This window comes from Lineus longissimus, chromosome 3, assembly GCF_910592395.1.
Source record: "Lineus longissimus chromosome 3, tnLinLong1.2, whole genome shotgun sequence".
NCBI classification, from domain to species: domain Eukaryota; kingdom Metazoa; phylum Nemertea; class Pilidiophora; order Heteronemertea; family Lineidae; genus Lineus; species Lineus longissimus.
In genome coordinates this window covers 20,984,695-21,210,687 of record NC_088310.1, presented here as the reverse complement: position 1 = coordinate 21,210,687, position 225,993 = coordinate 20,984,695, and the positions used below count along the sequence as shown (strand labels likewise).

General features: G+C 40.5%; 8 protein-coding genes and 4 non-coding genes across 14 annotated transcripts; 6 read left to right on the top strand and 6 right to left on the bottom strand.

Annotated features, from left to right (window-relative positions):
• Positions 1-2,588: 2,588 nt before the first annotated feature.
• On the bottom strand, positions 2,589-11,220 carry LOC135484206 (axoneme-associated protein mst101(2)-like). Its single transcript, XM_064765444.1, has 4 exons — positions 10,637-11,220; positions 4,946-9,783; positions 3,685-3,876; positions 2,589-3,211 (listed from the first exon to the last, which is right to left on the bottom strand). Exons 1-4 carry the CDS (start codon positions 10,699-10,701, stop codon positions 2,715-2,717), a joined length of 5,592 nt encoding a protein of 1,863 aa, XP_064621514.1. The 5' UTR covers positions 10,702-11,220; the 3' UTR covers positions 2,589-2,714.
• Positions 11,221-12,164: 944 nt separating this feature from the next.
• Positions 12,165-20,114, top strand: LOC135484205 (uncharacterized). Its single transcript, XM_064765443.1, has 3 exons — positions 12,165-12,827; positions 16,593-16,657; positions 17,004-20,114. The coding sequence occupies exons 1-3, from the start codon at positions 12,441-12,443 to the stop codon at positions 17,236-17,238; spliced, it is 687 nt and encodes a 228-aa protein (XP_064621513.1). The 5' UTR covers positions 12,165-12,440; the 3' UTR covers positions 17,239-20,114.
• Positions 20,115-21,074: 960 nt separating this feature from the next.
• Positions 21,075-29,228, top strand: LOC135485079 (calmodulin-A-like). Its single transcript, XM_064766810.1, has 5 exons — positions 21,075-21,450; positions 25,818-25,848; positions 26,318-26,464; positions 26,611-26,853; positions 28,044-29,228. The coding sequence occupies exons 1-5, from the start codon at positions 21,448-21,450 to the stop codon at positions 28,070-28,072; spliced, it is 453 nt and encodes a 150-aa protein (XP_064622880.1). The 5' UTR covers positions 21,075-21,447; the 3' UTR covers positions 28,073-29,228.
• Positions 29,229-29,748: 520 nt separating this feature from the next.
• LOC135484204 (uncharacterized) lies at positions 29,749-53,790 on the top strand. 2 transcript variants are annotated; one of them, XM_064765441.1, is made up of 17 exons: positions 29,749-29,857; positions 35,105-37,790; positions 38,584-38,759; positions 43,107-43,233; positions 43,565-43,606; positions 45,296-45,357; positions 46,289-47,304; positions 47,584-47,831; positions 48,124-48,185; positions 48,296-48,375; positions 48,594-48,723; positions 48,883-49,029; positions 49,383-49,563; positions 49,750-49,894; positions 50,190-50,342; positions 51,017-51,107; positions 51,315-53,790. In XM_064765441.1, the coding sequence occupies exons 2-17, from the start codon at positions 35,210-35,212 to the stop codon at positions 51,348-51,350; spliced, it is 5,277 nt and encodes a 1,758-aa protein (XP_064621511.1). In that variant the 5' UTR covers positions 29,749-29,857; positions 35,105-35,209; the 3' UTR covers positions 51,351-53,790. The 2 variants fall into 2 exon arrangements, with proteins under 2 accessions (XP_064621511.1, XP_064621512.1); XM_064765442.1 differs by lacking the exon at positions 43,565-43,606.
• A 688-nt stretch (positions 53,791-54,478) lies between these two features.
• On the top strand, positions 54,479-110,326 carry LOC135484203 (5'-3' exoribonuclease 2-like). Its single transcript, XM_064765439.1, has 30 exons — positions 54,479-54,617; positions 55,337-55,464; positions 55,760-55,871; positions 56,075-56,136; positions 56,334-56,445; positions 56,852-57,014; positions 57,126-57,176; positions 57,546-57,653; positions 57,905-57,954; positions 58,076-58,201; positions 58,462-58,541; positions 58,763-58,820; positions 59,010-59,067; positions 59,195-59,244; positions 59,481-59,528; positions 59,707-59,925; positions 60,057-60,160; positions 60,389-60,473; positions 60,579-60,737; positions 60,954-61,043; positions 61,193-61,265; positions 61,464-61,648; positions 61,764-61,843; positions 62,092-62,148; positions 62,399-62,467; positions 62,578-62,718; positions 62,924-63,009; positions 95,629-95,695; positions 103,216-103,366; positions 108,917-110,326. Exons 1-30 carry the CDS (start codon positions 54,543-54,545, stop codon positions 109,088-109,090), a joined length of 3,021 nt encoding a protein of 1,006 aa, XP_064621509.1. The 5' UTR covers positions 54,479-54,542; the 3' UTR covers positions 109,091-110,326.
• A 10,429-nt stretch (positions 110,327-120,755) lies between these two features.
• Trnah-gug (transfer RNA histidin (anticodon GUG)) lies at positions 120,756-120,827 on the top strand. Its single transcript has one exon. It is a non-coding gene; the product is annotated as a tRNA-His (tRNA).
• Positions 120,828-134,947: 14,120 nt separating this feature from the next.
• On the bottom strand, positions 134,948-135,019 carry Trnah-gug (transfer RNA histidin (anticodon GUG)). Its single transcript has one exon. It is a non-coding gene; the product is annotated as a tRNA-His (tRNA).
• Positions 135,020-135,183: 164 nt separating this feature from the next.
• Positions 135,184-135,255, top strand: Trnah-gug (transfer RNA histidin (anticodon GUG)). The gene has a single exon. It is a non-coding gene; the product is annotated as a tRNA-His (tRNA).
• A 5,115-nt stretch (positions 135,256-140,370) lies between these two features.
• Positions 140,371-140,442, bottom strand: Trnah-gug (transfer RNA histidin (anticodon GUG)). The gene has a single exon. It is a non-coding gene; the product is annotated as a tRNA-His (tRNA).
• A 25,345-nt stretch (positions 140,443-165,787) lies between these two features.
• Positions 165,788-168,999, bottom strand: LOC135485078 (uncharacterized). The gene is made up of 4 exons (XM_064766808.1): positions 168,893-168,999; positions 167,794-168,178; positions 167,583-167,651; positions 165,788-167,373 (listed from the first exon to the last, which is right to left on the bottom strand). Exons 2-4 carry the CDS (start codon positions 168,175-168,177, stop codon positions 167,254-167,256), a joined length of 573 nt encoding a protein of 190 aa, XP_064622878.1. The 5' UTR covers position 168,178; positions 168,893-168,999; the 3' UTR covers positions 165,788-167,253.
• Positions 169,000-186,311: 17,312 nt separating this feature from the next.
• On the bottom strand, positions 186,312-195,108 carry LOC135485077 (thyroid transcription factor 1-like). The gene is made up of 2 exons (XM_064766807.1): positions 194,754-195,108; positions 186,312-188,235 (listed from the first exon to the last, which is right to left on the bottom strand). The coding sequence occupies exons 1-2, from the start codon at positions 195,097-195,099 to the stop codon at positions 187,544-187,546; spliced, it is 1,038 nt and encodes a 345-aa protein (XP_064622877.1). The 5' UTR covers positions 195,100-195,108; the 3' UTR covers positions 186,312-187,543.
• Positions 195,109-202,857: 7,749 nt separating this feature from the next.
• Positions 202,858-206,972, bottom strand: LOC135485076 (neo-calmodulin-like). 2 transcript variants are annotated; one of them, XM_064766806.1, is made up of 6 exons: positions 206,835-206,972; positions 206,043-206,082; positions 205,600-205,728; positions 205,147-205,284; positions 204,696-204,863; positions 202,858-203,546 (listed from the first exon to the last, which is right to left on the bottom strand). In XM_064766806.1, exons 1-6 carry the CDS (start codon positions 206,847-206,849, stop codon positions 203,422-203,424), a joined length of 615 nt encoding a protein of 204 aa, XP_064622876.1. In that variant the 5' UTR covers positions 206,850-206,972; the 3' UTR covers positions 202,858-203,421. The 2 variants fall into 2 exon arrangements, with proteins under 2 accessions (XP_064622876.1, XP_064622875.1); XM_064766805.1 differs by lacking the exon at positions 206,835-206,972 and having other exon boundaries at positions 202,859-203,546; positions 206,043-206,310.
• Positions 206,973-225,993: the final 19,021 nt, after the last annotated feature.

The following is a 225,993-nucleotide window of genomic DNA, read 5'->3' as shown; positions in this document are numbered from 1 at the left end:
TTGTGACAAGGATCTACGGCTATGTCTTGGCTTTTGGTATCGTGTGTATCTGGAGAGGGATCTGGGCGATATGGGGACTCTATATCGAGAAAAGCATCACCAGCACTGTCTCAACACTCTCCGCATCTATGGTCGTCCTTGCTCTACTTCGAGCAGAGAGAAATACATACGCGGCACCTCTTTCGGTCTGTGTCGACAGATGCAGCATCTACTTCGACATCACGACACGATTTCGAACTGACGTAAGTTTAAAAGGTTTAATAATACACTATAACTTCACCGCCTGAAGGCGCTCTTCAGCGAAGTGATTTTTGCATTGTGACACTAAAATGAATGTACGCGTCACGATCATGCAAGCATGAAGGCACCATCATGACCATGTAGACCCCCAGGAATACCCGACAGAACAAACCCACCATAATTTAGCTTGTCCCATTGCTGCCAACTGGGCTGTATTCGATCTGCCATCTCAGTGGGAACGCGGAGTAACGTACAGTGTCTTTCGAGGTCCTGTCCCCACATTAAAATCTCCAATGAGCAGGTTTGGTAGTTGAATTGAAGAGTTTGGATGCTTGTTTTGATTTTTGAGAACATATTTTCAGATCGACGACCTTTGTTTGTACATTCTCGACACATTCCTGACTGTCGTGGTGATAGGCAGTGCCATACCGCTGGTCTGGAAGGGCGGGTTCGCACTCATGGACATAGTGCTTTTCCCTGAAGACAGAACAGCCTCCTCCATCGGGTCCATCATTATCGGTTACATATTTAGCATTTTCCTAACATTCAATCAATTTTTCATGGAAAGGCTTTCAATAGTTCTTACAAATCAACAAGTCCGAGTGTGGAAGATACTTTTTGAGCAGCTGTACTGGGCTCTCGCTGTGCTTTGTCCGATAAACGTCTGGCGGGGTATATGGTACTCACTGGATATTTTTCTTTTCCCTGATAACCCCGAATTGGGACACTGGATAACTCACTCAGCTGGGACACTGGGCCTTATGATGCTGGTCAACTTTAAGTCTGTGATAATCACCGGGTGTATGTTGGATGGGTCCTTCCCAGAAGGAACGGGAGTCCTCCTCTCGATTTTCTACACACAGGATATTTTGAGGGATTGTCATATATTTGCCAATGCTACCGAGGTAAGTGAAATAATTACAGAAATAGCACAACTTGGTTCAAAGGTCTATGAATAAAACGTTGTGCCCTGTTCTGCTTGTCCGTGTAAAGTTTTGTCTGGGATCTTGACCACACTCTCGATGTCGTGGACCCCCAGGCTGGCGGAAAATAAGCTAGCATTGCCATGCCAAAAGAAGAGCATGAGAGTTATAAATTTTCTTCTTCTTTTGCAAATTTAACGTCGTGGGATCATCTGATACCATCATTTGTTTACGTTTGCCTATTTGCTTTACACCATAGTTTGGGACCATGCATTTTCTGCATAAGCGATGTCTTCTTGGGCGTGCGCCATTCCGTCAGATTTTCAGACCAACGTACAGAATATCAATTGGTCTCTATAATATTCATTTGGTTGCCACAAAGGTAATTAAACAGCTGTCATCTCACTAGGTTGTGAATTGTCTTGTATGAGTAATGATGCGATGAAACCATGCATGCAATTCTCGTTTTCACTGTGTTCTAACCCCAACATCTACGACAGCTTTCGTCTTTGCAGGTTGAGGAGGACTTACCAAGCGATGGGACGAATACACCCAGCAGCGATGGGCATTTGTCTTCCAATACCACGCTCAGCATCCATTCACACAGAGAGGGCGAATACATCGAAATGGTGAGTATAAGCAAGAGCGAAGTGGGTCCAGTGTATACAAGTGTAGATCTCCGTGATTCCATCATTCATTCATTCATTCACTTATTCACCTTTTACTTTTCTAGGTGTGTATCGATTCGAGAGTGACTTCCACGAGCAACGGCGCTGTCGTTCCAGGACATTTCAGATAATGAACGACATTAAGATAAGGAAACATATTTTTAATCACAAAAACCGTACGGTACGACTTATTCCTATGGACAAGGATTAACAACGAAAGTACTTTGAGAGTAAACAGGACATGTTTCTCTTCCTGGGGTTATGCCCTTAATAGGGAACTTTCGCAAAGACCGCGAAACCGCGCCAACGCGAACGCCTAGCCCATTTTTCAAACAATGTCATAGGCGCTGGCTAGACTGAGTAAACTGTCCAAAACTACAAAAAAGAAGTCCCCCCTTTCGATTAGTTCAAAACACGAATCTTTCCTTCATGCACATAGAGCCATCCCGGAGAAATCTCAACCGCCTGATTTTTTTCATCGACACTGATGACAACCTTCAAATCCATGGTTGATTTTTCTCCCTCTGAAGTATCAAGAAAAGATCACATTCAAGTCATATTATTTGTGACCGAATAAATGCATATCTCTTGACGGCTTTCACGAGACTTGGTCTGGGACACACTGGCGAGATGTGAGGAGTGCGCGTTTTCGAATACGACTGTATCAGTCATTCTTCGGCTAGATTTATAACCAATACCCTGTTGCGCCCGGCAAACGAAAGCCGATGACGTGCGATACTTATCACTGATGACAAACATCTTTATCCAGTACTAATCGAGAAAATCGCTCGTTTGCGGGACGCTTAGTGGAGGCTCACGTTGGCCGACGATCGCATTGGACCCCGTTTCATCCTGCACTAAAATTGAAGAGTCTTTACAGTCATCACCGCAGAATCACTTCACTGGCGTCTTTCGGTCGAATTTTCATCTCGACACGCTTTAAAGAATACTTCGGACCCTTCCATGGCTTCCATGCAACGCCGTCAAATTTCTTACCCGGAACTTCGCCACCCCGATAATACTTCCCATTCAAGTTTGATTGGTAGCACTTATAAAACCACCAGGCACCACTGAACCTCTTGGCGCAACTCCCATCCCAGTCTTTAAATTGTTTAACATGAGACCCAACTTCGTCATTATCAACGTCCTTCGTGGAGAACTTCTTCCCATCATGTTTGGCAAGCGCGTCTCCGACTGTCCCCGAGAAGCCGCCGACATGCAACCGGTAGCCCTCTGCCTCGCTGTCTATCCAGAAGTCTTCGTACAGGATGAACACTTTATTACGCTCCCAGTCCATCATATCGATACGGAGACTGTACTTATCCTGGTTGGTGAGTAGGTGGATGAGATCGTTGCCTATCCAATGTTCCCCGAAAACATCTGGAAGACAAAAGAGTCATATTATGCAAACACGCGAGGAAAGTTATTAAGAACATCGGATATTAAAATGAGGAAACTAAATGAATCCTAAATTGAGGCTGAAGAATATCACTTTGAAGCAGTTGGCGCCCGTTGTTCTAAAGTCAACATAGGCCGGCTAGCTACATGTACATGTACTTGTCGTCGAAGAATTATTCCTTTTTACCAAGGATTCTGCACCACCCTATATTTGCCAGCACAAAGCACCCAGGGGGTGTCGATGTCAAGTTCTTGGAAATCGAGGTGACGTTGTACATCATACATCATTGGTTCTTGAGATCCCTGTTGCTTCAGTGATGCTCAAGATGTCACAACAACTCTACTTAACTTTGCATTTGTTACACTTGTTGTGATGAAGGTACAGACAACTGCTACTAGAGTCTATGATATTGTATTTAATCCATTGAAATTTAGATTTGTATGGTTTGACGTACCCCCGAAACCCTCCTTATACTGTTGCCACAATTTATTGAAGTCGAGTGTCCCGGACTGCCGTTTCTGGATGACGGTCCACCCGCCTGACGTCATATCACACCAGACCTTCTCCGACTGCCCGTTCAGGCCCAGTGGATGGATCTGGAAGCCACTGTCTCTTTTCCTACCATTGACGAAATGAGCGAAGCAATCTGGAAAAGGATATTTCTAACGCTGTACGTCCAGGGACGAAATCCAAAAATACCTTTACCGAGGACCGAGGTACGAACCATCTAAACCCTTGTAAAAGAGAAGTAGAAGCTGCTTAATTCACGTACATGTATATCTCCACAGGAGACGTCTTTGAGTCGTCAAAACAAATAAGATTGGACACACATGCAGCTAAGGTTGTATCCAACGCGCCGCGTAGCGGCAAAATAGCGAAGCTGGCGAAACATTTATAAGGGGGTCACCGTGATCTCATTACGGCTTAGAGCGCGATTATGGGGTTGTAACTATTTTGCTGTATATTGTCACGAGGAAAGAAAAGCACGCGACCTAACGCCGACCTATTTATGTAAAGTGATAATTAGAAGGTTAATAGTTCTGGAAATGTTGATAAATAATCATTCTATATCGTCTTTTGAGAGCATTTTAATGATAAAAAAATATATGCCTACGTCACAGAGCCTCTGCAATGGTCATTCACAGTAGTCTCGCGCAGCCAGAAGTTCTTTACTTATTAGTCTGGCGCATGCCAGACTTTCTTTGTACGAGACGTTTTGCAGCACGATGTATGTGGGCAGAAGCAACACTGCGCAAGATTACCTCGAGCAGGTGCTAATAATAGATTATGCTAATGAGCATACCTTCCTCATTTAGTTTTCCCAGAATGGTCCATATCGCGCAAAGCTCGGGACGGCATGGTTGTCTGTTGACTGTGCTTTTAAGGGGGACTGGCACATGCCTAGTCTCTTTTAAAGCACAGTCAACAGACACCCCTATACCCCCTCACACTCGGAAACCACAAACGCCCACCCCTTCCTGCTACCTTAATACATGTACTTCTTGGTCATTCGATTTGTGTAGGTATTTACCTTTTTTTGTGTCGCGTTTGGTTGTGAATATCTAATGTCAGTAATGAATACAACCAGTGGGCTAAATCCACTCCGGTAATCCAATCACACACCCGCCACATATCTTTCTTTCAAAACTAACATGATGCTGATATGAATGAGACAAACAGTGGCAAAAGAACCAGCAATATGTAAGAAGCCCTACCTTTCACTCCTGAAATACGTTCTTTCTTGTAGAGAAGAATTCGTTTTCCATTTACAAACGCAGGGCTGTTTATTGTTGGGGTCGCCTTGGATGGTTTTGCTGCCTCTCCTGCTTCCTTTTGAGCGTTACCTTCCCTTGCCTTTTGAGTTTCGGCTTCATTCGCCTTCTGGGCTTCAGCTTCCTTCGCCCTTTGAACTTCGGCTTCCTTTGCCCTTTGACTTTTAGCTTCCTTCGCCTTTTGAGCGTCTGCTTTCTTTGCCATTTGAGCTTCAGCTTCCTTTGCACTCTGAGCCTTTGCTTCTTTAGCCTTGTCGGCCTCATCTTCCTTCAACCTTTGAACTTTAGCTTCCTTTGCCGTTTCAGTTTCAGCTTCCTTTGTCTTCTTAGCCTCTGCGTCCTTTGCCTTTTTCGCTTCAGCTTCCTTTGCATTTTCATCAGTTTTGTCTACTGCCATTTTCGCCTCAGCCTCTTTTGTCTTTTTAGCTTCTGCGTCCTTCGTCTTTTTTTCCTCTGCCTCCCTCGCCTTTTTAACCCATGCTTCCTTTGCCTCTTGAGCTTCAGCTTCCCTGGCTTTTTGAGCTGCGGCTATTGCTTCTCTCACCTTTGCAGCTTCGACTTCTTTAGCTTTTTCAGCTGCAGCCTGTGCTTCCATGGCCTTTAGATCTTCAGCTCCTTTTACTGCTTCGGCTTCCTTGGCCTTTAATGCTGCAGCTTCTTTGGTCTTTTCTGCTTCAGCTTCTTTAGCTTTTACTGCTTCGGCTTCCTTGGCCTTTAATGCTGCAGCTTTGGTCATTTCTGCTTCAGTTTCTTTAGCTTTTACTGCTTCGGCTTCCTTGGCCTTTAATGCTGCAGCCTTGGTCATTTCTGCTTCAGTTTCTTTAGCTTTTATTGCTTCGGCTTCCTTGGCCTTTAATGCTGCAGCTTCTTTGGTCTTTTCTGCTTCAGCTTCTTTAGCTTTTACTGCTTCGGCTTCCTTGGCCTTTAATGCTGCAGCTTTTTTGGCCTTTTCTGCTTCAGATTCTTTAGCTTTTACTGCTTCGGCTTCCTTGGCCTTTAATGCTGCAGCTTCTTTGGTCTTTTCTGCTTCAGCTTCTTTAGCTTTTACTGCTTCGGCTTCCTTGGCCTTTAATGCTGCAGCTTTGGTCATTTCTGCTTCAGTTTCTTTAGCTTTTACTGCTTCGGCTTCCTTGGCCTTTAATGCTGCAGCTTTTTTGGCCTTTTCTGCTTCAGATTCTTTAGCTTTTACTGCTTCGGCTTCCTTGGCCTTTAATGCTGCAGCTTTTTTGGCCTTTTCTGCTTCAGATTCTTTAGCTTTTACTGCTTCGGCTTCATTGGCCTTTATTGCTGCAGCTTTGGTCTTTTCTGCTTCAGATTCTTTAGCTTTTACTGCTTCGGCTTCCTTGGCCTTTAATGCTGCAGCTTTTTTGGCCTTTTCTGCTTCAGATTCTTTAGCTTTTACTGCTTCGGCTTCATTGGCCTTTATTGCTGCAGCTTTGGTCTTTTCTGCTTCAGATTCTTTAGCTTTTACTGCTTCGGCTTCCTTGGCCTTTGATGCTTCAGCTTCTTTTGTTCTTTGGGCTTCTGCCTTTTGAACTTCGATTTCTATTGCCTTCAGCATATCTGCCTCCATTTCCTTATTTGATTTCTCATGATCTTTCTCTTCCTCTGACCCAGAGTCACCAGTATCACCTTTTTCAGAGTCTCTGGTTCCTACATCACTAAGCTTCCCCGCTGTTCCTTGGTGTTTTGGGTTTGGATCTCCGTCAGGTACTTCAGGTCTTTGGTGCGAGCAACACTGTCCTTTCAACATACTCACATAAACACAACCTTTCTGCGAGGTAAGATTATGACAGTTCTGTCTAGTAATTTGATTTGACTCTCTGCTGTACTTATCTTCAGTACCCCTTTTCGATTCAGTGCCCTCCCTACTCAGACCTACCGGTACACTTCCCGGTACTTGAGTCTTACTCATCGAAGAAGATTTTAAGTCCGATATCTGCTGAGAAGTAACTAAAGCATGCGATTCAACCTTTTCTAACTTAGACAGTACCTCGGACATGACTAAGTTTTGCTTTGCCATCATATCTCTGAGAGTCTTATTCTCCTCTTCAAGATGCGAGGAGCGGTTTCTGAGTTCGGACATCATGGAGTTCTGGCCATTGAGCATAGAAAACAGCTGCTTAATCCTATCCTGCTGTTTCTGGAGAACTTCCAATGATTTGCTCGTCTCCTGCTCCTTCTGCTTGGCTTGCTTATCCTCCAACATCAAAAACTGTTGACTTTTCTTTTTCAAGTGTTCATTCTCCTTCTTTAAATTAAAGAAACTGATGTTCATCCTTAAAATCTCATTTTCAAGTTTTATAATATAATTCTCTAGCTTATTAAAAGTAGCAGTATCATTGCTCTTATTCAGCGTCGCCGTCAAGAGTTTGTTCTGTACTTTTAAAATCTCTATTTCGAGCTGAGCAATCTTTCTCTCGTGTGTTTGAGTCTTTTCGCCCATTCGCACTTGAGTGTTTTCAAGCGCCTCTGAAAGTTCTCGGATTTTCTTTTGCTCAATAATCCGTAGCTTTTCCTCACGCAGCAGTGCCTGTGAGTCTGTTTCCGTGGCAGCACCGTCTGACTTCATCCGTGTCCTGGTTTCCACAGTCTCTCCTTCTTTATTTAACTGCTTCGCATCATCCGTGTCTTCCTTGGGAACAGGTCGTCCATTTTCATCAGTCGTTTTCTTTTCTTCCTCAGTATCCGGATCCGATTTGGTAAAGTCTAACAAATCATCTATAGTGTCCGCGATCCTCTCCATGAAGCCTCTCCCTTCTTCCTTGTCCTTTTCCTTCATAGCTCGCTCTGTCTTCTTCCGACCATCATTAATGTCAGCCGTGTAAAGTTTATGGATAACCGTCATCTGAGCGCAGAGCCAATCGAATTCTGGGTTATCCCCACACATAAGACATTCCCGCGTGACCTTTTCCATCAGAGAATTTCCCGGCGATATTTCCTTCAGTTCTGATTCTTTCAGATAAAATATGTGCAAATAGTGAACCAGAGAGTGGCAGAAATGAGCATCGCTAAGCATTTCTTCAAGAGCATCGGATAGTTTCTCCTCCTTCTTTTTCTCTGTTCCACCCTCCTTTCCTTTGTCCTCTCCTTCTGGGTCGGTCTTCGGTGTATCATTTATTCCCTCGTGCACACTTTCTTCTGTTTCTGCATCATCCAAATCCGTCATATCAGTGGCATCGGATGGTCCATCTTCCGACTTATCATCAGCCTTCTTTTCGTCAGCAGCTTTTTCGGGCGACCTCATTATTTCTGAATCTCCCTCCTTGTTTTCGTCATCGCTCTTCTCTGATGATTCTTCCTTTTCCTTGTTTTCGTCAGCTATCGATTCTTCTTTTTCCTTCTTTTCGTCCACTTTTTTATCTGATGACTTTTCTCCTTCCTTGTTTTCGTCAACTTTCTTCTCTGATGATTCTTCCTTTTCCTTCTTTTTAGCATCTTTCCCATCTGACAATTCTTCTTTTTCTTTCTTTATGGTATCTTTGTTATCTGATGAATCTTCGTTTTCCTTCTTCCCAGTCTCTTTCTTATCTGATGATTCTTTCTTTTCCTTCTTTCCGTCAACTTTCTCAGAGGAGGATTCTTCTTTTTCCTCCTTTTCGTCATCTTGTTTATCTGATGGCTCTTCCTTTTCCTTCTCTACGTCATCCTTCTCATCTGATGACTTCTCCTTTTCCTCCTTTTCGTCATCTTTCTGATCTGATGGCTCTTCCTTTTCCTTATCTACGTCATCCTTCTTATCTGATGGCTCTTCCTTTTCCTTCTCTACGTCGTCCTTCTCATCTGATGACTTCTCCTTTTCCTCCTTTTCGTCATCTTTCTGATCTGATGGCTCTTCCTTTTCCTTATCTACGTCATCCTTCTTATCTGATGCCTCTTCCTTTTCCTTCTCTACGTCGTCCTTCTCATCTGATGACTTCTCCTTTTCCTCCTTTTCGTCATCTTTCTGATCTGATGGCTCTTCCTTTTCCTTATCTACGTCATCCTTCTTATCTGATGGCTCTTCCTTTTCCTTCTCTACGTCATCCTCCTCATCTGATGACTTCTCCTTTTCCTCCTTTTCGTCATCCTTCTTATCTGATGGCTCTTCCTTTTCCTTCTCTACGTCATCCTTCTCATCTGATGACTTCTCCTTTTCCACCTTTTCGTCATCCTTCTTATCTGATGGCTCTTCCTTTTCCTTCTCTACGTCATCCTTCTCATCTGATGACTTCTCCTTTTCCTTCTTTTCGTCACCTGTCTTATCTGATGACTTCTTTTTTTCTTTCTTTTCGTCATCTTGCTTATCTGATAGCCCTTCTTTTTCCTTCTTTTCGTCAACTTCCTTGTCCGATAATTCTTCTTTTTCCTTCTTTTTGCCATCTTCCTTATCTGATGATTCTTCCTTTTCTTTCTTTTCGTCATCTTTCTGATCTAATGGCTCATCTATTTCTTTATTTTCATCACCTTTGTCATCGACTGATTCTTTTATTTCATTACCCTTCTCCCCATCACTACCTTTCACCTTAGCGTCATCACTCATAATAAACATAAACAAAACATCTTTTTTAGTCGTATCCATCTCTGGATTCAGAATCGTAGTAAACTTATACAACATAGAGCAAGGCATCTTTATCCCTCGACTAGTCTTTCCCACTGGTGTCACAAGTTTTTCTATTTGTTCCTTGATCATTTTTTGTCCCGGGGTCATGGCTTTCAAGAATACACCCTCTGTCCGATTCATGGCCTCGTACCACATGTCAACATCGCAGTTACCAGTCGGCCCATCCTCTGCACTGGAGCTAAAACATGAAAAAGATACAAATCACGATCAGTGTGCCCAATAATAGCTGTTTACCTTTCACTTGCCATCTATAATCCCAGTGTCGGACACCATCTTCGTATGGTGGATGTTAACAAATATCAGAAATAAAGTAAAATTCCATAAGGTGATCAAAGATTGTAATAGTTTACTGGAATACCACCAAATGCTCTTTCGTAAACTCGGAATGGACAGTTCAAAGAAGTGTCTGTACCTCAAGACGGTCTTGTTGTAGCGGAAGAGCTGGCCATTTGGAGCAGGGGTCTAAATAAATCATTGATGACGTCTGTTTACAGAACCAATGAATGACCAATTTTAAAAATGATCGCCAGATGGAAAGAACAAGCTGTTTGGGAGCTATTGATTGCCGTATCATGATTGATCTCGGGATTCATGTTAAATGCCTGAACTTGGCCGAGATAGCCATTTCCATCCGACACCAGCTGCCCAGCAGCAGAGCTTTAACAACTTCAAAAGTTTGATTTGTTCATGGATCGTCTCCTCAGTTAAAATACAAGTATATACAGGGTGGCCCAAAAAATGCAAGCCATAATTGTTTTATTTTCATAATCACGGTGGTTTTAGGTCCACATCTGGTGCATATGATCCAGTGGATGCATGAACGTCTCACGAAGTTTCAAGCCTGGCGCTCGAACAGTTTTTGTGGTGTGCAATTTCAAAGAAAATGGTAAAAAAATGTTGGTCGATATATAGTTCTACAGCACCAGCTCTGAATATCAGTGTAACCATCCCACTCCGTCTGAAACCTTGGAACCGTACCCAGTATAGAGGGTATCCTGATGACTTTTGGGGTCATAATGACGATGGCTTACCTTGAAATGAGAACATGGAGAAATAATCCGAGTATGAAATTAATTGTTTTTGTCTCACGATCCATTCTGAAGTTCCCGTAGTGTATAACGTCGCTGATACTGTCTTAGCTGGCAATGCCAAATGAGTAGCTATATGTGCAACTTCTAAAATGAGGCAGTTGATATATGGCAAGAGGAAAAAAATATGTCCCTCGAATTCTCTATTATCCAAGTGCAGGTTTTGATAATAGCCTATTCCAGCATCAGCGGACCGACTGAAAAAAGGTTTTTGTCCACATCAGAATTTATCGTGAACTGGTCAGCCTTGTATCTTGTGATGTGTTTTCTATTCTGACGTTCTGTGCTATAATCTCGAATTCTACTGATCACTTATTGTTATCAATTCAGAAGTTCCATTTCAAAGTCTATCAAGTTATTCCTGGACCCTGATTATAATCAAACTCCGTTGTTGTTTTGCTTCCTTTGAGTGCTCACAATGAAAGAGATAAATTAAGGTCTCACGAACGAAATGATGTCTAAAGGTATCAGGAAAGCAATGTCACTTTGATATCATTTGATCTCCGCAATCACAGTTGCCCTGTAGTCCTTTACAGTGATTTTGTGTTTTATCATGTACTTACACGGGCCTACTTGTACAACGTGGCTATCAACGTGTATTAGTGACGTCACGGAATCAATGGTCACACAGATGTTGCTTCTGTCACCATCGGTGCGACCCCGATATGTTCAAGTCACACGGGGTAATGTCATAGCATAGGCCTACATTTACCATACAATTCATAGCATCACATCCCCTTTAAACTAATGGAAGATGCTAGCGGAAAATTGAGAGGTGCACATTTGTGCTTTGTTGTTTGCCAATGTTGCAACTGAAGATCATTTCTTGGATAATGTTACCAGGGTGGATACCTCCATGGTTCAACACAAAGACGGCGTATCTTGGATTTAAATGAAGATGAAATCAAGAAAAAAACCCAGGTTATTTCAAAACGATTCATGATTTATTTGCAGGCACTGATGCTGAAGATTACAATGAACCTATCACAATACAGTATACAGTACGATGTCGAAATGGATGAAATACTTCTTCCTGGAATATCATATTCCAAATGATTAAGGTCCGGGCTACAGCAGTCCTTGGCACAACAGACCCAAGAACCACCAAAATGTGTACACAATAGTCGATATCCTTGTCTGACCTTAAATTCAATGCAAACACTGTCTTGTTAATCTGCACTATGCAGTTGCATGCTAACTGTAGTGCATTCTGTGAACGAGCATGAGCACGTGAATGTGTTAATGTAAATCCAAAGGGTATAAGCGCTAATTAAACAACTAATAGCGACACGACAATTCCGAGAAACAATAGAATGTTTAGTATTTCTGCGTATGTTCAAATTGTCGCGCTCGGCTAATCCACATGCGTCTACCTGGGACCTCAAAGTGTTGGATACCCGACAACATTGCACAATGCATTAAAGGTATTGATATGTATATTGATCAGAATTCCACCAATCAGGTGACAGCCTTTGTCGGCCATGTACTGAGGTCGATTGATCGTTAGGGGTTTGAAAGACGACATACCTGCGGAATTCCACGGAAAATCAACCCAAAACTATGTAATATTCACCGTATTCTATTACCAATTGAAATTCTTAACTTAAAGGAACCGTTTGCTGACATCTTCGTGGTAAAAATCAAAGGATATTTCCCGTATTTGGTGTCAGTTTTCGTGATTAACCGAGAACGAAAGGTGTGGTTGTTGTATTAAGTGTATTACTCATAGACTCGAAAACAGGTAGCCATGCCTTCGAATCCGGCCTACAGCACTGGTGGCAGGTCTGGGATGACCAAATCCACACACTCTTTAGCCAGTACCGCGCAGACAAATAAGACAATTCAACAGGAATACCAAGAGTATAAGGTCCGCAAGAAAGTAGTCTCCGTAACGCAAGGTTCATCACGCCTGCCGTTCAAACTTGGAATAGGTTTTGTCGTTGGTGGACTGCTACTTCTTGGTGTAGGAATTGGATTACTTGCAGCCTGGTTGGAGGGGCGGCTCATCCTGGACGACAAGCAATCATTTGTTGGACCTCTAATCGCCATTCTCGGTCTCGTCTGCTTAGGTGTGGCTGGGTGGTTCTTTTATGACGCCAGAAGGAAACGCGAAAAAGATAGGAAACAGCTCACGGTACGTATCACTGAATAACAAAATGGCAGCCAACACTGGCCTAGTTAACCAAAACCGGCCGATTTTATTATCTGGGTCGCATTGTCACCAAAATTCTCTTTAGAGTTTTTCTAAAGTTTGTAATAAAAAAATGTGGACTCAATATTAGATTTTGATTCTTAAGTAATACTAGAAGAACATAACAAAAGCCGGAATAAGTTCATTTGATGTTGATAGTTCATGAATCATGGAGCATAAATAAACTATTCCTTTATGGAATAGTACATTCCGATATCCATTGTCGTTAAGTAGTACTTCCCAAACAATAAGCATCAGTGTTTATTTCCTAACCAACTGCCATGGAGGAATAAGCATCAGTGTTCATTTCCTAACCAACTGCCATGGAGGAATAAGCATCAGTGTTCATTTCCTAATCAACTGCCATGGAGGAATAAGCATCAGTGTTTATTTCCTAACCAACTGCCATGGAGGAATAAGCATCAGTGTTCATTTCCTAATCAACTGCCATGGAGGAATAAGCATCAGTGTTTATTTCCTAATCAACTGCCATGGAGGAATAAGCATCAGTGTTTATTTCCCAATCAACTGCAATGGATGAACGTCAATGAGAAAGCAGTGATGTTTATTTTCCAAGCAACTGTTAATTCATGTCGGTTTGCCTCACAATCGGCTGCTGTAGAGGAATAAGCTTTGGTGTTTATCTGTTCATGAGCTGTCAGTGGTGGAGGGATACATGCAATTCATTGTAATGTATTTTAAATATTGTGTGAATGGATACAAACTAATATGTGTTCTTTGTGGGTTTTCTTATACATGTATTTCAATTTCAAGACCGAGAGAGCGGGCTGCACCATATTTCATTGTCTACAATATCGTATTGCTCGTTAGGCTGACCCCAATAGGCCCTCCTTGATTTGTAACGTTGATTGTGACAAAAATGTCATGTAATTTCTAAAGTCTCGCAATGTTTGCAAAAAGGATTTAGTTTGCTATCAACATTTTTGGCCCATACAACTATAAACTATACTCGAACTAATGAAGAACATGTAAAATGGGCAAGAAGACAAAGCCTTAAAGGGACTGTATAGGTGAAACCAAGTAGGTCAGGTTAAGTTGATAGAAGTCGCAAATAGGGGTCTCCCCAACCCCATATCGAAACTATTCACTGTAAAGCTGAAGCCCAAACACAACCCGGTACCCTAACTGTATGTATTAGTCACCTGAAGACAACCAATTTGACCCCCTTACCTCCTGCCTGAGCCCGCACCCCCACCCCTTCAAATTTGGACATCCATTTACTACGTCATAAGTTCGAGTCCAGTCGACATACCGATGAATAATGAGAGGAACAACCTACTTTTGGATATTTTGATAGTTGATTATATTCGTAGTTATGGGGTCTATTTTGTTACCCTCGATATGACTTTGATAATATTTTGAAGAACTCGGTCGATCAAACAAGCTAATGTACGACAAAGCCATAAGTATGAACATTCATCACTATGTTGGGTCATGAGTTCGAGCAGTCAGTATATATACTGATGATTAATAAAAGGAACAACCTACATATTTTGATAATTGATTATATTTGAAGTTGATGGGGGTGGAGATTTTACTGGCCGAGAACTGGGTCGGCCAAACAAGCAAAAGCAAACACTTCAAGAATAAAAAATATGACTTGTAATAACCTGCTTTTACATGATTGGATTAAGTAAATTGCACACATACTCATGAATTCTTAATCTTATGTCGATTTCTCTTCAATGAATTTCTGTCATGTTGACAAGGATCCATAAGAAGATAGTGTGAGAAAGCTTCACCCTGTCCAAACCCACCGAAGATATACATATAGCTAGGAATCCTTAATACTGCTTCTGAACACAGCTGCAACGTTTCACTAACATGATGAAACCGGACCGACCAGGTAGTCTGATCAGGTAGCCACTGTAACTCAGTAGTCAGTCCTTTCCTGTTGACATGTGGTTGAAAGATCAATTGAGATCTAATAACTCTCTATGCAGCACGTTCATATTCGATTGATATTGTCATCGGGAACTGCTTCGGGAACCACGACCCAATGTTATTCAAAACCGGTTTTTGATATTCGCGTATGCATACTCCTTGTTGCATTACAACTGTAATTGCCTCCGGAACCTCATAGCCTTATAGACCCTTTTAATCTTAGCACTAATATTAACTAGAGATGTAACCTTGGTCAAGATGCTGTAATTGCAGTAGCAGGGCACTTTCACTTGCTTTTGGGAGGTTCAGCCCAAAGCATGATATGTCTAATATATATAGGCCATTCTGGACATCTCATCGATATCAATAATGGTCTCTACATTAAATTTGATCTAATGTTTCGTACAATGAGCATAGCGTAGGCCTAGCTTTGGTCACAAAGCAGGCTATGTAGGTTGTTCGCATACTAGTAATTCCTGTTATTGTGTTTTCTTGGTCTACGTTGCCTGTGAACTCCTACACGGCTTGGCACAACAAAGCATATATGTATGTAATACAGTGCATTCACATTCTGGTATCGACTCTGACAATAGACTAATTATCTGGAACCAACCTGAGACATCCGTGTTTCGATATTAGTGTGCATAATGGTACCGCCACCCCATTCCGGGGGGTGAATCTTTTTTCCAAGTCGATACAACCGTTCTATGTCCCTTTTAAAGTGAAATATGGTGACTCCATTACACCAGATCTCTTTCAAACACCAAAATTCATACAAGGTATTGGTCACAATGTCATCCCATTTCACCTTAACCTGAACCTTAACCCTTTTTAGTTGAATGTACATGTTTTCACACTTTAAAAACACTGACCCTATGCTATTATGGATTTGCAGCTGATTTTAAGAGCGACCACTCCATATTTGGCATTAATAATAGAATCTGTCTTATCTGCTTAAATGTCGCATGCCGGATGGGGTCACGTCCTCTCGTGATGGGCTGTATTGTGGCAGGTGAAAATATATAGAAAATGGATCCTGCAAATTAAATACATGTATGTAGGTCAATTATCTGTTCGGTCAATCGGGTTGGTGGTGTTATAGTGACAGAACCGACGTCAAACACCTGCCATTACTCATCATCTAGACCAGGTGTGCAAGGGATGGTAGTCCTAGGGCTGATAGTCCGTGTAACAATAGCCCGCATTGCTAAATGTTTTGGTTAGGGTTAGCGGTACAATAGATCATGCTGCTTAATTGATCAAATACAATGCTACCGGACTATGACTCCAGGGGGACTATATCCGCTGTCACACCGGGCACTATAGACCCTCAAGTTTTGGATCCACTCCGCCGACTCGGACTGCCTTACACCAATGAGGGGAGGATACATGGGTTACGGACTATTTACGGACGGAGTACCTCTGATGGTTCAGATGAATACCCACCATGCAGTCTCACAACAAAATTGTGTCTGTTCTTGTAAAGTGGTTCTCAACATTCATTTTCATTGAATGATTCAAATGAAGGGCCCTTCGGGCTGCCCTCAGACTTCCATTATTTATGACTGAATGATACATAGGTATGCGATTTTCATATGCACATCTTATTGTACGAAATCAATATTGTGCATTAATGTTGACAGAAATAAAGATGTTAATTTAACAACATCATTTACTTCCATGATTTGGGAAGTGTTGTGTTTCTCATATTTCTTTTCAGGAGTAAATGTAAAGCACCAAAAACGTAGTCCTAGTATATTTTATGTTTATGGATCTGATGAACAATACTCTTTCTCGTTACAGTACAGAGCAGAAGGCACAGCCCGAGTTGCTGTTGTAGACAAACGAGTAAAAAGCGCCCAGAGCAAGTAAGTTAACACTGATCCAGAGCTTAGAGCATCTCAGTCTGAAATGATTTAATTTGTTAAAAAATTCTCTGAAGGGAGGGGATTTGTATGTATAACGCCATGACAACCCTAATATTAATATCAGCATACATTTTTGTACATGTCTATTGAAAGTTTTCATCGACACTGAGATGGATGACTGAGAGGAATTTTGCCGATAATTATAAAACGAATGACTTAATTACCATTTCCACCATAGGCAAGAAGCCTATTATCAGAACAAGAATATCTCCCGTAGTTAATGAAAGAAGTCATGTATATTCCTAAAACAACTACATGTACATGTATAACTTCTTGTTCTTTTCAGAGAAAATCTTAAGAGCGGCACTTACTCAAGTCGGGCTATCGGCAGCACGCCCGATCATTCCCTCCGTACGGGCCCCACCGCCTCCGTGCACTCCTCAAGGCATTCCATGGCTAGCAAGCAGTCACTTCCATCCTTGGATGGTCGTGGAGACAGATCTCGGAATCCAAGCACAACGGGGAGCATTAGCAGTGAAACGCGGGGCTATGCGGTCAATTCAAACCCACAGAGATACTGAGAAAGGCCCTCCTCAGGAAATTACTCAAATTATTGGAACTGCTGTCAGCCAATTTTGTAACTTACGACTCCATCATTAGGGAGACATTTTTAAATCACGTGTAAATATTCGCTCAGATTTTATAAGGAAATAGTACATGTAATACCCCTTTTGGGCTAATGATGTTGAAATGGGTGTCGAATGGTCGTTGTAAAGAGAAAATGATGGCGAGCGGTTGATTTGTGAGTGTCATCTGTGATGTGTGCACGACGTCCAGTTGATACATTGAAAGAAGGGAGAGTCTGAAATTTAAAAAGGGCCAGTTAGAGTAATACGAGCGATAATTGCTAGAGAAAAAATTCCATTTGTCTTTACCATTAAGGTGTTTCCCCTTGAAATGGACCGATTATACTTTTCGAATTTTCGGTAGTTTTTCTTGGGTCCATGCCCATTGCCTCTTATAACTTCTTGATGCTTGTAAGATCACGAGGGCCAAATCTTGACCACAAACTTGATGGATAACTTAAGGTTTCCCTGGAGGCGATAAATTGATAACTATGCAATCGAAACGCACGTGTTACACAATTGCGTAAAAACAGAAGTATACAAATTTTGAAAGAGACAACACTTTATATTTTTATACAGCGCATTTTGATAATGCTTTTAGATTAATTTAAGCATATCACAGGCTGTAAATAAAACGCTTTGTAGAAAGCTATTGGTGGCAAACACACCAGCGGTTTGAGAGCTTGTCTCACTTCTGTTCCCATAACACGTGTATTAGGGCCTACTAAGAATGGCAAGAATCATGGTGATCGAAGCAGAAAATCAAAGATTTCTCGTTGTCAATACTGGGAATTCCTGGTAACCTTTATATTGTAGTAAGAACATGATTGTAACGTTGTCATTTCAAAGAATTATCACTGTGAAACAACAGCGTTCACGTAGCTGCGTTTCCTAATCTGTATCATTCCAGTTCTTTACATAACCTACACTGTATCCTTGTTTCAAATTCGGTAGGCTAGTGGGTTCCTCAGGATGTTTATCTTTTGCCAAATTTTACGAAGAACCCTAAAACCAGTTAGTGCCTTAAAACAAATGGATATTTGTAACCAAAGCTATTGTGTATTTGTGCTTTATGGTATCTAAATGTAGTTTTATAATTATAAACGCAGTCATATCAGATCATATCATGATTTAGCATATGTACAGATCGTATCATGAAATGTGTGCGACAGGGTGACCCCATTGGACCAGGTTTCTTCCATAGCGGTTCCCACCAATCTTGACGATCCATCAATACTGATATTCCGTCTAAAGATTATGTATCATATCAGAGCTGTGGCGTTACGCTAGTTAGATGATGAATATCTTCACAGCAGATGCGTTTTTTACCCTGTAGGCCAAAAGTAACTTTATGAACAGTTGTGACATAACAGCTGGCAGCGGCCTTTAGCAAATTTTTTGAGTATGTAGGCTACATGATGTAGCTCGGAAAGGAAGCTGCTGCCTCTTGTGCTGTCGAATGTCTCGGTCTTGTTAATTCTGTGTTTGTAAATAATTTGAACATATATACGAAGAAAATATTGTATAAGCTTGCTGCATCTATATATAGTTGTACGGATGTTTTGCTGCCGTTGGTTACGGGGTGCTGCTTTTGAGTATATAATTTTATATTTAAGTAGAATATTAAGTGAACATTCAATTATTTTATGTGGCAGAAATATTTTGTATAATGGAGAACATTTCTGTTCTTTTTATTTCCACAAGGTCTACACATTCGTCCGCGTGGATTCTTAATTACACTTGGAATCTTTTAATTCGCCCATTCGGAAACACAACAGCCGTCAGTAATTCATAGTTACACACTTAATGATATATCCACACTTATGGTTTAGTGTTAATTGAAAACAGTTGTGGGTCAAGAAATTGCTCTCTTCAGGAGGATGAGACGTCAGCCAATAGCATGACAAGATGTCTCCTTTCTGAAACTTCCTAATATTTTTATTTTTATTTCGCTCTCCATTGACATTCGGTGTGTTAATTGCAATAATACCGTACCTTTAAACACTTGCTCCATGAAATTGTAGCTTCCTTATAGTTCCTTGGGTTAGTGATAATAATGTGAAATTGTCTGTGGTGAATGCATGCTTTGTATTTGTTTGAGAGATGAGGTTGTTCCGTTGTGTTTTCTATTGCGTCAGGGAAACAGCCAAGTGTTGTCCAGTTTTGAATAGGGAAATGATGCATGATGTGCCAATTTGCAATGCGAAAATAAATGTTTTGGTTTTAACCTCGGCATGTAATGTGTCTGTGAATGAAAACAAATGTCAAAACTTACTTTGAGAAGGTAGTCCATGAAGTTTTCGTCCAGACATCAGGCAGTCTTGGGTATACATTATCAGCAGAACTTGGTTACCACCTACCATGATTTTGATAGGAATGGGAGGAAAGCTTTGTACATATCGTCAGAAATTGCCATCCTCCAAAACACCCCGTCCTTCAATCACCATCCCTCGATGATAAACACAATATCATGGTCTCAGGTGACGGCCCATGCCGTTATTACAGTAAGCCGTCCGTTGCACTGTTTTGCTTTTCGGTTAGAATATAATGATGAACACAAAACTAGACATTCCGTCTTACATAATGTTAAAGTGGGTCAAACGCCCCACTGGTCCAAACATATGCCCGAGGAGAGTTGCCATGATTTCGACGTGTTCCTAAATATTGGACGTACATTGTATGGAAGCACCTACCAAAGTGTATAGTATACATTTTCTACCACACTAATTGACAATTAAATTGCCAATGAATTCAATAAAAATCATACCTTTGCAACTGTACAGTATTATGTTATATACCTATGTAATAAACAAATTAGTACGAAAAACGAACTCTGTTTTTGCCTCATTGTTGTCATTGGGTGTATCCAATTCAGGCTTTCCAAATGCAGAATTTTTGTTGAGATTTCCTATCGACTGTGAAACTCGGAAGTTCTTTATTCGTCAGTCATCAGAAATATGGTAAACAGGTTAATGATAAACCTTATACACGGTCTTATGCAATGCATGATTGCAGAAATGAAGAATAAATTCAGCATATCGCAGAAATGTCTGGTACGAGTTATGTACTATCTTGGAAACATGGCTTTATTTTTTAGACTTCCGGCCAATTACGCTTTCGGAGATGGGTAAAAACAGGGTCGTCTCGAAGGAATACTCCATCTCGCTTGCCTTGGAGTTGGACAATGTTGCGATGCCCATCCCCGGCAGCCCAACTCGATTGCACATGGACCTATAAAAACCTGCCTCAAATGGGCATGATCACATCAAACCATTGATATTTTGATAGATGGCGGCACAGAATTATAGACTGATTCTCAATCCAAAAACTAGATGTCCTTATACATGTACTACTTGTACTATAGACTTATAGACAACGATTCTGTCTTGATAATTGATAATGATATGCGAGAAGGGATCGTGATTCTTCGAAGTATACACAGCACGACTACGTTGTCCTTGTTCGTTGGCGTTTATGTGCTAAAATGAGACAAACGGCATGATATTTTGCATACCCTCCAGCTGTTTTCAATGGAAATCACTCCTCAAAGCTACCAACAGCATGCTTATACTTTCTGCATGAGATGGTAAATCTCATTACAATAACAAGCCGTTACATAAAATAAATATGCCGGGATAAAAAATAAAGACGGTGTTGAAATACCCATGTTGAAATATCTCAAAACAAATGGCCGCGAACGCTCGATCCAGCTCCCATGCATGTTCACCCGACGAGTTCAGCCCGCGTTGACCTTGACCTCGTTGTCGGTATCAGAAGGTAGGAAGCGTCTTGAAGGCAAGGCAGACGGCATGCAATAACACGATAAGTAACCGTTGCTTGAAGGAAAGCCATGGAAATTCAATAGACCGTCACAAAAGACATTCAATAGACCTTCATAATTTTTTCATTTGTTTGACCTGTTAAGTGATATATCGTCAATCGTGATTGTGATTGGTGACAAGAGGTCTAACAAATATATCAATTTTGAATAGCGCACCTCATAGAACCGTTATTGACATCGTTGAAAAGGAATATCGAAGTTGCAAGCCATTTATAGTGCAATCTAGACGATTCGTCGTTAGCCGATATATTTCATTGTAGGGTTGGTTTAAGGATTACTCTCTGTTGCGAGTTACCTGGTGGCCACCAGCTATCTTGTCCGAAATGGTGAGTCCAATTGTTGTCTGTTGCTGTAGGGCTATTGCCATAGTTACCGTACGTCTTTTGACGAGTCGTTGGAAGCTTGAGGTACATGCGAACTGTCGGGAGTGGTGTTATTACATGTCTAAGATACATGCACATGTATGGTAAGGTACATGTACACGTACATTAAGGTAACACAAGTAAGGTGAGACATGAATCGGGCAGTGGCAAATACATAATGAATTTGATGTAATTGCTTATGTATCATCATACAGTTGCACTATGACCATGCGTATACCAACCAAAAGTAATCAAAAACACCCTCATCATATCAATATGCATCATTCTAAGAAAATCAATCGTTTCGATTATTGCACGGAGAGGTGTTCCTTTTGGATAGTGCTGTACCATTGGGACTGTTCAATCACCTGCTATTTCTTCCGCGTTCTGATCAATCACCTTTACCGGGGATCGGTATCGACACATGATCGATATGTAGATTGATGAGTTATTGATAGATTATCAATGCGTGAGGAGAACTTTCCTTTCTTTGAATAACTCTGGGTCAAATACCGATATCTACTAACTACATGTACATTGTAACTTGGGTTTCGCCAAAACGTACCAGATAACAACTTCAATAAAGTTCAAAAGGTAAGTGTAAAACCGGTCACAAACCTTCGCATAAAAAAAGCATGGAATGGAATTTGAAGCTTATTGGGCCCATGAGTTTTCATTGAAAATACGATAATGAGCACGCGATGTCACCAAATATTACTGAAGATAGCGAGAAGAAAAGGGAAGTTGAAATCAGTTGAGATTAGTCCCTGATGTCAACTTCCTTCTGACCCCCTAATCGATGTTCTCGAATATTGCAAACTAGTCGATCGTAATCATATACGAGGATACAGGCGACCTCAGGGAATCAGGGCACGGCAATCGATAATAGTGTCTCAGCACCAGCATCCTATACTGTTGCAGCTTAGCTACCACATGGCATGTCACCTTCGATACCTTCAGATCTCCAGGTTGCTGACGAACCAATGTGAGAAGCATTCTTTGAGACTCAAACGGTGAAATAAACCATAAACCATCGGCTATACGCGACCATGGTGATGGATTTCCACGTGAATTTCATCATTTCATTTATATTAACTCTGAATCCATTTTGACGTGTCTGAGCAATGCATTCGGGTTGTGATTGCACTGGCGTGGGTATAGATGATGGGAAGGGTTACTGCAGAGCGGATGCTCTTGAAACAGGTCCCCAACTGAATGTTGTTGTTGGCGTGTGGTGATGATTCTATCGATCCATTTCCATCTCATTACTAATGATGACATGCAATGTTATCCGGGGACATTATGATGTATATTTTGATACACCCACCCAACAAAAGTTAGGGGATCATTTCGCAGTATTTCTTATTTGAGACCGAACTCGCGGAACAGGCATTAGATAATATTTTCTGTTTTTGTTTTTGTAAAGTCTAGCCAGCTGCTGTCCTTGACACAGGAACAATTTTAAAAAAAGGTTATAGGGGTTTGCTTCCATTCCATTTACGTTTTATGATCATTTCATGGCCCTTCTTCTCAAACACCAGGGATAATTGGGATGTTAACTTTGCCATACCATTATAATACCATGAGGTCAGAAAAGGACTCTTGGTCATGTTTATAGAGTATCTTGATTACAAAATCATCACAGACGATTTCGAAACCAGAAGCTACACTGTTTCGAAACTCGAATCTGACATACAATGTATATATGCAGAGGACGAATTGACGTCTTTACAAAGGTTGGAAAGGTTTGCTTGTGTGATAAAGTGATTCAGGATCGTGTTTTTAGCGAAATGAAAGTCGGTCTCATGCGAAAAAGGGAGGAAATCAACGCGATTTGGATCAAGTTGATCGCTTACAAGATACCATGGAGATGCCTCTCGGGTATATATTACATAACCCATTAAGTACGTGTAAATATGATATTATCTATTGAGGCAAACTAAGACAGTGATCAGTCTAACTGAACAGGATGATGCCGGAAGCATGCAGGCCAGCACAAGAGTCGGCCTTTGAATATGTGGAGGGGCCACCCAGAAAAAAAGTAAGTTGGTCTTCCCCAGGGTCTTCCACGTTTTTGTGTTGTGCCCTAGAGCCGTTTATACTCCGTCTATAGGTCTACGTATAGGATATCGCAGGGAATCAGATAAACACTAACTTCCTCACGATCAAGAGTGTACGAACTCCGGCGTGGTGATAGAATTGATGAGGCAGGAAATACCCCAAGGAAAAAAATCTGAATTTTCCGCCCCACCCGTTGGACTTGCTCTCGTCACTCTCGGCGCTCTCTCCATTCCAATTGTACATGTACTTCGGTATAGCTCAGTGGTCTGATGAGGCGCTGGCCCGATTGGTTTCTTTTTGCCCTGGTTCGACGGCCTTGGGGCGTGTGTTCTGGACCCCTCTAGAACACTGTACATCCATGTCAGGGTGGCTGTCAGGATATAATTCACTCAAACAAGCATGCCGGCGTGTAGGTTCACACCGATAAACCTACTGCGTTGACTTTTTGGTTCACGCAGGCAAGCTTGTCGTCGATGGTAGTTCATGCCATGTCATTGTTGAAGGTCGGCTGCAAATCCTTCCTCTTACTGCATTATTTCCCCCCTCTCTCACTTAATACCCCGGCAATAACACAATATATTAATGATGTCAAACCATTCTATCTGATCGATTTAATATGAATAGATGTTTGATGTAAGGCCGGACACTTACACGGTTTCCCTGATTGGCGCTTGATAGATTTCCCATCAGCTCAGCTAACCTAATGATGAAAGAGGAGCTGATTAATAAACCGCGCCCGCTCACTGTACCAATATAACAGTAATTGATTGACGAACACCAGGCTTGTACGACTTACTCTGGTATTCGAGGATAGCATTTTGTAGGAGGCTGTTTATGCGAAACCTTCAAAACAACACTCCTTCGATGCAGCGATTCGTTTCCTCTTACCTTCCCAATTGAGCTACATGTATTGTATCTTCATAATCGGTGGTGTCCAATGTGATACCGTCGTATCACTGCTAACAATACTTTGACAAGAAGAAGGACTAAGGAGATACACTGAGATCAGCTAAGGATGTTAAAACGATACCGGATTAGATGACGAAGTACAAGAATATATCGACGAGACTACATATATATATGTCTTCGTTTGAGCTATCTTCTCAGCATATCAGTTTGAACAAGAACGCATGACAGATTCAGTCATACCAAATATTTGTAAGGCGAGCAAAAAATGAACATCTTCAAAATAGCAAAAATACATGAAACATGCCCTAGCTTTCGGCTCGCTTATGTATTTTTGGTCATAAGTAGATGTAGATGTAGATGTTGACGGGTGATAGCTGCGTGGAGAGGATAAGGCGTGATTGGATATATGACCATAACCCATCTACCTTAGGAGTGCAGGCGGGTGGAGTCACCTCGCTGCAGCTCAAAATCAACTTGGGAGAACGGGAGGAGCGAGGAATATATTTCCTCAAGGCGCCACCATGTGCCGTCACATGTTGCGTGGTAGAATATAATCATTTTCGCTAATTTAGAAATAACATTGTCATAAGCGTTAAAAAAATTTTTTTGTTGAACTTTTAGATGATTCCGGAGTCCACGTTGTCTATATCACCATTGTCCGTGATCAACCAAGCTTTCGACAGCCAATTAACGCTGCAGGATGTCAAAGATGTATCCCTGAGATTGCCTTTAGTAACCATTCTTAGGCTTATATTGCAATTAAACCAAGCGTATGCAGGCTTAAAAAGACAATTTATAAAATCCTGATCTTCATATAGGCAAATATTCTTAGTCCGTGCCATATGGATCTACGTCGCAAATGGGTCAGTTGTCCTTCTTCCCGAAATATTTCTAAACTAATTGCTTTGAAACCGCTTTTTTACCTTTGATTCTTTCCAATGGATACAGAATCGTTTATCTAATCAGCTCGTTTGAAAATCAATCTTATCGGGCCAGTTTTCAGCGATGGCATACAGATTACTGGGAAAGCTTTACAGAAACGTCGTAGGTACCAACTTAGAGATTTTCCAGTATTTTATTCCTAACAAATCAAGGCATTTGGCTAGTATCACCAGACATCATAGCTGACAAGTTCCACTAACCATAACCCAGGCATGATAGCCAACCCCACAGGTCCTGCTTTTTCAGATTAATGGTAATTTCAAGCACGGACATCCCTTCGTAGACAAAAAAAGAACACAGCCAAGCTATAGGCCGATCTACCACCAGTCTAACAAGGATTATTGCCTGCAGTCACTGCATGTTGCTTCTTCATTCTGAGACATTGTTAAGTTATCTTTCTGTTCCGACTATATTTTCAGGCTAAATGGATGAGAGAAGAGCAGGTGGCCGGTAAGTTACTTCTATACTAAAACACGTTCTTTACAAGGTTTTTTTCATAAGGGACTATCGATTAGCCTCGTTTAAACCACGTAGGTTTTGGTGAGACAAGCATAAATCCTTTGGTTAGTATGAAAATATGTCGAAGGAAGATTCCATTACACCTCGCTTGAATATATTGAATTTGAGGTGTCTTAGAATAAAAATTGATAGGCCTACCTCACTGTTGGCTTGGTTCTCTCGCCGAACACCGCTCAGGTGGAGCTGTCTTTCCCAGCCCCGAACCTCGGATGTTGCCCCGGTTATGGCCTATGGCTTTGGGTAAGCCCTCTATTTCATTCCAAAGGTATTTATAATTGAGAGAGTCTGCTGTCAGAGAGCACGAAATCGCAAGTATAGGGGGTCTCTCGTACCTCAGAGTAATCGCAACGGTTTGCCATTGCTTTCCTCGAATGCCTTTACATCGAAGTTTGTGTTTCAGAGTTCCAGGCAGCATTTGAAGCTTTTGCGGGCGAAGGCAGCGATGCGACGATCACGGTGAGAGAACTGCGGGAGATACTCAAATCCCTCAGCTGGGAAGACACGGGAGCGGCCGCTGCTAGCACCAATATATGTTTGGATATGGACGGTAAGGGCTGTTCTGGGGACATCTTTAGTAATTTGAAACTCAGTTTTAGCTCATAATCTCGAGAAGGGGTGGCATATTTTCCCATGAAGCACTTTTAATTTCAACAGTGCATCAATAAATAAAATGCATTTGCATTATGCTTACAGATAACGCGAAAATTGACTTCGATGCATTCCTGGAGCTGGTGGGCAAGCGACTGAAGGACACAGACTGCGAGGACGAAATCCGGGAGGCGTTCAAGGTATTTGACATAGATGGTAACGGGTTGATCTCGGCGGACGAGCTCCGACAGGTCCTGATGAACATCGGGGAGCGGCTGACGGAAGAGGAGGTGGAGGAGATGATCAGCACTGCAGACGTCGACACCAGTGGCAATGTTGATTACGAAGGTACGTGTGATAATGTGATTGAATGTGTTAGAGATCAGAGTTGCTCAGGTTGTAGAGCTAATTGGACGTACATGTGATAATGTGATTGAATGTGCTTGTGATCAGAGTTGCTCAGGTTGTAGAGCTAATTGGACGTACATGTGATAATGTGATTGAATGTACTTGTGATCAGAGTTGCTCAGGTTGTAGAGCTAATTGGACGTACATGTGATAATGTGATTGAATGTACTTGTGATCAGAGATGCTCAGGTTGTAGTCAAGAGCTAATTGGACGTACATGTGATAATGTGATTGAATGTACTTGTGATCAGAGATGCTCAGGTTGTAGAGCTAATTGGACGTACATGTGATAATGTGATTGAATGCGTTTGTGATCAGAGATGCTTAGGTTGTAGAGCTAATTGGACGTACATGTGATAATGTGATTGAATGTTCTTGTGATCAGAGATGCTCAGGTTGTAGAGTTAATTGGACGTACATGTGATAATGTGATTGAATGTGCTTTTGGTCAGAAATGCTCAGGTTGTAGAGCTAATTGGACGTACATGTGATAATGTGATTGAATGTACTTGTGACCAGAGTTGCTCAGGTTGTAGAGCTAATTGGACGTACATGTGATAATGTGATTGAATGTACTTGTGATCAGAGATGCTCAGGTTGTAGAGCTAATAGGACGTACATGTGATAATGTGATTGAATGTGCTTTTGGTCAGAAATGCTCAGGTTGTAGAGCTAATTGGACGTTAATGTGATAATGTGATTGAATGTGCTTTTGGTCAGAAATGCTCAGGTTGTAGAGCTAATTGGACGTAAATGTGATAATGTGATCGAATGTGCTGGTGGTCAGAAATGCTCAGGTTGGAGAGCTAATTGTACGTACATGTGATAATGTGATTGGATGTACAAGTAATCAGAAATGCTCAGGTTGGAGAGCTAATTTTGAGTGAACTCTCGAGGTAGTCTTTAGTCATCATATTCATGGGGAGGGGCGAGACCGATTAACAGCGTCCGGAGTGTAATAGGGACGAGACCGATACATGTACTGCGTCTGAATTGTATGATTGGGCAGCTCATCTGAACTGAACCCTTGTTTCAGGATAGGCACATTTTGTAGCCAAGTCCTCCGTACCGAACAAAATGTAATGCGTGTTTATTCCATTGAAGTGCTAAGGATTTTCCCTCTCTTTCAGAGTTCGTAAAAAATCTGGTTCGCCTTTGATCGGATTGGATGAAGGACCGAATGCAAAGGATATCATTATATACATGTACGTGCTATTGTATACCCCGACGATACTGCCAGTTTAGTGACTATTACCAACAATGTAGGACCTATGCTTTTATATGTTTGTGAACTGTAACAAGTGATTTTACATCTTTACACACAATACTCAGAGGGGCGGAGGGTTTTGGCGAGGGATCCACCGAATGCGATTTTTTCGAATAATTCAGTGTACAGCGCTTGCGACATCGCTGAAGAACAACTTTTTTTGGTTCGGTTTGCTGGATGCAGTGGAGCGTCTAAATAACAAAGCCCAATGAAATAAAATAAAAGCGTAAAATACATAATAAAGGATGCGCTGTGCGATTCAAGCAAATTGGCTTTCGGTGGGAACCTACCCTGGCTGAGTGCGATTGAGACAACGCATGCGACATGTGCGAGTGTTATTCAGAAAATCGCATGCTTTGTGAAATTCAGTGTAAACCCTTACATCAGTGCACTGAAATGTGCTTTCGTGGCGGCTATCACATCAGGGCATTGAGAAAGCTTTTTCGTTAGAGGCAGTTAGATGCGTTTTTGTGTCATAAAAAACTGTTCGAAGACTTCGGAAAAGTGCGATCTCAGTGTGTATCCCAACGGGGTTAGTTCTATGTTCGAAAGCACAAAATATTAGCCCTTTATATATATATGCCATTTTTATACTAATCCTTTGTGTCATGCAGCGTATGAAGTGTTTACTTTCACCCCCTTATCTAAGGTTACCCGCTATTACATCGTATTGCGACATTACAGGCTACAGCTGTCATCTGTCATGAATAGAATAACTGAAGGACAAGCTAACTAAATCAATCAAATAAGTTTATTGACGCTAATAAAAAAGACATCTCGTATCAGCGGAAGATACAATAGAGTGGCGCAAGTTGCTGAGGAACTGCTCTTTTCCTCCTCGTTCCTTTTGCCCACATGCACTTCCCACACTAAAATGGGCACTGCACAAACAACTTCGTCCGCTGTATAGGTTTATGGTTATTGGGAGTTATTGTTGGGACACCTTGTATAATACTTGTTAAATGTTGCATGTATGAATGTTACTTCCTTAAAAGCACATTTCACTACTCGAATATAGTTTCTACTGTAAAATATTGAATAAAAACATCTGCACTTGAAGTGGTGGTTGTTTAGTCAGGGGAATTATTCGGCAATTTTGTGTAGCTGAATCAGCAATTAATGAGGTAATCCATGTCTATCAATTAACAAACAAGCCCTTACGAAAAATATCTCAGATTTACCATGCTCACCATGGTGAATTCGCAGTTCACCATGCATCATAGCGGCAAGTTTAGAAACGGCTCCTGGCCGATTTTCCCCGCCCATCGAAGGAGAGCACCAGCAGTTCACAATACACCGTGCGGCACACAGCCAAGACAGCTTCCAATATATATATACATATATATCAAGTCCGTTCAATTATTGCAATTTTGAAAGCTGAAAGACTGGTGTGTTTTATCACTTGTGAATGTAGTAACACCGATGCCCCTGCCCGGTAGCCCGGGCCTTCAGTCCTGTGGAATCCCGTCCCGGAATCCCGTCTACGGCTCCTGAACGGTTTTATCGTATTGTTTGTCGCTTGCTCAGTTCCATTAAAATCCACCACGCCGCGCCACTGGTCGCCGATAACAAGATGGCGTATAATTAGAACATCGATTTCTCGGATGGAAGATAATTATCGAAATGTCAACATTGCGATGATCTAAAATCACATAGATGATGGCTTATAATCTCAAGGTAAGTGTCTTTTCAAATAAGCTTTTTTGATATCAACTCCTTGCTCGTGTCTCAAAGAACACTCGTGACATTAAGACTGAACTCCGCAACAATACAATGTATCCCCTTAAATTATCTTATCATACATGTCATATGTAGCTGCCATCATAGGCATAGTACAAGTGGGCCTAGTGCTGCTAGTAAACTGCTAGCCTAACCAACTAACCTGTGCTTCATATGACTGTTATGCACTCGAAGACATCTCATTTAGGTTGTGTACGTGTGTACGACATTATTAAAAGTTGTGGTATCTATGTCATAGAGGTGCACGATATTGTATCGCCACTTCTGCGTTATGTCGCCTATTACATCATGACGTTAAAAAGTGGCGATATAATGCACAATCTTCTCATGACTAGCGATCCAATATCGCGCGATGTTAGAGGAGTTGGACAGGGGCCCAACCCAAGTCGACAGAATCAACCCGATGACAAACCATCACCGCTCTACCAGTGGAAACCGCTCGACATCACATGCTATGCTTCGTTACAACCTGTCGACTGCTCTGGCAAACACCCAACCGCCAGCAACATGGTCAGTACATGTCTTGACCACTGCACTTCCCAACATAAATTAGGCCGGATACGTTAAAGTTGCCAAAAATATCTCAAGCTACATGTAGTATGTGCACGGAATGTTTCATCACATAACCTCATGATCTTTGACATGCTATGATAAAGCATAAATGAATTCACACTGTTCAGGCCACTCGCACAGTAGCTGAACTACATGTACCAAGGCATGTTATTGAATTTTTGTGTTAAGGAGTAAATTATTTATGAGCAGTGTAATAAGAATGTTGTGCCTTGATGAAGTAGTATTGGCTGGTGAGGTGTGAGTAAATAATTCTAGTCTGGTGCCTTGTCATGCATTGTCTCGTCCCATAAGAGGGAGGTAGTACCGCTAGCCCCAAGACCCCATCCCAGTTCTTGACAAGTCATTTTGGCTGAATCCCGAAACAATCCAGTGCTTTTCCTGAATCTCACTAAAATACAGTGTGTTCGTGGTAAAAGTTTTCGAAAGATAACTTCCCTCTTAATGTCTCATGTCATTCTGAACTGTTTATTGGCAAAACCTCAGGTTTAATTTCTTTTCTTCAATGAAATATGAAACACTAGAAGAAAGGGTTAAAGTTGAGTTTATGGATGTTCATTATGACTGATTATATTGGCAAATTTATCTTATTGAAGATCAACGTTGGAATAATTGTGTGGGCCTCATCAATCTCTTATGGAACTTCATTAACGTCCCACTCATTCATTAATTAGTTTAATTAATTTGCAGAAATATAAGATTGTTGGCATTGGCATCGTGTTCCTGGTAATATAATACATTGTTTTGTGCCATAAAATTGTGATAATGACAATGAAATACAGAACACCTATAAGAAACACTAGGCCCTCGCGTTTGGTCTATGCAGAGTCTTTCTATATATATTTGTATAGAAAGACTCTGGTCTATGTGAATGGTGCATCACATTTTAAAACTTAAGGAAATGTGCAGTGTGCGCTACAATTGCTGGTGCAATGTTGCAGAATACTGCATTTTTAAACATGCCAGTCACGTGAGCATGGGTGGTCAAACGAGTTGCCACATGAATAATAATGACTTAGTCACACTCAGTTGACTAGTTCAGTGGCACTGCCCTCCGTATAAGGTTTTTAAAAAAATTGATATAGAGCCAAGTTGAGACACCCTGTATTCTAAATAAATCCAGTTGGCTGACTGTATATTGTCTGGTTAACGTGAGGTGTTCAGTGTCATGAGAATGTGACCATTGCACAGTTCTGTATCATAACAAACAGCGAGTTCTACAACTGCAAACACATCTGACGTGATTGAGGAGGAATTCCCGGCATTGCAATATTACAATATGGCGGCTGATTGCAATGTTTTATCATCAAACATAGGATGAATGCATGAATGGCGGAGTTGACTAGCCAAATGGATTGATCATAAAACTATGAGGCTGGCAAGTTTTTTTGGTGGGATTTAGTGGGAGTGTATTTTCAGCATCATTGTGGTGATGGTAGACAATGACAACCACCATATCTCCATGTCATGGACTGACTTCTTTCACAATGGCATACCACCACCCCAGTAGTCATATAAGCCGTTTCACAATGATGTTCATTGCCTATCAAGTAATCATAGCCTGAACCCTGTTTCACAATGACCACCACTCCAATAGTCATGGACAGAACTCTCTCAATGACAAACCATCACCACTCCAGTATTCATGGACAGAACCCCCACCTCCCAATGACAAACTGTCATCACTCTAGTAGTCATGGACAGAACTTTCCCAATGACAAACCATCACCACTCCAATAGTCATGGACCGAATCTTCCAAATGACAAACCAGCATCACTCCAGCAGTCATGGACAGAACTCTGCCAATGACAAACCATTACCAGTAACCACTCCAGTAGTCATGGACAGAACCTTCCCAATGACAAATCATCACCACTCCAGTAGTCATGGACAGAACCCTCCCAATGACAAATCATCACCACTCCAGTAGTCATGGACAGAACCCTCCCAATGACAAACCATCACCACTCCAGTAGTCATGGACAGAACCCTCCCAATGACAAACCATCACCACTCCAGTAGTCATGGACAGAACCCTCCCAATGACAAACCATCACCACTCCAGTAGTCATGGACAGAACCTTCCCAATGACAAACCATCACCACTCCAGTAGTCATGGACAGAACCCTCCCAATGACAAATCATCACCACTCCAGTAGTCATGGACAGAACCCTCCCAATGACAAATCATCACCACTCCAGTAGTCATAGACAGAATCTTACAAATGACCGCAATTAACTATCACCACTCCAGTAGTCATGGACAAAATCTTCCCAATGACTGACTGTGACTAACTATAATCACTCCAGTAGTCACAATGGCAAACCATCCCCACTCCAGCAGTCATTGGGAAAACAATTATTGTTTTTGAAGTCAGAACCTTGTTCGACAGTGACAGGCTTCCACCATTTCAGCAAGCATTGGGAGAATGATGTTGGGGTCAAGGGACCTTGTTTCATGACAAACTGAATATACCACCACTGCCATCATTGGAAGAACTCCGTTACAGTGGAAAACAACCAACCTTGTTAATGACATTGATGTTTGTCAGAAAAAGAAAATATGAGATTATGACTATCATATGTTTAGTGTGTGTCCAGATCATTCCATTGCAATTTATTCCAAGACCACCTCTTCCGAGACCCCTTTTCTGTGATGGCATTTGACTATCAAATCAGCCTCGCTAGAGGACATTGCCGTGACATTGGTGAACGACGGACAGTAGTCAAGATGGTGGCTACCAATCTCTCCATATTCGTGAACGTTATACGCCGTGAATGACGATTTCATCATTCGGATTTGTGATGTTAGCACCGATCCTTATTCATTGAAGTGCTAGTGGTATAGATTGGTTATGAATCCATTTACCCTGATGCTATACAGAGAATATATGGTACTAGCGGACATGATTGTCGTCCCCCACTAAAACTCCCATGTACGTTGTCGGTCGATGCATGTGCTGCCTATACGCTATTGATTTTAACACTCACTTCCCCTTAGCATCATGAGTATGACAGACATGCTATTGCTAGTGCTACTAGTCTTGGCGCTATACTCGCTACTCCATAGGCTCATTTGTAATGATCATAATATCCTCTTGCAATTTAACATGGATTTGCGTGTTGGGGAGTTTTTGTTTAAGACAACTAAAAATGTATAGGCCCTACTGATAAAAATATTTCAGAAATGGATTCAAGGATCTTTGCATTTGTGATCTTTTTGTTGGGATGACGAAAAAGATGCTCCATCGTTGTGCACAAATAGCCAAGCAGCTCGGCCGGTTTCATTGCTGTGTCGATCTCTGGCAGCCATGAATCATGAATGTGTAATCCATTTAGAACAGTATTCATGTACATTGCATTTATTTTGTTCCATTAGTTGACACCACCATTGGGATCTCGGTTGAATTTGGGTTGTGCCTACAATAATCACACGCCTGGCAATGAAATGATTATATTGCATCCCCAATTTAGACTTTTGATGCAAGGAGGCTTGTTAAAAGAACCATTGCAACTTCCTCTTTCTATATTCACTCCAGTGACCATTTCTATGATAGGGCAACGATTTGGTTTATCGACCAAAGTGATATAATCTTTTGCAGAGGAGGAGCCATCAAAAGCCATGGTTTGCTTGGAGTTGGTTCGAGTCGTGTGCTTGCTCTGGCATATTAAACCAAGGAATCATTGCTTACGAACTTGCCAAAAAGGTCACAAGCAATGTGTCAGGGTCGGAAGTTAACCCACGTTCATAGAATTATGATTTCCGACACATTACAACGAGACCACTTCCCCTGTTTAGAGCAAGAAATGTTCCTCTATGGTTTCATATGATTTATTGAAAAGATTAAATCCCAAACAGATTCTAACTTTCAATCATTGTTTGACTCAAGTTGTGGCTGTACAAATCACAAGAAATATCACTTCTCACATATGGTAATAAGTAAAAGCGGCGCTGTATCGTCAACGTCTGTGATCAGTACGCCAGCATGTAAATTGGTGTGTGTATTGATCAGGTCTGGATGGAGAGTGCTACTGTGTTGCGTACATCGTGTACAAGATGTGGAAAATGGCTTGAAATGCACCATATTCTGTCGGAAATTATTGTTTTTGGTGTTCCCACTTGTTAGGATTCTAACTGGGAGTTTGATTGTTGTTGACTTAGTTCCCTGCTTGTTGGCACCTTCAGTGTCTATTAGAGAATTTTGAAAGGATAACCTTCCTAAATCTTGTGTGAGTGAATGATGTGAGTGATCCGTACTCTTCCAGTATTTGATACGTACATGTAGTGTAGTCCAAGCTTTCCCAACTGTTCACCTCAAGTGCTGCTATTTCACTCTTTAGGATAGACACCCCTCCTGCAGCTCTCTAAAGAAGCATGTTGAATCTTTAACTACAAAAAAGGATTTGAACAATAGCATTGGGAAAGTGCCTTATAGTGTTGGATAGATCTATTGGCATTTTTACTCTTTTCTTTTACAGACGTGCCACCACTACTGAACTATAAGGAGTTCAAGATCCACATTCTTCCTTTTCTTTTGCATGTTTTGGGCCTCATGTACTCACTTCTTCCATTCGTGTGTTTCTTAGATATTTATTTGTTCGTATCTTTCAGTTTGCACAAGATGATTGAAGAAAGCAAGTATGGTGTAGCTGCAGGGCCAAAGGTCGGTGGGTTGGACTCCTGGGTGTCGGTCGACACCTATGACATTTGGAACTGATGGGTCAGAAGGAAAGTAGTCATGCTGGCGCCGCAATAGCTAATATTCCAGAAAAGAGAGATAGTCTTAAGTCGGGAACAAGCACGCCCGGCTCTGGTGGTAGTCTTGGAAGTTCCCCGATCACCGCCCACCCTATCCCTTTCCTAGAACCCAGGCCTCCTACTACCTTACCACCGACATTCGATTTCTACTCCCTTCCACCCACTGCTCCTCGGTCAGCCCCGACCTCTCCTACTACATCACCGCGTCTCTCCAGATCTCTTGGAACATCGTCACCAAAATCGGTACCAAGGTCTGTGGCCATATCTCCAAAGCATAGTCCAATACACAGCCCGTTACCTAGTCCAAAACTGACAGATCCTATCAGTTGGTCTCCAGTTGGAAGTCCAAGGAGTCCAAGAAGCTTCTCACCACTGGGAAGTCCACGGGCATCTCCTCGATTTGCTGCTGGTGCACAGGTTGTTAGTATCGTTCCACAGAAACATGGCTTACAGGTTATTCCAGTGACTGGATCAGAGTCGACAAATTATCCATCATTTATACCAGTAGAACCTAAGTCTACCAAAGCAGAAAAGGACACTCTAGAAGCTCTAAAGGCAAGTTTTGCTGCTACAGTTCCTGACATTAAACTAGGTCCGCCACCTAAATCGAAAATAAGTGCAATCAAGGTCACATCTACAAAGCCACCAACAGAAAAGGAGAGTGATTCAGAGAAATCTGTTGAACCCCTTGAAGTGTCAGAAGTACAAAATGTGTCTGTTCCTGCTTCAGAGAAAGCAGGTCAGCTCTCTCCGCCACTGGAAGGCAACAAGACTGGCTACGACAACATAGACTTTGCTCCAATGATGCAGAAAGTAAAAACTCCAGAGGTAGTAATTGCCAAAACTTTGGAGGTCCAACGCACCTCCCCTAAAGTCTCTCCAACTCGAGAGCTTGTGCCGTCGACTAAACCTCCAGTTGGTCGGGTCTCGCCAATTGGAACGAAGACGAAAATAGATGCAAGGACTGCGTCTATCACTAAAGAATCTGTCAGTGTCTCCCCTGTGCCGAAATTATCAGAATCACTCGTATCGGCTGGCGTGCCTGAAAAGGTGAACTCAAAAGTTGATGTGGACAGTGCAGTTAAACAGGATGTGGAGAAGGAGAACACCTCGCCAGAGGTCAGTAGTTCAACACCAAGCGATAAAGCATTTGCGAGCGCTCCCGGGAATGCAGAGGGTCAGAGTAGTGTGCAGAGTATAACAGATGTGATTGTAGGAAGCCCAAAAAGAGATTTCACAGAAACTGATGTAGATATGCAAACTACTAGTCCCTCGAGTGCGAAGCACAAACCAGTTGTTGTTTCATATCCAGTGGCAACTTCAAGGATGCTGTCCAGTGGCAGTGGAGAGCGAGAGCAACGTGGCCGACAGAATTCAACTGGAAGTTTGGATGGCCAAGATACAAACATGTCAAAGAGCCCAGGTCTGCGTCGGAGAAAAACGGAACTTTCCACGTCACCACGGAGTATGTCAGTGGTTGGCGGAGCAAATGATGATTCAAATCATCCGGGAGATCATTTACAAAAGCTTGGCCCCAAGTTCAGTCAGTCTTTAGATTCCGCCATAGATACTCTAAGTCTAAGAAAGGCACGTTCAAATGAACTGGATCAGTTACAGGGACAGTTGGCATTTATTCAGAGTGGTGGTGATCCACAAACTGACACCAAAACAGAAGAATCACACTACTGTCTGACTTTGACTAAGGAGGTGCAGCTGGAACGTTCACCTTCTCCAAAAGCATTCCTAAAGACCAGTGATGGGACAAAGCGCCTCCCCTCTCCCAAGGCTGTGGTGACCCTCACTGGTGATGTTCAGATCAATCGCCCTCTTCCAAGTTACCCGGAGCGACCAACCCAAGGACGTGCTTCACCACGGGAGTTTGAACGTGGTGGTAGAGACCGAGACTATGATCGGAGCGGATCACCGCATGAGGGGTCAAGGTCAAGCTCTTCGAGAGATTACGATGGTTCAAAATCTCCTGGGAGAGATTATGAATATGCTAGATCTGCACGAGATTATGATAATTCCAGTAGGCAAGATCGACCGTCTTCACCAAAACATGTGATTAAATATAGCACCTGGGTTACTGGACAAAGGGCTGCTCATTACTCACAAAAGAAGAGCCATTCAGTGGATTTGTTGGAGCACCCCGATACTTCTCTCGCCAGTGATAGGGGGAGCCGCCGTTGTAGTGAAGGGAATTTCGATAATGTGAAAGTCGATGATGGAATTACGATTACACGGTTTTATGATTCTTCAGAGGATTATACTCAAAAACATAGTGCAAGGGATGATGTGAGATCATCCCCTCCCGGCGATCAGTATTATAGATCTTTGGATTCTAAAGGTCGAAGGTTAAAGGTTAATGAGGTGGTCAGTAGCAGATCGCTAGAGGATGTCAAGGGTGAAAGTTCAAAGGGAAACCAGTCAAAATTTGTGATGAAGAAGCCTGGCCGACGTGGATCTATAGAGGATAATGTTCTGTGGCCGAAAACTCTTCCTGCTTGTTTGGATTTTAGGCAAGGAAAGCAATTTGAAGGTAAGTAGTAATACCTTGAATAAGTAAAGACTGGCCTTCTTTATTCTTGGTTACTATATAAGTACCAGCAGTTAATCATCCCTCCAACCAAAAGAATCATTGTTGACAAGGGTTTTTATCAGCTACACTTCAGAAACGCTTAGCCAAAGCACTTTTTCAGCATGTTGAAAAGAAAAGCCTGTGGCACCAGACATTTTTCTGTCGAAGTATCGTACGTTTTGCCAAATCATTTTCCTAAATTAGCCAGACATGTCCTAATGTTTGCCACAGGCTAAAAAACTAGTTATAGCTCTAACCCTGAGGCCTAGATCAAGAATAGTACGCCAGTGGGTCAATATCCCCATCAGATGACCTAGCTACACTTTGTAGCCAGAGACATCCATCAGTCTGGAAAAGATTCGTATGCTGTAAGACTTGCCTAGCTTGCATATTCATCAGTATTCGCTGCGCAGTTTATAGCAGTTAGCAGAAGCATGATGGATTCATTACAGAAACCATAACTGACACCCTGCTCATAATTCAATAACATTCCAGGGCTCTTCAATCTTTAGTTCTAGGAAATGAAAAAGCATAAATCAACAAAGAGAGAAAAGAAACGAAACGTTTCTTGCAAGTGATACCCTGATGAATATTGCTTTTCCACCATTTCATTTTCAAACTGACATTACCGAGTAAAAGGCTTGGTGATGTGACAAAGCGTGGTTTCTATGATCACTGACTTTGCAAACTCTCCTATGATATCATTGACCAGCGCAAGTTTAATTCTCTTTTTCTATCTTATTCAATGTTACAGGTCACACGCTAGTTCGGTGGCTACTATCTGCACTCGACGAAGGGAACTATCTGTTTTATCTCCTCTCTGAGCAAGACTTGAGCATCATGGCAGTCCAGTTCTGCACTCATCTCTGCGCCGCTGGGGTCTTACAGCCAGTCAAGGAGACAGTAGTACTGTCTGGACGACCTTTCAAGGTAAGGCGACAACAACAGTAAAGAAAGTAAAATGATTAAAAAAACTGCAACCATGCTTCTTTGACAATGCAATATTGATGCAGCGTTATCATTAGCTTAGGCAATAAGAAGTTGTATGCTGTCCTAAAGCAAGTGCAGGAAGAAAATCTAATCGCTCATTTGCAGGGTGCTTTAGACGGATAGCTTTTCTTGACGAAATAACTTGCACCAGCATGACCAGTGTGATTTGAGTCATTTTAACCTGTTATTCTGCCAACATTCGTAGCAATAACACTTTACCCCATTCCCACTTCCTTCATTACGTCCACTGGCTGAGCATAACAACTTTGTTGTTTGTCGATTTCTTGGTAAGTGGAGGGACGAGAGGGTCAGCGATGGTCTGAGGTGGAACTGAAAGCAGTAGATTAGAAGCTGTTTGATCCTTAGAAGTTGATGTGGTTTGAGGCCATCTCTTGTGCATTTAGTAGGTGTGAGTTGTATGTATGTTGTCAAAGGATTTTTATGCTGCCGCCTTCAGCAAAAGATGGAATTACTGGTAAGTGGAAGTCTTACATTGCCAAGAAGAAGAGCACCTGGATCTTATCTCTTTGACTTTCTCAGATGTTCATCAACAAGCCCCAATGCTTCCATTCAAGTCCAATTTTTCTTGTCTCATGTATACATTTGTCGTATTGTGGAGGGGCAGGACACGGATTACTTCCCAGCTCCACATGGTCATTGTATAAAAGCATAACATAATGAAAATGAGGAGTGACGAAAAAATATTCATGAGTCATCCTTGGTCTATGATGAATATACTGTCAAATAGATGAGGGATTGCAGCCATCTGTTACAGAAACACAACATCAAAATCAGTGGCGTAGTGGTTGGAGCTCCAGGCTCATAATCAGGAGGTTAGGGTTAGACTCTTGTTAGGTGTATCAATGTGGCATCTTCGTTCCTCTTAAGAGCAAATTTCATGTGAACAGATTTTTAAAGTAGCCTCATGTCAACTTGGAAATTTCGTTTTTGGTAAAGTGGCTTTGAACTCCTAAAACTTGACTTTGACTGGATCATATGACTCCTGACTAGAAACCTTTCATTCCAACATATTCTCTTCCACGTTGTACTTCTAATTTGCACAGCTCATCCTACGCTTTGCTTCAGATGTTTGCATCTCTTCCTCAAAGCCGTTGAGAAAAATCCATTCCCTGGGATGTGTTGTTTGTGGTCTTTGTGTATTACTGTTAGTGACCTTTCAGGGCTGGTGACTCATGTCGATCTCAATAGTACTAAACTTTGGTTGACAATAAGCAAGGGTCTATGTATATCTGATAGCATTGCCGATTCTCTCTTAAAAATTTGAGAGAAATAGTGCGTTTCTAAGGTTTTAACCCTTTCATTATGGACCTTGTGTGGCGACTAATACTTATGTCCTGAATGAAACTATGCGGTTCTTGATATAAGCCATGTCACATCATGGACCCTGTGCACCGTGTGGACCCTGCGTCTCAATTAAGTTGTTGAGACTTCTATTCTAAACAAGTTGTGCTTTAATATGAAGCCTCTTGAAATCTCGAAACTAAATTGTTTGTCCAATTTTCCCTGCTCTCATTGAATAGTGTGTCATGCTGGAATATTTGTTTTGTAACCATGAAACCTATCTGTGGTTTTACAGCAATTATGAGAGCATTTAGGAGTAATGACCACCATTGCATTCGTGACAGTGTTCAGGATTGTTTGAGAGTGTATGATGTATATAGCATTGTCCCAGCAAATGGTGGTGGAAAGTCTCCTTTTCATTAAGTTATCGTGGAAAATCTCCTTTTCGTGAAACTTGGAAACTATAGGGTTGAGTGTGCGTTAAGGTGAACGTTACCGAGAGACTCTTTGTCTTTCCCAACTAAAAGTAAGTTGAGGTCCATTTTCCGAATTCTGCACAACCTGCATGGATGTCCTACTTTTGACACCAGTATTTGCTTCTGATTCACATTGGGCTCCTGACCATAGATGAAGCCCATGAAGCATCAATTGGATGCACGCTCGCACCATTACGATTTTTATAACAATACAACTTGGTATGCTAACATCGGATTCTGTGTCACAATCTTGTCACTAAATTCGCTTCTGGAGTAGCAGGCCACAACATGCATGACCGATCAGCTGGGTTATTCCGCATTTATTGCCGTCTTATCTGTGGCAGTCTCTTGATAATTCACCATCACGTTTTTTGCAAATGTTTTCGTTCCAGTTTGTTTTTTTCCGGCCGATCAGAATCTTCGTCTGTACATACATATAGCTAATTGACTCCTGAGGGACACAGTTTATCTCAGACTTCATGCTGATTGCAGATGTTTTGTGATGTTACGAATGTCAACCCTCTCGTGCGGTTTTAACTGACTTACTCCTCCTGGTACATGAGTTTGCTTTAACAGTAGACCTATCTCTTTTCAAAAAATATTTGGTTTTACATTCAAGGTCATCATAATTTGTGTTTATGTTGTTGTAGATGTGTGGATGAAACAGGTCCATTCTAGTTGCACCACAATGTATATTGATGTATGTATCTGAAAGTGCACTATGTCATTAGTTGCAATTTAGGCCTATAATACATGAATTATTACTCATTGTCTATACAGGCCAGTCCTCATGCTGGTTGTGTGTCTATGGTGATTGTACTGACCGGGTGAGCGGATATTCACCAAAATGTCGACAAGCAAGAAGACTACGACAACAAAATATAACGAGAATATTGTCAAGAATTTGGAGATAAAATGTTCCGTCAAGGTATGGATGATACAGAAGTATTTTGCTTGATTTGGTGGAGGTGATTTGGCTACTTCTTGCTGTCATTGCTGGCCGGGAATTCCGTCACGGTGCATGCTATGGAAAGGAATGTGATTCCTTATTTGGTGGTGGTGATATGGTAGTTCTGGTTTGGTGCATGCCCGAGTATGACAGCAATGCGATTCCTTATTGGTGGTGGTGATACGACTTCTCCTTGTATGCTAGGAGCTGGTGTTTGGTGAACGACCTTGTATAGAAAGCTTTGCGATTCCTTATTGGTGTTGGTGATATGGCTACTTCACTTTTCAATGATCATCTACTGTCCTATCTATCGGAAGCTTAACAAATGGTAAAGGGCCTGCTTCTTTTGTCCATTGTGGGTAAAGGGTTTGTCTTGATATTTCAAGGGCTATAAATGCGACTGAAATATTCCATAATATTTCTCGTGATATGTCTCCATACTGTGTCGACGTAATTGGGTAGCAGCATCCCAATAGGTGGCTCTGTTTTTTGCTAGGGTATGTGTCAAAATGATGTCAAATATCTGACTAAATTGATGTTGCATCTCTGTGACAGCAATGCAACACCCTCGTGACAGTCAGTGCCTTGTAGCGAGTGACCTTTGTCTTAAGATCTCGGAATCAAAATGTCAAATTGATATTTACAGCTATGAACAACAGCTATACATTCTTTTCAATCAATTAAGTTATAGTCAATAAAATCACTCCTGGGTTAGCATAGATTTACCAAAAATATTTGTGGCAAGTCTTAGTAAGAGATACCCAGCAACTTCCTACAAAACAAATCCGGATGCAAAGAGGTTCAGAGCCAAGTTAAGTAAGATTGTGACAACATTATTCACTCATACTTTGGCCTTTTATGTTCGGCTCAAAGGTTTTTAAATCAAGATATCGCGATTGTAAATGCTCCATTATTGGTATTTGAAGTAATTGTTCCGTTTGATGCGTCGTCATTGTCTAGCATTTCCTACATACAAAGAAGTGATGATTCACTGATCGTGGGTGGAGGTGGTGGGTATCAATTTCTGTTATTGCACCTCGGGAAATAATGTTGTCGCGTTAAAATGTGACTGGATTTTAATAGAAAACACATTACGTTTGAAAATATCAGACATTGAGTGAGGAAAATTTCCATATGAAAAGATTGAACTTATATTTTGAAGCGACTGTGATTGTTTGTTGAATTTATTTGGCCACCTTTTTATGCTATGCCGGAGGAAGCAGCGCCGGTTGGGCTAGTTCAGGTAGTGACACTCATTTTTTAAAGGGACTTTCGAAAAAACTATGCTGGCACCAATCATACTTCAGTCGACCTAATCAGACATGGAAACGTCTTTCAGCTTTTCACAAACAAGCGATTTCTGTCGCTGCGACCTACAAGGTAGCCATGACAGCAGAACGATATGAGTGAAAAGTGGTGATGTCCTTTAATTGGCTGCTTCTTGACATCTCAGGAGATTCCTGGATTCCGCGGATTGTCAGTCGGTGCCTGAGAGAAGCATTTCAACCAGCTGAACTCTTTTTACCAATTAACCTTATTATATTTTCGCTCTACTTTCAGCCGGATTCCATGTACGTGTGGACGTACAAGGAGAACATCCCGCAGTCGGCATTTTCACAGGCGTTCACTGGATACACTCAGAAAAAGCAGGAGGAAATAGAAAAGGAAAAGACCATCTCAGACACAGGTTAGTGTGATAAGATACTGATATCGTTGTAACCCTTCCGCCGTGCCATGCAATGGAGAACATTGCTGAACAGTGCTTACTTTTAACTGATAACATTCAGAAGTGTTGCCATCTTTAGTATTGGGATCAAGCTATTGTTTCCCTAGTGTGTGTCTGTGGGATACTTAGAGAGGCTACAGCCAAGGGCTGATGAATTCAAATCATAGAAGGGCATGAAGTGCTGTGTATGTCACCTGCACGTGATGGGGCCATATAACATGATGTACCATGCATGTCACCCACAGCTTCTGTCAGCTTAAAACATTATACTTCTTCATTTCTTTCCCATTAGTAAATGAAGGTTTAGAACCCATCAATGTATTAACCATCGATGGTGAGTGAATCATTAAAGATTTTGCAGTCAAAAGTTTTCATTTCTTTGCTTTATTTCTTGTTTTTGCTTCATTTGGGGAAAGGGTTAACCTCCTTACCTGATTTAACTTTTTAACGAACTTGTCTTACATTCTACTTGCACATAAGAGCAGAGCCTCAAGAATGTGGTCTGGTATTTTGAAACATTTACAAGTATAATTTGGCTGATTGATTGACCTCACTATAGGGTGGAGCAGTTTGCATTCGGATGTTGATTTTGATGTTTTCAGACTTGAATGGTGTGGACCAGGATCTGAAGATATTGAATTATTTCACTAGATTTCATCTGAGCATGTTCATTCTCAATATTTACATAAATAATCATGCAAATTGCCTTTTCATCAAAAATGTTAAATACCATTATACCTTTTTCATTGTGTAAGGTTACCCTTTTTAGATATCTGGCCAGTAATGAAACTATACCAAAAGTAGGTTGAGTCGCCATTTTTCAAAGCTGACATAATATTAGTGGCCAACCTCGGATGAAATGGACCGGACATTCTCTGCAGTAATCTTTCGCTGTTCTGACTTTTCCACTCATTTTGTCAGCTTGAGCAACTCAATCATTATTTTGCACTAAATGGCCGTCAAAGGCAATTATCTTGCTGTTCATTTCTGCTAATTAATTAAACTAATGAGCTGTGTCATTAGCCTATATTGAATATATGTCAAACTTACGTCAGACTTGTCAAAAATGCGGGGATTGAATGGAAAGTTGTGGGAGAAAATCATCTTTGGTGTGGGTACGCGTATCAACCAAATTGAAAACTACTGTTTTATTTTCTGACTGAATATGATTTACCCTGATTGTATACAAAATTTTAAAAAACGACGTGACTCATCAGTCATCTCGCAGCAAGGAGTGAAAAGGAATAGTACTGAAATAAAACAGAAATTCTTGGTTTTAAAATCAAATGTGTAATGGCCAATACCAACATGTCTGCATGGTCCCTTTTATCTCTAGAGGGTTCATAGCTGTTTACATGAATATCATTTTTTTCACCCAGATTAGTCTATATGATGAACCATCGCAAGATTAGATTTAGCCGCTCCTTAATCAAAGGCCACATGTTCTCTCAAACCATGACTCGTGCCATTTCTTCTCCTTTGAGCTCCAGATCGGAAAGTAATGTCAGACGTATTAATAGATTATGGTTCTTTGGATTAATTATAAAAACTGTCTCCAATACTATTAATAGAAAAACAGAATATCCTTTGGGTGTTGTCCTTCTGGTGGTTTTTATTTTCAGTAACGAGGAAGTTGCATTGGACACATATGTTGACTCACTCTGATGACAGTACACATTTCTTTTTATGCCTAACAAGAGAGAGATATTCACAAAGGTTGTTGGTTCAGCGATGCTGATTTCCGGCGCTTCCCAAATCAGTGTCATCATTCAAATGAACACACCAGTTACGGGCTGCAGGAAATTGGCAATAGACTCACAGACATCTTTTGTGGGTTGGTGAAATTGAGGGGGAAAAGGGTTGAAGAGCACTTTCATTTTCTTCTTCAACAGCCTCTTGTTAATTTGCAAACGCGCGGTATATTAGAATTTGAAACGCCACACTGCAAACGTTAATGTGAACGTGAATTAGTAGCTGCGATCGTTTCTATTCATGTCGTGAAATATCTCTGGTATCTTTCCAGAACATCAAACTGCTCTACAAAATCAGAAGAAAAAACATCGTGAGGAACTTGAAACAATAAAGGTTTGTACCATATGCGTATTTTGCACTTGAGGAAAAAATTGCTTTGATGGTAGCTAGCAGCTGACAGCTTGATTTGAAATTCAAATCCATGTGTTTACTTTGACAAATTAAACAGTTATGGAAATCTTGTCATGAGTCAGAGGGCGTTGCAAAATCCATTTCAGCATTACTGAAAGTTCTGGTGTTCCTAGGATTGGCAAAATGGAGTCATTGCAGTTTCGCCTCAAATGATAGTCTACTGGGCATGCTCAGGTTGGCTATTCGTATGCCCAGGGGCCTGTGTGCTTTTCTGCCAGTGCCTTATCTCATCATTTCAATAGATAGGTCTGTACATGAATGCCATCAAATCAGTTGAATAAAAATGCTCACATGTTCAGATAATTTGGTAGTTCCGGTTGCTTGAAATTTGTATGGTGAGGAGTACACTGATTCATCACCCCGATCAGGTTGCAGATATAAGGTGTCACATTGTTCTCTGTCAACTCAGAAACGAAATTTCAGTAAATTTCATGATTAGACATTGGAACATATATTGATTGAAAGTGAATTAGATGACCTCGATATCAAATAACCAGGTATGACTCATGTGGGGATAATACCCTAGTCAAGGTGTGATAACATTCGAAACAAAAATATAGGATGTGTCATTGCCAGGTCACAGCTTGCAGAACTGATATTTCACTGGCTGATATTTAGCTGTAGCATGTTGCAGGTTTAAAAAGACCTGACAGAAAGTACTTGTCATCTTGACCAATATGACTTTGTTGGTGGGTACTCTAAACTGATCTGGACCTGAATTGCACTCCCCAGAATTGTACACAAACTGTTTGTGTACACTTTTAGATGTATTCTTGTGGCATCATCTATGGAGAAACTCTGTTGGTAATTACAGCCTTTGGTTTTAATAATTTTATTACCTTTTCTATTGCAGCAAGCTCATGAACTTCAACTATTCAACCTGCGTGGTGATCAGGCCATGAGACTATGCAAATATGAGGATCGAATCGATGCTCTCGAACACCAAGTCGAACGCTACAAGATTCTTGCTGGTATAGAGAGTCTGAAGCACGGTGCATGGAATGACGATGAAACAAGTAGCGAACCGGGAAAAGACAGTTTATCATATAAGGAAAAAGTTGACAAACTTACTGAAAGGAAGGATAGCAGTTCTTTTGAATCAGATACATGTAAAAAGGAGTCGGTTAGTGTTGGGACAGACACAAGTGATATTGAGGAGATTCATGGCGAATTGGAGTCGGCAATTATCAAAGGGTTAATTGGAGATGACTCAAGTGATTCCGATTATGATGACATGCCCTCCAGGCGGCGCTATGGTCGCGGTTATAGAAAACATCATGAGTATGATGCTGAATATGAGGAATATAAGCGTGAAAAACGATCAAGGGACTTACAGGAGAAGCAGGATAAGAGACAGCGTGAAAAGGCTGAGAGAATGGCTGCCATGGAGGCAGAGGGTATTGCCGAGGAGACTGTAGAGAAAGGTCCTGAGAAGGAGAATGAAACACTACCTCCAACATCAGTGCCTGATCAGAAAGATGATGGTGCCGCGCCTGGTGCCCCAGCTCCTCCACCTCCGCCTGTTCCAGGTGGCCTGGTGCCACCACCCCCACCACCACCACCACCACCACCACCTGGTGTACCTCCTCTTCCACCCCTTCCTCCAGGTGGACCTCCACCACCACCACCACCACCACCTCCCCCACCTCCAGGAGGCATACCACCACCACCACCCCCTCCCCCACCGGGTGGAGGGCCACCACCGCCACCCCCACCACCTCCTGGAATGGGAAAACTGCCGATTCCTTCGGTAGAGGTCATCAAAGCTGGGTCGAGAAAGAAAGAAATTCAGCCTAAGTCTCCGATGAAGCCATTGTTCTGGAAGAGGATCCAGGTAGAGCCAGTCAGGACCATTTCACCTGAACTAACGTAAGTGACACTATTCAAATTGTATTACTGAGACCTTAAACTGCGCTAGTCCATGGTTTTAAAGTTACCTTTTAAAAACACTCAAATTGAGTATCCCCACCATCTCTGAAGTTGCAATCCAACTCTGAATCTGTCCCCTAACATGACTGAACTCTCAAACTGTGACCCTAACCATTAAAAGTTTGTCTCCCAAAACTCAGAATCCTTTTACTAACTCTATTTTGCAGGTATCAAATCTGTCTCCAGAAATTTTTTATTTTCTCCTTATTTGCATTATAGTGAGGCACCCGCTGGCAGTGAGTCGCAACCTCCGACCCCAGTTTGGGAGAAACTGACAGAAGTGGAGTTTGACGAAGCATCTTTCTGTGAGATGTTCGCTAAGCCAGTGGTGGAAAAGAAACGTCAGAGCGTCAAGAAGGAGAAGCCAAAGACGAAGCAGGTCGCTAAAGTATTGGACTCAAAGAGGTCTCAACAAGTCGGTATCATCATTTCCAGTTTCAAATTGGATATGAGTGAACTGGAGACAGGTAATTGAAGAGTTTCAATTTTGTTGCATAATGCCAGAGGACATCCCATACCTTTGCTTACTTTCAATTACAGTAGTTGCCATTGTGATAGTTTGCAGAAACAGGCAGTATAGTTTGTTCCATTTTCACAGCCCACAAATATGTACTTTCAAGGAATAATTGCATGGCAGGATAAGGACCCTTAATCTTGACAATACGTCGCATGGCAAAACACTGTATCATACTTTCCCTGCATGTGGTGCCATCTCTCCTCTCGTTTGATACTGAAAGAAAGCTACTCTTTTTCTTCCAGCAATACTCCAACTTGACACATCATACCTAGAGATGGAGCAACTGCAAGCGCTCTATGACATGGTAGGTACTGACATCTATTGGTGAAACTACTCCATAATGGACCTCAGGAGAAGTGAAGGGAATTTGTGTCAACAAACGATTGATCTACCATTGTCATCTTTTCTTTTCAGAGTGCCACCTCTGATGAACTGCAAAAGATTAAGAAACATGTGAAAGATAAACCTGATGTCCCATTAGATAAGCCCGACCAGTAAGTACTGCACTAATTCCTGACCCACTCGTAATCATAATCGAGATTGCACATGCATGTTGTGCGATGATATAGAAGTGGCAATAACTGTTGACCTCTCTCAAATGTGGTAATGTGGTCCCTTATTAGTTGAAAAATAAAAATGAATGTCAGAAGTACTGTGCCTTTAAAGTAGATTATAAAATGCCATCACTTTCAGTGTCCATTTTCCATTTCAGATTTTTGTACGAAATGTCGTGTATACCTTCATCATCAGATAGACTATTTTGTGTCATATTCCAAACAACATTCACCGAAAACATCGCTGCCATTGATAACAAACTCAACAATATCAAAATCATATGTCAGGTAGGTCCATTATGATGACTTTTTTTTCCAAATAAACCACACCTACAGTATTGAAGAGCTTTTGATGAGAAAAATACATATTACTGTTTCTTGTTTGATGAAAATCAGTGCCCTTTTAAGATAATAGTCAAATACCACCATAATCCTTTTCTTCTCCAGACATTGGCAACAAGCAAAGCTTTACAGAATGTATTTTCTATCATTCTATCGTTTGGTAACTACATGAACGGTGGGAGTCGGACTCGAGGACAGGCCGACGGGTTTGGCCTCGACATCTTGGGGAAGCTGAAGGATATCAAGAGCAAGGTACAAAGCACCAAATCTGGCCAAACTTGGAAGTACTCAGCCCAAAATATGTTCCTGTATATTCAAAAGGCAACATACTGCTTCTGTTAGCAAGTAACAGCACTGGGAAACTAAAACGAGGCTCTTTTACAGAGGCTCTCAGTTGATTGAAGAGGAACTGAACAGTAAACTTTTATCAGTTTACTCAAGTTTGCCAAATACCCTTCTTCCAACATTGGACCTTTGTTGTATTGGCAATGGCTGTCTTTAATCATACACAGATTATCTGGCATTAAAAAAGGTATTAATTACACCTAGACCACAACTTGTGCCCCCAGGGAAGCTAAACTGATAAGATGTCAATGTTCTTCCAGGATAGTACCCAGAACCTCCTCCAATACGTTGTGAAGGATTATTTGAGGAGATTTGATGAGGCTGCTGGGACAGAGAATTCTCATCTTCCGGTGCCAGAACCTAGTGATATCAAACAGGCGTCATTACTTGACTGGGAAGCTCTTGAGAAGGACGTCAAGCACATTCAAAAAGATTGGACAGGTAAGTTACAGATTTGTTGCATAAACAACAACACAGTATCAGAGTTTTGCAATACTGGTCTGAGCCATTCATGACTAAATTCACTAATGATTATGATAAAGATGTTTGACAAGTTATGAAGGTGACAAGATTTTGGGATACCTGTTTGGTACAATCCTGATCAACTATTCATGTTTTCAATTTTAGCTTGTGAAAAGAGAGTGAAGTCAGTTATAGAAACGGCTGATGCCGATAGCCTCCAACCATTCCAACATGTTATGACTGGCTTTCTTGAACAAGCGAAACAGAGTTGTAAAGACTTAGAAGACAATTTAAACGATTCCCGAAAAAAGTAAGTTAATGTGTTTGGCCATTTGGAGTCTTGAGACATACTGACTAGCACCTGTACCATAGAGGATTTTGCTGTTAAACACCGTCGTTGTGATTGGGCCTGTACAGGAAAGCTCCTTTTTCCTGAGATTAAGGTTTTGAAGTTGCTGTGGGGGAGGGGGGTCTATTCAACATTTTCAACACCTCATCAGTTGCAAGTATAAACAACACACTACGGCGACTGGTGATTATTTTCACTTCGAACTTCATGCATATTACACATTTATCTATTAAACCACGTCCTTGCTTATTTCTAGGTTCAACCAAACCCTCCTGTTCTTCTACTTGGGCAAAGGAAGTAAGGCTGGGAAGGACCTGTCGCCAAAAGAGTTCTTCGCGTATTGGATATCATTCTGTAGTGACTTTAAAGATATATGGAAGAAAGAACAGACAAAGCTTATGAAAGAAATGTAAGTTTTCGAATTGGCTATTTCTGTGTTACAATCTCTCTGATTCTTCTGCTTTGGATTTGTGTTGATGATAACAGTCATTGACAGAAAGTGCCTCTTTTAATCAATAGCAAGAGGGGAGGGAGGAAGGAATTCAAGTGCCTGAGTGGAGCCCTGAGAGACCTGTGGATTGGGATCCACTTCCTGTCCCCAAAGTGAAAAGGTCTGTGCCGATAAGGCTGGTAGTTCCGGCGGGGTAGGGCACAGATCCTGCGGGAGGTACGCTCTGATCAAGGATCGGAGTGTCCTCATATCCGACAGGATACTTGCCTCCTCTGGTGACAGCTCCTCCTGAATGGGGGAGCGGTAGCCTGGCTGAGAACTCTCGTTCTCAGAAAATTCCTCTAAAATAGAGGAGTCGGATGGTGGGTATCCGATGGGACCAGGCGCACCAGAGGAACCGGAACCTTGCTCCAGATGGTTGAGTCTATAAGAAAGACCCTCTCAATCTTTGGGTGTTGTCCATTGTGCCTCTCAGCTCTGTGGTTGTGATGTGGTCCTTTGAATGTGACAGTTTGCCTGACAGTCCTTTGGTAACAAATAACCCTTTGGTAGGGTGATCAGCTTAATGCTGTCGATTATAAAGTTAGCGTAGATGAGATTTCATAGAGATATTTACTCACCATTCATTTCAGTTTGAAGGAGAACCAGAAGATAGCTAGAGAAATGAAGGCTGATAGAAAGTCTTCTATAGGGAACGTCAAGGTTAAGGAAACAAAGGGATTGGTGAGTTTCATATCTTTCTGCTTGGTAGATGTGACTCGCTGTTTTATCTGATGATTAACGCCTAATGCTAGTTGAATGCTATTAATCCATACAGTTCTAAGATCCCTGTCACTAGTATAGATATCATTTTCTTTGTCTTTTTTATTGTCAGCCTTGTCGGCTGTGAGATTGTTTTTCCTCAAATTTTCACTCTCTTTTCTTTTACAGAAAGCAAAACTGGCCGGAAAACTAGGAAAGAACTAGTTATCGATAGAACATGAAAAGTGGAGCCAGATGACGGAGTCTTTCTCAAACGATAGCCCAATCTTCAACTGTGATCCTCTAGGAAGCCTCTGTCCGTAGACTAATTGGAACTTTCTATGTGTATAGACACTTTATACTAACATTTGGAGGAGTATAATGCATGTCTTCTTGTATAATGTCATGATGACGTCAAAGACATTGTGCAGGTTTAGTGTAGTTTCCTATTATCGGTGTGCTATGTGTCCTTTTCTGAAGCCTGCTGGTTCAGACTATATGATGTTGATTAGTGAACAGTAGGTAAAGTATTTATTGAACTTTATAAGAAATTGTCGAATTATGGTGTAGTGACCCAGTCTGGGTTGTCATATGGAGCCAACTAGGGATGCTGTCGGTCATGTAAAGCTTTGTTAGCACAGAGGTCACGTTTCTTACGAATCATGCGTAAATGAAAAGAAAGAAGGACCAGGGAAATGAATGATGGACAGAGAAATTCCACAACTGCCTTTCGCTGTAATATCATAATGCCTTTATTATCTTTGAGATTGGATTAGATTCTCAAATGGAGTGGCTATTTGATGCATGAAAGTTGCTATACTGCCTGAGTGCAGTTGGGTCACTGTGGTATCAAAGTTAACCAGTTCTAGTGCTAGGACTTGCTTACTAGACAACAAGTTCTAAGAAAGGCCCTATGGACTGAAAGATCTGTTGACTTTGAGACAACAGTATCTCAAGTACATTGCCATGGTTGCTTGGTAAATGCTTACAATAAACCGCCAAATTTTCACTAATAACCTCGATTGTGAATATAGGAAGATCAGGAAAAGGTGCAAAATTTGGCGGCTCACACCAGTGGCGTTCATATCACATGAAAATAATTGAGTTACAGAAACAGAATAATGTGTGCATATTTATTGCCTTCACGGCCTTTAGTTGCATTTATACTAAGTTATTTGTTATTGTTTGCATAGATTATGTGTAGATCATCTCGAAACATTTCCATTATTACAAAAAAATACATTTTGCTGAAGTGAAACAGAAAAATGATGTACGTAATTAAGTGAGGGATGGATAAAAGATGGAAGACAGGAGCCAGCGATTGAGTTGGGTTCTGTAAAAATTAAGGTACAATGAAGATGTGGTACCTTTCTCAAGAACCTGAAACTCGCTATATGTGGCATGAACCTTCTGTATCTGATTATATTGATATTTTCGTGTCTTTCGAATAAATAAATGCCTCGTTCAACGTTTACTGGTATCTTTGAATTCAAGTGGATGCCACTTGGTTGTTCATATTGGTATCTTCAGCATTCCAAGTGGTCTGTGGGCCAAGCTTGCTTTTTGCAGGAGGGTGTTCTTATTATTATAGAATGAAATTATCATAATATCATATTGTGCTTTTTAGTGATGAAGTGATGAAGGTCTTCACGGAAAGTGTGGTTAAAAAATGCTCTGATGTACATGTACAGCTCTGTTTGCACTGTCACGTCTGTTAATATTTAGGAATAGTTATGAGAATTGGCTTTGTGTGCCTGGTGCAATTCGATGCCAAATTTTATCATAAATTAGATGTTAAATTGTCTGTCTCCAGGTTCTTGGAGAGCCATGTATTCTGATAACTCAATGAATGAGTAAGACTCAGACATTGCCACATTCCAGGTGTGGAAAGGCTAAATGTCAAACTGTCAAACTTTCTTATTCATGTGTGAATATTTGTACTGGTATTGATAGAAAAATTCATTTTTTTCTCTTGAGATAATTTATCGAAGTTTACTTAGAATTTATCAACATTATTATAGGGGGCACTAATTCAACTCTCTTGTCTGTGATCATGAATTAATTGGATGTATTTCGGTTTTTCCAGATTTGGCTAATTAATGTGATCAAAATTAGCAATGGACTTTGTAAATAAAATAAATTCTCGTGAGTGGGATCGCTTGCGCATGTACATAGTGTGCAATATATAAAACAAGAAATATGTACAGCTGGCGTGCAATGCTTTTGGGCCATTTACTGATGATACACAGTTGCCTATCTCTCAACATAACAATGCTGGAAAACAAGATGATGTGACTAAAACTGAGGGAAATTGTTTTGAGCCAAAACCTGATCTGAATGATAGATGTGGAAATAACGAAACTAAAACAAACTATGTTTTCGTTAAAGTTTTTGTTTAATCTTGGATTAAGTTGGACTAGAATGGTTGTATTGTTCTGGGTCCTGTGTTTTTGTTAGACTTAATTTATTGTTCATCATACTCGTTGAAAAACAGATTCCCTTATTTATTGGCCTTGAATATATTTATGTCATGATCATGTATATGTATGCATTTACAGCCCTCGGTTACTTCTCTTTATTTAAGCTGTCTTGTTGATATATATTATGTAGAGTTTTTTACATGAGGTGTTACTAGGTCATTGCTCATCGAATAAACCATTTAAAAACCGAATACTTCTTTGTCTTCAGTGTTCCCCCTTTTCGAGTGTTACTCATCTTTTCTCATCCTGAGACTCATCCTGACATAACCAGTGATTTTCAATATGCACCGCCTCTCGATATTTTTTATTTGTATACGAGGTAGGAGTATCAAAAACCTGTATCTCAGGATGCCTGAGACAGCTATTGTGTATAGATAGCAGTTTTAAATCGCACCACAGTTGAGTTTGATGACTCACTTATCCTAGAATGCCAACTTTAACTTCGCTGTCCAGAGCTGCCAGGTCAAGCCCCAGCAGTCAAGCTGCCTTTGAGACCATGAGCTTGCAGAAAGCATTGTTATGGATCAGTAGGGATAGTGCATGAGAGTCAATTAAGTTATGGGATCCTGATGTTTCTTGTTCGTTAACTTCGACCTTCAGGGCTACACTCAGGCTTGTGTTTAGAGACATTTGAAGAGAGGGTTACCCAATCAATTAATTCTAATGCAGCTGCCTGTATAATTGCTTACTCTAAGCAAACATCAAGACTTCACCACGCTGACAGTCGAAGACGGCCCATGCACAACCACAGTGTCAATGCTCGTCGAAGACACAATTGGTGATGTGAGGTGAGCAATCCCGGCAGTGGTGGAATAAGACTTACCGAAACAACATTATATCACAATGCACGTGCAAATGTACAGCATTGCGTATTTTGTACACCAGTTTCAATTTTGAGAAGGAAAATACCTCGATTTATTGAAAATACTCCCAAATCATGGGAGTTCCAGCCTTTTTTCGATGGCTTAGTAGAAAATACTCGGCTATAGTTGTACACTGCGTAGAGGAAAAGGTAAATAATAAGTCTATTCTCTATCAAAACTTGCTTTGAATGATGAAAATTTGTCCAAAAATAGATATGTTCTCTCACTTTGTTTTCTTTCTTGTCTTTGTTTTTTCTAGATTTTTGGGGTTGGCCCATTTCAGTTAATGTACTGTACATGTGTTACACACGCACTTTTTGTGTTAAGGTCCTGCATGTTGCGCTATAGCGTACTGTCACTGTGGCCGTGTGGGGTATCCTGTTGGAATTTGCGTCGGGCCCAGGCCATGCCTGCTGGCCTGGGCTGGGGCCATTGGCATGGCTTTTAGAATTGCCACAATTGCATTATAATATTCATGCTGTAACGTCAGACAATATGTTATCGCCACCTTGTGCAGGTAAGTGTCATTTACGTTGTGACGTCAATCCCCAATGCAAAAGTGAAGGTAATGCGCACAACGTTCCGATAATGTCGTGGTGCTATCAAGTCGTCTGGTGTTAGGGCTGCGGTGCGGGACATTGAGGAGACCCACTTCGACTCCCCCACTTCAAGCACTATTCCTCTAAATCCCCGGGACTGGAGCATTTTCGATGAAGTGGATCCTCATAAGAATAGAAATACATAAACATTTTGGAACGTTAGGCTACATGTAGGCTTAGCTACAGCATACTGTTCCGACTTCAACTCCTGATGAGAGTTGGGAGGGTGTGGAACCTCGCTATCATTGACCTGTACATCTCTCTTCCAGCCCAAGATCATCAATGGCGTGAAAGTGCCAGTCGATACGTCTCTACCAAATCCAAATGACACAGAGTTTGATAACCTCTACTTGGACATGAATGGTATCATTCATCCTTGTTGTCATCCGGAAGACAAGTAAGCATATAGAAGTATCAGAACTACATAGAAAATCTATCTTGGTAATCATCTTTAAAAGCCACAGCGGCCATCTGCCATTGACAACATCAGAAAACAAAGTTTGTTTGGGAGCATAAGGCCAAACAGGGAGACAAAAAATATCAATAAAGCATTGTCTTTAATCTTTGCGCTCAATATTATGTCTTCAAAAAATGCTTCCCAAACTCATTCTTTTGCTATCGCAATTCATACTTTCATTAGTTTCGAATTTGGGTGTCGTTCTAAATGATTCATTTTTGTGTGATACTTGCAGGCCTGCTCCAAAGAACGAGGATGAAATGATGGTGGATATCTTTGCCTACATTGACCGCATCTTTTCAATCGTCCGCCCCAGGAAAGTGCTCTACATGGCCATTGATGGAGTGGTACGTCAAACTGATCCATTGCCTTTTAGTAGCAATGAAATATATTCTGTAGTATTTTGCATATATGATATTATCAAGAAATCTTTATCATTTCTTGATATACATGAAAACACATCATGGCTTTATCCAGTTTTTCACTCGGATATGTGTCAAAGTGACGTCAAAACGCAGACATAATTTTGCTAATTAATTCTATTTTTCAGGCACCGCGAGCGAAAATGAACCAGCAAAGATCAAGAAGATTCAGAGCGTCAAAAGAGAGCGTGTAAGTGTCAAGACATGTTGTCGTGTTCTGACAGTGGGAAGTCCATCAAAATTGCAAAAAAAAGCTATGGATCTTCAGTTTAAACTACTTTTTGTCACTGATAAATCATTCTTTGTAGGTTCAGTGCTTTGTGATCACTATCTACCCTATACTGGTTGTTCTTTATTCTGTTCATTGTACTTCTTGGTTTCTTTTAGGGAAAAGGTTGGGGACATGGCAAGAATCCGTGAAGAAGTTGCCTCAAGAGGAGGTCTACTCCCCCCAGAGAAAAAACCCTCTGAACACTTCGATAGCAATTGTATCACGCCTGTAAGTACCAAATATGATGAAATTCCTTGAATTCAAAAGTGTGCTACCTGTGAGTGTTTAGTGATAATCAAAATATGGTTCACTCACATCTATTTCAACTCGAAGCACTTTGCCTTATCATTTACCATAGCTTTTGGCCTGTACACTTCTGTTCAAGCTCCACACGCTAGGGAGTACACAGTCCAGCTACTTACATGTATCCGCGCTTGAATTCAACATTCATGGCTATCTCTGCCAGCTAGGTACCCATTTACACCTGGTTGGAGAAAAGGAAGGAGGGTTAAGTTCTTTGTTCAAAGACACTTATATTTTTTCCATTAGTCTTCTCTCCTGGTTTTCATTGATATGGGCATATGAAGCTATACTGTTTTCAATGCAACCTATGAATGAATTATCATGATTCCAGGGCACTCCGTTCATGTTCCGGCTGGCTGAGTGTCTCCGGTATTACATCCATGATCGGCTCAACAACGACCCTGGCTGGAGGAATATCAAGGTCATACTATCGGACGCTAACACTCCTGGAGAGGGAGAGCATAAGATTATGGATTACATCAGGAGACAGAGAGGTAACCAGCTTTTGTAGAATTCCATAACATCTTTACTAGCTTTTCTATTTTTCAAAGAGTACATGTATATGTCATTTTCTGATATGTGTCATTTCTTTTTATATTTTACAGCCCAACCTGACCACGATCCAAATACTCATCACTGCCTGTGTGGAGCTGATGGTAAGTCTATTCAAGTCAATGCAAGTATCTGGTCCAAGTTTCTTAAGTACTTGATAAAAATTCTGAGAACATTGGAAGTTGGCCTATACACTGGGGAATTCTGGGGGGGGGGTTCCGAGTTTTAAGAATTTCGAGTGTTTGTCGAATTGTCCTGTTTACACATTGGAAAATAGGGGTTGTAAGGCTTCATCAGCTGTGTGAGAATAAAGTAGGTGGTGTCTGTTTCTTTCTACTAAGCTGGGGTCGATTCCATCCATTCCACATTCTAGGTCTATTCACTGAGAAGGCCTTGCCACACAAGTTTTAGCCTCAAGTGACACTTCATCTCCATGACCATGATTCTAATCAAACTGATCTTCACATTTGCAGCTGATCTTATCATGTTGGGTCTCGCCACCCATGAACCGCATTTTACTATCATAAGAGAAGAGTTCAAGCCAAACAAACCACATTCATGTGATCTATGTGGACAATTTGGTAGGTTGAGTCATTTCTGAACCTTGATCCGGTGACTAAATCATAAACCTCAACACTGAGTTATGTCTAACATAAATTCCTGACTCAAATGCTTGATTTGGTGGTCAGTCTGCGCAGCTTTAATTACTTGAATATTGCCGTTTGCCTGTTTAAGAATAAAAGTCTAGAATGATTGTTTCCTAATATAACACACATATACCCCAATTACTGCCTGATTAGATGAAATATACTAAGTGGTTTTCATTTTTAAGGTCATGAAATGAAAGAATGTAATGGTCTACCAAAGGAGAAAGAGGGAGAGGTAAGGCAAAAGCATTTCATCTATTTGCTTGGAAAAAATCTTGAAATCTTGAAACATTTTGTTATTGGCCTAGTAGCCTCTTGCTTGCTCCAGCAGTTAAAGTGAGTACTCATTTTTTCAGAATGATGAGCTGGAGAAGCCAATAGGTCAAGAACAAGAGTTCATATTCCTACGGTTGAATGTCCTGCGAGAGTATTTAAAGAAAGAGTTGCGGATGGATGGACTTCCATTCACCTATGACTTTGAGGTAGGTGTCATTTAACTACAGTGTAAATGGTCCTTGCGTGTCTTGACAACAGCAGTCCTGCCAGAAAATGTAAATTCGCCTCTTTCCAGATGAGCACCTCTTGCTGATACTGTCAGCAGAGGATGTCTGGGATTCTGTACACCTTTCTTCATCCTGACAGTCAGCAATATAGAGATGTTGCTGCTTCTTCCTGTGTAATAGCCTCCGTAGCAAATGTTATATATTTTGCTTATTCATCCTGTATGTTTTGTTCTTTACAGAGATGTGTAGATGACTGGGTTTTCATGTGTTTCTTTGTTGGTAATGATTTTCTGCCACATTTGCCGTCACTTGAAATCAGGTATGTACCACTGTCAATCAAAATGAACCACATATTTTTACGACATCATCATGACAAAGTGCTTTGCATGACGTGATTGATGTGCATCATGTGTCAAAGAAGCCTGTAACGAGCCTCATGACGCACCTGAAGAAGTGCATCATTGCAAAATGGCTGATGTTTTCAGTTTTCAAGTTCATTTGTAACATAGGGTCTCCAATGCATTCACTTTTTCATTCCAGGGAAGGTGCCATAGACAGATTAGTCAGTTTATACAAGAAAGCAGTGTATAAAACAGGGGTGAGTAAACTCAGTGTTCTATAGCGGTTGCTTATGTCTGCCATGTAAGGCAAAGGCCCAAGTCTGGACCAAGAGGCTGTAATTATGATGATGATGATGATGATGGTGATAGATGATGACAACAATGACCATGACAATGATGTGAAGTTATGAATTGAATTGAAAACATGAACGTTTTTTTATTTTCAGGGATATTTAACAGACAGTGGTGTGGTGAGCTTGGATAGAGTTCAGTTAGTTATGACAGGTAAGAACACAACACTACTTGTAGTCTTCATCTTTTCATTTGCTCGCCAGTCTCCTTTTACTTGACGATAGGGTCAGTTGTTCTTTTCGTTTCTCTTTCACCCCTCATGTTCGATCATCTGTTTCAGATTTGGGTGAGGCGGAAGATGAAATCTTCAGCAGACGTCGTGACAATGAGGTGAGTACATGGGAATATAAAAAACTGATAAGAAATTATGTTGAAAGATATATCCTTGACAGTCATTAGTTGCTTTGAAAGTCATTGGTTTCAAGACGTTTACCTTGCTTTTGACTTCAGACGAGATGAAGAATGAAGATTTCTTGTGCCTTGAGCACAACCACCTGAACTCATCTGAAAACGAATAACCTGGTCTTTATGATAATGAAGTAATTCTTTCTTGTTTATCACTTTAGCTTATGTGGAAGAAGAGAGAGAAAGATAAGAAGAAAAGACTGAAAGATGTAAGTGAAATATTAATTTTTTTGGGAAAGGACAAAGCCTGGGGAACTTTTTTTTACGAAAGCCATCAGTAAGTGTTATGTTTTGTGGAAGATAGAATTACCACTGAGTGGCTGTAAGGAACCTTTTGGTCTTCTAATATTTATTTTGACACTTGTAATGTTAAAAAAATCTATTTAGATGGACAAGGCCCAGGCCCCTAAGTGGATCATGGGAGGACAGTTTTCACCACAGGCCCTTGGTCGCGGTGGCCGAGGGGGTGGTGCCATATCAAATCCACGACAGGAGATGTCCAATCTTAGACAACAAGCCATGAACTATGGTACATCTTCCTCAAGTCGAGATGGAGACAATCAGAGTGCAGCTAAAGCCCTGAAAGCCATGCTTGTGGATGGAAGTGTGAGTACTACTATTTATAACTTTTTGATAGCAAACTTGAAAAATATTGCAGAGCTGCTTTAACCTAATTTAGCAATGAGATAGGAATGGTGATGGAGCCTTTAATATGTATTTATCTACTTGTCTTATAGGAGAAAAGTGATAAAGGTGGAGCTAATGGTTCAGAGCAAAGAGGGACAAAGAGGAAGGCTGAGGATGAGGAAGAAGATGAACCAGAGCCAGAGGATAATGTCAGGTAAAGCCATCTGAATACCTCTGACCAAATTATATTGGGCGAGTAATCACTGGTGGTACGCTCTGTGACCTGGGCTTCGCACAGTGGCGCAGTAGTTCCTATAAGGCTGGAGTTCAAGATGACTGTAGTTGATCAGAAAAGATTCGGCTAATCCTGCTGCATGTCCATAAAACGAAGCGGCTATGTGAATGAGTTTGTCCTTAACCTTTTGTTTCATGTTTGTTCCAGGTTATGGGAAGAGGGCTGGAAAGACAGATATTACGAAGGCAAATTTGATGTGAAGGCTGACGACATTGCCTTCCGACACAAAGTGGTAGGTGATTCATCCATGTCATTTAACACTTATCTTTGACTCGGCTTGAGTTCATTTTCATTTTCTTAATAGCAGATTTTGTTCATCTTGTTTTTTATTTTCCAGGCCAATGAATATGTGATGGGTCTCTGCTGGGTGTTGCGATATTACTACCAGGGCTGTGCGTCATGGAAATGGTACTTCCCATATCACTATGCACCCTTTGCCTCAGACTTTGTCAACATTGGCGACTTGCCCAACGACTTTGAGAGAAACACGCAGCCTGTGAGTATAGCTTGTTGTTTCTCAAAGAGATCGATCATATAATTTGTCTCAACCATGTCAACTGTTGAGTTGAGTTTAGGCCTTTGTTCGAACCAGCTGTGTAAGTCAATCTTGATAAATATTGACCGCAAGAGTGTCATGGAAGTCTCATGAAGCTGTAGTACCCTGCCAACATGTACCTGTATACGTATAACTCTATCTATATCCTTATTTCAGTTTAAACCATTAGAACAGTTGATGGGTGTGTTCCCAGCTGGTAGTAAGGCACATCTTCCACCTACGTGGCAGGTACTCATGTGTGACCCGGTAAGTATGGATGAGCATTGTTTACTAGAAAATGCCAGATTTGGTCAAGCAGTTATCATTGCAACCCTTGTTGCACAGAGTTAATTGGCCATGTTCTGTTGGAATTCTATAGTTTGCTATAAATCATTTTAATCAATCTTTTCTTTCAGGAATCTCCCATCATCGATTTCTATCCTGTAGACTTCAAAATTGATCTCAATGGAAAGAAATATGCATGGCAAGGTAGGTCAGCAAATTGGCCCCTTTTTGGCGGTTTAGGTTGGTTAATGAGTATACTGAGTGGCACTGGCTGGGCGTTGAGCCTCCTACCTTCTGACTACAAGTTGGAATCTCTTCCAATGTACCACTGAGCTCCAGATATGTGGGGATTGTTAAGATGTATTGCGGGATTGCTAAAGCATCGTTTTGTTTCTGTTTCAGGAGTGGCTTTGCTGCCGTTCGTCGATGAGAAGAGGCTCCATAGTGCTTTGGAGACCGTCTACCCAGATCTTACTGACGATGAGCAAACGCGTAACACACGTGGAAATGATCGACTGTTTTTAAACAAATGGCATGATGCATTTGATCTCTTCTGCGGACTTTACGAAAATGGTGGAACCGTTGAAGTAAGTGTCATTTAGGACAGACAAGATCCGATTGCAATCCAGTTGGAACAATTGCAATTACGAAGTTCTTCATGTTTGAAGGAAAGGAATAAATATATCACAATTTCTTCTTCAGAAAGTTGACATGGATGGAAAGAAAACGCAAGGCATGGCCGGCATAATATGGTGTGACAAAGCCGCGGTAACACCAGGAGTGTAAGTTGATGATTTAGATATTGAATGAGTCTTTGTGGTTGGATTCAACCCTGAATGCTAAGCCGACAGCTTTGTGATTTAAAACTTTGATGTCACCATTGGGGAGGGTATTGCTCATGCCAGAAGATGAGTGTCACTTAGGCCAATTTGTGGTATCACCTTTACTGAATTTCAGACAGAAAAAGTCACTTGTCTTTTCAAATGAACAAGGTTATAGTGGTAACATTCTACCAATTCTCTTATTGCAGGACAGTTAGGAGTCCCTTACCACAGTTGAAGGACCTTACAGACAACCAAGCTCTCAGGTAGGGTACAAGAATGTTTTGCAAGGACAGTCGTTTATGCCACAGGGCTAAAAATGAATCCTTTCATAACCTGGTTGGTTGGGCGGGGCTTTATTCTGGGGGGTACAATGCATTGACCAGACTTTCCTCCAGGGAATAACTTACATTTGTCAAATGTTTACAAGTTTGAAGCCTCATGATATACTTTATTTATTTAAACATTGTATCAGGTTTAAACTTAAATAATTTCATGTGTTTTTCTTTTTTGCAGTGTTCAATTTCTTGACCCCCAGTTTGAAGATGGTCATCTCTTCAAGTCTTCGGTCCTGCCGGGAGCTAGGTATGTTATAAAAACTGAAGCTTTCCCTTTCTATGTGGGTTTGGAATGAAGTAATGCCATGTATTCTTGATTACGCCCATATTTTACCCTCTTGATTTTCCTTTTTCCAGCTTTCCCGCCGATGTGTTGAAGCCTGGTGATATGCCTGACAACAGAGGATCGGGCTATCGACCCCAGCTTGGGTTCAAGAGGGGTAGTGGCTACCGAGGAAGAGGGCAGAAAGACTCCTCGGCTGCTGTTCGACATATCAGGTAGGCCTGACTTCAGCTACAGCATTTAGAGCGATGATCTGCCCAACTTGACGAAAATATTAAAGGGAACATTTGCCAAGAGAAAAATGTCTCTATTTCTGCTAGTTGTCCAGTTTCTTGCTTCTCCGATTACCAGTATTACATGGATATGGAAGACACTGCAGTCATCATAATGTGAATGTTTTTACTTTTTCTTAAATTGCAGACAAGGAACTGGTGGCCAATACAGCAACGCTCCACCTCCTAATTCCTATAGTGGGCGGCAGCGTTCCTACACATCTCCTGGAGGTGGTAAGTTAACTTTTGATAGCATCGTGTTATAAACACTTCTGAACTTAAAGAATGATACAGTAATTAGAGATCCTTGACTGGTCCAAGGCATAAATCTTCATATCAGTCCCAATGTAATACAAATGGGTCATCTCAGTGTGGTGAAGCGCTAAAAATGTCTTCACCAATATTTCAGTTCAGCATTTTGCCAATAGGTGGCTGATGTCTTTTTGTATTGATTACAGATGGTAGACCAATGCTTTGTCCCCAAAAGGCTATATAATGGGCTATAATTTCAGTTCCACTCCCATTTAATAGGTGACAGCATTGGTTTCCCTTTCTTGGTGAAGCCAGCCTGGCTTCAATGTAAGTCATTGCAGTTGGAAACTTTTAATTTCAATAACCCACTTTCACTTTTAACAGGTAGCCACAATAAAAAATCTTCATTTCAAAATACGAGACTTGCTTTTGTTTCCTTTGTAACTGCATGAGATGCTGTTTGAAGTTCATCATCATTCAGTCATCTATCATTTATCTATCAGTCGTTACAAGGTGTCCAGTTGTGACAGATAACATGCCCTATCACTGAAATGGTTTTATTTTCTTGATGGATACTGCAAACTGGGAAAGTTTCTGAAAAAAACACACATTTTTAAGATTTTTATTTTGGCAAATTACAAAGTTTCATTTGTTTTTCCAATCAAAAACTAAATTTTTACTATTTTCAAAATCTGCAAAGATTAAACACGCACAAAATTTAGCTGTTCACAGTATGTTGTTGATGGCATCATTATATTCAGTCTTTATTTGTTATTTATGATTGTATCATTTATTTTATACAGATCCTGATAGTTTGCAATCCAACTCAACTTGACGCAATCCTCTGCTGTCAGTCAGGTGCTTCCCCCTATCCTCCACCCTCAACACTAACACAAGCATGCCCGCGGCAAGTTTCATTGATCCCATTACAACACTGTCAGTATCGGATCAAATCTCATCGCTCAGACAAACACACCGGCCGATTCACGCACAACAATTTTCTGCCTCGTCAACGTAATCATTATTTATGCCATTAAATTTCACCGCCTTATCTTCAGACTATTTCGCGATTGTCGCTCGATTGTCGTGCGGATTGTCGCCGGTGATCCTGATGAAGTTATTATGTTAGGACGGTGGTGTCACAGCCAGGTGTGAGACAGGTGATGGTGGATTCACCGTTAGCGTCCTTTAGATTTCAATTAAATATCTTGGGAAGTCCTCAGAATTCCCCGCCGATGAAAGTCTGTCCTGATAGGTTGCTATTTGAGTTTTAATGCTTGCTGTTCGTAGCAAAGCGGGGAATTTCTGAGCTGTGAGAATATTTTTAAAGTGCTCTTTACCTTTATTTTGAAGATCCATAACCCTGTGAGGTCAGCGATTAAAGTCCTTTGACCCTTTACAATTTTGTGTAGCCTGCTAAAACGTTCATGCACTTGAGTTTGGTAAAAAAAGCATGCTGAAATGCTGAAAATGTGCACTAATGAAAGAAAATTTTTTGACTCACCGTCTAGTTGAGTCTATACAATACCGCAGTGTCTGTCATCCGTTGTCGTCCGTAGGTACTCCTAGCAAGGATACATCACATATCCTATGGGTTTTTGATTTGACGTAATTTTCAAGGTCACAGAGGTCAAATGGTGTTAATTTGCCGTTTGGGTGTAACTATGGCCACCAAATATCTATACGATGAGCACAATGGCCCTTGGCCATTTCATTGATTGGTACTTTGAGTCCTACAAGTACATATTTTTATCACCAGGAAATGCAGTTTTTTTCGACTCACCTGGGTGAGCTGTCGTCTGTCCGTCATCCGTCCGTTGTCCGTCCGTCCGTCCGTCGTCCGTCAGCAATGGTTGCATGTTTGCTCGCATTTGAGTCGAGAAAGTTGAAGAATGGTGTTAGGATGTCTCAAGACAACATGACTTGACACACAAAAAATCAAAACATTGTGTCTTTGTGATTTCTCACTCATGAGAGAAGGTATTGTTCCAAAAAATGAGACGGTAAATATCAGAATCTGTCTTGTTTGTTTTGAGAAGGTGTCGGATGTCAGTTTGTCTCTGATTATTTTATAACCATTGTTTAAAGCAACGCTTGGGGTTGTGAAGGATGTAATATTGCCTTTTACCGTTAGCAACCAGTTTTTCTTAATCTGGATGATAATATGATGCAGTTGCAATATTACCCCTGTATTTTCCCTCACTATTGAGTTTAACATGCGACACAAATTTTGATACATCTTAAAAAGCCGTATTTCTTAATTCTATGGACTTCAAATTAACTTTAAAGGGTTTTTGAGGCACCTGAGTGCATTGGCTTGTGCTTAGAATTACAGAGGGAGGTCTGAACAGTGAACGATTATAAATGTTGAGGAAAATCCCTCAATGCTGCATTTCTTAAAAATTTAGGCTTTGATCGAGTCTCATTGTCATAATGGACTGATCGGTGGCAATGTTAAATATCATATAACTAACTGTACATCAGGCTTGTGAAATTCTTCACAATAATAGAGAATGAGTCAGTATTACAGGCAAAACTAATAGGGAAGCCGGGACCGTAAAGGATTCTATACCTGCTTTGTTTCTATAGAGCCGTAAAGAGCCAAGAACTTTACGGCTCTTTTGGTGCAGTTGCAAATATGACCTTCCTTGAGGAGAGAGGAAAGTGCACCTTTTGTTGAAATTTGGTGATTGTCACAGCCAGAAGCTTGAGTTAGGGTGGATCCTGAATGAAGTTGGGGACCTGGCGCAATCTTCCATGCATGGCTTGTAGTGAAAGTGAAGTATAACTCTATCCTTTGGGTGAATTCTATGCTTCGCTTGGCGCAGAAGTGAACAATAATGTGTATTATTTGTGACAATATCTTATACCGGGTACACTCTTCTTGACAACAAACTTGTATAATATCCCTGCAGTTTTCGCAGGAGTGAAGAAGTTTACCCCAAGGCATGGTAAGTCATGAATGGACAGAAAACCCCAGGTAGGAAAAAATGAATGGGTATAAAAAATCTTGGTAAAAAAATCATGGTTTTCATATGGAAATATCTGCATTACTGCACACCCCTTTCTCAAGTCCTATAGAATAGAACTTGTTAATTACATGAAAAATTCTCGTCATTTAGCATCAAAAGACGTAATAATGAAGTGCGTATCGGATTCGAGCTTGGGTAAACTTTCTAGTGCAAAGTGCTCTTGTTCCTCCTCAACTGGCATACTAGTGTTCATGAGTGAGCCATTTGTATAAGGGATGGCAGAAAATTACTCAAACCTACTCACTGCAAATCAGTCTTTCTGTCACATTTTCAGGTTGTAGTATAACTAAGCATTTATTTTTCATCATCTGCTCAATAGTCACATGTTAAATTAATGCCTTGTTCTAGAAAACTAAAAACTGATTAATTTTGTTAGAAATTTGTCGGAGTGCGCATAACCAGCCGTGGAATCATCCTGTCATATTCTCATTAGAGATAGTGTGGTGTCTATAGCTCAGGCAAGCATTGCCAAACTATGCAAACTCGCGCTGTGTCACTCCCCTTTATCTCGCACCGCATGATTTCTAGTCCGCTAGAAAGTAATTAAAAGCCTTTTAAGGCGTCAGAAATATTAATTGTCAAAAATGGTCCGTGGTTAGTTGGGCGGAAATGTCAAAGGATTAGGCAGATGGGTGGAAAAATGTGTGTGGATTTTAAATTTGCTCTTTGCCGAATTCGTTTCGAGTGATTTTGGTCTGTTCTCTCAACCCGAAGTTCCGTGAATATTTTATGGCATTGTTTCACAGTGATTGAATTTTCAATTTGCTGGGTCTGTTAAGGTATTAATTGACCTCATTAACACTGTGATTGGTTTGCGTCCTTTTGCAGACTAATTGAAAATCACCAGAGCCAGTAATGTATCCTGAGAGGATCTGGTCAGCCCCCGTTAATCAAGACCGAAACTATAGTGTCTTTTTTGGTTTAAGGGAGTTACCCTGCTGCATTAAAGATGTAAGAGTTCACATAATGTGATACAGTTTATCCCAGCAAAACTTTATATAATTTTGCGAGCTATTTTGGAGTTCACAGGAACGTTCAAAAAATTATGGCATCAAATGTGACGTCCTAGATCTTCAAGTAGCAGTCTGTCAGGAAACCCCACCCATATCATAATTTTGACCCTTCTCACTTTAGGCAGAATTTGAGACAAATTCTATCTCAAATCATATAATTAATACCCCTGTTATGGGTTTTGAATCAAATTCAAATGTTCTCAATTGAGAGACTTGTCGAGTCAGATAGCAACTCTTGATCTTGGCTGAAGAGGCTGCTCCACATACTAGTGTGCTTGTGTCTCCTCAGTTTAAGTGAGTGAGCACCATCAAAAACCTCATTCAAAAATGGCTGTCTCTAGTAAAACGAGCTCACTCAGGTCATCGAATTTGAACGAGGGAGTTAAATCTTTCTGCGACTGGAAAATGGCCTGTTGGAGTCATACTTGTTTACTTGTTGTGAAGAGTGCAGTTCAATAATTGATTGTATCCCGGGAAGAACTGCAAAGTTGAACAAGGCAATTATATCTAATTGGCACAGTTGAAATCAATTTTTAAATTCTGTGGCATGTTCATGCCTCTATTGAAGTGAATGTCATAGAAATTGCACACTTTTTTTTCCAGGACGGGTGTTGTCTCTGAAATTACATCTCTTACTGAAAGCACTTTAAAGTTCCAAACGTCTAAATTTGGGTAACTGCATGGGGCAGATTTTACAGTTATCCTGACCTGTTAGTGGCTTAGTACAGGAAAATAACCCCTGAAATCCTAATAAGCGAATCTTATCTTGAACATTTGTGCAAAGTGTGCTTGACCACAGGTCAGTTATAACCGACAAACCACACACCCCCGGGGGCATTTCCAATTCTTGCAAAATCCCAGGAGATCGTGAACCGGGGCAGAATCCTGCAGTAGCTCTCTTTCATTTCACTTATTGGCCAAACAAAGCGCGACATGTATACTGCAATCTAGTGCGGTGAGGGCGACAATGGGGGACCAGCGAGGTGAATGGATTTGCCCGGATCTCCAGATGACCACATGCTACATCCGAGGATAGCATGCGGCTACAGCCGAGAAAATTCCCATGACAATAGCCCAGCTCCATTCTGTTGAAGATTTCAACACCATTTGGGTAATGAGAGGAGCTAATTTGAGCCGGGCTGTTTGGGATGTCGGTGCCTGAAATATGAACCTATCAACTTTAGATTGGTGTGTTCATGAAGATGATCGGTTCTTGTCTTGACTTTTAAAAAAGAATTTTTTCAAGCCATTTAACCGATGTTCAGTTTCTTACTACACATTACACTCAGAGAGGATAGGGAATCCATCAAAATTTGGCAATTGTGCAATTTTAATGAGAGATTTCACACTCAGTGCATCAAAGGTTATCCTACCTAAGATTCTTAAGTCGTGAAGTAATATGGAGAAAAGTGACCTTATAACTAAAGTAGATATCTAAAGATTTCTTCCTTCAAATCAAATTCGATGTCTTGGCTATCAGTGTTTAAATTTCTCGTAAAAAATTAAGATGACACATACTTTTAATCTTCTGGATGAAGATGAAAATAATAATGAGAATTTTTTAATCTCTTCCCAAATGAGTAACAGGATTGGAAGATCAAAGAGAATGAATAAATTAAAGCTTTGGGCTAAATATCTGATATTTGAATAGGTACACCTTGGTGGGACCTTGCCTGATGACAGTTTGATTTTGATATGATTCAAAAAGTGTCCATCAAATTTTAGAAGATCTTGCTAATTTTAGGTATGAACAAAGCAGTTTCTATTATTGTCAGAAGGAAAACCGTTTAGCATGTTTAGTAGATGAAATTGCAAATTGCCATATTTATCGAGGTGAAGGTGGGTATAATATAGAGGAAATACAACTTGGAAATACCATATGACTTGCAAGAACCGTGCATGTGTCAAATATTAATCTTGCTTATTGTACGACCCATGTCCGCCTGGGGTGTGACTTTATGGCACATGAGCGCAGGGAATTGTCGCAGAATTAGTCTGATTGTTATACGATAATATCTCGGTATATCGACACGGCGATTCCTCTGGTTAACGGTAATTATATCAGGTCTGTTGTGCGAGAGCGCAGATTTCCATCGAGGCGATTCTGTCTGTGAATCACCTGGCTTCAGTTGACAATGGACGGAACAGTAAATGTAATGAGCTGATGCCTGCCATGGGGAATTTAGAAGTTATAATATGCCAAACAAAACTGTCGCTATGTCACATTACACCAGTTTGAAATCCATTTGTAGTTGTTTGTTTCTGATGAAAAGATAATGACATGTTAATGACACATGAGTTCCATCCTTTTGATGTCTTTATATTCAATTAAGCCTATATTTGTTGTAGACATGTTTGATAAGTTGTCTCAAATTAAATTTGGATTCAATATCTATAAAGTATGCTCTCTTTCGTCCTTGCTGATAGACTCCAGGAAGTTGATTATTTTGTCCATTCGAGTAACTCAATGCAAATGTTATCGATTCTGTCATGGAAACATTCTTATATCTTCTGTAACATTACAGGACTTTATTGCATTCTTGACTTCTCTATATCTTTAAATTGGTTTCTTGACTTCATCTTTGATTGTGAAGAAAGTTAGTCTGGTTAATATTTGGATGATGAGTGTTATCATTTTGTAGATGGTTCCTATTCCTTGTAGGTATGGTACTGATTATCATTAAAGGCACACCTAAAGAGAGATTAGTTTCACAAAACTTGAAAACAAATCATGACTGTTGTCAGTATTAACTAGAGAACAATCCAAAACATTAAAATAGGCAATGAAACAAGAAAAAACAAAACGATATTAAAGGCTTCACAGGCTTTATTCAAAATATCTTTGACTAAACACTGTTTCATGAAAGTTGTATAAATGTGTGACCATTGTTCCTGGAAACCTACCTAATAACATTGTAACAAAAAACATCACATTAAAAGAAGAACAAAGGTGTATGCAAATCCACCAAAGTTGCGTCCGCTTTAGAAAGAATGGTCGTGTGTTGTCAGAATGAAAATCAAGATGAGTGGTTAAAACAAAGAAAACAGAACTAGTGTGTGTTTGTGTGATGAACATGTCCATCTCCCGGTCCACTTCATCAAATTCTATATATTTCTGGTGTCTTTGTGTCTGTAATCTTTACAAATATAACTTACGGCTTCTTGCTATGAACTGACCAATGTCTTTTTCAAGAAAATAGCCATCACAGTTTGTATTTTTGAACAGATTGACACTTTTGTGATTTCTCCAACAAGGAGTCTTTGTTAGATGAGACAAAATGTTAAGAATCAGTAAGTTTGTTAGTCATGATGGATCATCTATTTGCATTGTAGGAGAAAACGTGTAAATGTTACTGAAAATATTTCCTGTAACTACTGGGAAGTATGTTTTATTCACCAAGTTCCTGTCAAAAGTATTAGAGTAAAAGTCTTTGTTACTCATAAAAAGTATTACGTCAGATCTGCAGTGGTCACATCACCAGACGCTCTTGAAGGTAACAGGTCACTAACCATGAAGCTAGACTAAATATTAAGAGAATCTCCCCACAGTCTGGGTAAACCACTAGGACGTGAAGAACACTCCAGTTACAAAAGAAACGTGGTGTCTTCAAGTCAACCACTGAATAAGAGAGGCCAGGAAGATAAACTTGCCAACACCTTCAAGTAGCGAGCATGTTCACTCTTCAAAAACAAGTACTATAATTCCACCGGTGAGTGGATGCTGAAAGACAGTTACAAGACCATCAAAATATACTCAAGGAGTGCACACAAGAACCGAGTAAATAGCAGGCATAATGTTAACAGGCAATTCTCTGGCTAGATGATGATTAGTCGAAGCCCAAGGATGCCTTCAGGGTCGGGATGAGATGCTTCACTCTCTGGATAGGCCAACACATGTGCCGTCTCCTCCGGGCATCCTGACTCAATTCTGCACCAAACAAAACTCTCACCCTGCTCAATTTTTCTCAACCAATCATTGACAATGTGCCATTTGGCACTTGGTGTCCCATTGTCGTTTAAGAGCTTCGCACATTTCCTACATGCTAAAATTGGATGAGGAACGTTTTGATTCCAACAAAAATGAGATAATGCAATCTGTGGGGTGAAAATTTGTCGTTTTCCTTCGACCATCCTGCTTCTAGCGCTGTGGAAATATGTGCTCAGAAGCTGAATGACCCATTGAATGTGGATATGGGGTTTCTTATTTATGTCAACTGTCATCAGTTTATACCTGTAAGAAAAAAGACAACAACATTAACACGTTATTGCAAAACAGGACGAGATCAAATCCTAAATGAAATTATTGGCTATCACGCTTCCTGCTTTAATCCAATTAGGCTGTTAGGCTGTGAAGAAATGTTCACCTTGGATTATCTATTTAGGTTTTTTAATTGTCTGCATCCCAAAGATTTAAATTTGTGTCCAGTTGGCTGTATTGGCTGCAGGATAACCGTGTTAATTTTAAGGCAATTTAAGTTGTTTGGATATTCCGACCGCAGTTACTTAATTCACTTTGTCTGTTATAGTCTATCTCGAGGTCAGACCCAGGTGGTCAATTTTCAACATTAAGAAGATGATAAGATTTTGGAAAATTTTGCCTGCTGGGTGAAATAAATGGTTAGATTTTAATCATATGTTTGAAAAATGAATAACACACTATTAAAAATGTAGGCATTTAATGTAGCAAAATACACTGAAATATGGACATTCACCTTGCTGAATCTCTGACTAAGCGCTATTGCATTTTCAAATAGGTAGACTATCCCATAATATGGTGATCAAGTAAATAGCTCTGGCCCTACAAAAAATTATCAAAATTGAACTAGCACATCAATAAAAATGTGGAGAGGCACCCATCCCTAAAAAACCTCTGCAACTACTGTGTTCCATCTTGTGACAAAGTGAATGTTATGAAAGTTTCTTGAGAGAGAAATAACAATGGCTGATATAATGTTAAGGGACTAATAGCGCGTATTATCCCAACTCCCTCATCCGTACTCTGGCCTAATTCCACCGTGTAAGAGGCGGCTTTGATTTCTGCTACATTTCACGCCTTATTTGACGGCGGACTGAATCTCGTATCGCCACAATCTAAACACGCGAATTTCCACCGTCTCTTGAGGAATGAACAGAAAATAGTATTTTCCAGTTGATTACCCTGAATAGCTGTTCCTGGATCAGGAACGTTAGGGAATCGCCCGTATTTGTTCCTGGTCACATCCGATATCATGTGACGTAGAATAGCGTAAATTTCTCAATTGATGCCAACTTGATAAATTTCATGATTATCACGAGTATGATGCTACAGTATTTATGCCAATATCTTATTATCCGCATCCTTTTAAGCATGAAATAGTACAAAAATCCACTCTATCAAATGATACTCCATGCCATGAAATCACTTCTCGAAATGCCGAGCTTTTCATTCTTGCATTGAGCTTCTCTCTTGATATAACTTCAAGGAAAATCTTATCTCCCTCGTAATAATTTTCCATGCGAGTGATTACCCCAGTGTAAAAAATATATTTCATACTTCATGTACATATGTACTAGCATTTGTGTACAAAAACAAAAAGATGTGTTGACACCACTCATAAAAATGTTGCAACAGCGTTGTTCGTACTTTATAATCATTGACAATAGTTCTTTTTCGAAGACATTGAAACAAAAGAACATTGGCTGCATTCGCCATTCATACAGTTGAGTATCATTCATAGATACAAGTATCATTACACGTATAAAGTATCATTGTATTCATCATGAGAATTATCATAGTATCGGAAGAATACTCGAATATTGCAAGCATGTTTTATTATGACTCTCATATATACAGTACATAGTAAGATTGCTACTCCTCAAGTATATGACATGTTTTGTCATAATCACAACTTCATCTGGAGTGCTATACTTTGTTTTATTTTTGGAAGTGCTCAATAAACGTGATTGTCTTAATATAAGTGCAGTTGTTTTTTTTGCTGGAGTATATGAGTACAGTTCAATGGCACAGTGACGGTTACTACAAAGTATTCAGCCAGGAGTAGGCTACTTTTAATTGTCCTTGTGACTTACTGAAATTGTGTTATATTGTCCTGAGGAGGTAAGAATCCCACGTACAATTATGAAGAAGAACAAAATAGACAGCAGCAGGTTTGTTTGGCAGAATAGGTGGCACTGGCAGTCATATGATTATGAAGCAATCATAGGCATGTTGTGATAGGTGAGATGGGAAACATTTTGAAAATCATGTTGATCAAACTGGGTAGCCCTGTATACACTTATGCAGAGCTTGACAAAAAAGTTGCCGATCTGAAGCAGTTGTATTAGGTGCTGTCAAATATCTGTCCTGGTCATTCTTCGGCCATTTCCTGCTAAATTCTTGCTCGGTTCTGGTGTTCACCTGGAATAACTCCCAACAAGAAAATCAAGTTTAAATAGCAAAGTTTTGTTCCGCTAACCAAATAGAGGATGTCCTTGCCATTTTTTCATATTCTATATAAACCAGTGAATGTCTCTAGCAGTTGTTCAGTTGAGGGTTGGCAGCACTGTTTAGCCTCTTTGTGTTTTATTGTTGATTTCATGGGCCACTTCTTGTAGAGTTTCACTTTGGAGGCGCTTTGTTGATTGTTGATTCTACGCCCAATTTATAAATTTTCCATTATCAACCCGTCACCTCTGATCTGAAGATGTGTCATGTTTATGCGGCTGTCTTTGCTTCCTCCGTCTATCCATCTGCGAAGGTTTCTCCTCATTATCAGTTCATCACTGGTTCTTTCTGTGCCGATTTGGCCAGCGCAGACTGCCCATTTGTTCCAAATCGAGTTCAATTGTTGGCGGGATGCGACAAAATAGCCTCATATCATGGGGCAGAGTGCAACGTTTAGTCGGGTTCTTCTAGCGAATAATTACTCGGGTTGAGACAACCACTTGAGCAATAATTGCCCGTGGCCCTCCTCTCTTATCAGACTGTACATTTGCCAAGAGATGAGTGGGCTCTATGGGGTGGACCGCTCTTAAAGACTGAGGTCTATTCAAACTTGAGAACTAGTGCTATTTTTCAAAGTTGTGCCAAATGAAAAAGCCGGTGGATTAGGGTTTGGAGAGAGCTAATCGCCGGCTGGAGTACGGTATTGTGGGCTTACGGACGCAGGGAAAGTTGCCGTAATTTTCTTGTAAATTTCTGTGATTGACAGACTAGAGTGTTCCCTGTGATATACATCGGCTGCCATGACCATCTGTATTTCTATCAACATTTGTCATCAACTTTTTACCGAGCATATTTTGGGAACATTAATTTTCTTGTGGAAAGGGAGATCGGGATTCAGTGAAAACCGGTATATTTTTCCCTTGAAAGCGAATATGCTGTGTTCACACTGAATCAAATTTAAACCGTTCTCGGTGGAGTGCTCTCCGGAATATGAATTGGTTAAACCAGTTTCAAAATGGTCACGTCACACTGGAGCGAATGCCCATTGAAATAGCTTTAAAATAAGCCACATTCAATACGCACTATTACGCCGTGCCATCTTGTTTACCAACAATTATGTCTACTTCGAACACTAATCAATCCTGGCTGTAAACAACCTTATAATTGTGTCAACATTGTTTCTGTTTATTTTTCTTAGGCCTACCCAATTACCTGAATATCAAATCTTATTCCTGACACTACACTGATCAAAGAACTTCTTCAGATTCTCAATTGACAATAGTACCAATCTATGACAATACACTCCTGGGGGTGGCCCGCTCAAATGGGACGAAATTAACCATTAATGATCTGAATTGGCGGACATTGTGTAATCGGGTTTAAATACGCTAATTAGGTTTGGTATATTTAGTTCTGGTAAAGCGGTGGGGCCCAGGTGCTGAGCGCATTTCAAGGAGATTCCGTAACAAAAATCTAATAGTTCCCACATCGTGATTGACAGTCACAAGTGTTGGCAGAATTACGGGCAGTTTAATCAACTTGGGTGCGCACATTTTTCCAATTGATGAAAATGAAAGGACAAGGGTGAAGCGTTTGGCGGTCTTGATTGGCGCTTTACTGATGCAAGCATTGTCACTCTCGCTCACCTCCGATGCGAGGCAGGATATCCCACTAATTGTTTCCTTGTGTCCTCTCCTCTAATTGGCTAGATCTTCCTATTCAAGGGCGACAGCGTCCTTTCATAAACCTGGCACACTGAAGTTCCAGCAAAGTTAATCCCGAATAATTGTTTTCCCTTCTGCTGGGAAGAATCACGTCACACTTATCTGTAAGTCTACTAATCTCATAAAATTGCTCATTTGTCTGAATGCCTTCCCTCGTCATGATCACCCTTTTTGAAATAGGCAGATGCCAGCATAAAAATTATGTGACAATTGGATTTGTTTCTGCAGAGTTCTCCTCCTAATTAATGGCCCACGTCCAAACGACTCCAGGATCTGGGGACCTACCGAGAATTTGGATTTTTCAGTGTTAGAGAATTCTCAGGTCATCATTGTTGTTACTAGAGTATAGCCTCACTTTTAGGTCCATAAGAACCTCAGCCATTTATTTCATGTTTGTTTTTATCCTATCTTGCGCACCCTATCTAAAATGGCCCTTGATTGCTGGGAAGGCGCATGTGAGATATCAATATTTCATGCGAATATGGAATGAAGTGACTTCGAATCTACAACGATAACATGGCAAAAGTGACACATCCGCACACTTCAATCCTCTCTAAAAAAGAACAGGGTGGCATAGAGGTAACACCACCTGCACTGTAAACCACCTAATCATGAGAATTCTACTTGTCTGAATTTTTTGCGGTTTGCAGTATGCAGTGGGGAATGATCTATTTCCGTACACCACGTGAAGAAAGCTATACAGATATTACATGTATATATACCGAGTTTCTGCAAAATTGCACTACAGCATAACCGCATTTCTATTTTCCTGACTCGCATTTAAATTTGGACCCCTTAAATGTTTGAACTAAAATATAGGTTTTTTATGTCATCTACCAAAGAGGAGAGATTTGATAGGATTTCTGAGATCGGGATCTAAAACTGGTAGCATCTGTTCTCAAATCCTTGTGATCCTAGCCTGATACTTACTCCACAGCAAGGTCCCCCAGTGAATAGCACGTTAATGATAATTATTCCTGCCGTTGCTAAATCCTGCCTACAATCGAGGAACATTGTGGCAGAGCTGGAGAAATTGGTGCTTGAGAAGGTTTACTAGGACGGGGATTTCTTGCTGGGCCGGCAGAATGTCAAGCGTGATTACGCCGCCGTGAAGTGGCCATGCGTCATATTCCTAATATCGGGAAAAACTTGGATGTTAAAGATGAACTGCACACAAGGAACACTGCTAAAAACAAGGCAGAATTCTTTAGACAGCTAGCTTGAGCAATGATACATCAAACTGATTTGTAGTGTTCTGTCTCTTCACTTCGGAATATTGCTGATGGTCGTTTGGTCACACTAAAGCTCTGATTTGGTTGCTGGCAGAAAAACGATGCCCAAGAAATCCCTCTAACCCCTGGGGATGGTCATCAGAAACTGCAAAAGTTGTTAGAAGGTTATCAGGACGTTCTGCGTTGTTTGCCTCCTAATGCTCTGACTCGTGTTTTGGTAAAAAGTTCTCTTTGACTTGTTGTTGCTTGAATGAGAGGCTTTTCATGTTGCAGGCTTGTTATCTGGTGATCGCATTTTGGAGTATTTTTTGCAACCATCTACGCAGATTGTTCTCAAATGGGTGCAAATTGTTCTCAATCTGTACAGCAGTCTTGTAACACCTCTTGGGTCTTGTTTCCTTTGGATCCCAATAACTTCACGGGCCATCTAGCCTTAATTTGGAAATCATTCTGCGTACTGCCTTGTTTTGCCAAGTTGAACTAGAGTAATGATACTAGAAAATTAGGAGCCTGAAGTTTCGCGTGTTTGAATTATATCACCAATTTACATAACATTCCAATTGATTTATTCTTGACTAGGTTATTTCGTAATACAGAGCAAATTTCTGTGTTCTGATTACACAGAAGTGTTCTTAAACGCGCCGAACTAATTGTTTAAGAGTGTTGGAAAGCACTTTCCTGCCTGGGAAAGTAGACTGCTCAGCTGTACTGGTGGCTTGTATGGTCATTTTGGGGTACTTCCCAAACCCGGATCTTGAGCTTGTCCACTGGAGATGATCTATTGAGGGAGATTTAGATTAAGGGAAGACTCTTTCCCCCATGATGGAGGGTTATTAGGGCTGACGTGAAGCTCGGTATAATTTTTTCGTTGGTGCGTAGTGGGTCTAACAGACGGGATGGGCTGCCTTCAGTTTGCTATCTTTTAAGTAGCATCCACTTGTCTTATGCCAAGAGCCTCTATACATAGCGTAACGTAGGTTAAGTAGTGGTAGAGAGTGGCACAATTAGGTGGAGGGGGAACTGGAAAACTTTGCAGTTTGATATAAAAGAGCAACTAGGGGTAGACTTGCCAGTTTGTGAAATCAACGGCAAGAGATATGATCTGGGATAAATCGCTATAAACTTTCAAAAATCTGGGATTTGTGTTAATGTGGATTTGTCTTTTTAGGATTGTCTTGCATCAGGATGGGAATCTTGTGCATCTTAATGGAAAAATCTTTTAAGTCTAAGCCAAGGATTAGTTCTGTGATGGGATTTTCATTTCATGATCATTGCTTTTGAAACCAGATTTCTATTTATATATGTGTTCTTAGTTGGTTTTGGAAACAAGCCCATGTGCCAGTGTCAAATATTTCATGGAAGAAAGCGTATTCATGCATGTTACGTGCTTTGAGATCCATACAGACAGGAATACACTTTCACTTTAGAAATGCTCTGTTGAAACAAATGGTAAGCAGGGAGTAAAAACAGTTCACTCTTTAAAAAGAGCTTAACTATCTTCTTCCCATATCTGTGCATTACATGCACACTTGGATCATCAAGGTTGTACTTGACCTTGACCTCCTTCAAGGCTTAGGTGATGACCTTGACCCTTGCTGTCATTCAAGCAAGTTTTGTGGAGTTCCTTGATACCTTCACAGACTCCAGGCTTCCCATTTAGACATGAATAGAACATGTTGGTGGTCTAATTTGATATTTCTTTGGTAGACCATGAAGATATGAAAGCTTGAAATATACTATTTATTGGGAGTTATTTTGGTATGACAGTCTCTTAGATCCCCAATGATCTCCTGCATTATTTCTCCGTTATTAGCCAAGATTAATAACCATGCAGTTCAGGGCACTTTCGGCGCATTCGTCTGAATTCAGCCCCGGGGAATGTAATAAAGGCATAGCTGGTGGCGACAAACATGAGTAAATAAGATGGCGGCAATCTCGAGCTACGGCACCGGACATTATCATCCCCTTGTCTGTGACATTCTAATTTACTGTGGCTACTTAGGGATGCTGAGGGCTTGACTCGGAGCATTGCCGAGGGCGGCCCTGTTTCTCCCCGCAGAAATTTGCTGAGTGGTGTCTCATACCTCTGAGGTTGTGATGTAGAAAAACTGGGTGTGATTTAACTGATTTCTGCGGCAGCATAATCCGTGGAACGTTGCACAAGTGTGGTGAAATTGCCCCAATTTGAATTGCTGAAAGGCTTTCTAATTCATTTAGCTCTAGGCGCTTAACCCTTGTTGATAGTCGTCTCCAATTTGCGCTGTTGAAATTGATTTAGAGAAATTAGGGTGGAACTGAACTATCTTACCCTTTTCATGCTGAAAGTTATTTTTGGGATATTCTTGGCACTATGATTAAATCCTTCAGAAGCACCTATCATCACTTGGTGCGGAATCCTTTCTTGATACATTTTGAAGATCAGATTTAGGCAGTAAATATGTTCATCGTTGCAACCATATGAATATGATTACGTAGCTTCAGAATGCCGCTTTGTCCTAACTTTAGCACCTTCTGGTATCCTTTGAAGTGTGTGGGTTCACCAGGTACACATGTCCATTTGAGTGTCCTGGGCAGTATCACATTGCTTTCGCACCCGGGTCCCATTCCTCTTCTTGACAGACCTTGGTAAACTTGGATTGCTTATTCATATGACTTACTTAAATCGCTTTGCAGTGTATCAAGGTCCCCCTTCAATGAACTGAATATAAAACATGTTTCATTTCTACTGCCTTCTGCAACAGAATCTACTCTTGACCCCTTTCTTAAATTGACGTGGCTCAACCCAATTTTTTTGTTCCGAGAATAAACTCTTTTCTTCTCGACTTAATCATCTGGCGCAGTAAGGTTTATATCTATGTTAAGTAGAGGACAGCATTTAAATGATCAAATAGAGTTCTCAGTGAAGATGTTCACCGAATAAATGATTCAGGCGGTTATTCTGCATGGTAGTTGGTCAATATCAGCTTTATTTACATGTTCGGTCCAAATTTTGACAGCTTGCTGATTGTTTCCCGCTCAAGAGGTATATACCGCCTTTGAAGTGGTACTTCATAGGACATATCGTCACTATGAAATAATGAACACAGTCATAGGCGGCCAAATTCACCAACACAAACAATGAATCTTTTACGATTCAGAGTGACACTGGGTGCATTTTCGACTTGCTGTCGATATTGTGGAGGTACATTGTACGTGCGTCATATGGCTTGAATTTCAATTTCTGGCAGGGCTTGTCAATTGCGTTGCACTAAGTGACTCTTTAGCGCTGAGTGCAGTGTAGCTCAGTAGTTACTCAATGTACTCAGTCATTTTTGTTTGAAAATGATCACCTCTTGCTCTCTCACAGTGAGTGGAGGGGATACCATTTAGCAATTCAGACAATTTGAAGCATTTTCCATTGATTATCAAACAAAATGGTTGAGACGTTGTTGCTGTATATGTAATATACGTTATTGAGTATTCATTTGAGCAGTTGCACTTTAATTGCTGGGCTTTCGTTTGGCGAAGTTGATAATACAAGTAACTGGTAGTTGATAAATACCTTTGGCAGAATTACAATCTTTTATTTTACTTTGATGGGAGGGAGGAACCCCTGATGTAGAATTGGTTTTTACTAATCAGTTAAACATGAAAGAAAGTGAATTGGTATGTCTGTTAGTTAGGTTCATGCGGGATGATCCTGGTATGGGTAGCATAAGCTTGGGAACCAAAAGGGATGTCACACTCTTATCAACTGCAGGAGAAGCACTACTAAGCATTGGAGTGGACATCCGGTATCTTCCATGTGCCACAAGGGGTTGGAGTACTGACAAACTTGTGATGCGCACTCGCCAAAATATTTAAAGATGCACTTCAGGCGTCTCTCCTACCATAAAAAATATCCAAGTGCCCCTATCCCTGTGTTTTCTCTGTTGGTTTTTTTCAGTGAAAGAGTGTGTGTTTAGAATTACAAAGTCCTCCAGTCAACGGTTTGTGGTCTTCACATCCACTCTTCAGCCCCCGAAGAGGAGCGTATGTCATATTCATTGCTGTTACCAAATATGCCAAAAGTGTTCTTCCAACTATTTTATATTTTACAATTGCACGTCAGTTGGTTCCAAGTGGTCCAGCGTATAGCTGCATCATATGGTCGGATCTCAAACCTTTTGGTGACTTCGGTGACGCCACTTTTGATGACTTTGTATATCATATTACCTCCTTAAATTGATTTGGAGATGGCCACATTACTCATGTTTCATCGCACATTTCAAGATATTCATTTTCATAGTGAGCATTTGTGGCATATTTTCCATCTTTTTTTTTACCAGTGAATTTACAAATCTGTAACCACTAATTGTAGAATATTGTGGATTGGGTGTGGTACCTTTATGTGACCCATCTGCCAGTGACTAGACTTAATTCCAATATAATTAGCCATGTCACAATAAGGCTTATAAAAACTTTGTCAAATCCTCTCTTAATTGCCTTAGCAGTGCTTCAAATGGACAAAATCCCTTTCCTTGTCAAAACATTTTCCCTATAAAAGATAAACAGCATATGGGTCTTATTTAGTGTTTGACCTAAGAAAACAGGTGGCCATCCTTTAGAGGTGTCACCAGGTGAAAATAAAAAGAACAGTCACACCTATCTTTTTGCATTGACTTGGTATGCCCATCTTCTTCCACTGAGACCTTTGTTTCTGTTTAAGGTGGTGGAACACAAGTGGTTTTTTTACAGATGACTGCTGTATTAAATAGGTAAACATAGACTGATGTCCACTTTGTTACTTTTGTGTTTGTAACACCAATACTCTCAATTTGATTGGACTCCAATTTCTTTTGCATACCCTGTTTATAAGTATTTGTTGTTGCAGAGGACTATCCCACCTTCTCTGGTCAGAAAGTGCCGCCCAGCCGAAGAATGTCACTAATACCCTTATTATTGGCCCTTGTCCCTCTGCTGAAGTACATGTATATTGTTCATACCTTTGAGACTGAAGTAGGTCATCGGCAGATGGTAGGGCTAATTATTGCCTTTGTGGAAATTTTTGCTGGTATCAACCGATAGTTGGCGGAAAGAACAGTGTTTTGAACTAACAAAACAACATGCACAATATTTGTTTTGACATGGGATCTGATCATGTACCGGCATCTCTGGAATGTTACAGGCTATCTTAATATGTATAGTTATCCGGCAAATGTACATGAAATTTGATATTTTGGATGAAATTTTTCAACATCTTTTCTCACCTGGATGAGGAAAGGTCACTGCATGAACAGGATGTAAACGTGCACCCTTTGACCTATTTCATCCAATTACGCCATGAAATGATTTTTAGCTCAGCTGACTAAGTCAGCCGAGCTTGTCAAATAAGTTGTTCAGTGGCGTCCGTCTGTCCATCCATCCATCCATCCATCCGTCCATCCGTTAAACCCATGGTGCACATTTTGTAACCGTAAGACCTAGAGACTTCAATTTTGCATTTCTGGATACTTCTGGTCAAACTCTACTTTCAAAACAAAATTTGTCGCCATTCGACCTACTTCCTGCGAGCGAGAGTGCATGAAGGAAACTGGCCTATATCGGCCTAGGAGCAGCAGAATTAGTCGAAATATGCTCTAATATTAAGATAAAATTCTTGAAAATCTATTTTATTGAGAAAAAGTTCAAAATTTTAACAGGAGAGGGCGCTACCTGCCTTTTAATTATTTCTGCCGATTCAAATTCCCGCCCGATGACGTCAGCCATCAATGAAGTCTCCTATTTGCCAGTTCTCAAAACAAGGCAGCTACACAACAAAAGCAGTAGCTCCAGCAGGAATAAATCACTGTTCACTTCAGCTTCGTAATCGATTGTACCCCCACTTTATTGTGTTTTGTGTGGTGTTCCTATTCAATCAACGATGTAAGGCCTTATTATGTTGGTTTTAATTGAGAAGGTGCATTATAAGCGGCGTACGAAATACCGAAGCGGAGACAAAATGGCGGCATGTTGTTTACGCTTGGAGCTCAATGACACTCGATCAAGTACCCAATTTTCTGCTTAAAAAGTAGTCTGGTAGGCGATATTATCACAAGTTCGTTTCAGTGGTAGTCATAAGGTCTTTAGGGACTACTTTCAGAAATTAGTTCTTGAAAATTTGGCCACATTTCTGTGAAAACGATATCGGAAGTGCATGCTCTGTTCGCGATGACATCGCCGATGTATTTTGAAGTGGAGAATTCCCACAGTATGTGCAGTGAATCGGCATGATTCTGTTCGCCTATTAAGTTTTAGTTCTACGATTCTTTCATGAGTAAAAAGTAGACATTCTAAGCAATACAATAATGTCACTCCCATAAAAATTGATTGGAAATTGAGGGAGCTACGGCATTCTGTTCGGCAACTGGCAGCGCTGAAAAAATACATTGGCACATTTTAAAAAGCGCTCATTGGACAACGTAGGGAATCACCAGAAATGACGTCATCGCTGGTCTAAATAGAAAACTACGGTGGCGCAGTAGAGCGCAAGAAAAGGTTTAGCATTAACTTCGTCATGCAAGCTTCAGCAACAAAACGATTTCTCATGAATGATTTATTTGATCATCATCAGCTTGTTTCCCCTGATAGATAAAAAAATGATTTACAATTTCCATCAAAGTTTTCTATTTTGTGTATAGTCACATGTTATTTAACTGGCAAACAGGCAAGGAGCCAAGCAGTTTTGAATATTCGCGGGAAAATACTTCGTACTTGTAAACGAGGCTATGACAATGAGTATCCTCATTCATGGCATAAACTTCATGTTTCGGTAAATATTTTCATACGATGATTTCACCCGAATTATGGTCAGGATTGAGGAACGAACAGTGGCATAATTATGTCAACCAAAAACATTGGTACCGTAGTGAACGCAAAAGGATATCAAATACCATGGAGCATGCCATTTTCATGCATAATGAACTAAACACCGGGAAGATATTAATGATATTAACTCAGCTGAGCGCCAGGCCCTTGGGCCTCTTGTTCATTCTGGTCCCGCACGTCACCCTATGCCTCTCACATCCTATCATTACCCCGCGCCGCGCCTGTCACGTCAAGGGCCTCGACAGTCATACATGTTTCATGGACGCCTCTTGTGCCTCTCTTGACACCCTTCAACCAGCAGTTGTACAGCTGAACAAATATGCCTAACGCAGACACAGCAAAATTTTCATCCCGCTTGCATTAAATATGTAAATTTATATTTTCGAACATAGAGGTTTGTATGGGAACAAGTCTGTGGATGGTACTCTATGTTGCTTCGGCACATACTCGACCATACGTTGCGTGGTCCTCATAGAACAACCCTGAAACTACAATGACATTTACTGGCTGGTTGTGATTTTAAAATGCACAATATTCGATAAAGGATTTCACAAACAAATATTTAATATGAAAATGTTAAACTCAGACGTGAAATTTGACTTACTGCTAAATGCCAACTTATACAACTCGTTTTTGGATTTGCTTCTCGCTACCAAAATTGCATCTTTTTATTCTATAATTCATACAAGTATTTCACTCCTACCACACTCTTTGGGTTATTCTCAAAGTCCTAGAACTCCTCCTGGAGTGCACTACTATAATATCCATTTCCACTCCGAAAATTATGATCTCTTTAAGTAGAACTTATACCTCTGTATAGCTACTTACACTGCAGTGCTATCAGTTCCGGTCTAGTTAATATGAATTGCACTCCAATCTAGTTTCCACTAGCAAAACTGTTTACAAAACTCCAACATGACTTGACACTCTTTAACTTGTTTTATTTTCACATTGATTTGCATTGGATGATCCGCATTTATCGTACAAGATGGCCGAGAAATTGCGTCTTCAGAGGCGCACATTAGTTTTGAAGTATCTAGAATTGGCGGCGGGTTTTAGTTTGTTAATTACTTGAGGAGTTTTTGTACGACTTGATGAGTGTTTTATAAGTTTGCTATGCATTGTCCGTAACTGTATGTTATTAAATTTTCTGGTTCATTCAATTTTGCTATGCTGATTTCTCTTCATTGCATAATTGGATAAACTCCAGCCATGCTTTTGTACAAAATGCCTTTTATTTACTAGTATGTGCGACATATTCATTGGAACAAAAATAACTGTTTCATGATGTAAAGAAATGAGTTTGATGTATCATTTCCATGTACTTGTACTGCACTACTACTTTTAAACTGTATCCCTTCACGCAAAAATCCAAATATACATGATGGGACTAAAAAATTGACAGGAGACCTCTTGAGATGTGTAATAATCCCGTAAGAGTTTTAATCATGCCATCTGAGTCTTGAGTTTGGTGTTTTTGCAGAGCAAACAATTCAAATGTGACTGTATCCTAATATATGTGACAATTTTGACACTTGTTTAGTCATCGAGGGCTATAGTAATATGTATTAATGCCGCAATTCTTGTAATTAGAAGTCTGTAAGTACATATCAGTTGTCTTGAGTGGTTGGGTGGATTGCCAAAAGTGGCTTGTCTCTTCGTTTTGATATCAAATGAAGAACTTCTTTCGATGGAGATTACTTGTTTTGGAGTCAAGTATATACCAGTTATATGATTTTATTTCGAAAATTGAAATCAGAATATGGTACTCCCTGTTGACTTATTTAAGAATAGACTACTGCATATTAGACATTCATTGGAGGAGCTCCCTTGTGCTTAATTCTGACATAGTTGCGATGGTTTGCCATTTTCCCAACCTCCCAAACCAGGCCTTCGGATCGCTTCTGAAGTATTCACTCATGTTAGAAGCAATCCAAAATCTGTTATGGGAGAACCATGATTGCTTAAAGTTTAGACAAATTCCATGTCTCAGTCAGGTTTGAAGACAAAACCTTTTCTTGCAGCTATAGTCGAACAAATTGAAGCCTGCAGAAAAAAGTCATGCTGCCATGGAAATGCAAAAAAAGAAGAAAGCCATTGTGTATTTGGTATCAATGAAATCAGACAAAAGGCTGTTCTGGAAGTCAAGTATCTACCCAAGTTACTCTCTGAAAGGTTGAACAATACTCTACCTTCTTAATGGATCTACGGGATGGATGAAACTTTTGCGCCCAAAGTCTGTATGTATACCCTTTCATGAAATACTGCTCTTAGCCCTGTCGGAGAGGCCTGAATTGTTCTGATTTCCTCGACATTAAAAAGTTTAGAAAAATCCATGGGGAAGCTGCTATGCCCGAGGTTTTTGACATTCTTATGTTCCTATCGTCATTGTGGTGTAATTTGCTCAATGTTGCTGACTTATTACACCTGGATGATTCCAAGGTGGTTCTTTGTATCTCTGTCAAAGTTTATGTCGATTTCGCCCAAGGAATTCCGTCTCGGCTCAGGCTTAGTTGAGAGAGTGGCTTCAGCAACTCCGCTACTCTTTTGCCTCGAGCTTTTCCCTTCATGTTTAAAAGATCTGTGTCCTATTGTTTGAGAAATCCGAAGAATTGTCACACTGGCTGGTGCTGCCATCTGCCTGCTGATCGAAAACTTGGGCGGGTTGGGAACAAGCAGATGATTGCAGTAGAGAGTGCTTAGTTTTTCACCTCTTTCACACAAGAACGCGACAAAAGTTGCATTTAGTCGTTTGAGGGCCACCCTCGGAACAATCCCATCCACTCACTTCATGGTGAACTGAACGAGGTGTCAAGTCCTGTTATTGAACTGCTCATGTCTAATATCAATCACCAGCAAAGAGTCCTTCCATACTGGAGTGTTTGGATGATAGGCCTGGCTTCAGGCATCGACTTTACCTCACTAGGCCATCAACGCCAGCTTAGTTTCTGGGAACAGGATGTTGTCATAATTACAGGCACTCTTCATCTGAGGGCTGTAGAAGGTCTCAAGCCTGCGTTGAGCTGCTCTTGTCTGATATCAATCACCAGCAAAGAGTCCTTCCACATTGTAGTGTTTGACTGAAAGGCCTGTCTTCAGGCATGAGTTGGCTTCACTTTACCAAGGCCCAAACGAATGGCCCTGAATAAGATTTTACCGTTGATGGGAAATGAAACTTCTTCAACAGATTTTGGATCAGCAAGTATGTCATGATAGATTTGATAGATCCATAACAGCAGTGCGTCTAACTTAGTATACTGTTGGTGACATTGGTTGGCTGAGTGATGATCCATCTCCTGGTAGCCTACAATCCTGTTATGTGGCCTGCAAGCAAAGACAGGTCAAAATTCTTATCCGAACTCAGTAAATCCATGGCGTCACTGTGACTTGGTCATTCCAATGTCAAACACAGGGTCTTCCCTCCATTTCTCAACCACGGTTTAAGCAGAGATAGCCCTAATGAATTTCTGGAATGTCACCTGTCAAAACCATGTCACAGAGCACTTGTCTTTGATGTGAAAATGGAGGCAGTGCTATCGCACTCTCTTGAGGGGCATAGTTTGAAGAATACATCTAAATGTTGACTAAGAGGATCTGGCACTGTCAAATGTGAATGCTTCAATACGGTTTATGCTTCGAGTCTTTTCTATGAGTTACAATGTAACGGAACTGACTGTTTTTAAATAAAGACAGATTGAATGAAGACAATCCTCTCTGATATAGTCATACATTTAACTATCTGACAAGGTGTTAATCACTTCTCCATCCTGAATATATTGTGCAGAATGACCATATTGATGTCCTTGGTGCATCTCTACAGTTGACCTCGACCCGAGTCTACAGCCACCTTTCAGTCTCCAGTCATTTTCCCTAGAGTAGCCATATTCCCATCCTTGGTGCATCTCAACAGCTCATGCACCTTGGCATCTCCTTTAGTTCCCTCTCTGTATGGCTTCTTCCATAGTATCCTATGCCGGACTACGGCTCAATAATAACATATAATTATTTTGCCATTACTGTCACCTCTGCTCCTTTAATCCACACCCTTGCCCTAAAATGGTGATCAGAAGCCTCACATCTAATCGAAGCCATCTCTGGCATCTTTCATAGAGTGACTCTGGCAACATCGCCCAAGGGAAGAGGTTAAATTTACACTATTAATGGATATAGTTTGGTTCAGTAGTAATTCATAAATCCAATGGCAGGCAATCAGAGTTATTGGCTTGGAAGAGGTTTGGAGACATCGCCTGCGGGCATGCACCAGAACCTTGCCATAAGTTGTGAGTATAATGAAATACCTGATGTGATTATCTGACTGTGTCAGGCATAGGGCTTCGGTGGCAGAGATGGGAAGGGATGATCTGACCTCGGGGTCTTTGTGACTCTCTGGAAACATTTTTTCTTGGTAATATATGCTGCTCTGTGATGAAATGACTTGGGGGAGTTTCTGCTGCTTATGATTTGTATTTTAAAGAAGACTATGATGACAGTATTTTAGACCATCACTGTTGATCCAATCCAATGGAGGAAACTATAATTTCTGCTTGAGTTTTAGAGGCTGTACATTGAGGATACATTACCTCATCCCATCTTGTACAGCAACAGTACATTGATACAGATTTTCAAGCAAACTTGAAAAAGGGGGTCTCTTTGAATTTATTGGTTTTTGAATAGCATTCCGCGATAATGAGGTCACTGCAGCTGCTGCCCTCTATTTCCCCATCGCTGAATTACAGGCAATATCGGACAAACATGCGGTTTCGTAATGGATTCAGGCTTTCTAACTGGGGCAGTTAGATTCAATCTGGCACATGTCCGAGTTTTGGAAATACTACATAATTGTTCTGAATATTTCTCTCTCTGACTCCATGGTATCATTCATGCTAAAAACAATGCAGGGTCAAAGATAATTGACTTTGAAATAAGCTCAAATGCGTAGAAATAAGTGTCGGTGTCCGACTGTCACGTGACTAAAACGTCATCAATATCTTATTCAAATGACCTTGTGAGCTATAAATAGTAACGTCGCGGAATGTTATTAGAAACTTTTTCGTCTCTTGTCTTGAGCTTTTAATGGTGCCCACGCAAATGTCTTGGAACTTCATGTTGATTGGTAATCTCGTCTTGTTTTCCTCTTCAGAAGTGTTTGATACATTGCCAAAGAATGCCTCGATGTACACAACAAAAACATCACTACACACTTTTAGTGGAATTTGTTGGACATGCAGTTTAGCCTCCTTCAAGGTTTTAAGGACGGCTAAGTGTTACCCCTCCACACCGATACCACCATCAGGTCTAGTCTAGTGTTTGGGCTGCCATCGCTCAAGATGGTGTCTTCACTGCGATCTATAGGGCTTCATCTAGTCCGAGTCGCATCTTCACATTAAATTTATCCTTATAGTCAATATTAAGAGCTTGTCCGCTGCATCTTCATGGTATCAGTTAACCTCGGTCCATACCCATCATTCTTAGTAATTGTGCCAATATGCAAAGGGGCTATGCCTTTATTTGGTGTTTTGTTTACAAAGGCATTGTTGAGAAATATAATATTCTCCTTGATGGAGTTAATATCATACCATGGCAAGCTGAAGTGGGCTCTCTGACCCCACGATTTCATTATGACCGTGATTATTATAGCCGAGAGCATTTTTGTAAATATTTGGAAATGTGAAATGTTTGGAATGGGCTTCCCATGCACACAACTAAACTCTTGCAATTCATTTTACTCATTGTGAATGTGTTGGAGTATTTTTTCCATGATTCCCTTGCTTCCGTATCAAACCAATCTTGCTTGTGATGATCAAGTGTCCTCAGTCTCTGGTTGCCTTCCTGAAAAATAAAAGTGACTGTTAAAGGGACTATAATTCCATCATCTGGTTGGACTGACTTAGTCTGTTGGTCCGGGTTGTCTTCACATTGCTACTGCTACATGTAGAGGTTCTTGAATAAGGTAGATTGATTGGTGATGCTATAAAAAGTGTTGTTTTTTCTGCTAAAACCACCATTGTAATGTAATTTCACAGCGGGTAGATTCATCAAAGGTGCTTTGAACATCTAAGGGTAATCTCAATTGCATTATGACTAATAATTAACAACCATTGTGAATCAATAGAGATGATTTAACAGAACAATTTACCCTTGATGTGCCACAAATGTTATCTCATGCTTTTACAGCGTGTTCTATTTGACAAAAAAGCAGAAATAAAAACTGTTGTCAAAAACCAATTAACTGTAAGGTCAATCGCTTAATAATCGTCATCTGCTTGTTTTCAAATAAATTGTTCATAACGCTTTTACTATTTACCAACGAAATACATTTAATAACGCACGGGGTGCCCATTAATGAAATGAGATACCAGGAGCGGTTCACGCCAACTATTATGAACAGGCCACCACTATTGTGTATAAACGTTGGAATAAAAGACTCAGCTGCCGTTTAGGTTATAACTTTCACCGTCATATCCTGATTACGCTAAAAGGTGTGTTCAGTCCCGCTCGCCTGCCTCGCTCAAATGCCTTCCTGTCTTTTCTTAACCGTCTTCGGCTTTCTGTTGACACCAATATCTATTAGCGAACCTGAAACCTGAGTTGAGCTCATTATAAAGGGATAAGGCGAGAAGAATCGTCCATTTGATATGTGAAACAACCCTCTATAAATTTGTTCCATGTAGCGCCAGTGTCTCTATGTACACTTGGTGAGGAAATTTATTTCACGTTCGGACAAGTCCTGGGAAAAGCAAAAGGATTTCATTAAGAAATACCCGTTCTTTCTTGAGAAGGAATCAGAAAACTTGGTTCTTTTTGAAAAGAATATGAGTCACAGCTGGTCTTTGAGTCCAGATCCATGATGACCATCATCAACTAGAAGCCAGTTTCTATTGGTAAAATAAGTAATTCTCATTCGACAGTTGTCAAATTGGAATAAGTTATTTTCATTCCTTTCTTTAAATGGGTGCCAAATTGGAATGCTTATATATCCACAGCTAACGTGCAGCCTAGGATTTCTTCAAATAAAATTGCCCATAATCTATAAAGACAGTAACAAAAACCCGGAGAAATATGGCTGGTTGATTAATACCCTGCACCTGCCCAAGCTGTCTTCTGATAGACTGGAAAGCTCCTTGCAGCCGCATGTTAGCATCAGGGTGCGAATATGCAGCTTTCTAGATGAAATAATGCCCCTGGCGATTAACTGATGTGGGTAATTCTCTGGCACAGAATTTTAAGTGGATTTCATTTTGCAAGTACCATAATCAAATGTTTATCTTTACTTTTAAAATTAGTTCATGATATTGATGATGCAATTTGAGGTGGATGCTGCAGCCTGAAATTCACTTTTTGTGGTTTTTATAGAATATTTGCAAAAAAGTATTCCTAAAAATGACCAACCATTGGAAGGGTGAAAGTTACTGATAATAAAATCTGAAAGAGCTCCTTCACATGTAGATGCAGTTTGAAGAAGAGGGTTATGATATGAATTTCTGCTGTTGTAGATTCGAGATAGACTACTGCAAAAACATGTAGCACTGGACATGTGCTCGGTAATTGACCAGTCCAGCCAAGAGGGTCATATAATTTTGTGAAGCTGCAGCGTATTATCATGTTATAGATTGCCGCCTATTTGTATAGGCAAGCTGGTTGCTGACTACCAAATTGATCAATCTTCTTGAGAGCCGAGATGGGATTGAGTCAGGCTACCTCAGTTTGTGCTGATATGGGGATGCACCAGCAGGCAGTTTTGGAATCTTCCGTCCATGTACAATAAGTGTTCGAAATATTTGATTTGAAGAAAAAAGCAAAAGTTGGACCGTCTAGATCATCATAACAAAACTAGTGATATTCATTTATTGGAATGACAATGTAACATTTGGTTCAGTTCATTATCAAATTAACCATACAATATTAACAATTTATTTTGTAGCTACCTCACATCTTCCACTAGGTCACGTTTTGAGGGTTTGTAAACAGAGATTTCCATAGTGTGAAAACATCATGTCAATGATGCTCAGTGACCCTACACGCTATGCCGAATTTGCCACATTTCTGTTGATAAGTAGTATTAAAAGTGCACAGTCATAATTAAAAGCTGTACGATTAGTCTGTGGAGTGCTCCGACTTCTAAGCAAAACAACCAGCGTTCAACTTAAAATACTCTTAAGAATGCCACTTGAAACTTGAGTCTCGCTCTTGGAACGTCTTAAGTCTATTGAAAATTCGGCCGGGGTGGGAGCAATTCCCCTTGGATAAAAAACCAAGATAAACATGCTTGTAGCAAGCTGTCTTTTTACAGTCGAATGCCGCCTCAAGTGGTCTGAACCACCGTCTTTAAGACACAGGTGTTCAACGAACAAAAGTGTCTAACCGGTGGCCAGTTTAAAACTTTCTTGAATACAAGGTATTTTAGGGTATTCTGGTGATTGACATGTGAACATGTCTTAATACCACAACAGGAAATTTGGACTTTATACAGCGCTAAGAAGGCATGACCCGAACTTGCTAAATTGAACGTAAATTAATTTTTTGCCTGATATAGGAGGTTTGTTTCAGGATAATGCTGGGCCTAATATGTTAATTACAGAGTTTCACTGAAACAGTGCTCACTCCCTCCCTCATCAAAACGTGATGGACACGACGTTGATGGAGGGCATAGTGGTGTGTGCCAAGAACCCCCGATTTCCTCTGGGTGTTGTCATAATGTCAGGTCCAATATAAGATATTTATCAGCAGACAAGATATATTTGAGCAAATCTTCCTCTAGGCAGTCAAACCAAATTTTTCCAATGAAAATGTCAGTACTTTGACTTCAAAATTACCTAAATAATTTCCTTGCCAACCAGAGAATTTGTGCAATGTGGCCTAAGCATGACAAGCATTCCCGGCCAACAACGGCTTAAGGGGTATTCCCACTTGCGATTATACGGCCTCGTAGCATTTGACAATAACTTTCACACCTTCTGTGTGACTATCCAACAAATCATACGATATTTAACCAAGTATGTGAAGTTATATACTGCTCCTAATTCTTGATGGCTGTTAGGGTAAGTAATTAGGTGGGTAATGAATCGATGGATTGGGTAATTAATCAGTGACATCGAAATGTTTCCAGTCATTAAAGAACTAGAACTTGTTAAGAAGTTTTCTTGATATTCATCTTGGATCAGATCATGATAAGGTCACCCAGATCAAACCAGATGTTATCCGTTTGCATCTCTTCAAACATAGGAAATGGGCGGGTAAATATTCCCAAATGATGTGGGAGGGGACAACATGGGACATTGTCTGGTCTGTTGGCTCTTCTAATGTTCTGTAGACTTCCTGGTGCATTAAACATTGTCTTGTGGTCGCTATATCGTCATGCTTTGTTGTGAGTATTTTGTTGTTGGGTGGGGACAAAACTGACAGAGTCAGGATTTTGAAATATCCTGTTGAAGGATTGCTGAGGTTTTGGAGTGATGATAGCTCCATCCACAACATCATGATAGTAGCTGAGATGCAAGCAGCAGTTGTGCGAGCTCAATGTTGTGATTGTTATATCGATCAAATCTTGTCAAATACACACAGCAGTGGTACTAGCTGCCGGTGTTTTAGCACAGTTTTGTCAACTCAATCATGCCAAATTGCAATGTTAGCTCAGCATTGGTTTCCCAATTTTGGTTATGGCCCAAAGATGACTTGAGGCTGCTGTAAACCCTGATCCCCCCCCCCCCCCCCCCCCCACCTCCTTGACTCCCAATCATGCAGGAGTGTATGCTGTTCTGTTGGAAGACAGTGGAACAAACAAACACACATCAAACTGTTGAGAAAGCACTCATTGCTTAAGATTTTCCTCACCCAGAACATTAGAGGTTTAGAAAAACTAAGCTCAAAGTCAACATGGCATGAATTGGTGCGATTGGATTGCAAAGATGGTGGAGAACATGGAGAAAAAGATGTTTCTAGCTCTGTGGTATGCCGGTAGGAGAAATGTGTATTGTTGTGGGAAGTGTTTGATAAGGGCTTGAAATGGTAGGTGAAGACCCTATGAGATGTCTTGAGCGGTGGTTGAACGCAGTAGATACCTCCTCTGAGGCCATTGAGAGGTATCAAGCATCGTCGTAGAGTGTTGACACTGGTTTCGTTATCTCTTTTGGCTCCGCGCTCAGCAGTGCCTAGAGGAGTAACTTCCCCTGTGATAATCTAGTAATCTTTCTCAGTGTTGGCTTGGCCCTAATATTCTGTACTCTTCAATTCGCCACAAACAAAGAAACACAATTATTTTGACTGTCTCAGTAACCTAACCAACACACCATAATTTTTGCAGTGACTATTTTTTGCAAGAAAACCGAAGTTCTTCTTCTGTGAAGTAAAACACTAATTTTAGGAAAAAAAGCTATTTCAGCTTCAGGAGAGGTTTGGGTTAAAGGGTTAATTAATGCTAATGGTGATGAAGCAGATTCTGGGCATGCCTCTCAAGCATCAAATGTCACAATCAACTGTAACATTTCATTGTCTCTGACTAAAACTGGCCTTATCGCCAACAAAATTAACGTCCTGCCATGTTTGTAAGCAGTCAGCCCAGTTCAAACACGACGTCAAATTCTTCAATAAATATAGCTTGGTAGAGGGACTGTCTAAACGTTAGTTGACTGTGAGGAATTCATAAGCAGGAAAAGAGGAAATGAGGGGAAGTGTGCTGACCGACGACACAGCGATAAATGAGGAATTTGGGATGTGTCGGGAAGGGTGGGAAAACATTTGTTTTATTCGGGCGATGAAGTAACGTGTCATGCATTTAATAGGTTGTGTTGGGCGTGAATTGTTTCATTCTGAAGAGAGAGAGGTTAAAACTTAGTTACATTGAGCAAGGATGACGTTGTCTTCTGAAGGCGTGGTACCTACAGGGACATCACATTTTATCCTTTCTCTACCAGGTTTCAGCTTGACCCTCACAGAATTTCAATACATTTTAGGGTCCCTCGTACAGTTTTGAAATATGTTTCCAATAACAAGGAACCTTTCTTGAGTTTGAAAGGTTCAGGAAGCCCTGAATAAAAAAAAGAGTTAGGATGGAATCTTTCACTATTGGGTAAAACTTCTGATGTTCTGCAGTCGTTAAAAAGAAATAACCAAACAAAGGACAAATGGTGTACTTTTTGTGTTGCAACAGAAAACAATAAGTCACCAGCTCGTTTCTTCGTTTTATGCAAATATGACCGATATAGTGAGTGTCTTATTGACAGTGTGGCCTTTGACACTTGAGAGGAACAACTATGAATACAGTTACCCAATAAAAATGAAATCCAAGAGATATAGGTTGACGTGGACAAAGCTCATGTCAATATCTTGCACAAAGACGGGTAGATCACTCAATGGAAACAAAATGTATCTGTCTGCCTTGTATTGTTTGAACAGAAAAACCTGACTTTATTGACACAAACATCAGGTTTAGAATTCCGGGCATTATTCCCAAGATATTGGCTTGGCTTGTTTTTGCCGCCCATTACTTCGTGACTATTTCCACTGTAACTCCATACTGGTTCCAATATTGTTCGTAGTCTTTTTTGTCCTCTGGACTGAATGATTGATATTCCGTTGAAAAAAAGTTATGGTTTTGCTCTTTTGTTTCTCCATTAAAGGAGTATATTCAGTTCAAACATGGTCATCTTTGAAGATGAGTGATAAGTCATCAGACAATTTCAAGGTCTCCAGAAAATGACCAAAGAATGTCAAAAATTAACGGAAGATTCCACGGTAGCTTTAATTTTCTGTAGCTGCATAGTTAAAATATGAGCAGTGACTCGAGAGAAATAGCTTGCCATGTGGTTATAACTATTAGGCTATTAGAATTATTTGGTATTGGTGAGAAATCAGATCGGACAATATCACAGCTTCTGTTTGTGGTCTGTCGCAATATCGGATACATTGTCGTTATCGGCAATCAATCAGTGACAATCACCACGGTTACGTTATGAGATATTTGTAATGTTTGATGGCAATCGCCTGACAGTGAATGGTGTGTAATTACAGTCGCCCAAATCAATGTTGTTCATTCCACGAGGTAGCCTGTTCGATCGTCTAACCGATGTTGATCGATCAAGTTCCATTGAGATTTGTAATTGCCATTTATACCTCTTGGCCAGTGCATATCAGCAATCTCAACCTGAACACATCATTGACTTTCACAGATACCTTTAACCCACTAGTATCCCCATTGTATCAAAAGACTTGAAAATGACCACTTGGCTAGATTATGTTTTTAGAAGGAAATGAATTTGGAAGTTGTGCAGCAGTACACATGGTATCATTCACCCCTGTTACTCCTGTCGTTTCGTTTACAGACTTATGATGTCTTTTTAATTTCTCTCTTTTTAGGTGGTGGTTATGGACAGCAAGGTGGAGGAGGCTATGGTCACCAAGGATCTTGGGGCAGCCAGTCACAGTAAGTAATGAAAAAATGTTGGTGCTGGAGAAAAATCACAATCACCTTTCCTTGATACTCTCAATCCACAGCATCTCTACAACAGTACCAGAGCAGCTGGTCATTGAAGATTTGATTTGGCAGGCAGCCTCTTGCTCAAGTTGGCTTTTAGCGGCGGCTCCAACGTTTAATCAGGTTAGCGCCAGGTCTTGCTACATGGTGAATTCAACACAAATGTCCCCATTGCATAACGTAATCCAATCGGAAGGTATGGAAACAACATTAGATCGCACAATTTCAACTGTCAGCCCCAATCCTGGCACTACAGGTCAACTTTGACTAACCAGCAACTTTCCTCGCACTTGGTTGATAGTCGCTTTTTCACATAATTTGGCAATCATGAAAGTAGTTCTCAAGTAATGGAATTACCTACTACTGCCGAGTTGACTTGATGGAATACGGGCTTCTACGTACCATTTCCTTTCTTACGCAATTAGCTACGGCAATTTTGCTAAGCTAATGCCATTATTCGCGCAGTGTAAGCCTTGTTGACTGTTTTTAAAGGAGTCTTGGGTTGGATCTTATTGTGTTAGATGTGGTTCGTGACTCACGTTGACCATGCTTTCTTGACGGTGAGAAACATTAAGGTCATAAAACATATTGATATGGGCAACGAGGGGTTGTATCTGCCTTTTATTATAGTTGGGTCACAAAGTTTTGAATTATGCTGGTGGGATATTTGACTATGATAATTAGCGTATCGAATCATCTACAAACAACTGTCTTGTTCTGGCCATCAAGCCACTGGTAAAAATTCTTTTCATCATGAAAAATATGTATTGGTTGTCCTTCATCTGGACTGGTTTCCTGGCCGAAAACTTTCTTACAACAACAGCATCTGGTATTTCAAAACTTTGATATAATTCTGTAATTTTGATGAAACTGTTAAGTGGGCCATCCCTCTTGAATCTTCACTCATTGCCATCTGGTTGATGGCGTATTTTCAGGCGAGACCCATTTATTTCTCGATGTGTCCATGCAGCAAAATTAAAATATCGATGTTAGGAGACTTTTAAGTAATAACCAAGTTTAAATGATATCATTATTGAGACTACAACAGTAAAATCTGTTTGGCCTGATAGATTTGCCAACTTGGTTGTGCATCTGCTTGGCAATGTGAAGAAGCACTTCTAATTTAGACAAGCTTATAAGTGGTAAACATGTGTTAATAACTGCATATCTTTGTGTCATATTGCAAAAATAAGACAATGATGTTCACATCTGGAATCATCATTCACTTTGCTGAATTGGTGTAGTGGACTACCTCTATTCCATGAGTATCGATTTTGATACTTCGAGAGGCGTAATTTTGGAATCTTTCCTGTACTTTAGGAAATGCAGTGGCACATACAGTGGACTTAGAGCATCCAACTAGTGATCGGATGGTTGTGAGTTGGAGGCTCAGCCAGTGCCACTTGTACTAATTTAAACTGTCCTAAAATGGCCAAGTCTAGCAGAAGGCTTTGGCAGAAAGGTCTCTGCTAGGGTTCAGAATCAGTGTAAAGTGCTTTGAGGTGGTGGGCAATATACAAGTCTGAGAACTAACTTTTCATTTATCTGCTTTGGTAACCGATCCATTGTTTGATTGTTAACATCATTAAAGGGAATGGCCCGTCAAAAAATGGGGAGTTTTGGACGGCCCGGTCAAAACCTTAGGCGGGAATAAGGTTTCATTGATAAATATAAGGAGTTTCAAGGCCCCCAAATCACTTGTAAGGTTCAATAGATACTGGCCTTTCATTGGTTTACCGTCTGCGTATCATTTACTTACTCTCATTTTGAAAAATATGACAATATTTACGATCACGTTATTGATTTTTGCAACATTTTCGGTAACGCGCCCCTTGCGGATCTGTAAGGAACCATTCGGATGCTTGAAAAATGCTTCGTCTCGTCGATTCGCTCGCGGATAAACGCATCAGATTGACTGCAGCAACTTTTAATTGTTGGAGAGAGAGAAGGAAGGAATATGATTATCAGTTTGATGAAAACTTTGCAAAGTTTCTTCTTGGGACTCGAAATCCATACTACTATTCTCTCCATTTTCCATTTTCTCCTCTCTCCAACTCACTACTATCGCTATTGACTGCGTAACATACACTAACATTCTTTCGCTATCATTGCTAACTTCATTTACTAGAACACTGGCCTCTTTGTAGCTGATTATGTAACCCATAGTGGAAACACCTGACAGCGCCGCCCGGCATGATCCACGTGCTACTGGCATATTTATAACTCGTAGTAAATAAGGTTGTAAAAATATGCAAATGAGATGCCGTATATGGAAACCATGACGTCACTAAGCAGTTTTTATTTCTGCTACGGGTGGCGCTGTTGCTTGCTTCTGGAGGCGCTATTCAACCTCTTTAAGGTATATAATAACAGAAGAGTTGGAGTCCGAGTGTATGAAAAAACTAGAGTTTATAAAACACACGTTTAAAACAATGTGGCAATGTTCATACTGCTGTCACCAAAGAAATTTGGGTGCCATTTCATATCGACGTAAATTTGTGATATCAATTTTGTATGTTTATGTTTCCTATTGCGTTTTCCAATATCATCTTGTTCACAAGCCAGAGCATTGAATCTCAATTGAACTTAAATATTGTAGTGGGTATACAATTGGGCCTTTACCGCTTTTCAGCTAGGTAAAGAATTTCATAAGTAGAGTATAATTTTCTGAGAGCCCTTGAATTTCACTGCTTCACACATATTGCAATACTTCGTAAAGCTTCGTTTTGAATGGAGGCATTCGTGACAAGTTCCAGTGGAGAATACCAGGGTGCACTAGTGGTATTGTATTGATCTGTGGAGGGTGCAGTATTTTGTTCAAAATGGCGAGGGAAAATTATTTTTCTAATAGACTGACCAAAAACTTAAGGAACAGTCAATCTTTGAAGACATGATCTAACATTGTATTTAAAGTCGCTGAGTATTTTATTTGAGTGTGTGGGTGGAATTGGAATATTCTTAGACCTGAATCGACTGTATTATAGCCAACCATCGATGGTACATGGACGAATCTGATTGGTTAAAAACAAAGTCAAGCGCCCTCGATGAATTTCGACTCCACATCTGGTCCGCGTGAAACCTGAGACTTGTTTGTGGTACATTGTGGCAATGTACCATATGCCATGATCTATGATCAATTATGTATACCATATAACTGATGAGCCAAAGAAATGAGGTGCGTATCGTATCGATCCTCTCATGAAATTTGAGAGGTCGATGGTGCCTGAGGTATAATCTAAGACATCTCGGATAACCTTCAAACTTCTATATTGCCAATATAACTGTACCTAATATTCGTTCAGGTGGTTAAAGTTTCTCAGTGACCCCTGGTAGAGATGGAGAAAGGTTTTGTCCCTTTCCCTAAATGCATCTTTGGCAATGTTAAAGTTGTGTATGGACGAATGACTAGGCCCCTGAAGAGGGGGAGTGTGTTTGTTTGCGTGGCCTTCATATTTCAAAATTCACGGTCACTTCCAAAGTCATTTTCAAAATTATGAAATTTTCCGGTTTATTTCAAAGACTTTTCTGTATCATGGAGGGGACTTTGGCTGGGGTGGTGTGGTGTGCCAGCTTTGTCTGGACAGATTGTTCATGATGTCTTGTTTGTCAATTCCTAATTAAAGTCAAAGAACTTAATGTGCAGTTTTTTTCCAATAATGGTAGGATGAATATCGATTTCGTTTGATGTTCGTATAAAATGCCAAGAAATCTTATTAAGTCTACTATTCTTTAATTAAATTCCTCTTGTAAAATGTGTTCCTTTGATAAATTTTATACTTCCATAATCGAAGTGACATAGTGAGCTGAGAGATGCTACCAGCATACTGTTTGCCTGGCAAGGTCGCAGCAAGATGTGCTGGCACAATAATTCTCATGGACATCCCATCAATGTACCTACTTGAGACAAATCGTGAAATTTTCATCAAACAAAAGCATGACTCACATAACACCATCATTTGGTTGAAGAGGCCGCTGCGATTGGTTGCCAAGTCGGTCAACATCGTGCACAATATGTATATTTGTATCAATCCCACCACTTGAGAGCGCCCATCAATATGTATGCACTAACACACTGGTGAATTTTCCATATTCTGGATGCAGAGCTGAATAATTTCATCGATGCTTTCAACTCAGGTCAAATCGAATCGCTATATTTGCGACCCGGCGGAACATATGTTGGCATAAAACAATCCTCAAGTGGCTGAATGTCCATTTTTATTCTAATTCTTTGATGAAATGCCACTGCTCTAATCTTCAGATATTTGCATATAATTTTTGCGGTTTGCATGCAAGCAATTCTTTATTGAGATGAGCTGGACTTGAGGGACTTGTGTCTGTCCATTTTCTAAGATGAAGAGCTGAATCATTGAAACCTTTAAAAAGTATTTCAAAATTGTTACAAGGCCTTTTCCCAATGATCCCATTTGTCACTCATCCATCATTAACTTCTCTTTTTTAACATATTTGGTTTGATCATTTATTGTTTGCTCTACTTATAATTTGTAGCCTATTTTTGGTAAAAAAATAACTATTTACCTAATACTTGGTACTTCTATCCTGAATTCTATATAATATACAAGTGTATTATAATTCTATATGATACTATTTGTCGAAATTCTCTCTCATTTTCAAGTAGAATATAATGATTAGATGATGCATCTGAATTGTGATTACATCTATTTTGTAATGACTGCTACCACTTTCCAGGAGATTGCTGGGCGAATTTGCTTGGAAAGTGCTTGACACAGTCCTTGCCGGAAATTAACACAGATTCGTGCTAAGCTCATTCTTTAACCCTTGGCTCCCATTGTCAACTCGAATCCAGTAGGCCTGTTTGATAGCACTCCAGAGAAATGAAATCCTAAACTCTGCATGGGCTGCGAGGGAGTTCCAGAATCAGAATTTAGATCAAGCAGGATCTTTTATAGCAGTTCAAAGAGTTGATGATAATCTGGAAAAAAGTTTGCAAAAAATCCCAGCTTAGCTTTAGCTTTCAGTTCAGATAACTTCAAACAACATTGTCAGAATAAGGAAGTGCTTGAGAAGTTTTTCTAAGATTGGCGCAGAGTTTACACCAATGGAAATTGATACAGAAGTTAATGTAATTGGAGCCGAACGGGGCGTTTGTATGAAAAAAGCTCTGAACTCACATGGAATGAATCATCAGGTCTTCTTTCTCTCCTGGATTAAGTACAGCCTTCTGAAATTTGAAGTTATACATTACTCGCAGGAAGCACATTAACGATAATTGAAGTTTTGTGACGGGTAACGAGTCACTTGCATCTCGCTATTGGCATCTTTCCGACAATACACCGCCCTGACCTTAAACTTATACACACTTGAAAACAAGGCAAATGGCTTCGGAAGTGGGAGTTAGAGGTTTGAATTTGACAATAAAATGCGAACTACTGGAACTGAAATGTCGTTGATTGCTTTTGAAAAGTCATCTTTAAGTGTTAAGAAGACAGTCGGCTGTGGCAGTGTCACTTGAGATGGTATTGCTCTCAGCAGACGTCACAGAAAGGAGGAATTTCAATGTGTTTTTGTCAGAATATCCTCCTTAAAGTAGAAACCTGTCAAACACTTTTTACTTTAGATAAGTATCCTTGTCAATTTTGGTATCTGTTGTCTATGATATTTTTGAATCTCGGAAGTCATGGAGATTACATCTAAGGAGCAGTTCTATCTGGCTTCAAACAGTGCTCTGTGTGGTTGTGGCTGGTCAGCGGAAAACCTTTCCTTTGCTCCTTAACACCTCCGGAGCTTTGAGCAGGGTTGACTTTAACTACAACCTACCTACGAATCAAAAACTGAAGCCTTGATGCAAACTTGAACCTATCTTTTATTTGATGACTCCATACGTTCTTGTATGTTTTGCTACAACAGATTTCTGTAGTGTGTTCCACCCAAACGTGCAGATGCATCTGTATGATAAATCATTCATCAATGTGTGACGGATCTTGTCAAACTTAAGGTAAATGAACGTGAAGTAATGGCACCTAATCATCAACTTAAGTTATCACTTGATTTTCGATTCCCGTTGACTGCATCTTGAATCCTACACCATTTCCACCAAAGACCACTTCATCACATTATTTTACCTGGCCCGAGGGGCCTGTGATTTTAGTTGAACGTACTGGGTAAAAGCAGAAATGGCCGCAAGCATGTCGGTTTTTCACTCTGTGAATTTTGTAGAAGGGTTTTGAGGACTTTGTGAGAGTCTCACGATCGGTTGAAGTATGTGAGAGAGCTCTCTCGTCGTAATGGCCAGATGGGGGTACAGGTTATCGAAGCCCAAATGAAGCTAATATCGCCACAGTGATTAACAAATGCACACAAGTCGCATCTCCATATGAGCATGGCCGAACACATTAGCGAACAAAGCTGCGCAGCTTCAGTTCCCTTGCGACAGACCGGTGTGACCTTTCGTAGTTATTGCCAGACCTCCTACCTGGTGCATTTCCATTGTTCTCGGAAAGAAACCATCACTTTTTGTCCCAAAATGGCTTTTCCCAAATAACGACATTTGTCGCGCGCAGTGGGGCATCTTGCAGTCACTTCATCAACACTACAATTTACCCAGTCGGAATGATACCAACAAACGCTAGCGTCAAATTAGTTGAAAATCGGGGTGTTGGTCAGGTACTGGATATTATCATTATCTCCTGCGCCTGATAAAGGAAAATTATTTTGGTAGGAGGGCATTGATGTTAGTTGCGTAAGGCGATTTGCCCCCGTGGTGGTGCCAGATTGATGCAGACCCTCCCAGACCTGGGATAAGCTTCGAATAAAGGGGAGGATCAAAAATGGATATTTTATTTCGGGATTTGTTACAGTTAGTTACACCCTTGGATTAAAAATGATGATGTCTTTTTGCCTTTGATGATCTATTTACATCTTCTGTCCAATTAAGTTTCTACCTTTGAAATGCCTCGGGTAACAGGCGGTCGGTAATCACCATCTCTTCCAACCCAGCATCGTAAGTTTGAAGCTGTTGATGATTTTGCTGACCAGTTTCTGATTTCTAGATAAGATGAGATAGTTCTGGCTATGATAAGGCAGTCTTAACCTTGCTTCCGGTCACTGACCAAAGTTAGGCCCTTATACCAACATGGTGCTAGAGGAGTCTTGTTGTTTGGGAATAGCTCCCATATTTGTATTGATATCAATATAAAAAGAGAATGTGTCATTTCATATACATTGAGTTACGTGCAAGATTACTGACAGGTCTGAAGTCTTGATATGAACCATAGATCTTCACCATAAAGATGCAAGAAGGAGCCAGTTTTTCTTAGTGAAGTTTTTTTCTTTGTCTTTCATCCAGTAGGTTCTTACAGGCAACATGGGGTCTTTGGATCATTGACCTGCACAGTTTGAAAAGATTGCACCATCGTCAAGAGCACCCACAAACCACTCATCCAACATCCACATTAAATATCTCACTGGGTGCATTGTCTTCTGTTTTTTAGGTCACAATATGGTGGCCAGCCAATGTCGTGGCAACGTAACATAGCTGGTCAACAGGGGGCGTACCAGCAGAACATGCAGCGTGGATATAGCACAGGCGGCCAGGGTTATGGAGGTGCAGGCGGGTACCAGAGTCCAGGATCATCCTACCAGGTAAGAGTGATAAGTTCATCATTTCAGGTTGTATGATGATTCGTCGTGGGCTGGTGAAGAGGCTTAATAGTTGCTACCCTGAAGTTAAAAGCCAAAACAATCCTCCCAAGACTACCAATAATCTAGACTGTAAAATTCTTCCACCTCAGCCTAACAAGGAGCCCACTCCACACTACTCTGTTCCATCTTCAAACCAGTGCTCAACTTTATAAAGATCATCAATTCATCTTTCGTCAGAAACTCATCTTGATATCTACAAAATATTTAAGGCTTTAATACTATTCCCTTTAGACTAACTAGGTGCTTTCTTTGAGCGTCCTGTAACACTACTTCATTGCCCTTCAAGCCAGCCCTCAACATGATGAAGAAGATCATCAAGCCATCTTGTCTTCCCCAAGAAGTGCTGCTTCAAATTCAAGTTCATACTCTTACGCTGGGTTTCAATTTCAACTTCAGATTGACTTGCAAGTGACGAGTGCCTTGTTGCACCAACACTCGTGTAATTAAAGCACTAAAACTGTATATGAGATCGCTAAGTTTGCCTTTTTGCTCTTCAGTCAAAATACTTGAAGTGACTCTTCGTAGAAGTAGATATGGTTTATTGGCGTTGGGGTCATGGTAGTGGATCCGCTGGGGTTGGCTTGGATCATCTGTGCAGTTGTCGGTAGGTTCTTGCATGCCAAGTGCCATGTATTGGATCAACTTGTCTTGAACTTGAATCTGAACTCCATCTCGTGTTGAGGTTAAGATGACAACCTGTACATAGTGTGTAGATCCAAACAGAAAATTCACTGTCAGACTTGCCTAACTTGAGGTGGAGCTGGCCCCAGAGTCCCCACGCATAGATAAGAGCAATTCAGGAACACCAAACCAAGCTTTTCAATTTGGAGCTAACGTTTGCCTCTTTCTCTAAAGGTTTATTCTTGTTCTTCCCTTGACTCAAGATTCTTCTAATTCTGGACAAGTGCCCTTTTTCTGGTGCTGGTGTGGTGGCTCTTGGCAGTCTCAATCCTGTTCCAACTCAGAAAGCTTATAATACTGGGATTCCTCTAGTGTATCCTGTATGAAATGTATGTCTTATCCAATACAATGTGGCCTGAAACCATGTCCATTTCATTCCAAATAGACAGGAAAGTGTGTCTACATTGAAGTACATGCTTCTACAAAATGATCATTGTAGAATCAGGCCAATTCATCTGAAACCGCTGGACTATTTGGTCTCGAACCCGGAAGTCACCCTTTTTGACCACCTCTCCTTGATGACAAAGGTGTGCTCATGAAGACTTCACTTGGAATATGAAGGAGAGTACAAGGGCCCTGTCTGGCTAAATGGTCATCGCTCACTCTGGTACTTGTCTCAACTGTCCCTTCAGGTTGATTGACAGTTTTCTGGGAATTATCACTCCGCATGGAAATCCACTTTGGGTGGCTGTTTGTTCTATTTGATCGTTCGGTGTTCTAACATCTCAATGTTACTCCTAGTTATTCGAGGAAAGGCAGCATTTTAGCTTTATGTGCACATGTTCACCAATGAACTCTTTGAAAGGGATGGAACTTTTCATACCCCTGTTCTCACCTGTAACATGAATCACAGCATGCGAAAATGAACTTCTATTTGTGGAGAGCTTTACGAGAAGTCAGAAGCATTTTTCATGTTCTATGTTAGAATATTGAATACAGCCTTGAGATACTTTCCAAAATGTATGTATTTGTGTCATCTTGGGTTGAAATGAACAGAAATATTGTTGTCAGTGCGCCAAGTCCAGTAATGGGATTTACTCAGAGTAAAGAGTTATATATATGCTAATGAAGACGCAGAGATGAAATGCATTCAAGATCAAATAGTTTGTCAATAAAGACTTAACCATTTGTTATTTGTGTCAATATATTTATCACTGGTGAAAATGTCATAATGCAGCTTGTGGCTCCTTGGATTGTCTTGTTCTGACTATGCATCATAAATATATTTTTTGAGTAGAGAACCAGTAGAGAACCACAAAAAAAACACAGGTTTTCATCTGATTTTCGGATCCCCATATAATCTGCACAATTGCTGGTGTGCTGGTGTGAGAAAAATCAACCCAAACACAGAAAAGGCTCTGAAATGTGTTTCGCCTTTGGCATCAGGTTATTGCAGAAATCTACCCATTGATTATCAAATGCCTTGAGCTATTTGCAAAAAGTGCCACAGATGGTTGTTGCAGCCCCAAGGTGTCCCCTCAAGAAACACAGAGTTATAATGCCCCAAGCTGGAAAAGACCATGAGGTGATATTATGCATTCACAGATTCATTACAACACAGTTATTCAAGTTACAATGCAATAAAGGAATAACAACTCCTGACTTGAAACTCTGAATGAATTTTAAACTGGTTGATGACAACACTGTTCGGAGATACATGTAGCTCATCTCTGTTGGTGTGTGTTCAATTCCTGATCAAAAAGCTTCTTCGTGTGGGAAGAGGGGGCCAACTCTCTCTGACAGCATAGGTTGCCTCTGGGTGGTTCAACACCCAATATTGGTTATGGAGTAAATCATCTTCTTTTAGCACTCTGCTCTCATGTCTATATTACAATCATCAGCAGTATCATGCATCCAACAACACTTTCAATTTTTTCAAAAAGATCAACTTATGATACACCAGGATGATTGGTCAGCGGTTCATTGTGTTCCATTCCATGTGTGTGGCTGGGACAACACCAGGCGGCCAATGCGATGAAAAATAATCAGGTTAAGCCGCGGCGTAATAATGGAACGTACAATATTAGGAAGTACTTCATTCCTCAATTTGTCATCTAGATGCACTAGTCAATTTTCGGGAGCTGATTGTTTGTTTATTTTGGCCAATAAGTGCCTGGTACGCCGAATCTACATCAATATCCTGCCGATGTTTAACATGAACAACTTTGCCCAATTAAACAAAACTGGTTACTCCAGAACCCCTCGAATCTGGAAGGTTTTGGAGTGGTGTTTATTTTGGCGAAAGATGGTCGTCTGCAGGGTGGGCAGATAATTGTCTCCAAATGTGAACCACTTTCAGAATCGGCGGTGCATATTGACTTTATGGGATATAGTTATAGGTTCGGCACGCATCACAAGCACCCTGTTTCCCCTCCAATAAAATCCTTAAATTTTCCACTTGGCAATAGGTTGAAATTTCAAGAGTTTGGCAAGGAGTGCAATCAAGTTAAAAGGGTGCTCCTGTGTCATTGTTTGGGTTTCAACCCTAATTGACGATACCTCACGCTGCACTCTCTGGTACTCCGACCCCAACTTGAAATCTCTCGCATTTCTACCTGCCCTAGCGCCTTTTTGTGCACTTGCCTTTGTTGTTTCTGAGTACACCTTTATCAACAACAAGTTGAATAGGTTACAATGATAGTTGAAAGCTATGGAGATACTTTTGAGATGAGAAAAGTGACTTTTAAGGATCATTTGATCTTTCATTGCTCCTTTTTAACACTTGTCAACAAATTTTATGTTATGCGATTACTCTATATGGAGAACTTATTGAGTGCACTTTTTCTGCAAAAAAGTGCAATCAGTATCATATTTGCATTTTATTTGGTGCTTTAAAAGTACTCTGCTGCAATTTCACAATGGATGCTTGCTGTTAATCGATAATGGTAACATTCATAACCAGCTATAAGTTAGTGTGTTTGCTGATGCCTTAAAAAGTAGTGGCCAGTCTTGCAGAAGAATACAAACGACCTTCTCATGATTCCGTTTAAGGGTGCTATGCCCTGAATAAGAAACAAATATGTCGTAGAGACAACTATTGTCACAGAATCTCCAGTGATTTCCTCTAAACAATGGCATATTTGATATCCATTTCTATGGAGCAGTGAAAAGGTCATACCAACCTTACGAAATGTCTTCCTCCCTTTGTTTTGGTACAGTAGCCATGCAAAGAACCACGTCGATTAAAACAATAGAATATTGCCTTCTTCGGGCAATGACATTGCTTGAGCATTTTTTGTTTACCCTGGCGACCCCCGTGAGGCAGATCCGTGGATTTGTAACTCTAAACATTGATCCTAACAAGAGGAGGAGATAGGAGTGAAAGATGAACATAATTTCTCTTGGATTCATTACACGCCCTCAAGGCTGCCAGTAGCACTTTGATGCAATTCTTGTCTCCTTGTAGCCATTATTTACAAGATGTGAAAACGTTCATTTAAAAGCTTGGTGTCATTAAACGCCAGGAGACATCTTGCAGGTTTGTAAATGAAGCGCAAGGGCTCTATGCTGTGTAAATGTTTGCTTTGCGATCGTATCCCTTTGAGGTGTTAAACTATCGATGTCGCTCGGTGAAACGAGGCAGAATCGTTTGATTGTCACCTTCAAATGAGCTGGAAGAATTTTATTAGTTTCTATATTTGCACTGGTGTTTACTCCCAGTAATCAGGAGGCGCGGTGTATTAGTTGACGGTCTTTCTAATCATGGGTCTATATGGTAGCTTAAAGCCTTTAATCAGCCATGAAGTGAAATCCATATGATGTGAGCATTTCAATTAAACATCATTGCTCGGTTTGGATATGGTGTTGTTGCTTCCCTGTTAGATGCTTTTAACCAGATCATCTTCCCAACATACATGGCTTCAAACATCATCGAATGATGATTTAGATCATCATGAGTGAAATTCATTGAACATTTAGGTATACAACGCACACTAATCTATCCGCCTTGTTTCCAAATTGGATGGAACTAACCAACTGTCATGGGCTTTTGATTTCAGAAGTATATGCTTTTGACTCTGTATTGGGTTGAAGAGTACTCTCGGGTTAACTTCAAAACAGTTCAGCACTTTGGATATAATTTGTGCGAGTGTTACTGGAGTGTTGTTGTGTTTATGTCATTGTGTGTGAGGTGTCTCTCTAGAGCTCTCAGACACTTTGAGACTGGCTGAAAATGGTGAATCAGAAGTGAGATTCATGTCAAATGTGCGTAAGAAACAAATTGATATTGTTTATAACAGCTCTTAGGTATGTTCTGTCGACTGCCGCTAAAACACACCCTTGTATGTAAATAACCAAATGAATCAAAATTGGTTAGAAGTAGAAAAACATTTTTTTAAACGGAAAAATATACTTGGTGACTGTGTGTGCTTAACGCATATTTCAAAGCCTGAATAAATAATTCAGACATAAACGACAAACTTGACTTCATATATCTTTATTTGTTTTTATGTAAAAAAGTGTCTGCCTTGTTTGGTTTTGAATCTCGTAATTGTTTATTCTGTGTCCTCCTGTCAATTTCAAAAATTGATTTGTTTATTCAGTTGAAATTTATTAATAAGGTTATTTTGCTTAATATTTGGTTCAAGGGATGTTATTAACCAAGTTCAGCATTAAGGTTTTCTAAGCCTGAACTTGGCGGATCAGGCTGAATGATGACTACCATGAGGTCTCGACCCGACTCTCCTTATTCCCAAAACATAATTGTAATAAGTCCCATACAGCCTCTACAATTTTCTCCCTATTCCTAGTCTAAACCTACCCAAACCATCCACCAGTGGTCTTAATTTTGCATCCTCTGTATCATTTCAGTCTCACAATCAAGGCAGAAGGGACAACAACAGGTCAGGAGGTGGACGAGACCCTTATGGTTCTACTTACAGTAAGGGCAGCAGTGGGGGCGGCCGAGACCCTTACGATACTGGTAGCAGCGGCAACAGGAGAGGTGGTTCATATCCAAATCCTCCTGGGTACCGAAGGTATTAGTGCCGCAATAGGTCAAGTTTTTTGCCTGTTAACCTGTTCATGAGCTGTTAAGAGAATTTATGGACTTTCAAATAATGAGCTTTAGACCTGTCGTAGCCATATCTGGCAAAGACTGTTTTGGCCAGTACGGGTTATGTTACATTTTACATTTGTCATCACTTAAAGATTCATGGCATAGTCTGTACTAAAATATCTAAATTTTCCCGGTATATTATCTCCGTTTTATGTTCTGTTCTGGTTATAACTCTTTTCTGTGAAGGAATCAAGATATGATATGCATTGTTTGGTTAGAAAGCCTGTCATGGATTCAGAGTGGCTGATATTTTATTGCTGCAATGATTGTAAATGTGTCAATTCAGATATATACCTTGCAGGAGCTCTTTTCTTTCTGAATCATGTTGAGCATGTAGTAAATGAATATCTTTGAAAATCTTTGTTCCATGTTTTGCATATTTTATTCATGGTGTCATTCCGTGATCATCAAAAAAATCATGTTTATTCCCCATGTAAATTAATTGATGGGGTGATGGTGAGACTTTCTTTGTAATAGTAAACAACTTGAAGAACTGTTACTCATATTGTTAATCAGTGTTTGCATGTACATGAAACATCATGATAGCTGCAAAAGAGTAGTGAGAGAGTACCTCCAGAAGTTGAAAAATTGTCTTTTCTTGTAAATATCCCAGTATTATGTTTGCATTGGCAGCTGAGCTCCTTTGTTGTACAAATTTACCAAGCTTGTACTAAAGTTTCTGCTACACTTTAGATCTGTGCTTCCTTAGTTCAGTATCCTGTGGGCATGCCAACTTGTGAATTGGCAGCACTGAATTCTCAACTTCAATGTAACTACATATTATATATGGAGCAACTCTGCTGTATATCAATTCATATAGATTGTTTGCATTACTGTACTGAACGTAAGTCAAACTGATTTTGGAAATGGTAATATCTTATTGAATGGACCTCTCTCCTGGTGTTGATGTCCACTGGTCTACATGTATCACCAGTGGTGACTGAAAATTTAAGGCCATGCATTTGCATTTAAGCCCAGCTTCATTATTTCTAAAAGGAATTACAGTTTGGCATTGATAATATGGTTCTTTGATTTTATAATTATGTAGGATAAGTTATCTTTTGTAATGAGGGCGTTTTCTTGTTGTAGCAAATAATAATACTTGAAGTATATTTTATCTTGATGAAAACGTTGATGAACTTTATGAAAATAAATGTTTATAAACACCATCAATTTCTTTGTCTTCTGTGAAAATATTGATTTCAGGACACTGGGGAGGACTTTTGAATAAAATCGACGACTGCGTATCCTACAAAGATAACATTACAGAATGGCCTCAGGTTTTTGGTAAATTTGCCAAACTCGTGAGATTATACTGTGCGAGCTCAGACTGGCAATGAATGTCAGTTTTGTCCGGACTTCTAGCACCCATCCCCATCCTGACTTTGAACAAATCGGATAAACATCCCCAAATCTTCATTGCTGCTAATTTAGCCAAGACGATAATGAAGTTTATACAATAGGATGGTTTGAATTTAAATGAGGCTGGAACCAGCTATTTCAATTTGTGCCCAAAGCTAGTGATAGCTTTTGATAGCGTACGTGCGTCTGGCACGATCACCATTTTAAACTGCTTGATATTGGGCCAATAATGAAAATTCTTCCTCTGGGGGTGATGAAGGATTGTATTTAAAATTTGCTTGTCAATGAAATAGATAAATATAAATCGCTTAGAGGTATTAGTGTCTCTCCCTTTGGGTTGATCTCGTATCTAGGCACATATGAACAGTTATCAAAAATCAAGATGTTGCACTTTTTCCTTTACAAGGGACTTTAGGGGCCCCCTCCCAATTCGATGTCGGGGCCTCGCTCTTTCTGATGTGATACATCGGAGAACAAAATTGGTCAATTGAGACCTTGCTACCTGAATACATGCATAAACTTGAGGCCTCCTCCTCATTCGATTCTCTGCATAAGGGAAGGAAGTTGAACGGAATTCATTGGTCTTTGGAGAGATGTCTAGCTTGTCGTTATTGTTCTCTATAAATTTCTCTTCTCATCTTGACCCTTCGATTCAGTCAGAATACGTTTCCATTGTTTTAGAGAAAACGCTATGGCAAAATCCTCTCAATAACCGGCCATTTGTTCATGCTAATCCTTCTCTCCATTGTCACCACCAACGAGCCTGAACTCGACCTCTTGGGAGAAATAACTGCCCTCAAGACAGCCGGGGGCCCGGCCTATAGGATGGTCATTCTTCTGGCTTTCCCGTAGCCTGCAACTGAGCCATTATACAACTTCTTGAAGTTAGCTCCCGTTCAAACCAACGGCTAAATTTTATGGCCAAGCATTTTAATACCAGAACCATGTGGATGTTGCCCCCAAGGGACAAATGGCAGAGTGGGTCTTGTTTTATCGAACTTTTGACAAAGTTTTTGCACCGCTAGTTTTTTTCTCACATTCGCTTGCAAAAATATCGGCAAGAAAAACGATCGAGCATTGGCGAACTTTTCAGAGTGATCTTCACTGGAAGTTCGACCATCATAGTTTAAAGAACCTGCGAGTTGGTCCTCTGCAGGCTTTCCATGGCTGCTTGAGGTGATACGGGTCGCACATTGCTATCTTTCTTATCTGATGCCTTGATATACGTCAAATCTGCTCCAAATGGTATAGTGCTTTGGTGTCAGTGCCCTTGGTCACGGTCGTTTTCTTGGCGCTGTTGAAAAACTCATGAATAAGGTCAACTGCCTTGAAGTGACCACGCTCTTTTTTAACTGAAGTGCACTCGAGAAGCAGGCAGCCAAGAAGGTACAATTTCCACTCGATGCCTTGCCGGAACAAATCTGCCTTGAGTCTTGAAGTTGGCCATAGTTTTCGCACAATTCGAACATACTTCAAGTGTCGTCTTCGTTCAGATCTTGAGATGGAAACAATTCCATTCCCGCCTTGTTGTTTTTTATAACTCGACGAGTGCAATCCAAGGATCAAAGACCAGCGTGGTTGGTGGCAGAGCTGTTGGGAGTATTCCTACACATACTTCGTCACACCTGGAGAGCCTTTAAGATCGTCTGCTCATAAAGGAGATAGTTTGAAGAGGGATGAGTAGGGTAAACAGTCATGAAAGACTTGGCCACTCATCAAAATGTTTGTGTACGATATCCAGACAATTGAGTCGAGTCCTGCGGTGAGTGGTTTTGTGTCATGGCCCGCCAGATCATCAGCTTGGTGTGGACCGTTCTGCCGTAGTGTCGCAATAAAGTTGGGCAAATCGGCCATGCTACGTTCACCTTTGCATCTGATGATCTTGACTCATACGCTTTGACGCCAATGCCCTCCTACTGGCGAGGTTTGGGTGTCTCTGAGGTGGTATACGATCTTGCAGTCCAGTTTATAGTACATCATCAACCAGTACATCCATTCGTTTATCCAACGATTTAGCCCGTCAAGACGTGTCTCTTAGATGTGCAACTTTAAGAATCAAATACAACCGAAGATTCACATGGTGGGTCTATGGAAGGGCCCCTTTAGAACGATTGGGTCGCCGGAGACCAAACAGTCATATCTGTATATTCCTTGGGTTTTGGTTGTCGTCTGCTGTCTTGGTGCTAAACACCTTCTAAATATGTTGTAATGACATCTGTATTTCCTAACGTTCTACTGAAGACAGAACTGGCAGATGGAGTGCCTCATTGAAAGTTTACCGTCGAAACCAGCAAAGTTTTGATGGGCAGACCATTAGGGCAAAGAAGACAAAAGGGTAACAGATTGAGAGAACCAAACTCAAAGGGTTTCTCAACATCTTGTGTGAAACAAGGCTGGTAGATTCATGGGTTGGCTGTATTGTTCCCTAGCGCAGTGTCCCACTCCCTGGAGACAATGTTACAGCGGGAGTGCCCTGGGCCCTGCTAGCCGAACACGTCCGTATCACGTCCAGGACGGCTGATTTATAAAGTCTCCCAAAACTCTCGCAGTATTTCAATTTTCTGGCCATTAAAAGCTGCATTGTTGGCACATGCGCATGAAAGAGTCTTGCACGGCGGGGGTTCTGCTTCATATCGCGTCTTTGCGGGACATGGCCCACATGTATTTGCTGGTAACTTCGGTGCAATTGTCGCCAGATTGAATGGCGTAACTCGAGCATACCGCAGTTCACCCGAAGAGATACCCCCCAGTGATATCAACCAGAAAATAAATACCAAGTTATATCCCAGCGAAATCAATTTCAGAGATAATTGTAGGGTACATATAATTGGTTTGAATTGTAACCGTTTGTGAGAAACAAGGTAATAAGGTGGTATGATTAGACCACTCGGGGCCGAGGAGAGGAGCGCGACAAGGGTACGGCGTGTTGACTTCTCAAGTACGAGTAGAGTGTTTAGGCGGCCAAGAAACCCGTTTCAAACACACAGCTCTTCACAGGGCGACTTGCTGTTAGTCTGACAACATGTCTCTTTGTCCTGATGAGAGTTTGTATCAACCAAAGGTGCATGGGACAATCATTTAAAGAAATCATCACTGGAGTGTCACTCAATCCTTTCTGGCAATTCAAAGAATTGATTTTGACAACTTCGTCAAGTCGCGCCAAACCGCTGCGACGTTTTCTAAGAGGAACACTGGTCTTCTCTTTGTGATTTATATCATTTGGTTTATTTTCGAGTATCATTATTCACCTACTTGATAATAACAGCACGGGTGCATCTTTAGGTTATGACTTGTTTATCAAGTGTATTTTATTGTCAAAGATTTTCTTGGTGTAAACTTCGCATGTTATAATTGCCTCATTCAAGAAGATCTTAACGTCATATTATGCTTATTAATCTTATACGAAGTGACCTCTCACCGTGACAGTAAGATCGCAACTGTGGGTGAGGAAAGGAGTGTCTTACATGAGGATCCTGCAGTAGCTGATGTTACCGGCAGCGACGATGGTCTACTTTGCATCGCAGGGTCAATAACCATAAATATTGGAAGTGGAAAAGAACCTTCTTAAGGGTTTTGCAGCAACGACTCCTCATTAGGTGGAAGCTGGTAGCTACCGCTACCCACTTACAAGTCGTTCTAAGCATATTTTGGAGATATTTAGTGAAAGTTGGCGTGCACCTTCGAACGAGGTCGATGATCGCCGATCGATGGTTATGTGGAGAAATTTGCCAGCAAGTGATGGCACATATTACCTTTGAACAAAATCGTTCATAAACTTAGATTATAAGACGAGGTTAAGTGCTGATGGTTGCACAGAGTTACTACCCTGGCACAAGATGCTGTCATCATCTCAACACCAACGGCTAAAAGCAACAACACGCCCCCTTCCTCCAGTGACGGAAAGCGTTCCACCACCAACCGGAGATCACTCATTACCTTTCACATCACTTCCTCTCCACAATGAAGAAGCTGCGTGTATAGAAGGCTGTGATCCTTTCAAAGTCAATCGAGTGGTAAATGAGTCCTACCGTTGTACAAAACCCGGGCGTATATTTCTAATTTTCATGATTTTCCGCTTTCGACACCTTCAGATAAAAGACTAGCTTGCATCTGCCCAGGATTCTCAGATCAGCCGCTTTCTTCCGTATTTGTTTATTAACCAGTAAATGTGGTACGCTGGTGGTTTTTAGACGAAATCTTTACGTGACATTTGTCAGGTCAAACAGTTATCTTTGCCCCATTGCACTTTAAGGTGAGGGGATCTAATCCCTTTCAACGATAATGGCCGTTTACCGTTTATGGGGTGTAAAAAAGATATCCGGCGGTAGTTATTCACCTTCCGGGGACACTTTCAGTGTGGCAGCAAGGTTTACCCTGACACTTAATTTGTTGTTGCATTGCGGATGGAAATTTAGAACTTAAAATCTGAGAACTTGCGACTGATTCTATTCAAAACGATAAAAAGATGATAACCACATTATATTCTGATGCAATAGCTTTGTATAGACGGCTCAGAGAAGTATGTGCAGTACTCGAGTTATCAGTTGGTTTCTCAAGTTGAAATATCAGCTGAGCGACGGGTTTATGGACCTCTTGTTACATACAGAATGTACGGACGGATGGCGAGTGGTTTTGCAAGATCACATATAATAGATGAGCCACAGACGCCATTGTTCCCTTCCGTTCCCAAATGAAAGCATGTTCCTTGCTGACGAACAAATTGCCTTCGATGAAATTGTATAATTGACATCAATCAGATATACCTGTCCTTATTGCCATCGATTCTTTGATCCAGACCAATCACAGTTTGCTCTAACTTAACTTGGAAGACCTCTACACTGTAACCATGGCTACGTTAGTCGCCATATTCCGTTTCATGCGTTGCCCTATAAGTCTGCTGCTGTCTCAATTCCAGGACGAAATCAGAATAATTGCACACCCGTTCTATGTTTTCTCCTTGTACCGTAGAAAATCTCCAGGGATGAGTTTAATTAGCAAATTAGCGAGGTCACGATAATTATTGCCGAAGTGAAGAGTTTTGGTGAGTACTTGAATCGTTCCGTGAACGAGGCTTGAGCGGAGCGGAGGAGCTCTCCACTTCGATTTGAGCACGGAGAAGAACTACCTCAACTTTGTCAAACAAAGAAAATCAACGATCGGCGATGATTTGACATGGCTTTTTCAAATTGGAAACCCTCTCAGGCACTTTGGTAATGAAGATGACAAACCCAGTGCCATCCTAACGAAAGTTAGGAATCTGTACATCATGCTACACGCAATGCACTACTCGTTTCCTTCAGGTCTTGAGATGGAATAAGTACAAGGATGGATCGATTTTGATTGGCGATGCTAATCGCTCAGAGCGAATCTCGGAGGGTTTCGCTGATTTTTCACCGTTCACATTTTAATGGGCAGTTTTTAGAATGATTATCGCGAGATCCTTGATGGACATTGAACGCTTTCGCCACGTGGTTTAGACCCACTTCCGGCGAGCTTGACGAATTCCGCAAAATGATGAAAAAATTTTAAAAATATTGATTACCGAAACCTGTACTTTCTATTAATGTCAAAAATTCCAACTGGGTGGTTCATTTGCTACTAAATACTTCGCAAGCTATTTTCGCACTCCAAACCTAAATGGCGAAAAAGTCAACAGTACGAGAAAGGCATTTTCACATGAATTGACCATTAAGTAGGCTTTGGATATAAGTGGTCAATTTGACTTCTGATCACCCAAGGGCCAACGAATGCAGGTGCACTGAATGAAAAATAGCTGATCCTTTTTTAATACTTAAATTAATTTGAATCTTACTGCACGATTAGTTATCAAAATGTGGCATTTTTCGCGTAAGACTTCTTTTCTATGGTGTTATCACCAGTGTAAAGAGGATAGAATACAACCCTTGTGGGCAATTTCGACCCTTCTAAGGGCCTGTTTTGAATTCCTAAGCTTTTCCTGCAACACCTAGGCCCTGTTTATATTTTCCACTGTCGGCTTAATCTTAGGCAAAACCCGATGAAGGATTTTATAAAATTTTACATTGTTGAAACGTGTCAACCCGAAGAATGGCATTAGTCGGTTAAGTGTTCATGTTTCGACTGAATTAAATAAAGTAGCTTTATAATTATCTGAACCAAATCAAGGACCGACAAAAGTTTTATGAAGAGCTCCCAAGTGCATGTTTGAACCAACAAATAACCGGATTTAAGTATTTTGACGGAGTAATATGACACCTGTTTCGATTTTTGAGGTTAAAAGAAGCCGATTGGCCCTCATGGTTCTGACGTCACGCGAAACAGATCAACAGATCATCGCGATGCTAGTATCCGGAATGTCAGAATTTCAGTCTTACCATTGAAAATTATGATATCTAAATTATATATTGACAATATAATTAATACTGAAGACCAACCAGTCGCTTTTCTGATTGTAGCTGATGGTTTACCACACAAAGAGTTACAAATATGTCGAAAGGTTAATTATTGAACAAGTGGTGTACTGAAACTATGTATATGGTCATTGTGAGTCTGAAATCCGAGGGGCGCGAATCTGTCTTCTCATCACCGCTTCTAATGGAGTTTATTGTCCATAAATAACCTCTTCACTTAATAGCCCGTGTACGTAAGAGATAATGATCCCAAATCATGACATATCTAACCAAAGACTTGAAGCATTCATTGTATGTTCATGATGGTCCTCAGACCAATTAGAAACAAAAATGTTTAAACGCTTGTCAGGAAAAAAAGGAAGTTTGCATTGATTTGTGAAAAACGCGTTCGGTCAGGACCACCTTTGGTTTTTCTATTAGTTCCGCTAGTAAATTACAAATCAAAGTGTCACTCTGATCCAATTTGACCAGAATGAGCTACGATTTATGTTGTCTAGTTTTATCAGTATTGCATTTGCCTCGCCCCGTCTACTTCAGACTAAAGCGATTTAACCTGGGCAGTCAAAATGTCACACTTTAGACTAAACGATTTCATGCCCACTGAAATTTCACTCAATGACTTTGCCAAAGTTGATTAGGGTTGTACACTTGAAATAGCAACCGAGTGGAAACATTTGACTTCACTTCACGCCAAATTCGATCACTCCTCAAGAGAAATGATTAGACCCTTGATTTTCTGTCAAGTGTAAAGGCCTACACTCGAGGCCTCCAAGTACATGTATGAGAGTAGGATAATCACACTCTTTGACCAGTACTTGGCCAGCTTGCTGGTCAATCGAGGGAAGTTGACTGCCATAATGTATAGATCAAACTTTGATTCGATTAAGCTCGTGAATTATCGTTGAAGGATGAAAACCTTTCCAAAAGTATTAATTTGAACTTTCTATTACGTGCCCCACTCAGACATCTTATACTTGGAGCTTGACCAAGCAAGAGCTACTCCATACTACAGGGTTTTTGTGTCCATGCAGTCCCGAGGTGCGCTCTTTCAGAAAAGGATGGAGACCTGACAGCGAAGGCGACTGAAAAATAGTGAGACCTCGTAGCGAAGGCGACCGAGGAACAGTGAGACCAACTAGCGAGGACGACCGAAAGTGACACCTCATAGCTATAAGGCGACCGAAAAATAATGAGACCTAATAGCGAAGGTGACCGAAGAACAGTGAGACCTGATAACGAAGGCGACTGAAGAATTTATACGTCAAGATGCACTCGGATCAGAAGGAAGAGAACCTTTTCATGTCTCGCTTTCTTGTAATACTGTAGGCTACATGTACAATATCACCACCTAATTCTCAGTTTTGACATAAAATCCAGATTTCTATGTAGACACTGACGAAAAAGTTAAATTTTAGTAAAAGGTCTAATTAATGAGACACTTTAGTATACAATGACTTAGTAATGACATTTCGCCACGGTGCTCTCGGTGAATATTTTGCGAGACAATCAACCAGCTTCATTGCTCGCAGCAGTCTGGTATGTTATTTTCGGGCAAGATATTTGCTTCTTGGGAATATTGCTGGTTCATTGTGTCTTACGTGTCATTTGTAAGTGTGGGTAAGAGAGTATTTGTTGTACGGCCAACGCCCTAACGCTACCATCAAGAATAATTACACCAAGACAATCGGGAGGGCCCAAGGAAGTTTACAAGATCAGCTATAAACCATAACTAATGTGTCTAATACAATGCCAAACTTGTGCTACATGGAAAAGTTTTAAAATACCCCGGAGCTCTGGCGCGTTTTAATTTAATGGCGGGCATCCAACGCAGATATCGCTCTATTCAAGATTTGCAAGGCGGGTTCTTTGTCGGTTTAATTGTCAGCCCGAGGCCGTCCGCTGGGCTATGTGGTCGATATAGCTATGAATGATGCTAGCGTTCTTAGCCGAAACGCTGGGGGATCGTCCCCTCGCCACGCCCAGGCAATCAGTCAGCATCCCCAAGACTTTAGCACGACGGGCCGCAACGTGCAATTATTAAATTAGGTTCATAACTGGTGCGGCAGGGCTGGATAAAGACGTCGACATGTTCGATGTTCATCTGGTATAGAAACCCATCGAACGGTCACATTGTCCGTGGCGTTTCATTCACAGATCGTAAGTTATCTCAAGATTGATCGGGCTCGGGATCAGCCAGAAAACATCACGCGTAATGAGGCGGAAAATAAAACTAATGTCATTCTATTGGATGTAATTAGAATAATTGATATCCGAGCGGTGAATTAATTGTGATTTTCGCCCCTAAACACGCAAGTTACTGTGACGGGCGTAAAGACTGGCCGATTTCAATTTAATCGTCATTAGAGTGAGTGAGATGTGGTAGGGAGCTTATGGTTGGCCCTCCCTCACGCGTGCCGCGAACCACACTCTCACAGTCACGAGGCTGGTTCTTGAGTCATTGCTGACCTCTTCCACCCGGCCGCACTCTACATATTCTATAGTAACCGATTTTTCATTATCTTGTACAAAAGACGAGATGATTTCTTCTGCGCAGGTTTCTTTTTGACTTAATTGTGAAGTCATTTGGAGCAACGAGGCATGTCCATTGTCTTGATAATGATTAATTTCAAAGCGCCGGCGTTCCCGTCATGCCTTTGGTAGACTGGACATTACTTGACGTTGCTAGGAAAAGGCTTCACATTATTAAATCAAAATCGTTCTCAAATAGGAACTCACACCTTCTATACTTGACTTAAAAAGCAAAAAAATACTGATTTACTGATGTTTTTCTTCCCAAGTTTATCCCGGGCCGATTAAATTTCAATTTTGCAATCATTCACAAAAGAAGACCTTTTATTCGAGAAAACCAAGCAACAAATTCATATGCGAATTTCGTTTTTTCTGCAGATTTAGCAACTAAATTATGCAACACAGTAATGATTGATGTGGTTTAATAACATCTTGAATGTACCACTCCAGTAAATGATGTTCCCCTCTGCCATTGTGTGCTATCACTATGATTAATTGGAGGACCAAGTAAAACGCACGCTACGATACCACAACCGACGACTGAAAAAAAGATAGGAAATCTTAGGATGACCGAACCTTAATAAAAATGTCTCAGGTTGTGCTGTCGCAGGGTTATCACTTCTTGAGGAATATGTCTCGATGTGAGAGCGATACATCTCCCGGGTTGAATATGTATCAGGTTAAGAGCGTACAAGTATACAGTATGTCTCAGGTTGTGATATATGTCTCAGATTGAGATGTATGTCTCAGGCTGTGATATATGTCTCAGGTTGTAATGTATGTTTCGGGTCGTGATATATCGCGAGTTGGGATATATAAATACATGTATAATGTCTCCGGTTATTGAGATATAGCTGGTGTTAATTTATGAGAGGCAAAATATATTCATATTATATACACAAAGAATAATAGCATCGATCTAGAATTCTCTCGAGGCCATTCAATGAGTTTACACTAAACACTTCCTCCTCAACTTCGCTTATTAGGGATATCGATATGTTGACCTGGCATATGCTTGCCACATCCTGCCATTTGGTATGTGAACGATGCCAAAATCTATATCTGTGACCGCAATGATGGCCCTGACTGATTGCGGCCACGCGCGCAGTACACAAAAACTAATGCCAGAAATTCAATGCTCGCAATATTGTCCAAATATCATCATTTTAACAATGGTCTTCTATGTAGGATATCGTGACGGCAACTAAAATTCAAACAGCTGCAAACGCGTGGGGGAAGAGGTGGCATTCAATCATTGTCAGTTCCACCGTTAAATTTGGTATAACCCCTGTCGACTCTCATCTCCATATTAGCCGTGATCGTATAGTGGTTAGTACATTGCGTTGTGGCCGCAATAACCCAGGTTCGAATCCTGGTCACGGCAAGCTTTTCATCACACAGTCCTGTCACCTTATCTTTTTTTTCACGGTCACGACACGTTTTTTCTCTCCATAGGTCCACTATTTTTTCAAAAGTTTTCTTTCGCAAGAACCAAAGCGCTTCCCTCAATTGGATTGTACATCCCCCCCCCGCCCCCTATTCGTTTTACCTACAGGTCAAACTCTTGTTTTCCATACAGAACACCAACTCGTCGACTTATTGCAGAAGTACTAACCAACTGGTATAACAAATCACTCAATGCCAATCATACACCAAGCGAATCGGATCAAGATACATGTCGTGTATAGTCTCTGCCAACACAGACTTTCATTATACAAATAGTGGATGTTTGGGAGTCCGATATGGAATTTTGATGGACGAAGAAATGTCATGGCGGACGAGGCTTTGCGAGTCCGCCATGACATTTCTGAGTCCAGCAAAATTCCATATTGGACGACCTTAAACATCCACTATTTGCTATATTATGCAACCAAATGTCTTGGCAAAGAAATCAACGACGACCATCCAAGATCATTTGTAAACTTCATTTTGATTGGATTAAAACCTTTTAGGATCCGTTACGACATTTTTTTGGATCCGTTATTGCTTTTTTGGATCCGATACGATGCGATGACTTGAAATCACATGATGTGAATCGAGTTACGCTATTGGCCAAGAACATTTGGTAGCATAATATTACATCATGAAGTCAAGGAAGTGTCAATGGCACGTGACGATATCAGATGTGCTAAGGTAACTATTGGTCAAAGTTCGATATTCCAAACTAAACTCCCAGAGGAGGCAATGAATCTCATAAACACTACAACTACTATTGTACACACAATCAGTTTTCAATGAGAGTTTAATAAAACGCTATTTGACTTTCTACCTTGGTCGCATCAACGCTTACCTCTACTCTGATTTCGGTCGATTAAATGATTTCCATCAGCAAAGAAAACAATGACAGGAACCTTCAGCACGCTAAATGATGTTCTCCATTGTTGATGATATTTGACATAGAAGTCAGAAACATGAATGAGAGATGTTGCGCACGATGGCTTACTGTTGAGCTTTTTACTAAATCTAGTCACGCATGAGGACAAAAATCGAAACGTCAATAGGAATAAATGGACAGGTACAAATAGATTAATCTAAATTAATGGGCCTATTAATGATACATGAGTTGTTTTTGTGACAGCGAGGTTTTTACTAATTAGAAAACGTGTTTTCTGCAGTGATTTCTTCGATATCGATGGTGATAATGATGACGAGTTTTCGTTTTAATGGTCGTGGAAATGACTGGTAAGGTAATGTCCACCAGCTTTAGACATCAGGACCAGTTTTATTTCGGAAAGCTTCATTTCTTTTCTATTCAGTAAGGGCTACAGCTCAGAAAAGACCAATCCAATCGGTTGGGTCAGCTGCCAAGGTGACCGTCAACAAGATATTTCGATGAGTCCATTTTGAGTCCAGATTACTTCAAACTTCGGGTGTTTTGACCTATAAATCATTTTAACCTCTGGATTTTTTGCCAATTTAAGAAAGAAATGCATGCTATGTCACCATGTCATAACTTTATTATTTTAGCATTGTACAATGCGCCTATCAAAGCGGGTCGAAGTATCGCATGGCTCTGATTAATATGTTTGCCAGACTACGACCTTAATTGGGATGAGTGCTACATCACAAACCCCAAGTGCCCCCTGAACATCACTTGGCTCAAAACGTTGACATTGCTGCTTCCTGAACCAAAGGACTGGCCCATTGAACTACCTCAACGTGACGTGCTTCATTTGATACTCAAATATTCTAAGTTCAATGCAGAAATAATGCACTCATTTGAGCCGTGCATTAATTCATTACATTTAACATGGTTCTAATTTAGCCAACCTCGTTGTTTATTTTCTAGTGTGTGCGGATGAAAGGCGGCTGCTGGGCTGAATTGTTACTATGATACTCCACGCAAGCGCACGCAAGGGGTATCATGGGATGTAATTGGTTGAGAGCTTCACTTCCGGTATCCATGTTCAGCTGAATCAGTGGCGGTAAATTAACATGAAGTGATTTCTAAACTGCCCTGTGAATGGTTCTGGTGATGATATTATCAAATATTAATACGGAAATACCCCATGTAATCTGACAGAAAATAGTTACAAAGAATCAAATTAGTGTTTTGCATCAAATATTGGCTGTGCACTGAGAAAGACGGAAGAGCAATGCTTTGAGTTGACATAAAGACCTATTCTTTCCCTTGTGGTATTCACCGCAGGAAGGTTTTAATAAATTATGAGATATTGAACCGTCAGCTAACCTATTCAAGGGACTAAATATCAATGACATTAACGGTTGAATCGGGTAAAAATATAAGTTCTGTACAAAGAATTCGTAGAGCTGCCCAACCCACTGCTAGTGCAACCACCGAGGCAGGACAAAATATTATATACACGAAGCGGCAGTGATTTTTACCACCAACGATATTCAAAAACAGCAAGCGAAGCCGTCTTTTTGAAGTAATTACTTTGTCAAAAATGACGTAAAGTGCACGAAACTGAAGTTCAAACCAATTGAAAATGATATTTAGGCCTACGACTTTACCGGAAACTGATCTTCTTCCGACAATATGCTTTTCCAAAATTTCAAATTGATGCCCAGTGCCCTTGCCCAGTGCCAAATATTGTGAGGCAGTTTAATTTTTCAATCCGCAGATAGATAGGTTTTTATCCTCCTATCGATTGAAAAAAACTCACTGCGCAAAAATATAGTAATTGAGAATGGGTGTATGGTGCAGTATTAATGGTCAGATGATAAACAAATAAAATCAGTTTTTCCACCTCAGCGTTTCCTCGAGCTGCTCTGTGGCATATATACATATATTTTTTAATCAATCTAGACACTGACCAGTCTGGACATGGTAGATGACGGACATTATCAAATATTTACCTAGCTTTCTAGGTCCACCGGTTTCTATGTCTGTCTCTGGGTAGTTGGTAAAAGCTGGACTCAGATATTGGACTCTGGACGCTGGACGCTGGGTTTCGCATCATTGGATTGCACCACCTGCATTCAATCAATCTCGCCTCCAGTAATATGAACCGCAGTGGGTCTTGTTGAATTTGCGGAATGGACTGGACTGTAACCGTTTGGGAGGATAAATGCAAAAAAACCAACAGAATAGAGGCCGGGATCGATTAAAAGCTGGGCCGCGCGCGGGAATGTTCAACCTACCGTGATAGGTGATGGCATTCATCGCAGAGTGGAGCTGAAGAATTCATTCTTGAATAAAATCTCCATTTCCCATCGCAGTTGCCATGAACATGGTCGCCCTGGTGAACGGGCTGGTCACCCCACGTGTACAGGATTTTAAAAATCCAATAGAGTCGAACCGATAATCACAAAAAAGCACTACACCATCACCAAGAATGTATAACATCGCCAAGTCCTTCAACAAATAGACGAATTCTTTGAAATAGACATGTGAATATCTATCATCAGTAAGTCGCGTTGGGATACGTACGCATCATCAACTGCCCCGAAAGTATGACGCCCAAGACATTTCAGTCCAGTCCGTGAGGCGCCGTCTGGCCACCTGTGACCCTTTGATATCAGTACATCTTTTTCGATCAAGGGATGGTCGTCTCGTATTACAGTGCAAGTTATTGAGGTCAACGCTATAAACCTTGGTTGATTCTTTGGTCGCTTGATACCAAGCCACTATTTATCTTGAACTGGAGGCGAGGTTGATGAATGCAATCAGTGCAATCCAATCATGTAAAACCCAGGGTCCAGCGTCTAGGGTCCAAATCTGAGTCCAGGTTTTACCAACAACCCTGTCTCAGAGCATGAACCTGTTTAACTATTCAAATTATGCATATTGATAAGGTTGCAACCAAAATGAAATGATCCTAGGTGGCTACTATTCTCTCTCTAATTGTGTCCAGGAGTAGGAAAGAGGACCTGACTGAAGCCCTTCTACAGTACCATTGAATCTTTATTTACTAATAAACACATGTCAAAATAGATTCTAAAAATAATGTCAATGTGTCGATAAATATCAGGCTACTGTCAGCCAGTAACTAAGCACATGTAGTCATACACTCAACCTGTAACTAGGGATATTGCAATAACATCTTCTAAGATTTAAGTAACGAAGCATGAACCGACCGAGAATATCAACTGCAGACGTCTGTATATAATATTCATAGATGTTAAAGTTACACATGGTGTTAAGGAGATATGGCTTTTTGGAGGGAGCCCTCAAAGTATTTTCACAGCATGCCCCCATTGGCGTATTCACATAAATGTAAGATGATACAAGGGGCGTGATGAAGATATTTGCGACCACTGCTTTTTCAAGTATCCAACTGATAGCGTATATAATCCGTTGTTTCAATTTGTCATCATGGTATGCCATACATATCATCAGATAAAAACTGTACTCCTTGAACAATCAGTGTTTCCACTCCCACCAAGGGTTCCAATATTGCCATGAAAGTAAATATATATATTCCAACAACTCCAGACGCACTTGACAATCACAACAACCCTTCATGGTGATATTGTGATACTTGTATATCCTCCTCTTGACAGAATGATACTCATATAAACTAATCAAAACTCGTTATCACTATTATTTGTCGTGGTCGATGCACAATATCAGACCCTTCCGAACTATTGCTCCTTCGCATAGACTGACCCATCTCAAGTGATATTCCATGGGTCAATCCAAAGAATGGATATTCCATGGCTGATTTCCAAAAGTTGTTTTTGATTGCATGGTCGAAAAGTGACCGATAGAACAAATGAAATATGGTAGTATCTAATTGGTGTTCGTTCCAATTTTCATAAATCATCATCACCCATAAGGCTGAAATCGACGCTGCTTTATCATTGTGCTCATGAAAGATGACAAAAAGTTTCGTTCTTCCCAAGATCACGAATCCGAATCTTGGTTCTTCTACAAATGAAATCAAATGGCCAAAAGAAAATCCTTTTTAAAGGGACATTTTCTTCATTATTTCTATCCAAAATGACTTTTTATTCCGATACGAACACTCGTTTCAAAACGATACTCTAACGATAGCAGATGAAAACTCATGATTAAACAGACGCGCCTTTTAGCGGGGGTTTGACCAAATGGCCACTTTCTCGCTATCACATACACCGTGCCTTAACCTTATCCAAGATGCCCGGCTCTAATCCCACCAGCCAGAGAGAAAAGTGAAATTTGCTCTGTCTGTAGCCGAGGCATCGAGGACTTTTATACCATCGCCAGTGTCTTTATTCTAGGGCCGAGTAGGGTTTTATGAGGATCTATCAAAATTCTAAGAGCTCTAGGAGCACTCTTACCACCATCTTGCGTTTGGATGGCTCTCATGACTGGCACGGCGTATCAAAGATGGCGGCCGACAGCAACAGCCTTTGCAGCATGTGCCGCCCATCGAGTCAACCTCCTCCAACAATCTAACCAAATACTACAAACGGCCATGTGCATTTACACAACCGCTTTCCCGTAGTTTATCACGGTTTTAAGTCGCTAAAGATGAAAATTCATCTGTTCTCGGCGCGGCTGAAAGTGTTCTACCGACATCGTTCAGCCTTGGTACCAGTCTGATTAAATTCCCTCCCGGGCTCGCGATCTCTCAAGTGAGTCGTAGAGCTTTGATGCCAACGCTTAGCGTACAGCGCATGCTTTTACCGCAGCCTCTTAGGACCCATTAAGGAAAATTCATTTCCAACTATTAGCAGTAGGAACTAGGGTAAACATCTAGCAGGTACTTACCCCAAGGAAGGAACGTTTCTGCCGCTTTGAAGTAGGTAGTGACGCACTGTCGGTAATTACTCCACAGCGCTAACGTGCCAAACAGTGCCTTTTAATCATCAGATTGCTTTGACAAATCGTCCATGATTTGCATGAAATGCCACCGTCATTAACTTAAAAAGAACTAGGGTAGAACTTTGTAAAATTGGTGCATCAACTAGACTTTTTTACCTTTGGAATTCTCTTTTCCTTTTTGTCAATTTTTGAAGAAAAACACAAGGCTGCCAAATGCAGAGGAGCGAACGGATAACGATCAGACGATGAAAGCACACAATCTTCTTTTTCTCAGAAAAAAATGCTGAGCGTTTATTTGGCTTTACAATAGAGGATCGCACAGTTCGAGTTTCAAAAAAAGATAATCATAGAGTAAATATGAATACTTGCAAAGCTTCACTCTCTTTTTTGAAATTTGAAAGATTTCCATGCTGTTTGTCAACGTTATGTAACACATACCACAACAGTAACGTATGGCAGAACGCCCCCAATTTCACAGGTTTTTAGAAGGACTACTTCAGACTACTAAAAGTCTATCGTGCCTGTGAGTACACAGAAAAAAGTGACAGTAAAAGATTTATCCTCGTGATCTTCACCTGTCGCAAGTCAAGTGCATTTAGTACGAACGAGGGGTACCCCTCGACCCCACGGCTTTAGCGCTCTCTGATAAGAAGCATGGCGTCTTCATATCACGAGTCCTTTGGCCTGGATAAGTTGCTTTGCGACTGCTAAACTTCCAATTTAAATATTTAGTTTAACTTATCTTCGACAAAAAAGGTCAAGTTAATGACATTGTAATGGGAATTAAATCATCTCGCTGCCCTAAATTTCCATTCATTTTCAAAACATATTTGATAGTTACCATTATGTACCATAACTTTAAGATTTAAGGCTTCCTGAGAGGCAAGGTTTCTTTCAGTGTTTGATCAGTAAATGATCATAAAACTGTGTGTTGTGGCTGAAGTCACGAACTGACTGAACTATTGTGTGCGTGGTCATTGGCGAAATTTTGTTTACATAAAGTTTCTTTACAGACGAGCACCGACACTTCACAATCATTGTTCTTTAAACCGTCAACAGAAATTGTGAGAATCGTTCGTGAAAGAATGATATGATTTTATGAAATAGGGCCTTTAAAACATACTTTTATCCAAGAATTTAGGCGCTATCTTTTTCTTCAGTTGTGGTTTAGTAGAGACCTGAGACACCTGTTCTATAGTGAAGATGCGCCACATATAAAAAAAGACACTAACAAATAGATACGTTTGATAAAGCGGCCTGGCTGGCGGCATGACATTGACACCTCTAGCAGACGACTTCTGATATCAAAACGAGGCTACGAGGTCTGCCGAACGTGTACCGAGCAACAGGCATGTCAACATTGGCGCGCACCAAGTTTTCCCCGCGAAAATTTGATCTGGGTCGGAGCATGGGCGGGTCTTTGCGCAGAGCTTATAGTTTACGACGGAGATATTTGCTTGTAATGGGCCGCGCATCAATTTTATCAAATCAATTTGTACTTGAAATCATGACAGATTTTAATAGTTTATGCCCTGTTTTACTACCGCCGCGCATTGTCGCTTATTTTCACAACCTGTTTCGGACGGATGCCTTCAAGTTTCTGCCGTCCCCCGCAACCAACTTAACAAATAATATTTGTAATGTGATATCCCGACAGGCTGGTGATTTCGCATGCACTCTGCCCTCGTATGAGAACATTTCTATGGAAAAATGACCGGCCACCAGTTTCTGAGGTCCCGACTCCGAAGTGACTCTTGAAGATTGAGGTCGTTTTCAAACAAGTGACCACCGTTCACCGGGTCTCTACAAGATTTTTGACAGGGTATCCCGGCAAAACATCTGTCTTTTGATGTATTTTCACTTAATTTGCGAATTTCTTGTCAGATATCCAAACATTACTGCTAAAAGCACCACACCTTCGGTCATATTTCACACGGAACCGTTTCTAGAGCAAAACAGCTTGAAGCGAAAGCCACGTCGGTTCTAAACGAGTGACTGACAACGATTGATGATGATAGATAGACTTATTTCTGGTCCAAAAGAAAGATATCTTGGATGAAGGTTTCACCTAAACGTGGTCGTGAGACAAATCATCTTTGGTTAACCGCTTTTCATCGTTTTCGTCACGGGCCAGCCATCGTGTTAATCTCAATGGTTAGTCGAAGCCGTCGGTTGTGAGGATGCGAATTCGGGGTGACTTTGTTTGGCAAAAAAATGAATGAATTTCACAATCATTACTTCCCGCCATTTGTTGGAAATGAAACTTCCACATCGATGACTTCTTAGCATGGTCAACGAAGGAGCGTTTTAATTCTCGATGCCAAAATTACGAAACTACGCCGCATAAGGTTACTGTTGCCGTTGATTATCATGACCATGTTAGTTGGACTTTTTTTTCTTTATTTTTTGCGTAAAATCTTCCAATGCTTCCTTTAGTGACAGCGACTATCGTTCCGAAATGTTTACCTTAAGATGCTCAAAACGGCGTTTTCACTTATACTCATTTCTGGTTATCGAGAGGTTGTTACTTCCTCACTACAGAGAGATTCCTACGTTGTTACCAGCAGAAAATACAGCACGTGACGTCCCATCGTCTGCTTCGATCTGGAGCATGGTCGCGCATGCTCCTCAATCGATCTTGCCTGAAATCGTAACCAAGCAAGTCTGAATATTCATGGCAATTAATCATGCCAAGTGGCGGGGAAATGGTGCTCAAATGATTTCGTTAATTATACCTAGCTCTTAATTCTCCTGCCTGGCCACTTCGTCGTGCTCAAGATGTTGATTTTGAAAGCATTTACCTGCATAGAAAATTGGCCAAACACTAAATGCCTGGGACCAAATCCCTGTCCAAATCACGTATCAGTTTCAGCCTAGACGCTCCACAAGATGAAGGTTTGAAAATTTACTTAGTGGCACCCTTCACGGAAATATTAAACGAATAGTGAGCTACTTGAGTTGATGATGAAGGTGTCCTTTTGGCGGGTTGTTAGGGCCATTGTTGGTACACGGGGTACTCAAGGCGGGCTTGGGTTCTTCGACCTTGTGCGGCTGGTAAATATACCATGAGAACGACGCTTCTGCCAAAAACTATATGAGATACGACTGGTGGACGATGTTTATTGTCAATATGGTGACAATAATGAGAAAAATTTATCGACATCACCGCTAGTTTCCATATCTTGTTTTCTGAAGCTTGTTGTTTGATTCCTAATAATCTGTTGATGTTAGATTCCCTTGCTGTTGTTGTTGTTGTTTAATTCTCTGATGTTGTTTGATTTCGCTTTCCTGGTATTGGTTATGGTTGCTGATGGAAGTATGAAAGAAGTGTGTGACCAATTTTCATTCAGAAGTTCCGGTGGTACTTTCCCTAAGTAATGGTGTCCACAGCGGCGTTTGCAGGATGGAAGACATGCTTGAAGATGCAAGAGCTCTCCGACACATACACCAAGAGGAAGCCCATCGGCCCGTGGATATCCTTTCCGAGCCTCCAACAGGGCGAAGGGGACTAATGCTCCGTAATCCAAGTGGTCAATCTTCCGGGACCCCGCGACCATTTGCTGAAAGAAGGTCAACTTGAACCGATATGGCTTTTATCAGCCAAACGTGAGGAAATGAACCAGCGCGGGACCGCGGTAAAATTATGTTATATTCTAGTTACATAGGGGCTTTCCCGTTACTTAGCTACTTGAAGTGGTTTAATAGCTTCCTACAGAAATAGGACAAGCGCGAGGTTAAAATGTCTCATCCGGTGACGCGCTTGTGGAGAATTGCTGAGCATTCTCAAACCAGTTTTCCCATAACTTGAATGTAGCCTTCTGCCAAGTACATTGTCAGTCAGACTGTCGGGGTCACTGCGGCCGGACAGGCGGGCGGGGCACCCTGTGTTGGTGGCTTGGTCTCTCAGCAACCTCTTGTTTTCTTAATACTTAACATTATGCTTAAAGACAGTGTTTTGTGGTGATGATGTTATAACAAACCAACACTGTATAATTTTCTTGACTTTCTGTGAAGGCTTAGCGTTAAACAAGACGTTAACCATTTGCATCGTCTACCTCTGAACAGAACTGGAACACGAACGCGCTTGTTTGGATGGAGCTAAACATGCCCATCTTTTTATAAACCAATCGAATTACATCTCCCGAGAAGATAAAAGGAAGATTCGCCATTATATAACCCAAACTGACAACTAATACTTTTCTTATGTAACCGAAAAGTTCACGCACACCAATCTTTTGTTGTGGGCCAATATTAGGCAACATCGTTAGGAGAAAATACGATATACATCATTTTAATGAATGGGACAGTGATAGTAATGACCGGTCGCCTGAGAAAGACTCATTTGGTTTCTCCAATTACTAGAGGTATGATGAGAGGTTACGTAAAACATTCCTTTACTGTTCGCGGCTTTGAAACAGAACCTTAACATTGTCCTTGATGCTATGGTGAAACTATTGTATACCAAACATCGTTTTGAAAATGTGTGCATGGTCCACTTGGGACGAACTCGGCATCATCATATATATTTTTTTTTCTGTCAGAGCGAGTCATTGAATTGATTTACGCTTTGCCAGTTTTCTAGGACTCCTTTTCTTCAGCAATAATTTTTTTTTCTTACCACTGGGTGGGTTTTTCAGATGGTTATCAAAATGTGCCTGGAGCTAAACAATTACAATCATTTACAACGCATTGTTCGACAGTTATTAACTGATTTTTTTTCAAAGATGTAAGATTACAAACTCGAGTGTTACGTTAGCAATGTACTCAATTATGATGATGAGATAATCGTTTGGATCATTAGAGAGACTTGGAAGACTTTGAGAATCGCGCATACGGCGAGGTCATGACATCGGTATGAGAACACTGTCCGCAGACTCTGCCAAACTCATCACATTTCATGCTTGTATGGTCAGGAAAGATACGACAAAGGATGGTATGTCAAATTATCGAATCTAAAACGCTCGAAAAGGTGTAAAAGACAGAAGACCGGTGGTCGTAATAGTAATTAACTTATGAGATATGATTATTTGACATGAAATGCCCAACGGCCGAGCGAAATATATTTCGTGACAAAAATCACATTGTTGCTGGTTATTGTGACACCACGGCGTACCGAACTCTAATTAATTCTATTTAATTGACCCCCGTTTCTTTCGATTAATGATTGAGTCACTGGCTGCACTGGTGACCAGGTTATCAGCAGTTTAGCGCTCTCGCTAACGTTGCATCTCGGCCAGTAACACGTGACCGAAACTTGCACGAACGCGAGGCGCGCATCCAAAACAATCGCTCCAGACGGCAACAATAAACCCTTGGCCAGTGGACTGAAACATTTTCAGCGTCTATAGTTTTATAATTACCGGTCGCAATTGTGGCACAGAGTTTACTGGGAGTGATTTTAATCGAGGCGGAAAATATCTTTTGGCATACTCCAGCGCAGCAGACGATATTGAGCTATGAAATCGATGGGATTTGATGACTGATGCTGAAAATCTTGGCTGATTTCGATTCAGAAGCTGTGAAGGGCAGGTGTAGAAAACACGCGTTGACAGTGTTGCTGAAAAGACGTCTACGCTACAGCTACAGCTTGTTCACCACGAGTCCGTTCCGGCGTGAGATTGCCTCGGCGGGACGCCGTGCTTTGTTTTTGACCAGCATTCTACATATTTAGTGACAAAACGACACCACACGACCACTTGTTGTCAGACGGGAACGTGCTGTCCTTCAAATTATGCCGCCTCTTCCGACAATATCAATCAACGTTCGACCTTGCCAGGGGTCAATGAGTCGTGAAGTCTTTACGAGGGAGTATATCACCAACAGCGATTTTGATCATTAGGATCTCATTTACTGACCATTGCGGACACATATGCAATTGCTTCTACCATCACTATTATCATGTTTATCACAAACTGTGGGAGTTTGAGGTTTTTCGTGTTTTAACTCAGAGGGTTATCAAATAAAATGACCAGTTCCCACAGGAAGTTTTAAAAAGTTATCTCCACAATGAAAACACAAAGGTGTGAGCAACAAAATGATAAAACACACAAATCATTTTGACATTTTATTATAGATGTATAAGATTCCGTAGACAGACTCAGGGATCTTATTTATATTTGCCAGTCGCAGTTTTCTTCCTCGGTATATCACGGTACCAGCATTTCCCATATTTATCCAAAGCTCCCTGTTATTGTCACATTTTCTTCACCATTTTGTTAATATGCTGCCAATTTTCGCACATCATGTAAATCATGTAAATCACTCTCTTTTTTTTCTCTAATCTTGTTCATCAACAACAACACCAATCACATATTGTAAATCAGTGAATCTTACCTCCTCCTGTGACTTGTGTTTCCACGAATGCGAAAGACCGTCAAAAGTGACAGTTTGCAAACGTTACAAAAACAGGAAATGCTTCTTAGCGTGAAGATCCCACTAGGGAGTTGTACGCCACAGCGATTCGCATTGACCATAAACGTTACAAAGAAATAAGACAATTTTTATGACAGCCAATGGTGAAGATGTACATTGGCAGGTATTGTCTTCCGTTATCTCCCGCGGAGGGGGAGGGAAATGACTCCACGGGGTGTTCTAGGCCCGATAAGTTTAGTGTCACTCTCTTTTCAGTTCTTAACTCGGTTGGGTCTTCGGACATTTGTCGTTACGTCACAACAAGTAGTTCGTGGTTTCTATGTGTTTGGTGATTTGAAAATTCCTGAGCATAAGAAATGATGAGAATCTTTACTTATCCAATTAGTTGGGTCTTTAATTGAAATATGTCAAGGGTATTCTTGTTTGGATAATGTAAACACGTAATAGCCCCGGCAGCACTGGTCTAAATTAAGTGCGGACCACATAGATAGCACAGGTGGACACGGTATGGGTCCGCTTGAGGTATTTGAAAATTTGTTTTTTAATTTGGGATGACACTTGGGGCAACTATTTCTCTTTAGAGCGCTGTTCGTTCCGTCAAGTCTTAGAAAGGGATTATGACATGTCTAAAGCATCTTGTGCTTCCATTGAAAATGATCCTGTCAGGCCGGGCATGGATTCCGCCGCTCGGGAAAAGCACCGATGAATGGTCCAGGAGATGTTCCTGCCGTCCCGCTGGGGCGATTGTCCCAGCGACACTTTCATGTAGTCGTGCCTTTATCCTTGCAAGGCGAGGGGTAGCAAAGACGACCAGCCGACCGCGAAACGCCAACAAAACCATGTTTGCCTCGGTTCATTCCTCGCAGCGCACACCTGGTTGGAAGAAATTGGGCACTACGTGTGCGAGTCTTTCTCACTACCGCCCAGCTAAACATGGACCCTGTAATTACGTCCACGGCGGCTGAGTTGGGCGATGAATCACACGATGAAGGGGCGGGAGGAAATATGTTTGGGAAGGGGACTGAACAGGATTCGCTGGTAAGAAATTGGCCATGCTCGTTTCGGGTGACAAAACAAATGACGTGATGACGTCTGGTGTGCTAATCAGGGGTGTTCGCTTCTAATGGCGTTGTGGCGGGTATTCCCGAACCCGTAATTTTCAACTCCGGGGACCTGATAGGCTGAATAGGTATCGTAACGGGGAGGGGTTGAACACCAAATGTGGCCTGAGCTAAATAACTTAATAAACAAAGGTTATTTGGCTCATTTAGACGCGTCAAACTCGTAATTGTCTCGGTGCACTTGTTTGACCAAGGAGGCATTCAACGTTGCGTCGTTGAGGGCCCTTCAATTTTGACACCCTTTTTCTCCTATGTATCATTTAGGTGCAGGGTTTTAAGGGGCTAAGGGTCATTAGCGACACCCTGCAATTGTCTCGTTAAGCAGGTACTTGGATCATGGCATACCACGGCCGTCTTGTACCCTGTCACCCTGTGTCCCCGGGCATGTCCCCCGGCAGATCTTTGAAGAGGATTTCGGCCAGTAATTAGCGTGACAAATCAATGAGGTGGGAAAACTGATGCAGAAACAGGCAGGATTGTGGCTTTGGTGGTTTAGGGAGCTTTTATGGGATAACACTGTGGTGTTAGCTAGGTTATACTGTTAATCGACATAACATGTTAATTCTTTTTGAAAAATCAGATTGTCGCATCTCTGGAGAAGCATCACAAAACGGCCGTTTGCTCGGGAGTGAAGACGGAAAGAGGCATCTTCTTCGAAGAAACGACTCATCAGGAATAATCAACAACATATTCTTATTCATATTCTTGATTTTGGGCGGTGTTGCCAAATAAGGTACAATGAACCCTTGCTCTTTCATCAGAAAAAAAAGGTGACTGTCATGATAGTAGAAAAATATTTGCCGTGACCAGGATTCGAACCTGGGTTATTGCGGCCACAACGCAATGTACTAACCACTATACGATCACGGCTATTCCGGAGATGAAGGAACCCTTGTTTTATTCAGATCACAACCTTGCAATGTATTTTTAATTGACAAGAACCCTTTTCCACCCACTGCCCCAGCTGTTCAATTCAGGTTGGGGTAGATTCGTTGACTACTAGATAACTCGTATGGGCACCCATCTGTAGATTAGCCGTGATCGTATAGTGGTTAGTACATTGCGTTGTGGCCGCAATAACCCAGGTTCGAATCCTGGTCACGGCACATTCATTTTTTTATTCAATCCCCTTTCTTTTCAACCATGCACTGTTTGAGTGTACACAAGACCTAAATGTTGTGATAACGTCTTTTTTCTTAACATTTATTAATCACGATATCCTCATCCAACTGATATCCAACTTGGGTTATTCTGTCTCACCCGATATGTTTTGCCCTCTGGTCAACCAATTCTAGGAAAATCAGGTCTGGTCATTTACACTGAAGGCTCTTAGACAAATATAACAACATTTTGATAATACTTAACCTTGTTCTAGTCAAATACTGATTTAGTATCAATACTGTTACAAGTGTCAGGTCCATAATAAGGACGAGGGACAAGGAGGGCTGTATTTGTTATAAGAGACGACGGGAAATAGAAAGCAATCGGACCTTGAGGACAATTTCCGTAATTTGACTCGGGCATTGAGATCTGACGTTACATGATCGAACATGGTGGAAAGGAGATGCTCCGGTCTAAAATATTCACTCCGACAATAGGACCAAACTATTACAGTCTGGAGTGGTTGTAATGTTTACCAAGTTTTCAGCCACAGCGTCACTCAAACTGACTTTTTAACTTTAATGATGGACATTATATTTGACAAGCTTTTGTTCCCTTTCGATTGACAAACGCAGAAATCGGACACTTTCCGAAAACACTGCGGCACCCTGAGGCGTTAAGTCGACCACGATCGAATGATGATCCAAGGAATAATTACTTGGATCCTTTCTCTCTGTAACCCGGCCTACTCCCTTTTTGTCATAAATTACATTTGAGATAACATCTCAGAGACGTGTTGAAAACTAAAGCTGGGTAACCTGTTCGAAGACCTGGCATCAATGAGTTACCACTTCACGACGCATTAGGCAACTGATTAAATGACTACAGTGGAGAACTGTCTAGGTTTCCTCGGGTTCTTTCACAGAATCAAACAACAGCTATTTCGGCAACAAATTCATTTTATCAGTGCTGCAAAAACAAAATTTTCGGTCTTATTGGGTGTGACGCATGGCGACAAAGTCCGAGGATGAGCGAAACAGGAAAAAGAGGCAGATTGGTACATAAGGCGATCAGGTTGCAGGATTTGGGTCGAAAAGCATCGGAACGATCTTAAAGAATTGCTAATTGACAACATACATTGTGCATCGATGAGATCAGAGCAACAGAACCAAGAAAGCTTACCATTTATGACGATTTCTTGGTCCAAACATAGGTCTTGAGACACATACGGTGCAATGTAATGAGATATATCAATGGAATACATTCACTTGCAAAAAAGATAGTGACGTTCATTTGGGAAAAATCATTGCAGTAACTGATTTCTTCCCGAAGGGAAAGAACAATAACAAAAGAGGTGGCTCAGAGGGATTCAGAGAAGAGGAGGAATGACCAATGCAATGATGAAAGAAAGCTGATATGAGAGCGATAGGTAATGCGAGACTCGTAGTCATTGGCACATTTATCATTATACGATTAGTCCATTTGTATCAATTTCAAACATTCCCTCCTTTGTCGGGACAATTGTTTTAGCAGAAGTAAATAGTAACGCAAAACTGGTAACAAAAGCGATATGTGATACACTGGTCGTCAATATGAATGTTACTGAAGAAAAACACAAAGGTCAGAGTCATTAGCACAACATCTTTAGTAGAAGGAACTGGTATTTTTCCAATAGGTATCATGATGAAATAAGACTGATACCATTGCAACAAAGGCGTTTTGCTGGACAACAGACTGTTAATACGAGATGTACCGTTGACTGTGATTCAGCAAGAAAACATTACAGATAGATGGAAAATGTCTTTCATTCATTTGGAATACAAACTAGAAATGCCAAGGATAGTGCATTGTCCAAAGTTCTGACAAAACAATTCGTTAACCATTAGTAATCATTCCTCTTTTAAGATTGCCAGCTAATTCACGCGATATAGAGTGAAATGCTTTGGTCGACAGGATTGTTAAAAATTTGTCAATGCAATGGACTCTTTCCTCCTGGAAAATGCACTTTACCTTTAATGAGGGATAGAAATCTCCTATTTTGTCCACAATCTAAATAACAGTGCCTCCATGACACCCCTTCTTTAATCGTTGTGTTGATGATCAGATCTAAAAGGCTCAAAAACATGGGCTCCGTTTTTGATAGTTCGATATATAAATTTTGCTATTAACTCCTTCAAATCTTCTTGTCAAGAGCACTATTGGCAACAATTTCGTGTTCCATTCTCTCCGCAGCGATTTGCCCACCTGCCAAACGACATCGCCACCAACCAGGTGGAGTTTGTAACGCTGGCCAGATGTCAATACCAGATGATCAGATGACGAACTGACCATGTTCATTTTACGCCACTTCGGACAAAAAGTGACCAGCCAACAGGTGGTTGATCACATCCGAGCAGAGTACTTTCAGTCGAATGGTCAGGAGCTTGTCCGCTGTAAGATGTGTTTGGCTTCAGCGAGAGGACATTTGACAGGACCTTGTCTTTTAGTGCCAAGTTAGTCGACCGTTACTTTTCTTACTCGTCGTGTTGAGTGCCCAACGGTCGTTTAACTGCCGGTTAAAATTGTCCTGATACTGCTGTCAATGACGAGATCTCAGCCTCACTAATGCCATTAGAGAGTTGACTGCATATCAATTAATGAAATTAAAAGCGTAGAATGATTTATTGGATCGTAAATAGTTAATATCTAAACAGTTACTAGGGAAAACCTAGTACAACGACAGCTGCAGTTCACTTCGACCTCGGTCATTTGGCGAAGCTGGTATGAAACTTACCTAATCCTACAAATTTGTGGTCTATCGAAATAAATGTCATTTTCATTAAAGCAAGTACCTCAACATCTCTACGAGTTACTAGTCTGCTGGTCATGTATGATTCAGTAATTCTGATGGTGTCCAATGTCCAAACCTTTCCCTAGATTCCAAAATCTTCAGCTTTGGAAACTAACATCCAACGGAAGCTGCAGCCCCACATGAAACCGTCGTACTTTTGCAAAGATGCACTAAACAATCCCGTCCTAATAGGTATTACGCTTGTTTGCGTCTTGTGTGCAACCCACTACCTTTAACATCAGGATGGAACCTCTCCTTGGCACGTGACCTTGTTATTTGTCAACTCGCATCAAATATGGAAAGTGATTTATTAAATTCTCAAATATCGCCAGTAGGTGCTAAAGACTCCCACATCACGGTTGGTAAACAGTCCCTCGTTACTGGTGTTAGGGCCACTCGTGTAGCGCGGGTAGCAACAACACGCGGATTATGGAGTGATAATTCTGTAGGCATCAGTTCTGACTGCCAAATACCGCTCGGACGGACGTGTTTCTCTGTCACAACATATTTTGTTACTCGTTTTCAAGCGTTGTTCGTGTAATTAAATTAAAACATATACCAGGCCAAGTTATTGCAGCCGTTCCCGACGCGGACGCTCTTTCGGGAAGCACTTTCACTGTGCCACCCCGGAACATCTTCGTTGATTTCTCCAAGATCGACTCGACTCCGTACGGTACAGTCCCTCCGGGTTGTGCCTAATCGTCTGGTGATCCACCAACAGATGTTGACACCTCTGTTACAATCCTAATCTCCCACGGTCCATTAAGGTGATAACTTGGACACTGGTCGAAATATTGTCCACTTATGAGATGCACTATCTAGCCTAGCCCAGGGGCCCGCTATAATGACTGTGATTTGACAGTCGGAATCATCATCGAGGTTTTACGGTCATCTAATCATGGTAATTGGATAGAACGATAGAGGAGAAATATTGTGTATGTCACCCAGCGATCATTATGATAATATTAACACCTTAAAGGCGCCTGCTAAATAACTTCAGTCACCATCACATGGTCAAGTCACGCAAAAACGTACTTTCACCGCCCGATACGAGAAATTCTCGTGAGATCTGGCAATAACAACGGCCATCCTGATGAAGTCGCTGTGGTCAGGGGTGAAACTGTTGACATTACGTCAGGTCGACTAGAGAGAACAGATAATCATCTTGGTCAGATTATCAAACCCAAGTACAGGTATTCTCTGGCGAATCTCCAGAAAGATTTTTGTAATGCAGTGAATGTCCAAACTAAAGACTGCGGGCAAAAGGTAACATCTTTCGACATCGTTGAAGCTCAACGAATAGCGATTACCGTAACTTATCTTTGTGGAAAGTTTTCCTGTAAAAAATAATTTTACACTCGCTTTAAAGCATATTGAGAATGATACCAAGAATAACAGAAATTGTGGAAGGCATCCCAAATTGTACTTTCATTTCGTATTTACTCAATGTACCTTCAACGTATTCACTTGCCACTGTTGTTTGTTTTTCCGTGTCAAATCTTCCGCCGTTCTTATCACTTTCACATCGGCATCATAAAACAAAACGGACGAAATAACATGCTTCATCGGCAACATTTATTTCTCCGGAGGCATATTTGTAATGCGGACGACAAACAGCTATCCGTTTCGTTTTCTCCACTTGAGCCAAGCCCGGCGAGAAAATCAAAGCGCCCGTGTCATGTATTCTGTAGGTAAACTAAAACCAGATACTTTAGGAACGGCGATTCGGACAAAGCGATTTTTGATTTTTTGCTGGCGTTTGCATCCGCCAGTCTGTGTCCTTTATGAGGAGTGCTGTGTCCACATTGTAAAGAAGACATACACCATGGTCGCCCTGTCTTCCCGGTGTGTAAACATGAAACTGCAACATTGTCTTTTGAAAGCGGATGATCATGTTTCCTTAGGTACGTCAACATGTTCTGCTCAAATGGACATTGGGAGTTAAGCCAAGAGTTTGGCTGTCCCTTTAGGGTGAGGAAAGTTTTTAATTGCGCTGTCGCAATTGCAGTCTCCTATTTAGCTATAGTTGACCAAAAAGCTGACTTATCCTTCATGGGGTCTTCGTAAACTCTTCAGGGATAACGCCCAACTGCCAAATTGGGCCTCCTCTGGTTCTTGTTGGATGCTCTCACGAATAACCTCTTAGTCTTACTAATTCCCTTTATCATGGTTATGAAATAGGGTTATAGGAAAATGAGAAGATATTTATAGCATAACAAAAAGATTGTTGAAAAGCGATAAAACGGCATGGCACAACGCCAGCAAAAAAAATTATTTCGGTGAAAAAAATTGCCGTGACCAGGATTCGAACCTGGGTTATTGCGGCCACAACGCAATGTACTAACCACTATACGATCACGGCTAATCTGCAGATGGGTAATACATGTATTATTATGAACTCAATCTATGACATTTGGTGAATCCTAATTGCCACCCACTTCCCCAGCTGTTTTAATGTTGACTCCCGTGTTAATTCAAGGACCCTAGCAGTGCATCGTCAACGGACGATCTTTTTTCTTTTTTCATCGAAACGATCGGTATATGACTGTGGTACATCCGGAGAAAAACGGCCCTCTATTTGACAACTGTCATTCAAGTCACAAGTCATTATCGAAGAAGAATCCCAATAACTCGCAAGGAACTCAGAATCTCTGGACATTTGCCTCCTCAACCATACCCATTGAGAGAACGTTATTTTATCGCTTTGTATGGGCGAGTAATTTCATTACCAATTCATTTGACATCCGATGAGATTTTCCGACCGGCTGGCGGAGGTAATCAGGCAGAGCCGAGACGGTCGAAGAATGGAGTAAACTCGATTTTCTTCGTTTTATTCAAATAGATAAGTGAATAAATGCAATGTACACTAAGGCATGATGGACATTTACGTCTGGGGCAACACGCCAATTTGTTCGTGGCTACACCGGCTTGGCTCCTGCCTAATTGGGCGCATTCTGTTCTACATTTAAACGCTTTCGATGCAGAATGTTTTAAAAGCTATGAGACGTCCCTGCATCTCTTACAATGATTCGAGGGTGATTTTATTAGCCAATTGATGGATAAAATTTGAGCCACTCTGATATCACTGCTGAGGTAATTTAGTGTTGGATAACACAGAAAAGATAATTTAAATGTAAATGGTACACGACTAAGATAAAGACATTGACATGATTGTAGAATTTTTAAAAACTGAATACAAAAATGGTAGAGGCCAGTATACACTACACAATTTCGAAATTGCATCTTTTTTATTAATACACTTGTATCAAATGCAAATGACTAAAAATGCCTGGACGGACAGTCTTGATGATGTCAGCATTATAACACACGGGCTAGATGTGTACAAAAAGATATAATGCTCCATCCGTCACTTCCTTATTCACGATCTAGTTGGATTCCGCTTGAGTGGTGCGCAAATCATAGGAGCAGCCGTGAAGAGTCGACCCCACCCTTCAAAATGGCCGCCACAATGACATTTGCCCAAGTGCTTCTCGAAGCCTCCTTCTGGTGCGAGATAGTTACTCGAGTTGTTGAGAGAGACTTGCAAGAATGGCATTGGATGAGCGGTCTTGGTAGAAGATGCACGGACGACCAAAACGAGTATGATAAGAAAACCCGGCATGAAACATAATCGCTACATTTTGGTGCAGTCAGGATAGTGCTTATTCTTGTCTCTGTAGGCTGCATAACATTCCAAGCGAAATCTTCTACATCTTTCTATGTATATACGCTTTGTTCAGAAACCCATCATATCCGTTATTTAAACCCGTCATTCTCGACGTGCAGTCTAACGATAGGCCTCATAGGCTACTGACAAGAGAAAAAGAACACCATTTCCCATCCCAGCCAAACAACCCCATGAATTACACAGTGAGAAAATATGCGGAAACAGTTGCAGCTGGTATCTAACCACAAAAGCCAAGGCATTCTAAATGGTCTTAATGATTTTAAATTGATCATGGGCATCTCCGTTGAAAGCCATGTCCAACTCGGCTGATCCGTCACCGCAATATCACGGATAGTGCGCGTAATCGGATTGCCTCTGCCGCATTATGAGACTGACGATGAGACATTGGCACATTCTGAGCCGGCCTGTAATCCAGACTAAAACAATACCATTAGGACTTAGGAAAATGCTTCTCTGCTTTACAGAAGCACCGTGTCAGTCATGTAGAAAGCAATCGACAAAGTGGCCAACTCTCTCTTGATGGATGAGAACTGCGCAGAAAGAAATACATGTTGACAAAATGTACTGGCATTGCAATGAAAACCCGTTCTGGTAAATGTATAACAATACTTAACAACCCCGCCTGATAACCTAAACTGAGAATTTACCCTGAGGGCGTTGTGAATGGCCAGAAGTCATCTTCACATTGGATTTCTCGATATAACCACTAAGTTTAATCCATTAAACCCAGCCCTAATTGTCATATTCTGTATATTTTCCAACTTAAGATGTCTCAGTGGTCTGTTGCCCCGGGCAGTATCTTGACTCCATATCTAGACCCCAATTTTCCTCGCCGCCGCCGACCAATCGATTTCACGCATGCGTACATCAGGGTATCAGCCAATCACAAATCACGTGATGATCAAAGCGATTAGCCACAGAACGTTTCATTCTCGGTTCGCCAGGCAAGCCTAGCGCAAATAATAACGCTCCTCTCCTAACCAAAACTGCAGAAAAATAATTAGAGATACTTGTCTTTTAATTAATACCATTTGACATTCGTGTTGCCCGTTGACAGGGTTCGATAGACGTCGTTTTTGCCCTGTTACTTCGTTGCTAGTTCTGGCAATCTTGATCGGCTGCTGCTTGACACTTGAACACGCCAGCCGTGCTGCTGAGCAGTAATCTCATTTTCTTTACCTTAATTGCATATTGGCCGTGTGCAGGTAGCTGGAAACCCTTGCCATATGATCCGCTGCTTTATAGTTATGGTTTCTTTTGGTGACGGAATGGATGTCCAGAGGGTAGGGACCGGTTGAGTGGCTGGAGAGGCGAAGGTTCACATCCACACACGAGTCATCGGCCGCGCATGGTGAAGAGGTTGTTTCATCCGCCAGAAGTGGCTGTGCCGCACGACAAGCTTCGCGTAGCATCTACTAAATTGGCAGCATCAGTGTCTTCTAGTTCATAGCTTAGATGGTTCAATGGGTTCCTGGGTCGCATGGAGACTCCGAGGATGGTTTGATCGAGGATTGAGACGCCTGGATCAGCCATGGGGAAACAACGCGACAAACATCATGATCGGTCTTGTGTTGGTTGGTAAGCAAAAGGCAAAATGAGCGATTGCTTTTTGCAAACTGCAGACAACAAAACTGGCAGGTATTAGTACATATCAACTATATTGGTGTTTTTTTCGGAACCAGGCAACTTACAGAGGGCTGCGAAACAGTTTGAAAGGAAACCGGAGAGAATAAAAGACCACATTGCTTTTGGCAAAAAGATGTCTACGCGTTCAGTGTCAACGTTTGAAAGCTCTTATAACTGTTACCAAGAATATTGGAGCCTGAAGTATTCATTTTTAGTTTCAGGCAAAACTCAGCTTTTACCTTGTCTTCAAATATTCAAAGGATAACCTCGAGCGACATGACAGATTCGATCGCATCTGTCACGATTCTTGTGAAATAAAAAAAAATAATGGGACCCTTTCCATACCCAGGAGGCTCTTTTTACACTTCAAACTACCATTGTTCCTCAACTTTCCTCTTTCTCGTTTTAGGCAATTTCAAAGGAAGTATAATGTGAACATATCTAGCTATTGTGTTGACGAGATACATGTATATTTACTTATTTTAATACTTAAAATATATCCGCAGAGATACAAATTTACTGTTGTTGTTCAAAGTAAAATGTGTGAACTGAAGTCGGTTTGCCCGGCAGGACTTAACTGCACCACTAACAATGTAAATAACCAAACAAACTTCGTTCGAAACAACCTTTTGATAATCAGAACCCAACTCAAATATATGAAAATTATATATAACAGGTGCCAAGTTAGTATAAAAAAGCCAAACGTCATAGCCTGTGTTATTTTAAATTCCTAAACGATACTGTTGTCGTCCACGCACTTTTTCTCAAAAAGTAGAAGAAGGGGGATTCTGTTTCAGCCAAACCAGACCAAGTCAGAACTCTTCTGGTCGCCACAGTGTTACTCGCCGAGTCCTTATTACCAAATAACAAGTAATTGCTAACTTAACACTTTGTATACAGATTTGACTCATTGCTCAGTAGAGAACCATTAGTTTGCCTGCACCATTTTTTTCTTCAATGTAGCACACAGATGCAACTTTCCAGTTGTTTTAGCACTCAACGGGATGGAGGATTTAGATAGTCCTCACCGGTTATATGATTTCCAAACATGGTTGGTCCTCAGGGAGTTGTAGAACTCCATCAACCGGAAGCTATATCATCTGATACTTCCGGCGTTCATTATTGAGTAACGAGTCCCTTTCTTCTGATTTTTTTGTCAGTCTGGGTTCTCACTGTTTCGAGAGAAAACAAATAATATCAGCGATTACAAATGAAAAAAATCCTAATTCTCGCAAATGCAAAGGAAATGAGAGGCTCGGGCTGTTCCGGTTCGGTTGGGTGTAAAAGAATCATGTTTTTACTGTTTCGGCAAAACAGTTATTTTATTAGGCTTTGAAGTGTACCTTTAAGTGTATTTCAGAAACAAAAGCAACTAAAAGTTTCATTGTTATTACATGTACCTGTATGATAAGTTTATTAGTTTTAGTGTTAATTTGCCTCATTAATATCTATTTTGTGTTTCATGGGCGAGTCACAAAACTGGATCTTTACATAAATATGTAGGAAAAATGTCGTAAAAGTAAATGTCTTAATGTAGCATTTTATGAAATTCTAATGGCAAAATTTCGCACAAACATTTTAAAATGAAATCGTTAACATTTTAACCTGGTACTTGAATTTGGACTCATTGTGTTTAAAGGAACGTTTGATGTTCTCATGGCTCTTCAGAATCACCTACAAGTAAGGTAAACACTTGGAAAAAGAGGTCGGGGATGGAGGGCAACATGGAGTACCCTTCACCCAATTTCCTTCCCAGAACTGTCCCAGTCTATTCAGGGCTTCAACACATTTTCTTTTTTGATGTCATTTCGTCAAATCCTACCCGCCCTGAATTCAGAAATGCCAAATTTTAGTGCAGTTTTAAGTTCACGGGATTTCTTTCCTAAAATAATTTGTATGCGGGAAGATTATTCATAAAACTCATGCCAGTGATAATTCCGACAACGCGACAGTGGTCTGTTTTGACGAGACGTTGCCAACATGAAGAAAGTCAAACTTGAAAACAAGATCATTGGTCGAATTGCTTCACGTGACCAACCCGTGTTGTCTTCGGAGAACGGTGGTCGGAATGGATCACTTAAACACTGTAAAGGCAAGAAAATATATATGATTCTCACTTGGCAGAGGGCGGAAATTTCCTCCATCCGCCAGGAAAGAAACAGGATGGCCTTTAAGCTGCTGTCCGGAGCAATCCCAATATCAAGTTACCAAGTTATTCATCATAATCGGGTAGTCTGCTCATACCACCCCGACAATTTCCCGAAACTCTATTTTGTCCATTGCTCGCCAGCTCTTGACCGAGTTGCTACAATTAATTTTGGAACATTACATCGTGTCAACAAGATTGGATTGCTTCGGCTTGTTTGTTTTGGCCATACAGTGTAGATATTCCACCAATATTGGGCTAATGTAGTCAGGACCGCCGGAGCCGAGCCTATCATGCTGCCAAGGTCGTCATATTCTCGTTATCCCACAGTTTTGTCGATCTTTTTCTGCCGCAGAGGCCATTTCGATCGCGTCTTCTTGGTTTTCTTCTCATGATTCAGTCAAGGAGCGAAAACAGATTCATTGTGCAATCAGGGAGAGACCCGTATTGGCGATGTTTGTAACTTAACTTGACCTATGTGGCTTGTTCTTAGTCTTCTTTCAAGCATAAACATGCCAAATGACATCCAGCGCTATACAGAACAGCCCAGCCCCAGTACCAGAAACTGATTCCTTGATAATAAAACAATTGGAAATTACAACAACTCCAGAAGTACTAAAAAATACTCAAGATTCAATTCCCGAGTACGTTTCAGAAGTTGAATTGCATGTTGAAAGAGCACTTTAAGTTAAAATCCATACGAAAGGCTCTTTCAACTCCAGTGCGTACTCACTACATAATTCGAGGAGATCTGAATATATATTATATTTCTGATTTGACTGTGTTTTCACCCAGAGCAATTGAATTCATGGATTGATACTGACACCTCCTCTTGATTCGAGGGTCATATCTCACTTTAACCTTCAAAACAAGAAATCAAAACAGCAAAACCGCACCCATGGCGTCATCCAATGTTGCTGAGACCTTTGCTGTGGAACTACCATTCCTTAGCCGGATGTCAGAATGAAACATCATTTGATTTTTTGTCACCCTGAACTATTACATATGACTAATTTTGAATTATCCCTTGGATTATATACCCAAGCCCGAAATGCTGTACTCGTATACACAGAGGGCATCAAGTGGTAGTGAACACAACAATGCCCAATGCGAACAATTTGACACCAACAGCATCTAAAGATCAATATCCTTTTCAATTCTGCATACAGTCCTGACAACCATGTGCTCTTCATGCAGTTTATGCAAGCATACACCATTTAAAGTTCTGACGCCGTCCGGATGCTTTTTCCAAGCTGTGTAACCCTAGACTGGCGACAAAATGCACGTCGAGTCGATTTCCAATACTCCATCCTTTTTCAGTTTTATAACTATCCGGCATTGTCGATCAGTGCTTAAAGTATTTTAGCCTTCTTTTTTTTTCAGTCTAAATAACTCTCCGGCATTGTCGATCAATGCTTATACTATGTTAGCTTGCTTTTTTCTCAGTGTAAATAACTCACTGGCATGCTTAAGGTATTTTAGCTCTACTTCTTTTTCCGTGTATAAATAACTATCCGGCATTGTCGGTCAATGCTTATACTATTTTAGCCTTCTGTATTACTCTCCAGCATTGTCGATCAATGCTAAAGGCTTACTTTGTATCTCAGTTGGCGGAATAACTCTTCGAAGATACTGTCACTCTGAAGTCTCATCCTGTATAGCCAAGTTTTGCAGCTATTTCAGATAGCGAAGGCTGACCTTGTTCAACATCACAAGATAAATCTAATGTAGGACTGATGTGATGGCCGTTCGAGTTCTATGTTGGTCACCGCGCCTTTAGTACAAAGCACTCGGCTTCAGTTTGAATGACTGTACCCCAAGTACATGTACTAGTACGACACCATCAACTCAAACTTAAAGGCAGCGCTAAGGGTTATTAGTTCGGTCATTAGCCTGTACGAAAGGATTGCGACCCCATCTCATTATACATGAAAAGCCTTAAATATTCATATTTCACCAGAAGTAGTCTAATACCATTTTCTGATAATTATTCATACAACAATGCCGTATTTGAAATGATACTATCGAGGGTCAATTAAACCGTTGATATGTAACGGTCATTATTTAAAAGAAGCGAAGAAAGCGAAATCTAACTTGGCAGCCAGGGAAATGATGCATAATGTCATTCCCAAGTGGCACGTTGCCTATGTGTGGTATTATAAAAATCATCATTTGCCCGGATAACACCTGTCAGATACGTCAACTTGACATAATTTTCAGAAACGACCATTAACTCAAAACCATCGTCATTATGTATCTGCCGGATGGGTCGATATTGAAATGTACGAAATGGGCTAATTTATTTGAATCCGTAGGAACGCCGGAGACGCGATTTGCATATTGGGTTCACCGGATTTTGCACACAGCGTAACAGTGGTGAGGTCACGTGGCATAAGTTGTCGTCTGCTTGCAATTCGAAGCAGCTTCTTTGAAAATCAGATGGGCTACGTTGAAGGTAACATCGCTGATACGCCTTAGTCTTTGGTAAACGTTTAAGGTTACTGGTAACAATATATAAAACATCTATATAAAACAACACACTGTGTAGATAGTGAGAATGAAAACATGGTTCCGTCCGAATAAGATATATAAATATTTCAATGAACCACTTCTCTCGCTTTTTGGCTAGCTTATCTTTTGAACATTTGAAGAAACATACCTAATGTCAGACACGGCATTACATCTAAGACCGTGGACAGCTTCAGTCGCAGAAGCGCACCAGTCCTATTGTATATCATATTATCTTCAGCATTGGTAATTCATGCAAACGCCTAAATTTTGGGTGGTACATATTTATAGCTAATGTTGGTAGGCACTTGTAACACAGTTGTCGATTCTTTGAGCTCAATTGTCGGACACACCCATCAGTACTTAATTTCGGACAAGCAGCAAAGCGTCATACTAAGGTCGTATAAAGTGTGTCGAGAACAACATACAGAGACATAGGAAAAGGATTGATGAAATGAGCAATAATTGAGTATATGTACTGTAGTAATTGACCTATGAGGATCTATTAGGATCTGAAGGATCAGTGAATTTCGTATAATCATCCTCTCAGACGCCATTTATCGACTGATCAACCCTCGCCCTTGTAACTCTGACACTCGTTCTGTCTGATTATAAGTAATGGTTGCTAAAATGATTAATATTACATTAGAGTATAAATACTCGGGCACCTCAAAAGTGATACACGGACATATCCGAAACTGAACTCGATGCTGCTCTCCCTCCCTTTCTCCAAATGACTTTTGACTTCTTCGTGAGAAAATGACCTTGCTCTCACGATTACAATTGGACTTCATTCATTGCGAGTGTTATCAAGGGATGAATGGGTCCAAAAGAACACACGTAGGCCATTTCACTGCTCTTCAGAGTGTAATATTTGCTAGCTTTTCAAAAGTTCAAGCATTTTACTGCATTACAATTAGAGTTGATTAAGGGGAAAAGGCGATAAACCATTGACCTAAACAATGTTCTTTTCTGACGTTCAGTAAGTTTCATTGAGGCAAACTCATCCGCCACATTCTGTCATCTAGAATCTGTTGACAATTACTTGCTTTTTGTAATTGCAGGATACTAGTCGAAAACGAAAAGGTCACATCATGCCTCACGATCTTGTCTTGTCTGCGAGTGATGACATCATACAACGAATACATATTTGTCAAGAATACGTAACCTCACATTTTTCATTCGTCTGGACCACTTGTAGTTTCTTCAGTTTACGGCTTCAATTTTTTCCATCTCTTTACTCGGTAGAGGAGTCTCGAGCTCTGGTATAAAGTGTTGTGCAAGCAGGACGACTCTCCCTTGCCTCTGGAGCGAGGTATCGAGTAGGGCAATACACGAAGCTCAAGCATACTTCAGGCTGTCACAGCCTGGCAATGGTGGCTATAGGAGCCCTAGATAAAATACAGACAAGAGGTGCTCCTTAGTGAACGTTGCATGTAGACTAGTGGCAACAGAGGCGCAATAAATGGGTTTTAATGTCATTTTATATCGAGTGTAGTGTCGGCACTCGGGCGAATATGTGTAGGGCAGCCATAACACTCCTATGTCACAGTAGAGCTCACAAGTTGGTAAGACTCACGGCAGAAAGACGTTTTGGTTTATTCTATGATAATGCGAAAATTCGAGACTTTGATGTGTGCCCTCTTTCCTTGTTGAAACTCTGGACTATCTCTGCTGTGTTCAGCAATCAGGACTGTTCTAAATATAGCGAAGGGGACGTCACTTGGAGTAGTGTGTCACGAGGCCCGTACGGCCATCGCCCACAATGCCAGGGTAGGTCCAAGAGCATCATGCTCGAAAATGGGATTTCATTGTAACACAAAGAAAGATTATTATACGTGTATATCTATCATTATCATACTTCCGTTTGTTTAAATTATTCTTTTTTTCTCGATATTTCTCGCTGCTCGCCTGATTATCAGACTATGATACCCGAACTGCTTTCCTGAAAATAACCGCCGTAGACCCATCATAATCGACAACAATTTTTGTTTCTTCTTAAGGTCGTGTTACCATTCGCCAGGTTTCCAAGGAACCGGGAGAAAAATACCAGAAAAACCTAAACAGTTCGTCCAACCACACCCAACACATGGTAGATTATTAATATCAATAGGCTAGATTACTGTTTTGCTTACACAGAAAATAAGCTATTGAGCCTGTTGTTGAGATGCACAGGCATGACAGGACAATATCAAAGTTCACTAGCGAGCCGACACAATTTTGATCACAAAGATAATTTTCCAGATTTCGTCTTCCGCGCACCCGGGTGTCTCCTCGTTGTTGCTTTTCTACTCGAACAGCATCAGTCACCCGTCAATTTCTGACTCGCTTTCATTTCACGACTTTTTACAACATTACAAATCATCCCGTTTCACCGAAAAACAACGAATGAGTATAGTAAGCAGAAAGGTATTGCCAATCCGCAGTGCGTAATTGGTGTCCGTTTCAGGACGTCAGTCAACTTTTTTTCGGGAATGACTCAATATTCTGTCTGCATTTGTACAGATACTTATTCATAAATATTTCTGCAATGCCAGTATGTGTCATTACTGGATTTTATTTCAGAATTTCTGAAAGATATTTGATGAATATCACATTGTTTACTTGGTAATGGTAAATGATGATGCGATGATTCATGCGACAAACGGAATATTGTTTGTTTCTTTGTGACTCTCTCAACGCATTAATAAAACACCAATTTTGATATCTAATACTAGTATCTTGCATTATAGAAATGTTTTATCAAATGTTTTATTTTGCCATTCTGAACGGCACAGATTGACCTCTGAAACAAAATCGCCTTCGACGCGCTTTCTTATACGGCAAGAACTTCGCAGAAACCTTGGTGGAAGAATACTTTTAATTACAGCGTAAAGAGACATATCAGTACAAAGTAACTTGGCTTTTTATTATAATTCGGTGATTTTCACTGTGACTCTTCCTTATAAACCTACAAGTCGTGTTCAGTGCGGTTACAATTTATTCAGAAGTTTCAACGCTTTTTATTATTTAAACATGCAGTTAACGTCCCAACCTAGTCTGGCATATCGTATTTTGGGGCGAAAAGATGTCCGCTGCCGCTGTCAATATGCCCTTTATATGGCCCTTCGCTTTCCTCTCGGAACTATATCAAGAAAAATAATATACTAGTATTTTCGCATTCTTGGAGTCCGGCCTTATTCAACAATAAAGACAAGTCAGATGTAGTCTTTTAATCAGCTTTTGATATTCATAACATGAAAACTTCCTGTATTTTATTCAAATTATCACGCGCCACGAAAGAAAAAAAGGGCGAGATTTATTAGTGCCGTGCAAGATACGAATACAACATATTTGTTAACGGAAAGTGATAGCTTCTATCTGATGAAAATTGAGGATCAAATTAGTATATCTTAGATTGTTGCTCAGGCAGCCAACGTACATCTTGTAGAGGGACTTGACTGTGGGAGTTGTGTTTGCTTTTATTTTTAGGCCCATTGGACAAATTCTGGATCGCATTAGCCTGATATAGCCTTTGGACGAATTTGAATGTGCTTAGTGAGCCAAACTTTCAATTAGTTATTGGCATATGTATGAAGAGTTTTTCTAATTTATATAAGGCAACATTAGCTTAATTGACCAGCAGGGCTAAGCTGGATAACTGACACTTTTGCTTTTGTCCAGAAGTTTTGGCCTCCCTCCCCCCTGACGATAAGTATGAGCTTACCATGCTAAGACGCTTTCAACCCAGCCCATTTTCACCAAAGTTCTATAGGATAATTCACGACTTTACAAATTTTACAAAATCCACCGTCAGGGAACTTATTCAGTTCTAAGCGCAGACCTGAAGTTATGTTGGAATATGAATGGCGGGTACTCGAACCGCTAAGCCGTTTTTGAAATATTTCGCTTGGCCTCGGGGGGGATAGGGTACTTGAATCGCAACAGAATGCAACTGCGTAATTCAGGATACGCAAGAAACCTACTTTAATTGGGCAGACGGAGTCGACACTGTAAAAACAAGTGTAAAAACAAATTAGATCGGTTTGATTAACATGCCGACGTACACTTTATAGTCTTACTCACCTTTTCTGACTAATTTAATTTGTTTAATTGCAAAATTGAACGCGTAATTTAACCCCTTTATTTAATTTTTGAAGAGTTCGTACATTTAGCTAAAATGTGAAATAAAGTGAGCTTTTCTAATCTAGCACAGAATTTTCTTAAGTTTGACCTGGAACAATCTTTTAGTAAACTAAAAACAAACGAATCCTTTCTGATTTTGAAGTAAAAAGCTGGCTTGTTTTTATGCAAAAAAGGAAAACGCATATTTTTTTACGGACATCGCAGAAACATTTGAAAAAATTAAATTCGCCAAAATCAAGCGCAATTTATGCAGTGTTGGGTAATATGCACGTATTGCACGTATATACATGTACTCTTTATGCATGTGTTTGAAAAATCAATTCTTGAGAGACAGCAATGAAATTTGATCAAGATTTTGAACTGAAACTCCCCAAGTTTAAGTGCGTCTCAACATCGCTCTTGTATACACTCATACATAGCGTGCGCGTATAACGTTCAATTTGAAATGGGCGAGACGTTTTATGAAAATGTACGGGGATAGATTTGTCAGCTAACTGTTGTCATTCAGTAGTTTATGATACAGCTGATGATTTCATAATATATACCTGAAGAAATTCTGACATTCCAGACATGCCGGAGCTAGTTTTTTCTGCCACGGTTGGCATTGAAAAATTGTCTCTAAAATTATCTTCTTGGAATGGCGACCGTTCACGCGCAAAAATACTCCGAGAAAATACTTGTATTATACGATGTATTTGTACAATGGGTTGGGATTTTTTTAACCGGGGTTTACCGTCTTTTTCTTATGTTCGAAACTGCATTGCCAAATTCAGGTGTGATTTCAATGAAAAACGACATCTGGTTGGTGAATACGTCACATAAATACACAATTTTGAATCCATATCTGGGCTCCTCTAGATATCGATCCCTTGACAATCATCCTTTGTTGTTGGCATACCCCTTCTTGCCCTCGAACTCGGGCCAGATGGGCCCGGGAAACATGCCATGTCTCAGGACAATGCTGCCTGTCACATTGAAAGCATAATCATAGTTACCGTTGTACTTGTACATTTCATATCATTTTATATCAGAAAGTATGAAAACACTTCATGCGTGTAAGTTGAACACGTGTACTTCAAAAGTATAGACCGTGAAAAATGCATGGTGAAAGACAAAAAATATTTTTTCCTGTAGCAAATAGACGATGACACCTTCTTTTAAAAACGACACATGTAAAACGATTTTGACATTTCATTTTTGAAAATAAGTACATGTATAAAAGGGTAACACGAATGAAAAATACAAAAATTCTCGAATTCTCGCTCCTGAGTTGTAAGTTTGGTTTATAAAATGAGCGAATTTTCACCTTTGTGCTCTGTGTTGGGTACCTTGTGTTGTTATCAAACGCACAATCACTAGGAGAATATACACTGTTGGTGGACGAATAAACAGTATACACAAGAATATGAAGTATCAGATAGGAAACTCGCGCCAACAGGTAATTTTGATCCAATGAGCAAAAAAGCACTGCCTCCCATTTCACCAAATCAAGAAGCGAGGCATTATATATGAAACATTGAAGCTGTGCCGTCGAAAATGTCCAAACACGCCGCGTCAAAGGATTGACGGATTTCCTTTCCACTCCTGCTGAAACCTACACATACATGTACTGCAATAATTCTTCGAAAAATACTTCTAAGAAATTTATCAAGGAAAGAAAGGCATTTTGATGTTGAATGAAACATGCACATTCTATTTTTATGATACAAAATATTGTTTTTTACCAGGGTGTTGGCAGCCGATGTTACGCTTGACCTTTTTTACCAGCTGCGAGACATTGTATACGCTTCCTCATTCATAATTGCTTTAGTAAATATGTCCATAAAATATTAAATGAGACAATAACGGGGAAGAAGGCAACATTTGCTTGTTTTTAATAATTCCATTCTTGAGAAGTGTGACAGAGGAAACAGACGGAAAATATCCGGCCTTACCATTTAGGTCTGGTTGTTCAGCTCAGTTGACCATTGCTGCACCTGAAAGTTGTGAAAAGCTACATTTCCTTCCTCAGGTTGCACTTCAGAAATTTAAAAGAAAATGTCCGGTTCGTAATATTCAAAAACCGTGATAAACAAAGTATATTTTACTTAAAAACGGTTTGTAACCCCTACGAGCCTTTTATCCTACGGATTCCTCAAATAATTACGTTTTTTGCCTGACTGTTATAACTTCAGAATGAGTTGATTTTAGCTGGAGATTTGCTTTTCTACGTTAAAAAAAATTAAATTTGTTGTTTGTCGGCAAAAAATCGTCCTCTTGAATATTGGTATTTTTATTGATATACATACATAAACATGTAAAAACAAGTATTCTTAAGACCTATTTTTGTGTGAAATATTTTTCTTTAAAGGAGTGCGCATATTGATAGTGTTTTTCTGCTCTATAAATGGTAAAATATCACTAAAATGTAAAATGCCGCCGGCCTAATCAACCTTTTGGGTTTTAAATTGTGTTTTTGATTACTGACACCAAGCGCGATTAAATTTATTCACAACAAACTCATTATGATTCCAGGGTCACTTGCACCAAAACTCCATCCCTGCTACACCACTTGGAATCACCAAAGCGCTGATGAATTTATACATCTTTTATGCAAATATCCCCGAATAATGGTTATTTCATATTCTCAGGAAACTGTTGACCGAGATATGTCACTTCGAAAAGCGGTACAGGCCGCTTGGTCATCAATAATAATGGCGTTACAGCGTCCGAAATTATGAAACTCTGTGAGCGCCGCGATTCTTCTAACTATGTACTGTTACTTTGGTACTAAGTTGATATGAAAAAGAACGCCGTGGTCGGAGACAGCCCTAGATCCAAAGGTTACACCAAATACTATGCAACTTTATACAACGATGATATGATTCATTCGGACAGCCGAATAATGCATACCTTTTGCTCATTATTTCTTTTTTAGAGGTAATATTGATATCATGTACATGTACATGTATCTTATGGTTCTATTTAATTCAATTTCGCAACTAAACATCGGCAGTATACCTTGCCTTTAGCTTACACAGTTATATATTGGTGCTGAAACCGTTCGGTTTACTTTTTCTCAGTCATAGCTCTTTTGGACGCGAAATTTGATAAGTCGTTATTTGTTTTCATGGCCTCATTTGCTTTATTACTCAATATCGCAGTTTCAGTTGGCAGTTTTCTTATACTCCTATGAATTGCTAGCTCTGATCTTTTTTAATCAAGTCTTAGTCAGCATTTTCATATTTGGACAAGGAAGGCGACAATAATCACCATGTGATATCCTTCTTCAACCGAATGAAAGTAAATTATTATATCAGATTCCGGCATCGAATACGTAGTTCTGTATCTCGGCTTGAAAAAGCACTTAGAACCAATAAGTTAGACGCACAAAGAAATATATTTCTCAGTTTTAATTAACTTGCATTTGATTGGGGGAGATTTTGCATGGAGACGCGTTCGTAGTGCGCATGTCCAGAAAATGTTCAAACTGCTTTGTAAACAAACCAATCGTAAAAAACAGTTCCTATACAAGCAAAAGAAAGATGTTTCCCACAATGAAATGTGCGTCTGTAGTAAGATCGGTGATACTAGTATTACTTTCGACAATCAAAATAATAAACTCAACTAAATGAAACTATAAAAATTTTATAAGGAGTAGCGTGATGAACAATTTACTGTTACTTCGCGGTAAAAAACTCTACAACGTATAGATCAGAGTCTCCTCAAAAAGGCTGGAGACTCTGGCTCATTCATGCGTTAGTTTCAACGCCTTTTAACTGTTTAAGCGAAGGATCGGCGATGAATCTTTAGAAAACGTGTCATGCCAACAGCTCCCTGGTTAGTTTCACCTTGAATCTTTGCTTGATTAAACCATTCGCGGGAACCCCTCATGGGTTCTTCTTTTATTGTTTTATGCGCGACCCGCACGCGAGGCCTTGCCCGCCACCCCCGCAGGATGGGCTGCCTCACCCCTTCCTCACACCTCAAACATTGTCAAACATCCCTGAAAGCATCTCAACCCCTGCGCAGCTTCTGAAGGTGACATAAGATAATCTCCTTTGTCCAGTGTCACCTTTGTAACAACGTGATCCCTTTGTCAGGTGTCCATGAGCCATTCGCTAATAACTCAAAAGACATTTCTTTACAAATTAAGCTAATTTTTCATAAAGCGTTTTTGTTGACCTTTGGCCAGTTCAGTTCTATAGACATTTCATGATGTTTTCCTGAGAATTTGTAACATATCAACACTCCTCAGCAGCTATCCCACCTACTTTACTTCTTGCACATCGACGCGTTCGATAGATACTCGAAGTATTTTCTTTGCAATTTTTGATAAAGCGTGTTCCCTTACCTTCGGCCAGTTCAGTTACGTGATTTCATGCTGATTTCTCTTATCATTTGTAACATTTTAACTTATCACAGCAGCTCCCACACCTTCATTTTTGTCAAATAGTGCATGATAAGTATAGGTTGTGTTTATGACAGAGTAATACTAATATTCAGAAACCGGTCTAAGACCGGTGAAACTGGAGTGTATGTAAACAGTGTTTAGAATAGTATAAAGTTGATGACACTCAGTGCATTGTGTTGCGTTCGGTCCCCATGGAATATTAAGCATCAGCATGTACGTAAAGAGATAATGCGTGTATTGTTCTGTCCTGTTTTGACACCAACGATGACCTTTTTGCAGATATTCTCCAAGGTCCACTTGACTCCGGGTTTATCTTCTCCTCATCTCAAAACAACAGCACCAGTCTAGGCCATAAACCCCTTTGGGGCTTGCCTTTTAGATCGTCATATCCTGTAGTTACATTGTCTCTTTTTTATCTTTAGTCATCCCTCTTAGACGGATTTACTTTTACTGTATATAGAGAGCGTGCCAGAAGGAATTACCGGATACAGTCGCCCGAAATTAGGATACTTCTTTGGGTATATTTTCTATGACAATGGTCAATGGATTAGGCCTATGGTACAGAGTATTCCAAGTTGCCTTAAACACGTTTGTTACGCTTAACAGTCGATTCTTATACAGTCTTCCATGGGACATTCTTATGAATATCATGGCGGGCCAAGTTAGGCAAGTAAAATATCGACACAGAGTATTTGCAGCAAAGGGTTAAATAAACTGTGTATAAGTAATGGGAATTTAAGGGCTCAAGATAAAGAAAGAAAATATTAGTATCCTGGATTTTCTTCAGGTGGAGTATTTATCATGATTAGGTTTGGAAGAATTATTAGTAAAAGTTCTGACACAAACACCATAAAAAATTCATCTTTCACACCCAATTTGGTTAAGTTATACAACAAAGCTTGAGCCAATTACATTGTTTTGTACATCAGTACTTTACATTGAAAGCATTATAGTAAAAACATAACCTCTTTCCCCGCCTACTATAATAACCATTCATTTATAATTTTGTTGTGTGTGCTTTAACAAAAACAATATTATCCGTTCTAGGGCTCTTGCTGAATACCAAATTTCATACCCAATTACAGCATAAAAACAATGGTTTCTATCGTCATTGTCCCGAAGATTAATAACTATTAGCAATTGCGTAAGGGCTATATTCTCTTAGGTAAATCTTCCCGTAGAGTTTTGACTTCAGTTACAACAGACGGTGGCGTATTCCAGGGGGAAAGAAACCAAAAGCGGCAAAAGATCATGATGTAATCCATAATTACGGAGAAATTCCTCCAGACCCTGGAGCAAGCGCTAACGCCATTTACTCTCAACAGTGCTGTGCGTTCCAATTACCAATAGACAATAGCTTTTGCCCCCGGCGCACAATTTGCTAACAATCACCAACACCAGTGTCATAAGACGCTAATATCATCAGAGTTAATTCCTTTATCGGGAGTTACCTTTCGCTAGAGAGAGCATGCCGTGATATCGAGAGAGTGTCTTTTCCTTGACGCAGAGGGTAACGCAACACCTTGGTTAACTTCATCTCGCTTTGACCTGGATTACGTGTGCACTGCGTACCATTCATTATACGTATATCAGTGTACATGCAGATTGTAAACTTATGTTGGGATCAACTGGGTGTTGCAAAAAAGAATGTCTCTGGTATGAAAAGCAGTGTCTTTTCCGTGTCGTCTTCCCAGCGATTTCGTGGCGTTTTGTTGTCTTTTCGAGTGGGAGATATGTCGCGTTGAGTCGAGAAGGAGAGGAATTGTGGATGAGAGAAAGAACGGTAAATGTCATTAGTGGTCTCAGAAGTAAACGCACAATGTCATTACCACCCTTTCTGCCCTTGACGACAGCAATATCTTTGATAAAACATTCCTGGTGCGTCAGTGAGTTATTACAAGAAGGCAATTTTTTGAAGCATGATATTCACCACTGCAATTTTTCTTTAGTCACGTTTGATACCAGGCGGTAATATCGTTATTCTTTGTCATAAAAGCATCATCTTAAAAAGTCGTCAGGGCCTAATACCGGATGCGACGAACAAATTTCAAGCTGTTAGTGTTATTGCAAAGTCGAAAAGCGAAAACCTCTTCAATTTTTTTCCGACTTCTGCTAGCTTTGTTTATATCTCGTCAAGAAACAATTTAGTAAACAACGGTTTGGTGAATAGTTGAGAAATGATGCTTAAAGCAAAGATAGGCTTCAAAAGGTAACGGAGTGACAAACCTTCTCGGCAAATAGATTGTTTTTAAATTGAGGTGTACATGCGTGTCTTTAGCAAACAAGAGAGGAAGCGTATTTTTCAGTCTTTTCCTAATGAAAACAATGTGGTAAGCTCGCATGCTTGTAAAAAGACTCGTCATCGGTGGAGAATTGCTGCTGTTTAGTCAACAGAAAAAGCAAATCCGTTGCGTAACTTTCTGGAACGAGACAACTTTACTTTCCGCTCACTGTTTCAATATAAACTCAGTTTCTATAATTTTCAAAAGCCGGCAAAGGAATATATTTTAAAACGATGTGACATGTTCATTTGGTGGTATAGCAGGCAGAACCATGCTACAAATTACAGGTAAGGCTCGCGAATCTAGTTTCTTGGTATTGACAACCTGCTTTCGTGACAACTTGCTTTGATGCTACGAACACAATGAGACCACAGGATCCGATCTAGCGTGTAATTGGGTGATAAAATCTCATCCCGATTCTCAGTCGATCTGGTCATCATTAGGCAGACGATAGCAATGATATCTGCCAGATAAACATCTCAGATCGCCACTGAAGTGTTGAAATCGTGATCTCCTCATCAGTACCCGAGGCGGCGCGCTCGACGAATCTGATGAGACAGCCTCGTTCCAACTCCAGACAAATTCGGACTTTTGCTGATGCTTTAGACATCAGCTTCTCACGATGATGATAAATGCCATACTACATGTAACAGGCTAAATCAAATTGAAGGTTATTGATTAATTTTACCAAAACTTTGGAAAGTCAAATTATGATTGAAATATGAACAGTTCAGTTCTGAACAAGGCCTATCGATTGTCGGATTTATTTTCAATTGTCGGATGTAAACGTTCGGTTTTTAGACAGCTCATTATTTCACCGCTTTCAAAGGACATTCTGATATAATATATTTGGTATGAGATATAACTACTGATAGCGTACAGGCAAACTACGCCCGCCGCTACTTGGTGTTGACTGTCCATAGACTATTGTATTGTTATGACAGAGATGTCCGAGAGTTTTGACGCCATTTTGATGCATACCCTTGTGACAACCAGCGCCGTTTATTGGGAAACTGATAGCCTATTACATCAACATTGGAAGGTATCATAATATTCATTGATTCGGGCAGAATTCTGTTCGAATTCAGTCGGTTCGAAGTCATGGTTTGCTAAAATGTTTTGCAAGGGAATTCTGGTGTCCTGAAAATCCAAGAATCCAGAGTACTATCAGGGTCTTCTTGTGTATGGACCCCTAGGTACAGGGTTGAACATCTTCGCGTTTCACATCAATAACACCAGAAATTAGATCATCGCATCAGCGGGTAATCTAGCCAGAAAATTGCATAAAGAAAGATTCTCACTTCATTTCTCCAGTTCATTACGGCGATAAAATTCGTTAGTGGCGCGCGCCGGATTGGCCTAGGCGAAATTCTAATAGTGGGTTCTGGCTTGCGAAATATTAAATATCAGAGTATTTCTACAGACAATTACTGGCAAGTATCCTACACGTATCTGCGACGAGTGGAAGCTAATTCTCCTTCATGCGTGAAGGGTCCTTTTGCTGACTACATGACGCGATTCGATGGTCGCTTTACTGCCCCGAAATCTTCACCGTATTTTACGTTTTATTTGATATAAATCGTGTTGGTGTCGCTTGTGTGGTTATGGGAATGAACGATTTGAGGAGGCCCCTGAACATTTTTAGTGCGGGCTAATGGTTTATTTTACACATTTTGTTGTGTGTGGTTTGTGCGTATTTTCATATCATCCCCTTTAATGCCAATTTAGAGCTTTACTACTTTTGTTCAAGAACCTGGGTAAGATATAATTCTAATCTTCATCAACAAATAACTGAGGAACTGATTATTGCAACTCAGCTGCCATGTCAGCTAACCATTTACTTGGGCTATTTTTAAGAAAAAAATTAAATGAAAGCTTTATTCGAATCGTGATGATTATGTAGCTATCGGTGAATTTTGGCCCTGCTTGGTATTTGCAATATCCACGTGTCAGTTTCAATGCCCCGCATGTGTGACACTAGATTTTCATGAAGATAGGGTTAAAGTAATCAGATTGCCGATACAAGCCGCGTTTGAGTCTATTGGCTAAAAAAGCTAGAGTGATGGGTCAAAAGGGAAATCTATACATCTTCGTGATCTCGTATGCGGCTCAAGTACTTCAATGTAATGTAATATCAGGAGACTCATTGGAGCAGTGGACAATAAAATAGAGTTCATTTTCGATTTATTCTATTCGCTCGGAGTAGGTATGAGTTAGTTTGAAGATGATCTTGATAGTAACTATATATGCTAAGCAATCACATTCAAATGGTTCGATCGAGACTGCGCCAGGGATCAATGGCTCGTCACGCGGGTCTCTCCAGCTCTCTTCATGGGCGTTATGCAGCTGTTCTCCGCGGGGAAGTGGCGCTGAGAGTAGTCGGGCTGGCAGAGCAGCGTGCATGTGCATGGAAAGGTATGATCTCTGTTTATGATATGGCATGAAGTCAATATCACGGAACCTTTTTGAAATCTTAAGAAGTGAAGTAGTTCGCGAAACAGAAAAGAAGTATACCGGTAAATTGGAAGCCTTAGCAGAGTACGTACCACTATTTTGCATCATTTGAAAATTTGTGATAAATAAAGGCAGAGTCTTTAGATGAAGGTATGTGTTGCAAGTGAAATGGATGAAGCAAAACAAAATCATTTTTAGGACAGATAATAAAAGAGGAATCACACGATGCACATGTAATAGTCGGGTCTTGACTTGATCACCGTTCATTGGGGGACCATCCCTGTTATTTTCCATCATTATGTATAATAAAGAATAAAAATTACTTTGAGAACTCTCAATTCATTTTGAATAGTTTAGTTTTATCGAATATGCTTCTGTTACATATTGCTTAGTCCTGACCAGATACATGGTAGTATGACGAAATTTGACATTTAAGAGGGTTAATCATAAAAGGTTGACTGCTGCCAATGTGCAGGATACGATATGGAAAGGGCGCTACGGACAAGGACCTGTCATCACCAGCTGAAGAAGATAAAAGCCAGAAAATTACTACATTTAGTGCGAGCGTGTCGGGACAAAACGTGAAAGACCGAGCTTAATTGGCTGAAAGAAGCCGCTGGCCATTGGCTTGCAGTGCTGTGGTGGCCTACCCTGAGGTGTGAAGATGGCAGCCTCACCGCAGGGGCAGATTGGTAGCGCTTTGTTTTCCATTTGTTTCTCATTCAGCGATTATCTATGGAGACTCTTATGAAGATGCTACACTGAAAGTGTGTATTTAGGACCCTTCTCGCGAAAGGTACCGCAAATGGCTCTTCAGGGTCGTCTGTTTATCCTTATTTTATGCCTAAGGCCGTCCGGTGTGTCTAAAATCGTCGTTGTTTTTTTTGTCTACACGTCCATGTGCATGTCTACTGTGTGTACCGCGCCCATACGGATATGCACCAATACGGACAGCATTTCAGGCTCCCAAGTTGGATCGTACCCACATGGATGTTGCGATTTGTCGATAATCTGATTAATATTTTCTAGCAATACAACACAAATCAGTTCTCAAACTCGGACTGCATCAATGAAACCCATAATTGCATGATTTGCTACTCGGCCGCTGGAGTTCCGTTCATGCTGTTTAGCATGCAGTTGAACTTTAAGGCAAATAAAACGGAAGATCTTTGTACATTACGCCAAGGCCTACAAGTACTTTCATACTTTTTTGTTAACGTATAATGGCACTTGAGACTGGCGGAGTTTTATCTCCAGCGCGATACCACTAATTACCGGTATACTATTATACAAGGTGTTAACGATGGGAAAGGAACCACGCATCTGATGATAATGGCATAGGGGTAGCAAGCAGCGCATCCGGATTGGCATCACATCCTACACAGCCTCCCTAGAGCACTCTTGACCAATATCTAGGTATTTTTAATAAATTTCTCGCTTCCCGACTCTCTACAAGTTGACCTCTGCGAAAATGAATGTCATTCATTTGGTCCGTCCATTGTCAACAAGCGTCCCAATCTGAAGGTACAAATGATTTGGTTTAGGGAGACGATTGGAATATGAGGTACTTGACGGAGTTTAGACGGAAGCCGCATTATTGCGCCGACAGATAGACAAATTTGATATACTCATGGAGGAGAAACCTGTCTGGTACCGTTGTATATTTAATTTGCAATAAAGGACTCAGTTACCATTCTTTGTGCTGAAAGTGATATTAAAATTTAGTGCAAACATTTTATTTCTCTGAGGTACCATCAAATGATTTCTAAACTTCATACATACAAGTGCCTGGACAGGACTTTTGTATCATCCTAACCAAATTTAGTTTCTTCCAACTGGGTAAATATTTTATATCGTCCCATATGATGAAAAGAAGTCAAAAACATTAGTGACAATCGATGCATGTCATGAATATGTTACACGTTCGCTAGGTTTGTGTACGTTTAGTCGTCTTTTCAACTCCATCCTCTTCAGCTGCTACTTTAAGTGTTGCATCGTGCAGCGAATAACGTTGTTGTCATACGTTTTTTTATTGTAGCTTTAAAAACTAAAAGAAAGAAAAGAACAGTCACTGAGAAAGAAAAAAATGTCTTTCTCTCGTTTGACAGCACATTTAGTGTGGTACGTGCATGTTTCTTTCAGCATCTATGGCGTTGCCATTGTCACTGAGAATTGGTTGGGCGGTACTGGCGAAGAGGCCATGATGAGCAGCTCTACACTCTTCAAACAGCTACGGACTAGGTACACAAAAGCTGAATGGATAGGCGGTGTTTCTTCGCCTTAATAGATACACAGCCTGGCATGGAACCGTTGAAAACATAGTTGGACATCCTGTGTCAGCCAAAGTGTTATCTTGACTACAGTGTGCAAAGAAATAGTTGGAAACAGAATACTAACAGAAAACATGTTTAATCGTGGTTAATGTGACCTAGGAACAAGTGGTCAAGCATATTACCTCGTTCCTGTGAAGCCCCCTTGCTAGCACCATGAAGTCTATTGCCATCGAATCAGCTGGCACAAGGCTTCGAGATCGCAAAGTCCCTTTGCTTGTTATAGAAGTGATGGAGAAAGGACTAAATTGGGGTAAGATGATCAGCTGAGAAACCACCCCTGAGTAGTATACAAAGAAGGGCCCATTACGGACACGGGCGGGACTCTCCTAACCCAGAGGAGCCCCCTTCTTGGTGTCCATTATATAGGAGCCCCCCTTTTTACACTACTGTCCCTATCTGGTAGTTTCTCTCGCTGTATAGCAGCATCAAATATGAATTTATTTTACATCATCATAAGTATTCAAAACCCAATCTCCAATATCTTTCAGTGGTGTAGCCAGAAGCGTCACGGACTTTTCGACAAAACGAAATTTTTGACATCGCTCATAGTTAGACGTATATCGCATTTTGAAAGCGTCTATAATGAAGTTTAGTCATGTCAGTGGACAAAATGAGTTGAGATCTTGTCATCCATTGTGATGGGCAGTCATATGCAGAATTTTGATTTTCGGTTTTGTGATCTCGAGGCAAACTTGGAGCTTATTATAAATTACTCTAATTGTGTGATTCAGTTTGAGGATGAATAGTCCGTGCTTTCTCTATCTTGATAGCATTCAGACTGACAAGTGCCCGGCGCATCCCTTTTGTGGGCGCCCATTGTGAGATTATACTTGGCTGAGGCCGATTAGTCATTTGGGTCTCTGAGTCTCTCTCAAGATCAGTCAGAAGTTGCTGTCAAATAGGAGGAGAAGCGAATGACCTATTCATCATTATCTTTGACACCTTATGTTCAGTTGTGGCCAGTCATCTGCTATTATACAAGCCATCCAGACCCATCAAACTCGTGGTCTATGCCGAAAAGATGCATTTATGACTCGAAGGCTGCACCGGGGGACTATTGTAAATAGCATGTCTGCAGAAAAAAAGACACAGATATAACATTGTGTTCCAAATGAAAACCCAATGTGTAATCTTAGAGTAACCCTCTCAAAGTTATGGTATCCGTAACCTCGTGAACGTATAGCTATGCTGACTATCGTTTGATTCAAAATAATTTACTAAGTTAAAATTGCCCTTTGTTTATTACAGGCAAACATTTGCCTGTAACAAAGAGAGTCGAGGATCATCCTCGAAGACCATGCAGTTCCTGGAGAAGACTCAACCACAAGCGATGCAGGTGCGCCATATCAGTTTGTGTGTGGCCCTGGCACGACGGCAGAGTGAAAGGTCATGTCAATCAATGTTGGGGGCTTTTCAAAACTGTCATCCATCCACGTAATCAGAGGACTGGTCGTGCTCGCCAACTTAAGTTTGAGAAGGTCTCCAGTCTTCGTCTTACAAGTCCGTTAAGTTGTCATAATCAAGGGACTGCCTTAAGTGGTATGAATACTTGTTCTACACGAAATGAGTAGGCTTTTTAACATGATGAGTTAATTATCAAGACTGATTACATGTCGTTTGGCTCGTCCGGAATATGTGACCCAGCTTTACGTTAAATATGCCTTGGAGTTGTCCGTCAAAAAATTGCTTGATAGAGCATTTCCATGCCCAAGAATATATGTGTGTTATCGATTCGGATCATTTCGCTTGGGATATGATCCGCATACAATGGGAAAATATTCATTTACCCTGCTCCGAACAGCTGGATTGAGTTGAAGTGTTGCAAAAGTCTACATCTAGGCACTTATCCGCGTCTGTGTGATATGTGGATGTTAAACAGCTGAGGCCCTAACCTACTCGCAAGGTTTATTTTGGTCCACTCTCCAGCTCATGAGTTTTCATTTGGTATAGTTCCGTTTCCCCGGTGTTGGAAAAAGCGACTTGATATTGGTTGGTCATAAAGTAGTTGAATTACTCACTACATTGACAAGATGGTGACGAGGGCGTCAAGTTAAAAAACATTCACCCAATCTTTTCGACGGAAAGTTATGACAGGTTTTATTTCATTTACTAGTAATATAAAGCAATGGAAATCAAAAATACATACAACGAATTCGATTGAATATCAAAACTTTATTTGCCATGGAATGAATTGCAATATCGCTACAGTAAATACAGCAAATAAACTTAAAAACAAATGCACCAATTGGTAGACATACACGTACTGTTTATATCCTTCTTATATACATCTAAACTTTATGTGGGCGGGAGAAATTGATATCAATTGCTATTTTACGTGAAATCAATTAAAGACACCAAAATTCCTTTACTTTCTTTGTGCGTTTCAGCGTTTTTTTTGTAATGAAAACAATATGCATTCCGTTAATATTTGATTGATAGAAAAAAAATTGATGAAAGTCGTAAAATGTTTTGCTTCAGAAATTTAACATTTCGCCTTTCTTCCCGCATTCATAAAATCATAAAAGATGTGTGATAACTAATGTATACTGTACCAAATAAATTGGACGGACTCGCTGTGCCTGTTTCACGTTCATGGTTGAAGAACATCCTTTTTAATAGATGAATGACAAAATATAAAATATCATGGCAGGAATTTGGAACATCACGGAAAACCCGTCCGATGTTGTGGCCGAACTGGACGGACTTCGAATCTAACACTCGGGTAATCTATTTTTAAGTGCGTCTTTACAACCATACAACGAGCTATCAAGTGTGCTTTCAAGTACGCATATATTTCTCTGGAAGAATAGACTAGGCATACACGTAGCAGCAGATAGCTAACATGGTAAGTAAATTTCAACAGTGGTGCAATATTATAGTCAAGGAAGGGAATATGACTAGCACTGTTAATTCATGAAATGGTATATACATGATTCAAATATCACAAAAAATAACGATGTAAATATGGCAAAGTAAATGGAACACATAAACAAGTGACAAAACAGTCATAAATCCAAAAACTAGACTACCTGACGTACTGGGTCTCGTAAATTTAAAGGCTCGGTACCTCCGTGTCATATCTGGAACATGACCGTATACATGTATGTAAGCCTTACGAAGAGCTACGAATGACGAAGTACGAAGAAGATAATGGGTTTCATCGACGATCAACGATTTGAAAAACAAAATTCCCGATGGCTCCTAAGTATAAAAGATGATTTAGTGTCGCGTAGATGAATTTACAGGACCTGATGACACCACAGACTTCGTCGTTCATAATCTGTAACTGTCGAGTACCATACATGTATATCATACTTGTATCGTTCTTGATTTGACACGCAACAATAAATGAGTATTAACACAACACAATACCACAGATACTACAATATAACTGAAATATCATTAAAATGAAGTTGATATGTTTAGTATTTTTGTTTCCAATGTTGATACTTCCAAAATATCAGCAGCTGCCTATTATACACTAGTGCATCAACATGCAACAGCAAGATCAAGTAATCAATTCAGAAATTTGGAAAATGAGCACGTCAAAATTGTTTGTGTGAATTTTCACGGTGATTTCAAGTTGGAAATTCCAGGCCTCTTACATGTACTCGTACATTACTCGTCTCGTCTCCAACACGAACACACCAGCTTGCTCGGGATGATGATGAGAGCGATAGAGACGCCAATGGTGACAAGGGAAATCATCAACAGGATGATCGAGAAGCCAATCATGAACTGAAAGGAAGAGGATACAGTTGGTTACAGTAACAAAATATTAATTATATATATTATATATGTATATTCAAACCCCATTGCTCTTTAGTCTTAGAGATTAGCAGAGCTACACATCGTGAATCTTTGACAGTAGGATCCATCTTCTAAAGCATGCTGAACAAACTGCTCCCGAGTTTTAAACACACATGATTGAGAGAAAACATACTTACCGGGGCTTCCCTGGGGTCGCTTTTGTAGAGGTACCTCTCAATGGAGAGGAGTTCCGATCTCAGGACGACCTGCAAGATACATCAACATCGGTATTCTCACCTGTAAACTTTGTAATGATATTAATCAGTTCTACATGTAATATGAACTGGTGAAGGCACGGGCACACATATTACCACAATATAAGCCACAAACGGAATGACTCTTCCTTACCTGAGAAATTCCCATACAAAGAGATCCGACACCTCCAATAAGGAGCAGTACGACCACCTCCTTCAAGCGCTGCTTCTTCAGCGACCCCACGACACCAACGATTCCAGTGGCCATATACACCACAGAACCAACAAAGAACTCGGCATGGAACATCAACGAGAAGCCGGCGAAGGTGAGGAAAGCCACGAAATTGGTTCCCCCAAAGAGTATCATCAGGATGCTTGGGATCATGGCCTTGGACATCGAGTAGTCTGGATTCCCATCTCGGGGCTGGACGACCTTGATTGTCTCTGGGTTCTGTTCTGAGGCGTACGGTGGTGACCAGTAGGCTTTCTTTCCAGTACTCTGGTCGTAGCCGTAGCTAGGACGACGCGGTGGATCCATGCTGAAAAAGGTAAGATTCTCCTGTCACAGTGTGCATTGAAGGCATTAATATTTACTTTCATTGGGATCATTAAGAAATGGGATACCAAGCCAGCTCTTGCCATGGCCAGGGTATTGGGCGTCCAGGTATAGTCATTTCGCTGACTATCAAGGCTGTTTCGTTTTACTATGCTGATAGTTCGATTGCCGTTGATATCAACCACCTGTCACTTCTTCACTATAAGCCTCAGTCATTTCGACGATTTGAATGGCTAAGTGCATGGCTTTTTGTCTGATGGCACCAAAGAGTGAATTCACTTGAGACGTATTGATGGTATCATCAAATCAAATCGATAGTTTTCGCCCCTGAAACGTCAACGCGAACGCCTACCCAATTGCTCGACATAGTTATCAGGAGTTCGAACAATGGGATAGGCGTTCACGTTGGCGTTTCGGGGGATTTGCAGTCCAAAAACTCCCTGGTACCAATAACGCACACCCTATGGATATTCTTCTTGCTCAACAACAGATATGACAGGCCGCAGCTCGACTGCAACTGTGAATGAGATGTACGCAAGAATGTACGGCTTTATTGCATACACGAGACTTTGGGAACACGATGCGGAGAATCTCAAACGGATCACGTTCTTCATCTCGCTACATTGTCATGCTCGTTTGCTCCGCCTCAAATACGATATATCGAAAAGGTACACAATAAATAAGAAGGTATACAGACCAGACCGTTTTGCTGAAATCACGATAATCCGCAGTTCCCGTCTCCAAAATGGCGGCAGGCTGTTTCACATAGTATGAGTAATGGTTTGCCGCTATCGATCAACCCTGGCCTCCCCAACACACGTATACCTCGCTAGCCGATCGATTTTTACCTGTAGGGAAGCAGTCCTACGGTAGTCATCAACGCGCACAAGCTTGGAACAGTACCGGAATAATGTCGCCAGCTAATTACTAAACCATTACCAACCACTTGATATGTTGAGATGCCTCGTGGTGTAGTTCAGGACTGCTCATTGGTATATGGTTAAGTTGTCAAGGGTTCGATTGCACCTGTAGGAAATCAGTATAGTCATCATCGTGCACAGGGAACGGTATTGGATTAATGTCACCAGATAACTACAGAACCATTACTAACCAATTGATATGCTGCGCTGCAGTTAGGTACTACTCATTTTCATGGATGTCATTGGTTCGATTTCACCTGTAGGTGAACAGTAGCTTCATCATAAATATAAAAGCAAATGTAGTAAGCTTACATGTACTTTTAAGAGGAGAAGTTTGTCTGCTGCTTGGGTCAGTCTTTGCCCTTGGACATGGTGATCGTAGTCATGTAATTGAAATATCAGTCGACAGAATGCACTACACCTAATTAATCCTAATGATTTATTTTCAATTTTTTGTTTCACATAAACATTAGCTGGCCGCGTTAAAATAGAAGGTTGAGTTAAGAGGCATGTTTAACTGCCTTCGAAGAGCCCTCAACCTGTCGATTAGATATTTTGTCACTTAAAACCAATATCGAACCGATAATAAAAGCACTCACTTCAAGCAAACACCTTCTTGTTCTCACTCTACTGTTATCAGCCCACGTACACCATCACCGTGATCTAGCAACAATTGACCTGAACCAAGGGTTATTGGGAATACCTTAGATGATTTGAGTGAATGTTCCAGTACTCTTTAGCCTTGTTTAAGGGTTGAATAAAAGCACTGGAGAGAATGATATGTGTCATTCACAAATGAAGTGGCTTCAAAGTAGAGTATCAACGGTTGGAATTGCCATTTCTACGTCTGTCATGTTGACAGCTGTGGGTCAATGCGATAAAGGCTTATTATACAGGGTGGTCCAGAAAAAACGCAACCGGATACTTCCACTACCAGGGGGTTAAAACCATTGTTATCAGTGGATGGGCAATCTTTCTAGGAGAGGAATGATACCAAGATCGCCCGATTCGGTTCAGTAGTTTTTGTTTTAAAGCCTATTTTAAAGGATATAAGGGAAAAAATCCCACCACTGTTCGTATGCCTAAATGTTTTTAAAGAAACTAGATCTTGGTATCAATTTATTTCGAAGTAACGTAACACAGTGCGTCAGGTATGATTTATAACCTGTGTGCCTTGTGTTCAGCCCCGTGACGACAGCTACAAGAAGTCTGAATGAAGTGTCAACAAACCTTCAAGAAGTTGAAACATCTCTGATGACACGATTCAACCCACACTTGACCTCGGTTTGTTTCGGAAGATTTTTCCAATGCGAGTGGCAGACGAATTCAATCGATTGACATTCTTCAAAGATATTTTATTTTGAGCGCGATAAGAAAGTCTAATAAGAGATATTATATGTACCTACATTGAACCTTAAACTGACGACAAGATTAACGTTACTTATGCCAAATCATTTTCAGCCGGCTCTGGGAAGGTCATATGAGCGAGATGTACAGAACCTTGACTGAAAAGTATTCCTTTGGCTACATACGTTTATAGATGATATTAGTACCATCTCTCTAACAGTGAAATGAACTGCTGTAGAAAAAATGACGTTTAATCACGCAATTGAGGTGATGTTTAGTGGTTTGGTCATAAACTACTCTTAGTAGTCTACTTAAGGACACAACCAACTAATGTAGCTCCTGAACCTTCTAATTTCCATCACTAAGTCAAGTGCCCCTATTACCATGCATTATGTCAGAACAATTTACTCGTAATATCTCGGCAGCAGAAAACTGACTTCGAAATTTATTCCCAAAGTCATGTTTTAATATCACAGGGTTAAATGTTATTATCTCAAGTATGCTTTTATCGATAACACACTGTTCTAGTCAAACCTTAAAATCCTTAATTTTCGGATTTTAGTTGATAACAGCTTTTAGTTCCCCGTCAGTACCATTCCAGTAATAACGTCACAGGAAGTTCAGCCCGACCATGGGGACAGCCGGAAATGAGGCACAACCTGTCGAAATTTTCAAACCGGATTTGCATCAGAGTGAAGAGGGCGAATCCCTCACTGCAGCAGTGTTCAGTTTCTTTTCCATCCTTTGAAAACAAAAGCTGTCGTCTGCCAAAGAATATAGTCTCGTCTGCTCATCTTGCGAGCATGCAGACCTCAATGGGTCCTTCCTACATGTATCGGTTTTCACCCGGTGAAGATGTCGTCATAATTTCACTGCCGAGTTTCCGTCGCCGGGCGTGCATTCTTTGAAGTGCCACTTACCCCGCAGTGCAGCCAATCCGAGAACAGTTCCTTCTTCTCCGACTGACAGCTCAAGAGGGCTGTACATGCCCCTTTTTGGCCCCATATTGTTATTTTCTGAATCGGAAATCTGTTTGACAATTTTCCGAGCCTGAATTTGGTTTCAGAAGAAAGTGAAGGAGCCAAATGATGGTTACGTTACCTTCCAGGATAATGGATTATACCTGTCTGTATCCCTTTTGAGACATCTCGCTTCGGATATCCCCAATAGACAGGGTGTCCCAAAACTTCGACATGAGAAGAAAAAAATGTAGTAGGGGAAAGGCATGTACCAAATCTGTAAGGTGATGACCGGTGTTGCAGTGGAAAATAATCCCCTGGAAAAAGCATCCGGCCCTATCGTTTTACTACAGATTATGATTATGGTTCTAAGAGACCATGACCGTCATTACCTCACAGATTAAAAACGCTCAACGGAATCCCTTGTTCCCCGGACATTTGATCCCATGGCATACACCATTGTACAGTTACACCAGGTCCAAGTTTACCATTTCGGGATAAAGCTTGAGATTGAGTACATTTTGATACATGTGCCTTGGAATAACAATATTTTCACAGTTGAAATAGAATTTCTCTAAGCAAGAGTAGACACTATTCGTCCTTGGTGGTGTGAAGGGTAGGGGTGACTCAAGAAACATGTCACACAATTGCCGAAGAGAATTCTCTGTATCTCAGTCAACTTACAATGTCACATAACACCTAAATGTAGAGTTGGTCCAAGCAAAGTACGGTTGAAATCGACAACACCAATCTGAGTCAGCCATCAACTGAAGAGGGACTTGAAGCTGCGTCATTTCACGGCGATGGTAAAGCTATGCAGCACAATCATTCGGTTTGGGGTTTCTACATCCATGTAACAACGAAGTAGAGTTAACAAAGCTGAGACGTGGACAACTCGGGAAAAAGGACTCTCATCTTATATTTGATGACAGATTAAAGTGAATTGATGCAGAAACCTGTGTAATTTTTCATTGAGAGACATTCTTTATATACTGAGGACACATACCTGGATTGCATTGATGCACATGGTGACTTGGACCATCGACTTGAAACCTATCCTGTCGTTCTCAAGTTGGAAAGTAGCTTGAGAAAGGTTTCACGTCTTTAAGAAGCAACAGATTTGAGGTTGTTTTGGAACAAGACGCTTTATTGAATCCTTGGCGTCCACTCATATTAAGATATTGAACATCTTCGCTTACCTCGTATATTTATGTTAAAATGCCTTGCACTCCGAACATAGAGAGGAATATTGTCCTGTCAAGTTGCAACTAAGTTAACAGCAAAATGCGCCGCCAGCCGGTAGGGTGGCAGCGTCAAGTGACACTTGTGGTCACATTGGAAAGAAGCATCCCATACTGGACATCGGAAAGGATCAACAAATAGTAATATCTGACAGCTTCCTGTCATAAGAGGACTTACCAAAACACATCGGTGCTCACTTTGGCCGTTGCCTTGTTGGTCTCTTCTTCTGTTGAATGACCCTTACTCTGTTATAACCCCCGTGAATATTAAAAAGGACATCACAGCTTCTGGATTGCGTATGCTTGACATGTCAGCTTGTCAGTTCCGGTGAAACACATTTGCCACATTGATATTTTCGGCTGTTGAGGACCTCTTCTCTTCTGAGGTAAATTAAGAAAGTGATTTGTTCTTGCGCGGCTAGAAGAGTATCATTGATGTTCATTTTCGTCCTTATTTGGAAGATGTCTCCACTTAAAGTGACCAATTCAAACTGCTTATATATGAGGCAAATATCTTCATTCAATTTTCACCCTCCCTTTATGGGATACTGTGTATTGCTTTCAGTCCAGGATGAGGCTGTCAAAACCAATTGAGTTGGTAGCTGCTTATTGCTATTTGTCAATTCCATGCGTCCCCTAATCTTACATTGTCTCCCCAATCCTACTGCCAAACCGGTGAAATGAACTTTGACGAAACAATCAATTAACCTGGATCTGGATGACAAGCCACTAATTGCTAAATTATCGTTAACATGATGAGTCGGTTAGATCCGACGGTCATTTGCTAATTAAACGCTCCCACCCACTTAGTCATATGGCGTTAAAACTAGCGGAAGCAGCGCCATTGAGAATCGATGTCAGCCGGTGATTACGGGGATTCATTTCTGATGAAGCGAAACAAAGATCATTAGCCACGTATACTATGTGCTCTTAGTCGCATCGTGGTTGGGGATAAGCGAGAGGGAATGGGTGGGTACTTTATGAGGCCAAAGGAATGGAGCGGCAGTAATACGTTGGACTCGTGGAATGTTTCTAAGTACAGTTTACGTTTCACTTTATTGTATTTCAAAATTTCATGACAAAATCAGAAATATACAAGGCTCGCTCTTACTCGTACATACAAATGCTAGTTAACATGTCGCCGGAGAGGTTTCGTTTGTTTCCCTGTGGTTGTTACAGAGAATAGGAACGTTTTCTTACGCCTGCCTTCTCGAGAAAACGATTCCGGCGCAAGTGTCAAACAGCTCACAGAACTCCACGTGCAGTCTTCACATCATGATTCCGTCCCGTGTAGTGTTCAGATCATTGCCAGCACCTCTTGGTGTACAGTAGCCAGCACCGTTGAGCTAAATAGGTTGGCCTTCCTTCTGCGTCGATAACAAAAGGATTCCGCCGACTCTAAAGTCCAACAGCCAACAGAATGGCTGCAGGAGCAGTATGAACATTCTGATTCTGCCTCGAGTAGTGTTTATCAACATCGCCTCTCGTGTACAGTAGCCAGCATCCCATCAAAGCCCCTGGCAGAAGACTTCTCTTTTGTCCGAGTCATAAAACAGATTAGAATAGAAGTGATACTTGCTTGGGGGCTTAATGGCAAGCGCTGGTCGTGTTTTCATATTACTTCCAGTCCAGCACTCTGTTACCTCGCAATCTCACAACAGTGCATTATTCGAAGATTTCCTGAATTTCGCATATTGGTTCAGAAGGAACTCTCGGTACGCAAAACCAATGGAATGGCGGATAGCGAAACACACACAATTTCTTAAAGTATCAATAAAACAAACCACGCTGTGTTAAGTGGTGCTAATGAGGTCCAATCTAAAGATATATCACATTATCATTGAAGCATATTCAGACAAGAAAAGACTAAAACAAACCAATTTCGATATAATGTGATCGTTGCACAATTTTGTCTCGCCTAATCTATTTTAAATGATATTTTAGATTACCATAAAATGTATTATTATGCAATTGATTGAAATTGTGAAAAGCGAACGAAACTGTTTTCCTTCTATGTGCAAAAATTACATAATACTGTTCCGTGGTTCTACGAGTATTCCTTGCTAATGAGTTTTCATACAAGTGTATCTTATAATTCATTTAAATCAAATTATATACTGTTTCATCACTGATACCACTTCATCTCCTGGTCAGACATGGCAATTTTCAAAATTTCCTATACAAAGAAGAATCTAGCAAGCGTTCCAAGACTGAAAACGGCTGAGAAAATCATCACTTGAGTACTGACATGCAGTATTTTTTAGATTTCACCACGTGCTTGTTGGACAATGAGTTCACACCGTATTGTTGACGACATAACAAAGTGGGTTAATCCAGCAGACAGCAGTTTTTATCATCAACATTGGTCTATAAAAATCTCAAAACCCGCTTTATGGTAACAGTTATAATGACCTCCTTCCACTCGATATACTTCATGAAATAAAATTAAACCGCTTGATTTCAAAATACCCCTAAGCAACTGGACTCGAACACAATAATCATAAAGAGAAAAATTTTTAAAAAATGATATAGAATTACACTTAATGCGCAAACCAGTCAATTATTAGGTTAAGTGCGTAAATAAAAATAAGATCGCTCCGCATTGATAGTGCTCAGTGGCGCTCGGTTGAGCGATTCCTAATCATCTTCACCCCCAGGCAGCTTGACATTGCCAGATTTCATCCTATGATCGAAATTGAATGGAAGCAGGCATTCCAAGATCTGATAGCGCGGGATAAATGTCACATTCCGATTAAGGTTGACTCTGAAAACATGCAGAGGTTAACCTTTGCGATCTTTGCAAATCATCGCATGGTGCGCGGGTCTATTGTCGCTTGAAACCCTACTGCGGCCCAGGTGTTAATTTAGGGTGTGATTTCGGCGGAAATATGAAATTAGCCACCGATTTTATCTACATGGATCACGCAAGCTTTGTTGTCTGTTTGGATGATATTAATCTTGAGCGAAATTGGCAGAATATGTGTAATCATTTGATATTGATATTTCAGAAGATGGTATACATGCATGCTGATGATAGCTACATGTTGTTTTCCTTCCTAACAAATTTACTCTGGTAATAGGATAATTCATGACCAAGACAGAAGTGATAATATCAAGTATACATGGAGATTGATTAATACTCTTGTTTGCATGAAGATTACATGTTCATACTTGTACGTACATCATGGATACTGCATATGGAGATAGGACTTTGCCATACATATTGTTGCTGCTCGCTGCAAAGTAAAAGCCGTTAGTCATTTTCGTAATTTTGGTACTTGACATGAGCCATTGAAAGTGTCATCGATTGCAAGAAAGGCTTTGTCAATATTGGAAGGGACGTATGTATTGGGGCAGTATGCAGTATGCACCACAGTGGTGACAATCATAAGATAGAGTGAAGATGGTTATGGCTTTGTAAACATTGCAAGGGACGTATGCATTGGGGTAGTGTGCAGTATATGCACCAGAGAGGTGACAATTATAAGATACAGTGAAGATGGCTATGCCAGCCTGTGCAGTCGACACACAATGATATCTACAATAAGACTCGTCACCTATCTTCAAGTTGTTTGGGGTGAAAGGAGACAGAGGTCATATCTCAGCAGAGGTCTGTAATTGTCCAAAACCAAGGTGTGTAACGGTTTGGCCTTTCACAAAAAACTTGTCGCAATTTCACGTGGTTGCGTCTATTCTTCTGCACAATTCGTATGCAGATTCAAGCACATTTTGTGCGATTTCAATTGCTTTTGAATTCAAATCAAAATGCATAACCGCACAGCGGTCTCGTATATACACGCTGTGGACGGATACGCAATTTTTACACTAGGTTTCTCTTGAGAGGCACTTTATCAGGCTTTGTTAAAGGCTTACCACCAATTTGATGATTTGCCCAAATCAAAAGGAACTGCCATTAGGCTTTAAATGGATAAAACCCAGGTGTGACTTGTGAATAGCCGAAACAGTGGGCGGGACCTTATGCATTCCGCATGCCCGTCTGGGTCCGAAAAATAGGCTGGAAGAAATCTCAATTGGTTGTCCAACAAGTATAATAACTCGTCATAACTGTGAATGAACCATGGGGATATGCCACCAAGGGGGTGTGGACTTATGTCCTATTTTAATTTCTCTAAATCGCTTCTCATTCTATTCTTACATACAGGTGTCCTTTCATTGTATTGGTATGAAAGGAGGATTCCCACTAATGATATGATAGGCGAACACAGGTGTTATCTGTATTGATATTTATGAATCGAAATTTCACGATATTATACCTCGTCAGCGCGAGGGAAGAATAAGACGGGGTGAAGTCTATAGTAACTCTTCAGAAAGATTATCGCACTTTGAAAGGTTTTCAATCGGCTTGAGCAGTCAATGGCCTGTGCGAAGTTGTAGCAATAAGGAAATAAGAAGCCGTGATCATTTGTTATTTAGGGCTTGATATTCAAGTTAAATCGACTGTGGGATTTCAACTGCCGTATATTCATGTTAACATTTGATGTGAAATTTACCGCCATGTTTGAAGAGCAGCCCCGCTGTGAATACATACAACGTTCAATCGGATGTATCTGTCAAGAGGCAACTTATTAAAAAAAGCATTTCTCATTGAATATTGCGAGTACATATAAGACAATATTATGAGTGCCAGAAACCAAAATCCAGGCTTGCCGGTGTAACATTTTTTTTGGTATCATATTTCAGTGTTTCCCTACAATAACAGCTAGAGAGGCCATGAAGTTTCCATTGGGGGAAACAGAGAAAACGTCTCAATATGTCATTCAGTGTTTCCAAACAATAAAGGGAAACACTCAGAAATGGAAACACTAAACAAAATGTTACATTGTTATCATATAACCTGGATTGCTATGCTGTCCTCATGCACAATATTGCAATTGCTTCTAATCAAATCTTTTCCCATTTGTTGCTTTTATAGCAGAAGCGGGAAACAAAGAAATGCACTGCGTATTTGTACACAATAAGATCCTGTGCATCGAAGAATCCAGTGAGAAAATCCGCACGGGCGTCACGAAAAACTCAACCGGGTGATTAAAGATTGATGCACTTGACAGCGTGGACAATAAGCGGATACTGAAATATACATGAAGTATCAGAGAGATGAGCTGTTTTTACGATGGTGATGAGAGTCTATAGTATGACTCGGACAATGGTGGCGCTAAAATTATGAGATACATATCACCAATTGGTTTCTTCTCACAACTCTGTTTGATGGCGCTGAAAGGCAATGGCGTCACGACGTGGGACGACTTTTGATAATTTAAAGGGAGTCACCTAATCATTTCTACGATGACGAATATCCCGAACTTAACGGGATAAAATTCAAATGTCAATTTAAGTTGAATTCTTTGGAACGAGCCGGGGTCATTCTGGGATTTATTTGAACAGTGCAGGGAATATTCAATTACCCTTTGGTCACCTTTATGAAGAGAATCACGTCAAAATTTGCAGGTCATGACGAGTGGGTTTGATGATTATACATATACAAAATGTAAATACATATCCAAATACAGTAGTCTATAATTTTATGTATAGCCTATATCATCTGCTACTTGAAATTATTGTAGATACATGGCAGTACACGAACGCAGTGTGTACTAGTTTGATACAAACTAAAACTTTTAAACAATTCGGTTAACGTTAGATACAGCAAAAAACTACAAGGAACATGTATACCGCTGCAAAGAATCATTAAAGATTAATATAAGAAAACAAAGGAGTCTTGAGTCTGTCAAACTTGATGTCAGTTATGTATGAGAGTGGTCAGTTTAACCCCGGTGGTGAAAATATTGGCATTGCCATTACCGTAAGGGCTCTAGAGACTGTCAGCAACATGACAGACCCTTCGATCCGTTATAATTGTGTCTGTCCTGGGATACACGTGGGAAATATAACTGCATTGTGCATTCTATGATTCAAAACCACTACCGGGTCATTCTGATTTTATCTTCATGGTGCTTTATTTAGCTTGTTGGTGTTCATCAATAGTCTTTCTCGACATTGGATACATTTACCCAATGGAATAAAATGATAGAAAAGTTTAATTACTGGTATGTTTTTTCTAACAAAAACTCTGCACGCATGTGGAAAACAATTAAAGCACTATTATCAGTATTATGTCCATTTTATTCTGGCCCTTGACTTGACGTATACTTGGATACCTGTATGCCTTGACCAAGTGCATGTATAAGACCCCTTGATCAACCCTTATTTACACCTCATTTGCGTTACTGTAATTAATTATGATCAAGCTCGAAAATTATAATATCAAGTAGTTAATATATAGAATTGTGTTGACCCTCATATCAGCCCTTGATCAGCCCCTTCAAAAAGCGACCTCAGAAATGTTGGATTGGACACAAATTTTAATAGGTCAGCAATGTGGCAAGTAATTTGATACTGGACATGAAGTGACTGTTGTTATGGGTCCTTATTAGGCCTGGTTGATGCTTTGACCCTCTCTAGAATATTTTTTCCTACCCTTTTTGGTTTGGTTGGTTCAGTAGTTGATCTCACCTTAAAATATTTTGTATGTGAAGTGATGTTTAGAATGTATATTTTGTCATATATTTGGTGAATAAACTTAAGATGAAATAGGTTATTATAGTAATACTGTCCCCTTTTCTGGTTGACATTTGAAAGGGCCCTTGTTATAGCTGTTCGATGCCTTGACGAAGTTGTATTTATTAGAGTATAAGTAGGCGTATCTAGGTTTTAGGTCTTTAACACCCCGTTGGGTGTTTGAATATGTTTTAAATGTGGTAAGATGGCAACCGGTATTCACCTGACTGTGAAAGCCTTTGGTTCAGAATTTAAGGGGTACTTGAGCCCGCTGAGCCTTTCCCGCCTATGGTGTCATATTGGATAAAAAAACATGCCAAAAATCACAAGAATGGTAAAATAGCGCACCTGGGGTCTTTGATGAGGTGTTAATTGGATGGTCCGTAAATGAGCTAAAGAATGGGGTCTTTAATTACCAGGATTGTTTTGGTGGCAATCTGTGACAATGAGGGTCATAAAGGGGCGGGATTGATTAGCCATTAATGAGCAGGGGGTAAATGGACCCGTTGTTAAGAAAGGAAGGATGAAGAGGCCGGAAATATCTGACATTTATCTGATTATACAGGTTGTGTAAGTGAAGCACTGATTAGCTTTGAATGGGTCATTGTTTTAGTGCGCATACCACTACGCGAATTAATACCAACCGCAATAAAACCCTGTTCAATACTATATCAAGCAATTTTTTGCGCCAATATACAATGTAGAAGGTGTAAATATTCAACGCGTATTTACATAAGCTTACATTTTTTTATAAGAAAATTTCAAATCAAAATCAAAATTTCAAATTTTTGAAATTTTCAAAGAACGGTTGCCCCTTCAGACGACATCATCACTGGCTACAAGAAAACGTTCTCCTTCTCTGTGCAGTAAGCGAATGGTGGTTATTTGTTTGTTTGCGCGGTTCAGACAAGCGCAAGCGCAATTCGATAGAAAAACTTCAAAATTAAAGCGAACAACATTTGATTAGAACAGGTCGCCAATATTGCTTCCGAAATGTTCTAACACACATGATGGCATGTTTTTTTTCTTCTTCAAATTCACCTTAAACTCATAGAAAGCGAGCGCACATTTTTGCTCCCTGCTGACTTGCAACCATGAGTTTTGCAGAAAAACAACGACGATTGCCTTTCGTCGTCTTTTTCGATCGCCTTTCCCCCGGGCTGGCCATGGTGATCTGAAGCGTGTGTGAAATAAAAATTCGCTCAATTTCACACACGGTTCATATTGCCATAGCCTGGCTATTACAGGCGAAGAAAATCTCAACTCTAACATGAAAAACCTCTGTGGTTCACCGATTAGAATGCTGGACTTTCGATCTGGTGGTCACGGGTTCGACTCTCCGTGTCATTTAGACCATTGTTCGACCTCGGATTATTTTCTTCTGGAAATCTGTGCTGTTCCGCGCTTCAGAAACGGTCGGAGGGCAGATGAATACATACAACCGGAAATATCCAAAATGTGCCAAACACAACGAGCAATGGCCGCAGTGACGTGCGGCGAATAAACGATATCATTTTCAGGACCTTTTATTCCTTGGATCTCAAATTACACCACCACCGCCGACGTTTAGTTCAGGCAAAGCACATTGAAAATTAAATGTTCGCGACAAAACGATTGTAATGGACGGCAGTGGACAACAGAATCTGATGAATAACAACGTGATGAACAAAAAGCTTGAAAACGATGGCAATCTCGGCGTTTAATCTCCGGGAACCAAACGCCCATTGTAGACACTCTCTGCTAATGATTAGGGCCGGACCCAATGTCGACGAGTCTGCCAATCAATATCGTATTGTCATCGCTTGTAACAATTTATAACCATAAATTGAAGACTAAATTAGCCGCCGAGCGCTTTCTATATGTGCGCTACAGCATACCAAAGAAATGAGATGAATATCTTACAACTATGCGGCCTCCATAATAGCGAGTGATCGCGGGGATGAAAATTGCCAGGATAATGAGGGGGCTTCGTAACATTATATCACGAAATTGCTATGCCCAGACTGGTGACAGTGAAGTGCGGCAATAATTCTTTTCATATTGCGTAAATCTGGCAAATAATTACAAGTGCTGCAAAGCCTATACTTTTCGTTATTTGCAATGTTTATGTAATGAAATTAGATCACACAAATATCTATCATGAACCGCCTTGTTGCGAATGAATTTTGATACCCAACTTGAAAAATTGTTGTTCAAGAGTCTGACATGAAATTACGACCGCTTCAAGATGAAACTATACAGATGATAATTTTGTTGCACTTACCAGCAGCCTCTTCACTGCATGGTTGAGGCACACTTCCAGTTCATATGTGTAAAAATCATGTCATCAAACTGTCATACAAGATGCGCTTAACTAATCAATGCGTTTACATCGAAATGGTGCCTGCAGCCAATAAAAAATAAACTTCCCAAACATCTCGTCTATGTGATGTGAACTACAGTATAGCATACTCGTATATGTTTAGCTCGTCTCTCATCAACATAGCACATGCCAAGGGGTATAGAAGCTTCAGACGGGGAGCGTTATTTGATGCATGATGAAGAACACTAGACAGTAATTAAGTACAGTACTTCTGGGTGTATGTGCCAAGTGAAGGATACTAGACCTAGATCACGGAGGACGAATGGATCCCATGGTGACGGCATGTGTAGATGTAATGTACAAGCCTTTCTCGAAACGGGTTATGATGGTCTGGTGGAAGATACATGCACAAGCTGTGAAACATGTTCACATATATACAGGCGCATGTGTTTGATGTGTTAGAAGTCCTGTTAGTGAAAAGAGCAATCTAAACTACTTGTGATTCTTTCAAAAAATTTGATATAATTGTTACAGTCAGTATCTTCCTTTGAATATGACGGAGATAAGTACATATTAGGAAATGTAAATGGCGTGTGCTGTTTTTCGATACGCTTCACTTCTGGCCGAGAAAGTCGATTCGGATGTCTGCTGCAATCATCTTAACAGGTTCAAACTGTGAACATGGATAGAACATCTCGAAAAGTCGAATTCTAAAGACGCATCCAAATTGCTAGCCGGTTACGTCGTTGGTACACCCCCATTCCTGAGAGGAACTTCCATCCGCCAATCCACTCTCGAGGATGTTGCCCGTTTCCTCGGTAACGTTGCTGATGGCTGCATTCCTGACACGCCGGGAATTAATTGTATCTGGTGCTGTCTTCTAGTCTTAGGCGTGCATCTCTGGCTGATGGGTCATGGTAGTTTGCCAGCTTCGACAGAGCATCACCCAGGGCCAAGTCAGCGAAAAGCTCACAGATTAATTGCTTGGTGATTTTTGCTCGTCTGGTTCTGAAGGTCATGATGATGTGGAGGTCGTGTCAAATGTTCCAAATGATGAATAATAACCATGTCGAGTGGAAATATCGATAATGTTGGTCATGATATATCATCACCAAGGATCGGGAGATTTCTATCATTGTGAAATAGTTTCAAAATTATGCTCATCTGCAAAGGAGCCAGAAGAATACCTACAATAACCCGAAGTCAGATTCGGGAATCGTATTTTTGGCTTGGTTTCGACATGTTTGAGGGGGGTATTGCTCCTTTGACATGTTGTAATACCCCCATAACCTTTCTGATCAAATCAATCAGCCCAATCCCCATAGAAAATGGCAAAAGCTTTAGATTCACCAGCTTTTGTAACCTTTATTCTCTGTTGAGACGAGAATGACCTGTCGGGATTAGAAAAGTGTACAACTCAATTCGTCCGATATTGGTTTCAAATGGCTAAGACAGACAAAGCTGATACATCCTCCATTTCTAGGCTTTCTGATATCTAAGGTCCTTTTTCAAACAAAGGGTATCTCATCAACGAAGAGAAGCTCATAATCTGGCAACAATATGTCTTTTATTCGCGGAATATTACTCATTGCCTTGGCAACTAGAGTTTAGGTCTTTGTGAGTCACTTATTACTCTATGGGCCATCTTACTCATATACACTAAAAGGAGAAAGTTTGATTGACTCTATGACCAGTTGTTGACTAATGCAGCCTGTCGAGTTCATAGGTAATGCCGCGTATATTGTGCAGTTCAGAAGTAACATCTTTCACCATGCGCAGTATGTCGTGTTAAGGCGATATTATCATTTGAAGGCAGGCCTTCAACATCCAAGGAATGTCTTCAACGCGTCGTTCCGTGTGAGAACAGCGCGAGACAAGAGATACTTATTTTCTCTAACCAGTGATGTAGCTTATCATATACATGTATTACAGTACAAGATGACAATTGCAAAGCTGTGAGCCATTTCTCAAACTGCTATCATGGGAATTCCTTTGGAAGCGAGGTGACATAATTTCAATTCATGCCAAGGAAACGGCCTAATACGAGCATAAAGACAATGTTAAAGGCAAGAACTAGTCCTTATACTAATGGATCTCCGGCTAAGATGGTTGACAAAAAATTATCAAAAAGTGAGAGGAATGTATTATATGTATTATGTATTTTTCTAAGTCGACATCGACTGTTGCGAAAATGATAACAGCTAATGAAGGACTAATGGTGATAAGCCAATTCCATGATAAAAAATACCTTTGTTATCCTCTTTAAACTTTCATATTGTATTTTAATATGAATAATGATAAAGGGTGTTTAATTGACTAAATCGCTTTTTCGGATTTAACTTGAATTTCTTTTGAAAGACAGATTAAAAATTGACGTAAAACTCGTTTAAACTGATAGGAGAGGAAGACTGAAACTCATGCAGTCCATATCACCTTGAACTTGTCAAAATCACCCACGCAGTGGCGCAAAACACACTAACAAATGTACATGGATTCGGTTCAGCTTTGGTTGACGCAGACCTTTTCGAAAATCTGATCAGTCTCAGTGCAGGTTTCTTACCATCTGATATCCAAAGGGGGATTAAAGGAGATTATCTTTTTCAAGGAGGTTTGAGGGGATCAGTTTCCTTTTAAAATATATTTTCAACAAAGACGCACAATAGCGTTTCAAAGCTTCCGTCAGGCCTGTTCCAGTACTGCTGGTGATGTGAAGGAACTAACATACTTCTAAGGGTCCTATGGGCAACTGGTAGCCTAATCTTTTTTGTTGTTTTTTTCTCAACCATGGACATTTATTTAATACCTTTGCATTGTTTTTATCAAAGTTAGCACGGACGTTGAACGAAGTATCACATCTCAAAACTCACGACGACTATCCATTTAAATGAGCTATTTTTGTAGCAAACGTTGTTTTTTGTTTTAGTCAATCATCAAGCAAGATTTCCAACAAAAGTCAGGTGTTTATTCAACTTTTGTTGTCATGGACGCATTTACGAATAGCATCATAGCATACCAATATCAGAAAGAAGAAGTGAAAAGTCATGACTGTCAACATACTGTCGCAACCGTTTACTACCATCATGACTATCAGTCTAGAATATGGGTGATATCGTTTAGTCATCTATTATGGCCTTCCTGTGTTGACTCCTTCAGAAGCTACATCGGTGATGGGCGTTGGGACGGAGGCGGGGCTTCATCCAGGGAGGCAAGGGTGTTGGGTTACTAGTCCTCAAACATTTGCCGAAAGAGTGTTGTCGCCGGCGCAAAACACAGCCTTGGATTCATCCGTCATGTCAGTGAAATTGTGGATCACATTGCAGCTACATCAAACAGTGTAAAACTACCTAGTGTCTGTAGTGTCTCCAGTCTTGTTGAAGTTAAGAGTATTGGTATAGTACTGTTTTCTACATGAATAACATGTCCACACACTTTAGGACTATCTGCAATAAGCGTTCACGTACAATGATAGTGTTATTTTTCGCCACGTTGCCCCACGAACGACTTGGGGGTAAAACGTTACGTAAAATGTTGAGATATGCCTTCAGAATAACACCAACGTTAGCCTCTCAGTGGAGCTGATGCTGCACAAACATCACAAATGAAAAGAGTGATGTCGGAGAGGTTCTTCCGTAGACACGAAAGTTGTTGTCTGCACCAACTATTGTCACCTTTAGATGACCAAATCCCTACACCGCCTGCTGTACTCGCATTGCGCACGCACTTCGCATGCGTGTGTGCATGCGACCTAATGCTATGGAACGCTCCTGAGAACCATATTATGTAGAGCCAGTCTCTTTAACTTCGCCCCTTCCTCTATGAACGATACCACAGTGCATTCACCCTGGCTATTTCGAAATCGTAATACATTGCGCTGTACATATCGTACAGATACACTGCGTGTTTGCAGGTGAAATGCATTATGACATTTTTCAAAGCAATTGGAAAGCGAAAAGAGACTCCACTCCAAGCAAGAAATAGGAACCTTTCTCAATAATGCTCTTGGATGATAATGCAGTCTACAGCCAATTTCAAGCTACTTAATATGGAATTTCTTCTCTTTTTGCACTAGTATCATATTCACCAAACACATAATAACACGAGACTTTGAGTATAGAAACAGACCTTCAATCCCCCATGCATTATCACTACAGTGTTCTTTCTGGTAAGAGATTCGTCTTCGCATTACTTAGAGGAAAGGCACCAATTGTCAATGAGTGCTAAGCCTTATGGTTGGAATGATCTCTTTTTTTTCAAAAAGCTCGAGAGAGCATTATAGATAAAGGTTGCTTGCCTTCCAATGTCTAACTCTTTGCCAGTAAGACACACTGCTTAAGTCACAGCGAGTTGCCAACATATAAGACTATATTTAAAACTGAATGATTTTTAAAGACGCAATGCAAATTCTGCTGCCTATTCCGGTTTGTACAAGCTCAAATCTTGGCACAAGGCTGTTTCCAAAGTGGACACGTGATGCAAAGAATGCGTCACGTGATATTCTTGTTCAAGAAGGTGAAGGTCGATATAACAAACCAGAAAAAAATAATTCTGATTTTCCTACAATTTTTTGCTAACACTCGAAATAGGCTGTAAACATATAAATCCCATTTCTCGGCCCAGATTGGGACAGGAACAAGCAGATGTTCTGATGGAAAACAGACCGAAACCCCGCATCAGCGTCGGTACCGTTCTGACAACGATACAATTGACAAGGCGATGAAATTAGCCGGGGAGAAAAATCAATTACGACTTGACAGATGTTTCATATGTATACGATAAGATCTTATTTATTCGAAATATATATACGAATGTTCACAAAAAAATGATATACTAGGTGGTAGAGTTTCCTTTGGAAGTATATAGAAATTCAGAGACGATTTTACACAAGTACACAGAGAGGAGGTTTCAGAAGAGAGACAGGTTTGATGAAGTTTACTAGCTAACACTTAATCACTTTAAATTAGTGCTTTTCCAAATTACATTCATTTTAGACGACACGTCTATCCAAATGTCAGCTGTTTTCCGACTTTCACTTTTAGAAAGAATTTTTTTTCAGAAACAAAATATACGCAACATGACTGTGCATCGTAAAATGCATACCATTTAAAGCTGATAGTATAAACCCAAATATCAGGATATCAAATATCCCGAATACCTGGATATTATCATAATAATAATTACATGTATATTAACGAGACAATTTTTACAAATATATTTCCTGAATTGTAGAAACAAGATTATGCTTGCCCAGTCCTGATTGTATATACATGTACGTTGTATATAAAGGCCAAACGTCACGCAATGCGGCGGTCAAATGTACCTTCGATTGTCCGGGGCATAATCCTCTTTTTTTTGCACGAACCGCGCAGTGATCTAATGCATTCTGCATTGTAGTACCTACATTAGGTGAGCAGTGATGGGTACGTGTTTTGGGTAAACTAATCACAAACTTTACATACCTTACTAATACTGTTTCAGGGTTCCTTCTTGGGGAACTTCTCTGATAAAACGACATGTAAAGTTTCCCCTTGAACACTTAAAAAAGGACAAATCATATCCAGTCCAGTTAAAACACAAAGCACCGTTCCAAAATGTCCCAAGTTAGAATGTTTTTACTAACTTGAAAGTTGCCGACAAACACACACACACACAACTTCAAAACAGTTTTTCACGTGAAGAGTCACAACCAAGTCGTCACTTGTAGTTCATAGTTCATTATAGTTCATTATTGCAAATTGAGATGACTATAATTCAGGCTAGACTTGGGGAGTTTGTCTCTGAATTGTAACACACCCATGAGTTGTCGGCAGAAGTCTTTCTGGCAGTATAACGTTGGCTTTATTTCATGACAAAGTCAGTTAAAAATAAGCCGCCGATTTTATGACTTTGGTCACGAACGTACCATACGTTGTCACGTTACCATTGTACACAGAAATACAAAATACACTTGGCAATGAAGCAGTTCCAGCGGCGATTGAAGAGTCACTGTCACTACTCATCTTCGTCTCACCAGTTCCGCCCGTTCAGGAGATATGAGGTTGACATGTTATTTGATGTATTGACAGACGAAGATGTGTGATAACCTCCCAAACTGTTCATACTAGCAACACTTGATAAACTCGTCTGCGGCGTCGGGCACGGCGACGTTAACGTATTCACCGCGTCCACGTTATTACTTTGGGCTAGAGGTTTTGGCGTTAGAGGCTGCCCCTGATGAGCCTGGGACTGCGATTGCACCGATGCTGCGTTCTGCTGTGACTGTTGCGTTTGTTGTGAATGTTCATTGCCGTTTCCCGTACACGGTTTACCGTCTTTAACAAGCACAGGAACCGCCACGCGGCGCGGTGAAGGCTGGCACACATTTGTATCCATTTTTTCCTTGTCCTTCTGTTGACGTTTGCATTTGTAACGATGATTCTGGAACCATATTTTCACCTGCGTCGGAGTCAGGTTAATCATACTGGCTAAATGCTCCCTCTCAGGGGCTGAGAGGTATTTTTGCTGCTTAAACCGCCGTTCTAGTTCGTACACTTGTGCTTGTGTGAACAACACCCGCCTCTTTCGTCTCTGTGTGAGTGGAAACTGCATGCCAGGATGTTTGTGCTGTTCCAGGCCGCCGAGGCCCATGTTCATGTGGTTCATCCCGGATGACATCGAGGACATACTCCCACACGAGTTCGGACCCATAAGTCTTGAAACTACGAAAGAGAAAGGGAAACGATAATGATTAGTATGTTGTTACATATAGAAATATTTAGGATTTTTTAAAAAACAAATAAGCAGTTGGCCAACCCAAAAGCTGAGAAACGCTGAAATAATGCATGTTAGTAAATTCGTTGGTTAAAACAAGCTCAGGAGGAATTATGAAAAGCGTCTTTTTACGATCAGAAAAATCACGAACACAAAGAACTTTTTAGAGTCAAAGAAAGAGAATTTTTGGTTTTAAGTTTTCCTTTAACGACAGTTCACGGCTCATTCGATCTTTAATCGATTTTATCTGTTCGTTCCTTTTAAGGCATAGCTGTAGTAAAGGTGGGCCTACTTGTAGAATTTTACCTTAAAAATCCCAGAAATTAGTTAATGGTCGATAGTAGTGATTTTGTGTCATTAAAGAAGGGTAGTTATTTTTGGTTAGGGTCTGTGCAAGGTTGGTTAAAGAAACAGAGAAGGCTATTGGACTGCCCACAGGAGCACATGCAACCAACAGTCCATTTGTGAAGGTGTTGTTCCATGGCGGTCACAATGCTTGTTGCACCTGGCCTCGGATCGAGCAATCGTGTTTATAATACAGGGGCGTGAAGAAGCGGACAGATCGGCCAATTTCGCTCTCAGCCAGTCCTCTAAGACACCAAACAACGTCTTGGGCTGCCGACGAAACTGTTGTGTTATGCATTTTAAATGTATACACCGTGAGAAAAGTGGGACAACACGTACACACTCAGCACACTAGCCATGTAGAAACCTCTCTTGTTGCCACTAGAAAGTCACGTTGTGAGAACCTTAATGCAAGAGAAATGCACGGAAATGGAATTTGTTATCATTATTCATCCGAATAGTATCATTCAATTCGTCTCTGCAGTATCTTCTTTGTTAAAAGCTCAAGCGAATAAAACGAGACTTTTTTTATAGAATTAACTGAAGGGTAACATGCTGATTTCAAGAGCGCTGAAGAAGCGCACTTTTGAGACATAGTATTGAGAATACAATTCAGAGTGCTTTTTGCCTACAGTTCAGAAGGCGTACTTCATGGTATACTTTTCAATCACGAACTTCGACGGAACAGGCACCATTTAATCTGCGATTTATTTCAAAGCATTACATCGTTTAGGTGACAAAGAAATTGTTACACCAAATCGCACATTTCAGTTCAAGCTCAGAGAAAGCTTTGTTATTTTTCTCTTACTTCAGATGCAATGAAGGGTCCAAATGTATCCTGAAGGCAGAATTGAACTGAATTCAAATTTATATTTTTATACCGCAAAATCCAAACGCCGGAAATTTGCTCAACGGCGTTTATTCGGGTTTTTTCTTCTAGGCATTTGCTTGATATCATCTTGACGTGACATTACCGTGCCTGACCAGAGGCGCAGCACGTCAGTAGCTGTGACAAAAACAATTTATCACATTGGGTGTGGTGTATTTGGCAATTCGTCAGGAATTTGCATAAAAAATACCTCGTAAAAAATACTCTACAATAGTTCGTAGCAAGCGATATTTAAGTTTTTCACCGTTGTTGGTTGAAATAAAACAAGAAGCTTAGATCAGCTGAAGACGAATTGCTTTGTAAAGGGAAAGTATGTTCCTCAGAAATACAAAGTTTTTTGCGGTGAAAAGGAGTTACGTTTATGTGATGTTAATGCATCTTTCGAAGGGAAGCCGGTATCAAGTATTAACATTTCCCCATCTAGAGATTTGAAGACTTACTTGCCCTAGGCAAAACGGTGAAGCTTATTATCATTTCTCCGGATCACAGTTCATAAACTGCAATACAGCTGAACACGTACATTCACACAGAATGCTTGCAGAAAGTAAAGCAGTTGAAATTCGATTTTCGATTTCATAAAGTCAGTGCAACATTCCCAAAAATTTTCAACAAGGCGAGCGAGCCAGATGCGAATAAATTGTACGCCTGAAATTCATGTTAATTTTATGCACCCTTTCAACTGATAAAGTTTAAAAAGGTGTTTAAAGGAAATAAAAAAGTTTAGTGGGTCGTTCTTTACTGTAATTTGCAAAATTGTGCTTTATAATTTGGTACCAAAACTTTAAAATATTTTTTCTCAAAAAATTACGGACTATTTCAGAGATGTCGACCCATTGGGAAAAGACGATTACTTAAACTACAGGTAATACTCTGGAAACGTAAGCGCAAGCGGCGAGTCAATGCAGAAAAACAGTTAGTTTGAAAATTATAACGGTGCCCAATCTGTAATGTTTGTGCATAAAATACTGGTTCAGTAAATTATCTGCAATTTTCTTCCCTAAAAAATGTGAATTGTAAAACAGCATCAAAGGAACTCAACAAAGAAGCGGAAAATTCAATTTGCGATGCCTGAGCTTGGATTCAATTGTCCCGGAGCTTCGCGAAGGATTGCAATAAAATAATTAGTGTGCAAGGATGAGCTGGGAATTGTCAGCCATTTTCACCGGAGCTAAACCGGAAATTCGCAATCCATCCGAACGGCCATGTGGTTTGTCAGGAATAAATCGTCGAGATTGATTTGCCACGGCCAATTTATCCCGAATAATAATTAGCATTAATGAACTAATTAAACTGCCGCATTTATTGATCATTGTGACACAACATGGCGGTTTACGCGCGAACACGCTGCCGGGCTGCCACCGCCTTCCACAATTTATAATTAACCCGGTAAACAAGCTTGGGCTAGCTCCTTTCATGGACGATTTATACCACAAAATATTTTTCGAAAATAAATTTAGGACATTTTCTGTTTTCAATTCAACAAATTTGGGTTGATGATTTTGTCATGCTCATCAACCACCGGTATAATCTTTAAGGAAAAACATAGAGTATTTAAGAAATGTGGCCATTGAACTTTCATGCGCCAAAATTTATCCAAAGTTTGGAAATCATACAGCCAATGTAACATTATGACAGAAATGTGAAAAATCGCCATCTGTGGTCTTGAGGGACGATCACCTTGGAATGAGATAGGAATGCAGCAAGGGTCGCAAGGTGACAGTGATTGTTACAGCTGTGCCAAGGTCCCTCTGTCCTCACCGCAGTGTCAGCAAGCGCTTTGTAGCAAAATATGTACTGTTGACACTCGGTTGCTATTTGCAGACGATCAGAAGCAGTGGATCGTGATCCGTCTGCTCCTGGGCAGATATACCCAAGGATGACACATAACTTGTGAAAATACCCCAAGGCCTGTCGTTGGGATCACCATTGTTGCAAGGCACTTTTTTGGCTTACAGATTTCCGCGGATACACGGGGAGTTAAGAGGTGCAAGGGGATTTCGTGAAGAAGTTACCACTGGACAAGCCCCGTCGGCGGAAAAGCGCGTGTGGGGGGCATGTGAGCATTTTTATTTCAAGTCAAACAACATCAAGGGTTGTAAAATTCTTGCATGAAATTTGAGAGAATTCCTTTTAATTGTCACGGCAAGGTGTCGAATGGAACGCTAAGAAATGAAGAAGGTATCACATTTATCAGATGTATCAAGAAAACCATCTAACTAATTTCCTTCAAATGTGTCTGCATAACTGCATGGGTCAAATTTATTGTAGCCTCATGTCATTCTGTTATTTCTCAAGAATATTTTCTGACGGATAGATTTTTTTTAATGTATCATACATGTAATTTGGGGCACTAGAATATGACTTGTCTTTGTCACCGTCACTTTGGGGTGACATTTGATTGTACGATTATTCGTGTTTCATAGGTGATACAACCGATTTTCAAAAATACATTGTGAAACTTTCCTTAGCAGGACTTTTTCGACAAAAATTATTTCAATCTGGCTGTCATCATAAAATCGAAAATTTATGCTAGTACCGGTACATCTAGTGAACAAATAATAAAGAAAATAATCAATTCGATATTAAATGGAAAGAAATAATTAATCAAATCAATAAATATCGATCCCTAATTAATTTGTATAATGTATCTGACCTAGGCAAAATTGCTGGTTAAATTTGAACAAAGCCAATAAGCCCGTGATATATCGCGGGAAATCTGTCGCAATCAGAATGTGATTCCACCTGTCAATATGGCGTGAAAATAAATGAATATGAGGGAAAACAAATAGTGACAAATGAGCACGTGTTACTGATATATTATTTGAATAAGCCACCATATTGGCTTTCTTGTATCCAATATGGCGGAATAGTGGACCGGGCACAGGTTTGGATTGATTTTGGCAAAAGTGAAATGTAATTCTGAAGTTGAAAGTGAGTGAATAATCGACGTGTAACGATGTGGTCGAGTTTGTCCGATTGTAACAAATAAATAATAATATGTGTACATATATTTGTAGTCGCTTCTGTGTGAAACAAAAATAAGGACGATAAAGTTTTGGTGACTAAAATTCATTACTTTGCTACCCTGTTCGCCATCCTCGGTTTTCGGTATTAATATGAGTACAAATCTGGTCTGAAAGTGTCGTGAAGACATTTACATAAAAACACAAAAATGATTTTCTTGAGTTAATTGGTTGGGTATGTATCAATTGTAACTTTAAATTACATGCAGACAGGGGTATAGTTTTACCGTACCGGATGGGTATACTTTTAAGATGAACTGATTGGTAAAGCACATCATTCGATTTTAGAATCGTGTTATAATAAAAACACTATAGCGTTTTTGCCCCGAAAAAGAAAAAAAGATGGCTTGTACTGGCTGCCTCCAATTAGTAGAAATCATAGGCCTTAAAAACCGATAAATCGAACCGTCAGAAGCATAAGGTGAATATTGAATATTTGGAGACCGATTTGGCGCCAGAGCCGTCCACCGGTGAATAGCAGACGAAAACCACTTAAACTTAAAATTTATGTTGACAAATTATGAGTGAGGTTTGCTAAGAGTACACATTTGGTTTGCGATAGAAAACACGGGTGTCTTGCGCCCGGTCACCGTGTGTCTCCGTCTTGGACGCGCTATCTTAGTGGCCGCGCCGGATCAATGAAATTTTCGCCAACTTGGCTCTCGTCTGGTCGACGGCGTCTCATGTAAACATTCACAGGTAGTCACCCAGTTTTGCTTATCTCTAAACTATACGACGAGATAAAAAGACAGTCGTTTTAATTTGTCATAAAACAACAAACGATGATATGGTTTTAAGAAGTACTTGTCGGTCATAAATTACGACTTTAATCCATGTCATTTCTTCAATGAGAATTTGGAGTGCTTTGGTATTTGATAAAGTGTGTATGCTTTGCACTAGATTTATGTACATTACACACTGACATGTGTCCAAATCGCAAATTACATCTCTTAATTTCAATTTCTAAAATCGGATTTGCAAAAGCAGAGGCCTAAAAGTATTCCACGAATTGATAGTATTATCTAAGGGAGAGAAAAATAATTTGCTTGTTTATTTTGGAATATATTTAATTGTGCGTATGTGTGAATTTGTAACTGAAATACAGAGGAAGTAAGCATGGTTATTATTTAGAAAAGCATTAATTTTGCTTTTTCAGATTTTTTCCTATCAGAATTATGCATGAATTAGTTATCCCATATGTAGTATATAATATTAAAAACAAAAATGAAAGTTCGAAACAATATGCCGCAAAATAAAAGTGGAGCCGTAAAAATCAGTTATTGGAGTAGCCACTTTAGAAAATGACATACGCGATAACGAATTTGAAAAAGATCAAAAAATCTATAGTAATCGAAATTTCAAGTCTTATCATTTTTTTGTCGTCAGATAGTCCTTTTCCGTATGCTTACAAGAAGCCTCCAGTGCTGGATATAGCACCCAACAAGGACGATGATATGTATGAGGTACCCTTGTCGTTCAAGTATACTCACACGCTCAAGATGGCGCACAAATTAGCCATATCGCGTCCGTTTAGTAAAATTGTGGTAAAAAGGTATTTTTGTTTACTGAATTTCCTATTATTTTGGATTCTCAAAATATCTGCACTTTCGTCTTCATGTTGTTGGCGACAGTTGAAATTCGCGTAATGTTCAATTCGTGTTCTTACTTGTTCGGAATTTTAAGATTTAAGTACAATGAGGTTGCGATTGTAATTCTGCATAATTTTTAAGTGTAGGTTGAAATAAGGATGTCTTGGTAAATTGTCTCAGTTTTTTTTAGTTTTGCAGGTGGGAATTTTATGCCAAGGTGTAAGAGAGTTTTTGTCCGTTTTTATTTTGGTGGTCCGGTTTCCCCGGGCTTGCCCAAGTAAATATTAGCCAAGGAAACCATTTAGAGACCCCTGTTAGCCATAGGTAAACTGTCTCAAACCATTTTGGCGTACAAACTTTGAGCTACCAGAGTCAACATTAAACAAATTAAAGTAGACTTTGACAACACTCAGCGGACGCCAAGTTGTGTCCAAAAACTGAAAATCCACATTAGGAAGAATTGTTTATAATTTTCATATGTTATTTGCCCAGGTTTGTAAGCCGGACTTGTCACAGCCACCAATATTGATCAGGCTTTCCTCTTGACACCCTGATCTAGTCCTAGAGTTTTTAAGCTGTTAGGCATGGAGGTGAAATTTCTAGCAAATTGTTATACTTACTTGCAAATCTGGCATCCGGGCTTGCTCCGTACCAACTTGATGTTGAGTGTCTGTGAGGTGTAACAGGGTCCCCGTAATGAGTGAGTTCTGACCCATTGCAGTATTGCGATGGAAAAGCGGACGGTGTATGGGACAACTGTGGCACATAATTGTGATAAGGGTTCGAAACCGGTACTGACATACTGCCCATGCTCGCCATACTGCTCTGGGGATGCTGAGTTGTCCGATAAGCAGGAGCCAGTGGTGGGATACTAGCCTCAATGCTAGTCCTCTTGTAAGTCTCCTCCAGCGGACTTAGTATATCAGTGACTGAGAACGGCGTAGTATGTTTGGGGCTCAATGACATCGTCCAACTTGAAAAATAGTCCTTGGAATAATAGCCTTATATATGGATGAGGACACACTCTCCGCCTTGTTATGTCACTATCAAGCTTGTGAGTACCACTGCTCCCATGCCGTTTGTATATTCAACTCGAGCTGACAAATTAGAGCCTCGATTGATTAGGCGCATGCGCAGTGCGCTGTCACAGTTCCGCATTGGCAGGCCTGTCCAATAGAAATGGGGCGGGGGAGAGGTTTGTATGAATGAACACAAGCGGTGCGAACGGCCGTCTGGATAAATTAAATCCCGCAAGAATTTAGATTTAGAGTACCATTAACGCACGCACATTCCCTATTGTCTCTGAGAATATGATTGGAAATAATTTTTCTAATTTTCTATCTGAATTAAAAGTTCACACTTCGCCCTTGGCGTTTCTTTTTAGCCGAAAATGCTTGTAAAATTGTCATATTTTAGCCTAAAAGGCTTGGCACTGAACTGGTATTAGAGGCGTGGCGATGCGACTATGAAGTGGGGAAGACGAGCATCATTTAGCTCAAGTCCTGTTTGATTGCCCGTGGTAGGACTGCTTTCAATATAGATTTTATTCTGAGTGACGTAAGGCTCCGTGGTCAGAAGCTGCTCTCGGTTCTACTTCATTTCTTCTGAGAAGCCTTGCCCCGGTCACACCTCGTCTTCGCGGCGCGGATAGTCCCGGGTCTGGGAAACAGGCGGTTTCAGGTCTAGTCTTGATTCATATTTATCAACATACCTATTAAGCAGAACTTGATTTCGCGAACACATCTTCGGATTGCCTGCGATTATCACAATCGCAGAGCTCGCGTTATCCAGTGTAGTTGACCTCATGCCTATCTCATTCATATTTGTCTATCACCGTACATGTATGCATTTAACTACACTGCCAGTGTTATACATGTATGCCTCAGTTTAAGGAACGCTGAAAGGGGCCGGGAGTTTTAATACCAGTCGTCTAGAGAGAGAGTTTCGTAAATAATGGGATGCTTCGACGACAACGCAACCAGTGCGAAATTAACCTCTCTGTTTAGCCTCAATCTGATATGATTAATAAAGGTATCGTGCTCCTTTTCTGGAACTGACTAAACTTTGTTTCAAATCAGAAAAGAACTGCATCAGCCAATATTATCTCAATATTATTATTCGCCGATACCGTGGTGTGAAAAGCAAAAACTTGCTCAAAACATTTTTGTCAAACCGAATGAGGTCTTGTTCAATAAAGGCAGGACCTACATTAGTTCTGCTAGCTAGCTGCCAATCACCCGGCAGTTAAGAGTAATTTCTCTAATCGCTATTGATATTAAGGCTTACACTATTTGACTGGTACAATGCTAGCGCATATTTTCTTCGCAAACTCTTGGTAACTTAAGCGTCCGCTAAATAGCTCCTTTATGTTGAGCGTGTAAGAACGATTGTAGGCCTCTTTTCAGTGTCCTAACACGAATTTGAGCCAATCTTGCACAAAAATAAAACCATTTGCGATTATAACCGGCTACTCCGGCCTACCAAACCGCGGTATCCGAAATACTCAATAGGCGCGTAACGCACGTGTTTTTCGGTACACTAATCTTCGAGGATGCAAGAAATTGGTTTAAAACATTACAAGGTTTTGAAGAATGAAAAGAAGTGGCCTTGATTGTCAAGATGGAGGCTTGGAATCTTTCCGCATTCTTGGCGATGCGCTGGCGAACCTCACCCTTTCTTTCGCCTAGTCCGTCTTAAGAGTCCTCCTCTCGAGTCGGCATAAGGCTAATGACCCAAGTTGCTCGATGATGAGGAAGCTAGACGACCTTGTCTTGGATTAGCACAGAGATCAGCTAGGATGTGTGTATAATGTCAGTAAAGAAAAGCGCTGGCCGGAGATAACGAAAATTCAGTCAACTTCGACATATTCTAATTCTAATCTTCTCCTTCGTTCTCAGAGGCGAATGGACAGTGTCCGAGCAACGTCTTCACCAGAACGATGAGATTGATTTGGGGAGCTTCCACACGTTATGACCAATTTTTTTGTTATTTTTCATAGAGCCAATGACACTCATAATGGTAACATTTTCTATCATATTTTCCACCCAAATGTCATTTAGACATTGCCAAAGCTTCTCAAATCAAGTGATCCCACTCAACAACTGTAAAGACATAGTGGCCATTATTTTTTGTAAACCCTTAAAACACAAATAAAATTCTTTAATTGGTTCTTATTCTCATAAGTTCGTAATGACATGAATGATCAAGTTGGAAAGTCCTTGCCTGTCAATCTTACTAATTCCCACGATCAAAACCCATAAATTCTGCGAAAATTCCCCCGGGCATGTGTACAGTATATAGTCCCTTTGTTTTATGGGTGAACATTTACAAAAACAACCACAATATATACAAAATCCCAGTGTCCTCCGACACCACCACATGCCCAGGTGTTCATTGTATTAAGCCCATTAAATAATTTCACTCTATGTACTAAGTATAGGATAAAAAGCCTATACTTTAAAGCTGAAGGAAGTTTGTTTTAAGCTGTCACCTCCAATCAAAGACATGCTGGGGATAGATTAAGGTTGACACGTTCGAGGGAAAGGGTACTAGAGTGGAAGAACTAGAATAATAAAGGGGTCCTAATTCATGGCCGTTCCTTGGTAGGATAGGAAATATCAAGTTTTGAGGTGTTCCAGGGTAGGGCCCTAACTTTTTCAACTTCCGTCGTCTCGGAAGAACATCAAGTACTCTTCACAGTACAGACTCGTTTTTACCTTTGTTTAGTGGCTTTTAATGCGTTTCCTTCAAACTGACCATATTCCTCATGCATTTCCCAAATAAAAAGTCTCCGGAACAAAAATGCGGTTTTCGATCGTTGAAAGTATCAATGTGTTGAAAAACTCAAACGGAAGTCGCATTACAAATATTCTAGAGTCGGAAAACCCTTAACAGACTGGGTTCAGTGCTCTTAACGTTCTGTTTGGAACTGAGATGAACTCGGGGTGCAGTAGCGCTCACTTGATCAAAAAAACAAGCGTTTAGCATAATGGCAACCGGAAACGCCCTGGTTATGCCAAGCTGAACAGTCTCCATGATTAATAAAGATTTTGGATATCAGCTGGCGCATTTTCCTGTCTTGAAATCTAAAAGTCAGGAATTTTCCGTCTCGTTCTAACGCACGATAAGGTCTGCACAACATTTGCCGGATTTTCATTCTCCAGGCAAACAGTAAATATTTAAACTCTCGTCGCACAAATAATCGTTTGTTTCTGTGTTTCGGACTGGCACCCATTTATTTTATTGACAAAGTTATCCAAGTGGGTGTAAATACTGCACAAAGCAATGCGCGCGCAAATGGTAGGGGCGGGGAACTTGTGCTTGACTGCAAGCAAAGGTGGAGAATCTTAATTCGCGAGTAAATAGATTTACTTAATTGTAAACAATGACAAAAGAGGCCTTAAATTAGGGTAAGAGAAAACGAAAGGTGTAAGTTTTGCAATGTGCAATGACGTTTTGATAAGTGAAGTTGTAACAGCGATTTTGGTAATTAACTCTCGGGGCATTCCTCCTGAAAATGTTATGGTCCTTGTACAGGAATTAGCCCTTGGACATAATAGGTGACAGATACCAGAAGTATTTTGCCAACACGTAAAACCACTTTTGGGCAAGTTAGCAAACAAAATATGCACGCTTATTGCCTGGGAAGAGTACTAATTTACATTGAGTTCTGCCCAGACTGTTTAGAATACAAGAATTAAAGCATTTGGGGTTATTTGACAGAACATTGTATTCCTCTTGCAGAGGTAATGTTGATTCTTGGTAAACAAAGTTTATACATTCTGACTGTTCAAATTCGAGGCAATCTGGCCGAGACGCCCGATGGCAAATTTGCTCATCATGATTTTATTTCTTACCAGTAGAATGTCTTATAATGTGGCGAAACGTGTCCGTACACACATCTTGACCACCAAGGTTTAATATACCCCGGCTACTTTTTAATGGAGAATGAACCATGGGGTTCAAGTTACAGTACACAATGTAGGTGCTTGTTGATATTCTTGAAGGGTATAGATTGAGCCATGACCATGATGACGCAGGGAGATTACGGACATACGGCTGGTTACACCAAAGAAACTCCCAAGCGGGTCATTTGATACTCTGGACATAGCTTTTCCTTCTATAGGCCTGTGGTCAAGATACCATTCGGCCGGCTCAAACGCGTATCAAATGTAACAAATAAACGTCCTGGTCAGAAGCAAAGCATTTCCAAGGTCATTGTATCCAAAGTTCGTCAAGCTCGAGCAGATTTTTAAACAAATGGTTAAATTAAGTGGCAATGGTAAGGCTGGTCTCTCTGTCACTTTATTTTTGCAGCAGTTTGGAAATGCGAGAAAAATGACATTGACTTTAATTAACAAATTCCGCTTGATTCATCTGCGATTAGTGGTATTTAAAACAAGGGCGCTTCAGCAATCAGGAGTAAAGATCGTGGGAAAGTTCACAAGAGCAGCTTGAATATTCTTAAGAAAACAATAAACAACAATATGTATCTGTATGCGAATCGAATAAACTTCCAGTGCGGGATGCAAATTTGGCAGGAGTCATTTTTGTTGAACGACGAAAAAACATAGCACCACGTGCAGTAACTTGCTAATCAAGCAAGACAAATTAGGTATGCATTAATTAAGTTATTGTTATTAATTTCTAATAGATTAATATGTAATGATTGAAACTTAGTAATTGACTTTTGAAAGAAGGTGTCAAAAGCTTAGAGTTCTACCCAAAACATTTGAATCCCGAGTGTGGGAAAAATGAAATAGGTTCGGAAAGAATTGGCCGAACATCAGTCGAACTGCATCCAATAGGTTGAAATAGCAAAAAAAGTACCGTAGAAGAAGATAAACAGCAAAAAAAAACCCTCGAGGCACGGTATTTGGTTCAGATTTATGTATATCATAACTTGCTGCATGGTGCATAACTTGCCAACAGCGGTAAAGCGGGTACTAAGCGACTCTAGGTGTCAAACGTCGTGTTTAAATGTTTATAAATCTGCCATCATTGATCGCCTCGGTCAGCGATTGACGGAAATATGTTTGGCGATTAGAGGCAGCACCGAACGGGTCGACCTCTTCATGGGAAGGATTGCTAGGAGGCGACACTGAATGGGCTCGGTCATGTCCGTCTAATTTGTATCATTATCAAAGAGGATACCGTCCTAAACCTTCTCAGCCCATTGACAGCACAATTCTTTAATTGAATATGGTCGAAATGCATGGTGGTCACAAACTAGGAGTATAACATTTACCACTATCTATTAGAGCTTTATTAACACGCTGGTTTACTCTTAGCCTTAGAGTAACCAATAACAATACATGGCGACAGAGGCAGCACCGGACGGTTGATTGATTCTGTCGTTGAGAATGATGAGAGGTCACCTTACTGACATTAGTGACAGTGGTGTATCCCACACTCAGAGACCTCGGAAAAGGCGGCCGACGTTCGAAATCAGAGCAGGTGTTCAATAAACGCAGAGGCGTCGCACTGGACGCCCTCCGAAAGATCATCAAGTGGCATGGCTATTAATAGCATTCTGCACTTAGTGGTACTAAATGTTCTTGTATTGCTTTGGCGCGTCCAACGGGGAAGATAAAATTAGTGGCTTACTGGACTTTGCCCAACGAAACGAAACGAGCAAAATGGGGGAGCGACCATTATGTTTTACCCGGTACGTCAAGTTCGATACATGGTGTCAGTCACCAGTATGGATGTGTTTTCCATTATGAATACGTGTTTTTAAAAATCAAAATCATGAATTTCCTTTCCATTAGAAGAAAACGATGACGACGTTTCAGTTTAGGAGTCTAAGTTTTGTGGTCCCAATGGCCAAATTAACCCCTCGTTGGCTGAAAAGTCGATTCACCGGTCACAAATGGTCGAAAATGACCCCAAAAACTTCATACCCCCCCCCCCCCCCAACCTGGTAATTATCACGGTCAGCCCACAACAAAATTTCTATGGTTTGAAGATCTTACCCCGGGCTGTATTATCTGCCGGAAATTGATTTTCATTGGCACGTCTGGGAAAAATCTATGGGGCGCTAAAGTTGACCAATTCAACTTTTTAATGCATTAGCAATTTGATAATAAGCCCCCCTTTAGGAGGGGCTCTTAAGATACACGTGTGTGTGGGAGTATATACTGATTTGATGAGAAATAAAGAGAGTAAATATTGTATATCCTACAAACAATTTTCTTTGGTATTTTTCTGAATTAACTCCGTTGAGTTTACCGATTTCTCCGCGATCTTCCGGTGGTGGTTGCTATCCCATTGATTGAAATTAATTTAAATTAATTTAAATCTTCATGGGAATTCGCTACATCATATGCCTAAGAAATTGGCCAATTATATTAATATTTTTATTAGAGAAATATCCGTCCTAAATAATGACAGAAAAGGGTGGTTTATTTCAATTTTGTGTCGACATGATCGAGGTCACGTGACATAAAAACAAAACAATCGCACACACCCGTCCAAAAAAGGCACTTTAAGAAAAACAAATACGTTTTTCCAGCTTAAAACCACACTGACGACTAAGTTATATTGGTCTTCTGCCCAAATCTGAAGTATCAAAATGAATCACAAACTAGAACTAGCTCTATTTAGCAAAAGTTGCGTGAAAAATTCGGGTGAGCGACATTCTGCACCCTAGCGGCCAATAATTAAACTACTTTCAGCCGTCTGCTCCGGTCTCGTTAGGGAGTTTTTCCCAAATGTACGCGATGATGACGTGCCCCATTAACAGGACGTAACATCTATTTTAAATTGGTTTCCAAAGTGAATGCATGAGGACAACCTATTTGTGTCGTATATCACTGGAAACGCCCGATTCCCGTGAATAAGGACAATCACAATGTATTACATTACCAAAACAAAAATGTGTCGGAAGGAACTATATGGATGGTCCCATCGCACCCCCCCCCCCTCCAGCAGTATGACACAGAAGGGCTAGTTGACTGTCCACCGGGGGGGGGGGGTTGGGGGGAGCTTCCCCCAACGCACTGGTAAAAACCTATGTCGACGGAGGGGGGTTTGGGGGGTGTCCCCCCCATTGTAACAGCTGTAGTTGTTAGAGCTTGCACTTAACATATGCTCGTAGGGGGGTTCGGGGGAGCTCCCCCGACCTAAAGGGGGGCTCACTAAGTCCTTGACTTTACATATTAAATGTAGTGTGTACCCGTAACCGCTTGAGGTCTGGGCTTAAAACTTTGTTTACAAATTCACATCAAATTTCGTTTCAAAATTATTCTTTGTTTGGCACCAGGGGAGTAATGCAAAAAAACATGAAACAGACGATGCGCGTAATGTATACTCTCAGCAAGCGAATAGTTGTGATCGTCGGTTTTTGATACGAATCGTTTCCTGTATGGCCGTTACAAGCCGTTGTCTGAATATGATGTGAACCTGTTTACCGTTCAATGCTGCTCCCTATGACGCTGTACCCGCAAATGTTCAATGAAAAAAATGTTGATAATGACTTACAAGGCTTGTTCGCATCGTAAACATAGTGGTACCCGGGTTAACTGCCTTGCGTTTGGCCTAATTTTACAACGATTACTCCCCATGTAACCACGATCTAGGATGGACAGGCTGTGTATTATGAATAGGAAAAGTCACCCAGGGACCGTTGCGTAGAATACTTTTTTGGCGAAATATTACGCAAAGTCCAGTAAGCCAAAATTAGTAGCTTGGCTGGTTGGAATGACAGTGGCCAAAAAACTAAATTCACAAGTAATTAGTTCAATAAAGTTTTAAATTGTTTGTTACATTATCGATACCAAAATTTTATGCATGTACACGTTACACGCCTTTCTTTAAACATATGTTGTAGCCATGACCATCACTTCATACATTATATCAAATTTCTACGTTATCGATTTATTAAACCCAATATCACGTCAACAAATCGGAATATCATGATTATGTTAGCATATTTCTATAGTCCTATACAATGAATGAACAATTTGATCTCCAGCTGAAAATCACTGTTCATGTTTTACATGAAAGTGCAGAAAATTGATGATTTTTCCTGTTGACTAAATGCATTTTGAAGGTTACGTAAACTGGCACCGGGCTGACATGACGGAATATGAAAGAACATCGATTGGACTGTACAGGTGACAAAATAAACTTGAAACCGACACCTTGAAATCAATTATAAAATCCGCGTGCTCTTAAACGTTTTATTTCGTGCTTGAGAAAATAACGTTTACGAACGTCTTGACTAATGTATTAACGAACACACTGAAATATTAAATAGCCAATATTCTATCGGTAAGATCTCCCCCGTCATTTCGTGATAATGGCCTCCATCGTTTCCAATCCAATCTCCATTTCGGGTTTGTGAGGTTTTCTATGCAGAAGATGTGACAGTTCATTTTCGAGATACTCTTTCTTCGAGATCTTGCCATCATCTGGAAGAGAGAATGCACATCGGTCGATTAGAGGGTCAAAATACTATTATTTCCGCGTTCGGTCGTTGAAACAACATGTAGAGCAATACTTGAACATGCAATGTTTATGAGCCAGAATCACATGAGCAGAAATATTCTTGCTTATGAGCCTGAAATATCGATTCAAGCACGGCAACTGAAGGTCTTCGACCACACAATCATGACAAAATTTTGAAAAGAAGCGGTTGGCCTCGTCATAAACTGCTCGTGATACCATAAACTTCGTATAATACAATCATGTACACGTAGTATATTTAGCACAAAGGTCATATTGCTACTGTTAATGTATTGTTCTGAAGATAGATGGACACACTGTCGTTATGTCGTCTGCAGCTCCTTGCTCCGTCACATGTCGGAAACTAATTTTCGAGCGAGCAGTCATGCAGTCACCACCTTTTGGCCCAACAGCAATGTAATTCTTATTCACTTCCCGCACCGTTGCATTCGATATCGCTGTCCGTGTGCGTCGCACGTTCGTGTTTCATTCCCGAGGGTCAAAAAGAGTTCAAAACTATTTGCCATACTCACACTACACCACTATGTCACGTTACGAGATTTTTAAATAAACTCTTGCAACCGATCTGTTAATCACGTGTCACAGATAAAAACATTTTGATAGACAACGACATGATTACAGTCATCCTCATTTTTTACACGATTGGAAGTAAAACATGAGAGTTCAATTAATAAAAAACGGCGATGCGGACAACAAGGTCTGGTGAAGGATCGACGATGCAGATGATGGTGGTTTCTGAAAGTTATTGTTGCCGATACATCTGTTATCCTCTGCCCGTGTGTTGGGGGCGCAACTTAAAGTGACCCTTCCCCCTCCCCTGGTGATATGCGAAGGTTATTGATATCTTGAAAAGTCATTATGACGATAAGTAAGCATTACGCTCAGTCATTCGTTAAAAACTTCCATGTGAAGACTGCAAATGAACTAACGCAACTGAAAGCTTTTTCTGGGACACGCTGTATTCGAACAAAATAAGTTGGCATTAAAACAGTCATGACTTAACAGTAAAAGGCAGTAGCCTACCTTCGATCAAAATGGCATGTAAGTAATTGTCAACAGATCGCACCCCAACACAATTTTTCGACTTAGCTTACTGTTAAGGTCCAGCTCTCCCATTAGTTCTTTGGCCACATCGTTGATCATTTTATCCCTTGCCTCGTCTTCGACGTGCGCGTAAACGCGGGCTATCACTGAAGAAATCTCATTTTTCGAAATTGTTCCACCGTTGTCCTTATCGTAATACTTCCATTTCTTCGCCAGTGCTGAAATAACCAATGTGGGCATTTTAAAGAACAAAAGAAATCCGTAAAAAGTGACGACGGAGCCAATTGTTGGCATTTATTAGACGATCTTCCCGAATTCTGATATTCAAGACGGTATCATTGGCACAGGGAGCAAGAGTGATATTCGACGGAGACATCAGAGTGCGGTGGCAACGCTTCGCCTGCGTAAGGTGAAAAAACAAGACTGAGTATCTCAACAATGCTTCCACCTGATGACCACCGAAGAAGCTCCCTGTATCCCAGGCTATCAAACTGAACTTACCAGGTATCCTTGTGAATATAATCGGATTAACCCGGACCATTCTGGTTGCATACCTCAGCTCGGCCTCGTTGGGTTCCCTTCCAACTCTGTGTAGAAAGGTATGATGGGCCAGTTCTGCCGGCGTTACCTCTCCGTCTTCTGTAAAATAAAAAGACATCTACAGCAGATATAATACTTGTGGGTCAAACGGCTGCGAAAGGTGACATGGATGTCCCAATGAGATTAAATCATATCTTCAAAAAAGCGTTTGGCACTAGCTATGATAGGCAATTTATTCACCCAGTGGCCGACGACCTCAAATCGTATGTAAAGTAAGGAATTATCATGTTTTCACACTGAAGTTGCAGGATATTTTGTTTTTGTACAGGGGTTAGGCCATGCAGGCAATAACAGGGCATCCATGGTTCGATATACGCAGCAGGACAACACTGCATACAAATGTAATTCACTTACGATCATAATCCATTTGTTTGACGTAATTTGAAGCATCATACGGTCTGAAAATCTTGTAAGCTCTCATATCAGCAGCCGTGATATTGCCCTTTCCGTCCACGTCAAGATCCGTCCATATCTTGTTTAATTCTGTCAAAAACACCAATGGATTCTCTAGTCATTTTATGATTCATACCAGAAAGATATAACAACGAAAAAGGAACCACGTGAACGAATAGATAATTGAAGGATCAGTGTCGTTTGAAACCATCAGATGGCGCTAATTACCCCGCCAGATATCATAAATTCATCAACCTTCGTCCACGTGTGCAACGTTATCTTGTCTCATCCAGTCATCGAGTCACCATCAGATATGAAACTGCTGCATCGGAAGTCATAAACTGTGCCTTCCACATATGTAGTTGCGAACGCATCACACTTTTTATACTATAACCAGTACTTACCCAGGTCGTCGATTTGTTTTCGAACGTTGTCATCCATGTCCTGAAAAACACCAGCCATTGAATTTATGTACTGTACAATTTTTGACTATTAGAAGAGGTGTACTGATGTACTACTGATGTACCACTGATCCAACACAATAATCAGCCACCAAATCCAACCTAAAAGTCATATGAAATCAATCGACTATTACGGGAACAATGAAGCCATAGGCTTTGACTTGACTCAATCGGCCTGACTATCGACGTAACGTTGGCCTAAATATCCGAAATATCAAGATGACTGTCAAACAAAGGGCGTTTAATCGGCATACTGGGTTATTCGAACATTTGATATGCTGTTATACACATATCTACATACTAATATCTACATTTAGATGCTTGTCATGCATCGATTTGCACGGACCTATATCGTTAACAAATAAAATCGAAACATTGGGCACATCAGTGTACGTTCTTGACCTACTTCACCTTTCCCAATCAAATAAACCTACCCCTTCCTTACATTCACGACATCTTGTTGCCATTCGGAGATAGGAGAGAGAGGAAGACAATATGCCCTTTAGCAGATAGGCCTGTACCACATAGGGTTGGGAAAACAAACCATCAAACCGTATCTGTCAAGGGGGGGGGATTGTGTGCTCAAATATATATGTTATGATGATGTTGGATGATTAACGGTGATTATATATACAGCAGAGATTGCAATCACAAACCGGGACCGGTATTTCATGTCTATATCTTTTTAAAATGTGTATTAAAAAAGATCTAAAATGGGTCCAAGAACATACTTACTACGCACGCAGCCATTATTCCTTGGCCTTCTGTTTGGGTGAAGTGTTACTTGAATTGGAGACCACAGATCATTTAGTATTCGGGGTAGTGGGCCTTTGGTACGGTATACCTACATATGCTGTGCCTATGACATTTTATGAGTCAATAAATCCCAATGATTATGGTGTTACGTGGGCGGTCTTATGCTACCTAATTGGCACCATGATGTAGTAACATGTACATGACAGCAAAATGTCATATAACTTTTTCAAAAAGCCCTGTGTGGTGCAGGACGTGTTGCCATTGAGTCGTTGTCATATAAATGGTCGATATTACAGCTGGTTCACTCCAACTCGAACAAGACCTATAGTGCATTATTGCATTACTGAGTTGATGACATGATCACGTTACACTTTGATTAACTCCCATAGATACTTGTGCACGTTGGGCCTAAAAACAACCATATTCAGTTTTTCACTGCTGAGTCTGCTGCTCAATGATACCAAACTGTCATTTGAAACATCCTTCCATGTTAACTGTACCAATAAAAGGATAATCATTGTGTTAAGTAGGCCTATGCTGTTTATCATGCATAATCGAAGATGCTGTTGGAATGATAACTCTGGTCGATCATTTAATTAACCCATCTCGATACGCTAATTTAAGTTGGAATCCCACAACAAACAGACCAGGGCATACATGCATACATGCCTATATATACTATATATAACCATTTGCTCTTTGGTTTCTTCAGCGATACTATGTAAATGCACGGATTTCTATACGCTAGAAGTCCTTGGCAAATGCATTCGTTAAAAATATGCCTCGGTTTTATGCTTTAAGTTGGCGTCATATTATGTGAGATTTAACAAAATAACGAGTGACAGATCAACATTTCTAGTTGACAACCACTGAAACAGGCGTCAGCACCGATTCGAGAGTGTAGATTCAATATCCTTTCAACAGGAGGCACTGTGGTTTCGTTAGGTTCCGAGAGATGAGCACAGCCGCACAAGCGGTAAAGTAACTAGCACAAATCTGCTTGATCGCGAAATGGAAGTCGTAATGGACGAAGTTGTAAAGGTAACTAGCATAAATCTGCTGGATCGCATAATAGAAGTCGGAATGGACGAAGTTGTAAAGGTAACTAGCATAAATCTGCTGGATCGCATAATAGAAGTCGGAGTGGACGAAGTTGTAAAGGTAACTAGCATAAATCTGCTGGATCGCATAATAAAAGTCGGAATGGACGAAGTTATAAAGGCAACTAGCATTAATCTGCTGGATCGTATAATAAATGTCGGAATGGACGAAGTTATAAAGGCAACTAGCATAAATCTGCTGGATCGCATAATAGAAGTCGGAATGGACGAAGTTATAAAGGCAACTATCATAAATCTGCTGGATCGCATGATAAAAGTCGGAATGGACGAAGTTATAAAGGCAGCTAGCATAAATCTGCTGGATCGCATAATAGAAGTCGGAATGGACGAAGTTGAAAAGGTAACTAGCATAAATCTGCTGGATCGCATAATAAAAGTCGGAATGGACGAAGTTATAAAGGCAACTAGCATAAATCTGCTGGATCGCATAATAGAAGTCGGAGTGGACGAAGTTGTAAAGGTAACTAGCATAAATCTGCTGGATCGCATAATAAAAGTCGGAATGGACGAAGTTATAAAGGCAACTAGCATAAATCTGCTGGATCGCATAATAGAAGTCGGAATGGACGAAGTTATAAAGGCAACTAGCATAAGTCTGCTGGATCGCGAAATGGAAGTCGTAATGAGCCAAATTGTAACGGCAATGGTACAGCCCCACTTTCTTAAATTTGCCGTTTTGTTGACGAGGATTTTTTTCTGAGATAGATAAATTTTTCCTGCACTTTCGCCCCTATTGTGCAAGACCAGGTCACATCTGAAAAAAAGGGAATTTCATTTTTCCAACTCTTCAACTGACCTTTTGATAACAGCGCTACTCATGCGGCGCGACATCTATTGAGTGAGCGACTCTATAACATTCTCTATAGTGACACTTCAAAGGGAGGTGACAATGTGTGGGAAATAACTCATCCCATTGTTCCGTGGATCCTATTCAAATTGCTCCTCTTGATCATATCTTAAGGCTAATTGGTTAATTGCGGAGCGACATGGAACCAAGAATTATCTGGTCATATATCAATGTCGTTCATTGAATGCGTTTCATTTAAAATGCGCAACCGGGGGCGAATCGAGAAAGCATTTTTCACACCGGGTATAATTGAGTTGTTGAGATTCGCCTGGTACACGATGACCCCCTATTACGACAGATTTCTATGAAATACATCATAAATTATCACTTTGTAAATACTCCTTGTGTCACTCCTGGCCGGTTTATAGTGTAGATAGAATGATCGATTAACTTCTATCGCGATAGAATACTTACGGCTATTTTATCACCCTTTCCACTGGCAACTGGAGTTTACCATGATATAAAAGTACATAAATAAGCAAAAATGATTCAAATATGAAGTTTTTCTGAGATGCATATTTCGTTTTGATGTAAAGAAAAAATTACCCGGCTAGACCCTCTTGGGTCGGGATAAAAGACTTACCTTTGCTAACTTGGAACAAGTGTCTAGCCAAAATAAAGTAAAACATGTTGGTCAGTTTAACGTTTTATTTCTTGAAGATTTGGACCTATTTTATTTGCTATATTGTACGTGAAATTACATAACAGTTCTTCAGTAACAGTATTATTTGTAACAGGTTATATGATGCACATGATCAAGAGCATCGTACGGACATACACTTATGGATTTTCGGGAATTCCTGTCGCAGATTCTGGCTCCTTTTTGCTTTGCCGACTTCCTTTATTTACTCCAAGTACGCCGAACAATGTATACTGCCACGGTGGCGCCAGTTATATCATTACACTACTTATTCTAAAGATTATCCAGCTGTTATTGACCGTAGAAAAGAAAGTAGTTAACCAAGGCGGTTCATCTTTAATATAATTTGATATATTATGTCATAATGGCAGCATCCATTTTGAGGCAAACAGGTCATTATTCTTTGGTATGTTCTAACATCTAGTTTCAAGGTCAATTGCCTTTAATCAAAATTCCTGAAAAAATGGTCGAGGTGACCCCTCTAGGCACACACTTCTGAGAACTATTTCGGCAAATAGTCTCGAACTCCCGTGAAATTCATGACCAAAAGTCGCATATACCATGCTACTTCAACATAGTCACGAATTGGGATTGATGGAATCCCCGAATTTGTTGTTTTCTGATATATCCAATCAGAATTAGATGCCAGTTTGGCCATTCCTCTTCCTGGTGCGATTCAATCAATACGTTTAACAAATGAGCCAGTTGTCTGGAGGAAATACACCCGGGCAGAGGCTGCACAGCTATTTATTACATTGCACACTGAGTTTGTGCACCAGAAATGTAAATACTGGCAAATAAAATGTGTAATGCATTATAGTTTTAGGAATAATCTTCATATATAGATAAAGACATGGCCATCAAGCCTTTAGCAATTTGGTTTTCAACCGCCGTAGAAACTTCTTATTCATTATTTGGTACGATTTCATGCTAAAAGGGCCCATTATTGACTTCCGGTTTTTAACTTGGACTCTCAAGATTGAGGTGGTAACGTTAATATACGGTGTTCCTGTAACACCAAAAAGGAGTGGCTGGCATCAGCCAACACTCCTTTAACGAAACATGCCAAGTTTCCGAAGACTAGATCAGTGCTAAAGTGAATCGTCGGCCAGGACGACGAGTGTTAACCACATTCTAGGGCGTGTACACATCCTTGTCAAACAGGCACCAACACGATGTTGATATTTCGCGTCTTATCACCGGGCGGTGGGTACAAAGATCCTAGATTTTTCTTTCGCTTTACCTAGATGTCATCAATCATGGCAAACTGTCAAAGAAGAATCACCGACATTTAATTTATCGGCATGTTGACCAACATTGTCAAGAGGAGTATATCTTGTTTGTCGACCTGGCCGAATTTCGTTGCTTTGAGGACCCCGTTGTTCACCTCAAGTACAGTTTAAGTCTTATTCTAGTATTTAACCATATTCAAGTCGTTGACTGGAGGGTCCTGTACTCAAAAACTGATCAGGGGCTTGTAGAATCTCTCCAAGATGGTACTTATAACAAGTCCTTATGACACTGTCTGTTAGTTTTGAGAAGATGTCCTTTACACATCTCGCCTTGCTGGCAAGCACCGTCTTCACGCTAGAGTGTCCTTCACTTGAGCGGTGGCACGGGCCAAACAGTTTGGAAAATGCCCTAAAGTGGTACTTCTCAAGTTTCTCTTGGTTGAAGAACCTCTCTCTTAATTTTACTTCAAATACTCTTAAGAATTACAGATATCCTGGGCGTTGAGCTACGTTGGCGTAGGGGATAGTGCGTCAAATCACTGGTCTCACACAATCCGTCTTCTGATGTGCTCAGAAATTGTACGGTGGCCTCAAAAGGCATTAGCTGGGGGGTCAAATTGGTGGTCTTCAACTGGATTATAGGCTTACATGTACTTGTAGTTGTGGACTGGTTCGTCGTGTTTTATCTAACGATAAATACATATTCCCCTTGCACGCATGAATACTTTTGATATACTGTGAGACAGGAGAGACCCCTCTGGCGACATCGTGTAAGTTAATCTGACTGACCTGGGTGCTACCTTTAGACTTCCTTTAAGATAGTTCGTCGGGTATGTCGGAAGTATAGAGTTGGTTTGAGTCAAACTACTATGACAGTCTACATGGCGTTGTATAATGGTATTGGGAAGACCGAGTGTAAATGAGTAGCCATGTTTGGTATCAATTTGTCCATCTCGTGTGAAGCTTCAATCTGAGGTATCCCTTTATACGTGTTCAACAAAGCTTGATGACGTTGACTGTCACCAAACATGGCCAGAATCATTAATGAGATATATAGCTATAATTGCTAGTTGGAGGTAACAATATACATATCATCTACAACAAAACATAAGACCAGGATTTATTCGCACTTTAATATTGAATTAGAAGTAATGTTCAAGAGTGAAACAATAAAGTTTTTCCTTTATTGCAAACCAGCTCATTGTTTTTCTTTATACTGAATATCAAGGGTCCGAATCAACTGATCTATGAATCAAAATGTCTCGTGATGGTGACAAGATAGATCAAGACACTACAGTAATCGATTATTAAAAATGTATTGTTCTTGTCCTACATTTCGAATTGTCTACTCGTAAATACACATGAGCTTCGATTGTATAAAAATTACATTCTCCAGGTAAACTATGCATCGACCGATCTAGATAGTCAGAGCATGGTTCGACAACGTAATATCAGTATCAGCAAATGGCATCAATACCTCGTACAGAGCTTTCTCTCTGCAAGAGACAAGACCACAATTGATTTTTTAAGCCTTTTAGCAGTTAAATTGTCAATGTTTGACCGCGACGCATCAAAGAACGCGTGGTGTTGTGAATCTGAAATTTAGATTATGTTATTCCGGACAGTCGGGCAAGTAAATGGTGAAAAATAAAATGGTGATTGACCACGGAAATTTTTTTTTAATCGACAAATTAGACAGACTTTGATATTTCCACTCTTTTCAGCCAACTGGCAGAAAAAACTCAAAACACGCCCCCTATTACCCAATTAGCAAAATTCGAAATTAATTTTTTCATCAAATAATTTCTTTATATCTGTAGACTTGCCACAACAAATATTTTTTCAATACCTCTCCAAATATGTACTTGAGAGTAAAAAACATGCACTCGTCTAATAGATAGGCCTGGACCCTCCAACCTATGAATATTCATTAGTGGTCTTGTCTCAATGAAGGTACATTTCAGGGGTTAACATTTTGAGATTTTTTTCAAACTAATGTACATGACATCCCACAACTCTCCAACAAAGGAAAGTCATATCTGGACATTTTTGGAGAAATGAGAGACATTTCAAAGAGTGAAACAACTGTGCCAAAGCGACGAAAGAGGACAAAATCGACAAAAAGTCATGATTTTGCACCCAACAGCACCAAATTCAAAGACCTGCCCTGGCCAGAATAAGCAAGCTATGGAGTTGAAACTTTAGGATGTGATTTAGGAATATCTTTGCTGCTTAGGGCACAACTTTCAGAATCAAGGCCTAAGTAGTTTCAAAGAAATTACAAAGTGAATGGCAACACAACAAGACTTGTAAAAATGAAACCGAACTTAGACCGGGGTTAGGTTGACTCTTATTTGGGTCAAATTAAGTTTTTTTCTCATTATTTTGGCTTGTTTTGACCTTAAATCATCAGCAATACAATATTCTAAATGAATTAGAGTGATTTGAGCACATTCAAATTTTTCACTATATTGACCCAAAATGTAGTGTAAATAGAGACAAGACCACAATTGATTTTTTAAGCCTTTTAGCAGTTAAATTGTCAATGTTTGACCGCGACGCATCAAAGAACGCGTGGTGTTGTGAATCTGAAATTTAGATTATGTTATTCCGGACAGTCGGGCAAGTAAATGGTGAAAAATAAAATGGTGATTGACCACGGAAATTTTTTTTTAATCGACAAATTAGACAGACTTTGATATTTCCACTCTTTTCAGCCAACTGGCAGAAAAAACTCAAAACACGCCCCCTATTACCCAATTAGCAAAATTCGAAATTAATTTTTTCATCAAATAATTTCTTTATATCTGTAGACTTGCCACAACAAATATTTTTTCAATACCTCTCCAAATATGTACTTGAGAGTAAAAAACATGCACTCGTCTAATAGATAGGCCTGGACCCTCCAACCTATGAATATTCATTAGTGGTCTTGTCTCGCAAATTAATCAAGCATATACTATGATTTCTTTATCTTTGTTTCAATTAAGGTATGCCGATTCCTCAATTGCGAGGTTATTTACCGTTAGTACTGCCCAACAAATCATGCCTATTCTCAAACCTGATCATCTCTTTTTCATAGCCTGGTGCTCTGAGACAGCATTTGGTTCGATGTAGTACGCGAAATCATTTTAGTACATTTTTTAATGTTAGAAGAAGAATATTTTCGATTTGTAGCCCAAAGTCAGTACGCCTACAAAAAATGGCTGATGAAAATATCACGAAAATAACTTCTTGATCTCAAGTCGAATGCCAGTAGACATGATGATAAAGGTCTGGCTATTTCATCCTTAATCTGTCTAACAGCTGACGTGACTGATTCTACAATTGCTTCGAGATGTTAAGACAACATAATGATATTGAGGTAATTTGGCGGCACTTCTTCTTCCAAATTGTTTAACACCCAATTGGAGGTTAAAGTGGTGTTACGGTCTTGATATCACTTCAGTGGCGCGAGCCCATTCTCTGGTTGAGACGATGACGCTCTCTCTCTCCCTCATTGCTCTGCGGTGCCACCATGTCTTTATGGTCGGGTCATTACATACAGGTTTTGTTTATCCAGGAGTCACTCTAGCATGTAATTTGAAGATGGGTCGTGACTAGTCATTTCTAACTCTGATTTAGCTAGAGGGGTACTTCAAGGAGTAGTTAACCGTGTCAAAAGTCATTCGAATAATCGAAACTCAAACACTAGCCAATAAATTTACGATGGAGATGAAAGAGATGTCTATATATGTAAACTGTGTGCACTTGAAGAGACACTGAGAACACAAGTTGACTTGCTCTTGTATGTCAATATCATGGAGGGGCAGCCCGGAGTGGAAGCTTTCAAAAAATCGAAAGGACTATCCCGGCATTTAGTATGCGTGTAAACATTACCAACAATGGCCGTCTTGGCTAAATCTTTTCGGCAAACATCGGCCATCCCGGTCCAATTTTATGTCTATTCACTGCAGAATATTAATCATCACTGGGTTAAACATGGAAAAGACTCTCTGACAGTTCTCTGGCATCTAATCCCTTGAAATGGCATCATTCCCAAAAATCTGGCACCTAGAGAAGAAAAACTTTCTAGGGGACAATTGAGATGTTATTGATGCTGGCTGTCTTAATAGCCGACGTGTCCAAGGGACAATAATGCCTATTTTTTGCTCGTTATAAAAGAGGAGATGATATCCAGGGTGATGAGGGAAATTGGTGCCGCTTGATAATAATTTATGGGTGTTATTTTCAAATTGTTGCTTCGTGGCTCTGTCCTGAAGGGGAGTCCTATACCTGTACCGAAATCGTTCTTCGTACCTATCTCAAACCAACATTTGCCCAATTATTTTTTGCTGTTGCATAGGATCGCTGCATCAATTTGTACTTTCACCCAATTTCTGGCCTTTTCAACGTTGAAAATTCCTCGCCCTCCTTGCCTCTCCGCACCGGAAGTCATCACCAAGTTGAGCGCGACTTAATTAGCCAGAATTTATGTTTGCCAATGATTTATTGAACTTGTAATCTTCTTGGCATGCCTGGTTACGTCATGGGGCACGCCGAACAGCCCGGGTCGGCACACCTGCAACCGTAGCCCCACCCGACCATGCCAATCTTGGGGGCAGTAAATCAGAGAGAGACTTTAAACCTAAATCCGGGGTGGACACCTTTATCAGTTTATACCAGTCATCAAAGAGCAGGAAGGTCCAGCGGGAACAAAGGTTTCATGTCATCACTTGCCCAATTCTGCACGTGTTATCCAAATCGAAGCAACCTAATCAAATCGTGACCACTTCTGAAACCGTGTTGGCCTTCCACTTGAGCGAAAGTTATTCACAATTCCTTGCCATTGCGTTAGACGAATTTAAAAATTACACGGTTAATTTTCACCCCGAAATAGTCCCATATTCATAATAATTCGTCTTAAGGACTTGAGGTGATGGAGATTTTCCAGTCATCTGCTACGCACTAAAAGTAGACCGCACCGGGCTTTGTCCTACCAACAACAGTAATGGCAAGGGGCGGAATCTGAAATCGACCAATGCGCGGACCCCCTTTTTATTTACCCGACACAGGAACCGGTGTTGATGCGAGTAATAGCAGGCGGACATAAGATGTGTTGTTGGTTGCTAGGATCAAAATAGGGACAGCAAAATGATTTGATTTTTTAAAGAAAAACCAATCAACTGAATCGTGGGAAAGGATTTTTCTGTGTTCGTTTCTCATTCTTTGCAAGAGCTCGATTGAAGAATTACGTAAGGAGAAAGGATGACCAATTTGAAACTCTTGTAAAGTTTTCACAATACCACATCAAAATACCAACAAACCATATCAATGTCCGCGATGCGTTCTTTCGATAATTAAGGCTCTGCAAAAGAAGTTGAGTTCAAGTGAAGCTACCTTAGATCTTCAAGGACAAGCTTGGAATTGAGAGAAACAATTTGATGATCTCTTTTATTCATTCACTTGATTTGTTTCATTCATACACAAGTTTAATTAACTTATTTGACAATCTCCTGTGGTTATGAGATTGCAGGTCTCTCTTATCAAATGCAACTAAGATGTTCGTGGTTACAACCATATAACAAACCCTTGATTAAAACTCGAATGGAAAATGTCAACACTCCGTTTTAAATTGTGGTCCAAATATCGGTTAGTCACGCTCAATTGTTCTGCTTGATCCTAAATGTAAGGTTTGCGACCAAACCGTGGTGCCCTCCAGAAAATTGCTAGTTTGATAAACCTTTGATTGGGTTCAAAGGCGGACGGGTAACCGCCATGTGGATGGGACTCCACGAGGTGAACGCCCTACGTGATCGGATGTCTTTTGTTCAAATAGAGAAGTCATTTCATAAAATTTTGAAATACGATGTAGCAAAGAAAAATATCACCAAGAAATAACAAGCCTGAGGCAGTGCCAACTTCACAGCGTAAATCCTCATCGAAGTTCTCGTAGCGATAATGGCCGCGGGCAGTAAATCGCCGGAAGGTAGGAAAGACCTAAACCAAAATTGCTCGAAGCGTTTTAAAAACGCAGCAAGATTTTCACATAAATTAATGTTTTTATTACAGATTTCTCAAAATGAAATTTTAAGCGTATGTTAACTTCTCATGCTGATTTCACAATGGCTTCTGGCTGGGTTCGTTCAGACGGCGTTATCGCTTGATCGGGTCTGTATTTCGGTGCTTCGTAAACTGTTTAATTGGGCTAATGTTTCACGGTCCCCGGCTGGGTTGCAGGATACCATCATATGTTACCATCTTTAGAACGCCAGTGTGTACAATGGCCTCTTATCCTTATGTTTAATGCAATATTTAAATCTTCACAACCATAAAGCGATGCAGGTGTCCGTTGATCAGTTCTCAAGACACTTTATAGTTGAAAATAGCGCGGTAAGATTTATGCAAATCACCCGATTGGAAGTGCGGCGGCCAAGGTGAGACCGATGGCGATCTCGCGATAATCGGCGTGGTGCTAAGAAAATGAGCTGCGATACCAGACCCCAGCTTATCCCAAAGACAACAGCATCAAAGATGACAAATAGGTTTATGAAGTGTTGCTATAAATCAATGTTAAAGTAGCAACAACGATATAATTGAGCTAGTGTGCTTTGAAAGGATTGGCTGTAACTGACTGGCCCTTTGTGCGAGTAAATATGTCGTATCCTTTTGTAGGCCATTTTTGAAAGCGAAAATAAAAGACGTTGAAAAATGCGAAAAAGATCAATACGAAAGATTCCAATGAAATTGAAAACATTGATAATTAGTGCTTGCTTACTACTAGTTAATAAGTCATTAACCTAATAGGGGATGGTCGTTAATCCGGGGTCATTTTCGATTTTGAATTTAGAAGTTTTGGGAGCGCGCAGAGACAATGCTTGCAGAACATGCTGTGGATTATGGGGCGGTGACCTGAGGATTGGTGCCGTTTGGATGTTGTTAGCAGACACGACGTCGACCACATAGCAACGAGATTTATGTAAAATATACTCAGCGAATCGACCTTCTGTACCTTTTGAATTCTGCCTGTTGTATTAAATGGATAGAAATATCATTCACAACATTACTCCTAATATGGATTATTGTATTTACTGTATATTTGAAGCAGTTGGATTCACGACAACTTAGTCAGTCATATCGGACATTTCAGGACGTCCGATCAATAACTCGAAAATTATTTTAGTTATGTATTCGTATGAGTATAGACGTTGTTTCCTTTCGGAATTTTGTCCCATCAGGCCCCATCGCAACCAATGAGCGCTTAGCGATGCTGCGGTTTTCGTTGATGTGAAGAGAATGGAAGAAAGACAAGACGACAACGTAGCAACAATTGTTTCTCTGTCACTTACTTACACCAGCCATGTCGCATCCTTGGGCGCCTCATCACCTTCTTCTGTTTCAAGAGAAAAACAATTCTCATAGAGATGACCATCCTTCTACACGATGGTGTTGCGACAGATTCGAGCATGTCATAATTACAGGCCCCTTCTTCTCTCATGTCGTGACAGTGTTGCGACACTTTCGTTAATCAACAAGAAGCGGCCGTGAACAGCAACAAATGAAACCCAAACAAGTCTGAATAGGCCAATTAGCGGCCACACGCGATCCACAGATTCCCATTTGTGATGGATTGTCCAGAGGTGATTGGTTGAAATGAACCGAAAGAAGTCGTCTGCTTATAAACAAAACTTCCGACGATCGCCCGATCCTGCGCACGCCATTTTGAAAAAAATGAACAAGCAGACGACCAAGCGATTTCTTTCTTCTGAAAGGCCATTTCAACAAAATGATGAAAGTCATCCTGCACGAATTGACTGAAACATTGAAACATTGAAACGCATTGTTATCATTTTATAAGGGGTCAGAAATTAATTTGACTTAGCGGCAGTGAATTTTCTGCGGTAAATTAAACCGCGGAGACAAGCTGCGGTTTTGATTTAAACAAATACCGGCAGACGTATGATGGCTGATTTATCTGCGGTTGGTTTTGTTGTGAATAGAAAGCAGAATGTATGAATTCATAACCTGGCGTTGGCTGCCAATGAATTTATCAAATTTGGTTATCAGAATATGTTGCCGATGTTTCCTGTAAACCCTCTGCCGGCCATGATGTTTTCTCCTATAACCGTAAATAATTCTTGATCTCAAATGATAGGCCACGAAGGTATAAGACCAAAACAAACTTGTAGGCTAAACCATTTCGACACTTAACCAGCATCAACAAAACCTACGTTTATATATTGCTCTACATTTAACCAATAAATAAACAGCACCTTGTATGAACACACGATATGTATTGAGATGAAGTCATGAAGTTTTCCTTTATTATTGTATTGTATGCTGTTGTATTGTCTTACTCCTGGTTTACTCCAGGACTTACCATTTACTCTGTATATGCCGTACTGGTAGTTTACTCTCGTGATAGTGCCTGAAGAAGGCCCTTATTTAGGGCCGGAAATTTGAACTTTTTGTATGACTTCAGCTCTACATTTAACCAGTATCAACTAAACTTGCCTTGTATAAAACGCTGCTAACGTGTTAAGACGTCCATTTGCGAGACCAAGTGGCTCAACAATACACGATTGTTTACCAGAAACCATTTCCCAGGCCCTAAAGGAGACGTCTATCCCGCCCCTTACGTGCGCTGTTATCATCTGAAGCCCCAGACTTCCTCCAGCTACTCTCAGAGAGGAAGGGGACACGTAGTTGTTGTAATGTTGACCATTAGCTTCTGTCAGCAACGTGCTCCAATGGTCCTCGGCACTAACTAAACCTAAATAGGACATAGCTTTTATCGAATCAACTCTTCATCAAGCGCTAATGAACTAATAGCATTTTACTTGTGCACTTCTCATTTGGTTGTTAGTGGAGCTCTTTGTGGATACAGACAGGAGGATTCAATCACTTTGGTCCATTTAAACATCCATCCAGGGTTCCAATATACATGCACGCTTCTATTGTTTAAAGGCAGCTTTGTCTTAAAGTGAGCAGTTCTCTTCTGCCTGATATCTGTCGGGGGAAAAAGCATCAGATGATTTCTACAGACGGAGAGATAATTGATACAGAAGAAACTTGTTTGTTTGAGGGCCTTTTGATCGTTGGAATAAAGATGTTTGACTCAATATCGGAGATTATTTTACGAAGCTAAGAGATGATGCGCTTTTTCGGAAGATTATTGACATTAACATTATGGTTCTGTGGCTTCAAAGTAGTTGTGATTGTAATTGTCTACGATGGAAGTTGTGCTATTATTTTTGTTGTTATTTGCCCTTGATTATACATCGTAGATATGAACAATACTAAAAGAATTAATAACAAAATGGAAAAAATCGTAGTCCGAAAGGTTTTGGATGCATTAAGCAATTAACTAGGATACCTACTCTTTCTTAATTGCTTGAAAATTATTTCAATATCTATACCGGTATCATGCACATTTCTGATGAACCTACCGTACTGTTCTTTACAAATTACAACTGTAGTTAGTTATCTTGTTGGCGAAGGTTGCTTTGTTCATACACAAATGATATAAAGAAAAGACTTTGAAACGAAACTCGTTTTTTAAAACTTTGATTTGCTTCAATATTTCGGTGACCTTGCAGACCGGGACCTTGAAAGTTCTAAAGAGACCATTTTACTTTGTATAGTATTCATTCATGTTTAAATGATAGTGGCGACATAACTCCAGAATGGTAAAAATCAACGGAACGTTGTAATTTATTTCCCCTCTCCGTCGAAGAAGTGAAACTTAAGAAATGGTAAAATTGAACGACGAGTGTGAAAATTAATCGTTCAATAAATTACTTTTGTCACAATATGTCTCTCATGATATAATCTTTAGAAAATTTGCCGTATTGCACCAGAAGAAGTAAATGGTTGCAAGAGACTAAAGGAAATGGAAGGGGATGGAAAATGACCTTTCTATCATCTATAAATCTCTGACTGCACAATCACCACCTTATTGTCAGGGCCTTTTCAGTATTCGAGTACCTACTTTCCTGATAGCCCGCAGGGTCAAATGCAGGTCTTCGAGGCTTTTACGGTGTTTTGCGAGGACTCCCTGTCATGCTATTTTACTGACCATGGGTTGTCTCTCAAATAAATTGAATTTGCCTCCTCACCAGCGCTAACACCGTCAGCATCAAATCATCATTGTATAGATACCGACAAAAAGGCAAAAAGGGGTCATTGGCAAGTATTGGCATCGTAATATCTTTTTTTGAGGCCGTTTTGATAATTGTTCTATAAAGTACGTTACCTGGAGGTCCAGTGTTTACCCTCGTATTGCGTGTCCCTAGATTCCGTAATGAGCAGTGTACGTCGATTGCCCTATGGGTTAATTAAGGGCCAAATCCCTAACATCACGACCCCTTGACCTCGTTGCCGAGTTGTCAAACAAAGGGTGATAAACCTGAATGAAGGATGAACCCTCGCAACATCCTGATTATCATCGTGTCATGTAACTATCGGCTCATCATAATTAACAAGAAGTCGGTTAACCCCATAAAAACCAGGTACAACGTTTCAAGCTCTCATGAACCTTGACACTTTTTGTTGTTTTCGTTGTTGCTGTTGTTCTTCCTCTTCATACCTTGTGCTATCGCTCTTTGGAGGTTGTGTACATAACTAAGATTTTTCAGCAGTCCGAATGGTAGATTCAATCGCTTCGAATTCGAGCAAAAAACATATGATTTCTCCGATATTAGCATTCCACACTCTTTATGAATTGACCCACCTTTATAAATTGACCCAGTACCATGCATTTTGAATAAGATTCTCCCGTGAGGATACCCCGAGATCACGCACGAATGCTAAACAATCTTTGAAAGTTCGAACGACGTCCTATCGCCGTTTTATGTCAGAGTCGTTTGAAATTATTAGGGGATGTAATTGGACAATTTTATCAAGAAGTCAGGCGTTGGATGAAACAACTTCCCCTCAGTTAGTCATAATAGGTTTTATGCGTGACAGGGAAAGGTTTACTGATATTTTTCTGTCGGGCGGTTGCAGCGCGATTCTGAGTCTGTCCCGCCATGCGTGCGTTGCAATAGCGCTAGACTTCCTCAGAGAGGCCATCGTAATGAAAATTGCACAAAATTCTAACTTGTTTTTTTTTAAATCCCCAAAATGTGACCTACGCCAAGAGAATTAATAAAGGTCTTAGTTGTCTTTAATTGCAGTTACATTTCTTCTTCGATGGATGTATGCTTCCTTAGGGTCATGCATTTCCAGCACTATCATTAACAGGACAGTTTTTAAAATCCTCACCACAGGTTATTGTTTGTCTCTGTGTATATTTGGAAACCAATAAACGAAAAAATCGAAGTTAAATTTAAATATTCCTAACAGGGGAATAAATCTGAATATTAACCTTCATTAACATCAAGAATCGTATCTGACAGAATGTTGAACTTGCATCAGAAATCTGCAGGTGTTCTTCAAGGGCCAATTTCTGACTCATTCTTCCTTACACTAAGTTAGTCTAGAACCAAGGACCAATTTACCCATAAGGAAACTTTTATAGGCGTTGATGGGTGAACCCTGATGATGGTATGCTAATGAGAATTCATCAAATACCCCAAATTTTCAAACATCTACCCTGGTAATTACGAACAGATGAAAGCTACGACATAGCTGACGTTCCGGGAAGAATGCCGCATTCAGCGGGTACTTCAACCACAGAATCAGTTTACCCTTTCAAACGCCACTGTTGCCAGATTTGGAAATTTTTATTATTTACCCCTCTCCAAGCTGCAGATGACCACTCGAGATTGGACGTAGAAAGCGGATGCAAGCGAGATTTACATGTTTCCCGATCGCAAAAGCGCGTTTTCATTACCCGCTCTTGTCCTATTTGAACAACAGGGAAAGAATTGAAAATTTCCTGCCTTCTGAGCATGCGTAAATACTGCGACAATAATATGGCTACTCTCGGAGAAAGGGCGGATGTTAGTCTTGTGGTGTGGACTCTCGCTGACTGTTGATTTCATACTGGTATTGAAGAGACTCCTGCGGAGATTTCTACAGTATGTAATTATCTTTACAGCTACTCGGCAATCCTTTCATTTTGCTGTCGCGGTGGATAAATATCCCCTGCATTATACTGATAATTGTCTTAGACGGCCGAAGGAAATGACTTGAATGTCCACTCATTGTTCGTAGCAGCTTCTTGATGGTTCATGTGACAGCCTAATACTAAGTGAAATGAGTCAACGCCATGATGTTTTATTTTCCCTCCTTCATCTATTGGAGAGCCTCCTCAGCATGCAAACATGGCGGCTAAACAAATATGGCAGACGCGACTTTATTAGGAATGTCAAAACAAAGAGAATTCACCTTTACTAGTCGATGGAGGGTTGTGCATTGTTAGCATAACACCGTCAGTAACTTTCAAACTAATTTTGAAAAATCAATTGTTAATTATCTGTAAGGCATCTTGGAGGTCTTTTACTGTTCTTAAAATTTCTATAAATGTACGTCAAGTCTCGAGACAATCCAAGAAATTGGTTGCAAGATTTTTTATATGAACGAGACCTCTCTATTAAGGACTCTCTTGATTGGACAGACAAATTGTGTCCTTGACATTGAGGTGTGCTGTGCTGATTAGAGCTTACACGTAAAGTGTATTGAAGTAAATTATCGAGACACCGTTCTTTCTCCGTACACACTGAAGAAATTGATCTGATCATTTCACGATCGTGATCAGTATGCACGCCTGAAACGGCACTCCGACTCAGATTGATATTTATGCCCTCTCCATAACTATCACTTCTCTTTCTGCCAGCGCATCGTGTCAGCAAGCCCATAAACCGCTCGCTGCATAATTCTGCCGTTTCTTTAACCATCTCGAGAAAGACCCTTTTCCTTCTTGCGATGTTCCGGAAGCGGAAAGGTAAACGTGAAGTAAATTGCTGGAGAGATAGGCGGGACCAGTAATGTCACGAAATTATTCCAATGGTGACATTACATCCGGGAAATGGTGTTATAGGCGCGATATTTTAAGTTGACAAAACAGCAATTTCCGTTACGGAGTCATTCAAGATGGCCGCCTCTAAAAACCTTTGACAAAGTTCGATGTTTTTGAAAATAAATGCGTAAGGAACCTTTCCCTAAAGATCTCCATCTGAAGATTAACTACTACACATCCTTGAAATAGTCATAACGATATGCCTAAGGAATGCATTATCCCACGTTTCATTCTGAACTGAAACCAGCTCACTGTACAAACGCCTGGTACAACGTACAACTGATTATAGTACAACCTTACCATAGCAGTTCATCATTCTTATGGCTGGCTAATTATTTGCTCACAATGTGCACGGTATATGTACCTATGGCGTCTCATTCTCCTTACCACAGGTACCAAATAGATACTTGGCGCCGAATTAAGTATCATCTTAACCCCGCTAACAGCCTCATCACTTATCTGGCCGAGTGTGGCTATAACACCGGCCGATTAGGCTAAAGACAGCGATCATAGACATCCCGTAACGACCGGGGATGACTTCCTTTCCCGATAGCTTAATCATCTCTTGGCCACTACCGGCCCACCCTAAACATCGTTTTCTATTGCCGGTCATCAGTGCTGGCATTAGCACACATCGCGCCGGGTTCCTAATTAACTAGACTCCATAGCTCTCATTTAGTCGCAAACAGATAAAAGCCCACTAATGAAGATGAATAATTATGACGTATGGAGGATAAAACTATCGCATCAATGATACAACCAACCGGAGGCAGTGTTTGAGAGTCATCTCTCCTAATCATCTTGGAAAACATTTTCGAGATAAAATACCTTCCTGTTGCCCCAGTTGCCTTGGTAACCGTTTTAAATTTCGATACCAGTAATAAATTTCTATCAGGACGATGAGGGAAAAACAAGGAGAGATAATAAAGATGTTTAATTCGAGTGGAGATGATTGTTATTCCTAATCGGCTACGAGCAGTTCTTGGCTAATTGATAGAGGACGTAAAGACTTGGCTTCCGCGCATTTTATGACAGAGCAGTTTCTTCATCATGACATGTAATTTAGAATTCATTAACTTGATATGCATTAACTAGCTGGTTGAGCATGGACACTTAGCGTTAAAAGCTTGTCTTGATTGGATAATGCGTCACGGATGTCAGGTGGTATTGCATATGTTTCTACTGGGACGTCCCCGCGTTTGCTGTCACGTTGCACCAGTTCCTCGAGCAAGGTATAACGCATCTTGACTCCCTAGGGTCCAGGATCGCCAAGTTGAGTTCATTGCCAAATGTGGGAATTCGACTTTTAGGGGTCGAGGGGGTCCTTGCTACACTACGAAGGTGTCGTCGTTCCTGAAATCTCAGTTGAAGTCACCAGACGTCCTTTTAAATGCAGTGCTCGACCGGAGGTGGAGTAGCACATTGTTCCAGATAATATCGTAATATAAGTGTACTTTCTGTTCATTTCATCCACTCCAGGCAGTACAATTGGTATGTTGAGCGGAGACAAGGGAAGACTCAACCTGATACATATAATGGCTACTCTCTCTCAACTGGAGATCTTCAGGGAATATAGGTCATCCATGACGAACCAACATGAATGCATGAACAAGCACACTCAGGGGTCATTCAAATAATCAGGGTCCACAACCCCCTTTAAACATACCTACCGTTGCATGATCACATGTTGTATCCGTTTGACTTATGCCCAAGTGATAACTAGAGAGTGCTGGTAAATATTTAATATGGTATCCATAAAGTCTGCCATGAACAAAAGGTGACTGTGCAATAATACTTCATCAGCGATGCAACAAATCGAGTGCTGATCATTCAATTGTGAAGAAGCATCGTTGATCAACTTGTATTTGTTCTAATTAACCTGGCTTGTGTTAGGAGTGATAGATGATGCGGTCTCGTGAGAAGGTGTAGAATCTGCAGACCGTAAATGGGTGTCGAAATTGCAGACCATCATTGGGGAAATCTACCAGGTGATTGTGTCATGAATCCTTCGACCACAACGACATTGATGACCTTCCTTCTTGACCTTTGAGAGAAAGTCGTCATGTCAACGGATTCATATCGCTTAATAATGGTCTTTAAAGACGAGTTTGCTACAGTCTTGTCAATCTACGAACTAGCTTTATTTCCTCGTTGCAACCTACATTTTTTATTATCTATACAATCCACTGAAGGTGTAACTGTTATGAAATTTCAAATTTGCTTATAGTTCTATCTGGTCGAACTTATTACATGTACCCTTCCCCAAATGACGACTCATTAAGTTTAGAGAACTGCTCAAAGATCGTAAAAACCCTGATTGGTTGCGCAGGGTGTTAGGATGGCGTGTGTTTAGGA

Excerpts from the sequence above, each read along its gene's own strand:
- LOC135484206 (XM_064765444.1), bottom strand. The coding sequence starts at position 10,701 with ATGGATCGTGAGACAAAAACAATTAATTTCATACTCGGATTATTTCTC. Across the intron at positions 9,784-10,636 it reads CTCCATGTTCTCATTTCAAG|CTCCAGTGCAGAGGATGGGC; the intron begins GTAAGCCATCGT and ends TTCATGTTTTAG. Across the intron at positions 3,877-4,945 it reads ACGTATTTCAGGAGTGAAAG|ATTGCTTCGCTCATTTCGTC; the intron begins GTAGGGCTTCTT and ends ATCCTTTTCCAG.
- LOC135484205 (XM_064765443.1), top strand. The coding sequence starts at position 12,441 with ATGCCTTCGAATCCGGCCTACAGCACTGGTGGCAGGTCTGGGATGACC. Across the intron at positions 12,828-16,592 it reads AAGATAGGAAACAGCTCACG|TACAGAGCAGAAGGCACAGC; the intron begins GTACGTATCACT and ends TTCTCGTTACAG. Across the intron at positions 16,658-17,003 it reads GTAAAAAGCGCCCAGAGCAA|AGAAAATCTTAAGAGCGGCA; the intron begins GTAAGTTAACAC and ends TGTTCTTTTCAG.
- LOC135485079 (XM_064766810.1), top strand. Across the intron at positions 26,465-26,610 it reads TATATGTTTGGATATGGACG|ATAACGCGAAAATTGACTTC; the intron begins GTAAGGGCTGTT and ends TTATGCTTACAG. Across the intron at positions 26,854-28,043 it reads TGGCAATGTTGATTACGAAG|AGTTCGTAAAAAATCTGGTT; the intron begins GTACGTGTGATA and ends CCTCTCTTTCAG.
- LOC135484204 (XM_064765441.1), top strand. The coding sequence starts at position 35,210 with ATGGGTCAGAAGGAAAGTAGTCATGCTGGCGCCGCAATAGCTAATATT. Across the intron at positions 49,030-49,382 it reads TGAAGGATATCAAGAGCAAG|GATAGTACCCAGAACCTCCT; the intron begins GTACAAAGCACC and ends ATGTTCTTCCAG. Across the intron at positions 50,343-51,016 it reads ACAAAGCTTATGAAAGAAAT|TTTGAAGGAGAACCAGAAGA; the intron begins GTAAGTTTTCGA and ends CATTCATTTCAG.
- LOC135484203 (XM_064765439.1), top strand. The coding sequence starts at position 54,543 with ATGGGAGTTCCAGCCTTTTTTCGATGGCTTAGTAGAAAATACTCGGCT. Across the intron at positions 60,161-60,388 it reads GAGCCAGAGGATAATGTCAG|GTTATGGGAAGAGGGCTGGA; the intron begins GTAAAGCCATCT and ends TGTTTGTTCCAG. Across the intron at positions 61,844-62,091 it reads GCCGCGGTAACACCAGGAGT|GACAGTTAGGAGTCCCTTAC; the intron begins GTAAGTTGATGA and ends CTCTTATTGCAG.
- LOC135485078 (XM_064766808.1), bottom strand. The coding sequence starts at position 168,177 with ATGGATCCACCGCGTCGTCCTAGCTACGGCTACGACCAGAGTACTGGA. Across the intron at positions 167,652-167,793 it reads TTTGTATGGGAATTTCTCAG|GTCGTCCTGAGATCGGAACT; the intron begins GTAAGGAAGAGT and ends TGTATCTTGCAG. Across the intron at positions 167,374-167,582 it reads GCGACCCCAGGGAAGCCCCG|TTCATGATTGGCTTCTCGAT; the intron begins GTAAGTATGTTT and ends TCTTCCTTTCAG.
- LOC135485077 (XM_064766807.1), bottom strand. The coding sequence starts at position 195,099 with ATGTCATTGAGCCCCAAACATACTACGCCGTTCTCAGTCACTGATATA. Across the intron at positions 188,236-194,753 it reads CCCGGATGCCAGATTTGCAA|TTTCAAGACTTATGGGTCCG; the intron begins GTAAGTATAACA and ends TCTCTTTCGTAG.
- LOC135485076 (XM_064766805.1), bottom strand. The coding sequence starts at position 206,100 with ATGGCTGGTGTTTTTCAGGACATGGATGACAACGTTCGAAAACAAATC. Across the intron at positions 205,729-206,042 it reads AAAACAAATCGACGACCTGG|AATTAAACAAGATATGGACG; the intron begins GTAAGTACTGGT and ends TGTTTTTGACAG. Across the intron at positions 205,285-205,599 it reads CAAACAAATGGATTATGATC|AAGACGGAGAGGTAACGCCG; the intron begins GTAAGTGAATTA and ends TTTATTTTACAG.